The sequence below is a fragment of the Sturnira hondurensis genome, unplaced genomic scaffold (assembly GCF_014824575.4).
Source record: "Sturnira hondurensis isolate 20B ecotype Veracruz unplaced genomic scaffold, ASM1482457v3 Scaffold0014854, whole genome shotgun sequence".
Taxonomy (NCBI): domain Eukaryota; kingdom Metazoa; phylum Chordata; class Mammalia; order Chiroptera; family Phyllostomidae; genus Sturnira; species Sturnira hondurensis.
The window spans coordinates 10,925,592-11,213,949 of record NW_028087485.1 but is presented as its reverse complement, the minus strand read 5'-3'; the positions used below and the strand labels follow the sequence as shown (position 1 = coordinate 11,213,949).

At 43.9% G+C, this 288,358-nt stretch overlaps 6 protein-coding genes, 1 long non-coding RNA gene and 1 pseudogene across 21 annotated transcripts; 2 read left to right on the top strand and 6 right to left on the bottom strand.

Moving 5' to 3' along the window:
- Positions 1 to 13,625: 13,625 nt before the first annotated feature.
- FGF8 (fibroblast growth factor 8) lies at positions 13,626 to 19,277 on the bottom strand. Of its 4 annotated transcripts, none has more exons than XM_037064190.1 (6): positions 19,246 to 19,277; positions 19,116 to 19,152; positions 18,497 to 18,583; positions 18,090 to 18,270; positions 14,810 to 14,916; positions 13,626 to 13,943 (listed from the first exon to the last, which is right to left on the bottom strand). In XM_037064190.1, exons 1-6 carry the CDS (start codon positions 19,275 to 19,277, stop codon positions 13,653 to 13,655), a joined length of 735 nt encoding a protein of 244 aa, XP_036920085.1. In that variant the 3' UTR covers positions 13,626 to 13,652. The 4 variants fall into 4 exon arrangements, with proteins under 4 accessions (XP_036920085.1, XP_036920086.1, XP_036920087.1 ...); XM_037064191.1 differs by having other exon boundaries at positions 18,090 to 18,237; XM_037064192.1 differs by lacking the exon at positions 18,497 to 18,583.
- LOC118999543 (uncharacterized) lies at positions 13,678 to 17,227 on the top strand. Its single transcript, XR_005069128.1, has 3 exons — positions 13,678 to 13,949; positions 14,844 to 15,058; positions 16,943 to 17,227. It is a non-coding gene; the product is annotated as an uncharacterized LOC118999543 (long non-coding RNA).
- A 5,451-nt stretch (positions 19,278 to 24,728) lies between the features above and the next one.
- On the bottom strand, positions 24,729 to 26,781 carry NPM3 (nucleophosmin/nucleoplasmin 3). Its single transcript, XM_037064098.1, has 6 exons — positions 26,633 to 26,781; positions 26,228 to 26,313; positions 25,839 to 25,958; positions 25,668 to 25,761; positions 25,168 to 25,292; positions 24,729 to 25,075 (listed from the first exon to the last, which is right to left on the bottom strand). The coding sequence occupies exons 1-5, from the start codon at positions 26,748 to 26,750 to the stop codon at positions 25,177 to 25,179; spliced, it is 534 nt and encodes a 177-aa protein (XP_036919993.1). The 5' UTR covers positions 26,751 to 26,781; the 3' UTR covers positions 24,729 to 25,075; positions 25,168 to 25,176.
- A 1,086-nt stretch (positions 26,782 to 27,867) lies between these two features.
- OGA (O-GlcNAcase) lies at positions 27,868 to 59,146 on the bottom strand. Its single transcript, XM_037064097.1, has 16 exons — positions 58,541 to 59,146; positions 54,655 to 54,706; positions 53,630 to 53,727; positions 51,788 to 51,918; positions 50,423 to 50,594; positions 48,429 to 48,527; positions 43,489 to 43,773; positions 41,440 to 41,598; positions 40,373 to 40,986; positions 39,403 to 39,577; positions 35,943 to 36,028; positions 34,805 to 34,909; positions 34,051 to 34,136; positions 33,572 to 33,764; positions 31,273 to 31,432; positions 27,868 to 30,018 (listed from the first exon to the last, which is right to left on the bottom strand). Exons 1-16 carry the CDS (start codon positions 58,737 to 58,739, stop codon positions 29,882 to 29,884), a joined length of 2,751 nt encoding a protein of 916 aa, XP_036919992.1. The 5' UTR covers positions 58,740 to 59,146; the 3' UTR covers positions 27,868 to 29,881.
- A 3,623-nt stretch (positions 59,147 to 62,769) lies between these two features.
- KCNIP2 (potassium voltage-gated channel interacting protein 2) lies at positions 62,770 to 82,424 on the bottom strand. 9 transcript variants are annotated; one of them, XM_037064096.1, is made up of 10 exons: positions 82,055 to 82,423; positions 68,699 to 68,794; positions 67,781 to 67,879; positions 67,019 to 67,143; positions 66,487 to 66,556; positions 66,238 to 66,308; positions 66,005 to 66,112; positions 65,739 to 65,843; positions 65,545 to 65,607; positions 63,962 to 65,264 (listed from the first exon to the last, which is right to left on the bottom strand). In XM_037064096.1, exons 1-10 carry the CDS (start codon positions 82,155 to 82,157, stop codon positions 65,217 to 65,219), a joined length of 888 nt encoding a protein of 295 aa, XP_036919991.1. In that variant the 5' UTR covers positions 82,158 to 82,423; the 3' UTR covers positions 63,962 to 65,216. The 9 variants fall into 9 exon arrangements, with proteins under 9 accessions (XP_036919982.1, XP_036919985.1, XP_036919986.1 ...); XM_037064087.1 differs by lacking the exons at positions 63,962 to 65,264; positions 67,781 to 67,879 and adding an exon at positions 62,770 to 63,138 and having other exon boundaries at positions 82,055 to 82,424; XM_037064089.1 differs by lacking the exon at positions 67,781 to 67,879 and having other exon boundaries at positions 63,962 to 64,239; positions 82,055 to 82,422.
- A 1,739-nt stretch (positions 82,425 to 84,163) lies between these two features.
- ARMH3 (armadillo like helical domain containing 3) lies at positions 84,164 to 270,769 on the bottom strand. 4 transcript variants are annotated; one of them, XM_037064084.1, is made up of 26 exons: positions 270,615 to 270,766; positions 257,609 to 257,721; positions 255,246 to 255,302; positions 254,990 to 255,136; positions 253,079 to 253,186; positions 248,425 to 248,517; positions 247,561 to 247,635; positions 247,356 to 247,442; positions 243,237 to 243,293; positions 241,709 to 241,752; positions 240,596 to 240,656; positions 238,504 to 238,550; positions 237,687 to 237,762; positions 236,062 to 236,155; positions 231,617 to 231,718; positions 226,092 to 226,150; positions 223,715 to 223,780; positions 222,594 to 222,663; positions 221,584 to 221,644; positions 204,094 to 204,182; positions 183,918 to 184,000; positions 182,862 to 182,988; positions 167,398 to 167,473; positions 113,984 to 114,062; positions 88,087 to 88,203; positions 84,164 to 85,853 (listed from the first exon to the last, which is right to left on the bottom strand). In XM_037064084.1, the coding sequence occupies exons 2-26, from the start codon at positions 257,708 to 257,710 to the stop codon at positions 85,761 to 85,763; spliced, it is 2,070 nt and encodes a 689-aa protein (XP_036919979.1). In that variant the 5' UTR covers positions 257,711 to 257,721; positions 270,615 to 270,766; the 3' UTR covers positions 84,164 to 85,760. The 4 variants fall into 4 exon arrangements, 3 of the variants coding, with proteins under 3 accessions (XP_036919979.1, XP_036919980.1, XP_036919981.1); XM_037064085.1 differs by lacking the exon at positions 270,615 to 270,766 and adding an exon at positions 269,979 to 270,348; XM_037064086.1 differs by lacking the exon at positions 270,615 to 270,766 and adding an exon at positions 269,289 to 269,376.
- LOC118999546 (uncharacterized) lies at positions 267,636 to 267,759 on the bottom strand (annotated as a pseudogene).
- Positions 270,770 to 273,007: 2,238 nt separating the features above from the next.
- HPS6 (HPS6 biogenesis of lysosomal organelles complex 2 subunit 3) lies at positions 273,008 to 276,149 on the top strand. The gene has a single exon (XM_037064083.1). It carries the CDS (start codon positions 273,153 to 273,155, stop codon positions 275,562 to 275,564), a length of 2,412 nt encoding a protein of 803 aa, XP_036919978.1. The 5' UTR covers positions 273,008 to 273,152; the 3' UTR covers positions 275,565 to 276,149.
- Positions 276,150 to 288,358: the final 12,209 nt, after the last annotated feature.

Genomic DNA, 288,358 nt, shown 5'->3' with positions numbered 1-288,358 from the left:
CAGAGTACCTGTGTGAGAAAGGAATGAGACAAGGCACACGGGCACTTTGGCGCAGTCCCTGGCAGACTGAAAGCACCTAATAAATGGCAACTGTTATGATTATTTCTTTCCTAAAACTACCTGTGGCCTCCAAAGGACCCAAAATGCTGGAGACTGTCGGTCAGTCTCCTCAGATCGCGGTGGCAGCCCTCTTATTGGCCCCATCCCGGCACGGCCAAGCACGAAGGCATCCAGACTGGAGTCCATTCGTTCGTTCATCAAAATTAATGAAGCACCTACTATATTCCAAGACAACTTGAAGAATATAGTTACCACTAGGTAGTTATAACTTGGTGTTATAAACAGAACATGTGAGGCCGCAGAGGGTCGGTCGCCTTGGAGACACAGGGAGAGAAGGCAGGTTTTGAAGGGTGTGGAGTTCACCTCTGCAGAGGCAACAATGTAAGAAGACAGACGTGTGACAGAGCACGGGTGTCTGGGGACCGGTGGAAAGGTCTGCATCCTGAGATTCCCCCAGGAAAGCAGCGAGAGGTAAGTTTGGAATGTGCTGGCCAAAACGCGAACGCCCTGCTCCTCTCGGTGAGGACTCTGAGTGCTGTCCCGGGGCCAGGGGAACCAGCGGAAATTTGGGGCATGCAGGGCACTGGAAAAAAGTCTTTGGCTTTGTTTAGAAATTTTTGTTCTGGCTGTGTCGTAGTGGGAAGATTGCAGAGTGAGCTCCAACCTTTGGGGGCAGGGCAGGGGCCTTGGTCTGCCAGCAAAGCGGGGAAAGTCCTGCAGCCACTGGACTGCGAGAGAGGCCAGTTTTCTCCCCACTGTCTGCATGTGCTTCCACTTCATTCGGATGGCACTCAGGTGACAGGGACTTTCAGGGACTTCAGAATCCTTTCTTTGACAAGAGCTAAGGAAAATTCCTCTCCAAGTTTTCTTGTCAATAGCGTTCAATACTACTCTTGATCTTGGGCTGTAGACACCTGAATTTTGCCTCTGACTCCAGATTAATCAGCTGCATGACCTTGGCCAAGTACGTCTCTATTCCTCAGCGTTTCTTCCTTTCAACCAGTGGGGAACCTTCTCTCTCTGAAATTCCCTAGCACCCTGTCGGTACCTGTCCTGGGTCTCTTTTCCCACTCTGCATTGTCAGTCATTGCCATGCTCTGCGGAGTGAAAAGACTGGAGTCGGCAGATCTGGCTTCAAACCCAGGCTCAACCATTGCCAGTTGCACAGTCTGAAGACGTCACTTAACCCTGCGGACCCCTAACTTCCTCCTCTGAATACAGAGGAGGGAATACAGAGGATTCCTGAATACAGAGGAATCTGAATACAGAGGATTCCTGCCCACCACATCGAGTCATTAGGAGGTCAATAGAAGGAGTAATTGAAATAAGTATATGAACACCATGCCTGAAACGTAAGGCACTCACTAAAGAGTGCTCATGTAATTACATGGCACATGCATGTGTGTGCACATGCTGTAGTCTTGATACCCAAGCATTTAGTTTAAACCATGTCTGAGCATATACTCAGTATCAATGCTGATATTGCATATGTGCTTTGGTTTTCTTATCTTTTAAAAAGACTTTTTAATTTTATTTTCAGAGATAGGGGAAAGGAGGAAGAAGAAGAGAGAGAGAGAAACACCAATCGGTTGCCTCTTGCACACCCCCAGTAAGGCATCTGGCCTGTAACCCAGGCACGTGACCTAGACTGGGAATCGAACAGGCAATCTGTCATTTTGCAGGCCAGTGCTCAACCCACTGAGCCTCACCAGTCATGGCTGATTTTCTTCTCTTTAAAAGGCAATGATACTATCCAATTCATCTCTACTGAATAATAGTTGGAATAAAGTTGAAAAGCATACCCATTGTAATTGCCTATTTGCTATCCAACCACATGTAACTTCTCTTACTGGACTGTAAGCGTCCCGGAACAGGAACAAAATCATCACTTTCCCCGTGAGTGAGAAGTGAGGTGGAGCCCAGTGCTTGGTGCATGGCAGTGGAAACAATCATATTTCAGCCCCATGTTCCAGAGGCAGCCAGCCCCCAGGCCGGAGGTGCCCTTCTGCCTCGCCTGCTACCCAGTCTCAGTTGCCGCCTTCCACTGACTGCACGGGCTCAAGCACAGACATCACGAATGCTGACTTCAACTTTGTCCTTGATCATGGTATCCTTAGTTTCTAATCCCAAGCCCCAGTGGCCAGTGACAGACCTGGAGATGCCCCAGATGCTAAGAAGCGGACAGGAGCCCGAAGGATCTCTCTCTACCTGTGGGGCAGAGCCAGTCCTTGGTGCTGGGCCCAGAGCATAGTTGTCTGGGAAGCCTGAGCCTGGGAGGCAGCAGGCGAAAAACTAGTCAGCAGGCCGCAGCTGACCCTCTGGCGAGGGTCCTGGCCTTTAGCACAGCAAAATGACTTTTCCTCAGAGCCCAAAGCTGCACACCACTCAGCTGTGCTCCAGGGGGGCTCTACGCCTAGACGACAGCCCCGAGGTTGGTGGGACCCAGCCCCACCACCTCCCCTCACCTTTGCTCTTTTCCCAGTTCAGCTCAGTCCCAAGGATCCTCCAAAAGGGAGCATTCTGCTGAACTGGGACTCAGAGTCAGCCTTCAGAGTGACACACGAGGCAAGTGAGTAGCTCAGCGAAGTGCCTCACTTAAGTGGAAGACAGAGCGGCTGGGCCACTGGAGGGCGGGGACTGCTCTGGAGGTGGGAGCAGAAGGTTCCTGGTTGGCTCCCAGAACATCGCAAAGGCTAATAGCCCTCTTAGGCACCTTCTAACCTGCATTAAAATCTTTAGAGGCAGGGAGGAAGGGGTTGAGCTTAGGATAGTCCCCTCGGCCAGCTGAGGGTTTCAACCCCAGGGCTCTGGGCTGGGCAGGTGAAGGGCAAAGGGAATTCTTCTAAAGACAGTAACAGCACTTACTGAGTGCTTCCTCGGTGCCCAGCACTGTCCTAAATACTTCACATGCATTGTCGCTTTGGCCTCCCACCTACAAGCAGGCGCTGTTACCGATCCCCTTTTACAAATGAGGAGTCTGAGCCCCAGAAAAGTGACATCATTTTCACAAGGTCGTGGAGACCCAAGCTAGAGAAATGACCGCTCGTAGCATTTCCTTCGTCTCACACCATAGCTTGAAGGGGAAGAAAGAGTTAAGCTGGAAATTCACTAAGGTCCTTGGGCTCTAAGGTGGGATGGGACTTTAGGACTCCAGAGTGGAGCAGCCGAAGACACATTAGTGCTTCAGAATCCGAAAGCCCCCAGTTCAGACCCTAGGTCAGCCACTAACTAGCTCTATCACTTGGGGCAAAGTGCTTACCTTCTCTGAGCCTTAATTTTCCCAGCGGTGAAATAGTCCCATCGGACTAGTAGTACAGACCCTGCGGGGTTGTTGTGAGGATGGGAACGGACATACGCAGCACCTGGCACCTGACGGGTGCTCGCTGAATGGCAACTATGGTTACTACACTTCTCTCCCTTCTCTCGGGTTCACTGACCGCTCCAGCAGCCCACTGGAGTAAGTGGAAGCAGCTGGGAGGAGGGTGGAGGGGATAGGGGAAGGGAGGGGGCCGCTTGAGTGACTGCAGGCCAGCCCTGAGGGCCTCGCAGGGGATATTGGCCCGAGCCACAGGTGCACCAATTACTCTCCCTTGAAAAGCCGGGGGGGGGGGGTACACGTCCCCCTCATTTTCCCACCCAGCTCAGCCCCGACCTTTGGTTCTGCAGAAGGCAGTGGCAGCTCCACAGCGCCAGTCCACTGGCTGGTCGTTTGTCTTCGGGTTTCATGGCCTCCCTGAGGCTCCCAGTGCCTTGGAAGTTTTCCCTCCCTTTCCCAGCCACTTCCCAGTCAGCCTGGGGGCAGCTCAGGTTTCATTCCTGGGAGCTTTGTTCCGAATGGAAGTTTCTGGTTAAGATAATCCCTGGGTGAGAGTGGTCAGTGCAGGAAGAGATGGGAGCCTCTCTAAGAAGCGGTGGGAACAGCCCCACTTGTCCAGGTGCTCGGAGGAGGGAGCAGGCTCAGCTGCTCGGCCTGCAAGGCCGAGGGGTTGGCCCTGGACAGGGGTCCTGGAGCCCACACAGCCCTTCCTCTCAGGTGCCCTAGCCATCCTTTTCCCCTGGATGCCGGAGGGAGCCCTGAAGGGCTCAGAGCCTCCACCTCTCTTACCACCTGCCCCAGTTGCCACGTCAGACACGAAGGAAGAAGCAGGGGATCCCAGCCCCCAAGGCCACCAAAATGAATGTCGTTTCCATCTGTTTCAGGAAATAGTCTTCCATACAGGTCTTCCTCCTGAAATAAGTTTCTTGGGTCAAAACATTTTTTTAAAACAGATTATCTTGTTCAACCCTTCCACCTTGTAGATGAGGACACTGAGGCTCAGGAAAGACAAATTTCTGTGGACTCTGCAGCTGCTCATTGTCAACTCCAGTCTTCTCTGCCGTCGCTTCCATGGCCCAGTCAAGTGGAGCCCCTGGTGCCCCCACCACACAGTGTGACAACTACAAGTTTACTAGTCCGTGGATCCCAATACATGAGACACCTGAAGGCAGGAACCTTGGACCAACAACTCGATACTCAGGGCACACACAGTGAAGCTGGGGCTGAGATGCGCTGGGTGATCTCCATCAGAATGGGTCCAGGGTCCGTTCTCCCACCAGGCTGCCTCCGAGCCAGCACGGCCTTAACTCCAAGCACTCCGGCCCTCCTCCCCTCAACCCCCCTTCCCCACACAAGCGCTGCTCCTCCTCTGGCTCAGCCTCTCCCGCACCTCATTTCAACTGACTGTCTAACTGGAGCCATCTGCACTAGATGGGAAGCTTTGAGGGTCAAGGGTCTGTCTAATGTGCTCCCCAACACTTGCTTCCCCACACTTGCTTTAATGCCTGGCCTAGAGGAAGGGCCCAGTAAATTTCTCACGTGTTAGTGCAGGGCCCTAGGGAAAGGAGAAGGTTGGCATTGGCTGGGAGGAAAGGGAAGAAGCCTTGAAGGCCAACTCTGTGTTGTCTGTGCTCCTCTCTCCTCCCAGACAGCTCGGACTGGTCTCGCTCCCCACCTTGTGTGGGCTGCCTTGGGGGCTGGGTGAGGGGAGGCCAGGCCATATCTGAGGGGCAGGGTGGTAAAGACCTGGATGCTGGCCCCTGGGAGTGGGCAGGGAGACTATCCCCCTTGCAGGACACATCAGATCTGCCCTTTCCACGCTCCCCAGCCTTCGGGACGCACCTACTTGGATGAAGCCAGGCTTTCTGGGCTTGAAGGCTCTCGCCCTTTATCTCACCCAGCTTCCGAGCTGCCTCAGGAACAGCCCCCTGGGGGTCCTAGCTTTCTCCTGGCCCCTCGTGGTGCCCCTTGAGTGCCATCACTTTGTGAACCTGGGCTGGCTGGTCCAGCCCTCCCCAAGAGGCCCTCCCCGCCGGCTAGGTAGCCCCCATTTGTCAGGGACTGTTGTCCGGGCCTTCTGCTGGACTCCCGTCATGCTCCTGGGGACCCACCCCCCGACAGCTCTGTAAGGTAGAGTGTGTGCCCCATTGTGCAGGTGAGGAAACTGAGGCCTAGAGAGGAGAAATGACTCACACGGTTCACACAGTGAGGGGGCCACGATTCAAGCTTAGTTCTGTCTGCCTCCAAAGCCCTCACTCCTAACCATCTTGCCTGGCCACAGCTGGCATGTGGCCGCTCCAGTAGCCATTCCTCTGAATTCTTTCTCTGACTGTGCTGAGGCCTGAGGGCGCCACATCAAGGTCAGTGCAAATTCCGGGGGCGTTGGGCACAGTAATAAGGATTCCCTTTCCCTTCCCTCTCCCCACCCACACCGATGGGTGATGGAAGCGACCCCACATGCAGGTCTGCTTCCGGGGACGGGCCCTCCCCTCCCTCCCACACACTCCCGTCTTACCAAGGTCCCCGGGACAAAAATCACAAGTCCAAATACCAGCGCTTACTTAGGCTCTGGCCCTCCTCACTCTCAGCACCAACCTTGGGCTTCTAGCCTTTCGGTCACCGCTTCCCCTTGTCTTCCTGCTTTTACTCAGAGCCCCAGCTGCCAGTCATGCCTCACCTAGAAGTGCCCCTAGAAACCATCTCTCCACACCCCTGACCCCGGGCTGCTAGCACCTCTTCTCGGGAACCCCCTCTTTTCCTCTGCCCAGGTCCCTCCACCCTCCACTGCACCAGGGAGGATCAGGCCCGGCTTAATAGAAGTGGTTGGAACTTGAGCCCAAGTGGAGAAGTCGGCCCAGACCCTGAGAAGCCTAAGACCCAGCTTCCTACTGACCCAGCCTCTGCTATCAGAGTGGAGATCAGGCAGACCCTACATGGTGTGTTACCCGCCATGAATGTTTTATGAGCCTGCTCTTCATTACTGTGGGCTGCGGGAGCCAGGGAAGTGGGGGCGGGGGGGGACACAAAACTGCTCATGGAGACACCCCACAGGGAGATGAGGTAGAAGTGAGTTAAATGGTCAGGGGTAGCTTGTGATGGGACAGGAGGATTTAGATTTAGAAGATTTAGCAAGAGTCGGTGATGTTTGTCCAACTGAAATGACTAAATGTTGGCAGCTGGAAATAGGGAGCAGTCCAGAAAGGCAGAGGTTTTGAACCTGAATTTGGGAGCTGTGGGCCTGTGGGCAGACAGAGGGACAGCTGGAATTTGGTGTTGGTCCTGGCTACCTCCATCCTTGAAACTCACTGGCTGGTTCCCCAGGTAGCTGGCTTCTGCCCAGTGCAGTGGCTCCTCCAGGGCTTGCCATTCTGCCACTCCCTGGCACTTTCTGGTCCTCTGGGCTCATGGTGGCAGGAGGCTTCAAACCACACAGAGAACCTGTCCAGGTTTGGACTTGCCCCCTCAAAGCTGCGTGATGACCTGGGCCCTTGTTCTGAGCACCTCCAGCCGGGACCCAGGCTACAGCCCATCTGATCCTTCGAGGTTAGGGGCCTTACACCCAGTGCCAAAGCCGAGGACCTTACTTGGCACAGGGTAATGCCCTGACTCCCCTCTCCCCCATGCCTTCTCCCCTACTACAAGTGCACCATCCACAGCCAAGGAAGGAAAGGAAAAGGAATGCAGCTTCCCAAACCAATCCAGTGGCCCAGCTCATTTCACTGCTGCTGAGAGAGAGGCTGAGCTGGGGGAAATGGTCTACAGGACTGGACCTGATCCTGCTCATCACCTGCCAGCCAGGAGGTGGGGGACCGTGCATGAGGGTCAGCTCTGGGCCCTGCCCAGACAGACAGTTCATTCTCGAGGGTCAGCAAGAGATCCAGATGGGGAAGGAGGGCAACCAAATGGACCTTATTGGCACAACCCTCCACAGTAATGTGGGGCTTGGGGGTCCCCCCACAGCTCCTGCCAGCTCCCCGTCTGTCTTGCTACCACTTACTCCTCCTCTTTCCTCTGCTCTCTTTGGCTCTTAATTCCCCTCCACTCTCTCCTTTGAAGTCCCTGGTTGCTATGGAAACCCAGTGGCAGGGAAGGAAGCAGAATTTTGGGAGGTTCTGAGCCGTCCATCCCAACAGGCCCTACTTCGATACTTGTTTGTCCAGGTTGGGGAGACATTTCTGCAGCTTGAGGACATCGGGGTGAGCCTGGCCAGGCAGCCTTGGACCTCCTTTTAGTGAAACCATGCACGTCTGGATGGGCTCAGAAGGGCAGCCACCGCAAAACCATCCTCAAATCCCCCTGACCTTCCAGCATTTCCTAAAGCGTGACCAGAGCCCTGGACGCACAGAGGACTCCCGAACCACCCCCTCCACCCAATAATCTCCGAGTCTACTCACGTTTTATTAGTTGGCAGCTTCAACCAATGTTCACTGCACGCCCATGACACACCAGACCCTGTGCTAGGCACTAGACAACCGTCAGCGAGCAAGTCCAAGTGCCCGCTCTCTTGGGAGGTATACAGAGACCAAAAGCAAGGATGTGAATAAGTAACAGGATACTACCAGATAGTGGTAAGTGTGACAAACATTCGTGACAAATGGACAGACCTAAGGGGCATTACGCTAAGTGAAATAAGTCAGTGAAAGACGAATGCTGTACGATCTCACTTATTTCAGAAACTATAGACAACAAAAATAAATGAATAAGTAAAATGAAACAGAAACAGAGCCACAGATATAGAGAACAAGCTGATGGTTGACAAAGGGGCAGGGTGGAGAGATGGGATTTTTTTTTAAGTTTTTATTTAAATAAATAAATAAGATAGTGGCTTCACCACTCTCCCGGGAACAAAAAGCAAAACCCTGACCGACTTTTCTCTACTGGCCCGTGCAATCATGTGATTCACACTGCTTGTATACAATAGTATGTGAAAGAAGACGAAGCAGGGAGTGACGGCAGAAATCTACATCGTGTGCAGTCAGCCACCGTCCAGCGGCAGGGCGCTCCTCGCGGAGAGAACAGGTGCGCAGGCCTGGGGCAGACATGGGCTGGCTCTTTGAGCTGAATGGCGGCTGAGTGGGAGAGCGCTTACGGTAAGGCTGGATGACGGGTGAAGAGGACCACACGGGCCATGGAAAAGAGAATTCAATCCTCGAAGACCCAACCTTTCAAACTCTCAAGATATGGTGATAACCCGATCAGATTCATGTTTTAAAAAATTGTAGGGGGGTAAGAGAGGAACCGGGGAGAGCAGTTAGGGGCACCAAGTCCCTCGAGAGGGGAAGGCGGCTTGCAGCAGGGTGGTGGCGGCCGATAGATGGAAGAGCAGATGTGTTGGTTTTGGGTATGTCCTGGGTGGGACAAAAGGCAGGGGGAGGCTGGGAGGAGAGTCAGAGAGGCTCCCACTTTAAGCCAGCTCTGTTCGTCACTGCCTCCTCTTGGCCCCGGGGTTGGTGGGGGTAGGAGGAAGGGAGGCAGACAGTTAATGGCAGTAAAACTTTTCCCTAACCCCAGAAATCATCCATTTCCCTAGATTATCAAGACTCTACATTCTCCTGATTTTCCAACCACCTATCAAATGAGCCCCACTTCCTCACCCTTCTTTCCTGGTCCCCCCTCGCCCTGACCTCCGACTGTCAGAGCACAGCCAGGCTTGGGCTCCTCTGCTCTCTGTCTGTGCTCCCTGCCTGGGGAGTCCATTGCATCTCTTTAAAAATCACCCATGTGCTGAGCACTCCCAAGTTCATATCTTCACACCAGACCTCTCCCCTGAATTCCACACTCGCACAACTGCCCACTCAACATCTCCGCTTGAGTATTTACTCAGCTCAGACTTAACAGGGCCATAGCTAAACTCCTACTCTCCCCCTCAGAACCGGCTCTCCCTGGAATCTTCCTCATCCCGCTGAATGACCCCGCCATCCTTTCAGTTGCTCAGGATAGAAACTTGGGAAATCCTTCCAGTCTTGCTCTCTTGTAGCCCTTATCCAAACCCATCAACAAATCCTGTCAAATCGACTGGAAAAAAAGCAACAACAAGAAGACACACACATCCAAAATTCAATCTCTCCTGTCACCTCTGATCTACTATTACAGTAATTTCATAATTGGCCTCCCTACTAGCTATTCTCAGTGTAACTGCCAAAGCAGTCTTGGTAAAACTTCATTCGGATCATGTCACTCTACTGATCAAAACCCCCGACGGTCTGTCTGCTGTCTCATTCAGGGTCAAAACGAAAGTCTTCTCAATGTTCCTACATGATCTGCCCTCCCCGTCCACCCCTTTCATCTCTGGCCTCACCTCAGCTTCTGTCATTCTCTGCCCCCTATCCACCCTTCCCACCACACGCGTGAGCACGTGCGCGCGCGCGCAGACACACTCATAACCTCCCTCCGCGTGGCCCCAGCAACACTGGGATCCTACCCCTTCCCCTGACGCAGTAAGCCTTAGCACTGCCCCCTCTACCTGAATGCCTCTTCTCCCCCAGATATCTGAATGTCTTGCCTCAGGCATCTGTCTGCCCCAACATTAAGTTTTCGGTGAGGCCTTCTCTGAGCAGCCTGTTTAAAATGGCTGCTACCCTACACCACCATCCACATTCGTTCCCTTCTCTGCATCTCCCTCCGCAGTGGCCCTCTGACTGCTGCTCTGCGCACTGTTTACTCCGCATGCCCCACCACAACCGCTAGGATGTGAGCTCCACGATGCCAGGGCTGTTGTCTCTTATGTCCTGCTTTGCGTATTTCCTTCCCCAGAACAGAGCCTGGCACATGGTGGGCACTCAATATTGAGCCAACAAATGGAATTAGGGAAAGACCCACAGCCCTCAAAAGGCAGCCTGGGTCTGGGCATTCAGACCTGATTTCTAGTACTCGCTTTGGCCCTAGTTTTGTGAACTCTGGCCTCACGCTGTAGGCAGTGGAGAACTGGCCCTTCGCTGCTGCGGCATTCTAGAACAACGCTTAGCCACAGCCTACCTGCTGCCACTCGGCTGAGAGTAGAAGGTAGGGATGGACCAGACTGGAGTGAGAGGAGGGAACTCTTGCTCCTTCTCTCTAGTCAAGGCTTGGGTGGAGTCTTCACTGGCTTTGAAAGGAGAGGCAAGATTCTGGGTTGGACCTGGAGCCTTGATGAGGGAGGGATGGGTGAGGGGTCCAGACCCACCAGCTGAGTGGGACAAATAGAGGCCTGTCTACTGGCACTGGGCTCCTCCTCATGGGGAATCTGTCCCTGCGAGGGCCTCATGGGAAGCGATGCTATAAGAAAGAGAGGAGAAGGGGAGGAGGGAAACCGGGGCAGGTAAGAACTGACCGGGGAGGACTGGCGAGGGCCCTCCACATGGATTCCCTGGGTCCGCACGCTGGTCTCCAACAGAGCTCTGGGCGGTCAAGCCTTCATGCAGACCTCAACTGGCTCCCACGGCCCTCACAGGCAGCACCCGTTCCAGGGCAGAGGGGCCGGCCTTTTGGCTGAGGAAAGAGAGCCCGGGGCTCCTCCCTTTTCTGAGGCTTGCAACAGCACCCTGCTTGTTTTCCCCGAAATAAATGGGCTGAGCATATCGGGCCGGCAATAACCCCTTGAAATCAGTTGTTATCACAGTTAACAACCAGTTTGGCTTCAGTTCAGGCTGTTAACTATCAAACCACTAAGTGCCGGTAATGATTGATTCTTGGCCAGTTGCAGCTTGAGTGGGCTGTAAAACCCCATTAGCGAGAGCTCTGTGGAGGCAGCAACTCAAAGATAAACAAGGTGGTGGGTGCTCCAGCCCAGCCTAGCCCCGCTGCTTTGGCCTCTGCCCCCATGGCACCATGGCCTGGGATCCTGCGAGGACTCAACCCCTTCCCAAAGCCTCAGGCAGCCTCATGGACCTGACACCAAGTGTCCTGTCCAGCTCTACTTCCCCCCACCGCCACCAATCACCTCCCTCTTCCTGCCTATAGGCAGGCCGGCTCTGCGGCCCACCTCTTCTCCCTCATTGCACCCATGGCACAGTCCCACCCCACCACTCTGGAGTACTCAGGCATCACAAGCCTGGGGGCTTCAGGAGTAGCTGCGGCCTAACCAGTCACCAGCCTTGGCCCAGCCTGGCCCCACTTTGTGGCCAGGATCACAGGCAGGGAGAGCCTGACATTCCACCGCACCCCACCCCAGACTGCCTCCTATCCTGTGGCTTCCCCCAGGAATTGCTCTCAAACAAATAAAATGTGGGTAATTATGGGGCTAGGGGCTGGACAGGCGGCCCTGCAGATGAAAGCGTTTCCTGGACGGTCTCTTCATTTGCATGGCATCAGAAGCTGCTCAGAAGGTGTGACTTTTCCCACAGTGAGACCCCAGCTCCTTGCACAATAAAGCCAGGCTGCTCACCCAGAATTAATTAAAGGGGGAGGGGAGGGGATGGAGCAGAGAAGGAGGCACTAAGAGCTGGGGGAGCCAGAAGAGAGATGTCCAGAGCCCCCTCCCCGAGTGCCCAGTGTCCATGAACCAGGAGAAACCTGCTCCATCCAGAGGACCCTCATAGCAGGCTGGAGGAGATGACATAGAAAAACCCCAGGGTGTCCCCAGTCTCTCTATGCCCAGGCTTCCCACTGAGCCCTGAAATTCTGGATCCCCCTGGATGGCCTGAGTCTAGGACTTGCATCTGCAACTCCAGGAGGCCCATGTGGTTAGAAAGCCTTGGGGTGCTCCCCTCCCAAAGGAGATGCCAAAGAACAGAAGCCCAGAGGGAAGACATTCCTGGATTGGCTCAGGAACTGGGCTGTGGGACCAGCCCAGGGGCACCCTCAAAGAAGGCAGCAGAAGCAGCCAGCATGGGAGGCCCCTGTTGTAAAGACTGGGTCAGCTCTGCCCTCAGGGGACCTGCTGCTTCTGGGTTTGGGTTCTCCATCATTTCGCAGCACAGCGTGGTATGATGCCAGTGTCACCAGTCCACATCCAAACACACCCCCTTCCACCCACTGTGGACCAGTCCTCTTGCCCACACCGTGACCTGCCCTACCAGCCCGAGCTCTGCTCTCGGCCTGAGAGCTTCCCTTCCCATCCCATACCCAGTTCCTCTCCAGCCAGGCCCCCCTCTCTCCAAAGGCAGCAGCCTCCCCCTAAATCACAGTCCCCCGGGTTCTTTTGCAGCACCTGAGCTCAGCACCTTCTGCTCGAAGCTCTCTAACCATATCTCCCAAAGCTAACACTTGTTCCACATCCCGACTGTCAACACCAGCCTTGGAGGTCCCCCCTCTGACGTACCCCCACCTTGGGCCCTGGCAGCTGCTCTTTTCTTTCATTTTCTGGAGCCTGACACTCAGAAAGAAGGAGCCTCAGCATCTCCTGTCCATCTCGCGCACAGACCTAGGCACGCAGAAAGGCACAGTTCTCAGACTCATTGAATCCACCATCGCAGCTCTGGTAGGGTTGTCATTTCTGGCCCAGAGGTGGCCTGAGGAAGTGTTAGCAGTAACTCCTGTTAAAAGCTGGGGAATGCATGTCTCCCAGGACCAGCTAAGGGCCTCTTCTTGCTCCTTCCCCTACTTCTGTCCTCCAGAGGAAACCCTGCAGTGACAATGATGGGGACAGGGCCTGACAAGGGTCCTTGAGCTAAAGGGAGGCTACTGTCAGAGCTGGGGCCTGATTTGCTGCGTCTCCCAGCTCCGCAGCCAGCTGGGACTGGGCAGGGGGCAGGAAGCTGACCCCAGAAGGAATCACCCTCCAAGACACATTTTTAATACGCAAATTAAATAAATATTTTAGTCATTTAATAGCAACTAATACACAACCTCCCTCCACTGACACCCACCCTTAAAACACCTGACCTAAGACCCTACCCTCTTCTCCCTGGCCCCCCGCCTGGGGGTGCAGTGGAGTCCTAGCTGCCTGGCCAGCTTGCTCTGAAGGTCCTGGGGGCTCAGAAACACCCTGCTGGACTAGAAAAAGCCTCCCACACCCAGGCCGGCCCCCCCCCCCCCCCCCCCCCCCCCCCCCCCCCCCCCCCCCCCCCCCCCCCCCCCCCCCCGCCCTGCCACCCGCCCAAGTCTCAGTCTTGGCCACTAACCGGCCTTCCTGAGAGTTAAGAAGACACCACAGCCAAATGGAATACAAAAATAGAGCCTCTCTTTTGTTAAAAAAAAAAACCCAACAGCAAACAATTATCAACAACTAGAACCCGGGGCTTCCCCGGCTCCTCCCCAGCCTTCAGTAGAGCAGACCTCTCCTGCTTGAGTTTCTGTTTGTGCTCCCCTGAGACGGAAATCTCTGCGTTGGGAGCCGTGGGAGGGGCCGGGCGGGCGCCTATCGGGGCTCCGGGGCCCAAGTCCTCTGGCTGCCGCGCAAGCTGCGCGTGAAGGGCGGGTAGTTGAGGAACTCGAACCGCAAGCTCTGCTCGGTGGTGTGGTGGCCACGGGGCAGCCGCTTCATGAAGTGGACCTCACGCTGGTGCTGCCGCGTCTTGGAGCCCTTGCGGGGCCGGCCTTTGCGGGTGAAGGCCATGTACCAGCCCTCGTACTTGGCGTTCTGCAGGGCCGTGTAGTTGTTCTCCAGCACGATCTCCGTGAAGACACAATCCTTGCCTTTGCCGTTGCTCTGCAGGTAGGGGGGCCAGACACAGCGTTACTAGGCTCTCTCCGGAGCCACCCCCCCTTCAGAGGCAGAGGGCAGGCGGCCCCAGACAGCAGGTGGGCACCCCAGCAGATGGCAGGGTGGGCAGGAGCTGCAGCCCCACCCCCTGCCTGGGCACCCGCTCTCTAATCCCTCACAACCCGCAGCCCACCCGGCAACTTCCTGTCCTCCCGGGCAGCGGTGACACATGGCTATCTACCGAAAGGGCTGGGCCCCAACACAGAGAGGCAGCAGAGAGGGGGCCCAGACCCTGCCCGCCCTGGCCTCCTGCCCACCAGTCTGGCCTGAGCTGCTCGCACCAGTTTCCCCACCTGCCCCCCCTCAACCCCTCAGGATTCCAGCTCCAGGGCCCCTGGGCAGCCACCCTATGGGGGAGGGGAGGCCTCAGAGGAGACTCCTAGTCCCGAGCCCCAGAAGCCCAGCAAGCAGGGGAGCTCGAGGCTGGAGAGGAGCCGTGACTAATGGGGCCATTTCAGAGCTCGGCCGAGGGGCTGGGCCTGCGGCTTACTGAACATTCCAAATGCTGGTACCATGTAATTGGACATAATAGCAAAGCAATTTGGCGATTTGTTAAAAAGATATATGGAATTTACCAACCTCCCCCCCAAGCCCCTTCCCTAGCCTTCCTTCTTCCTCCTTTGCCTTTAGAGCTTTTCATCTCTCAAGCAATTTCCTTCTCCCTCACCTCTCCCCTCCCGATCGTTAGATAACCCCAAGGTGGCCCTTGGGGTTATCTGCCCACCTTGTTGATGCCCTGGAGGAGCTCAGCCAGCCCAGCCCTTGCTCCCCAGGGCCCAGCCCCACCCCACCCCACCCTTCTGGGGCTTCACCTTGGCAATCAGCTTCCCCTTCTTGTTCATGCAGATGTAGAGGCCTGTCTCGGCTCCTCGAACTCGAACCCGGCTCCCAAAAGTATCTGTCTCCACAATGAGCTTCGCTGTCCAGGACAGAGGAAGGAGGTTACTGGAAGCTCCCCCACAGCTCTGTGTCCCCACCTCACCAGGCCCACAGACTGGTCACATCCTAGCAGCAACTGCTCCAAGGCCCAGGTACCCAAGAGGCAGGCTTCAGCCCCCTAGGTAAGGTCAAGTCCCCTACCTGGGCCGCAGGCCCCTCACCTGCGTTTACAGAGGGGGATGGACAAGATCATGGTGTGCCAACTGGGTCCTGCAGAGGGCTCTTGGGGCCTTCAAATTGAAAAGACCCTCTTTTAAAACCAGACAGCAATGACGTTTAAGTCCAGGTTTCGTTACTAGTTTTCCTGCTGATCAGAAGATCTCTGAGAATGGTTCCAACTCCAATGTCATGTGCCATGCCTCACAGATCATGTCATACATCCGGGAGGAGTGGTGACCTCCAATCCTGAGGCCAAACCTAAAAGCACTGTCTCTTGTTTCTGGTACCTGGGGACTGAACTCACAGCTTTGGCCACCCCTCCTTCCCCACCAGTGTTCTGCTGAGAAGGTGATAGGGATGGGACAGTTCTCCCTAACACAGCCCCTAGCCAGCTGCTTCCCCTGAACTCAGAAACCAGCTGGGAGGGTCCTGCTTCTTGCCCTTGCTTCCTACTCGCCAAAGTCCCCAGCGTGCGGCCGTGTCCAGAAATCAACAATTCCATGGTCTTTACTCCTTCAGCCTCCATCACAGCCAGCCTCCTCACCCTGATGACCCAACCCTTTCCGTGCGTGTAGAGGGAGAAAGGCAGGCATGCTCGCCTCTCAGTCTGGGGAGGAAACATGGAACTGCGTCTGTGCCTTCTTCCTTGTCCTCCTTCCCCTCAGACGGCAAACTCGCCACAGACGCCAGCTCCTGTCCACTGTCTGTGTAACTCCTCCCTTTGAGGCTGTCCCCAAAAAGGGAGCGAGGGCTGACTTAGCCCTTTGGGATGGGACAGAAGGGGCTGGGTCTCCTCCCTCCCCACTGCAGTGGCCGGCCCCTTCCCTCCCGGAGAGAGCAGTTCTGAGACTCCCAGAGCTGCCTCCCAGCCTCCACTGACAAGGGGGTACCTTCTCTGTCTCTGGAACTACTGGAAAGATAGGCACCGAGGTCAGCAAGACAGCCCTCGATGCCCAGCCTGTGACTGCCCACCCCCTTACATAAGCACAGAGCAGGGACCCAGCGGCCAAGTCCTCAGTCTGGCTCCAAGTCAGCCAAGGGGAAGTGCAGCTGTCACCCCTCCCCACCCACCTCCTTTTGGACCCGGCCAGCCTGCTCAGCCCTCTGCCTGGTCTGCCTTCCAGGGCAAAAAGTGGCCGCTTTTAAGGGCCAGGAAGGACATTGATGGGAGAAGGGCGAGAGGATCCCACTTGGAGGATTCTAGCCAAACCAGGAAGGTAGGACTGGGGTAGGCCCGACTGCCACTTCCTGGGGCCCATAAGAGAGTAGCTAGGACCTCTCTACTGATCTTTTCCAGACTCTTCCTGGCCTGGCTGCACACCCTAAGTCTCTGCTCTTGGGCCCTCCAACTTCTACCCCTGCCTGCAGGGCGGGCAGCGACCATCCAGGAGCCTGGGCAGCCTCCTATGCGTGTAAAGAAAGAAGTGGGGCATCGGACCTCTGATGTCTGAAGATGAGTTCTTCTATGGCCACTTAGCCTCTTCTCCCCTCCCCAAAAGCCAAGGATGCTGGGCCATTTGCTCTGATGGAGTAAACCCAGAAGGAGCCAGGCAGGCATTCGTTCCCATTCCTAGGAAGCCGAGAAGGGCAGCTAGCAGCCGGTTTGGAGGGACAAAGGGAAGGTAGTCTTGCCCTGCCAGCCCAGCGGGGGAGCTCGGCCACTGGGCAGGCTGCCTCCACCCCCACCAACAAAAGCCCCCACTCTCCTTCCTGGATGTTTCTGGGGAGCTGGGGCTGCAGTGTACAGCGGCTTCCCCGACCGGGCTTTTGGAAAGCTTAACATTTTCAAACCTATTCTTCCACCCAGTGACAGATTTATCCCAGGAAAATTATGTCTCCTTCTCCAGCTTTGAAGGGAAGTCAGCTACGTCGTCGCAGAAAAAATGCAGCGAGACATACTCGATCCCCCAAACTGGCTCGAGAAGAGGAGAAAGTATTCAGGAAATGTTTAAAACGGTGAAAGTAAGAAGAGTTTTAATCGCTCTGCCAGACGCGGGGGTCTCTCCAGAGATTCATAGAGAACAATCTTGAACCTCTTTTTTAACATTTACAGACTTGCAACTCTTTTCAAACTCCACCTCTGAAAAAAGAGGCTCGTTCTTTTTCTGTTTTATATCATTCTTCATTTTTCTTCTTAGCCCTTAAAATGCCTCACCTTTTTATTACATTTTAATAGAGTCTTCCCCTCTGCTTTCATGCTTGTTTAACTTGGTCATTATTTAAAGGTTTTTAAACTCACAATAATCACTCTCTAAAAACAACACCAGCCGCCCAGAGGGCTTGCTTTTCTCTGGGCACATCAGGACTCTGGAAATTGGCCTTGTTTCAAGGCAGGAATATTGAATGTTTTAGAACTCAATCAGTCCTCGGCTTCTCCACCGGGCAGTAGCTCCCTGTAGCCACCACCCCACCGGGAGCCAAGAGACCGCTCTGACCCACCGCCTGGGTTCCTGGGCAAGTGGAGCAGGGGTGGGGGGGCCTTCCCCTTCCCAAGCCTAGTCCCCGTGTGTAAGTGACCCTCTGATCAAAGCATTTAAAGGTTCAAAGCCCCCCTCCAAGCAGGGAGAGTTTGGGGGACTTCTCTCCCTTCTCTTTCCCACTCTCCTTTTGTGGGCCCTGGCGACATATCCTCTTTCAAGAGCTTCCCTTAAACCTGGGCCCCCTCCCCCTGAACCCTCTGCCTCCACCTGCAGCTGGGGAGGGGTGTATGAAAGGGGGAGGTGTAAAGGGAAATTCCTGGATTCATTCATCTGCTGGGCAAGGAAGGGGCACCTGTGGGCCAAGTACTCCCCAAGGTCCCTTCCCAAACCCTCTCTTCTCCAGCTGACCCCCAAAACGCTCTTTTTGCCTTAACCCCTTGCCTTCTGAGCTGGGAGCCTGCAGAGCCCTGGCCCACACAGTTGCGGCTGATGGGGCCGGTCACCGCAGGCCCGCCGGGGAAGGGGGCGCGTTCCCAGAGCTACCTTTACCCTGTGGCAGTGCAGCTCGCCTTACCGAAGGGGTCCCCGTCTTCTGCCATGGCGTTGATGCGCTTGTTGGCCAGGACCTGCACGTGCTTCCCGCTGGTGCGGCTGTAGAGCTGGTAGGTCCGGATGAGGCGGCGGCTGAGCTGATCCGTCACCAGGCTCTGCTCCCTCACATGCTGTGTAAAATTAGGTGAGGACTGAACAGTTACCTTTAGGAAATTGAAAAATACACAACACGCCATTATAATGCTACTCTGCCCAGGGGCCCCAGTGGCCCCCACTGCCCTGTACCCCACCTCCACTGCCCCAGGCAGCCGGCAGGGGCTGGGGGTCCCCCCAACATGCCAGCTCAGGCCACCACCCCCCACCCAGGAAAGCCGGGCGTATCCAACCTGGCATGGACGAGCCGGGGGATGGGGAAGGATGTGGACCCACCTGTTGGGAAACACCCTGGGACTCGCGGCCAGCTCGGAACAGGGAAGCCAGCTCCCTGCCCAGCGCAGGCCCCCCGCCCGGGCCTTCCTAGAAGAGCAGGGCGCTTTTAAGTAAGGAGGCAGCGCTGCCTGACCCCTGACATTTATAAAGACAAATTTACGGAGCAAATGTTGAGAGCGCAGAGGGCCTAGGCACCTGATCTTTCCGCCAGACCCGCCACCAGCCTCCCCCGAGAGCCGCGGGGAGGGTCCCTGAGGCAGGCCTCCAGACCTCTGACAAGAACGCCCCTTCGGCCCCGACCTGCCCCCTTCCTCGGCGGCCAGGTGAGGCTGCCCGTGCAGTGCCCGAACCTGGCTGGAATGCGTGGGAGACAACGCTGGACTTTGAGACCTAGGGTTCTAGCCTCGACACGCACTGGCTGTGTGACCTAGTCCTGGGCGCTCCCTCTCTGTTCCTTAGCTCTCGACTCGGGATAGTTCGGGGTTGGGTTCCTAAGTTTCCTTCCAACCCTGCCGTGCTGGCCGCAGCGTCTGTCCTGGTGCCCCTGCCCGACTTGGCCGGCCTGCGTTCCCCGCCAGCCCCCGGCCCCCCGCCCGCGCCTCCGCGCAGAGCGCCTTACCTGGGCTTGGAGGCAGAGAACCAGCAAGTGCAACAGCCTGTGGGAGACAAAAGCGGGCGGGAGAGAGAGGGGCGCGGGGTGAGCAAGGGGTGCGGCGCGCGGCCGGCGGGGACGGGGCGGCTGTACTCACAGGCAGCTCAGCGCCGAGCGGGGGCTGCCCATGGCGCGCGGCCCGGGGAGCGCGGGGAGCCCCGGCGGGATCACGCCGGCCCGCGGGCACACGAGCCGAGACCGGCGGCGAGCGGGGGCTGCTCGAGGGCGGGAGCCCGGGGGCGATGCCGACGCGGCTCCGCAGGTCCCGTGGAAGGTCGAGCTGGCCGCGCCGAGTCGCTCTGCGCCGCTACCGGAGCCAGTGGCCGCTGGCTACTCAGGAGCCGGAGCAGGCGGAGGGTAACGGGCCGGCAGGGTGGGTGGGTAGGTGGGAAGGGGAGGGGGAGGGGTGGGGGCGGGGGGCGCCGCACCGGGCGCGAGGGGGGAGCGCGGGGCGGGCGGCCGGAGCCCGCAGCCCCGGCTAGGAGCTGGGGCCGGGACGCAGCCCGGGGCGGGGGCGGGGCGGCCGGGGCGGGGCAGCCGGCGGGTCTTGGATTGGGGGTCTGGGCCAGGGGAGGGGTCTGGGGACCCGCCGGAGGGGCGTGGGCGGCCCGGGTGGGCGCCCCCCCCTCCTGGGCCTGTCCCCTGGCGCGCTCTTGAGGTCTGGACACGCGGGAATAGGGGGCGTCTCGGGCGCCCGCTCCATGGGGTCCCGAGACCCTCCGCAGGGGTCTCCTGGACCGCGGGCGTGTCTGAGTTGGAAGGTGCCAGGGCTCCACCGTGGGGGCCGTCGGCTCAAGCCTCTGCCTATGCTGCGGGTCTCTGAGCCACCTACTGTGCGCTCCTGCTGCGCCCGCCCCTGGGAAGTGGCCGCTGACTATGCACTGAAGGGCAGTATGTGCCCGTGCGACGGGGAACCGACCCCCACCCTTCTGCTGAGTACCCTGCCTTGCCTGTCTTTCTGTCTCTCTCGGTCTTTAAGAAACCCTGAGACAGAGAAATGACTCCTTCTTACCTTCCGGCACCCATTGTCACCATCACCTCCCGCTCCTGTTCCCACCCCACCTACCAATACAAATACACACACATGCTGGCCTGAAGCTTGGGAGGAGCCACGAGCCACCTATGTGGGAGAGCCCAGAAGTCCCAGGCAAGGACCCCCAGTCCCTGCCAACCCCCGAAGCAACAGGCAGATGGGGCAAAAATAACTACTCTTAGCTGTTTTTCCTGGAGAGGAGACTTCCAACCAGGCCACCAACTTTTTTCTCTCTGAGTCCCATTATTCGTGCACTTAAGAGGCATTTACACACCTACTGTGTACTAGACAGGCACTGGCGCTTTCTGTCAACTGGGGCAGGGGGAGGGGGAGCGCCAAAGGAGGAGGTGTGGCCTAGTCTAAGCCTTTCCCAGGCCCTCACAGCTTCCCCTGGTGGGAGGAGGGGTGCTTCTGGAAACCCCGAGCCATGGTGCTTTTTTGGGAGCAGCTTGGGTGGGCAGAGGTGCCCTGGGATAGGTACTTCTGAGGAGCAGGTGGAGGCGCTGATGCTCTGCCCAGCTGCTGCCTTTGACCACACCTCCTTGCCCCACGGGGACCCCTCATGTCCTTGGGGGTTGGGCTGGAGGGGTTGGGTGGTCTTAGGAAGCCATTAGGCCAAAGGCAGTAGGCAGGCCCTTCTCCAACAGTAGAGCCAGGTTCTGCCTCCCTTCCACACCTCTGCCTTTCCACACTCCCAGCCATAACGCCAACACTGAGAAATATGGGAAAACAGAGTCAGCCAACTTATCCCAAAGATCTCATCGCTCCTCAGAGGAGTGGACTTTCTGAGCCCACCTGTCACCCCCTCCAGGAGCCAATTTACTCAGCAGGCTCTTGCCCAAGGCAGGCCTCCAGGCAAGGACCATGTCTGACCAGCTCGGAGCTGGCAGCTCATGCCACAGAGCTGGGCAGGGCTGTTCTGAAGTTAGCATTTGGGATGAGTGCACAGTGTGGAAACTGGCTGAGCATTTAGACCTCGGCGGGTGCGGGTCCCCAGGAAGATTTGCCTTCACCCCCTTGCCTTCACAGATAATGATGATAAACACCACCATTTACTGAGCACTCATTTGCTACAAGCTGGGCGTACACCCTATTCTCTCAACCCCACTGGGAGATGGGCCCATTGGGTGGGTGGAGGCAACAGGTGAGGTGGGCTCCAGTGCCCACAACCCAGACCAGCCTCTTTCCTTTATTGTGCTCTTCTGGGTTAGAGGCCTGTGGGACACCTGTTGAGTGTCTACCTCCCCAGCTGCACTGCTTCAAGCAGGCAGAATACTCACCACCTTAACCTCATGCATGTGAATCATAGGCCCTTGAAAAAGTTTATGTGCATATATTTAATGAATGAATGAGTGGAGAGATGGAGAGCAGAGGATCTGAAGGGCCTTCTCCCCACCCAGTTCTCTGAAAACTGTCTGATGAGAACAGGGAGCCGAACTCAGGCATTCAGCCAAGCTTAGTGTGTTGTGCATAGTCCTGGAGCCACAGCCAGAACCTCTCTAGGCACTGGTCCTTCCCTGGAAAGGGGGGGGGGGCGGGCGTGGTGAAAGTCAGAGCTCCTGGACCAGCCCAGGGTCCAACCTGAGTTCTGGAGGCCCCAGAGGGTTCCGAAGGCCCTAAGCTGAACTTCAATAATCATAACCACCCTTCTTTCTCTTCCCCAGAGAGAATGGGCATCTGGGGCCTGAAAGTGTGGAGGCCAGGATTTTAGTCCTACACTTCAACCTCTACCAAAGAGCCTGCTTGTACCGGACCAGAATTCCTTCACATTTGGAGAATTTTCCCTGAACCTGATCCTGGACAATTTGGGGAGATTCTTTTCATCTCCCCCAAAGTCTGTGTCTCTAGAAGGGGGCAGATGGGGACACACCCGCACCTGGCCCCAGGTACTGTCTGGGCACACTCTGAGTGACAGATGCAAAAATATTCCTTCAGGGCCCCAGCAGGTCGCTCTCTCCCTCCCGCACTGCCTTGCTCGCCTCCCAGCCAGCTCGCTTCTTCCTTTATCTTATCAAAGCCCCGTAATTACAATTGCTATTTTGTTTCTTCGAATCTGCAATCAGAGCTCCCTGGCCCTGATGAGGGAGCGCCTGTCAGCCTGATCGCTGAGTGACAGCCCGGCCGCCTTTCCCCGCCGCCCCCACACTTCGCAAACACAAATACACACACACACACACACACACACACCCTCACCTCCTACAAACACAAACACACACTCCTCACCAACACAAACAGCTTCTCTCCGTAAACACGCCCTCGCGGAGACCCAAGCACACACCTTCAACCTCTTTCCAAACGCTTCCAAACGCATCCCTCTCCCCCCCCCCCCCCCCCCCCCCCCCCCCCCCCCCCCCCCCGCCCCCNCCCCCCCCCCCCCCCCCGCCACGGCCTTCCCCAGGCCCCTCCGATCCACACCAGGTTGCACGGGCCGCTGGGGCTGCCACTCGCTCCCTGGCGTGCCTCCTGCGCCAGGCGTTCAAAGCGCTGCGGTCTCTTCGCTGACCGTTCAAATGGAAATTGTGGCGACTGCGTTAAGCACTGTGGACATCGTCTGACAGTCTTCTCGGTCTCCCCGCGAAAGACAGGCCTGCCTTTCCTCCCGAGGTCTGCAGACCCTGGGGTACGCCTTCATGCCTCAGCGCTTCGTGGCCGGAGTGAATTGGCAGCGCTCCTACTGTGCGCTGAGGGTGTAGAAGGGGGATCAAGGAGAGACGGGGTTGTGGGGGGCCGAGGAGGGAGAAAAAATAATTCCTAGCATTATCCGCCAGGTGGCTGGGTCTGGCAGGGAAACTCCTGGATGCAGGGGCAGATGTGGATTAGGCCCCCACTGTGGACAGGAGCGCACTCGGTGCTGCTGGGTCACTCTCGGAGACCCACCAAGACAACAGCCGAGGCACACAGTGAGCCATCAGCTGCTTGCGTGGGGCGAAACAGGCAGTATATTGGGGCGGAGCCACACGCCACGGGTAGCTGAGTCAGCCTCCCTCTGCCCCCCAGACGACTTTTCCCAGTACCCAGCAGGTCTCACGCATCTCCAACCTTGAACATGCGGACTATGGAGGCTATGGACAAGAGGAGGTCGGGGAGCGCTCTAACAGGAGTCCTTCCAGGGAATGATGAATGAATGAATGAACGCAGCTAGTTAGCCTTACTTACTTCCTCACCTTTCGCCCAAACTTCGGCGGCCAGACCACTTGAGGGCAGCGAGCTCCTGCTCGCAAGCCTAAAGCCCCTAAAGAGGCTACGTGGGGCAGCGACAGAGCCACAGGCAGTTTCAACGTCGCCCACCAGAGGGCGACAGCTTCCCCTCCCCCTCTTTCTACCCCTTGCTGCGGTAAGGTGAATGGTCTCAAGCCTGGCTACCCTCCTCCACCCTGGTCCTTGGTGGAAGCACTTCAGGGAAGTTCTCAGGGAGAGGAGAAAGGGGCCTGCGACTCTGATCACTGCAACAAACACGAAAACCAAAAATAGAGGGATCGTCTTCCTTTCTCCTCAACTTGAGGATAAAGGGAAGTTAAAAACTGGACCTCTTTGCTCCTCACCAGAGCAGGAAACTTTTTCTAGGGATATATTGGACAGGGAGTGCTTTCCAGGGTCATTCTCCAAAGTTGACCTAGCTGGCCCAATACCACCTTAGGCCAAGCCCCTTGGGGTTATCTAGGGACCCCTACTTGCTCAACTCATTGTGGGAGGGAGGGAGCCTTCCCATCCCCACCCCCAGGCACTGTTCTCTGTCCATCCTCAGCATGTCTGGCCCCAGGCTACCCCAGGCATTAACCTTTTATTTGTTTGTTTGTTTGTGAGCATTGAGACACCCCACTGCATCGACACAGCTGTTGAACTGCTGACCCCAGAGTTGGTCACATACACATACATCCCTTTTTCTTCTTGGCACAGCAGCAGCCAAGCCCAAGAACCACCTAATTCCAGGCACCAGAGACCCTAGACCAGGCGGTGTGGGGGGGGGGGAGGGGGCAGAAACCCCTTAACCCAGGAGACTGAATCCCAGAGGCTCTTCTCTGCCCCCATATGCCAGGCCACCCGGATTCTGGTTTCCCTGTCACCCAATCTGGTCAGCCCCCTCCATCTGGCCCCTGGAATCAGGTTTCTAAGGCCCCACAGCAGCTCAGAGACAGCCTGCAAGACTGGAAGGAGCAGAGACTTGCCTCCTCCCTACCCAGAGCCCCCTCATAGGGCTAGAGATGCACATTCCTCCGGCTGCTTAAACCCCCTTATCTGCCCCCCTGCCCATCCGCTTGAGTGCTGACAGAGGCCCAGACCCCTTGTTTGGACGGTGATAACCTCCTAGGAAGGCCCTCCCCCACGTGTAAGGACTGGGAATGGGCTTGGTGTTAAGAGGTCCTCTCCTAGCAAGGCACTTTGGCCTGGGGATAGCAGCATCCCACATTACCTCACCCTCCCCCAGGCCTGGGGCCACCCTCAGTGCTGCCGCAGTGCCACCTGGTGGTCCCTAGGGGAATGCCACCCCAGCAGGGAAAGAAGCCACACAGGAGTTGCAAAACACACACACACAAACACACACAAAATTGAACAAAAAACGCTACACTTTATTTCACTGTTTGTCCAAAATGTAAAAAGTGTTTAAAATGTTTAGTCCTGAGCTTTAGATGCTGACCTCCAACCTCAAAGACAAGTGCGGAGAGGGGGTCAGGACAGTTCAGAGTTCCTCCCACTCCTGGAGAATGGGAAGCCTCCAGTGTGGTATAGAATTAGAAGAACACCATCGTGCTGTGAAGAATGGGACCCCCTTTCTCCTAGCACCAGCCCAAGACCTCCTGCCCCACCCTTCCTCTTCAATGAAGAAGACACTTAAAATTCTTGATACTTGCACAGCAACATGGTGCATGGCATGCATGGCAGGCAGCCAAATGACCTGAGGAGAGCAAAGAAGGGATCAGCATGCAGGCCCTCACCGGCTCCTCCTGCTCTCCCAGACCCTACTGGGCACCCTTTCCTCCCACTCACCAAGGAGGGCTAGGGTCTGCCCCTCTGCTTCTTGGCAGGAAGGATGGGGCACAACTCGGCTTCTTCCTCCTCACTCCCCTCTTCTTCACTCTCTTCTTCCTCAGAAACATCACTGCTTACAGTAACTGAGGTACACACAAATAGTAAAGGGAGGGGGAGAAGGTTAAAGCCAGGCCCCTTTTATACCACATGTCATTTATTCATCCACTGTACTACTAGGCTTGCCCTGACCTCCCAGAGCTTATGGTCTAGATGGGAAGACCCTCAGATACTAAACTGGGTAACAAAGAGCCAAAGGATTACACATCCCTGGGGCTGTAGAAGCTAGGACAGCATAGGTAAGACATAAAGGGAGGAAGCATAAGTAAGACAGAAAGGGGAGGGCACATCATGTAGAACCTGTATGGCAGCTACAATGGGCTATAAGGCTGGGATGGGGAGTGTGGAATCAGGGGAGACCTGATGGAGAGTTCACTAGGGGCAAGGGAGAGGACTCTCACCAATCTGGTGGCGCCCAGTGATCCGCACAGGACCAGAACCTGACTTCAGGCGGAAGGTTACAGGAGGCTGGAGCTGGAAGTCATCCAAACTGAGCTGGGAGGAAAACAGGGATGAAGGCCTGGCCCACCTCTGCTTTCCCCCACCCTCCAAGGTATGGCCAGGGAACTCACCATGGGTTGGCAGGACAACTTGAGGTTGGCCACAGGGACTGCAATCTCTTGGCGGTCATGGCTCCGGGCCACAACTTCTACCACATTACACTCATCTTTGGCCCCCTCAGTGAGGCAGAGCTAGGAAAGGGTACACAAGGCCTTGGGTACCTACCGCAAGGGGTCGCCCCAAGCAAGTGTTGACACCACTGTGGAGGTACCTACCCTAGAATTTCTGGAACCTCAGGGGTCCCTGGATTACCTGGCAAAGGGAGCGGGCCATTGGGAGGTTGGGCAGAAGAGATGACTCCCAGTGAAAGGGACGTTGGGGATGGAGTACAGGTAAGAGACTCATCAGTTGCCAGCTCAGGTTCAGCTATTCACCATTACCCCTCTTCCCAACCCCTCACCATGGTCAAAGCCAGCACGTGCTCTGCATCATCCTCTTCTGCTACCTTGAAGGTGAAAGAGCGGGTATGACCGGAGAGCTCGCATCCTGGAAGAAATAATCGTGAGTGTACCTAGGTATGAGCATGTATGTATGGGGGAGACAGAGGGCGTTTCATCAAACCTCCACCACGTGTAGCCAACGACTGACCAGCATCTATACGCCCACTTCTTTAGAAACGGAGGCGCTCAGCCCTAGGCCACGCCCCATACAACTGGGCCAGGGTCTCACCACTTCCGCTCCAGCTGCGGCGCGCCAGCCCTCCCCCCTCCAACTTGGCCCACGTTGCGCACCCATCAGCATTCCTGTTGCTCAGGCCTTCCTCTTACCACCCCAGGACTACCCTCACCCACTCCTTTCTCAATACCGAAGAAAAAACTGTCCATAGTGACCGGAGCCGGGGCCCGGAGCCCACAGACACCGCCGGCCCGAGTTCGGCTCTCCTGACTCAAAAACGATAAAGCAGCAGCGGTGCCGGCGGCCATGATGCAAGGGCCGCTGGGGAGCCCCGCCCCCGACGGGTACAAAGCAGGGAACTCCGCAGGTTCCGGCCCCGCCCATTAAAGGGAACGCTCGCTATGCAGTTGCTGCGGACCCCAGGCTTTTCCGCCCAGCTTTGCCTTGGCGCGCTAGGCCTCTGCTCAGACCTGTGGGTCGAAGCCACAGAGGAAGTTAACAGGAGAGGCATGAATTTAGGATTAATGTTCCTATCCTTGCTCATTACAATGACCAAGGCTTTCTGAGGGCGGCTTCTGCCTCCATTTTCTCTAGTTTATCACATCTAGTGTTTCTCCGTCTCCCAACCCAGGGTAAACTCGTCAAAGGGTACCTAAATATAAAAATGTAAACCTTCCTAATTCGCCCAGCAGTTTCAGGGCAGTATTTCTTTCTTGTAAATGCACTCAGATTTGCCCTTGCTTCTAGGGAGCCAGGGAGCCTTAAGTGAGACTTCCAGCTCCAGGTATCTTGTACTCAAAACACTCCATCCTCTCCTAGATATGCTTCCTGCTGCCGACCTCCCAACTGTCCAAACATCCAACCCGCCTATCCCTCAATGAACTTTCAGATGCTGTCTGGATGCTGGCGCTTGCCAGCAGAGTACTCCAGCTCCACACAGACGCAAGCTCTCCAACTTCCCAATCAGCCCAGGAACTTCCACCATGGCCGCTTCTAGTCTCATAATTTGGGCTACTTTCCACACTTCTCACTGTTTGATTAAAGGATCGGGCAAATCATGTTCCTTACCAGGTTTGGAACACGCTCACTCAAGGGTGTCCTTGAGTGAGGACCTCACTCAAGCAAGTTGCCCCAATTCACACCAAAGTTATAATTGGCAAAAGGGTGGCTAGGCCAAGAACCTACTTTTATCTTTTGCCTTGCCTTGTTGAGGAAAACCTTTTTGGAAAGGTTTACCAAAGGAAAACTAAAAGGAAGTCTTTTATTGGAGATGGGAGTGAGAGAGGACTACCTTCAAGAGACGGTTCCTAAACTTGGAACAGCTGTGGAAAGGGGTACTCGCTTGTAGGTGAGGCTGGATGAAGGGCAGGAAGAAAGGTAGGAGGCAGAAACAAGACGTAGGTTTACACAGTACACCACCACACACATTCAATTCAAGTTTTATTTTGCGTCTTTCTTGCATGATCTTCAGTTTTACAGTTCATTTTCTACAGAAACTGAGCTGTGATCTAAACAATCAAGGAAATATCATTCCAACCTTAATAAATATTCATAACGATAGAAGATAGCATAGCACTTTACAATCCTAGAGTGATGTATGCATAGGTCTGGACATCTGCCCACAGCTTCTGTGACCAGAAGACCAGCCAAAGTTAGAAGCCAAGAAAAAGCCACAAGCAAACGCTAAAAATCTTGATTTCCATAGGAGGTTGACCCTGAAATCCTCCAGATAAAATGCCATAATTGTCCACTAGTACAGAAAATGTATTTAAAGAGAAAATCAAGTGACATAAAGCCATCTGGACCAGTATCTGACATACTCCTTTCACATCTCGGCCCTTGAAAATGCAAACCTGGTTCCAGCTTTCCAACACACTATATCCTATCAGTTAAAGGTTTCTACCCTGAAAATGAGGCCTCCTTCTTTCTCTTCCTTCATCTCACCCATTCGGTGCACACTCATGGGCCTCAGGTGAGTCACTAATGGTCACACTCCAGGCACCACTCTTGAAGACTCTCTAAGTCCACCTTGATAGAATTCTATGAAGGAAAATGTTTCACATATACTCTCCTTGCCCTTTCCCTCTCAGCGCAAAACTAAACAGCTGATACAAAAATGCAGGGAAGCTGATAATAAAATACTGTTGCAAACCTATGGAGAAGTCAGCCAGCCATGATGAAAAAAAATAAATTCTGCAGAGATTACCTGCTAGCTTTATGCTCAAAACTCTTAAAAACAACAAATCTAAATAAAAATACATGAAGCTTTCAGAATCTATGGTTAAAAGAAAAAAACATTAAGTCATCATTGGTTAAAGTATACTCATTTCTTTCTCTTTTAAAAATCCAATACAAACATGCAAGAATTAGACTCTTGATTTAATAAAACCAGTAGTAATAGGTCTTAAAATTAAGGGACAATTGCTCTGGGGGCAAAAGGGACCAACCAGTCCCTGAACCCTACACTTGACATGTCAACCTAACATTTCACATGCTGACCTACAATGAGGTTAATTTCTAGAAGTGACTGCACTTGCAACAGACAGACCCCGATGAAGTTAGGCTCTTGTACCCAATGCGGCTGTGGCCTAGCCCTAGGTGGCAGGCACTTTAAAAATAAAAGCTAAAAAAAAAAAAGGGAGGGGTATAAAGAAAAAGCCACCTTCCACTAATTTACATTGTTCAAAGTGCCATCCTAAATCACACCTTTTCATTTTTAGAATGAAAAAAATTACAAGAACAGTGAACACAAAGGTAGGCAGATCACAGCTAGTTTATATACAAAAAATTTACAAGTTTGTCATTTTTAGGCTTTTGCCACAAACAAGTGCACATTCGTCATTACGAAGCACAACATGCCTGAACCAATCATCACTACAGGTGACAACTGGCCAAGACTTTACAAAAAGCAGAGGAACTGCCCAAAATTGAAATCACTTATTATCCAGCTTAAACCATACCACAACCATCCCACTTGGAATTTCCACCCTGAAGCCTCTGAAACCCACTATATCTTTTTCTTCTCTGCCATGTCCCCAAAGAATGAAACATTTCATTCGGTAAGCCGAGGATGACAAATGATTTTTGATTACTTAGGTGGGAAATGCAACCACACTGGATGCAGAAAACAGTGCTGACTACATTTATTTAAGACCCCCTCCCCATAAAAGCCCACGTATGAGGTCTTGACACCTAACACAAGACCCAAAAAGGAGGCCGACATCTCTGTTTCTTAAGAGGATTTGCAGCAATACTATCTTCTTCCAACCAGTGAGTAGTCTCAAAAGTACGATGAGTGAAATTTTACAGTCTTCTTTGTTTCCAATCCCAATTGGCTGATCTGCTCACCACTCCAGAGGCTAAACTGTAGGAAGACCCCAACCACCACCCACCAGGCGAAGTTAAGAGATTTTTGGACACTTCACAGCGCCGATAAACGTCACAGGCTCCGACCAAGTATAACCACGTCCTTTGGAAATCCTTCCATTTTTGCAATTTCAAAACATCCTAACTTGCTGTAAAATTCCAGAATTCTTTTATCATCTGGTCTCACCTCACAGAAAGCCCCCCGGGAGCCTAGAAAGAAAACAAATAATCAAAATATGTGCTAATTAGTAAAATTATGGATGTGAATTGAGACTAATCTTTAATAGATCTAAAATGGTATAATTGGAGCTTCTCTATACCAGCCCCTAAATTTCATGCCACAAATTTAAAATTTGCATTAATTTTCAATGAATATTAATATTGACATTAAATACTGCAGTGATAACTATCTTAAATGATGGACATGTTAACTAGTATGAATGTGATTATTATTTCACAATATATTTCAAATCATCAAATTTTACACCTAAAATATATGCAATTGTTAACTGTCAAATATGCCTCATTAAAAATAAATTCAACTACCAGAGTGAAAAAGGTAAAGGGATTAAAGCACAAACAAACAAACAAACAAACAAAAGCCAACCATGAATTAAACTCTTCCCCAGAAAGAAAACTTTCGGGGAAACAGTTGTAAGAAACCTCAAAGCACAAGATACCTGTTTAATGTTTTAATGTAGAGTACCACTGAAGGACTCACAGGGCAGAACCTGTTCCAGCATGTGTCATAAGCCAATAAGCAGAATGTGTTGTATTTTCTAACACACTCCATATACCCACCTGGGTGCTTCAGTTCCAAGCACAACACAAAGAATCGCGCTTTCCTCAGAGTTGATTAGATTACTCCACCAAGAGATACCACTGACTCAAATGATACAAAAATGCAACAAGTGCTTTCTCAGTATCAACCACCCTGTAATGAGGGCTCAGAAAACTGCCCCTTTCTGTACTGCGCAAAGGCTAAACAGTTTTTTACATTTTTAAAAGGCTGTTTAAAAACAGTATGTGGCCCTTAAAGCCTAGAATACTTACTATCTGGCCCTTCACCAAAAAAAATCTTCAAATGTAAAGACACATAAATTTGAAGGCTGAGTTTACATAAACTCAAAAAAACTGGCACTCTGCATTCTTAAATGAAATTTCTCAGCGAGGTTCATTTAATTTTCAACTATCATTTGAGTCTCCTGGCATATATTTATTATATAACCTCATGTGTTCACTTCTCATTTAATTCAGGTGCAAAGTAAATATTCATAGCATAAAAGAGTAGCATTTTTCAATGATTAATACACATGCAATTCTTGCACAACTAATAATGCAGAAATCAAATCATCAACAGTGGGGAAGGGAATGTAAATTCACTATAACTCACTTCTTTTTAATCTAAAATACAGTCCTGTCTCCATCTGACCCAAACACCAGCAACTCCACATACACACTCACCGTTGGCTTTCAGTGAAGACAGGAGGCAGGCCATCATGCTTTTGGCCACACTTGGGTCAGTCACTTTTTTGTGAATATCCATCTTTATCAGAGAAGGGAAGTTGGCAAGGAAAGTTTCTGGCAAAACTTCCTGTTCTTCATGGAAACTCAACATTATTTTCTAAAAATTAAAATTTTCTAAAAATTAGAATCTCTCTTGATTTTCAAGAGAGATTTGCTCTAAAAAACCCCAACTACAGAACTCAGCAGCAGGAAGGGAAGTGACAGTCAATAGCTCTTCCAATCGTAACACCACATGCAGAACCAGCCTTAGTTGTAGCTGAAGCATTTTCACTTTTAAAGACTTTCTCTAAATATAATACGATATATCCTGGATTGGATCCTGGGACAGAAAAAGGACTCTGGTGAAAAAACTGGTGAGTAAATAGTGAAATTTAAAGTACAAAAGTTGGTTTGTAGATTGTAGACTTGGACGATTGTAGAAAATGGGTGAGAGATATACAGGAGGCTCTGTATTATCTCCACGACTTCTTAAATTTGAAATCTTTCAAAATAAATTTTTTAAGTTTATATGGCTTGTACAAAAATTGTGAATGTATGCACTTAACACTGCTGAATTGTACACTTAAAAATGGTCAGAATGGTAACTTTTATGTGATGTGTATTTTACCACTTTTTAAAAAAGGTTATTAGACACACTGGTCATTCTTTGTATGTTCTTGTGTTAAGAACCGCAGCTGTCAGACAGAAAACGGCAACACGTCAGCAGCTCAGTTGTCAGTGTGCTGCCGTCAATGTCAAGATGCCCCAAGTGGAGGCTGCTCCAGACCAGCCTCTGATGACTTGGCCATCCAGCTAGGGCAGCAGGTAAAAACTGAGAAACTACAGAGAGAACGCTGAGTACACTGGTGTGGGGAAGAGAAGTAGAGAATTTCAGAAACGGAAAAGGAGCAAAGTGAATACTAGTAAGTATCTAAAGGTAAAAGTATTTATTGAACATAAAAATTATCCTTAAGGAACTATTTTATTTTTTACAGATTTTATTTATTTACTTTTAGAGACATGGGAAGGAGAAAGAGGGAGAGAAACATCAGTGTGTGGTTTGCCTCTCACATGCCCCCTATTGGGGACCTGGCCTGCAACCCAGGGATGTGCCCTAAACCGGGAAATGAACCAGCAATCCTTTGGTTTGTAGGCCTGTGCTCAATTCACTGAGCTATGCCAGCTAGGGCAAGAGCAAGCTATTTTTAAAATGCATATACTGATGTATAAACCAAAACAATCACTACTTGATCAATGTCAGGCACTTTTTTTAAGAGCAAATACTCAAAAGAATTTGGGACACCCAAGTGCTCCAATCAGAAAACACACTCTCAGAGAAGCTCACCTCTATTGTTGTTTAATTACAATGAGAAAAGCACTACTGAGAAAGCTAAGTTAGCCTCCAGACAACCAAGCAAAGAGATTTTATTTACCTACACTTGCCCCGAGTACCCAGAGAAGAGACCATTAATATCCTTAAGTTTGGTGCTTTAAAACAGAGAGAAAAAAGGTGCTGCTTCTTCTTTTTTTTAAATAAAGGTTCTTTAATCACCTGCATTATGTTTTTTACTTGAGGAAATAGTACAATGCTTCCAAATGAAAAAATGTCATAGCACTGAAGGAACAGTGGAAAATAGCATGCTAAGAATAAGCGCTAGCCCTGGCTGGTGTAGCTCAGTGGATTGAGCGTGGGCTGCAAACCAAAGGGTCGCTAATTCGATTCCCAGTCAGGGCACATGCCTGGGTTGCAGGCCAGGTCCCCAGTGGCAACCAGACATTGATGTTTCTCTTTCTCCCTTCCTTCCCTCTTTCTAAAAATAAGTAAATAAAATTTAAAAAAAAAACAACAACAATAAAAAACAAGCCCTAATTCTCTTCTGTTAGAAATTTAGAAAGCACCCTGGCTGGTGTAGCTCAGTGGATTGGGCGTGGGCCTGCGAACCAGAGTATCACGGTTTAATTCCTAGTCAGGGCATATGCCTGGGTTGCAGGCCAGTTCCAGGTAGGGGACTCACGAGAGGCAACCATACATTGACATTTCTCTCCTTCTCTCCTTCCCTTCCTCTCTAAAGATAAAGAAATTTAAAAAAAAAAGAAATTTAGAAAGCAATGAGATTTTAAGATGTATCTTCTTGGAGAATACAGCTCTTGGAGGGGGGGGCAGGGAAAGGTGGGGAGGAAGGGAGGGGAAGTATCTGCTTTTTATTTTAGTAAGTACTTAAGATTACTATAGTATAATGCTAAACCTGTGCATTACCTCCGCCTCAGACAGTTCTTTGTCACCATTTGGCTTCGTGTACTTCTCTTGCATGAAGGGAATCCAGGAAATTTTACATTTTTTAATGAAGGGGGTCACATCTACAGTGCCTAATGCATAACCACATATGCCGTCTTCATCTTCTAGGACAAAGCAGTAATCCAGGCTGAGGGAAAGCAGCCCTCCTACTAGCCTGCTCAAAAGAAAAGAGTCCAGAGTGAGTTTGTAAGTCACTAACACAAGATTCACACCTCAGTGATGTTAAGGCCCAAAACACTTGAATGACAACCTGTGGAAACTACACTCAGTGTACAAAGAAACTGGAAATACACACATATTAATGTCTGGGTTTTATTAAAACTAAAGCAGGATTTCTAAAAAAACTGTATTGCCAGTCACCACCTCCCCTCAACCTGGTAAACCTGGCTTTGAAATAGCTCCTTCCCAAGTCCAACAAATCCAAATACTTCATCACATACTTGTCTCCAATAAGGTCAGGCTGACTTTGAAAAGGTAAACCCACTCCATCGTCATACATTTCTCTGCAAATCTTGTACACGGAAGCCTGAAAATATAATCTAGTTAAGCAACACATCAAGAAAAATGGCAAGAGAACTTAACAATGTGACTCATAAATCACACTGGACTTCTAGGACAAAATGTCTGGCCTGTCATAATTACCACCTTTGTTTAATTAAGACTTACTCATTGAGTCATAGTTGTAACACTAATAGAAAGCAGAATGGTTAGTTACAGGAACTTGAGTAGTGGATTCAAAATCCAGCAAACTATGAGATTGTCTCAATTTTCTGAAACATGTTTTAAAGATGTTACTGTCTTTGAACAGGTCTGCTTTTTTCTGTGGCTGACTGTCAATAGCCTATAGGCACTCCCCAGTGGAAAATTAAAGAATACTAATACATCGAAAAAAAGCAGCCAAGGACAACATATCATTTAGACACACTGAATGTTTAGTGATTCCAACTCTGAATATATTTCATCTGATTTTTTTAAAAGGATGAATTAACGCACAAGATGTTAAGGTCCTTCCTTAAATATCACCCCCCGCCACGATCAATGTTAACTCCGTCTAAAGTTCATGTTTAAGAGAACTGATTAACCAGGAAATCCAAAGGAAAGTAGTAATAACTTAGGTAGTAGTAATAACCTAGTAGTACTAATAATCCAAAGGAAAATAATAACCATATACCAGGTTGGTAGGTAGACAATTACCTCATCTTTAGGAAAATATGGCCTGATAGTATAAACTTTGGAGGTAGGTGTCAGTGGGGGTGGTTGAAAAAATAGATCATTTGCCCCATCAATTGGCAGCAAACGCTGTGGGAAGGAAAAAAAAGGAAATGAATTAGTGTTGGGAAAATATCCATTTCTTCACGTGGGTGTGCACTGCAGATTACCAACTTAATATTAACTGGCTACTGCAGGCAGACCTAAAGAAGAGGGGTGTACTATGCTTTACTAATATAAACACTTCTTTGCTGAGGTAGGGGGAATGCTTCTGAATAGAAATCACCCAAACTGAGTTACATAGTTTTAGTGGCATAATATGGACTTAAATTTACAGTAAAACAAAAAACAAAAAACAAAAACAAAAAAAAAAAACAAAAACAAAAAAACCCCCGCAACTTCAATCATGACTTTTTTCTTTCTTTCTTTCTTTCTTTCTTTTTTTTTTTTTTTTTTAGAAAAACCAATCTCATATAGACCATCTTTCTACTAAAAGATGGCAAACAATGTCAGGAGGAGAGGTTTGGTCTGAAGAGGGTTATCTGTCCAGGAGACGCTTTATCCCCAAAGCAATGCGCTTCAGTTTGCTGTGCGCAGCAGAGCACCTGTTGGGGGGAGAAAAGTAGAGCACCTGAAAAGTCCATGAACAAATCCCAATACCAAAAAATGCGTCACATTTTGTTCACATTTCCATTAACAGACTGTTCTTTCAAGTGTAAGTTTTATTTATAAAATAATTGCGAAAGAATCCAGAAGCCCTTTCACCATTCATTTGCTAATTATTCATCCTTTTTGCTCATGGAGTTTCCATTGGCAGACAAGCATGCGCGCATTGTGCATTGCGGGCGCAGATTAAAATGCTGTGCGACCTGCAAAGAAACAATGTGAAGTGTATACCTAGAGCCGCTGCGCTTCGCAGGCGCGGGGGGAATTGGCAGCATCTCCTTCAGAAATTACTGTGAAAGAGGAGGAAAATTTGATTTAAAATCCAGCTATGTAACTAAATTGAATTTGGGACTAGAAAGCCTTCGGCAGACCAATCCTTCCAGCCATCTGATGCGCAATATAAGGTTTCTCATAAAACAAAGAAAATGTCAATTCAGTTGTGAATTCATATTGATACCTGGAACTCTCCTGCTAGACCACCTCTAAAGGCCCAGGGTTCTTGGTCTCCAATTAAGAACTGTGCTGAAGAATGACTACGACACCCTGTTGAGATCAGATCCAAGCGGAGAACGTTACGAGAAAGGGGATTTCCTGGGGTCTCAAACGTCCAACAAACCAATAAACACTTTGTGGACTAGCTTTCTAACAATAATCCAGGGTTTCAGGACAAGGCTGTGATAATAATTTTTAACAAATTAATAATCATAATGAAATTTTCAATACTGATGTTCCTTTCTCTGATTAATGAATAATAAATGTTAAGAGCTCTACCCTTTCTTTAATTGTTGGAAGAAAAGTAAGTCTCAAGTTTTTGTCTAAGTCAAGTTTATATATTCTCTAGAAACAGCTATAAAAATCAAGTTAGCTGTTTGCTCTGTAGTGAAATGACAGTAACTATAAAGTGAAATTAATGAGACAGATAATGAATTTTATTATCACAGCCCATGAAGGAGTCAAACCTGTCTGAAGTCACATTTTACATTTTGAAGAAGGGTACAGGGAAGGGGACGGGGTGGGGGTTAATCTTGTCAGAAAACTAAGGTCAGCAGAATGAATAAAGGAATTTATTCACTAGTTGACAGCAAAGTACATGAGGATGTTCCCCCCCCCCCCCCAAGGATAACCCAAATTCAGACTGGGCTAGTAACAGTACTAGCCTGACAGAAACAGAATTGAGAGCCGACTGATGCTCTTAATTTGTCCAAAGTTAAAACATACTTTTCTTGAAAGTATGACAATATCTGGCTCGTCCGAGTGACCACGGCGATCTCTGCAGTGCACTGAACACACGCATGGAGCAGAAGGCAGAGCTGGGGCTCACCACTTAACCAGCTTCGCATTCACAGGCAATAAATGCCGCTAACAAGATAAAATTAAAGGCAAATATTTGGAGGCCAAATCATAATCACCTGCCTAGTCTTCTGACAAGATAAGCAGCGCAATATAGTTCTTTTCCATCTGAAGACAGCATTCTACCTCCTGTTCAAGTTAACAGTCTCATCAGTACAAGGTATAGTGTGCTAGTCAGACAGTCCCAAAGCAAACCAATTATTTTTGCTGATAATTCAGGCCCTTTAAAAGATTATATCCAGGTTTGTAATTTTTTAGGGGTAGGGGTACTTTAAAAAAACATATATAATGTAATATTTGTAAAGTAAATATGAAATGGGGTCAAAATTTAGGGTATGAAGAGAGCTTGCCCCATCCCATAGCTCAGTGTAAATTTACACTGCAGGAAAAAACTGTACCTCTCAAACTTTCAGATCAGCCAATTTCCCCTATCCCCCACTTTGAGACTACAACATAACTAGCACTTCCAACTATTATAATAAAAAGCTGCATGTACGAAGAGCTGTGTAAATGAAAACATGGTTAATGCCTCAGTCGCTGCGCAAATGTGACTTCAGTTCATGCCTACTGCTCTTAAATCTACCTGAGCTACCTCACAAACAGAACCTTTCAATTTAAACTAATTAATCATGACGCGCTGTGAACATCTGCCGCTGTCCATCCAATAGTAGTAGACACTTGTGCTGAGGATTCTCCCATCTGTACACAATGGGGAAGAAGATAATAGAAGTCGTTAGTAATCAAAAGTACTGCACAGCCACATTCTTTAAAGGACTGAATGCCAACTGGACTGGAAAGAGGAGGAAAACAAAGGGTTCTAATTGGTAACTCCCTGAAATTACTATAGAACCATGAAAATACTCTCATCATGAGCTTTTTGTAAAGCTATTCAAATGCAAAGATGGTCACTAAAACTTCTAAGATGCTCTGACCTTGAGATTGAACAATAGTTATCTACACAATTTGGGAAAGCTGTGTCATACTTGGACAACACAAAAGTAAAGCCTGAATGGAAACACCACAGTATCTACATAATCAAAAATTTTTTTTGCCCCGGCTGGGTGGCTCAGTTGGTTGGAGCATTGTCCTGTACATCAAGAGGTTGTGGATTCAATTCACAGCTGGGATACGAATCTAGATGGCAGGTTCAATTCCCAGTCAGGGTGTGTATAGGAGGCAACCAATCAATGTTTCTCACATTGATGTTTCTCTCTCTACCCCCACTCCCCTCCTCTCTCTAAAATCAATGTCCTCAGGTGAGGATTTAAAAAAAGAATTTAATTTTTAATAATTCTGGAATGAAAGGCAGGGTGGAAATTTAAGATTTAAATCCCTGTAAGGGCGAATTATAACCCCCTGGCCAGAAGCCTGGAAGGCAATCGCCATCATCCAAAAACCAACATAGAAGTTTTTCTGAGCCTAAGAGCAAAAGACTGATCACAGAAAACGATCTCTTGGAGCCTTTTACCAAGAGGTCAAAAACCTCTGTTCTGCCTGTTGTGCTATGTATTCAAGAACCCAAAGTTCTGTATTTTCAAATTAACAATTGAAGACTATACACTCTTACCCGCTAATTAGTTGTAAGACAGGGAAACTTATTTTTTAATACTTAAGAGCCCAAAGTATATAGGCAGAAAGTGATAAATCTCATAGCCACTGCTTAGTTAACCTAAGCTCAGTTTCACACATCTACTTCACCACCAAGACCATGTAACCCATCATAGTGTTTGTGACTACTATGAAAACTATGACATGCCAGTTAGCCTTGCTGCCTGCTGTGTGCTGTATTGTAAGACCATTACATATTCCTTACAGCTGGACTGATAACCTGGAAATGAAACGAGGTCCTTGGAGAAACTTGGCCATGCTGGTGCTTTTTACCAAGTTTGAACATATCAAAAAAAAAAAAAAAACCAAAAAAGGGCGGGGGGAGTTTCAAAGACATACAGAAGTCCACTTAATGAACAGAGGAGTTTTTAGAGGACTGCAATTTCCATCCCCTGCTAAAACCAATTACTTGTAGAGAAATAAAGAAAAAGCCATGAAGTAATACCAAGTAGCACCAGAATAGCCCACCACTAAAGCTCGCATGCGCACAGGGCTGGGAGGATGGCTTCCTCTTGCCAGGCCCCTTAGGTCATTTCGGCAATTGTTCTGTTAAACAGCATTAATATTATCAAGACACAGCAAGCAGCAGAGAGCTTACCCAGTCACAACTCATAGTGTCTCATCTCCAAATCAGATAAAAATGGTATACAGGGTTCCATCCAGGAAGCATTCAGTCATAGCAAGTTAAAGTCAGTACTTTCTACTTTAAGTAGAAAAGTTCTCAAAATATTTATGCTGAATTAGCCCAAGGGAGAAAAATCAAAGTGCTCTATGTATTTACTGAGACTTGCACCTCAAGTCTGCAACAATGGCTACACATTTGAAAAAACTAGACAAAGAATTTAAACAGAGTTGGAAATTCACAAGTTCCCTGAATGTTTTTCTCCCTGTGGGATAATCTGTCTTTTTTTCTTTAAGGGACAATATATCTGAGAAGAGATTATTCCTGGTGCACCTACCTAACCACTGTACAAAAGACTTCACCATTGACATTATACTCTTGATATCCCAAACATAGGAGTACATGTCATAAAGGATTGTCCTGTTGGCACAATTGGAAAGTCGAGTGAACATTCCCATCACTAGTCCGCACATCTCTTCAAACTTGGCTGCTCGTGACCGCCATTCTTCAATCTAGTAAGGATCAATAAAAAGACTCAAAAATTGCAAGCTTAACAAAATAATCGAAAACATAGTTATAAACTAAACTGTTTATCAGGTGCCTGCAATTTATCTTAACTAAAGAATGACTGAGCTTACACGCTTTAGACAAGCAATAAAAGTTCATGTCTGCATGGCCCAGTAGCTCAGTTGGTTAGTGCACAAACTGATACACAATACACCAAGGTTGTGGGTTTGATCCCCGCTCAGGGTACATACAAGAATCCAACAACGAATGCAAAAATAATTGGAACATCAGTGTTTCTCTCTCCAAAAATCAATAAAATGAACAAAAATTTTGCCCTGACTGGTGTAGTTCAGTGGATTGAGTGCAGGCTCAGTACCAAAGGGTCCCAGGTTCGATTCCCAGTGAGAGCACTTGCCTAGGATGTGGGCCAGGGTCACATGAGAGGCAACCACACAATGATGCTTCTCTCCCCCTCTTTCTCCCTCCCTTCCCCTCCCTCTAAAAACAAACAAAATATTTTTTTAAGTATCAGAAGACAAAAAAACGTACTTTTTAAGTTTTTGACTGCTCAAACTGACAAATATTCCTAAAATAATCACCTTTGACTTTCCTTCGTTCCTAACTATAAGGTTAAATTATGAAACCTTATATACCAGATTAAGTAGAGTCCACATCCACTTCACAGAATATATACTAAGATGTGGTCAATTTTCTGCCAGTTATCAACATACTCAATACTTCCTCTGCATCATCAGGGGACTCGTCCAGGCTAGAGAAGCAGGTAAATTAAGCATACTCACTTTCTCAGAGTCTTTCCCTTTGCAATTGACACTGACAACACTGCTATTTGCTCGAAGCCACTGGAACTCTCGTAACATCTGTGCTCCTTTGGGCCCATGTTCATAAGGTAGGTAGAAAAGATCAGCAAGTAACTGCAAATCCTCCAGAGTCACTGGTTCTACAGAGTACAAAGGCTTTTCATTTGGCCCCGGCACAAACTGCTCCTTGTTTGTCTGTTCATCAGTCTGCATAGGGGCAATATCATTGATGCAATCTTCCTGCATAGACATCTCTGGGGATTTTGATTCAGCTATGCTATCTTTATCAGTGTCCATTGGTTTCAATTCCTCTGCCATTTTAGCTTCTACAATTTCAGTTAGTATTTGATTGTCATTCTTGTTGTCTGTTTCTTCTTGCTTTTCCACCACCATGTCCATAGGCTCCTCATCCAGCTGTTTCTTTTCTTCCTCCTTGGTCAGAGCTGTAGGCTCACCACTCAAGGCTGTGCCCTGGCTCATAATGGGCTCCTGGTAAACGGTTGTAACTACAGTTGTGGCATTTAAAGAGGGTGCTGCCACCAGGGGAGTCCCATCAACTACACTTGCTTTGGCTCCACTATGTGCAACTTGCCTACCTACAAAAAGAAATTGCCAAACAGATAATCAGAATTAGAACAAATCAGACCTAGAGGAATGTTTTCTCATATCTGTAACTGGAACCTCAATTTCAGGTTCCAAATTATATGAGCCCTGAGAAAAGTACAATTTCTCTAAAATCACCAGGGAAGTGGGGAAAGAAGAAACATCATAAACATCCCTAAACATTCTAACACATACTATCGCCTCTTTTGAAAATCAGTGCAGTACTTAAAAAGTTAAACAACTATCAAAATAAACACACTTCAAACAAATTAGCATTCCATCAAGATAAAAGCTATTTAAGACTGAAAGAAAGATTCTAAAAACCTTACTTTTCTCTAGATCCCTAACCATTTTGCTTGGTGGGTCTATGGCAAGGCACATCGAAAATGTTCTTTCTGACTCAAACCACATGGTCCAACCCCTTAACAAAGAATGGCCACACTCACTACTGTACTGATGAGGCACGCCGAATTCCTGCAACCATTCCGTCAGAGCTAACTTTAGAGCCATCTGTGGACTATAAAGCACATCAGTTTCAATATCTTCATCACTGCCTTCATTTTCTAACTTTATTTGGATTGATACAGTACTGTCTTCACTGTCAGCTGCAAAAAAAAAAAAAAAAAAAGAGAGAGAGAGAGAGAGAAAGAAAGAGCATGAAAACAGTTTTGATTTAAAAGCCTCCTGAAAGTGATGGGGGACAAATGCAAAACACTGGTTGTTATGGTACACTGAGTAAAGCAAAGAACTGAAACAAGAACAACAGAAAAATGCAACCGCTACCAAGACACTTCACTGAACAACTTCACTTTGAATAGTCAGGTGAATATACTGGTAAATGTAAAGTCCCCCAAATGAAAAACACTAATTTTAGAATTACTGGAAAAGTCATTCATAAATGTCCAATGAATACCAATTATTGAGAATACGAGGTTACACACTATGCTGTCCATAATGAAAATATTCCCTACCTCTCAGGGGTAACTTAATGGGCAAATAATTATTTAAAAATGGGCAAATAAATAAATGCATTGGGGAGAAAGAGTAAAATCAATTAGAAAGCCCACACAGGAGCAAAGATAATATGCAAATAATGAAACTCTGAACGAAGGCAGTGACAGAGAAAATTAAGTATGAACTCTAGGTTGATATTCAAAACCCTCTTATTCTTAGCTATCCCCCTTATTTCCCTGTACATGGTCCAGTTTGGCTAATGTCTACTACTTCTCAAAATGCTTCATCTCAAAATGCCCTGCCTTAAAAGAGACAGGAACTAAGTGCCATGAATATAGAGGGCATGGAGATTGTATCTCTAATTTTGTGGGTATTTTATTAGGGAGAGGAAAGGTAACAGCGATTGAGTTTTAAAGGGAGGCATCTGTTCAATAAACAGAATTGGAAGCAGGGGTACAGAACTGAGAAACAGAACACACTATACACCAAAAACATGGTGATGGGATGATTTTACTACGGGTAGGCACACAGTGTAATATACGGTTCATGTTTCATGGAAATGTACACTTGAAACCTACATGACCTTACTAACCACCGTCACACTGATAAGTAATTCTGAAAATAAGAATATAAAACTAGTACCAAGCATCATCACACTGTGACATTTCAATATGCCCAAATGACTTAAAATTCAAATTACTTCAAATTTTCAGTATCCAGTGTTTTCACCTCCTGTCCACCCACCCTTTAATGCCCAAGAATCTTTACTAATACTTTGACACAGTTTAAGTATTCCTTCCTCTATACAATCGTTTCTTACCACCAATACGCTTATCAGAAATAATCAGTCCCTCGTGTTCCTACTCACTTTGTAGATAATTATCTCTGTACTTATTACATATAGCACAAATGCCTATATGCTTTATATAACACCAGACTGCATTCTTCGAAAGGAGGGAATATTTTATTCCTGGCATCCTTATTGCCCAGGAGGAATATGCACTTGCCACACAATAGGTGTTTAAATGTTAATAAAAACCAGTCAGCATGCTCTTAGCTGAAAATCAATTAGAAATTTTTATTTATTTTTATAAATAAAAATTCAGTAAGCCAATATTTAAAAAATGAGAACATGTTCCATAAATGTAAGCTGAATCTAAATGATAAGTGAAAAACCTCAGGTAGGAAGGAATAACTCGTCTACAAAATCCCATTGAATAAAAACCACCTGAAAACACAAAATGAATCAGAATTCTAGAGATAACATTAACACTAGAAGACCAGTCAGTCCAGTACTCGCAAAGGCTAAGACCCATTTTAGAAACCAAAAACCAAGAGGTTGTTATTAAGTAATCTGTTGAAAGTCACTCAGCCCTTCTACCATATATTTACATGTACACATCACATTCGTAGGACTGAACAACACATCTTAAAAAAAAAAAAAAAAACTCTTAAATTGTGGTTATGAAGAAACACTTATCTGCCAATGCCCTCAGGTAAACCCAGCTCTCCTGAGATCAAGGGTTAAGCAGTCTACTTACTCATCACTACATCTTTTCTCACTCCATTCATGTTGGACTTGTACCAGGTGGCAAGAGTGTGGATAGCAACGTAGTTGGCTTCGAATTCGCAATTTGGGTTAGTCAGGACTCCTTTTAACCGTGGGATGAGTTCTGTGGACCTTCCTTTGTATGGGCCCAGAAATAGTCTCTTCTGATCATAATCATTAGCATGAATGTTATCCCAGATTACTGGAGCTCTCTTAATAATCTTAGAAACCTCTTCGATGGACTCTACTGGAATTTCTTTAGAAACGACTTTGGGACCTAGAAATAATGACCACCTTTTGTTAAAAGACCCTCATACATGGTTTTTCAAAACACACTGCATACGATATTTTACTGCATTTTGTTATATGTATACTTTCTAACAATTTTTCTTTTAAAAGCAACATGGCAACATGTTTTTTTTAAATTCAGTTTTATTCATCCCCACACCCCAGTATTTCTCCAGGTTTCTAGAAACAAAATTAGTCAAAAGGTATAAATATTTAAGGTTTGGGCAAGCTTCCTCAAACCATTACCTTAATAAGAAACATGTTTATATAAAAAAAAATGTTTATATACTTCTGGCCATGATGGAGGCGTAAGTGGAAACATTATGCCTCCTCACACAACCAAAATCAAGGACAACAGAGATTTAGAAACAAAAACACAACCAGAACAGACAGATAACTGAACTGTACTGAAGTCTGACAACCATTCATCCAGACCGGTAGGAGGGGTGGAGTTAGCAGACAGGGGTCGCAAGAGGAAAAAGCAGTGTTGTTAGACCTGGGAACGGGAAAGAACAGAGCAGACCCAACCCAGTGAGGCACGCAAAGCAGCTGGCTGACCAAGGACACACATTCAGGCGCAGATGAACTAGGCAAAAACGGGCAGTGTGACAGACCACACAACCCAGGGCCCCAGAGCCGGGAAATAAAGCCTAAAAGCACCAACTGAAAAAACTTTCAGGGGTTGAGGTGCTGGGAGAGACTCCCAGCCTCACAGGAGAGTTCCTTAGAGAGACCCACAGGGTCCTACATACACAGCCCACCCATCTTGGAACCAGCCCCAGAAGGGCCCAATTTGCTTGTAGGAAGCAGCAGAGGGGACTGAAATATGAAAGCGGAGCAAGAGCCATTGCTCCCTCTCTGACCCCACCCCCACATACAGCATCACAACCCAGAGACTGGGTTGCCCCGCCCTGCTGAACACCTAAGCCTCCACCCCTCATTCGTAACAGGCACGACCTGACAAAAAAAATATGGCTCAGGGACTTCCGCCAAGACGGAGGCATAGGTGGAAACACTGTGCCTTCTCCCACAACCAAGTCTGAATACAACAAAGATTTGGAGAAACAAAGGCACAACCAAAGGACAGAAAATTGAATTATACAGAAGTCCGACTACATCTAACCGTTCAATGGGGACGGTAAGAGGGGCGGAGCCAGCAGCGGGCAGGGTCAGGCAGGACAGGGCCCCCGACCCAGGTGCGCAGGCAGACGGGAACCAGTTGGGGTGCGGGGCAGACCGCGGGCGCATATTCGCGCACAGTGAGACAGACCACGCAGGCCCCAGGGGGCGAGGGCTGACGGCGGTGGCACACTCACATGCAGTGGGACTAAACGCATGGGCCCGGTGACGGCAGCAACTGCTGCACCGGTGAGGGCCGTGGCAGCAGGCGGCGGACAGGACGCCATAGTCCCTCTTTGACCCCGCCCCCACATACAGCGTCACAACCCAGAGACTTAGTTGCCCTGTTCTAGTGAACACTTTAGGGCTCTGATCCTGCTATGGGACAGGCACGAACAACCCGAAAGATGGCGCAAGAAGAACTCAAAGTCCCAGAGCCAATAACTCTAAGCGACCGAGAAATTGCCAGCCTCTCAGAAGCACAATTCAGGACACTATTCATCAGGATGCTCACAGAACTGGTAGATTATAGTCACAAATTAGAGGAACATATGAAGGCTAAACTAATTGAAATGAAGGGAGATGCACAGGAAACCAATAGTGATGGAAAGGAAACGGGGACACAAATCAATGGAATGGACCAGAAGGAAGAACAAAACATCCCACCAGAAAGGAATGAAGAAATGAGAATTCAAAAAAATGAGGAGAGGCTTAGGAACCTCCAGGACATCTTTAAACGTTCCAACATCCGGATTATAGGGGTACCAGAAGGGGGAAAGAAACAGCCACGAGTGGAACACTTATTTGAACAAATAATAAAGGAGAACTTCCCCAGTCTGGCAAAGGAAATAGACTTCCAGGAAATCCAGGAAGCTCAGAGAGTGCCAAAGAAGTTGGACCCAAGAAGGAACACACCAAGGCACATCATAATTACATTAGCCAAGACTAAAATGAAGGAGAGAATCCTAGAAGCATCAAGGGATAAGGGGACAGTCACCTACAAAGGAGTACCCATCAGACTGTCAGCTGATTTCTCAAAAGAGACCTTACAGGCAAGAAGGGGCTGGAAAGAAGTATTCCAGGTCATGAAATCCAAAGACCTACAGCCAAGATTGCTTTATCCAGCAAAACTTTCATTTAGAATGGAAGGACAGATAAAGTGCTTCTCAGATAAGGTCAAGTTCAAGGACTTCATCAGCACCAAGCCCTTATATTATATGAAATGCTAAAGGGACTTATATAAGAAAATGAAGATGACAAATATTAACAGTGAAAGGACAGCAAACACAGTTATTAACAATCACACCTAAAACAAAAGCAAACTAAGAGGACAGCTAGATCAGGAGTGGAACCATAGAAATAAAGAACACATGGAGGGTTAGAAACAGGGGGGTGGGAGGAGGAGAAGGGGGGAGAAGGCACAGAAAATAGCATAGACAGTAGGTAGAAAATAGATAGGGGGGAGGGCGAGAATAGTGGGGGAAATATAGAATCCAAAGAACTTGAGACACGTGGTTATAAACTAAGGGGGGGAGAATGGTGGGGGAGGGAGGGTGGGGTGGAGGGGATTGAAGGGGGGGAATAGAACAACTGTAATGGTATAATCAATAAAATATACTTCAAAAAATTTGGCTCAAACAGAAGAACAAATCAAAGACCTAGTGCCAATGCTTTTACGCAACCAAGAGATAGCCCACCTATCAGGTGTACAGTTAAAAACACTGGTGGGTCAGGATGCTCACAGAACTGGTTGACTTTGGTCACAAATTAGGTAAAAAAAAATGAAGGCTACACTAAGTGAAATGAAGGAAAATGCACAGGGAACCAATAGTGACAGAAAGAAAACTGGGACTCAAATGAGTGGAGTGGACAAGAAAGCAAAAACCGAACAAAAAAGAATGAAGAAACAAGAATTCAGACAAATGAGGAGAGGCTTAGGAACCTCCAGGACATTTTTAAATGTTCCAAGATCTGAATCATAGGGGTACCAGAAGGGTAAGAGGAACAGCAACAAGTAGAAAAGTTATGTGAACAAATAATAAAGAAGAACTTCCCCAATCTAGCAAAGGAAATAGACTTCCAGGAAATCCAGGAAGCTCAGAGAGTCCCCAAGAAGTTGGACCCAAGAAGGAACACACCAAGGCACATCATAATTACATTAGCCAAGATTAAAATGAAGGAGAGAATCCTAGAAGCAGCAAGAGATAAGGGGACAGTCACCTACAAAGGCGTTCCCATCAGATTGTCAGCGGATTTCTCAAAAGAGACCTTACAGGCAAGAAGGGGCTGGAAAGTATTCCAAGTCGTGAAATGCCAAGATCTACATCCAAGATTGCTCTATCCAGCAAAACTTTCATTTAGAATGGAAGGGCAGATAAAGTGCTTCTCAGATAAGGTCAAATTCAAGGAGTTCATCATCACCAAGCCCTTATTATATGAAATGTTAAAGGGACTTAAGAAGAAGATGATAAAAAATATGAACAGTGAAAGGACAGCAAACTCACAGTTGTTAACCACACTTAAAACAAAAGCAAACAAGGCAGACACCTAAAACAGGAGCAGAGCCACAGAAATGGAGATCACATGGAAGGTTAGCAACAGGGGAGTGTGTGTGGGGGGGGGCGGGGAGAAGGTACAGAGAGTAAGTAGCATAGACAGTAGGTAGAAAATAGACAGGGGGAGGGCAAGAGTCGTATGAGAAATGTAGAAACTAAAGAACTTACAACACACGAACATGAACTAAAAGGGAATGTGGGTGGGGGAGGGGTGTGCATGGTGGAGGGGAATGAAGGGGGGAAATGAGACAACTGTAATGGCATAATCAATAAAATATATTTAAAAATAAGTATGTCTGTATGTGAACAATTTCATTTTTCGTTATAATACAGTATACACTTAATTAGACAAACCTCAATTAACCTAAATCCTGGAACAGTTTCTAACCTTAATTCTTAAAAGCTAATACAGCTTGCTGATTACTAGCTGTCAGTCTAGCATGACAGCTTTCATTTTATAAAACAGAACAGTCTTCTAGGGCTGGGATTAATACCCTTTAGCCCGGTTACCAATAAATGTATTATTTATCAGTAAATAACATTTAGGTTCACCAGAAATCCTCAAAGATGTTTTTTAATACTAAATGAAAATGTATATTTTGTAAAATAAAATTTTAAATTTTACTTATGTACTTATTTATTGAGAGAGGAAAGGAGAGAGAAACATTTATTTGCATTGTTCCACTTATTTATGCATTCCTTGGTTGATTTTTACATGTGCATATATGACCAGGGACTGAACTCACAACCTTGGAGTACAGGACAACACTCCAAACAACTAAACTATCCAGCCAGAACCAAGAAAAAAAATTTTAATTACGTTTTCCTGGTTTTTTAAAGTATTTAAAAAATAAATACTTTATTTTTTAAAGTATTTAAAAAGGGATCAGTTTTTTAAAGTATCCAATTAACCAAAAGAACCAACTTCTCTAGGTCCTGAAGTTTCACTGTATAAATCATAAAGACTTACCTGTCCAAAGTACATCAATTCCAGGCAGAAGCTTTTCACCCACAGTCCTCAGATAAGGAGACTGAGACACGTTTGGGTAACAGAAAGTGCCACAGTATTCTGAGTGCAGGGAGGAAAGTAGAAGTGAAAATGGTCATGAGTTTTTCAATGAGGAAAAAAATTTCTACCAATTCTAAATTCTTTTCATTCAAATAATAAAAGGCCTCCATATCATGCTCCAAAGGAAGTAAACTTAGGTGGGAAGTTCATTTAACCATTGATTCATTTAAAAAAATTTTTTCAAGTTCATAAAATCCGATATTCTTCCTCTAACAGTAGTACAGATCAATCCTATGATCACTAGAAATTCAAGTTTACTAAACAAATAATTTAAAAATTTAGCCTTTTCTACATAATTCTGAATTGCCTATATGTCTTGAGTTACAATCAGAGGCCAAATAGACTGACCTCATATTGTAACAACGATCGCAACATTACCCCTACGGCTATTAGTATTCAACTGCAACTAAATAATAATCTATACTGAATTAAGGAATCTTATTGAATATCATTTGAATACTCATGTAACAGCAGGCCACCAAGATAAGGTCCATGGCTCACAATACTTGAGACAGACATGCACATGAAGTTAAACAAGTTGTCTAAAATTTCTTAGGATTTATGTCTTCCTAAATAAAAAGTCAATTCTTGGGAAAAGTTCTTAAAGCTGAATTTTGAGAAGAAACTAAAAGAGACTAAAACATTTTCAATGGAAGGAATGAGGGAGGGAAGGAAGGAGGAAGGGGAGAACAAAGGAAAGAAATGTTAAGCTTTTTATGCTAACTTCTGAACAGAAAGAACCCAATTGGCAATGGGAAGAGCGAGAAAGGAGAGAGATGTGTGGGCAGAAAAAAAGTGAGAGGAGATGAAAAAGTGATTAAATTAAAAGCTATGGAAATTTGTTTTTTCCTAATTTTCATTTGATAATGTTCATAATACAGCAGCTCCCCCTTGTCTGCCAGGGTATGTGTTCCAAGACCCCCAGTGGATGCCTAAAACCTCGATGGTACCGAACCCTACACACCCATGATAAAGTTTAACTTATGAATCAGGCACAGTAACAGACTAACAACTAATAATAAAGAATAACTGTCACAATCAACTGTAATAAGTGTGAATATGGTCTTTCGAGATAATCTCATTGTACTGCACTCACTTTTTCACTTAAGGGAAGCATTTTATCCCTTCTCTTCCTTATATCTGAACTGCCAGCATCACTACACTTGTACTCTGGGCTTTTTTTTTTTTAGATTTTATTTACTTTTAGAGAGAAAGGGAGGGAGAAACAGAAAGAAACATCAATGTGTGAGAGATACATTGATCTTTGCGCCTCTCACACACTCCCAGCTGGGGGCCTGGGGCCACTATTAAGTAAAACGAGGACCAGCTGACCAGCAGCGCTGCCATCCCCCCACAGCTGGACAGCTGGGTTGCCAGCAGGTGGGTAACATATCCTATTTTTAACCGTGGCTCACCACAGGTTACTGAAACTGCAGAGATCGAAACATAAATGATAGGGGACTGCTGTACTTCCAGTATTAAGAAATACATAAAATCTTCTGCCTATTCAGTTGTCATTTATTAGGCCCTAAATTTCTCCAGTTCAAGACCTTGAGAAACATCTTCTAGAGAAAGAATTCCTACCTTTACAGACCTAAGAGAGAGAAGACGACACAATAAAGCCCATACATAGTCCTTTGAAAGTTATTGCACAGGATTTGGCAGAAATAATGCCCGCTTGAGTGAGCATGGTAAGGTAGTAATAGAGGGTGTAAAAATTTATAGTTTTAATTAGAACATTTTACATAAAACGTTACATGGTGTGCTAGGATGTGACATTGTTATGTTACAGAATTGCATGCTTATAATTCTGGAATAAAAAAGAAATTAAAAAGGGTCATTATTTGTGTTGGACCCTGAATTTCAAGAATAGATAAAGGTATTATATACAATACCTGTGGGACAGAAGAGGAAAGTTTCTGGTTCTCCTAGGTACTGATAAATTTCATTTGTGATGGAGACCTGGGCATGAGCAAAAGAACTGAACACCTCTTTGTCTGCTGCACACATATTATGGTCAATATCATCAAAAAGCAAGGCAAATGACCTGCATCCAAACTGAGAAACCTAGGAAAGAAAGAAAGAAACAAGAGGCCTTACCAGCTCATCTTAGAATAAAAAATACAGGGTTCCAAACATCAAAGCATATACCTAATACTTGTATTTAAAAGTCAAATATTTCCCTCAGTAAGATGTTCAAAGCCAAACCTACCGTTTTTACATTTTCTATGTTAAAAAGCTAGACAGTTTGGGGGCCCACTTTTTTCATTTGGGGTTGAATGCAATGTGCCAATATGTTCCAACGAAAGTTCTACTAAACACTATGGCCTACCTAGCACCTTAGCTGCTAATTATAAAAGACCAGTCAGAAAAAATACAAAAACATGAATAAATAAAATCATGACATGAAAAATCCAGATCTGTTCTAGTCCCAAAAGACACAATGATCCTAATTAATTGCTCTTCACACAAACTTTAACTAGGCCATGATTCAGAAAGAGTACCACAGGAGAATTTTATCAAATAGGAAAATAACCTCTTAAAAGCTTATTCATGGAAATTTAACTACCTTAAGTTTTTACTAGCCATTTTAATGCCACAAATAACATAAAACTTTGCCTAATAAAAATACATACGTATCTATATATTAGCAAACATATATATCTAAAAATTTACAGAAAAAGTTGTGTAGCTTTTAGGATAAGTAGAATTTAGAATTCAATCTGGTTCACCAACAGCTTACATGTTTATCTCCTCCATTTTTCTTCTCGCCTTGGGAAACTAATAATTTCCAAACTAAATTTCTTGTCCATGCAACTGAGGGAATTGCTGTCTAACAGGTAAAATGATTTTTTTCTATAACCTCAGTCTTAAATTCAGTCAAGTACCCAATAGTATACAGTTTCTCAAAATGTGGGTATGGACCACTTAGCACAGAATCACCTAGACTCTGAAGTAACTCCCTACCCCAAGCCAGTGTTAGAATCTCTGGGAATGGGGACTACTAGGTGGCCCTCTTGTAAGTACTTCTAAGTATTCTTTTAAAGAAGTTCTTATGCAAAATGGAGTTTGAGAAGCACTGGTACCTCCAGTGAAGTCACTTCAGAAAACATCCTTCTATCAAAAGCATTAAAGTAAGAAATCGGTACAAAAACAAAAAATAGGAATTTGCTCTCCTTTTAACATCATAAAAACAACACAGAAAACTTAGTTCCAGGTACTGATTTAGGAAAAAATAACGAAAAAGTTAAGGAAGTTACCTGATCCAGTTTGCGTTTCAATGTAGAAACTTCCTTGGGATTAGAAAAAGTGATATCCAATCCGGGTGAGATAGCATAGATGAACTCTATCTCATATTCCCGTGCAGCGGAGATGAGAGTCATAAGTTGTTCTAAAGAACAGAGTCCACATTTTTAGAAAGCAGCCCAGAAAACTTAAAGAACCTTACTTTTCAATTGAAGAGGTCACTTTCTCCAATTCACAGTCAAGAAAGGAAGTCCCTTAATTTCACAAAATTGTCATGTTCAATGTGACAATAAAAGGAGAAATTTTTTTCTTTTTAAAATATATTTTATTGATTATGCCATTACAGTTGTCCCATTTCCCCCCTTTAGTTTATGTCCATGTGTCACAAGTTCTTTAGATTCTATATTTCCCCTACTATTCTTGCCATCCACCTGTCTATTTTCTACCTACCATCTATGCTACTTATTCTCTGTACCTTCTCCCCCCTTCTCCTCCTCCCACTCCCCTGCTGCTAACCCTCCCTGTGATCTGCATTTCTACAGTTCCCCTCCTGATCTAGCTGTCCTCTTAGTTTGCTTTTGTTTTAGGTGTGATTGTTAGTAACTGTGAGTTTGCTGTCCTTTCACTGTTCATATTTTTTATCTTCTTTTTCTTAGATAAGTCCCTTTAACAAAAGGAGAGATTTTTCTTAAATACCAGGGCTAGGTGATGGCCTTAACAATCCTGACCCCTCATCTTTGTAGTGACAGAAAAATATTCATAATAGATTTTAAGTTTTTAAAATGTGACAGTTTTCCTAAGTAAACTGAAACACTATTCCGTAACAGGATATATCTTCAGATAAGTTTCAGTGGCATCTCAAAATTCTGAGATGACTGTATTTTATTTTGAGTATGGATCACATTCAAGTTCATTACCAGCATCTCCAGAAAATAACTAAGTTGGAGACACACTTAAATTATATGAAGTAGTAATGTAAGAAAACTGCTTCTGCATAATGTAAGAAAACTTTCTGTCTTTGGTGCCTCAGCTGGGCTCTGTAACCAAACATCTCATTAGCTACATGTGTATCATTAAATCCCAAGTACAAAAACATCTCCCCACGCACTCAAGTCCCCCCCGCAAAAGCACCGTTTGTCTAATTTACAAGGAGGTTCTGTGATTTACTACTTCCTTACAAATTTCACATAACTAACTCCACACAAGAACATACAAAGGAGAGTTTAAGATGTCCTTTCACCTCAGGACAGGCATGGACTAGGGTTAGGTCTTCCTTTTAAAGGCGGGACCAATAAGAGTGATCAAGTGGTTAAGAAGAAACATCCTTGAGCCTAAAGCAAAAGGATCAAAACACTGATCCTGTCTTTTATTTAAAAATTTGGTATTTTGTTCACGGAATTTTTTTGTTTTGCATTAAGTTAGGTTGTAAAAACCACATAAAATATTATTTATCCCAATTTTTTGTGAGTTTTATTATTTTAATTAGAGCATATTATTTTGTTCAAGCATAGTTTTCTGCCTTTTACCCCCTTCCTAGCCCAGGCCCCTAAAAATGACATAAAATATTATTTATCACAATTTTTGAGTCCCACAAAATTTGCGCCTGAGGTGGGTGCCCCACTGGCCTGGCCCCAGCCCCAGAACAGACCGATGTGCCCATGAATCACACCACGGCCGGGCACTGTTAGTGCCACTCTTTCAATCTACACTAACTCATGTAGTTACCAACTAGAAAAAAGGAAACTGCACACAAAGTGAAAATAAAATACTTAACAAAATTCCTGTACCACTATATTAAAAATATAGCTGTTTTCTTCACATATTCTAAAATCTATGGATTAAAAGAAAAAGATTACCAGCTTCCTCCACTGAATACATCTCTCGCCAAAACATCCTGTGTTTGTAGTCATCTTTGGGGGCATACAAGTATGTATTTAATTCCCATTTCTGAAGCCTTAAGGGGAAAGAAAATTACATATGTATAAACAGATAACATGCATAGGCTATAAACCTCAATTTTTTTCCTTTCCTTTTTTAAAAAAGAAAATATTTTATGTTTTTATTTTGAGAGAGGAGAAGACAGAAAGAGAAGAGAAATATCAATGTGTGGTTGCCTCTTGCGTGTCCCCTACTGGGGACCTGGCCCACAACCCAAGCGTGTGCCCTGACTGGGAATTAAACTCCCAACCCTCTGGTTCACAGGCAGGCATTCAATCCACTGAGCCACACTAACCGGGGCTCAATTTTTTCCTTTTCTTGAAGCATCTCAAGATGCTTGAAGCAATTATTATTGCCCAAGAATAATAATATTTTGGGGCAATAGCTTTTAACCTTTTTGTACTCCAGTGGAACTGTAAAAAATACTACAATGAATATTTTTAGAAAGCATATTAAACAGTCCTAAAACAAAAAACACAACTCTGGATCTGTCTGGGTGGCTCAGTTGGTTGAAGCATCATCCCATACATTAAAGGGTTGCAGGTTCAATACCAGGTCTGGGCACCAGCCTGGGTTCAGGGTTCAGGGTTCAGTGCATGGGGATTTGAGAGGCAACCTTGCATCAGAATGTTTCTGTTTCTGCTTCTCTCTCTCTCTCTCACACACACACACACACCCAATTAACATATCCCTAGGTGATAATTAAAAAAGAAAAAGAGAACCCCCCCCACACACACAACTCTGGGTAAGGCTGGTAAAGCCCAAGACCTATTCAGCTTCCCCAGTAAAGTTAAAAAACCCATGGCTTAAGTGAAGAGGAGGTAAAAGACCAACTTTTGCAACTAAAAAATCATCAAATTGTACCTGGCCTATTATTAATATTTCTTTAAACAAAAGGATATGTTAATGGTTTGAGATTCTGCATCATAAAATAAAAATTTACCTTCTAAAGAGTTCTTTTCTCTGTTCCATAACCCAAGGTCTTCCATAAAATCCTGTATTCAAAAAAAGAATGAAATTATTTTCAAGTTTCAAAATGTGTTAAACTGTTTGAGAAAAGCAGGTTACAAAACATACACTATAATCCCATTTTGTAAAAAAAAAATGCACAATATACCAAAACCTGAAGGGCATTTTAGTAAGTAAACCATTAAAGTATCTTTGGATAGTGCTATTATAGGGAGGTTTTTATCCCCTTTATGCTTAAGTAAATTTTCTGATTTTTCTACCATGAACACATTACTCATATGATAAAGTTATTCGAAAACACACCCTGGCTGGTGTAGCTTTGGGGACTAACTGACAGCCTGCAAATCAAAGGGTCACCAATTAGATTCCCAGCCAGGGCACATGCCTGGGTTACAGGCCAGGTCCCCAGTATGGGGGCATTCGAGAGGCAACCACACATTGATGATTCTCTCCCTCCCTTCCCCTCTGAAAATAAATAAATAAATAATTTTAAAAAGATTATCTCAATCTTACAATGGGGGAAAGGGAAGCAAAGTAATCCAAAATGGCTACTAATAAAAATTACATCCTAGAAGGGTAGTTTAACTGCTTTTAAAGGAGAAGAGAAGATAAACAAGGCAGGGGGGAAAATCAACAGTTAGAAAAGAATGTGACTGACCCAGTTTTATGATTACATTTTTAAAGTTCCTGATATAATAAAATCCCCAAAACCCCACAAACTACATTCACAACAAATTCGACAGTTGAACTGGCTCAAACAGAAAGCTCTCAAGCAATCTCAATTCCTGAGCAAACGTCTGAATTGAAACTTCAATGTGACTTGCTCCAGTGTCCAAGGGGCCAAAGCAGTGGGGGGAGGGAGGGGCATGGTCGCAAAGCACTCTGCAGGACGCAAACCTGCAGACTGAGGACTCACACAGTGGCGTATGCACCAAACAGGTGTTTAGAACTCACTGCTATGCTTTTCCACAGTTTACAACTCACCTAACCTTTCTACCTCTCATAGTCTAATCATCTGCAAGAGATAAGGGCAACCTCTGGGATGCACCATGAAGATGGTTAAATCTGCATTTTGAATACTAAATGCTACACATGCAGGCACACACACCTACCTAAGAGACTAACCTAAAACCAAAATTTATGAAGTGTATATAAAGTTCCAATCTCTAAACAAGATGGTTACTCTGTACTACAAACAAGGAAAATAACAGACCAAAGAAAAATTCATTATATACCAATATATGAAACTGAGCATTTTCAATTGACAATTCAATGTTACCCTCTTACAGGTGATCACCCTCTTAAGGTGATCTTGCCTAAAATAATAGGTAAATTTTATATAAGACTTTAAGGCTTTCCCAGAACACTGAGCATTATCATTTTTATCTCAAAGAGGTAGGCATTAAACATCCCTGCAAAGTTATTTCAATATAAAAAAACATTCTTTAAGCATCTAATGTTTTAATTGAAAATTAAAAACCTACCCCTGCTCTTTGAGAGTCAGGTTGGTTTTGAGTCAACAGCACCACAGAGGAAGCAGTGCTGTTACACAGAAGGTAAAAACCAACAAAGGTTTGGGAGGGAAGGAAAACAAACAAAAAAGGAATCCTGCAATACCTACAGTATTTCTGTCTTCATTCAGTTTAGGAATGGTGCCAACTAACAAATACTGGGGGAAATCAGTTACTTAGCCACCAAGGGAACATAAGAGGGAGAGGGACAGGATTTGTTGTGAATGGGATGAAGGAGGGACAGCACGACGTGTAAGAGACAACTCTATTCTTTGAGTAATTCTATTTCAATACCATTCCTAAAAACCAACCAACTTTTTCAAACTACAAGAAGCTCTTATCCATATTTACTGAAGGCAAGCCTCCTTAGACTCCCTCCAGTCTAAGATGTCCATTCCTGCCAGCTGTATCTGCCAGCACCCCTCCACATCAAGATCTCTGATGAGAAAACAGATTTTCCCCCTACAATCCCCCTGCATTCAAACAAACCCCCCAAATATATCAACAGATAAGTCACACAAAGCAATCACGTTTTCATAAGCTTTCATTTCAGTCAAATACAAAGTTTTCCATTGTCTTCCTCTAAATTCTGCAAGTTTTTAACTGTTTCACTCCTTACTGAAAATTATTCTATTCTCCACTATGATTTAACTATCTAAAATACAATAACCATCACCCATCTTTCAAATGAATACTTGATGCTAACTAAAAATTTTGATTTTCAAGATTTTCAAACAGTGTGCTGCAGGAATTTTTAAAACATGCAACACCTGAGTGTTCAGTCAGAAACACTGATTTTTCCCTTAGATTGTCAAAGTAAAAAAATGACAACAGCCAACACAACAGCCATCCAGTGTGAATCAAAATTATACCTATTTTCTTTTGTCAGACCAGCAAAAAATGTATTTTTTGGTGTGCCACAGAATTTTAGTAATTGGTTTGTGTGCCATGAGATGAAAAAAGTTTTCAAATGGCTCCTCTATTTGAAAAGCTGAAGCTCTCAACATAGAGGGCAACCTTCTTTCCTTTTCCGTATCTTTTTGTCTTTTTTTTAATTTTAAAAAAGATTTTAAAATTAAAATGGGAAGGGGGAGAGAAGGAGGAGAAAAACATCCATGTGCGAGAGATACAGGGACTGGTTGCCTCTCAAACGTCCCCAACAGGAGAGACCTGGCTCTGCAAACCAAGCACGGGCCCCGATTGGGAATCGGGCCTGTGAGATTTCGGTTTGCAGGCTGGAGCTCAATCCACTAAGCCACACCAGCCAGGGTCCCTTTTGGTTTTTTTTACAAAGACAAATTTTTATACATTTTTACTCCTATGCATACCATCACATACAGGACAGAATAAAGCAGACGTCTAGGAAACCCTGGATCAGCCAAAATACTTCAGAAAACTCAAATACGTGTTGTACTCTAGAAACAGTAACAATATAAAGTAACAATGTAACTGATTAATGCTTTCATAAAATACACAGCCAAATACTTGTCTATTACATTAACAACTTGTCAGGCAGGCACGTGAGAGGCAACCATACATTGTTTCTCTCCCTCTCTTGCTCCCACCCTTCCCCTCTCTTTAAAAACAAATTAAAATCTTTAAAAAAATTGTCATACAATCTTCTGGTCATTGTCCCAAACTACTGAAAAAGCCCATCATCCCTCTTAAATGAAAATGGGAAGGGAGGGAGATCTCAAGGACATTTTTTAAACCTCTTCCGCAGTCACTAAATTAAAATTCCGTATCTGATAAAAGAGTCAAAACTTCCTCCCTCAGAGGCAAAGCACAGTAGTTGGCAAAGGGCAATTTTCTAGGCTGCAAATGAATCTTCAAAGGGTGGGGGACAGGGTTGACTGAGCAGCAAAAACGAAAATCCTAAACTAAGAGGAATTAGTACAACTACCGGCCCACTGTGCTTCTCTTCACTCCAGAATACAGGCAGCACAACTGTGTGAGGTTTTCGCCCAAACTGGCAACAGCATCTCTATACACATTTTCCCACTTAAACAGAGACCACCCTAGGGAGAAACACCCCAGGGCACAAACGCATCCATACTACACTAACAACCTAACACTAGGCTCCTTAACGCCGCCTCCGCAGGAGAACGCTGGGCTCTGAGCCCAAGGCGGGTGGGGTCAGGCGCAATTGCCAGAGGAGAATTCGACGCCATTTAAGAACAAGAAGGAAGTCTTGCACACCTTCTCGCCTCTCGCCTCGTGTTAGCAAGGTCAAATTTCAAATCCAATCGAGTAACAACCTTTAAGAGCAACCCCCCCCTGCACCGCCGCCACCCCGCACGAGGACAAAACTTGTTAGTACTGGGACGAGGCGGGAAGTGGGACGCTCACCTTCCACCACGCCGCACAGGAACCTCCGAGCCCCTCCTGCCGCCCCAGACACTGCTGCTCCTCCAGCCCCGGTCGGGTTGTCTTCTCCGGGAGCTGGAGTTGCCGGCGGCTCCAACGATGCACCAGCAGAGGCGGCAGGGCCGGCGTTGAGCTCGTTCTCCCGCTCCTCCAGCGCCGCCTGGCTCTCCTTCTGAACCATCCTCCTCAGCCTCGGTACGCTCGGCCGCAGGCCCAGAGCCCTGGAGAGGGCCTCGGCTCCAAAAGCTCGCCCCTCCTGCTCCTTTCCTTCCCCCTCGGCCCTTCCCCCACCACTCCGCAGGGACCTGAATGCCCGGATGAGAAGGGCGGCGGCACCGGAGCGAGCCCTTTGTCAGCCGCTGCCTCAGCCCTAGCTGGGGAGCCGGAAGCCTAAGCCGAGAACGAAGCTGCACCTCTCGTTTCTTGGAAGCAGGTGGCCAAAGCTTCTTTTTCGCTCTCAGTTAGCCCCTGTTACCCTCCCTACAATCTTAGTCTTCCGCTATTTTCTCCTCCGAAAACCCAGGAGCCCTCCTGCCGCTGCCTCTACTGCCAGCTTCCTGTTTATCCGCACTGCGCCTGCGCCGGAGACCGGCTCAGACCGGTCCCCTTAGCCCGCCCGCCCCTCCTTCTTTGGGCCAGCCTATTGAACTCATTCGGTAGGGGGAAGTAGAACCCAGGAGACGCGAAAAGCAGAGGATGATGAAGACAGTAGGATGTACCATTCATATTCTCCACCCTCCAGAACGAGCCGGGCACCCTGGGACGGACCATTACCCGACCCAAAGAAGGGGAGTATGGGAGGAGGCTGCAGCGGGTTGGGGCAATTGGGATAAAGGGGGGTAGGGAAGATGAGAAAGAGAGGCCTCTCTCAATGGGCAGGCGCGGAAATGAAGCCTCTAGTTCTTAAAGACATAACGAGGAACTGACCTGATTCTATTGAGATTTTTCTAATGGGTTGGCTCATTACGACAACCTGACCCAGGCTCTGTTCTGTGAAGACAACGCTCCAAGGAGCTCAGCAAACCCGTGTCTTGAATCATTTCCACCTACACCCAACTTGACGCTAACCTCTTTAAAAAACTCAATCATTCGTTCCTTTCTCCACTCAGCCGACACCAATTGGCCCCGTGCTAGGCTCTTGAGTCTCTGTGAGCTCACAGTGTAGTGGTGGAGATAATCGAGCACACCTCCTGTAAGGTGAACCCAAGTGTTGTTGGAGCACAGAGAAGAGACTGATTTAATCCTCTTCGGGGAAGAGACGGTTTTGCTATGGATGGTTTTGCTTTTGAGCTATATGTTAAAGGATGAGTATGAGTTAGCCAGGCTGAGGAGTGAGGAAGGGGGAAAAAATCACTCCAAGCAAAAGGAACAGAGTAGAAATGTAGGGAGGGAGATGAAAAGGCCTGGCTTGTTTGGGAATGGGGAACGTGAAGTGTGAGGGAGAAGTAAAATACCTGGGTGCCGGCATAAACATTTCCTTGGAGAAGCCTTCCCTGAATCCTAAGGTGGGCTTGGATCCCCTTGCTATATGTTCTGTCATACCGCATTTAACATTTATGTTGAGCTATCTGTCTCAACTTGTGCGGTATAAATGTGAACTGAGCATCTCAGTCTCATTCTAAGACTTGGTATTGTCTATCTTACTCTTCCGTGTCATTCATATTCAACTCTTCCAACGGAAGTCCAACTCGAAGCTCCAGAGACTCTTACAGCCCCTCTTCTTTTTAGTCCTGGAGCATTGAGATTGGGGCTAAGAGCAAGCATTTTCCTAGGGGACTTTCTGTGATGACAATGGGGGGGGGGGGTCATAAGCAGCTTCACTGAATACCGAAATCACTTGGGGAACAGGGTTGGGTAGTGGATCATTCCAGCCAACCCCAGCCCTCAGTCTCATGGCATTTTCCTTTTTGCCTCATATCTCACATCGGCTAGCAAGTCAGTAGCCACAATTTCATCTGCTCACCACAGTCCAGACTCTGGGGTCTGTGGCCCAAGCAAGATCCACCTTCCATATCTGTACCTCTCAAACTTGAAGGGCCATTCTTGCCTCACGCTTTCTCTCCATACCACACCCACAATAGGAACCAAACTTTAACAGGCCTGTGATAAATATTTGTGGGATGAATGCAATAGGGCCCTACTCTCAGAGAGTGCACATTCTAGTTGAGGAAACAGACAATAACAAATTCAATACATACTTAGGAACTCAGTTTGTGATTAAGTAATATGAAGAGAGGAAATTGAGTGATTTAATAAAAAGTAACCACATCAAAGCCTGGCTGGTGTAGCTCAGTGGATTGAGCGCGGGCCTGCAAACCAGAGTATCGTGGTTCGATTCCCAGTCAGGGCACATGCCTGTTGCAGGCCAGTTCCCAGCAGGGGACACATGAGAGGCAACCATACATTGATATTTCTCTCCCTCTCTCCTTCCCTTCCCCTCTGAAGATTAAATAAATAAATAAACCTTTTAGAAAAAAGTGACCACATCAAGGAGGGGCTACTTTAGCTGGGAGAATAAGTAATAATCCAGGTGACTAATGACAGTAACTTTGCCTAGGGAACAGCAGTGGAGCTAGACAGGGGCTGCACCTTTGGGGGAGTTGGTGAATGACTGAAGGAGAGTAGAAGGGGAGTGAGGGAGAAGGAGACGTGAAGACTCCTAAATTTTGATCTGGGCAACTAGGTGGTTGATATCATTACTTAAAAAGGGGAAGACTGAGAAGGCATGAATCAAAGCTCCGTTTTGAACAGGTTAAGTTTATTACTGGCCCCGATAATGTGTCAAATAGGCAGCTGCATAAATGGGTGTGGGAACTCAAACAATTCTGGGGATATAAACTTAGGAGTCCTCTGCATATAGATGGTATTCAAGTCACGGGGTTGAATGCGGCTTGGAGAAGAGGCTCAGGTCTGAGCCATGGAGCCTTCCATTTCAAGTTCCAGTGAAGAAGGATGAGTCTGCAGAGTGGGCTGAGAAGAGGCAGCCAGAAATGTAAGAGGAAAACCAGGAAATATGAAGTACTGGAAGGCAGGAAAGGAGGGTGTTAGGAGATGGAGCAGCTGACAACATTCAGAGTCCAACCATTGGCCAGAAAAAATCAGAATGCCAACCCATTACATCTTTGGTTCCCGTTTTTGTGCCCTGGCTCTGGGGCACTTCGCACTTCACTAGAAATTCTCAGCTTTAGACTTCCACTTCCCTTAAACTTGGCCGTACCCTAAAATATAGAGAATGCCCCCATACCTAACCCAGTTATGTACACAAACTCACCACGCTCATTCATCCAGTCAAGTAATTACTGAAAGCCAGGCCTCAAGGGTAGGATGGTGAGGGGGAAAAATAACAGTTCAGGCACCAAAGAGCCCTCTGTAGCTTACAGTGTAGCAGAGAAGATGGCTACTCAGACAAACATGCTCAGTAGTTACAAACTGAGAAGTGCCATGAACTAGTAGAGAGCACCGTGAGAGCCTGACACTGGGTCACTTCATTTAGATTATGACATGCACAGCATCCATCCTTACTGTGCCACAGACCAACTCGGAATAGAGACTTTGGGGACTGGGTCAAGTCTCGATCCTCCTGTAAATGCGCCTGTTTCCTCTTCTGTGCGATGGAAGGCTGAAAGGTAGACAGGATCACAGGGTCTTAACTTAGGGCCCATGGGTGGGCTTAAAGGTTACCAAAATAAATGGAGCCTCGCTGCTTGGCTCAGTTGGTTGGAGCATAATCCTGTACAACAAAAGGTAGTGGGTTTAATTCCTGGTCAGACACCTACCTGGGTTTCGGGTTCCATGCCCAGTCAAGGCACATAAGGGGGTGGGGGACATATTGATGTTTCTTTCTCACATTGATGTGACTCACAGTCTCTCCAAAATCAAGATCATATCCTCAGGTGATGATTTAAAATGATAAGAATGAATAAATGAATGAATGCACATTTTTTCTTCCTTCTGGACAGTGGGCCCATATATCTCATCAGATCCTTCAGAGGGATTGTGACCCAATGAAAGCCAAGGGCCTAAAGAGCAGATAATCGTAGGGTCAGATGACAAGATGATGGACTCTGGAAGTAAGTTTTTGTTTCTTGTCAACGTATACAGTAATGGAAGTAATAGAATAGGTGCCTCCACAATCTTGGAATACAGTTAGTAAATGTTGAAATTATTTTCTGTAATGTGTGTCTGTAAAAACAATCTCACTCAAGACATCCTTGGTTTAGAGCTACAGATTCAGTTGGGTACATTTTCTGGTAGCAGAAAAATTCTGCCTAAAATGAGATTAAACTACAAGGAAAGGTATAAACTCTAATGTAAAAGACATGACAGTTGGTGGAGCTCTAGGCAGGGTCTGTTTCCCCTTCTCAGGGTTCCCCTCGGTCCTCTGGGTGTGGCCATTTGGTCAGGTTGGTGGGGAGATGGCCACACAACCGCCAAGCTTAACGTCTCTATTTATCACCGTTCCTCGGGGACAGGAGAGAATGGACTATTGCAGGAGGAGATTCGAAGGCAAAATCAAATGCAACGGGAAGCATGATATTCCTTGATTTCAGTCTTGAAACTGAGTTACCTCCAAAGATATCCTATGAATAGTGAAGCTTAGTCACCATACGACGGTACCCTAGAGCAGGGGTGTCAGACTCATTTTCACCGGGGGCATCATTGGCCTCGAGGTTGCCTTCAAAGGGCCGAAATAATTTTCGGACTGTATACATGTAACTACTCCTTAACTGTTAAGGAGCTGAAATTACATTAGGCCTTTTGAAGGCAACCATGATGCTGATGTGGCCCTCGGTGAAAGTACGTTCAACCCCCCTACCTTAGAGGAAGGATGGGAGGAACCTACCATTGGTGGCTTCCTTTCTAGCAGCAAAACCAAGAAAGGTTCCCCGCCCCCGCCCCAGGAAGTTTCTATCACCCTAGTGTCCCCTGCTCCATGGTAACCTGCCCTCTGATTCCCCATCCTTCTTGGCTGGAATATAGACACAAATGTATATCCATACTGAAGGCAAGGTTGAGATGTTTACATAACAAAATTTTCATGAGAAGCTATAGGGAATTCCACCCTCAAAAGAAAACACTTTGAGATTAACCGATGTCTGAAAACTAGAAATTCTTGATTCAACTTGTAATAATGACTAGACAATGACAGAACAGTCTTTGGGGCATCGATATCCTGTCTCTTTCTTGTCTTCTCTAAGGAGAGAGATTCATGTAGGTACTTCTCTAAGGTCAGGTAGGTTTCCAAGCCTTTCAGAACCCACGTCTTGGTCTTGTGCCAGGAGCTGGCCACACTATGGGAAAGAGAGGCACTTTCTTTCAGAGCCAAAAGGCTGCAGGTGCATGAGTTAGAGGTCGTGAGATCGTGTGGGGTAGGAAGGACAAAAAGGCAGAGACAGAAGCCTGTGCATAGCCATTGTGTTTTATTGGATCTGGTGTATTTTTTTATTTTACAAAATATACAGAAGAGCCAAAAATGCAAAGCAGTCGACAGTGTTCTGGCGGGAAGGGGAGCTCTCTGGGGCCCTTCCCCCAGGTCCTGGCTAATGGAACAAGCAGGTATATTAAGGAGTGACAGCATGGCAGGGGTGCTGCTGATGATGCGGGACTTGGATCCTCTGGTTCCTGCCTTCTAGGTATGTTCAGGGCATCTCTGGGTAGATTGAATAGAGTAAGAGGAGACCCTAGGTGGGAATTGAGGAGGCTATTTGGGGGGCTGGATAAAGCCTGGGTACGTCAACGATTTTAATGAATGTCACTGGTTCAGATGCTATGCCAGCCCCCCTCCTTCCCTTTTCTTCTAGTGCACTCACTACATGGTCCCTGACTCACTCCATGCTGGTAGGCTGAGCCTTCAGGAGGTATCAGCCAGGACACCTCCCGCCCATACTCCCCTTCGGCCACCACTACCATACAAACAGGAAGGAGGGAGAGGAAAAAAGCCCGGGAAGAGGCAGACATCAGGACCCCAGGCTCTTCTGGGATACTGAGCACGGAGAATTTGTGGGGCATTTCCAAGGAAAAAAGGTCTTCTGAAGAGCCTAGAAGTTCCTATTTTTATAGCTTGGTGGCAGACCTGTGGAGCTCAGAGTGACGGCGTGGTATGACGTATCTCCCACCGACAATCCCTGGGCCCTTCTACTCTGTACTCCAGCTCCCTCCTAGGACCTAACCACTGGCTCAAGCCCAAAATTTCTGCCTTTACATTTTGTCCCCTCCTACAGAGCTCTCAAAGGCCCTGTTTCTGAAAGGGCAATCCGTTCCAAGGATGGAGAGGCTTCTCTGAGAAGGGAGTCTTATGGAAAATGTTTATGAGACTCGGGATGGGAAAAGCACCATAGCAGGAGAAATTCTGTCTAGTGTTGTGGTTTCTAGAGTGGGGTGGAGGGTGGAGAACCACTTCATTCCTAAAGCAGGGGCACCCTCAGCACTGAATGTCAGGCAGGAAGGGGGTGGGAGCTGTTGGGAGTTGGGAACACCTAGCAGGTGCACTCTGCCCACTCCCTGGCCCCTTGGGCTCCACTAAATCCAAGGCTCTTGGATCCCTACAGACCCTGGGCAGGGCTAGGATGAGGACAGACCTGGGGAGAGAAGGGTGCGGTCCCACTGGACTAGGGCTAGAGCGTGGTCAGTGGACATCTGCCCCCCCTGTTCTGGGGCGCTAGATGACATTGTCAAAGAGCTGCATGGACCTCATGATGTTCTCATCCTGTAGCCATGGTGTGAGAGAGAAAGAAAAAGAGCTTGTCAGAGATGAGGAGAGAGACAATGAGTTATAAATGTGGACAGTCAGAGACAGAGAGAGGCAACGAGGAAGGAGACACCCAGAGAGACCAGAGGTGAGGAATGCCAGGCCTCCCCCAGTTGTGAAGGAACAGGCTTGGGATGGGGCTGAGTTAAGATGATACTCTGCCCAAAGGAGCCTTCTCCTACATCATTGAATTAGACCCTGAGTCCAGACCAGGAAAATGTGGGGCGGGGACCTGTACCTTTTGACAAGACTCAATGAATTCTTCGATGGTCACCACGCCATCCTTGTTCCTGTCCATCTTCTGAGGTTTTCAGGAGGGATAACAGGAGAGATGGCAGGAAAGAGGTAGGTAGAATTCAGGTAAGTTCCCCACTGAGACCGCAGCTTCTTCCCTTCACTCCAAGACCCTCCAGCCTACCCCATCCCATGTACCTGGAAGAAGCTCTCCACATGTTCCCTCGGGGCCTCCTCCCGGAGCGCCGGGTATGTATACTTGCCCATCATGTCATAGATGGACTTCATGATATCAAGCATTTCCTGTTAGGCCAAAAAAGAAGAGGAGCCCTCCTCAGAGCCTATAGCCTCCAAGCCAGGAGGCCCGGGGCCAGCATCGCCCTTGCTGGTAATGCACATGTGAGTCTCATTTCCTCCCTGTGGGCTTCTCGAACACCCCTCCAGTCTTCAGTTGCCCTGCACACCTCCTTGGTGATGCAGCCGTCCTTGTTGAGGTCATACAGGTTGAAGGCCCAATTCAGTCTGTCATCTATGGTTCCTCGAAGGATCACTGACAAACCAGCCACAAAGTCCTGGGAAGGAGGCAGGGGGGGGAAATATGTCTTCAGATACCTTTCACTCAACCTCCTCTCTGGGTTTGGCCCTTGGATCCTGGCCCCGAAGCCCAGGCCTCCCTGGCCCATCTTCTCCAGCTCACCTCGAAGCTGACAGAGCCGTCGTGGTTGGTGTCAAAGGCGTTGAAGAGAAAAGTGGCATATGTGCTGGAGTCTGCAGAACAGTGGGCCAGGGAGCTTGGCTTCCAGACAGCAGAGGACTTCCAACCCCCGTGGAGCTCCCCAAACACCGCTTATCACTTGGCATTCCCAGGCCCCCCCTCACAACCCTCTCCCCAGCTCAACCTAGAGATGGAGAGTCAGCTGCTTCCTTCCAGGCCTTGGCCCCTCACCTCCTTGAGGAAAGAACTGAGAGTAAATCTGCTTGAAGTTCTCCTCATTGACAATTCCGCTGGGACATTCCTGGGCAGTGGGGAGACCAGACTGAGCACAGGGACAAAACCTCTTTCCACATCCCTCCCCCTTCCACGCCCAGAGACACCCAGAGAGGGACAAAATCTTCACGTCTCCAGATGGCTCACCATGGAGCTCTTCTGATGGGAGGCCAGACTTCATCCCAGTGCAAAAACAAACAAACAAACAAACAAACAAAAAACAGAAAAACCAAACCCACAAAACCTAACCTGACCATCTACAGGCTCCGCCCCTTCTCAAATAGGCCAGAACCTCCAGCTAGAAGTTCGGTTTATCGGTCTTCGGGAGTGTAGTGGGGTGGAGGGGTGGAAGGGGGAGAAGGGGATTCTCTCTCCCCGTCCCTTTCTGTCTCATACCCCAAAGCCAGGCCACCTTTCTGATTGGTCCAGGATAGGCCTCGCCCCCCCTGTCCCACCCCCCTCTGAGTTTGGCCTTCCTTTTTATACTCACGTTCTTGAAGCCCCGGTATAGGACCTGCAACTCTTTGCGAGTGAACTTGGTTTGCTCCTGCAGCTGCTCCAGACCCTCGGGCCGGTGACACACGGTGGACAGTTCAAACTCATCCTCCACGCTGTCTGTGGGGGTTGGGGGGACGGGGGAGGGGGGAGGCGCGCCTCAGGCCCAGCCCCATGACCCCTCTTCAAAATCACCGATCCATACATTCCCCCCTATCTCCGATACCAGAGAGCAGCCTGCCAGTTCTCTGGACATGAAAGCAAGGAGACAAGACTCTGGTCAACTTTAGTGTCTAAGAGCAGGCCTGGCCCAAGGCCAGGCCAGTCTCCAGAGCCAGGGATCCGACCGGGCGTTGGCCCCTGGGCCCCTGGGCCCTGGTAGGAAGAAAAGGACCCAACCCATGTTTATCCCGTAAGGGGTTGGAGTAGTGAAGACAGGTTTGAAAAGGGGCATCTGAGGATCAGAGCTTCTGGGCCTTCCCAGACCCATTCGGATCTGCCAGGTCCAGGTCTTGCCCCGCCCAGACTCCCCACCTTCCAGAGCCATGCTGGAGCCATGCCCCGCCCAGCTCCAGCCAAGCCCCATCTAGACCCCACCCTTGACCTCCACCTCCCATAAGCCTTAGCCAAGGCCCCACCCCCCCGCCCCTTCTTAGTCCCCAGAGCCCCCAACATCCAGTCCCCCAGGCAAATGCCCCCACCCCGTTCTCCCAAAGCCCCCCACCCCGGCCCCGCCCCCACCAGGAGAGTAAGTCACCTGGGTCCAGCGGGCGGGGTCTGTGGGGGCGTAGGGAGGCTGGGGCGGCTAATGCTGAAGGGAGCGCACTGTCACCGAGAAAGCCGAAAGCCCGGCCAACTGCAGACACACACCTTGGCTGTCCCTCCCACTCACTGCAGATCTCACAAACCTGCGTGTTACAATGCACACACCCCAGCCCCGCGCACAAAAGCACACATAACGAACGAGCACGGGCACACACGAAGTGGACCCCACGCACACCTGCATGCGGCACTCACGCCGGTTCTTTTTCCGAATCTACAATGACACTCTCAACTACAAAACGGGCCTTGATGGCTTGCAAGATGAAGTACGATCCTATGACATGGACAAGGCCCAACTGAGAAAAAAGGCCTAGAGACAAAGGGAGGTCACTCAACTGGGAACCAGGCTGCCACTAGAAAATCCAAGTATCCCAGCATCTGGTGGAAGGCGGGCTCCATCCACATGGGCGACATGCATTTCGACAACCATAACATGCCCAGGGATGGGGCAGGAGGCCAAAGTCGCAGACACTAACCCAGCTAAGCCACGCACAGGCGCACAGACCCGCACAGCCGCCTGGACCAGCCAGCAGCACGTTGGTCACAGCACTAGGCTTGGGCCTCAGCCTCGCCACCCTGGCCACATCCAACCACACAGGTCCCACCCATTTCGCACACTGGTGCTGCCCAAAGACACTAGGGCCCCGCACCCCAAACTGACCGTGTCCACACTGTGCCTCCTCTGAGGACGGTAGCTATACCTGCTCACTCTCACACTAGCCAGTGCCCACCCTACCAGGGGGAACACACTCACCGCATATGCGTGCACACACACACACACACTAAGGCCCGCTCCATTCACACTGTCCCACACGACGGGCCCAGCCCCAGGAAGTACAGGAGCGGCACTTGCTTTCACTGACTGAGGGCAGGGCTTGGGGCCCGCAGCAAGGCAGCAGCTTGAGGAACCGCTGCTTCAGCGCTTTTTTAGTGGGCCCTGGAGGGTGGCCTGGGAAGAGAGAAGACCCCGGGAAGGCACATTAACCCCCACTGCCCTTCCATTCCCTGTCCCTTTCCCACCATCACAAATTAACCCCGGCTGGGGGCAGGGTGTTGGGGGAGGGTTGAAGGGGAATGGCAAAGGTAGCTGGGAGCGGGTTCAGGGAGCCCAGTGGGTTTCAGAGGCATGGAAAACCCACGGAGGCAGCTAGGGCACCATGCATAATGGGACCCAGCTGGAGAGGACGAGGCTGCTCTGGGCAGGTGGCACTGGCTTCAGTGTCTGCTGACCCTGTGCCCTCGCCTCCAGCGTTATGGCTGGACCTCTGATGGTGATGTCCGACCCAAGGACTGCCTGGGTAGGAACACCTCTCTCTCTCACACACACACAGACACACGTGTAAACCGACACACAGAATGGTAAGCCACAGAGTGATGAATGCCATGCAGTGACAGCTTGATACCCAGTCACTCACACCCCATGGCCTAATTAACAGGCTTCAATACATGCGTGAGCACACACTCTCTGACCTAAAACTCCTTAAAGCAAACACACAACTGTGGCCTGGGAACAACATGACACACAAGAGGAACTGCACAGGCCATCCTACACACACGGTGTGATCGAACCACAGGAAAACACATGATGAGCCTGGGGACATCATGACACAACATGTCAATGCCACTCAAGGACCTTATAATATTGTGACACACACCACAGTCCCTAGGACAAGTGCCCATCATCACACTGTGACCTACGTGCCCGTGCACCCAGACACTGAGGCTGCAGCTCACCGCAGAAGCCCCATCTATCCAGAGAACGCCCACCTTTCTTTCCCAAGGAAGGTACCCATATCGTCCTGCCAGTGGAACAGGGCTCCCCAGCAGCTAACTCATCCACCCTAAAAAAGTCCCTTCCCAGTCTTTTCCAGTATGGCCTACTCTTTGAAGGTGAAATGACATTGAACTTTGAGGCAATAACAGACCTTAAGATGAGTAATTTAGTGTAAGGTGGGGCTAGCTGAGCCCCTCCGATCACACTTCCTCTCCTTTCCCCTTGTTCGCACACATGTCCTGCAGCTCTCATTGCACTTAGGGAGCCCCCCCATGTTCATGGCTGTCTGTCTCCTGGCTGCACCCACCTCCAGACTCTGGGGCCAGAGTCCGCAGACACTGAGGCTGGCCTCAGTCCCTTTCTGGAAGGGCCCAGCATTCTCTCTGGTTGTAGGTTACTCAGGCGTCTCCACTCCCACACAGGCCCTGCCCTCCCAATGCAGTCTCCACCCTCAGGATAAGGCCCTGCTCCAGGGAGGTAACAGCTGGAAGTCATCGCCTTCTCCCCCTCCAACTGGTGCTCTCTCCCTCCTCCACAGCAGGAGCTCTGGAGAGGTGGGAGGGAGGCAGTGGGCTGGGTGGGGGATCGATGGCGGCCTGGCCCCTGGCCCAGGGCTCCATTAGCCCAGACTTTGGTTTCCCGAAGCTGAAGCCGTATTGCACCTGGGGCCTCTGGTGCTACACAGAGCTGCCACCAGACTGGGGGGCGGCTCCCTGCTTCTTCCAACCTCCTCTCCACACGTTCTCCTTACCTGCTCCCAAGACTCAATCTCCTCTAGGCTCCTCTAAAGATAGAAAGAGAAAGGGGCTGCCTTCAGCCTATGGGACGCTGCTGGATTTCTTGGATGACCCCACTTCCCACCAAATAGTCTAAAGGAGAGGGCAAGTTAGAGCTCAACTCACCTCATCCGATCACGGTTGGATGAGCCCTGGCTGGTGTGGTTCAGTGGATTCCAGTTCAATTCCCAGTCAGGGCACATGCCAGGGTTGTGGGCCAGGTCCCCAGGTGGGGACAACCCATATATGTTTCTCTCCTTCTCCTTCTCCCTCCTTTCCCCTCTCCCTTAAAAAAAAGATTGTAGGAACCCTAGTTCATCTAGGACCAATCCCTGCTCCCCACCCCATCCCAACAAGTGCAGCAGAGGACCGAGGGTGAGCCAGGCGTCTTCTACTCCCACTCAACACTAGAGCAATCCACAGACCTGCGTCTTGTCCTACCTCCTTTCACCTCTTTAGTCATTCCCTGCCGTCCCGCTGCCGCGGCTCTTGTCTGTTTACCTTCCCTGGTGGAACTGGGCGACAGCTACACTATGGAGCTGCACGGTTCTGGGTGTAAAGCTGAAGGAGAAGCCAAAACTCTCTGGGGGGGGCAGAGCATCTTCCCCTCTCCACCTCCGATATCACTCTCCCCACTTGAGTGGAGAACTGATTTCCCACTCCCAGAGTCCAGGCCCTGGTGACCGTTCTGCCCTTGGATCCCGAGAGGCAGCGGGCACCCGGGAAGCAGGGTCCCTGATCTGACCTGCCCCTCCCTCCTGCCAGAGTGGGTCTATAAATGTCTCCTTCACAGTGTTCTCACTCCTGTCCCTCCAGAACCCACTGCCCTCCTAAGTCTTGGGTACAGAGCTGGTGATGCTCAGGGAGCTCCGGGAACAGCCACGTACACAAAGCAACACCCGTGGGGCAGCCACACACATGCTGTCCCCTCAGGCACAGTCACATCCACCATCTGACAAAGCCACATATCCTGTCACTGTGACACATTAAATTACATTCCTGTCACATACACAGGCTCACACAGTCACACGCTTTGCCCTTTCTCATCACACACATGCACACACAATCACACCCCCTGCATCTTTCATGTCCAGAGACCACATGCACTCTGTAACCACACCTGCAGGGATGAGGTATGAGAATCCCATACATCTTCCCAGCCACTGTGGGCCCCTGGCCCCAAAGGGACCCCCTAGAAGTCTATCTCAGGATCCCCAGAACCTCCCTCCTCTACTCCAGACACCCCTGCCTATTTCCCGACCTCTGCTCATGTTCTCCAGACTCCCCTCATCTCCACACCCCAGTCCTCCCACACTGCGCCCCTAATCGCTTCCCCAAACACCCTGTCCCCTGGTCCTCTATCTCCACCTCCATCAGACACCTAGTCCCCCAGATGTCTTCCTCACTTCCCCCAGATGCTCCACCCCAACATCCCCCCTACCTCTCCCAGATGCCCTGTTCCCCAAGTACCCCCCCTCCTGGAAATACCCCATCCCATCACTAATCTGCTCATCCCTGCTCCCAGTCAGAAGTGAGAGTAGCCCCTCCCCAAGGCTGGTGGCGGCTGTCCCTCCAGCCAGCAGCCCAGACCTGCCCAGACACCTGGGTTACCTTCCAAGGAGACAGGCTCAAAGAGCCCAAACTGCTCCAGGACCTTGACAAACAGAGCGAGGACCACAAGCACTGCGACCATCTCCAGCCCTTCCAGGTTCATGGCGGGCCCGGGGCATGGCCCCCACCGCTGAGACTCACACAGGCCCGCCTGGTCCTCAGGCTCCCCAGCGTGAGTAGGACCGCCCGCAGCCTCCCTCCCCTTCTCCCTCCCTGGATCTCCTCCCTCTCCCCACTTCTCTCACCCCGCCCCTGCCCCACTCACCTCCCAGCCACAACCTCCCAGCCACAGTCTCTTCCTCTTCACAGGCCACCTCAGCCTCGGGTCTGGCACCTTCTTGGGAGCTTTTGGTGTGAAGGATTTGGGCCAGGCCAGTCCAAGGAGAGAGGCAGTGACCTGCCTCTGTCCCTGAGGACGCTTCCCCCAGACACCCTGTGGCTACTCTGTGCCCAAGGCAGAGGGAGGGGCCGTGCTTAGGGAGAAGGCAGGGAAGGGCCGTGTGTGTGAGAAGTGATGAGCTGCACACACATAAGTGATAGATGCAGGGGTCCGAATATCTCAGGGGAGTCTGGGTGTTTTCTTGCATGTATATTCCTGGGTTTGTCTGTATGGAGAATGTGTGCCTATGTGTTTGCACATGACTATGCACCTGTCTATTGGTGTGTGTTTGTGTTTAGGGGATGTGACCAGGGTGTCTATGGCATGTGTGTGAGAGTGCATTGGAATATTTCTGAGTGTGTATGGGGTGTGAGGAGTCCATGTTTCAGGAGGATTGTGGGATGTGGGTCTGCAGACCAGGAGATGATACAATGTGCCCTATAATTAGGTGCACGGGTCCATGGTGGTTGTGTAATTGTATCTGCATGGAACTGGATGAGAATATAATAGAGGAGAAGGCAGTGACCTCTCCCGTCGGGAGGACACCATCAACATCGATTGTGGTTGCCATAGAAACTATGAGGGGGGGGAAGCACCCTCTTCCCACAGGCCACAGGCAGGGAAACTGAGGCCCGGGGAGGGAGAATTAGGTCCAATAGCCTAAGCAGGAAAAACGCTACTTAGCCCTGGCACAGCTCCATGGGGAGGAGACTTATTTTGGCTGCCTTTGTGACCAAGAGACTCCAGCACCTTGGGAGAGGAGGAGGGACTGTGCTCTGCCCTTCCCCTTGGCTGGGGCCTCACCCAGGAGCTGCCAAAGCCCTGCCCGCTCCTAGGGAACCATTACTGAGCGGATGGAGAGGCCCAGGGTGGAAGGGAAATCTGAACCCTCCGAGGGCGCCACCCCCCACCCCCACCTCCTGGAACATTCCTGGAGGCCCTCCTCCACCCAGCTCCTTCCTGGTAAGTGGTGCTGCTGAGTGGCAGGGGTGGACAGAGGCCTGCAGAGCCAGTGGGCCTGGAGACCAGAGCTGCCGAGCTACTGTGCTGCTGACCAAGTGACCGAGCACTCAGTATGTATGAGATAGAGTACTTTGTGCTTAACACATTATTATGTTGAATTTTCACAGTAAACCTGGGAAAACGGTACTGTTATCCCCACTTACAGATGGTGAAGCCAAGGCAAAAGGAGGTCACATCAGTAAGTATCGGAGCCTCGATTTTAAACCAGTCTGACTGTGAGCCCACTTCGCTCTAAACCACCGCACCACAGTGGCTCCCATCTTAGCTTGCCCATCCAGGAGGCTCAGTTTAGGGGGATGGACCCCGGAGGAAGCCCTCCTTCCTGGTCCAGCTCTGGGGTGAGTGTCTGAGCCCCACTTGTGGGGTTGGGGTTGGGTGGCCGCTGCTTCATCTGAGATTCACTGGTCTGTATTTCTACAGACCACCACTGGGCTTAGGCATCCGTTTCATACCTATCTTACCCCTTTATTTCCCCCACCCGACAGCCCTGGAAGGGGCTTGAAGGAGGACTGCAAAGGAAGGCTGGGAAGGAGGGCAGCCTCAGGCAGGCTCGACCCTCTGCTTCCCCTCCTCCGCTCCCCCAAGAAGAGGTCAGCTCAGGGACTGCTTCTGGATTCCCCACTTCAGAGATTACAGACTAACAAGTGAAACAAGCAAATTGTTCCTGCCACAGCCAATGTTTAACACCTTTCTCCTTTCCCTCATCAGCAGGTCCCCGCTCCTTATTTTTTTTTTTAGCCAGTTTAGCCTCCTCAATGTCCAGCTATGTCTGTGCCTCTGCTCTTGCTGGTCCCTCTGCCTGGAGTGCCCCCCTCCTCTGCTTTCCTTCTATACTACAGCTTTTGTCTACCCTTTGGAGGCACCTCAAATCCCCATCCCTTCAGAGCCTCCAGCCCCCAGCGGGCTCTAGGTGCCTGAATTTCTTCTGAAATCAATGTCAGGCCCTCAATACTCAACACCTACTTCTGTAATATAACTGATGGGAATGACAAAATGAGGCAGCTTAGCATGCTAGGTAAGGACACGGACCTGTGTGCTGGATTCCCTGGGTTCCCTGGGTTCAAGTATTAGCTTTGCCTCTTAATTTTAAGTTGCAATTAAATTGGCACATTCTTAACCTCTGGGTGCCTGAGTTGTTCATCTCATATGGGTGCTGGGAGGAGCAAATGAATCTGCTTGGGAAGCTGACAGAATAACTCCTCACCCAGAGTAAAGGCTAAAATGTGACTGAAAGGGCAAAGCCAGCCCCATTTGCTACGGTGGCCCCACTTGCCTAGCAGGCCTGTGACCTTGTCAAACATGACGCCATTTTACCCTTCTGAGCTTGTTCCCAGGCCTGGAAATTACTGGAAGCAAGAACAGAACTAACTGGCTCCCTACAGCCACAGGCAGAAGACAACATTGGAACACACTGCAGCCTCAAGTTACAGCGCCCCAACAGCCCAGGGGCCAAATGGCAACCCCACCTATTTGTTTTTTGGGGGTTTTTTTAGATTTTATTTATTTTTAGAGAGAGGGGAAAGGAAGGAGAAAGGGAAAGAAACATCCATGTGTGGTTGCCTCTCATGTGCCCCTTACTGGGGACCTGGCCTGCAACCCAGGCATGCGGCCTGACTGGGAATCGAACTGGTGACCCTTTGGTTTACAGGGGGCAATCAATCCACTGAGCTACACCAGCCAGGGCCCCCACCCCTTTTTTAATCCAATTATAATCCAATAAAAGCTCGAAGCCCCCACCCCTCGAGGCTGGTTTATTTCTCCACATCATCCCCCTCTCCTTTCTTGGAGAGTGAATAAAAACTTTATTCTCTACACTTCCTTCTCTTTGTGAACTCTTTCAGAGCCCGCATCACTGACAGTGACCATTATTAATAACATGCCACACCCTTCTGACATTTCCGGAGCACTGAACAATTCTCAGACATCTCCAGACACTGCTCTGTCAGTGGCTTCCCATGATGACCCCACAAGGTAGGCAGAGTGACTCATGTTGTGTCCATTTTACTGATGAAATAAACAAGGACCAGAGAGGCAAGGGACTTGCTCATAGTTAAATGATGCAGATTTGAACCCAGATATTTCTGGATCAATCCTGCTTCTTCAACTAGATTCCAAGTTCCTAGAGGGCCAGGCTGTTAAAAAACTGGACGTGTACGTGTACGGATTGAACGCCAGGCTCTGTGCTGGTGCCTGTGGAACAAAGGTGAACCAAACAGGGCTTGGCTCCCACTGGGCAGGGAGTTCTCCCGCTGAGGGAGCTACAAGCCATCTATTCATCCAAAAAGCACTTGCTGCTTGCCTACCACTTGGTAGGAACTGTTTGTTCCTAGGCAAGGCATAACACGAGCTGTGGTAAAAACTATCTACGTGGGAGGCCTTTCTAAGTTGGAGAGAGTATTTTTCGAACTGACTCTTAAAGGATGGCTAAAATGTCACCAGGCTACCTTAATAAAGGGGTCAACATTTATTGAGCGTATTTTGTGTCCTGAATACTTTACATACATTACCTCACCTAGTCCTCATAATAAACCAGATAGGTAGGGCCTATTATTCCAGTGTTTACAGCTGATACGGTCAGAGGGAGTAGTAATACACCTGTTCTGCCAATGAAGAAACTGAGGCTCAGAGAAGTGATTTTCCCAAGAATGCACAGATGCTAAAGGATGGATCAAAACTTGGACCAGAACCAATAATCTGCCAACTCCTTCAAGCTGTCTCTCCTATGGATGTGGGTGTGTCAAGAAGTCCTGCTGGTGTCCTGGCTGGCATGGCTCAGTGGATTGAGTGCCAGCCTGCGAACCAAGAGGTTACCGGTTCGATTCCATCAGGGCACATGCTTGGGTTGTGGGCCAGGTCCCCAGCTGGGGGCATGCAAGAGGCAACTGATTGATGTTTCTTGTGCACACTGATGTTTCTCTTCCTCTCTTTCTCTCTCCCTTCCCCTCTGTCTGAAAATAAACAAATAAAACCTTAAAAAAGAAAAAGAAGAACAAATCCTGGAGGTGACTGTGGCTTAGCCACCCAGGGGAGCTACAAATGATAAGACCAAAAGGATCAGATTCCATGGAGCCTTGAATGCCAACCTCTCCCATTGAAAGAGGCAGCACAGTAGCATCTCCCTGATTTCAGATGCTGATTCACAGATGGACAGATTGACGACCTTGCAGCCAGTTGCCCTGTCCCTGACCCTACACTTCCTTCTCTCTCTCCTCTCAACCTTCAGAGACCTTGACCCAGCCACACAGGGACTCAACATCCTAAATCACCAGGCTGCTAGTGGGAGGGTCTGTCAGAAGTAAAAGAGGAAGTTGTTTTTCAAGTTCTCCCTTCTTCCCACTCAGCAACCTCTCAAGTCTTGGGGCGCTGGGAGAAACTTGCCCGGATCTGTCCTCCCAAGTATTCCCGTGCCACTTAGCTCTTTACTCAAAGGAGTGAAGTCTTAATGGAAACACCCCAGGCAGAGTGAGGGCTCAAGGGAAAATTTCCTTTTTTTTTTTTTAGATTTTATTTCTCTTGAGAGAAAGGGAAGGGGAGGAGAGAAACAACAATTAGCTCAAACCCAGGTTGTGCTCTTGGGAACTGTGGAACTGGCCTGCAACCCAGGCATGTACCCTGTGACTGGGAATCGAACCGGCAACCTTTGGGTTCACAGGCTGGTGCTCAACCCACTGTGCCACACCAGCCAGGGCAGGGGAAAACTTTCTTGAAGCATTAGGTGGGCCCTCCCTGGGTCTCTCAAATATGACCAGAGATATTCCTATCATTTAGTCATTCAAACCTTATGGGGGGGCCCACCCACCCTATGTAACTGTCCCACTTTTCCATCTATCCTTGTTCCCTGAGTGAAGATCCCAGCCAGTGAAGACCCCAAAGCCCTTCTCTCAGTCCCTTGGCCTTACTGTACCCCAGCCAGGACAGAAGACACAGCAGCCCCCAGCTGTATCAGGTGATTAATGAACTCCCTGGGCCTTTGGGCTATTTTGGGGCTTGGAAGTCATGCTTGCTATGATTGAGAGCTGGCCCCGCCTGGCTCTGGCCATCTGTCACTGGAGACAGGCCCAAGCAGTGGGCTTGGGGGACGCATGCTCCCCAAGCAACTTCTAAGTATGACTCTGTCTCAGCCTCATCTCCCCTCCTGGAGAGGCCTGTCTCTACTCCAGGAGCTCAAGTGGAGTGGATCCCATGGAGAGAGCCAGAGAACTACAGCTCCCAGAATGCCAGGGGCTAGGCTGTTTTGGTCTCCCCAGGCCAGGTGGGGAGGCAATGCTGGGTTCTGTGGTCCTGCCCAGGCAGCCCAAAGGAAACCCAAGTGGAGGCACACACAAATCTCAGCAGTGCTATGATACGGCACCCATAACCCCCATATAAATTCCACAAATCCCACACAAAACTACAGTCTTGTGAAGGCTACACAACTAACTTAGTGTGAGTCAGGAACCCCCAACTCAACTCTAAAGCACAAAACTCTAGGTACATGCAGCTTCACTATCACTGAATCCCAGGGATATGCAAAGCTAGGGATACACAGCCCCAGCGTTTGCAACCCCAGTGACGCATGCACAGCCCCCTTAGGACAGACTCCTAGAGGCAGACAAATCGGTGACATACACTCCTCATGCCACCTAAGTCTATCCATCCCATCATGCATGAGCTCACTAGCTGAGTGCATGTTGGTCCAGTCCTACCTCTCCAGTCTTCTTAAGTCCCCATTAAACTGAACAACTCAATCAAGAGCTGTGACTTTCTCCTACTCCCCTGCAAGCTCCCTCCTTTTATCCCTGTGAGGCACTTTGCCTCTTACACCCACTACCAGAGGCCCCCTCCCTGCCCTCAGTGAGAAGCCCTGCACCTCCTCCACCGTTGTGGGGGACCATGATGCCCCCTCTCTTTTTCTCCTTGACGACCCCTTACCTCCTCCACCTTCTCTGTACGGAATCCTGTCCCGAGCTCCACTTCTATCAGGGGTATTTCCCTTTAAACCTTTTCTTTGAGAGATTCTGCTCCCTCAGTCTTTGAGGGGCCCTTTCCCTTCCCTCCTTTGTAAGTCTCCTATCCCACTTCGCTCATTTTTTGAGGGGTCCATCCCCTTCCTCCCTTCCTCATACCTGGCGACAACGACCCAGTCACCAGCTGGTAGAGGGATCTCGCTGCCTGCCCCAATGGGCTCCGGCACCTGCGGGGGCAACGGTTCATGGTTCCGCTGGGAGCACAGTGGCCAAGCTCCGCCCCCAAGTCCCCGGGTGGTCGGGTCTCTGCTGCACCCGAGTGGGCCCTGCGAGGGCTGCGCCGGAGGGCGGGGCCTGCAAGACCAGGACCTCAGACAGCAGAGCCCTGACCTGCTCCAGGTCTTCTCTGGGCTGCACTCGCCCCCGCCCCAGCATCTACAGCACCGGACCCCAAAGTTCCTAGACTGAGGCTGACGAGGGGGGCGCGGCACAGACTTTCTCCATAGTCTTCTTTGGGAATATTTTCCGGCTTTCTGGTGGGGAAGGGAGGCACGGGTTTTTTTCCACGGGTTTTGAAAAAGGAGTTGCGGGCGGGGTGGGGGGGGGAGAGTTAACCTTATCTTTTATTGCCCTTCTTCAGACATTCCTTCTTTTCCTGTCACACCCCTCCTCTTCCCATTTTGGCAGAAATAAGGAGGGGTAAGAGGACACAGTTGTCATGGCAACTTCCCACACTTCCATAATTCCTGGACCAATGGGAGAGAGAGCAGCAGGGAGGAGGAGGAACTGACCAGTGTATTGGGGTGACAAAGCAGGGCCTCAGGGATGTGAGCCCACTGGTCTGTCTCCTGGCTCCCAATCCCTTTCTCATAGCTGTTCCTGTTTTGTGTCCCCTGAATCTGTCCCGCAGATTAACAGACTTTCGCCGTCATGTGCTGACTGCCAGCCAAATACATCAGAAGCCCCGCTCTCCTCTGTCCCCACCTTGACCCCTTTCCCGGATTCATCCCCATCTGGCTTTACCCAAAGTAAACCTCTTCAAGGATGCACTAATGTCTTCACACTCTGGGACAGCCCACAGAAGGGGCACAGTTCCACTCCTCCGACTGGGATCTCCCCCCCCCAACCTTTTTTTGCTAAAATAGCTCGCATATATGAAGTGAGACTCACTTCGGAACTCCATGCAAATCTTGCCCCTTGATTTGGTGACCCCTCTTCTGATTCAGCTCCGCAAGCTGACTATGACCACACGGGGGCGCCCCAGTCCGGGGAACGATATTTATGGCCAGAAAGACTCCGACTCCGGAGATACCAGGTCCAGGGACCAGAGCTCAGGCCTTGGCCAGCCTGGTCCCAATTCTCTCCCCATCTTCTCCAGTCCTATCTTTTCTTCCAGCTGGGAAAGGCCTGCCGCAGACTTTTCCCACCTTGCTGCACTGCCTAGTGGCCCTGCCGGGCAGGTAAGACTAGAGGGGTTAGATGCGGGTCAGGGTGACTCTTGGACTTTCTCCTCCCCTAAAAGTCGTTTCCGTCTGCACAGGGACGATACTTTGGGAACTTAGATGGCCCCGTTGCACCTCCTGCCAGCGCGTTCTTCAGCACCGCGGACAACGACTCCCTCTCTGGCTTCTTTAGGATCAGGCGTGTCTCCAAGCACACAGAGCTTTAATTCAGGGTGTGTCCCACCCCCATTTGGGACTGCTGTAAGATAACCCTCCTTCAGATAGGCTCCTGGGAGTCCTATTTCTTCTTTCCAAGTCCAGTGTAGAGCTATCTACAGAACAAACACTTATGACATGAAACATGATTGCCAACATTTGACCTTTCTATTTCCCTTGGTAGGTAGGCAGGCAGGAAGTAGCATTCCCCATTTTACAGAAAAAAAGTGAGGCCCAAAGACAGCAAAAGTCGTACATAGCTAGTACTTACACTTCCATCCCTGCACCTTCTAATACAAGTGCTTCCTCACCTTCACCCAATCAATCTCTGATTCAAACAGCCACGTGGAGGGGCGATGATTCCCTTAAAGGGGAGAATCAATTAAAGCGGGAGGCAAACACTGACTAATGTGGTGCTAATGAGGGCCCTGGGGCCCTTACCACTCTCAAGGATCCAGAGATGGTGAGAACAGTTCAAAGCAGAGCCAGACAGCTGGAACTTCAGATTCCATCCAGGTCTCAGGCACATTTAGGACACATCTGGGGCCTGCCCAAGAGGAAGGGCTTCCCTTTCTGGGAATCGTGGCACAGGGATGAGGACCTCCGCAGGGTCAGTGAGTCAGGGAGACACTTTCCGAAGGCATTCCATTCTAGCTCTATACCCATCCCCAAGTCTTAACCTCACTCCCCTAGGCACAGACAAGGATCATGGCCTCCTTCCACCTCCCAGCTGGTGCAGACACAGGGGAGAGTCTACCCCTTCCCAGTCTCTGTTGCAGTTCTTGGGCAGGCTGCACAATAAAAGACAGAAACACACATATGTGGAAATGTACACAGGTGTCACCCACACACACACATGGATCTGCCTACCAAACCTAGCTACATGCACGGGCTCAGAGCACTGGTCTCACAGCTCCCCCAGTGTGGGAGAGCGGATATCTGGGCAGCAGAGGAGTTTGGGGGACAGTTACAAGGGGAGGCCACATGGCACCTTCCAAGCCTAAAGCTTCTATCTCTGGGTCTGGAGAAGAGGCAAGAGGATGTGTTTTCCTTTGGGTTTGGGTGAAGTTCGGGTACGGCTGTTGGGTGTTGAAGGAGCTTCTGTGGTAAGAATGATCTCTAAGTACTTTATGGGGGAAGGGCCTGACCCAGCATTAACCAAAGCTCCCAGGTAGGAGCCAGGTGCTGCTCCCAGGAGCCAGGCCCCGCAGCCGGACATTTAAGTCCCTGCTTGGGTCCACCTAGGCTATTTGTAGAAAACATGGGGAAAGATCTTCTGCACCAGGAAGCCAGAGAGACAGCTAGCTTAGGACACATCACCGACACTCACAGAGTCCCACTGAACACACCACATGAAAGTACACAATCAGTGTCAAAACACCAACATAACCAGCATAGTCTCACAATCACAAAACACAATGCAACCCACCTCCACAAACACTAGCCCCAGGAGTTCACAAAGTCTTACAAAGAGACATACCACCAAAAAGTGAAGCCCTGACCCACTCCTGCAGCCACATACCACTTCACACCGCAGCACACACTCAAAGCACAGAGTTGCACATAGAACAGAAACATATGGTCAAACAACTTCATTGGTACAACCAGGGCACTACACAACCTGCTCCATCTGACAAGATCATACGACTGCACAGCCACATACAATCGCACTCACTCTGGCCGTCACCAAGCCCAGGGCACATGGCAACCAGCTGTGGGAGGCTCGCACACATGTATACACAGACACACAAAGAATGACAGGCGCTCGCTCACGTATCACCTCCCACCACAAACCTCCCTGCCTTGTGTCACACGGGCCCACACCTGCTGCCTCTCCCCACCTGCCCACCTGCTCTCCCCACCCTGTTACCCCACCTTGGGACCCAAGGCTTTAAACCCCAGTGTCCTGAGGCCCAGAATAGCCAGAAAGTGTCTGGGAACGGGACAGAATGTGGGTAAGGGCTTGGCGGGGGGCAGAGGCATGAGGGTCTGGGGGGAATGGAATCTACCCTCCCTCCAGCAACCCCCATCTACCGACTCACCGGTGAGCTGGTCATAGGATCCGTCCAGGTCTCGGGAATCGGACAAACTCTCTTTTCGACCCTGGCCCCGCATGGCCCCCGGCGACCCCCTCCCGTCCCGCATGGGCCTTGGGAGGGGGCGCCGGGTGGTCAGGATAGGGCGCTCACACGGCGCCCCCTGGCGGCGTAGCACACGGAGGGGCTGGGGGCCAGGAGAGTCCCGACTGGGGTGGAGAGTCTGGAGACCCGGAGGGGTCTAAGGCCCACCCAGGGGTGCTGGGGCAGGGGCAGAAGGGAGCCTTGGGCAGTAGGTGAGCACAGAGCCTGAGGCAGCGCGGAGCTGAGCAGAGCCAGAGCCGAGCCGCCTCTCTCCTCCCGCCCCCTCCCCGCGGCTGTCATCGCTGCCTCTCCCCCTTTGGCGCTGCCGGGATTGGCTCCCCCTACCCCCGCCCCCTCCTCTTTGCAGCTCGGGGGAGGCACCCGGTGAAAGGGTGAGCTGGGAAGTGTGGGGATGAAGACAGGCTCTCCAGCAACACTATCCCCTAAACCTGAAGCCACGGGCCTTGGGGGTGGAGGAGAAAGCAGGGCCAAAAAGGCCCCACTGTGAGGAAACCCCGCCCCCAATTCGCAAGCACTCTTTCCCCACAGCCAGCACCGGTCAGGGGAAGTCTCCGTCGGGGTCTCCGGTCAGTCAGTCTCTCTGCAGCCCCAATTTTTCTGTTGTTCTCTGTTGTGGGTCTCTGTGCCCTCCACCACCAGTGCCCACCCTGCTTGAAGGGGCCTAGAGATGCAGAGGAGGGGTCAACTTGGCCTCTAATGCAGGCTTAGCTCAGGCCAGTGGACTGTAATTCTCTCCTCTGAGAAATACCCCAACCCTGACCCACCCCAGGACCCTGTCTCGGACACTATTCACTCATTCTCAGGGGGTCTTCTTTCCTGACCTGATGACCGCCCCACCCCCCACATTGGCCAACCGGGCAGAAAGGGGAAAGAAAGTTTCCCAAACATCAGTTTCTCAAGACTTTCTTGCTCTTTGTTTCTTTCAATTTTCCTGGCCTCCTCTCTGTCACCTGCTCTGACCTAGATTCCTTCTGTTTTCCTTAAGAGTTGCGGAGACGTGGTGGGGGGGACTGACGGTTTGGGGATCCAGGCGAGGATCCACAGTGGGGACTGTATGCTCCTGTTATGAGTCTCATTCCCTTAAATTAGCTCCTTTTCTGAAGCCAGAGGCTAGCATGGTGCTGGCTACCCCCCGCTCCAGCAACAGCTTCATGCTGAATGGCTGTGCCTCCTCATCTGACCTTCCCCAGGATGCTGCCTGGGCTCCTAGCCCAGGCCCCCCAGTGAGGGGGGTGGTGCCAGAGAGCCCCAGAGGGGACAGAGGCCGGGCAGTGTCTGGGGGGTCTGGGGGGTGCGGCGGCAGTGTTCCAGGAACTCCTCTGTGCCTCGTGGCTGCTTTGGAGGAGTGACCTGTTGAGACGGAAAGTTTCAGCTAAAATGACCCCAACACATTGAACTTCAACTGAATTTAATTTCCAAGTATTTGACTCAGTTAGCTGGGCCTGAATTATGGTGGGAGGTTGGGCATAAGAAGGGGACAGCCAGAGGGCTGTCTTTGGGAGCAGTGTCCTGCTCCTAGCTCTCCCCTGACTCTGCAGGGTCCTGCACAGACCTGACACAGATGGGGGGGCGACAGACAGAGCATGGGCAGCTCCTTTTGGGGTTTGACTCTAGAAGAGGATGGGACTCCTGTTTAGAGTCCTTAGAGTAAAATGGACCAGAGATGCATGGGACTTTACAATGGAATCCTTTGTTTATTACCCATGTCCTTGACCTGCCCTTATTCACATTGTAGGAAAGACTGGCAGGAATCCATGAGCTGCCCAAATGGGCTGGCTGTCCTCAATACCAAGTTTGGAGATAAGGGAACTGTCTTCTCCCTCCTTCCACCCAGAAGGCACGGGAGGCTGCACCTCCGAACCGAATTGGCTTCCTCTGAAGCCAGGAGAGTCTGTAAGGATGGCAGGGGGAGCCTAGCCAGATGGCACCGGTACCTGGAAGATTACTTTTTGGGAAGTGAGTCCTGGGTAAGAAATTAAGAAAAAGAAAAAAAAGACACTAAAAAGACTGTCCCATACAAATCAATTTTTAATAATTTCAGCTTGCCACCAGCTTCCAGCTCCTCCAGGGTTTACCACTGTGGAAAACACTAAGTTTGACAGCCAGGTTGAGCTGTCTGTCTAGTGACCAGAGGTGACCCAGCTGCTGATCTCTTAAGAATCTACGTCCATCCCTGGCAGGGATGTTGGTGGAGCCTCAGGTCCTAGAGCAGGTCCGCTCCATGTCGGAGCCAAAGCTCTGGTTCCAAAGCAGGGTAAGTACTCCTCCCCCGAAGCGTCAGTGAACAGCGACCTGGAAGGTCCCACCAGGCTTGCTCTCACTGCTGGATTCCTGCACTTCCTCCACACGCCTCCTCCCTGCCATCCTGAGCTTTAGAAAGTGTTTCAGAAAGGGAGGATCTCAGAGCAGCAGCTACCTAGGAGGCAGCTGTAGGGTAGGGAGAGCCTACAGCAGTCCACGGAGGCTGTCCAGAGGAATCACAGGCCGACTTCTCAAATGCCAGGAGACTTGCCTGTGGCTCCACCCAGAAAACAGGTAGACAGAACTGCTTCTCCAGGACGCTCACCTGGCCTCTTGTAGATGAGGGTGCTCTGCCCCCAGCAGGTTCTCTCCCTCCCAGGCACCAAACCACAGCAGGAACAGATTTCTCCCCAGAGGAAATTCTCAGGCAGGCTGGATGTAAACAACAGCCGGGTGAGGGGGTGGAACTCTGGAGGGGAGCTTAGCAGAGGCAGGAGAGGCTCCCAGAGGAGGGGGTGGCTAGGGAGGTGGGGAAACTGCTGGAAAGGGAACCAGCAAAGTAGGCACCTGAGGGTTCCAGAAAACCTGTCAATGTTTATTTCACACACCCCCAAAGACAGTCTAAACCAGATTGAAAGTGAAAAGCTCAAGTTGTGGCCCTACAGGGCTGACGAGCCAATGGGTTGGAGGGTAGGGGAAAGCAAACAGGTATTCCTGGTACCGAGAATCAAATCCAGAAAGTGGTGGCCAGACAGCAGAGCACTGGGTGGCTTCTAATCTTCAGTCTCCCAGAGAAGTCAGCTCTGGGTTTAGAAAACAAAAAAGGTACTCCATTCCTACCCTGCCCTAAGCCTGGGCTAAGAGTCCGAATGACTGGACAGAGGGCCAGCAGGGGCAGGGGTGACAGATTTCAAGCCCAGCTCGGCCCCAGGCCAGAAGAAGCAAAATTAGTTCCACCTGGATCTGAGAGCGGTCAGTTTTCAGAAGCCTAGGAGAGCCATGGATCCTCAAGGTGCTGGCACCACCTGAAGGCTTGCTCCAAGAGCGCCTGGAAATTGGTCAGTAGCCACAACTTTTAATCTGGATTGGAAATGTGAGGGGATGTCCAGGGAGCCCCCCCGGCCCCTGGACATGCCCTACATTCTCGAAGGCTTCTCTCTGTGCCCACCCCTCCCTCCCCACTTACCCCTGGCTTGCCCCTCCTGGCACCTGCTGTCCAAGCTCCACCGAAGTGCAGCCTTCACCAAGAGAACTCAGTGTCTGTGTTGTTCTCCAACCTTGGGGGCAGCCCCTCTCCCCTTCGCCCCCTCCAGCCCCGCAGTCTCATGGATAAGGGCGGACAGTGGCTGCTCAGGCTGGCAGGGCCTCAGGAGATAGTGGAGAACTCCTTGAGCAGGACTTCCTGGCTGAGTGTGTGGAAGGCCAGGTTTCTCCGCACGTTGGTGCTAATGGATCGAACCTGGGAAGGGGTGGGGGAAGGTAGGACGACACAGGCAGAGAGAAAAGAGGAGAGCATCATTACAAACAGTAGAGGGCAGTGCCTGAGGCACGAGGCCATGAGTCAGTGCTAGAAGTTGTCTTAGGAAATGAACCCTTAACAGCTATTACCCCTGTAGACAAATAAGCAAACAGTTACGTTTGCTGATAGTGGGAAGAAAAGAAGAGAGATTGAGAGACCGAAACTCTCCAGTACAGAGAAGAGGATCTGAGCTCCTGATGAGACAGGAGCAAGCAGACAGGGAAGGGGAGCAGGGCAGGCTTTTGTCGGGGCCTCCGCCACACAGAAGGATGACTGGCCTGGCCAGTGGCCTAGTGGCGGAGAAACTGACACTACTAGACTCCGGGTCTGGAGTATCACCCTTTGGATGTTCCTGGTCTCCTTACTCTCCCTTTGTATTTATCGACTTTTGGGTGGTTGGGAAGAACGTTTGGAGGTGCAGCCTGTGTCTGGCATAGATGGCAGGAGTATGAGCCAAGGAGGCCAAGGAGGCTAAGGACCAGGATCAGGTCATACAGCTAGTCATACAGGCCTGGGGCAGGACCCAGGTTTCTCAGCTCCTAGTGCAGCACTCTTTCCATACCACAAACACGCCTTCCCACGTTGGAGGGAAGTCTGGGGGGTACCCCTGCTGGGTCCCTCCTGCTCACCTCACATTCTTTCTACCCACAAACCCAGAACCTTGCAGAAAGTGGTGCCTGGCTGCACAGCGACAAAGACCCGAGGAGAAGGGGTCAGAGGGCCAAGCCTATCACTCCTAGTGCACTCTGAGAGGGATCCAAGGAGACTCGCTCAAGAGAGACAGATGAGAATGTTGTATGAGAGAAAAGGGGGTGGGGAGGAAGGAGAAAGAGAATGCGCATCTGTGTTGAGCTCCAGAGCCCAGGGAACTTTCCTTCAGTTTCTCCTCTGCCATGGTGAATGCAAGGGAGTCGGCCGGCTGGGGGCGGAGGACAGGGCGGCGTGGTGGAGAGCCAGCAGCTCCAGCTCATTAGCTCTCACACCCAACCGGACCCCTCCGTCCCCCTATGCCAGAGGCACAGATGTAAGGAGAACTGAGTGCGGCAGCAGCTGGCATCACAGAGCCTTGAAGACGGAGCCCCTCTAGCCCTCTGCTCCACAACCCCCTTCACCTCCCAGGAACTTACTCTTGGTTACATCTTGGCCCTCAGTAATTGCTCATCACCCTAAAGACTTGCTAACAAATCTATAAAAATACTCTGCTATCTCCTTACACTAACGGCTTCCCCTTTCCCAACTAACTCACCCCGGAGTATGTCTTCCTCACCCTTGGGAAGTTCCAAATCCCAGGAATGGCACGTGAGGGTCAGAGTTGGGCTGTGTTCGGTACAACACTCATGAGCTAGGACCCCGCACTCCATCTCAGACTGGGCACAGAGTAGTGAGAGCTCGGCTGACGCAATCTCTGGCCCAGTGGTGGGAGGTCAGAGGGCATGGGAAGTAGGTAAGGAGATCGATGTGTCCTGGATGTTCACGTGTAACCAGACAGGCGAAGGGGCAGGACTTCAGGGAGGCTGAGCTTTCTCTGAGAGCAGCTGTGAGCAAAGCACAGAAGGACCATCCACAGGGAGAGTCCAGCTCTGTGGGGAGAGGCTGGCTGGGAGGTGGAGTAGGAGGCAGAGCAAATGCTCACTGGCTCCAGGTGGCCAAGGATGGGGGATGCAGGGAGCTGAGTGATTGGAAAGTGGGAGTGGGGGGAAGGAGCAAAGACTGGAGAACTAGATGTAAGGAGGTTGAGGGGGGTTGAGGGCGGGTCCTAAATCACTAGGACCAGGAGCCAGCTAGTGATTTAGGAAGTGACTGCATAAGGAGAAGAATCAATTACTCTCATTATTTTCTCTGAGGACATGATACAGAGTAATGGGCCACAGCGGCCACTGGGAGAACCATCAAACCCCAGGCCCAGCTGGAACAGTGCAAGGGCTGTCTCCATGGCTGCCCCAGGCTTCTCACACCCCCTTAGCCTGGTCTCAGTCCCCTGGGGAGGATCTTCTCTCACTGCCCGGTCCAGGTCTGCTTTGGGAGGGAAGCTGCACACCCAATCCCAGCAGTCTCCTCAAGTCTTACTTCAGCCTTTGGTAAACCGCAGTTGCTCCTCAGATGCCCACCTGCATAGTAGAACCCAGTGGATGGGAAAGGGACACAGGCAGAGATAGAGACAGGGAAGACTCACCAGCTCTTTGAAGAAGGCCGCTTCCTTGTGCTGCTCCGAGTAGCGCTCGTACTGGTCCAGGCCATCCTGCAGCTTCAGTGTGAGGGTGTCATAGTTGGCTCGCACCACCTCCAGCACCTGGGGGAGGTCAAAGGCCATCAGGGCTTAGTCCAGGCAAACTCTAAGTCAACTCAGTCCCTGCATGCCCCTCCTGCTGCCCTACTGCACTGAACTCAGCCTGGGGCAATGCCCCCAGGAGCCTTTGCTCACTACTTACCACCCCTTCCCTCCCCCCAAAATACTCTGGCCACAGGGTGAAGCTCCTCAGGGTTCCGGGATTACTGTCTAATCTCTTCTACTCCCCACACTTCCTGCCTAGTCCTGCCCGGCCTCCGAGGCTGCTAACTCTGGGTGCAGTAAGAACCTGAGAAGAGGTCACAGACTAGCGAGCCCCTAAGCTCACTGACATCCCCATAGCGTTAGTGTGTTCTCAGCTTTCTCTGGCCAGCTTATCGCGGTTGCTCAGTGCGACTTTACCAGGGTCTCCTTCCTTCCTCCTTTTTGGGAGCCACCTTTCCCATTCCTGGGATGTTCCTCAGCACCATGTGCCACTTGTTTTCATTTCTCAACGCCAACTCAGTCTTCCTCTCCATTGCCTGATCAATCTTTTGGGTATCCAGCCTTCGGGTATAGAGGACACTTTTGAGACTGAGATAAAGTCATCTTTTCTTCTGATTAGGGGCTCCCTCCCCCACTCTGCCTCTCTCTGACTTCCTGTGGCAGGGATTCAGACCCCCACCGATTCCAGGAGCTTGGATCTCTGTGATTCCAAAAGGAAGGAGCTACTATAGCTGGTTCCAGATGTGACTTTGGTTTATAAGACCGTGAGTCAAAGGCAAGGACAATTAGGAAGAGAGGCACTACATCCAGTCAGAAGAAATGAGCTGGGCAGAAAGGAGGGACCGGGAGCGGGAATGGCCTTGACTGGGGTAATCTGCGGGACAGTTGTTTTGCAGCCCGATGGGACCCGGGAGGGAGGTCTGTGGCATCATGGAGCTCTTCCAGCTCTGCGGGGAGCTTAGGAGAATGAGTGAGTAATGAGGGAGGCTGAGCTCTAACAGTAGATGGGCCTGTAGGGGTCGGTCAGCCAGAGTCAGGACTGGTCAGAGGGCTTCAGGAAGAACTCTTGTGGCGCTCAAAGGTGCCTCTGGGCTATTCTCCCCAATTTGGTCTTGTGCCAGGGCAGACTTCACTTGGTAGCAAACACTTCTGCCTGCCAAAAATTCCTGAGGAGAGAGTATGGATGGAGGACACAGGGAAGGCTGTGTCCCAAGTTTGGGAGGAAAGGACAACTAGGGCAAAGGTACTACTGGCCCAGGCTCTGGGCTCATTACCTCCAGACACCGAGCTCCTCAAGGTAACTTTGCCTGGTTATGTACCTGAAGACCCCAGTATGGGCTGGCTCCTTTGCTTCTAATGCCATTTAAAAGCTCCATCAGCAGGAGGCCCAGCACCCAGCAATGGCAGTCACCCAAAAGTGCTCCAGCCCTCTCATGCACCTGGGCTGTGTTCATGGCTAGAATATCCACAGCCATGGCCTTGGCTCAGAAGCATGGGGCTTGAGCCCAGAAAAAGGCATGACTCCTCCAAGATGGAAGCGGCCCTCAGACACCAGGCGCGGTAGAATCATGCAGGCCTTTCTGAACTCTGAACGATGAGCAGCCTCAGCAATACCTTCAGCCCAGCAGCTTGGGCTCAGCACTCCCTGAGAGGTGTCAGGTGCCAAAAGACAAATATTATGCTAAAGCCAATTTCTGAGAAGGTACAGCATGTCAAGAGATGCTACCTCCGGAGGGCTGAGGGCCTCAGGCAAGGCTGACTCGATCACCTGGGCTTTCTCTTCGTGCCAGGGCAGAGTGGAAATTCTAAGATCTCACTCAGAGCAGGGACTTGTCCTTTCCCAGTAAAGTTGGCTTTTGCCAGAATAGCTTAGTTCAGTTTCTTGCAGGGAGGTGAAAGCGAAGAAGGGCCCTGAGCTACCAGCTCCTTAGAAGAAAACCAGGGGGCTTGCTGGACTTGGTGCATGATCTCAGCTCTCCTCTGTCCAGACCTTACTTCCTATCGCCCTCTTTGCCCAGGGGAAAGTTGCCTTTCAGTTCCTCCGGCCTCTGCCACTTCCTGCCTCATCACTTCTCTTAAATTCCAAAAAGAAGATGACATTCCAAGCCTAGGCATGGGCTCTAGCCCGTTTGGGACTTTGGAGCACCAGGGTACTTTCCTAGTTTGGCACTTCACTCTCTGCAGCTTTGGGCTTTAAGAAACGTGTTGCATTTGGGCCCCACATGCACTACTGGCCCGGGACCTGGCAGGAGCAGCACTTAGTCAGCGGGCAGCCTCCCAAGGCCCTTGTCCCTAACGGTCTTAGGTTTTACCGTAATTTTCAACCTCAGCCTCTGGCTTCTGGGCCCCGGCCAGGATGAGGTTCCTCCCTAATCCATCAGGTAACAGTCTATCTTCCAAGTACAAGCCTACCTTCTTTCATCAGCTGTTGGGCTTGTGGGCTTCCTAGAAACAGACCCACCACCTCAGCTCCAGGTAGCTTGGAAGTCAGTAAGTCACCTGACTACAGGTCACATGCTCTCCAAGGAGTCTGTATTGGCCCTTGGCAGACAGGAACCTAGCAAGGGGCCTGATAGGACAGAACTGGGAGTCCCATTCTCACTGTGGGATCTAAGATAATTCACATAACCTCTCTGAGCCTAGGCCTTTTTCTCTATGAACTAGAACTTAAATTCAGCTTCCTAAAATGATACGGGAATAAAAGTTTCAAGTTCCCGAAAGTAACATACAATTTTTGGAAACGTTATTATCCCAATGTTGGGACTCCAGAGTAACCGCCTTCACAGGCCACTTCAAACTACCTCAAAGATCCCGTGTGCATAAATGACTGCTCACCAGAAAGAAACATCTTCTGGATTTAACTGGAAGACACAAATGGCCTCCGTTTAGGGAAGAACTAACTGGTAGGATGGGGGACCTAAATCCCTCCCCTGGGGTCTCCTGAGGGGAAGGGCCTGACATTGGCCTTGAGGTCAGAGAAATCTGAATTTGGGCCCATCAACTACTAATTAGCTATGTAAACCGATACACATTACTTCATCTCTCCGAGTCTCAATTTCCTCATCTGCACACTGCAGGTGACACCATCTACCTGCTAAGGCTGATGTGACGATGGAATGAGATGACTGTCCAGTGTCTGGCACATAATGAAGTCAGTAAGTAGTTACTAATTTTATGATGAAAGCTTCTTTCTGGTGACAGTGGGCATTTGGTAGTTCCATTTATCCGCAGATAGTTTTAACCATAAGCCTGGAGCTAGGGCCTTGCACATCTCCATTTAGGCTATGGCAGATTCGGGGGAGGAGAAGGCCTCAATCAATATGAAAGCAGGCTTCCCATAATGACCCCACTGTCCTGAGTAAACTGGTAATGCATTAGCCAAAAGTCAGAGAATACCCAGCACCCACTGCCAGCCTTACTGACCTTGGAAGTGCAAAGGGATACAGGTTATATTAAAGAAACACTGAGAAGAGAGACCCACAGAGACCAGCCCTGCATCACATGGGTTCTGAGGCTCCTGGCCGCAGCAGGATCAGGAAGGACAGAGATACCAGTGCATGAAGTTAGTGTGGAATTGCTGAAGAGGTGTCAGACACACACCTTCCCCCAGCACTCCCAGGGACACTCCCCACAGACTGTTCCATGGCCTGTGCCCCATGTGTTTTAACAGAGGCTTTGAAATGGGAAGTAACTTCTACTCTGAAGATAGCAGCAAAGGAGAACAGGCAAGTTGGAAAGTCCCTGGCTCTGGCTATCCCACCCTGGTGGCAGAGGGCTTTTGCCTTGTGCCTGAAAAACTGCTTAGTCTCATATCTCTGTTGGACTGAATTTCCAGCAGAATGAGAGCTAGGGGACAACTAAGAAAAAGGATGTGACCTGACAGCAAGCTTCTGTTTATCACCTTCTTCTCAGTTTGAACACACCGTAACAAGGGCATGGCAGAATGGATCAAACCTGGTTTTGAAGAAACTGAAACTGTGGACTGCATAGTTGGAGAGTAAAGTGACATTCTTTCCCTTCCTTTCAACCTTTTGCTCATCCTGTCTGTAGGATTTATTTTCAGCATCAGGGCTGAGCCTGAACAGCCTGTCCTCGTGGTGGCAGGCCCCAACGGAGCCCCGAACTGTGGGCACCAGAGCCACAGACCTGTCAGAGGGAATGGCCCTCCCGACAGCTGCTGTTCAGGGGCCCGCTCGCTGATGGGGGACTCTGCCCTCAGAATTAGCCAACACAGTAAGGGAAAGTGGAGGAGGTGGTAGATAAAACCGAAGAAACCTTGAATTTCTTCCTTTTCCCTGTCTTAAAAGGTGTGACACGGTTTCAACCCGGCTGCCCATGCACTGGTTTGGCAGCTGACTCCAAACCAACCTAGTGTTACTGGCTCAGCCCTGTTATGTGCTTACATCTGTGGGTATGCGCTTTGTGGTGGTTTACCCTGATTCCTCATTTTGCTTGTTAGCTCCTTAAAGGCGGAACTTGGCTCTGAGGGCTTTGGTAATCTATCAGAGTGCTGAGAACAGTGCTGGGTTTATGGTAATGGCTTAACTCTAATCTTACTGTGTGACCTTGGTGAGAGATTCCTTTCCTTTTTGGTTGGGCCTGAGTGTTACTAAATTAGTCCACAAGCATGTTGGATGTTTACTGTTTCTTAGGACTCCGTGGGGCCTTGTGGAAAATCTATAATGTAACACTGGGTCTCTTTCTTCCGAACCCTGAGAATCAAGCTGTGCCCCAGTTTCAGTGAGGAAACGGATAGTAGCGGCATGCTTGTTTCTCCAGAAGAGGGCCTGCCACCCTGGCCATCTACACCTGCTAATGTATAAACCTCAACACAGCGTGTTCTTCCCTCAGTGAGTTCTTCCCACAGTGAGTTCTTCCCTCCACAGTGAATCCCTCACTGGTAAGCCTGTAGAGGACAGGTCTCTTCCAGACAGTCAAGGAAGGCAGCAACTACTTATTTATAACAGGTGATGGACTTTCAGGTCCTAAAAAGCAGCAATTCATGGAGACATATTAAAATGAAAGGGATAATAATAATAACAGCTAAGGTTATAAAGCGCTTTCTGTGTGTCAAGCAATATGCTTGGTACTTTATATACATTACCTTATTTAATCCTCACTACCAGCCCTGTATGATAAACATTAGTATTATCACCCCCATTTTGCAGATGAGTAAGTACAGTGAGGCTCACCCAGCTCCAGCCTGCTAGTGAGTGCATGGTGAAGCTAGGATATGAGTCCAGGCAGGCTGACTCTAGAGCCATGGCCTTAACAATGTTATCTTGAAAATTACTAGCTACTGGTTGAAACTTTTTTCAGGGTCCAGACGCAACCAAATCCCACAGTGATGCACCAAGGTCTTTCCTTGGAAACATCTTTGCAGTGTTCCTTGTTCAGCTTTAACTAGTACTGAATTTGGAAGAATAAGTAGAGATTAGGAGGAAGAAAAATTGGTGTTTTGCTTCTGTCTCACCAGAACTTCCCTTCCAAGCAGTCCAACACGTGATCACTAAGTGAAGTCACTTAGTTCTAAGAACACCTCTGAGAGCCTGTCCTTAGACTGGTGAAATTACAAGGTTAAGGATAAACCTTTATTGCTTCTGGAAGACAAGAGGGCTGCTTCTCATTGGAAAACCCAAACCAGTGCTGGGAAAGGTCTCGTTTAGAGAAAGTAGAGGACGGTGGGAGATTAGATTAGGTCCTTTCAGAGAAAATGAAAGATCAGAGCTCCAATTTCTGTTCAGTCTCTTGCCAAAATGGAGCATTCCAGCCCTAATGCCCTGAGTAGGCCATTCTCATTTTTAGGGGAAAAGTTATCATCCTTTGAGTTTCAGCAAGTTCCCCAAGTAGTAGAAAGAAAAAGGTTTCAGTCTTCCTGGCCGAGAAAAGGTGTATCTGATTTCCACTGTCCTCCAAGGACAAGGAGAGAGAGACCTCAGTTTGCACTTACCATAAAAACTGCCTGCAGCTACTTGGACCACCTTCTCCTCTCTGGCTGTCCCATTAGCCATTGACCATCACTGAAAGACTACTTTGTGCGCAGCACTCCTTTCCTTCCTCCCTCCCAGGTACTGTGTCCTCAATGAGGCAATAATCACACTTAAGACCAGAGACATCAGGATTATTTTATTTTATATTTTTTGAGAGAGGGGAGGGGAGGGAGAAAGAGAGGGGAAGAAACATTGATATGAGCCACACTGATCAGTTGCCTCTTGTTTGTGCCTTGACCAAGGATGGAACCTGCATCCTAGGCATGGGCCCTGGCTGGATATTGAACCAATGACTTTCCACTTTATGGGATGACACCCAATCAGCTGAGCCACACTGGCCAGGCGAGCACCACTCCTCGTAGAAACAAGACATTATGCTACAGTGATAAAGAGTTTAGAGGGGTGGCATAGAGAGCAAACCTGTTAGCCAGACCTTCTTGGTTCTGTGGCATAAGGACAGGTTTGTCCCAAATCTGGAATCACTGTCAGGGGTGAACTTCGTTTCCCAACAACTTTCTATGGAATGAAATCTGTCGTCATTTTCTCCATCATCAGAATAAGCAGTAGCAGCTCAGCTCCCTCTCACTGATGGGAGACACAGGCAAAGGCGATGTCTAGACTTATGTCTTGTGATGATGCTCTTGCTTACGGTTTCAGAGCCTGATCTCTCAAGCTCTCCTTTCCTGATTTGTGGAAGAAATGGGGCCAAAAGCCATAATCTCTAACTGGTGAAAATATATCTGAAGCAGATCAGATGCCAAAGGCCAGTGGGAGAAACAGATGGCTATTACCATGAAAAATCCTCTTAAAATCCTCCACCTTCTTTCTTCCTTTTAACTACTATATGTTTCCAATCATCCAGAGATGAATTTCTTCTATGATTAGAGATTTGGCTGAGTTCAAGTGGAACAGCCTGGAAGTGGGAACAGAGCAGTCACAGTGTCTTTTGGAAAATGGAAAGTTGGCCCTGAGGTATGAGCACTCACTGTAGAAGGGATTCAGTGAATCCTTTTAGAGCCCACCCAAGCCTAGAGATCACCTGATAGATGTGATCAAAGAAGCCCAATTAATTAAAGACCTCTGAATTTCAAGTTTCTAAATGGGTCTTAAGTAATTAAAATAGAAACCTAAACTGATTTTGCCAATCATGAGTTTTGCCAGTGGTTTATATCAGCTACCCCAGGGCGGAGCAGTCTTCACCTGCCACTGGTGGAAGCTCACAATCCCCGGAGCTCAGAGGACCCAGAAATCACTGAAGGTCAAACATCAAACTGCTTTACCAGGTTCCCTTTCTAGCTCCCCATAGACCAACCTCTCACTTGCTGGGAGTGAGTTTGAATTGCTCGAATGGTTGTTCTCTGAGAAACCAAGTTTAACCTGTAAACTCAGGAACGTGCTGCCCCAAGTGAGAACGGGCTGACAGTATAGGAAGAGCACTGGACTGGAAGTAAGAAAACTCGTTTCTAATTCCAGCTTTGTGTCTTTGGGTAGTTTACAACCTTTCTAGACATCTTTTCCTTCTTATGTGAAAACAGGGCTATGGATTAGGAATCAGATAGGTGATTTCAAAGGCTCCTCGCTGAACTATTATTTTTATAGTTTTATCGCTATGGTAACACTGCCAAAAAAAGAGGTACAGCTGCCTTCCATGTCACTGTCCTCAAATATGAGTGATGACTCTGAACCCTCCTGGCCACCATTTTAACCACCTGATTCATCTTACTGGGATTCATCAAATACTCTCTTTCCATTTTCCTTTGTTTCCATATCAACAGCCTTCATTGATTTGGCACCTTTTAGTTGCTGGACACTATATTTTTATGTTTATTTTCTGTACCATCCCTAATCTTCATAATATTGTTAGAAAATATGATGATGATGATGACTATTTTACAGATAAAGAAACTAAAGCTCAGACAGGTCAAGAGCATATAACTAGTAAATAATGATGCAAAAATCTGAACCCAGGATTCTGACTCCACAGTCTCTTTTCCATGACATCCCATTGCAAATGTCTTGTTGCAGTCCACATTTATTTCCTATCCAAAAGAAGTCTGAGTAAGTTTCTCTGTTGGTATCTTGTGGTTTTATGCTCATTTGCCAGCCTGGCAGAGAGGCCATACATGTTGCCTGGACTGGGAGTGGCTGGTGACAGACTGAAAGACTCTCCTCAGATAGGTTATACTGCAGGTGTCAGGCCAAACTGAGAAGGTAATGAACACAAGTTTGCTGTCAGGTCACATTCTTTTCCTTAGTGTCCCCTAATTCTTATTCTGCTGGAATTCAGTCCAACAGAGATCTGAGACTGAGCAGTTTTTCAGGCACAAGACAAAGCCGTCTGACATCAGGGTGGGATAGCTACTGCCAGACAGTTTTCCAAAAGTAAAACCAAGGAAAGAAGATAATAAACTCTTTAAAGCAAAAAAGAACAAAAATGTACTGTGAAACTTATAATAAACATTGAGGAAAACTGTATGACAACACTAGAACAAAGGACAGGAGGGGGCAGATGGAAATAAACTATTGCAAGGTGATTACATGTTATATGAAGCCATAGAACATTATCTCAAAGGTACACTGTGATCAGTTTAAAGGTGCATATTGTAAGCCCTAGAGCAAACACTAAAAAAAAAAATGAAGAGGTATAGCTAAAAAGTCAACAGTGAACATAAAATGAAGTACTAAAAATATTCAGTTAATCCAAAAGAAGGCAGAAAAAAAAATGAATGAAGAACAGATGGGAGAAATTAAAAAGAAAAAGCAAGATGGCAGATTTTAACTTAGCCATACTGATAAATTAAATGTAACACTAATTAATAGGCAGAGATTGTTAAACTACATATTAAATCACAACTCAACTATGGGCTATCAAAAAGAAATCTATGTAAAATATAAGGACAGATTTGTTGAAAATAAAAAGAGATTAAAATGTTATATAAACACTGAAAAAAGGTAGATTTCTTATACTAATATCTGACAAAGGAAACTTCAAAACAAGGAATATTATCAGGAATAAAGAATGAAATTTTATAATGATAAAGGGGCCAGTTCATTAATAACACAACTCTATACATATGTACACCTAGTAACACAGCTTTAAAATCCTGAATGAATCAAAAGTGACAAAACTGAAAGAAGAAACAAAAAAGTCTATTACAGTTGCAGGTTTCTTTCAGTAACTGATAGAACAAGTAGACAGAAAATCAGTATATATAGACGATTTAAACAACATTACCAGCCAACTTTATCTAGAGGCAAATATATAAAAAATTCTACTCAACAGAATATATAGTCTTTTGAAATGCATATAGAACATTCAACAAGACAAGACTATATGCTGGGCCATAAAACAAATCTCGATAAAAACTGAAATCACATGGCGTATACTTTCAAACTACCAGGGAATTAAATAAGAAATTAGTAACAGCCCTGGCTGATGCAGCTCAGTGGATTGAGTGTGGGCTACCAGTTCAATTCCCAGTCAGGGCACATGGCTTGGTTGCAGGCCAGGCCCCCAGTGGGGGCCACTTGAGAGGCAACCACACATTGATATTTCTCTCCCTCTCTTTCTCCCTCCCTTCCCCTCTCTCAAAAATAAATAAATTAATTTAAAAAAAAAAGAAATTAGTAACAAAAATTTATCTGGAAAATCCCCAAATACTGAAAACAAAACAATATACTTCTAAATAAATGAGAAAATATTTCTGAACTGAGTGAAAATGAAAGCACAGCATACCAAAATTTGTAGGATGTTGTTAACATGGAAATTTTATAGCTCTAAATTTTTATATTAGCAAAGAAGAGTTAAAATCAATGAACTAAGTTACCATCTTAAAAAAATGAGAAAAAAAGAGCAAATTAAAACAAAGCAAACAGAGGAAGTAACAAAGATAATTATATAAATCAATAAAATAGAAACAGAAAAACAAAAGAAAATTAATGAAACAAAAAGCTGATTCTTTGAAAAGATTAATAAAATTGATAAACCTCTAGCCAGATTGATTAGAAACAAAACAGAAAACACACATTACCTAGATCATGAATGATAAATCCTATAGGCATTTAAAGGAAAAAGAGAGAATATTCTGTGTGACTTATGCCAATGAATTCAACAACCTCTAAGAATGAACTTTCTCAAAGACACAAACTATAGTTTAAGGCTCAAGAACCACTAGAAAACCTGGAAGTACTAGCCATGGTAATCAGACGAAAAGAGGAAATAAAAGGCATCCAAACTGGAAAGGAAGAAGTAAAACTGCCATTATTTGCAGATGACATAATACTGTATATAAAGAACCCTAAAGATTCCACCAAAAACTATGAGAATTGATAAATTCAGCCAAGTAGCAAGATACAAAATAAATATTCATAAATTGGTTGCATTTTTGTACACCAATAATAAAGTATCAGAGAGGGAAACTAAGAAAACAATTCCATTTACATTACATAAAAAAATACTTAGGAATAAATTTAAGCAAGGAGGTAAAAGGCCTGTACTCAGAAAACTATAAGACACCGAAGAAGACCCAAAGAAATGGAAGCATATTCTGCGCTCATGGCCAAGAAGAACAAGCATCATGAGAGCGTCCGTACTACCCAAAGCAATCTACAGATTTGACACAATTCCTATTAAAATACCAATGCTGTATTTCACAGAACTAGAATAATCAAAAAATGTATAGAAAACCATGAGGAGCCAAATAGTCCCAGCAACCTTGAGAAAGATAAACAAAATTGGAGGTATCACACCACCTGATATCAAACTATAAAAGGCTATATAGTAATCAAAACATGGATGGATCTAAAGGGTATTATGCTAAGTGAAATAAGTTAGTCAGAGAAAGACAAATACCATGTGATTTCACTTATATGTGGAATCCAAAGAACGAAATAAACAAAAATTGAAATAGACTCATAAATACAGAGAACAGACTGATGGTAGCCACAGGGGAGATGGAATGGGACATGGGGTAAAAAAGATTGAAGGAATTAAGAAGTACAAATTGGTCATTACAAAACAGTCATGGGGATGTAAAGTACAGCACAGGGAATACAGTCAATAACATTGTAATAACTATGTATGGTGCCAGGTGGGTACTAAAAATATTGGGGGAACATTCTGTAAAATATATGATTGTCTAACTGCTATGCTGTACACCTGAAACTAGTATGAAATAATATTGAATGCAAACTATAATAGAATAAAATTTAAAAATAAAATTATTACGGATTTAAAAAAAAGAACAAGTAGAAAAATCTGATTCTCCCTAAGTCGATTTAAGAAATTAAATTACTAATTAAAATACTGCCCACAGAAGTATAGTAATAAATGCAATTTATTGTGAAATATATAAAAATAACTTGGATTGATTCAGAGCCATCTTATGGATCAAATTATATGGTATAGTAAAATGTAAATGACAGAACTAGGTGGTGGTTATATTGGTATTCACATATATTTTTCAACTTTACTGTATGTTTGAAATTTCTCATAATAAAATGTTGTGTAAAAAACACTTCTCACAAAGGAAACTGTAGGTCCAGATTCCTTCACTGGTAAATTCTATTAATCGTTAACCAAGAACTACTACCAATCCTTCACAAACTTTTTTTTTCTTTAAAAGAAGAAAGAAATATCCCCCAACTCATTTTATAGAGCAGAATAACTCCACTACCCAAACCAGGCAAAGACATCACAAGGAAACTAAACTATGAAGTCATATCCCTCACAAACAGTGACACAAAAATAATCAATGAAACATTAGCAGTTCAAATTCTGTACTATATAAACTAAATACTGTATCGTAATCAAGAGGGGTTTATCCCAGGAATGTATGGTTGGATATTTAAAATTCAGTCACCACAGTAACAGAATAAAAGCAAAATCCATATGATCATCTCAATATACACAGAAAAAGCACTGAGAAAATTAAATATTCATTTATAATTAAAACTCTCAGCAAACTTGGAATAGAAAGGAAGTTCCTCGACCTCATAAAGGGAATCTATTAAAACTTACAGCTAACACACTTAATGATGAGAGACCAAATGTTTTCTCCTGCAGATCTGGCAAGATGTTTACTTTTAACCACTGCAATATTGTACTGGAGGCCTTAGCCAGTGCAGTAAGAAAAGAAAAAGAAACCAAATGTTTACAGCCCTGGCTGAGGTAGTGTCCTGCCCCTTAGGTTGTGGGTCCAGTTGGAGTTGCATCTCTCTTACTCCTTCCCTCCTTCCCCTCTTTCTAAAAGCAATAGCATGTCCATGGGTGAGGATTAAATAAATAAATAAATTAAAGGCTTACAGATTTTAAAGAAAGCAGTAAAACTAAATTTATTTGTATGCAATATGGTTGCAAGCAGAAATAATTCTAAAGACTCTCCAAAAAAGAATAAATAAATTTATTAAAGTTGCAGAGGGAAAGGTCAATTTAAAAATAATTATATTTCTGTATGCTAGTGAAAAACAATTGGAAATTAAAATTTAAAAATACCATTTATAGTCCTTGCTGGTGTGGTTCAGTGGATTGAGTGCTGGCCTGCTAACCAAAGAGGTGTTGGTTTACCAGTCAGGGCACAGGCCTGGGTTGTGGGCCAGGTCCCCAGTTGGGGGTGTATGAGAGCTAACAGGTCACTGCTTCTCTCGTACATCTATGTTTTTCTTCCTCTTTTTCTCCCTCCCTTCCCCTCTCTCTCTAAAAATAAAAATATAGCCCTGGCTGGTATGGCTCAGTGGATTGAGTGCCGACCTGCAAACCTAAGGGTCACTGGTTCAATTCCCAGTCAGGGCGCATGCCTGGGCTGCAGCCGGGTCCCTGCTGGGGGCACATGAGAGGCAACCACATGTTGATCTTTCTCTTCCTCTCTTTCTCCTTCCCTTCCTCTCTCTCTAACAATAAATAAATAAAGTCTTTAGAAATAAATAAATAAATAAAATTCAAAGATAAAATGTAAAAAACATTTATGTAATACAAAAATGAAATATTTAGGGATGGAACAAAAGCCTGCTACCAGAGGCAGTTTAATTGTCACTTGCTACTCACTGATAGGGTTATGATATGAGTCTGCAAGCAATTCGTCTCTGCAGTCAAACCTCTCTGCTAATGATAATCTGTATTTGCAGCCGCTCCCTAGCACTGGCATCACCGCCTCAGCCCTGTCTCAGATCATCAGGCAACAGATTCTCAAAAAGAGCATGCGACCTAGATCCCTTGCATGTTCAGTTCACAGTAGGGATCATGCTCCCATGAGAATCTAACACCATGCTGATCTGACAGGAGGTGGAACTCAGGCAGTAAGTGACAGGGAGTGGCTATAAACACAGATGAAGTTTCGTTCGCAATGGGCTGAATGCCCGTTGCTCACTTCCTGCTATGTGGCCCAGTTCCTAACAGGCCACAGATGGAGGGATACTGATCCATGGTGCAGGGGTTAGGGACCCCTGCACTAGAAGCCAAGAGCGGGAGATAGCTGACATACTCAAAATATCTAAATCAATAAAGTTATTGGTGAAATGAAAACTGTCACTTTTATTTTATGGAAAAAACTAAATGGACTTTTAGGCCAACCCAATATATAAAGAACTCACACAACTCAACACCAAACAAACAAACAATCCTATTTAAAAAGGGCAGAAAATCTCATCATACACTTCTCCCAAGAAGACATACATATGAAGAGATGTGAAAAGATGCTCAATTTTACTAGCTACTAGGAAAATGCAAATCAGCAGACTCAGAGAGCAGGATGACAGCTAAGGGGTGGCGAGGTGAGGGGTGGAGGAATGAGCAGAAAGGAAAAAGGTGACATGGACAATGGTGTGGTGACCCCAGAGGGGAGAGGGTATAGGGGACTAAATGATAATGAAAAATATACAATAAAAATTTAAAAAAAATTTAAAAACTACAATAAGATATCACTTCACACCTGTCAGAATGGCTATGATCAACAAGACAGGTAATAACAAGTGTTGGAAAGGTTTTGGAGAGAAAGGAACCCTCATTCGCTGCTGGTGGTGAACCTGTACAGCCTCTGTGGAAAACACTATGGCAGTTCCTCCACAAATTCAGAACAGAGTTATCATATGGTCCAGCAACCCCTCTTCTGGGTATCTACCCCCCAAATTTGAAAACATTTATTCACAAAGATATATGCTCCCTTATGTTCACTGCATCATTAGTCATGGAGGCCAAGACATGGAAACAACCAAAGTGTCCTTCGATGGATGGATGGATAAAGATGTGGTACATATATATATACAGTAGAATACTACTTGGCCATAAGAAAAGGTGAAATGCTACCATTTGTGACAATGTGGATGGACCTAGAGAATATTTTGCTAAGTGAAATAAATCACTCAGAAAAAGCTAAGCACCATGTAATTTCACTCACACGTGGGGTATAAAACTGAAACTCAGACACAGACAACAGTACGGTGGTTACCATCTTTTCCTATCATCTCTTGCCATTTCTTTGTCATTTATATGCCTTCTTGGGAGAGCTGTGTGATCAGGTCCTCTGCCCATCTTTACCTGGATTGTCTGCTTGCTGTTGAGGTGCGTCTCCTTTAGGGTGGGGCCAAACATGGTGATGGCAGATGATCTGACTTTGGGCGCTGCAATAGGGCACACAGCACACTGCTGCAGATCATGTGTGATAGAAACGTGCACTTGAGACCAGTGTCATCTTATTAACCAATGTCACCCCAATAAATCTAATTAAAAAGATAAAATCAAAGTATAAAAAACATGAATGAGAAAAGTTAAAAGGTGTAAATAAACAGGTTATGATCATGAACTTGAAAAAATATTATTAGTGTCAATTCTCCTCCAAGTTGATCAATAAAGTTAATGCAATTCCAATAAAATCTTACCAGTCTTTTTTTTGTGTGTGTGGTGGTGGTAGTAGTGGTTACATAAATATACTTTATTATATGTTAATTATATCTCAATAAAGTTAAATAAAAAATAAGTCCAATATATCATGACTAGTCAAAAAAAAAGTACAGCATGGCAGTAAGCTTATCTGTTTTTGGTCTTACTATTCCATTCTTGGTTGAGACCAGGAGCACTCAGACTGATATACCACCCACTCTAAGCTAGTACTTCCTAGTATTTCACCAACACCAAGGATTCCCCTCATCGTACTCCTCCACTGCATTCCTCCACCCCTGGCATTTTTCCTGACAAATTAAATGGACTCTGGGTGGCAATCAACAGTGTTTAGAATAATTTTGAGCTGGGCACTAGCCACATGAGATTTTTTTTTAAGTGGGTACATTTACCTGCACTTTCTGACATACTCAATCGATTTGCCAAGCTTTGGGACTTACACACACATTATGGACATCTAGTGAAGATTCTGCTTTTGCCTTTTCTATGAAACTGAGGCAGGGATGAGAGGTATGAGATGATCATGGCTCATGTGGAAATTTACTCCAAATTAAGGGTCATTAGCCAACCTTTGATGGGTGTACAATGAGGCAGTATTTCACCAGAATGCAAGAGCAGGAAGGTTGACTTGTCCTCCTTAGACTTGTAAAGGGCAGGTGGGGCGACTGCAAGCGTGCCAAACACATCGCTGAGGGAGGTCTAGAGGAAGCACACAGCCAAAGGTCTACACAAGAAAGTGCTGAAACCTGATTCTTACACTGTGAAGTCCTCAAGGATGGGCCAGTTTGATTTTTGTATTTTGATGGCCCCTGGCTTGGTGCAAAGCAGATATTCCTGTACTTTAGCACAGAAAAGAAGTAATAAAATATGGGGAACTTGAAGTTAGGGCACCCATTAGTCTTTGTCTTATTGTACTAACCAAGGACACCCAGAAGCAGAGAATTCTTAGATCAAAGCAGATTCTGAGAGATTCCCTGGGAAGCAAGAATTGGTTATTTTTCATAACACTTTAGCTCAAACTGGAAAGAAGAAAAGAAAAGAAAAGAAAAGAAAAGAAAAGAAAAGAAAAGAAAAGAAAAGAAAAGGAGGAAGGAAAGAAACAAGCCAATAGCACAGGAATTAGAATAAATAGCAGCAACCTGAGAAGAAAATCATAGACCTCATAGAATGAGCATCCCTCCCTCCACTGGGTGCTCTCAGTGACTTTCTGTCCAAGATAACCTGCATATTTCTCCAGGCACAATTATTCAATATAATTGTTTAGAAACAAGGATCTAGCCCTGGCTGGCTTAGCTCAGTGGATTGAGTGCGGGCCTGTGAACCACACGATTGTGGTTTGATTCCCAGTCAGGGTACATGCCTGGGTTGCAGGCCAGTTCCCAGCAGGGGACTCACGAGAGGCCACCATACATTGATACTTCTCTCCTTCCCTTCCCCTCTAAAGATAAATAAATAAAATCTTTTTTAAAAAAGTTAAAAAAAAAGAAACAAGGATCTAAAAGATGGACACAAATCTTCTAGGCTAAAAAAAGAAAATACTTTTAACTATCTCCTCTATACAGACACCCTGCACATAACATGCAGAAAATTTTCTTCCTTTCCTACTTTCATCTAATATACTTCAGGATTAAACACAACGGTTTCAGAACTGATTTAAGTTGGCCAGCTCTCCCAGTCCAGCCATGTCTTTCGAGCCTGTTACCAAAGGGCTCTCCACTGCCCTAAGATTTATTGATCTGACAGACTGGCTCTGCCCTTCAGCAGGGGGGACCAGGTAACGAACCTCACCGTGGGTGATTAGTGAGAGGCCATCAGCTGGTTAAAGGAGTGGTGACAGTGACTTTCGTTAATTTCCCTGGGCAGTTGCTCCACCTCTCTGACTTTATTTGGCTGAAGCCCTAGACACCCCTTGTGAAGCCTTTCTTTGCACTAATTACAGATCCAGCATGCCCGGACCCTCACCCTGCACAAGCAAGGAATGAAATCACGGTAAGAGGCAGCCAAGGTAATAAGGGATGGGGAACACAATACACTAATATCACACTAGGCCCTCTCTTTCTCATGGTTTATTTCGGGGGCAGCAGTGTGGAGCTCTCTGCCCAGCTCGAACCGAAATGCAGTCGTCTCTGTTCTCCCCACCTGAGGTTTCTTTTCCTGGAAACGTATCATGTCTCAAGGAAGGAAAGAGAAAATGTGGTCTGTGTACCTTTATTGACTGCTAGTTCGGCATGGGGTCCCTGCCTCCCCACCTAGCTGCACTGGATATCCCTCCCTAACAGACAAGAGTTCTTTCCCAGAAGTCTCATTTGTGGGCTATCCGGCTTCCCTTCTAGCTGGCTAGGTCATTTTAAGATTGCCAACTTCCTTTGAGCAGGATCACTGTGAAAGGTCAAAGTGCTGTTACGGCAGTTAGCAAAAACATTTCTAATCGTCACAGCCATGACAGAGGTAACACATCTGCATAGCAACACTTCTGGTCTCCGATGTTACCACAGAGGCAAACCATGTTTTTCTGAGCATCCTTGCCGTTTTAAGCTACCTCCTCAGGAAGAGGTCTTGGTGGAAATAAAACAAAAGTTCCCAGAGATCTGTTTGGAAGGAAGGAGGTGGCTAAAAATCAAACTGAAGAAGGAAGTCCTATCTGAACACTCTCATCTAATAACTAGATAAAGGATCTTTCTTAGGTGAAACGAGGAAAGCAAGGGCTTCTGTCTCCTGGAACCTTTTGAAAAGCTGGTAACTCCTGGAATTCCTGTAAACTGCAACGCTATCCCTCCTATGCACTGCCAATGATGCTTCACTGGGCAATGGAGCCTGACCGAGGAAGACCGACAGTTTATGTGACAGGCATTTCAAAATTTGTGCTTAGTTGGAGAAAAATGCTGACAGAGGCAGAGAACAATAATAAGCTGAGCTCTTCACCAGCGACCTCAGCGTTCATCTAGCTTGGCTCTGGGACATTAATTTTAAGAGTCTTCATTTTGCCTTTTAAAAACAAAATGGAACTACTACTTTAAAAATAATTAAAATTCTGCCCTGGCTGAGTAGCTAAGTTGGTTGGGGAGCAACTCCATGCACCAAAAGGTTGTGGCTTCAATTCCCAGTCAGGGGACATATTGGGGTGTTGGTGGGAGGTAACCAACTGATGTTTCTCTCTCAAATTGGTGTTTTTTTCTCTCTCAAATTAGTAAAGCATATCCTTGGATAAGAATTTTAAAAAATTATGCAAAGCTCTTCACACAATACAATATACAGATGATGTGTTATAGAATTGCATACCTGAGACCTATATAGTTTTGCTAACCAAAGGCACCTCTATAAATCCAATTAAAAAATAAAAATAAAAGAAGCAAAATGACATCATAGTTGGATGTAACAGTAGAGCAATGCATTCAGAGTGGTGAGAGTAAGTTTTTAATTAAATATAAAATCTCATATTTATTTGAATACTTTATTGGGAAAAATAAATAGTTTTTCAAATATGTAGACAGAAAAAAGAGCCTATCGATTATGTATTCATTGTACAAAATTCATTTATATTAGGTCAGGTATTCACCCATAAAAAGTAAAAATATATCCAAGAAATTAGAAAAAGTAGAATCTAAGAAACAACGAAAGTAACTGGGGTGAGTCAGGTTTGGGTGGGAAACTGGAACCCCCTGGAGTAGGAGAGTCCCAAATTAAAGTGGGATCAGGAGGATGTGTAAATAAAAGTATTAAATTGTTTTTTTAATTGTATGTATTAATTTTTAGAGAGAGAGGAAGGGAGGGAGCAATGGCAGGGGAGAGAGCTATTTGTTGTCCCCCTTATTTATTCATTCACTGGTTGACTTGCATATGTGCCCTGATCAGGGGTCAAACCCACAGCCTTGGCGTATGGGGATGATGCCCTAACCAACTGAGCTCCTTGGCCAAAGCCAAAAGTATTAAATTATTTACTGTTATAAAAACAATCACTAGAAAAATGTGAAAACAATGATATTACTAATTATAACTGGGCGAATGAGGAGGGAGCAAGGGCTTCCTGAGTCCTACATTCTTCATGTTTTACGATGGAGTGTAAACAGATGTTAGGTGGTGACTCAGTACTTTTTGTTGCTGTTTGATTTTGATTTTCCTAGAATAAATAGTTGTCTTTGAAAAAATGATTAAAATGCAGTGTGCAGCCTTTTAGATTTTGACTCACATAAATATATCATCTATTAAAAGAAATAAAAACGAACTTTGAAAAGATCGCCATGTTCCTTTGGAATGTGGGAAAGTTTTATTTCTCATTAGTGACCCTGACACGCTGGGGTAGAGGCTCTGCCCTCACATGTAAAGTGGTCGCCTTGTGCCAGGAGCCTCTGTGTGGACATCCCTGCCCCGCTGGCAGGCAGCCTCCCCAGGCCCCTGGTCAGCACTTCCTTTCCTCAGCTGAATGGGCCCTTTCCAAACTGGGAACTTCCCCAGGAGTGAGCCCTGTCACCTTCACTCTCCTCTCCCTGGCCAGCCTTCTCCTCCAGGATAACTGGCAAGCTCAGGTTGTCAGACACCCCTCAGCCTGATGAAATGGAAGAAGCTCAGACTCTGGTTTCAAACAAACCTGGGTTCACATACGGCTTTACCATTAATAGCTGTGTACCCTTGGACAAACTCTCGGTCTCTTTACTCTCCTAATCTATAAAATGAGGATAATGGCACCTATTTCAAATAGTTGATGTAAGAATTAAGTCAATAAGCTAAGTAAAAGCGCCTAGCTCAATAACTACTAGTTGTTCCTTTCACCTATTTGTATCCTTTTAAAATGCACGATAGTTTCTTCCCTATTTCTCGTAGCTTACCTTCTGGTCCAAGTAAGAGAATGGCCATCCTAAGTGGCACATAATCAGCTCTTATGTGTACCTTCTCAAGATGCCCAATGTAACATAAAATTGATTTCTGAGGTTAAGCGGCTTGTAGGGAAATGAGAACCCCTCTGGCTCTGACTCTGTGTCTTTCCTGCTTTAGTGGATCCATGACTAAAGAACTCACGTCAAACTTTTTTTCTGCCCAACAGGTCAACTGAAATGCCAGATTCTAAGCAAAGTCACCCAGGAAGGCCGGGTCAGACAGCTGGCCCTGTGTCATATGCCCGCACTCAGTTAGAGTTCCCACAGCAACCATCACTCAGGCTTACTGAGAAAGCTGTGTAAAACCATAGGCTGTTGTAGACAAATACAATGCCAAGTACAGGAAACTGAGTTATGGCTACTGTGGGAGTCTGAAATCTCAGCTCTCCAGCATATGTCTCTGCCAAGGCCATCTTGCATCACAGTTAAGGTCCTGTTCTAGCATGAGAAAACATCACAGCGGCTATCACAGAGGGCTGCTCAGAGGCCTCAGTTGCCTGGGGGAGAACTTTATATAGGTGGCTGCCATGGGGAAAGTGAACCATACTCACCTCCTACTCAGAAAGCCCCAACTCACAGCTTTTCAGCCCCCTTCTCGTTGTCTTCCCCAACCACCAGTGGTACGCTACAGCTGGGTCATGCACACCTGGCCTGTGACAGCTGAGTGTTTCATTTTCAAGCAATGCAAGAGCCACTCTGCTTCACACTGGTACCCGTGGTGGGGGCATTCACACACAACTCTACAAATCAGCCCCCTTCCCACCATTCACCCCCTCTACCAGTCGTTAAGCATTTATTAGCACTGAAGGGCCAACAATTCGAAAGCTGAAATATCAGGTTCCATTTTCATAAACCTTGACACTCTTCGAATATTTCTCTTAAAATCTTCTTGGGCTTTCATCTAGATGTTCCCAAGCAGTGGGTGCCACCCAGAGCCCTTAACATTATTTGCCCCCCAAACTAGGACTCTCCTCTTATTCGCGTCCCACTGGGGTATAAAATGGCACAACCACTGTAGGAAACAGTATGGTAGCTTCTCAAAAACTTAAACACAGAATTACAATTTGATCCAGCAATTCATTCCTGAACATACATACAAAAGAACTGAAAGCAGGGACTCAAACAGCTGTTAGTGCACTGATGTCTTCACAACAGCCAAAAGGTGAAAACAACCTAAATGTCCACTGATAGACGAATGAATGAACAAAATGTGCTATATATGAGATAGTCTCTTCAATAAATGGCGTTGGGAAAACTACACTGGTACATGTGAAAAAATGAACTAGACCACCAGTTTACACCACACAAAAGAATGAACTAAAAAGAGAAAAAAAGACTTAAACAGAAGCCACGAAACCATAAAAATCCTGGAAGAAAACATGGGCAGTAAAATCTTAGATGTCTCACGTAGCAATATTTTTGCAGATATATCTCCTAGGGAAGGGAAACAAAGGAGGAAAAAAAAAACAAATGATACTACAACAAATTAAAAAGCTTTTGCACAGCTAAAGAAGCCATCAGCAGGATGGGAAGAAAACCTGCTGTACTGGAGAACATATTCGCCAATGACATATCTGGTAAGGGGTTAATCTCCAAAATATACAAAAAACTAATACAACTCAACACTAGGAAGACAAACGATCCAATCAAAAAACGGGTAAAGGACTTGAATACCCTCTTCTCCAAAGAGGACATACAGATGGCCAATAGACATATGAAAAACTGTCCAATATCACTAATCATCAGAGAAATGCAAATTAAATCCATAATGAGATACCATCTCACACCTTTCAGAATAGCTACCATCAATAACTCAACAAACAACAAGTGCTGACAAGGATGTGGAGAAAAGGGAACCCTTGGGCACTGGTAGTGGGAATGCAAACTGGTACAACCATTGTGGAGAACAGTATGGAGTTTCCAAAAAAAATAAAAATAGAACTCCCCTTTGACCCAGTGATTCCACTTCTGGGAATATATCCTAAGAATCCTGAAACACCATTACAAGAAAATATATGCACCCCTAAGTTCATAGCAGTGCTCTTTACTATAACCAATACTTAGAAACAGTCTAAGTGTCCATCGGTAGGTGAGTGGATATAAAAAGCTGTGGTACATTACACAGTGGAGTACTATACAGCAATGAAAAAAGGAACCTCTTACCTTTTGTGATAGTATGGATGGACCTGGAGGTTATAATGCTAAGTGAAATAAGCCAGTCAGTGGAAGACAAATACCACATGATCTCACTTATATGTGGAATCTAACAAACACAATACACTAGTAAACAAAATAGAAACAGAAGTATAGATGCAATGCACAGACTGACAGCTGCTGGGAGGCAGTGGGGCCTGAATGAAAGATGGTGAAGGGATTAGTCAAAGAACATTTCTGCATGACCATGGACAAAAATGATGATACGGGGATTGACTGAGAGAGGGGCAGAGGTGGGGCTGGGTGGAGGTGGGCAAAGGGAGAAAAAGTAGGGACAACTGCAATAGCATAAACAATAAAAGAGTGATATATATATAATGCAATATATTGCATGAATAACGCAATATTATTCAGTCTTGAAGAGGAATGAAATTCTGGTATATGCTTCAACTTGGTTGAACCTCAAAGACATTATGCTAAGTGAAATAAACCAGATACAAAAGGACAAATATTACATGATTCCACTTATATGGGCCACCTAGCATGGTCAACTACATAGAGACAGAAAGTATAACAGCAGTTACGAGGGGCTGGAGGGGGAGAAGAAATGGGTAGTTAATGTTTAACAGGTATAGGATTTAGGGTTGGGAAGATGAAAAAGTTCTGGAGATGGACAGTGGTGATGGTTGCACAAAATGTGAGTGTACTTAATGCCATTGAACTGTACAATAAAAATGTTCAAAATGGTAAATTTACATGTATTTTATCACATAAAAAAGGAGTCAACATGAATAAGTTTCACTATCAACCTCAGACAAATGACACCTGTGTGTACAATATAAACATGCACGCAGCCCTGGCTGGTGTGCTTCAGTGGGTTGGGCATCGCCCACAAACTGAAGGGTGGCAGGTTTGACTCCCAGTCAGGGCACACACCTGGGCTGTGGGCCAGGTCCCTGGCTGGGGGTGTGAATGAGGCAACCAATCAATGTTGCTCTCCCTCTCCTCTTCCCTTCCCCTTTCTCTAAAAATGTATAAAATCTTTTAAAAAATGTATGCAGTTTGTTACATTAGAAAATGCAAAACCATTCAGTCATGCTGAGGGTAGTAACTGATTAAAAAGCTCTGCCCTCCATGAAGCCAATGAGAAGTAACAGAAAAATGTCATCTATCTTCTAGACAACTGAAAAAGAAAAACCCATGTGAGAGAATGGACTTGGTTTAATAAACAATAATGGATTTACAAGCATCACCTTGAAATGCCTCACACAGAGGATGGAATGTGTCTAGGGGTTGTCAGAACTCAAAAACTCAACAAATCTCTTGCTAGAAAAAATGCCAGGCTGGGCAGGCAGATCTAGCAAAGAACCCTCTCTCGTCACTATTTACTAGGTGCTATAAATTCTAGTTACTTGCCTATTCATGGTATTTAGGTTTTATTCTAGGAGTCCATTAGAATCTACTTGGGGATTAAATTTCTAACTTTTTCTTTCTACTTAGTTTGCCACTAACAACTGCAGGGCCCTACTGCATCTCCAAGCCAGCTCTTTGGGAAGCTGTGAACATACTTAACATTAAGTGATATTAGCACTGATGTTCATAAGTGAAGGGAGAGAAGTACTCGAACACATGTTGGAGATTAACAAGGCAGTAAATACTTCCAATCTGATAGTGCTGAGAATAAAATCAAGTGTACCCTAAGCTGTCATGCAGCACCCTTCAAAGTCAGCAACAACTATTTTGAGAGCAGTTTTGCAAAGGGTCCCAGAATAGTATCACCACCCTTCCCCCACTCCCCAAGTGCAAAGGATTGTTAAGAGAGGGAACGAGTACACAAAACCTGCATGAGAATAAGCACTACCCTCCGACTGCTCACCACCAATCCCCACTCCTTAGCACCGCACCTTATATGCAGTAGGCCTGTAATTATTTATTGACTAAATCAATCTTAGAGAGCTGTTATCCCTTCCCCATTCTCAAAGAGAACGATGTACTCTCCCTCTCTGTAGAAACTGCCTCATCTCTGGTTTGTGGACTCTTTTTGAGAAGCACTTTCATCACTTCATTTAACTTTGAAAGAAGGTGGAGGAGGGTGAGGACATGTGCTTGCTAATCACTCTCTTCCAGATTGCCTCATGCGCCAGAATGAATTTTTATTATTGGTCTGTGGCTGCTGTAGAAGAATTTCAGCCTGACCTTCCCAAGCTGCTGGGGGATGAATACTGCACGTGGCTGACAGGGAAAATGTGTCTTTTTTTTTTAAAATAAAGCTTTTATTTAGACTAACCAGAGCTCGCTGTGGTAGGAAAGTCACCCTTTTTCTCACTGAACAACATAGAAGATGCTGAATCCTTTTGTATAAAAATGGCATAGTAAAATTGATCTGAATTGGTCCATCAGAAAAAAAGTAGCATTTCGAAGCACCTCACAGAGAGCAGTGGTATCAAAGAAGAGGACTCAGGGCTGCTCCAATAGGCAGAACAGAAAAAAAGAAAATGAAGCCATTTATAATGGCAGTTTAAATAAGTGAATGGATTCTCGCAGGTGGCCTCACAAAAGAGAACAATTATGTCAAAGGAACAACTGATATACTAATAGAATCCTATCCATCTGGCTGAGGAAAGAGCCACTGGTGGGAATACTGAGAAGCTTGTCTGTTAGGAAAAAGGCTTGCTTGGTGCCTCACTGGGAGAGTAGAACAGCTTTTGGGAACACTGGAAGGCATGTTGAGCCATAGTTGGCTGGCCCTGTTAGCAAGAGGCTCATAGAAGGGTTATACTGACACACTAACGAAAAAGGCAGTGCAGAGCATATGTGGGCTGTTAAAAATTAGCTTGGAGCCTATATACCTGGACTCTCACCTCATGAATACCCTGGCCCTCCAACTCACGGATAAAGTGCGAAGAGCCCTGGCTGGCTGGCTCGGATGGTGGGAGCACTGTTCTGTATACCAAAACGTTGTGGGTTCAGTCCCGGTCAGGGTACATAACTAGGTTGTGGGTTTGATCCTGGTTGGGGTGCACACAGGAGACAACTGATCAATGTTTCTCTCTCACATCAATGTTTCTCTTTCTTCCTCTCCCCCCTAACCCTCCATCTCTCTAAAACAAAATAAAACAAATAATACACATATCCTTGGGTGAGGATTTTTTAAAAAGAATAAAGCAGAAAGAAAGGAGATTGTGTGACTAGTATGCCTCATTTTGTGCTTTTAAAAATAGGACTCAAGAGTCTCATTCTGAAACATCAAGTTCAAGCCCATGCCATGCGCTCAAGTCCCATCTCTACTTTTATATAACACAGAGCTGAGTGCAGGCACTTTGGGAGATAGGGAAATCAGGCCAGACTCAGGAAAAACACACACACACACACAATATTATCTGCATCTCCAACTTGGTCCACAACATAGAAACACCTGCTCAGAAATAATTTCTCAAGGCAAACAGAACTCAATTACTAAAGAAAATCTGCCCAAATGAGGGCTCATGTTTTGACAAGTAAACAGCATGAAATTAAGCTGAACTCTGGGGTTTTTTAATTGGCAGTTTCATCCATTTCTAAGTTTTCATTTCTTACTTTCAAAAATCAAAATGACTCTCTGCCTAAAATAAAAAAACAGAAATGCTTTATCACCCACTCTAAAATAAGAATTCTCCAAAATTTCCTTTACATATCTTCTATATAATTAAACAAACCTCTCATTTGGCACAAAAATGGAAGCCATTACTATTTAAAGTATTATCAATAAAGCCCTTACTAATTCCTCTTAGCAGCCTGGCTTTTGCCACTCCTGCTAGAAGCCCTGTCACAAGGTCCTTCTGCTACCAGACAGAGGGCAACTCACTCGACTCTAGCCACTGGGGAGGGTTACTCCAGGAAGAGTAATGGCTTACCTGTTCCTCTGACAACTGGGATATGTGATTCACAGCAGCATAGGACTCGATTTTGGGGTTAAAGTGGTTGATGATGGCTCTGAAACAAAGAATTAACATTAAGATAGCACCAGATGTAAGAAAAGGATAAATGAGTTTAAAAAAGTATTGCGTACTCTCTGGTTTAGAGCATGGGAGTGATTGCCAGAGGTGAGCTGTCCTCTTATTAAACATGAGATCACATGGGGGTGAACAAATAACTCTGAAGGGGGAAGGGTTTAATAATTTATTAGTGACAATAGAATTAACCACCTCTGCTTTGCAAATAAGCTAGAGAAAACCTCACAACCAAACAAAAAACAAAACCAAGCACCCTTCAGACAAGAAACAGGACCCAGGAGGCCGCCCACTAGGGGGCCCCTGGTGCTTCGGTCAGAATGAGCAGCAGTTCCCTCCCCTGTGACTTGGGAGCACAGGGCATCCAGCGGAACCGACTGCACGCTCAATACATTCTATGAAGAAGCTTAGCTTAGCAAAGTCTAGAATTAATCTTCATATATTAGGCAATATTTCAAATAAAAAATTTATTTCCAGCCATTGAAACCAAAATCTGAGTGCCATTTTTCTTAAAGATTTTATTTATTTATCTTTAGAGAGGAAGGGAAGGAGAGAGGATAGAAACAACAATGTATGGTTGCCTCTTGTGCATCCTCTGCTTGGAACTGGCCAGCAATCCAGGCATGTGCCCTGACTGGGAATCGAACTGGAATCCTTTAGTTCACAGGCCCGTGCTCAATCCACTGAGCTACACCAGCCAGGGCTGAGTGCCATTTTCAAACACTATCCTTCACATTCAAAGATCACCAAGTCTTATCAAATCAACCTCAAAAAATCTCTGAAATCTGAAGTAAATAAATTTCTTTGAAACCAATGCCTTGGTATAGGTCCTTGTCATTTCTTGTCTAGTGTAGCAGAAAAAACACAGGTTTCAGATCAGGGTTTTAGTATGACTCCATATTGATATAAAATTATTGAATAAATGGAGAGAAGAGAAATTTTTTTAACAGAACAATTTCAAATACGTGTAGATACTTTCTTCCTTAGGAGGTGGAGTTTAGTTTCCATTCCCCCTGAGGGTATCCTAGATTAGTAACTTGTTTCAAAGAATAGAGGAGCAAAAGGGAAAAATGGTAACTTTACAGTGAAAAGCCCTGAAGAACCCCCAGTGACATCGGGTCATGTGCTGTCAGGCAACCCCTGGTGTGCTCTGATGGTAAGGGCACCTCACTTCTTTTCTGTGCCTCCGAAAACCCATGACCCTGANGTGTAGATACTTTCTTCCTTAGGAGGTGGAGTTTAGTTTCCATTCCCCCTGAGGGTATCCTAGATTAGTAACTTGTTTCCAAAGAATAGAGGAGCAAAAGGGAAAAACGGTAACTTTACAGTGAAAAGCCCTGAAGAACCCCCAGTGACATCGGGTCATGTGCTGTCAGGCAACCCCTGGTGTGCTCTGATGGTAAGGGCACCTCACTTCTTTTCTGTGCCTCCGAAAACCCATGACCCTGAGCTGTGTCCTGAGCAGAAAGAGAACATGAGTGGATAAACTGGTGAAATGAAACATAAAATATGGAGTTTAGTTAATAGTTTTGTATCAATGCCAGTTTCCTTTGGTTCACAGGCCAGCGCTCAGTCCACTGAGCCACACTAGTCAGGGCTCAATGCCAGTTTCTTAGTGCTGATGAATGTACCATGGTAATGTAAAAAAGGGATAATTAGGTTGAGAGACATATTTTGCATTTTTTTCCTGTAATTTTAAAATTATTCCAATAAAAAGTTTACTAAAATGTGTGTGGCAGCAAAATAGAAATCAATGTTTTCTTCTACTATAACTTACTGAATGTGGAGAATTATAGAGCCACTTAATCTAATCGAGTTAATAAAAGTATAAACTAGAAACTTCACAAAAACATAATTTGGAATCCTATTTTGACCACTTATTATTCTGAATGATTTGGGGGAAGCTATATGTCTCATCAGAGGGGGAAAAAGTGGGAATAATAATACTTATCTTACCACTTAGCACAGTACCTAGGAATAGTACATTGTAGGCGTACAATAAATGTTTGTTTAAAGAGTGACTAAATACTAGAGGATTCTTGCAACATTTATATAATAAAGCAATGTCAAATGCCTAGCATAATGCCTGGCACACAGCTGGTGCCCAATAAATATTCAATGAATGAATAAATTAAATACGACAGAAACGGGTCAAGAGCCCTATGCTTTATGCTGCAGAACTTGTATGTTAATACTGTTTGGTGGAGCGTATGACAGATTTGCCACTCAGGGAATTTATATCTTTTTGGGGGGAGTGGAGAATATATATTTGGAATGAAGATAAAACTACCCTCCAACCTGCTCTATAACATTCTCATCTCAGAGCTTCAGGTCTCAGAAGAGGTTAAGGTCTCCCACCATGCAAGCTGAGGGACTGTTTGGAAACCCGAGAGTTGTGGAACAGTCTAAACTCAGACAGTAATCTCTAACTCAGCCCCCACAAAGGGCACAGAGGACACATCTCTGCTTTACTTTCCTTGCTGGAGATGCCAAGTGCAGGGCACTAGGCCTAGGAGGTAAGAAAAACAGCCTGACGCTAGCTGTTTCCCTTTGGGATCTTTAGCAAGAAATTTGAGAGAAGGCGCTTCTTACTATTGAAATAGAAACATATTCTAAGATTGCAAAGAGATGACAAAACACTGAAACCAGGTTAAGTCAGCCCCCACTGAGTGACACATGCCTTTGCAATGGCTGACATACTTAGTTTCTCCTTCCCCAGGAAGTTTGGAGGCTACTAAGGGCTCACCTAAGTTACGATTCCACACTGCCCTAAACTGGGACTTGCGGCAGAAGGATAAGGTATCAGATTTAAGGATGAGGGAAGAGTCTCTTTTTTTCAGGCTTTCTTTCCCACGGGTATCACCTCCAAAAGGATTTACTACCATCTCTTCTGAATACTGGGTGCAGGGGCGGCAAGGGGGCTTCTCCTGAAGGATTCTGACAGTAGCTCTCTCATTTTCACTGATCGAAACCTGAGAAAAAGCAACTGTCTGGTGCTGAAGTATAAAATGTGAGTGTTCCAGCAAGGAAGAAATGGCAGTTTTTTTAATATCAGAAGATGAATGAACAGAATGTGAGTTTAAGTCCCTTCTACCCATTCTATCCAAACCCTGCCCCTACAAAAGAGGGCAGGGTCAGAAAAGGTGAATACTACAAGCAGGACCCAAGTGCCTTGCTCCTGACTAGCCTGATACAAAATAAAGTTCAGAAAAAGTAGCTGAAGAGACCAGAAAGGAGTCTTGCATGGCCAGTAGGCTAGGGCAGGCTATCTCAGGGCATCCCCATTAGATTCTATTGAATTGTTATGAATACCGTATTTTGTCATGTATAATGTGCTGCCACATTTTTGGCTCAAACTTTCAGGGGGAAAAATCTTTTGTTTTAATTTTATAATTCATTCATTCATTTATATTTAGATACTTGTTATTTGTATTATAAAAGAATTTTTGCCTTTGTTTTTGAACATATTATGGTATAAGAAATTTTATGTAACAAATAATTACAAAACACAAGAACAGACACAAGGTATTTCAGGTACTACCCAAGCATAATGCACATTCTTATTTTTCCCTAAAAAATTTGGGCCCTAGCTGGTGTAGCTCAGTGGATTGAGCACGGGCCTGTGAAGCAAAGGGTCGCAAGTTCCATTCCCAGTCAGGGCACATGCCTGGGTTGCAGGCCATGTCCCCAGTAGGAGACACATGAGGAGCAACCACACATTGACGTTTCTTTCCCACTCTTTCTCCTTCCCTTCCCCTCTCCTAAAAAAAATAAATAAAATTTAAAAAAATTTGGGGTAAAAATTTTTGCATCATACACAATAAATTACAATATTTGTTCCTCAGTCCCCCAATCCATATGTTGAAGCCATAATCTCTAGTATGACTGTATTTGCAGAGAGGGCCTTTACTGAAGTAACTAAGGTTAAATGAGGTCATAAGGGCTGGGCACTGATCCAACATAATTAGTGTACTTATAAGAAGAGACAATAGAAAGATTGCTTGATCTCTCTCTCTCCACCATGTAGGGACAGCCAAAAGGTGGCTGGCTGGCTGTAAGTCAGGAAGCGTCTGCACCAGAAACTGACCCTGCTGGACTTTGATCTAGAGACTTCTATCACCCAGAACTATAAGAAAATAAAATTGTTTTTTAAGCTGCCTAGCCTATAGTATTTTGTTATGGCAGCTGAGAAAACTAATACATGGATGTTCTGCTCCCCACAGGGACCCTGGCATTTGGGCAAAACAGCTCACAGGCCAGAATCAGTCTTTGTTTATCAAAGTAGTAAAACAGATAAAGTCCGCTTCTCATTATGCAGGTGACTTCCTCTTTTCGTGCCCTTTACCTTGTAGATTACTGTTTCCTTCTTTTCTAGAAGAGGATCATTCTGAGCTTCCTATCCTACAAAGTACCAATCACAAGTGCCACAAATGTAGCGACAGGAGCAACCAGCTTCTCAGACAGATTGGACTTGGCCTTTTAGCCTTTACTAAGTGAGAAACACAGACTTTAGTAAAGAAAGATTTTGCAGGAGTTTTTGAGTGGCCCGTGCCATAAAGAAAACCACACACATTCACTGAACAGAGACAATGTCTGAAAGGACAGCAGTGCAGGCAACACCATGAACGGCAAAGAAAGAGCACCCCAAACAGCACTCTATGTCCTTAGCAGTCAGTCCTCACTCCTCTAACCCTCTTCTCAGCCCCTAGCAATCGCTAATCTTCTTTCTATATAGTAATCTGTTGGGTTGGCCAAAAAGTCCATTTAGTTTTTTCCATAAACTAAGACATATTATTCATTTTCACCCATAACTTTATTGATCTGGATATTTTGAGCATGTTGGCTATCTCCTGCTATTGGCTTCTAGTGGGTGGTGGCCAGGGCTGCTGCTGAATATCTTCCAATGCATAAGACAGCCCCACAGCAAAGAATTATTTGGCCAAAATGTCAATAGTACCAAGAAGCTTCACAAACCATTTTTCACACATTTGATCAGTTATAGAACCTTCTCCATATACTGCTCAAATCTTTTTTTGTGTGTTTCAGTTGCATTTTTATCTTTCTTTTTTGTTTTTTTTAAATTTTTTATATTTTATTTATTTATCTTTAGAAGGGAAGGGAAGGAGAAAGGGAGAGAAATATCAATGTATGGTTGCTTCTCATGCGTCCCATGCTGGGAACTGGCCCCTGCTGGGAACTGACCTGCAACCCAGGCATGTGCCCTGACTGGGTATCGAACTGCGATCCTCTGCTTCGCAGGCCCGCGCTCAATCCACTGAGCTACACCAGCCAGGTATTTTTATCTTTCTTGAAATAAACAAGCATAGCACACCAAATATGTTGCATATCTCCTTCTATCTTCAATATTAAAATGGCTGCACAAAAATTCAGTAATTTTGATGGTTTTTTTAATGCACAGCTGATATGATAGCTGTCACAATGCAATCTAATAAAATTGTTTCAATGAAGTTAAAGGTAACTAAGTACTACTAGAGCCATCACATGGAAAAAACTAAATGAACTTTCTGGCCAACCCAATACCTATTTTGGACCTTTCCAATAAATGGAATCATACAATATGTGGCTTATTTCACTTAATATTGTCAAGGTTCACCCATGTTGTAGCATTTATCAGTCCTTTGTTCTTTTTATGGCTAAATAATATTGTATATAGCTATACCACATTTTGTTTATCCTTTCTTCAGTTATCCATTCATGGACATTTGGCTTGTTTCTACTTTTTGGCTATTATGAATGATGTGCTATGAATATTTGTATACAAGTTTTTGTGTAGACAATGTTTTCATTCTTTTGGGCATATACCTCGAAACAGAATTTCTGGGTCTATGGTAACTCTTTGTTATTAACACTTGAGGAACTGCAAAATCATTTTTCAAAGTAGCTGTACCACTTTACAATCCCACCAGCAATATATGAGAGTTCTAATTTCTCCATGTCCTTGCCAACACTTGTTATTGTCTTTTTGATTATTGCTCTGCTAAGTGAGTGTGAAGTGGTATCTCACTGGGGTTCTGTATCAGATATACAATATGCAAATATTGCCTCTCACTCTGTGAGTTTAATTTTCACTTTCTTGACGTACTACCATTTGCAGCACAAAATTTCTTAACTCGACCTACTTTTGCTTTGTCACTTTGTGCCTTTGGTGTCTTATCTAAGAGTTGTTGCCTAACCCAGGGTTGTGATTATAAAATAAAACAATGATTATACATGTTAAATGGGTGAATTATAATATGAATAAAATTTAAAACAAAAAGATTAACATTAAGGTCTCTGCCTCCAGCAGTTCTTGAGAAAGCTGCCTTCCCCAGCAACCAATTCCACTAGAACTCACAGATCCCAGGGCGTTTCACTTACCAAGGTAACTTTCCTAGAGCTCGCATATGCTAGCAATGCTGGCGGCAGGAGAAAAAGCAGCTCTTAGCAGGGAGAATTTAAGGAGCTAGCTGCTGGAGAAGGCTCTGTGGTGCAGTGCCACAGAGGTAGCAGAGACGTGGGTGAGACTGGCAGTGGAAGCCACGTGTGCAGGGAGGACCAACCCTGCCTAGAGAGAAGAAAAGTTCAACTTCTCATCGTATGCACGGTGTCGTTAGATTAAAGATCTGCATCTGGCGAGTGATGTCAACTTTCGGCTGCTGAACAAAGAACTTGGAATCACATGTTGGGGGTAGATTGGTAGAAGAGAAAGATGATTTCCTCATTTTTAACACCTTTGACCATTTTTTTCCCTAAAGAAATGGCTGGAACTGCCCACATTACTCAGAGAGAGCCATCCCTCCAGGACTATGAAGAGCGTTTAAAGAAATAAGGTCTAGCCCTGACTGGCGTAGCTCAGTGGATTGAGCACAGGCCTGCAAACCAGAGGATCGCGGTTCGATTCCCAGTCAGGGCACATGCCTGGGTTTCAGGACAGTTCCCTGCAGGCCAACTCCCAGCAGGGGACCCATGAAAGGCAACCATACATTGATGTTTCTCTCCCTCTCTCCTTTCCCTCTAAAGATAAATAAATAAATAAAATCTTTTAAAAAAAGAACTTAAAAAAAAAGAAATAAGGTCTAAGAAAAGGGAAAGGAGTCTGGAGGTAGAACTTGATGAAGAAAGGGAATATAATTTCTAACCAAACTTCCAGCTTTCCCAAAATGGCTGCACAAAAATTCACTAATTTTGGTGTTTTTTTTAATGCACAGCTGATATGATAGCTGTCACAATGCAATCTAATAAAATTGTTTCAATGAAGTTAAAAGTAACTAAGTACTACTAGAGCCATCATATAGAAAATACTAAATGAACGTTCTAAATGTTCCATGAGAGCAAGAATCAAATTTCGTTTGCTCACCAATATATTCCCAGACCTTTAGCAAAATTCTGGGCATACTCAGAGATTTTAAAAACTGAATGAATAAATAAATGAAAGTCTAAGGTTTCTGTCTAGTCTCACCACAAACAAGGAGGTCCATGATCTACAGCGAGTCTCCAAAAGTGTGAATATCACAGTAAAAATGTTTTATCTCCACCCTGTAAGAAAAGGTAGCTCAGACACAAACAGCTGTCCTCCAAAGAAGGAACAAAAGTTGTTACTAAAGACAGTGAAGCTTTCTCATCTTCTCAAGTCATACCAGGAGGCCAGAGAAAAGCCTTCAGGCATTTCCTATTAAGGTAATCTAATATGTTCCCAAAAGTAAGCCTAAGTTTTTGTTTGTTTATTTGGGAATGAGGTGGGACAGCAGTGGGGGAGTGTGTTACACTCTGGTACTTGGTCTCTTAGAGCTACTGAATTAAACAGTCCCCAAGTGGAAAGCGAAAAGAAAAAGAGAAACACGTAGTCAAGGGAAATTGTGAAAGCGAGCCACAGTGAGGGATGGCTGTGTATGCAAAGCACCTGTAAGGGCAAATATCTGGGCCACCCTCCAAGCAACTGTCAACTTCTGACTGCTAAAGACAGGGGTCACTTAAACTGAAGCAAAACGAAGTGGACAGATGGAACAAGGCTGAGCTGGGATTTCTTGGTCCATTTTTAACTTATTCTCTCTGACTCATGACTCTGCAAAGCAGCTTTCTTTTCCCTAGTGCTGGGTGGATGATGGCTAAGACACAGAGTTAATGCCCAACTTACCCAGGAAATGCATGGAAATGTTACCTTAACAATGTAGACAATGTTGCTTAAGAGAAAAATGTGAATTCTTCTTCATATCCAATGTGAATCTAAAGCAAATTCTCCAAAGATGCAATTTCGCACAATACCAGCTATCTCCCACTGACAGGGTAGAGGGGCATCTAAGAGTCTTTTCATGAAGCAATAAATAAATAATAGTTCCATCTAGGAGCCCAGAGCATGGTGACTGTTTCCTGACTGAGCTGTTTGAGGGAAGCAAGCTGTCTCTGAGAGTTGCTATGCAAACCCTTCAGGCAGGGTCTGGCTGAGCAGCTCAGCTGGTTAGGGTGTAGTCGCACCGTGTTAAGGTTGTGGTTTCAATTCCCACCATGGCACATATGAGAACCAATGCATAAATAAGTGGAACAACAAATTTATGTTTCTTTCTCTTTGTCCTCTCCTCTCTCAAATTAATAAATTTTAAAAAATCGATCAGGCAAAAAGGAGGAAACCAGGCAAAAGTTGTTTACAGAAGTTTCTGGAGCTCTTATTTATTACAAAGGAGGAAACATAACTGGTACACTCGACATGGTGCATACTGCAAAGACTCCTAAAGTTTCACCCTGAAACTATTCCTATAAGGCTACCAGATTTACAATAAAGAGATTGCAGGTTAACATTTGAAATCTGATAAAAATAAATCTGGATCTCAAGCTTCAAACACGTAAGAGCACGACAGCCTGTATTTTTAAATACTTACTAGACATGTACAACTGGATGTCATACCTTTGTTTACATGGTTTTCCTCACATGGAATGCTATTTTTTTCCCACCACTAAAAAACCAACATCTTATTTTTCCTTGAAGACCCGGTTAAAATACTGTCACTTCCCTGAATAACATGGTGTTCATAATGTAAAAAGCAAAGCTTTAGAGGCAGTAAACCTGAGTTAAAATCTTGATGACTCCACTTCTAGATTGTGTGATCACGGGCAAGAGACCAATCTGAGCACCAGTTTCTTCAATGGGCTGATTTTCTTTCTAAAGCCTTCCTCTGGGTTTTCCTATATTTCTACCATCTAACATAACCTAAAGTGAACTTCCCCCCTCAAGCAGTTTCCCTTTTCCTAGACCCAAAAGAGCAGTCCAGAGTCTCAGATATCTGGGATTAAAGACAAGAAAATCTTCGCATTGCCCTGACTGGTTTGGCTCAGTGGATTGAGTCCCAGCCTGCGAACCAAAGGGTTGCCAGTTTGATTCCTGGTCAGGGCGCATGCCTGGGTTGCAGGCCAGCTCCTGGTGAAGGGCATGCAAGAAGCAACCACACATTGATGTTTCTTTCCCTCTCATTCTCCCTCCCCCCTCTAAAAAATAAATAAATACAATATTTTTTAAAAGAAAAGAAAATCATCACATTCATAATTGCTTCTCCCTGGGAAACCTTCAAATACACATGTAAGAGACTGGCTTTCAAGAAGGGGTGAAGGTATGACTAGGTGGGTTGTGGCAGTGTTTAAAATGGTTCATCTGAGGTTGAGTTATTTAATTTCAAACTAACAATTCTTTTCATTTTCAGAACTGCCTCACACACTCCCATTTCATGCAGTAATAAGCTTCCTTCGTCATGGAGTCTACGAATCTTCAGCCCATCCAATTCAACAACAAAAAAAGCAATTTCCCTTGATGCCTGTTAACAGCAGTGCATTACAAGCCTCAGAGACTCTGCTAATTAACATTAAACAAAATAAAACCTCAAATAAGAATTACCTTCTAACCTTTTCACTTTGAAACTATCTAGTCAAAACTTCAGTGACTGACCTGTTAGGGTTACTCCTCTAACTTACCCCCAATGCACCAGGTCTTAACCCTTTCATGCCAAGTATCCCCTCCCTTACACTGCTGTCTCTGTAGCCATTCTTTGTAGAAGAGAGAAACAAAAACAGAACCTTACTAACAGAAGTCATTTTGATAACTGCCAGGAGGAATGAGGTACTGGCCAGTATATGCAGTTGCTTGCTTTACCCAATCAGTCAACTATATAAATTGGCCCAATTACTAAAGACAACTTGATTTACTTGTGAACACAGAATAACTGGTTGAAGGGAGTAGATAGAGAATGGATATCACTGATTGCACCACAGTAGCCCTCCGATTTTTAACCAGGGGAATGATCTGAGCTAGCATTTCTTTCTATTTCTTGGTGAGAAACACACGTCACACCAGGGAAGTTATTTACCTTACTGGATGACATTTTCATCCAGACTCTTAACTGGACAAATACAAACGCTCAGAATTCATTAACTGAAGGGACCCAGGAAAGAGTTAATGTAAGTGTAAGTGAAATCTACATGCACACAGCCTGAGGGGCAGTTACCTCATTTTTCTGAAGCTGTGTGCATGACTATGCATTTGGCAGTTTGAGCTTTCTACTCTGATGCATGACTTTGTCCAATGTAGGTTTCCACCTCATCACCTGCTGGAAATTAGGCAATTGGTTATAGCTACTTTGCTTGAAAAATGAGCTAATTTCTAGTTACTGTGGCCCCAAACCATAGATTTAAGTCAGGTAAGATGCCATGAGCTTTACGCTTTGCACAACTGCAATGAATGTAAATGGAGAAGAATGAACCACAGGAGTTGAAGGAACCACAAAAGTCAAACGGACCATCTACATTTCCATAAAAGACATCACTTAATCCATTCCCTTTAGAAATGTCTATCTTGTATTAAAGCTTTCTCTAAATAAATGAACAGAGGCTCCAAAAGTTTCCTAGGGATGGAAAACCTACGAGATTAGCCTATATCCCTGTTCACATCCCACTACTCTGTGCTTCAGTCTCCCTTACTCTGTCCCTAGTGGTAGCCGGAGTTGGCGGCAGAGATCCTAGGAGTACAGAACGCAAACCTTTGACAACCTTTGCAGCTAGTTTGGCTCTCAATTTCCTATCTCCAGAAGCAAGGCCTCTCTAAACTTTCAGAAGTTTCTAGTGAATACGAAGGAACAAAATGGGCCACGTGAAAATGTCTATTAATAGGTTTCTTGCCCCACTTTAGGATACAAAAAAATCCTAATACATACTTGGGAGGACTTCGAAGGCAGTAGAGATAAACTCAAAACACCAAGAAGTGATCTAATTTTAATTAATGGTGAACATTTCAATCCCCTGAATGTGACTCAAAGCTTTTTAAAAATTGGCATGAGCCAAAAACCTGAAATATGTTAACTACATCTCATTCCCATGAGCCCAATTCAATTTATTATAAGACCTTTAACTTTGAGTAAGAGGGCAAAAAAATCAGCAATTGGCTGACTTAGACTTTTTTCCTTTCACTTCAAAATTGAAGGGAATTATTGTAGTGGCTCACATGCTGGGCTGAAGAGACAGAGAAATTTTCTGTGGATCCCATACTAGTTAGAGAAAAAAGGTAAACGGATCCCAAACTAATCATAAGAGCTGTGCATATATCTCAGTGGTGCTGAGGGAGGAACAGAGATCTCATGGGGGCAGAGGAAAATATTCTCTGTCAATATTCTGTGTGGTCCAGTGCGGGCCATGTGGACACCATGCCAGACGGGAGTGGTCCTGATGTTCATGCACAGGGGAGAGGATGGTAGACATATGGAACGCATACCAGTTTTTCAATACTCCAAGTAAAGAATGAAATTGAAAGACGTGGAAAAAGGATTACGCTCCATCCCAGGGGTACTTTTTGGAACTCCTCAGGAAAAGTAATCAGTGAGTCTGCCAAAGTGATTAAGCAAGCAAACATTTACCATAAAGCCCACATTAGTTAAGTGAACAGAGATGAATCTTACTACAGTGCACTGTCAGCTCTGAGCCTGCAGGTCTAACCACTGGGAGATGTGGCCTTACTCAGCCCTGCCTGCCGTTTCACCCACTGTGACAGAGACCTTCGCCCTTCCTGTCAGCTCTAAGAAAGCAGGCTGCTTTCACCTGCTCTGGCAGTGACTTATGTTGCCTTCAGAGAGGCTCCAGCATCAGTGGTTTCCTATGAGAAGCCTGGGTGTAAATAGTAGAGGGAAGAGATGTGGTTGACTGGAGACAGATCCTTCAAAGGTAGAGAGGCAGAGGTACGGCAGAAAGCAGGGAAACTGGGTGGCAGTTCAATTAGTTAGATAAAAGAAATGGGATAGGTTAGTATATCAAGAAGTAAATGAAGAATAAATAAGATGCTCAAAGTATTGAACCATTCTGCTTAGGTGAAGTTGATCGTTATCTCTCTCACTGATTAGGGAAAAACTTAAAACATCATTGCAATATTCCTTCTCCACAGAAGGTGGAAATACTTTGGAGGCTTGTTGCTTTTCCAATGTTAATGGCAGCCTCAATATATCGGCTTATTAATAAGTTAGCACCAAAGCTAAAAGGTCAGATTTTCTCAACAACCTAATCAGTATCTATTAGTGAACAAAATGCACTGTTTGCTAGTGAAATGGGTTTTTATCAATTACCCTAAGATTTACAGATGGCACCTGGCAAAACATCTGGCTCTGTTTCTGAAAATAGTCATGAGAAACAAAATGAAAGCCCCAAACTGAAGAAACAGCAGCCTACTAAGTTAGGATCCTTGAAGACGAAGACTGTAGGAATACCTGTGGATACAAATTAAAAATCATGTAACATTTTATAAGCTCATCAAAGGCCATGTGCCTCTCACTCAGAGGAACAAATAAGAGCAGACAGGTAGGTAGGTGAGGCCCGTGTTCAGAAACCAACAGATCTCTAACTCACAGAGAGGAGACCCTAACGACACTGGTGGGAGACGGACATGACCAGCCAATTACAGAAATGAGATGGAATGGGGCTTGTGACTGAAATCAATGGAGGCCTCACAGCACATGCACATGCAGGCACTCATACATTTGAGCTTTGCTCTAGGCCTGGAACAAGAGCAAAGAGCTGTGGAAGAAAATAATTTGCAACGATACTTTCGACCACAGCGTTTTGTTTGCAACAGGGCTTGCAGTTTCCTTACTTTCAAAGGCGGTGGGAGGTGGAAAAAGGAGGGGAAACTGGCTGACTACTATTCAGAACCAAGCAGTGCTGCCCAGGAGAGGACTTAATGGGAGGATAAATTTGGGGCCCAATTCTTTGACAGCACCTCCAGTAACAGCTGGTAAAGCAGGGGGTGAGGGCCAGCTCCAAACATTCATCATAATAGTGCTACAAGGTGGAAGTCTTTGGGGGAGAGCCTGTGAAGTGCTGGAGTGAAAAACGAAAAGCCTGAGTGGGGAGAGGCCGCTGGCTCCTGCAGAGGGTCTCTATGGGAGGCCTGGGTATAGCTGCTTTATGTTCATGAAGAAGTTGTTAGTGTTTTCTCTCCAGTATACCAAAAATAGTGGTGAGTTTTTCCCCTCCTAAAAAGCTGATACCACCAAAAGGAGAAATTTAGTCTTACAGTGATTATGGAACTTTATCCTGTATGCACCATTTTAGAAAGGGAAAACTTCTAAATTTTCTTCTCCCTTGCTCTGCACATCGGCTGCTTTCTCATGTAACGAAGGAACGCCCTGTCTCCAAGAAGGAAGTTCTGTGGTTTCTGAAGCTAAGGGTTTGCTAGTACAGCCACTGAGTCTTGACAGTTCAGTCTGTTTGGCAAACATCTCAATACCTACTATGTGCAGGTACTATGCTAGGAAATGAGCAAAGCAAATGAAATCTGATCTGCAATAGCAAGGAATAGATAGATTAGTGGAAAAGACACATACTACAGACAGGTAATTTCATTATGATTCAGTGAGGGCTGGACAAAGAGCAAAGAGCAGACAGTCTCAGGGAAGCACAAAGGGGTATGGGGACAGTACCTGGCTGAATGTTTGGGAAAGGCATCCTAAAGAAGATGGTGCTTGAGTAAAGTCTTGAAATATGAATTAATTTAATTAGGCCAAGAAAGGTATCCTCTTGCACACATTTTTATAGGGAGGGAGACTAATAACCAATTTTTACTAAATCAGACTACAGAAACCTTACTAGTTAAATTAGATTCATCCATTCAAAAACCAGCCAGCAAAATTTTTCCAGTAGACCAAAGTTAGTTTCCTTTCCCAGGGTCTTGTTTTAAAGCGTTTCCAGCTAGGGAGTGGCAGGGTACATTTGTGAAAACCACAGCCTACTGGGGTCCTGTTTGCTCAGTACTGACTCAAAGATGCTCATGGAGAAAGGATAGGGCAGGTTCTGTACCTCCTCTCACCTAAAACTAAATGTGAACATAAGGCAACTATCTAAGCTGAAGGCAGGTCTCTCGGTCTCAGATGGGAGTGAATGGATCTCAGCTGTGCTGTGCCCACCCTCTGCAGCGTGTCAGTCTCCAGCTGGTGATGCAGCTGCTTCACATAAAGCCATACTGAAGCCTCAGTCTCTGATCTCCACCAAACCACACTGAAGAGAATAAATGGCTCTGCTGTGCAGCTGCCTGTTAATTGTAACAGTTTTCTTGGTTCTCTTTCAGCTTATAAGACAATAATGTACATTTGGGAAGGCCCTCAGTAAGAAATACGCAAGAGAACCTTTAACCTCATAAACAGCCTGGAAAAACACCTAACTGCCAAAAGCAGTAAGGCGTACGGACACTTAAACAATGGCACTTGAAACAGCATCAGAACACACACTCCTTCAGCAGGGCCCCTGGCTTACATAAATGACAGCAACCCATCACTCAGCAAATGACAGGCGTTTTTAAGGCATCCTTATAAAACCATCTTTAAAATACAGTAGATCTGCAAGATAAAAATAACATTAATTATCTTGACTTGTTACTTTAAAAAGGAGGAAAAACAGTGCATACTGTTATCAATGATTCACTTCCAAGTGGCTTTAGTGGCCTCAAAGCCCCATTTCAGATCATGAAAACCTTTGGGTTGTCCTCCTATTACCCTGGAAGTAATTAGAAGTCAGTAAATTCTACTGTGTCAGGATAAACAATTCAGCTCATCACTGAGTAAGGGGACTCTTTTGATCATTCCAAAGCAGACTTCCTGGCTATACTAAATTAATTCAGGAGCTGCCAAGACTGTATTTCCTGTTGTCTATTAAGATCTGAAACAGCCTTTTATAATGGGGCTCCACAGACACATTAGGGAGCACAATCAGAAGGGGAGTCCTACAAACACTTAGGCATCTCAATATCCACTTCCCAAGCTTAGGCCCTCAGATCAGTTAATCACCCTGGAAAACAATGGGGGCAATTTAAGTTAAGGCCTTAGAAGATGAAACCATGCACTCCAGCCATCTGCTCATTCTTTCACTGTACCATACTGCACTGTGCTAGGGGCAGACATTACAGAAGTAAAAACCACCACCAGCAGCAACAACAGGGTCTCTGTCCTTAGGAGCGCACCATCTAATGATGGACAAATAAATGACCACACCACTATGTGGCAAGTGCTTTGAGAGAGAAATGTATTAAGTCCTGTGGTAATGTAGGTAGGGATCATTCTGCTTCAAAGAATCCAGAAAGCGTTCAAGGAAGGTGACATCTGAGTTAGACTTTGAAGCAAAAATGGGATTGTGCTGGGTGAAAAGAGGAATGAGAAGACATTCTAGGTAAAAGTATGTGCAGAGGTTATTTGAGGCTCTGTGGCCAACTCTAATTTAGCCAGATCTTAGGGCAGATGAGAGAGCGAGAGTAAATAAGGCAAGACACAAAGGAAGGCTGAGGTTAAGATGCCATGTGAAGTTTGGATACTCATTAGGGGAACTGGATATTTGGGTCTCTGAGAAGGGCCAGTGGGTGGACTGTAACTCTGCTTGTCTTTCTCACCGGTTGTCCTGTTTTCGTCTTTCCAGCCTGAGGTCTGGGAGCCTAGACAGGGGCAGCATTCCTTCACTGAGATTCACCACTAACTCTGGACTGAAAGCCCAAGGTTAGTCTTGCTGGAGAAGTGTTGTTGCAATGGCTGGGATGCCTCAGTAACGGCCCCTGCCACTTACGCCATGACAAGAAGAGCATGCTCCTTCTCTCTGGCTACTATGGATTCTGCTGACACAAAGGATGCAGTTTATCTGGTGCTGGCCCAGATCTTAAGAACTTGTATCTTTCCCCCACTAGCCAGTGTGAGTAGCTGTCAACTTACTGCAAAAACAAATGCCAAGATATTTGGGGATGCTGAAATAATCAGTTAGCTTTCACTTTATTTTGTCTTAAACAAGCATTTGGTTTTATCAGAAAAATTCCAATGAAACATATTAAAGCAAATAAAGTAGAAAAAGAAGAAGTTTAGACATTATCCTATCCCTATCAATGATGGGGAATCACACAAGATTTAAAATCTGGAGATTTTTTTGAGTGAAATATTTCAGACATAGAAAAAGATGCAGAAAAGAATATGTTGAATATTTATATACCCAATATCTAACTTAAGAAAGCATTATAATTGCCTTTCAAACCTTCTACGTACTTCTTCTTGCTTGCATATGTCTCTCTCTTCCCAGAAGCAGATACTTTCTTAATTTTGGTATTAACATTCTTAAAACAGCTTTATTCTAAAAAGAATAGTAAGTAAAAATACTATTGTTTTTATGTTTTTAAACTTACATGCATATTACATTCTACAACTTACTTTTTATTCAGTATTATATTTATGAAATTTTTATTGATTTATGTAATCCAGCTTCAGTGTTGTATAACATTCCATTGTATAAAAATAAAAATATACTACAGTTCATTTTGTTGGCTGTAGGTATGTTCTTATTTACATATCCTTGTGTTCATTTGGGAAAGTGTCTCAAGGAAATATACCTAGGAATTAAATTACTGTGTCATACAATTTGGGCAACTTGGACTTTACTAGATATTGTGAAACAGCCTGCAAAATGATGGTACCAACATACACTCTCACCAGCAGTATCAAGACCCGTGCTTCTGAAATTCAACTCCAGTGACTGAATAAACTGAATAGAGGAAAGACTGGAGGAAGTGAGCAGCTGGGAGGCTCTTGTAGGTGAGAATTTATGAGGCCTTGAACCAAAATGATGGTTGTACAAAGGAGAATTATTTACTCGAGAAATATGTATAAGTTAAAGCTGAAAGAACCTACTGACTGGGTAAAGGAAAGAGAAAGCTCTAAAACTACTCTGAGATTTTTGCTTCTACTTTATACAGCTGATCAGATGATGATGCCATTAATTGAGATAATAAACACAGGAGGAGATGGTTTTTAAACTGTAGGGTAAGGACAACAGGCACATTCATTTGAAGGTCAAGTTTGAGGTGCTCGTGGGACCTCTAGATAGGAGATGAAGTTCAAGAGGCAAGACCATGTTGGCAGTAAAAAACTGTGACACTTGTTAACCTAGGGAGCAACAAAGAACAACAAAGAATCAGATCAAAACAGGCTCAAAGCAGGCTCAAAACAATGAAGAAAAAATAAAGAGAACGGCACTTGCTATTAGTTCACACTAGTTTCTCTATTCCAGGAAAAAAGTTCAGTTATATGTCCCATGATATAAGAGAGGTACCCTGCCCTTAAACTAACTCCGTATCTGACTTCCCAACCTGTCAAGACTGAAATCTTCAGCCTAAGATGGAACAAACAGGGATAAAACAAGACAGCTTGATAACATTAGACCTCAAAGAGCTACCAAGCTGTGCTTTAAATGTTATTATCAAAGGGGAGATGACCTGACACCCTGTCTGACAAAGGAAACAAGATTTTACTCCTTTGAGTGTTTTCTACTCAGATACAATTCTACTCAAGCAATTCTAGACTTTGCTGTGCTTTGAACTCCTCGTTCTTCCAGATGTATGGAAAGGTGCCTTTTAAGCAAGAAGGAAATATTTACTGAAAAGTTATGATGAATACTTCTTCATTCTCTGCATAATTTCAACAGAGTGTGAACAGAAGCCCAGGAAATATGGTGACTGTTGGGACCGAGCAGTTTCAACCTAGTGGAACACAGGAACAGCTCGGAATCTACTGTACCACCTGAATCAGGCCTGGTTTTCAGCAGTAACTGACCTTGGAAAACCTAGGGTTAAAAAACCTGAGTTATAGTCTAATAAAATAATGTGCTGTCTCTCTATTTTTAGAAAGTAGAGCTATTAGAAAGCAGGCTAAATTGCCATACTTCAAACCCTGAGGCAAGTAAGGAGTCAGCTGTCCCTGTCCCCTGCCCTACAGTGTGAGGATGGCAATGTCAGTCAACCCACCATGTCTAATCTTCCAGACCTGTTGGCCACATGTGACTGCGGAGTGCTTGACATGTGGTTAGTGCAACTGAGGAGCTTAACTTTTTATTTTAATCAGTTTAAACGAAAAAACTAGAGGAGTGTAAAATATTGCTACGTGAAATACAACTTTGTTTTGGAAGCCACGTTCACTTTAGTCACTGCTTTGTGTAAGATACTGCTGCTGTACTATCGTGCACGCCGGGCACGTGTGTTGTTTCCAGACTACGCATCTCCAGTCTGGTTGGTTTCAAAGGATCGATTCAGTTCAAATGACTTTCTATGTACAGATGTAATGTGTTTCTTCAACATTTTATGCAGACAGCATGAGTTACTGACATTTTGGGCTAGATAATGTGTTGTGAGGGGCTGTCTTGAGCACTGCAGAATACACAGCAGCATCCCTTGTGTTTCCTACGAGATGCCAGTAGCACTCCTCACCCCTTCCCCCAAGTTCCAATAATGGAAACATGCCAAATGTCCCTCGGCGGGAGAAACTGCCGAGTTACAGTGATACGTACATAAATTAGAATTGGTAATTAGAGTAAAATACTCATTTTAAAATTACGTTTCTAATTTTAAAAAGTAAGTATGAACAGATTTTTAAGTTTAAAATAAAGGTGTACTACTGACGAAGAATTGAGTAGAGATGCAAATAGTAATGCAAAATGAAAAGGCTGTTGTGCGAAAAACTTTTCGAGATAATAAAGTACATACTATTAAGAAATGTAAGAAAATATAAACTCAGTAAGTTTCTTCCTAACATTAAAACATAAAAAATGATGCCCTGGCTGGTGTAGCTCAGTAGATCGAGTACAGGCTGCGAACTAAGGGGTCTCCAGTTCGATTCCCAGTCAGGGCACATGCCTGGGTTGCAGGCCGGGTCCCCGATAAGGGCCATGTGAGAGGCAACCACGCATTGATGTTTCTCTCTCTCTCTCTTTCTCCCTCCCTTCCCATCTCTCTAAAAATAAATAAAATCTTTAAAAACAAGACAAAAAATGAATCAACAAAATAGGCTGTCTGAAATCAGAATTAAATGTCCTACAAAAAATTTTAATTATTTTTAACAGGATCTGAGCTTATTACTTTGGCCACCACACCATATTTTAGATTGCAATATAGTAAAAAAAACCCTGTTACTTCAATTATGGACATTTTGTCAGAAAATTATAAGGAAAAAACTAAAAAACACCTCATAGAAAGTGAAAGATCTTCAATTAAACCACCAAGCAATTACTTGTAAAATACAAGACATTTCTAATGATATAAAAGATTAATTGTTTCAAAATGTTTTAAATTACATGTACTTTAATTCTTTAGAGTTAGATGATACTGCTTAGTTAATATTTTGGGTACAATTTGACCCTAAGAACTCCCAAATATACAAAGAAATTTGTCAACTTGCAGCCTAGAAACCGGAATTTGTGGCATAAATATTATAAAACCTCCTACATCTGTTGATGAAGGCTTTGACTAGATATTCTGTAAAATTCCAACACAGGGATGGTGCTCCAACGATGTTAAGTCAAATCCAGGTTTACTGGCATTTTAAAACAAGACTGAGGCTTCCTTCTGCTTTACTCTACTGCATGGTACATATTAAAAATATTTGTGCAATATTCTGAAGCAGTCTCTCTAAGTGTCATAGACACATAATTTAGTCAATGCCTGCAAGAGCTGTGAATGTTGCCCCAACTTCAGTACACCAGCACTGGTTCGATTCTAGGTCAGGACACATGCTTTGATTGCAGGCCAGGCTCCTACTTGGGGGCATGTGAGGGGCAACCTATTGGTGCCTCTCACACATGGATGTTTTGCTCTCTCTCTCTCTCTGAAAGTAAATAAAATCTTTAAAAAAGAACCCATCTCTCCATTCTTCTCTTTCTAAAAGCAATGAAAAAAATGTCCTCGCGTTATGATTAAAAAAAAAGCTATGAAAATTGACAGTCCATAGAACAGCTGAGAAAATAGAAGACAATGACAATGAGTCAAATCATCCTGAGTCCCTTGCAAATGCTCAGTGGTTGAGTGGTAGAAAGGTTTAGAAAAGATTTACTATGCTATTATTCAACACAAGATCTTGAAATAAAAGGAGTGCCTGACAAATTTCAATAGTAAAAAAATAATTTTTATTAATGAGTTAAATTTGAAACTCCAAGAAAAGGGAAGGCTTATTTTTGTGACCTATCTGACAAGGTATTTATGTTAAAATGGAAAATTTTCATAATAATAATATTTTTCTAACATGAATCAATATGAATATTTTAATTGTAACTGACCATACTAACCAGATGCAAAAACTACAAGATAAATGTGAAAACTGCTTTGTGGATATTGATAAACTTAGTTGCCTTAACAATTTATGCCATACCCCTTTGACTGTGGTGTTAACACAAGAGTTACTAAATTTCCTTAAACTGGACAGATGTTGCTAGAAGTGAATTAGAATTCATTTTGCTTTGAAGTAAAATGAATTCTCAGAAAGATGAACCACTTTTATCAACATGGGTGCAAATGTCAAAGGGAAATTATTTTTAGGTACTCAATTCAGTTATGGGAAAACTTTTAAGTATGTTTGGAACAACTTGGGTATATAATTTTATTTTTTCAAGTGTAAGCTTTATGAAATCTAAACAGAGATCAAATATTTCCAATGAAAAGATATCCCTAGTATTCTGATAATATTTATCAAGAATAGACCTCGAGCCTTTTGACCCAGCAATTCCACTGCTAGGATTATATCCTAAGAACCCTGAAACACCAATCCAAAAGAACCTATGCACCCCAATGTTCATAGCAGCACAATTTACAATAGCCAAATGTTGGAAGCAACCTCAGTGCCCATCAGTAAATGAATGGATCAAAAAACTATGGTACATTTACATTATGGAACTCTATGCAGCAGAAAGAAAGAAGGAGCTCCTACCCTTTGCAACGGCATGGATGGAACTGGAAAGCTTTATGCTGAGTGAAATAAGCCAGGCGGTAAAAGACAAATACCCTATGATCTCACCTTTAACAGGAACCTAAACAACAAAACAAACAAGCAAGCAAAATATAACCAAAGACACTGAAATAGACAACAGGCTGACAGTGACCAGAGGGGAGAGGGGAGGAAATTTCAGGGGAAAAGGGAAGGATTTACAGGAACAAGTTTAAAGGACACATGGACAAAAACTAAGGGGGGGTGGAAATGGGAGGGAGGTGGGGAGCACTGGGGGGTGAGCTGGGATGGGAATAAAACACAGAAAACTGTACTTGAACAACAGTTAAAATTTAAAAAAAAGAATAGATGTCGAATTCTACATCTCCCAAATGACTGATAAACAAAACCCCAAAACAAAGCATACTTCTATATGTATACATTATCTCTGGAAGAATATCCAAAAACGGAAGTGGGAAAGGGAATTCTGACTGGTGTAGCTCAATGGACTGAGCATGAGCCTGAGAACCAAAGGACTGTAGTTGGATTCCCAGTCAGGGTACATGCCTGGGTTGCAGGCCAGTTCCCAGCAGGGGATGCACGAAAGGCAACCATACATTGATATTTCTCTCCCTCTCTCTTTCCCTTCCCCTCAAAGATAAATAAAATATTTTTAAAAAATTTTTTTAAAGATTTTATTTATTTATCATTAGAGGGGATGGGAAGTAGAGGAGGAGAGAAATATCAATGTATGGTTGCCTCTGGTGTGTCCCCTGCTGGGAACTGGCCTGCAACCCAGGCATGTGCTCTGACTGGGAATCGAACCGCGATCGTGTGGTTTGCAGGCCTGCGCTCAATCCACTGAGCTACACCAGCCAGGGCAATAAAATCTTTTTAAAAAATGTCAACACTCAACACTACCTAAAGCAAGCTATAGATTCAATGCAATTCCTATCAAGATTCCAATGATGTTTTCACAGAACTAGAACAAATAATATGAAAATTTATATGGAATCAAAAAAGGCCCCACATTTCAACAATGATCCTGAGAAAGAGGAACAAAGTTGGAGGAATTGTACTACCTAATATCAAACTATACTATAAGACCATAGTAATCAAAACAGCATGATTCTGGCATAAAAACAGCCACACAGATCAATGGAACAGATTAGAGAGCCCAGAAATAAACCTACACACACTTTTATAATCAGTCAATATTCAACAGAGGACACAAGCATATACAATGGGCCATAGATAGTTTATTCAATAAATGGTACTGGGAAAATGAGACACATATATACATAAAAATGAAACTAGACCACCTTCTTACACCACACACAATAAATTCAAAATGGATCAAAGACTTAAACCTGAAACCATTAAAATTGTAGAAGAAACTATAGGTACCAAAATCTTGAACATTGCTCATAGCAATATTTTATTGGATACATCTCCCCAGGCAAGGAGACAAAAGAAAAAATAAACAAATGAGACTACATCAAACTAAGAAGTTTTTGCACAGCAAAGGAGATCATCAACAAAATAAAAAGACAATCCACAGAATGGGAGAATATATTCACTGATACGACTGATAAGAGGTTAATATGCAAAATTTATAAAGAAATTAAACAACTCGACACCAAAAAACCCCCAAAACAACCCAATTAAAAAATGGGCACAGGACCTGAATAAATACTTCTCCAAAGACAACATACAGCTGGCCAACAGACTCAAAAAATGCTCAAGATCACTAGTCATCAAATTAAAACCACAATGAGATACCATCTCACACCTGTCAGAATGGCTGTCATCAATAAATCCACAAACAACAAGTGCTGGCGAGGATGTGAAGAAAAGGGAACCCTAGTGCACTACTGGTAGGAATGCAGACTGGTGCAGCCACTGAGGAAAGTAGTATGGAGATAACTCAAAAAATTAAAAATGGAACTGCCTTTTAATCCAGCTATTCCATTTCTGGGAATATACCCAACGAACTCAAAACACTAATTCATTGTAGCATTATATACAATCACCAAGATATGGAAGCAGCCCAAGTGTCCATCAGTAGATGAGTGGGTAAAACAACTATAGGACATTTACACAATGGAATACTACTAGGTCGTAAAAAAGAAGAAAATGTCACCCTTTGGAACAGTATAGATGGACTTAGAGAATATTATGCTAAGTAAAATAAGCCAGTCAGAGAAAGACAAATATCACACAATTTCACTCATATGTGGAATCTAATGGACAAACTGACCTAACAAGGAAAATGGGGACACATTCATAGATGGAGAGCCAGATGAAAGCTAGTGGTGGGGGCGGGAGGGGATCAGTGGGTGGAGGGATTGAGCAAAAAGAAAATAGGACTCACGGACATGGACAACAATGTGGTGATTGCTGGGGTGAGGAGTGTATAAGAAGACTAAATGGTAATAAGAAACAAATACAATAAAGTTTAAACCAAAAAAAAGAAAAAGAAAACTATAAGCCAATTGATAAAGATGGCTATTTGAGAAAGTTCCACTTCTTATTAATTTAATTCAACCCTGAACAAAATTGTAAGTGTTGCTCCAATAGCAGACTTCATCTAGTATATCTGTGTTATTTATCACACTAGAAGGAAAAGGGACCGATTTTTGTAAAGAGGCATACAAATCAATATGAGGTTTCAACAGATGGAGTCTTGGTTGGGAGCCACAGCAGCCCCTTCAGGTCCCGTGCTGAAAATCATTCAGCTGAAAATACTGAAAGACCCAGACATTTGCTTGGCAAGTCACTTGGGAAATCTGCATCTTGCTAAGTGTAATCTGCCCAGTCTGGGTCAGAATGATAGCCACACACCTGCTCAGGGTAGTCGGCAGTTAACACACTAAGCCACAGCCACAGAGTTATACTGAATATCACTGCTGCAAGTAGTGCAGTACCACCATGATATAATTTGCCCCACTGAGATATTTTTAGAGATATTGAATGGTTTGGCATTCAGGGAGATGCCTCTAGTTGAACATAAGAAGCAAGCACTATACACACAGTTTAGATCACTGGAGACACGGGGGAGAGGGGCAAAGAGGCTCAGCAGCTATCAGCGTTGGTTTAGCATTGCTGGCTCACCTACCACTGGGTCCCTGACATTGTGCAAACCTGCCTTAGACACCCACAGTGTGACCAAGCTTTTTGTTCCAGTCCAAATGCAGAAAGGTACAGAAGGTGTCTCTGACGTTAGCTCTGGGACACAATTTTCCCTAGTACTCCTTAGTGTCATATAACAATTCAACAATGGGAGGGCCTGGACATAAGAAATATATATTTAGGCCCTGGCTGGCATAGCTCAGTGGATTGAGCGCGAGCCTGCGAACCAGATGATCGCGGTTTGATTCCCAGTCAGGGCACATGCCTGGGTTGCAGGCCGGTTCCTTGCAGGCTAACTACCAGCAGGGGACGCACAAAAGGCAACCATACATTGGTGTTTTTCTCTCCCTTGCTCCTTCCCCTCTAAAAATAAATAAGTAAATAAAATCTTTAAAAAAAAAAAGAAATATATATTTAAAACAAAAACTAAATCTACAGAACCTCAGATAACTGGATTCAAGCCTAAAATTGCGGAACTGATCCTGTTGTCTACATCTGATGGATATCAGCAAGGTCTAAGAGCGACTCAACTGTGATTTCCTTCTCAAAATAACCCTCTCATCTGCATACAGGTTTATGTAATGCTGACACCTAAGGAAAACCCCCACCTCCACCCTCCCATTTCTGCTTCCACTCAAAAACAACAAAACAAACAAACAGACCTTGGAATTTGAAAGCAACATGAAGAAAATCCAAATCCTCCAATTCTAGCTCCTGTTATTCAAAAAGTGGTCACATATAAAGCATGGTAGTGATGATGAAAAGTTGAATTTCCTGTCCTCCCCTATGAAAACCAAAGTTTTTTCTACTTTTTAGATTAAGGCAAAATTCACATATAGAAAAATTTACCATTTTTACTGTATAGTCTAAAAGTTTTGAAAATCGCATACAGTCATGTAATCGACACCACAATCAAGATACGGAACAGTTCCATCACCTATAAAGTTCCCTTCTGCCCCTCCTTCCAACTCCAGGCCCTGGCTGATCTGAATTCTGTGCCTGTAATTCTGTGCCTGTAATTTTGCCATTTCCAGAATGTCATATACATAGAATCATATACTACACAGCCTGAGTCTGGTCTCTTTCATACTGCATAATGCAATTGAATTCATCCATGTTGTTGTATGGATGAATACAGTAGTTTCCTCCTTTTTATTGCTGAGTAGTATTTCATTACATTGGATGTACTAGGGTTTGTTTATTCACTCCTCCATTGAGGATCGTTTGGGTTGTTTCCAGTTTTGACAGAATGTATGAATAAAGCTATTGTAAACAATTGTTCACCCCGAGTTTTCATTTCATTTGGGTGAGTACCTAGGAGTAAACTGCTAGAAGATCTACATTTTAGAATATCTGCCTGGTTCTATCTGCGCTATTTCTATGCAACAGTTATGTACTTTCCCAGTGGAATAGCTGTGATGCTATTTCTGTGATGCTTGTCTTCCTGGTCCATCTATATCATTTCTCTGCCCTCCTGGGTATAAGAAACATCTCCAAATCATTACCACTTACGAACTTCATTAACACTCTGTTTACTTTCAGCCCTAAATCATTAATAAAAATGCTAAATATGCCCAGTTTCCTTAGCACCCTGCAGTATCCTAGAAAACAACTCTCATTCCCAGCGCAGACACACACACTACCCTTTAGTTTACACTTGATTTACAGCACACATTGTATCAGTAGTTTCTCCTCTATCTTAATCAATTTTCAAATGAGCCAAGAATTTTCAGTATATCACCTTTAATAACCACAGAAAAACCAAAGAGAGCTTCCCTCAACTCATCTGCAGTTAGTGTACTTGCTGTATACACTGATACAGACAAGGACCAATAGAGAATAAACTCAGAAAATCTGAGATGTTTCTCTCTAACACAAGCCTAAAAGCAAGGCTGGGCTTTGTCCTCCTAGAAGTGTCCCATTCTAAAAACGGTCTTTGAAATAAATGCTGTATTAATTAAACTAGAGAAGAGAAAAAAATGCCAGCATAATTAACATACAAAGCAATAGTATGGTCTAATTAATCACCATGAAGAGCAATCGAATAAAATACTATGCATTTTTATGGAGCAATTTAATCTGGCAAGCAATTAATCACAGAAACACTAAGCAAAACAAATGGATTTCCCTTTAAGGAAGTCACATTTATCATCTGTAATGTATCCCAAACTCTAATTTGTTATCCTGACTCAAAATTGTCCAGGAGACAATGAATTGTCAGCCTTAGCAGAACACCGATTTCTGGCGAAAAAGAACATTAAGCCTTTCAAATCAAGTTACAATCCTTTAACAACCAAAGAGCTATAAAGCATAAGGGGCAGAGGTACATGGCAATGGGCATGGAGGTCTTAACCTCAAAAGTTCTAAATCTGGATCAGTTTAGTCAACTCCATAGATAATTGCTAAATGATTCATGAAAAATAAACACTTAGCATTAGGAGTGATAATTATAGGTCACAGATATCACCAAAACTTCAAAGGGAGGAACGTCCATAACTATCACAGAGGTAAACAGCTTTTGATCTTCAGAAGCAGCAAGAGGGGACACATTTCAACACTGTGAAATGTAACTCAAGAAAATGTATTTCCTTTACTCCTTCCTTTTCTCCTCTCTTCATCTTTAAACAATGACCCACTATCCCTGTGCCCCAATCACTTTACCAGTGTGAAGAATGTCAACAAGCTGATTTTTAAAATCTTTTTATTGATTATGCTATTACAGTCATCCTAGTTTTTCCCCTTTTGCCCCCCTCCACCCAGTACCCCCCATCCCCTCCAGTAATGCCCCCCTGCTTAGTTCATTTCCATGGGTCATGCATATAAATTCTTTGGCTTCTCCATTTCACATCCTGTTATCCCCCTGCCTATTCTTTACCTAACAATTTGTACTTCTTAATTCTTGCCCCTTTTCCTCCATTCTCCCCTTTCCCCTTCCAACTGGTAACCCTCCAAATGATCTCCATATCTATGGTTCTGTTCCTGTTCTGCTTGTTTGCTCAGTTTGTGTTTTTGACTCAGTTGTTGACATTGTGAATTTATTGCCATTTTAATGTTCTTATTTTTGATCTTCTCTTTCTTAAATAAGTCCCTTTAACATGTCATCTAATAATGGCCTGGTGATGATGAACCTTGTCTGGGAAGCACTTTATCTGCCCTTCCATTCTAAATGATAGCTTTGCTGGATTGAGTAATCTAGATTGTAGGTTCCTGCTTTTTATCACTTTGAATACTTCTTGCCAGTCCCTTCTTGCTGGCAAAGTTTCTTTTTAGTAATCAGCTGACAGTCTTATGGGAACTCCTTTGTAGATAACTATCTGCTTTTCTCTTGCTGCTTTAAAGAGTCTCTCTTTATTTTTAACCTTTAACATTTTAATTATGATGTGTCTTGGTGTGGTCCTCTTTGTGTCCATTTTGTTTGGAATTCTCTGTGTTTCCTGGACTTGTATGTCCATTTCCCTCACCAAATTAGGGAAGTTTTGGAATTTCATTATTTTTTCAAATAATTTTTCAATTTCTTGATCTTTCTCTTCTCTTGACACCCCTATGATTCAACTGTTGGTACATTTGACATTGTTCCAGAGGCTACTTACCCTACCCTCGTTTTTTTGGATTCTTTTTCTCTTTGCTGTTCTGATTGAATTTTTTTCTTTCTTCTGTTACAAATCATTTATTTGATTCTTGCCTTCATCCATTCTGTTGTATTCCTGCAAATTTTCCTTTATTTCACTTAATGTAAACTTTATTTCTGCCTTGGTCTTTTTTATGCTGTTGAAGTAACCAATGGTTTCCTTAAACATCCTAATAACCAGTGTTTTGAACTCTCATCTGATAGACTGCTTATCTCCAGTTTGTTTAATTCTTTTTCTGGAGTTTTATTCTGCACCAAGTACAAATTGGTAGTCACAAAATAGTCATGGGGATGTAAAATACAGAATAGAGAATTCGTCGATAATATTGTAATGACTATGTATGGTGCCAGGTGGGTACTGAATATATGCGGAGAATACTTTGTAAAGTATATGATTATCTAACTACTATGCTGTACACTTGAAATGAATACAAAAAAATGGATGTAAACTGTAGTTTAAAAATAAAATTAAGGAAAAAGAGAAGTGAACAGTTCCATGGAAAAGGAGGGTTATGAGGGAACTTTGGGATGATGAAAATGTCTTAATCTGGGTGATGATTAAATAGGTACAATCTTGTTCAGTTACATACTAACTCTATTACGCATTTTACCACATACAACAGCTCAATTAAAAAGAAACAAAGATATGGTTTCAGTGAATTGGTAACATTCTATTTCTTGAGGTGAGTAGTTTACAAGTATATTTAAGGATCAAGTTTTATTACAAATATACATTAATATATAGCACTCTTTAGAATTGATCAAATAGTTCATATTTTTTAAATAGGAAATTAGTTTAGATTAAATGTCCAAAAGGAGCCGATTTTTTCTAATCCTTAAAAGATTTTATTTACTATTTTTGGAGCGAGGGGAAGGGTAGGAGAAAGAGAGAGAGAAACAATGATATGTGGTTGCCCCATTAGGGGGTTGCCTCTCCTGTACCCCCTAATGGAGACCTGACCTGCAACCTAAGCATGTGTCCTGACTGGGAATTGAACTGGCGACCCTTTGGTTCACAGTTGGGCACTCAACCCACTGAGCCACATCAGCCAGGATTAACCCATCCTATCTAAATCCCATCTAGTAAATTATCCCATAAGAAAGGTAAGGTACAGACACCAAACAGCATGTTCCACCCCCTTCTGCCCAGAATGAATTCCAACCACAGATGGCTATTCCTGCTGCATCTCAGAGCTGTCACCAAGATGAATGCAGAAGAGGAGAGACCAATGAGAACCAACTGTCTCTGGAGCTTCCTTGAGATTGAGAATTTTTATCATATGAAAAGTGTCAAATCAGAGATAAATTAATGTTCTTTGGTATACAGGGTAGTGAAAATGCATCAGCACACACTGTGTTTGACATCCCACTCCAATGTTATTGGTTTTAAAAGAAATTACATAGAAACCCAGCAGAACAAAAAAATTTCATTAAACCTCTTACAACAGGAGCCCACTTTGCTAAAGCATGCACGATAGCTGGGCTCCAGGGAGAAATGCAAAATCAAGGTAAAATTAATCAAAACCTACATCAAAAAGAACAGCAAAAGACATTTTAAGATGAAAATCTTTCCTCAGTGTTAGAAATTCCTAAAGTCTGATCACTGAGTGCATAATTCTGCTTATTATTATCTTCCACTATGTAACACTATATTTATAATTAGGCTGATATCACAGTAAAATGACAGTAAAATGTAGACACAATTCATTTAACAATTAATCTACTGGAGCTAAAAATTCTTACCATGTCATTAAATTGCCTGCTTAAAACGCTGCCTCAGTTTTAGTTCTAGATTATCACACGCCTTCTTAAAAAACCCAGGGGAAATGTGATGCACAAGGCAAGGCTTGTTTAGGGGAGAAAGAGCAGGCAGCAGGGAGCTTCGCGCTTTTCTCTCCCGGTGGACCCAACTCCGAAGAGCCTGCATTATGCCACCACACTTACTCCTGACTAAAAGAGAACACAGTAAAGAGCATCTTCTTTCGGTAAAGCTCACTCACCCCACCCACCTGCACCCTGAACTGTTTTACCGTCCTTTCCCTGTCAGTTCTCTCCAATTTATCAATATAAAAACTAAGACTTGCTATAATTTTTTCTCTCTTCTTCTTTTAAAAAATATTTTAATTGGTAAACCTCTCTGTGGGGATTTTAGGAGAGTAGGAGGATAGAGAAAAATTTGAACCATTCTATGAAGGTTGTCGTCTCTGATTTCTCTATAAAAAGATTTTATTTTTCTAGTCTGGCCCTGGCTGATGATTCTCCACCCACAGTTTTTTTTGTCACAAATTTATTCTTTACAAAGAGCTTTCCAGTTGATTCTTTGGGAATTTTTTTTCAGTTTTCAAGTCCATTTTATATAATAGCAGCAAGCCAAAACCCAGAAAGGGGAGTGATTATTTCAAATCATCCACCAAATCAGTTGCAGATGCAGGATTAGATCAAAGCATCAAAACAAAAATTTAGAAAGGAATACTTATCAAAAGTGCTGATGATACAAAGCTGCAAAGGAAAACCAATACATAAAATGACATAATCAGGCCTCAAAAAATATCCTAATAAACTAGAATGATGGGTTTCAATGAACAAGATACATTTAATAAGGATATAGAGTTTCATTTAGATGAGTTTAAAGAAGAAAAATCAACTGGAGATATTCAGGAAATTCAAAACAGTAATAGTAGGTATTTCTGAATGGTAAAATTTTTTATCTTGACCAGAGGACATGCCCATTGATTTTAGAGAAGGGGAAGGGAGGGAGAGAGACAGGGATAAAACAATGATGGGAGAGAAACACTGATTGATTGCCTCTCGTCTGAACCTATACTAGGACCAAACCCATAACTCAGGCATGTGTCCTGAATGGGAATCGAACCTGTGACCTTCCTCTTTACAGGACAATGCTCCAACTGATACAAATAAGCCAAGGTCGAATGGTGACATTTTAGATGGCCTTACTTTACTTTGTTCTTTGTACTTTTCTGCATTGTTTAAAATTTCTGTGATAAGCAAGCAGCACTAAAACAAAACAAATTACCACAAAGCAAAACATCATTACTAACTAACTAATTCCAGGATGGGAAAGAGTTAGCTGGATAGCAAGTCACTTTAAGCATATTTCAAAACAAATTTTAAAATTTTAGTAGGATCCAAGCTTGTTAGGAAGCAACAATGCAAAGGATCAAAAGCCTATTTGAAGAAATAATGACCAAAAACTTCCCTAACCTGGTGAAGGAAAAAGACGCACAAGTGTAGAATGCAGAGAGTCCCAAACAAGATGAACCCAAAGAGGCCCACACGAAAACACATCATGATTAAAACAGCAAAGATTAAAGACAAAGAGAGAATCTTAAAAGCCACAAGAGAAAGACAGTTACCTACAAGAGAACGTCACTAAGACTGTCAGCAGATTTTTCCACAGAAACATTTCAGGCCAGAAGGGATTGGCATGAATATTTAAAGTGATGAAAAGCAAGGACCTACAACCAAGACTAGTTTCCCTAGCAAGTCTATCATTTAAAATTGAAGGACAAATAAAGAGCGTCCCAGACAGGAAAAAGCTAAAAAAAGTTTCTTACAACTAAACCAATATTACAAGAAATGTTAAAGGGCCTGCAAGAAGGAGAAGAAGAAAGGAAGAGGAAGAAGACGATGACAGTGACAAGAGGAACACAGATAAAAAAAATAAAGTGGCAATATGTACATACCTATCAATAATCATGTTCAAAGTAAATAAATGCTCCAATCAAAAGACACAGGGTAGCCAAATGGATAAGTAAACAAGACCTATATATATATATATATGCCTTCTATAAGAGACCCACTTTAGTACAAAAAATACATATAGGTTAAAAGTAAAGAGATGGGAAAAGATATTCATGCAAATGGAAAGAAAAAAATATCTAGAGTATTAATACTTACATCTGACAAAATATACTCTAAAACAAAAGCTATAGTAAGAGACAAAGAAGGACACTACATAATGGTAAAAAGAACAATCCAACAAAAAGACATTAAGCTTTGTATGCATTTATGCACCCAACAAAGGAGCACCTAAAAATGTAAAACAAATCTTGATGGACCTAAAGGAAGAGACTGACAGTAATACAGTCATAGTAGGGGATTTTAACATCCCCTGACATTTATGGATAGGTCTTCCAGACAGAAAATCAACAAGGAAATATTGGCCTTAAATGATCCACTAGACCAGATGGATTTAATTGACATCTTCAGAGCATTTTGCCTCAGAGATATAGAATATATATTCTTTTTTTAAAAGATTTTACTTATTTATTTATCTTTAGAGGGGAAGGAGAGAGGGAGAGAAACATCAATGTACGGTTGCCTTTTATGCGTCCCCTGCTGGGAACTGGCCTGCAGGGAACTGGCCTGCAACCCAGGCATGTGCCCTGACCGGGAATCGAACCACGATCCTCTGGTTCGCAGGCCCGTGCTCAATCCACTAAGCTACGCCAGCCAGGGCAGAATACATATTCTTTTCAAGTGCACATGAACCATTTTCTAAAACAGACTATATATTAGGATATGAAGCAAGTCTCAATAAATGTAAGAAGATTGAAATCATTGCACCAAGCATCTTCTCTGACCACAGTGCTATGAATCTGGAATCAATCACAAGAAAAAAAGTGAAAACACGCAAAGACATGGAGGCTGAATAATGTGTTACTGCGCAATGAGTGGATTAACAATGAAATCAATGAAGAAATCAGAAGAAAATGAGAACACAACAATCCAAAATCTATGGGACATAGCATAAGCAGTCCTAAGGGAAAAATTCATAGCATTACAGCCCTATCTCAAGAGACAATAAAAATTTCAAACAAACAATCTGACTTTACATTTAATGGAACTTGAGAAAGAACAACAAACAGAGCCCAAACTGAGTAGAAAGCAGGAAATAATAAAGATTAGAACAGAAATAAATAAAAACAATACCAAAGATTAAACCTGGTTCTTTGAAAAGATAAATAGGATCAACAAACCTTTAACCAGACTCATCAAGAAAAAAAAGAGAGGACCCAAATAAATAGAATCAGAAATGAAAGAGAAGTAACAACTGACTCCACAGAAATACCAGAGATTGCAAGAAACACCATATGCCAACAAATTGGACAACTTGGGCAAAATGGATACATTTCTAGAAACATACAAACTTCCAAAATTGAATCAGAAGAAACAAAATACCTGAATAGACTGATTACAAGTAATGAAAATGAAGAAGTAATCAAAAAACTCCCAGCAAACAAGAGTCCAGAACCAGATGGCTTCACAGGCGAATTTCACCAAACATTCAAAGAAAAATTAACACATATCCTTCTCAAACTACTCCACATATTTCAAGAGGAGGGAAGACTCCTAAGTTCATTTTAGGTGACCAGCATTATCCTAATTCTAAACCAGATAAAGACACTACAAAAAAAGAAATTTATAGGCAAATATCCCTGATGAACGTTGATGCCAAAATCCTCAACAAAATATTAGCTAAACAGATCTGGTAATATATTAAAAAGATTATATACCATGATTAAGTGGGAATTATTCCAGGAATGCAAGGTTGGTACAAAATCTGCAAATCAATAAACATGATACACCACATAAACAAAATGAAGAATAAAAACCACATAATCATATCAACAGATGCAGAAAAGCATTTGATAAAATCCGTCAATGATAAATCCTCTCAGCAAAGTGAGAATAAAGGGAACGTACATCAACATAATAAAGGCCATACATGACAAACACACCATCAACATTACACTCAATGGGCAAAAACTAAAAAAAAAAAAAGCATTTCCCTTAAGATCAGAAATAAGATAGACGACTTCCGCCAAGATGGAGGCATAGGTGGAAACACTGTGCCTTCTCCCACAACCGAGTTTGACTACAACAAAAGTTTTGGAGAACTAGAACACACCCAAAGACCAGAACACGGAATTATACGGAAGTCCGACAGCTACGAACCGTTCAACGGGGAGGGTAAGAGAGGCGGAACCAGCAACGGAGCTGGGTCGGGCAGGACAGATCCCCCGACCTAGGCGCTAGGCGCTCAGGCAGCCCAAAGCCAGTCGGGGTGCGGGGCAGACTGACCAAGGTCGCACATTCGCGCACGGTGAGACAGAGCACGCAGGCCCCAGGGGACGAACCCAGTGGTGGAGGACCGACAGCGGTGGCACACTCAAGTGCAGTGGAACGAAACGCGTGGGCCCGGTGACAGTGGTGGCTGCGGTGCCGGTGGGGGTCTCGGCAGCAGGCGGCAGAGGGAAGCCATTGTCCCTCTTTGACCCCCACCCCCACATACAATGTCACAACCCAGCGACTGAGTTGCCCTGCTCCGGTGAACACCTAGGGCTCCGATCCTGCTACTTAACAGGCACGAACAGCCCAAAAGATGGCGCAAGAGGAACTCAAAGTCCCAGAGCCAATAACCCTAAGCGACCAGGAAATTGCCAGCCTCTCAGAAGCCCAATTTAAGACACTATTTATCAGGATGCTCACAGAATTGGTAGACTACAGTCACAAATTAGAGAAACATATGAAGGCTAAACTAATTGAAATGAAGGGAGATGTCCAGGAAACCAATAGCGATGGAAAGGAAACTGGGACTCAAATCAATGGAATGGACCAGAAGGAAGAACGAAACATCCCACCAGAAAGGAATGAAGAAATGAGAATTCAAAAAAATGAGGAGAGGCTTAGGAACCTCCAGGACATCTTTAAACGTTCCAACATCCGGATTATAGGGGTACCAGAAGGGGGAAAGAAACAGCCACGAGTGGAAAACTTATTTGAACAAATAATAAAGGAGAACTTCCCCAGTCTGGCAAAGGAAATAGACTTCCAGGAAATCCAGGAAGCTCAGAGAGTCCCAAAGAAGTTGGACCCAAGAAGGAACACACCAAGGCACATCATAATTACATTAGCCAAGACTAAAATGAAGGAGAGAATCCTAGAAGCAGCAAGGGATAAGGGGACAGTCACCTACAAAGGAGTACCCATCAGACTGTCAGCGGATTTCTCAAAAGAGACCTTACAGGCAAGAAGGGGCTGGAAAGAAGTATTCCAAGTCATGAAATCCAAAGACCTACAGCCAAGATTGCTTTATCCAGCAAAACTTTCATTTAGAATGGAAGGACAGATAAAGTGCTTCTCAGATAAGGTCAAGTTCAAGGAGTTCATCATCACCAAGCCCTTATTATATGAAATGCTAAAGGGACTTATCTAAGAAAAAGAAGATGAAAAATATGAACAGTGAAAGGACAGCAAACACACAGTTATTAACAACCACACCTAAAACAAAAGCAAACCAAGAGGACAGCTAGATCAGGAGTGGAACCATAGAAATGAAGAACACATGGAGGGTTAGAAACAGGGGTGTGGGAGGAGGAGAAGGGGGAGAAGGCACAGAAAATAGCATAAATGGTAGGTAGAAAATAGATAGGGGGGGCGAGAATAGTGGGGGAAATATAGAGTCTAAAGAACTTGAGACACGTGGTTATAAACAATGGGGGGGAGAAGGGTGGGGGAGGGAGTGTGCGGGTGGAGGGGAATGAAGGGGGGGAATAGAACAACTGTAATGGTATAATCAATAAAATATATTTTTTAAAAAAAGAAACAAGATAGGGATGCCTGCTTTCATCACTCATGTTCAGCATACTACTAAAAGTACTAGACAGCAATCAGAGAAGAAGAAATAAAAGGCATTCAAATTGGAAAGGAATAAGTAAAACTGTCATTATCTGTAAATGACATGATATTATATAGGGAGAACCCTAAAGGATCCACCAAAAAAACTACTAGAACGGATAAATGAATTCAAATAGTGGCATGATACAAAATCCAGAAATCAATTGCATTTTTAAAATATTTTTATTTATTCATTTTTAGAGATAAGGAAAGGGAGAAAAGAGAGAAGGAGAGAAACATCAATGTGTGGTTGCCTCTCACACATCCTCAACTGGGGATCTGGCCCACAACCCAGGCATGTGCCCTGACTGGGACCCTTTGGTTCACAGGCCAGTGCTCAATCCACTGAGCCACACCAGCCAGGGCCAATTGTATTTTTATAAATCAATAATGAACTATCAGAAAGGGAAATCAAGAAAATAATTCTATTCATAATTGCTTCAAAAAGAAGAAAATACCTAAGAATAAATTTTACCAAGGATGTAAAAGATATGTGCTCAGAAAATTATATGACACTTAAGAAATTGAGGAATACACAAATAAGTGGAAACATACACCATGTTGATGGACAGGAAAAATTAACATCATTAAAATGTCCATACTACCCAAAGCAATCTATAGATTCAATGCAATTCCTATCAAGATACCAATGGTATATTTCACAGAACTAGAAAAAAATGTTGCAAAAATTTATATGGAACCAAAAAAGACCTGGAATAGCCACAGCAATACTGAGAAAGAACAACAAAGTGGGAGGAACCATGCTACCTGATATCAAACGGTAATACATGGTCATAGTAATCAAAACAGCATGGTGTTGGGTGCTAGGTGCTTGGCTCTTTTAGTTGGACTGTTGTCCCATGCACTCAAAGGTTGTGGGTTCCATCCCTGGTCGGGCTACATGTGGCAGGCAACCAACTGATGTTTCTCTTTCACATTGATGTCTTTCTCTCTCCCTCCCTTCCTCTCTCTCTAAAACTCAATAAAAACATGTCCTCGGGTGAGCATTTTTTAAAAAGCATTTAAACACAGTGTGGTACTGGCACAAAAAACAGACATATAGATCAATGAAACAGAATAGAGAGCTCAGAAATAAACCCACACCTCTACAGTCAATTAATATTTAACAAAGGAAGCAAAAATATATAATGGGGTAAAGATAGTTTATTCAATAAATGGTGTTGGGAAAACTGGATAGATACGTGCAAAAAAAATAAAACTAGACTACCTTCTAATGCCATACACAAGAATAAACTCAAAATTAATTAAAAACTTAAATGTTAGCCCTGGCTGGTGTGGCTCAATGGATTGAGTGCCATCCTGCAAACCAAAAGGTCACCAGTTCAATTCCCAGTCAGGGCACAGGCCTGGGTTGTAGGCCCGGGCCCCAGTTGGGGGCACGTGAGAGGCAACCAGTCGATATATCTCTCACACATTGATATTTCTCTCCCTGTCTTCTTTCCTTCCTCTCTCTAAAAGTAAATAAATAAAATCTAAAAAAAAAAAAGACAAATGTTAGACTCAAATCCATAAAAATCCTAGAAGAAAACATAGGCAGTAAAATCTCAGACACCTCTCATAGCAGTATTTTTTCTGAAATATTGCCTCAGGTAAGGGAGATAAAAGAAAAAATAAACAATGAGCCTACATCTGTTAGGGTGGGCAGGGATAGGAGGGGACTCCCGGTGGACTTTGCCAAGACGGACATCCTCAGAGTAACCTGAGTCCGAGGAAGAGACCACTAATGCTGTATCGCTGCTTTGTTCAGAGGGCACCAATCCCCAGCTCCCACGGGGAGCCAACGAAAATAAAACCCCACAACATTCCCTGCTTGGGTGCGACTTCCTTGGCCTCACTCTGCAGACCGGGGAACCCCACCTGGGTGCACAAACCCCAGTAAAGCTCTTTATTGCCTACTTTATGGCTGATTGGCATTTCTTTCTCGGCGGAGCCTAAGAAAACCTTTCAACATCAAACAGAAAAGTCTTTGTACATCAAAGGAAACCATCAACAAAATGAAAAGGCAACCCACTGATTGGAGAACATATTTGCTGATACATCTATCTGATTAGGGGTTAATATCCAAAATTTATAAGGAACTTATAAAATCCAATACCAATAGAAGAACAGTCCAATTAAAAAATGGGTAAAGGCCCTGAACTAGGCAGTTCTCCAAAGGGGAGGACATAGAGGCAGCCAAGAGACATATAAAAAAATGTTCCATTGTCACTAATCACCGGAGAGATGCAAATTAAACTACAGTGAGATATCGCCTCACACCTATGAGAATGGCTATCACCAATAAATCAACAAACGAGTACTGGCAAGGATGTGGAGCAAAGGGAATCCTATTGCACTGGTGGTGTGAATGCAGACTGGTGCAGCCACTGTGGAAAACAGTAGGGAGTTACTTCAAAAAACTAAAAATGGAACTGCCTTATCACTCAGCAATCCCACTTCTGGGAATTTATCTGAAGAAACCTAGAACACTAATTCAAAAGAATACATGCATCCATATGTTCATTGCAGTGTTATTTACAAAGCCCAGTTTAGGAAGCAGAGTGCCCAAGTGCCCATCAATAGACAGTGGATAAAACAACTATGGGACATTTACACAATGGAACACTACTCGGTTGTAAAATGAAGGAAACCTTACCCTTTGTGACAACATGGCTGGACCCAGATAGAATTATGCTAAGTGAAATAGGCCAGACAGAGAAAGATAACTACCATTTGATTTCACTAATCCGTGGAATCTCATGGACAAAATGAACTAACAAGCAAAACAGAGTCAGATTCACAGAGAGCAGGCAGCTGAGGGGAGGGGAAGGTGGCTTAGTTGGGTGGAGTGGAGGGACTGAGCAGAAAATAAAAAGAAAAAACTCACGGAGGAGGAGGAGGATAGGAGGAGGGGGATAAGGAGAAGTGGAAGGAGATGGAAGAGGGTGTAGGAGGGATAAATGGTGATGGAAGGAGACTTGACTTGGGGTGGTGAACACACAACATAGTATAAAGGTAATGTGTTGTGGAACTGGGCATCTGAAACCTGCGTAACTTTGTTAACCAGTGTCACCCAATAAATTCAATAAAAAAACTCAGGCTGCAAATAAAATACATCCATATCCCGGGTGTTAACAGTCTCCCTATAATTTAAGCTACTCAGACTACATTTGGATCCAGTTCTAGGTGTTATTAAGTCCAGTAAACACTTATCGAACACCATTTGGTACAAGGCATACCCTAACACTATACTTAAGGAATTAAACTGAGAAGTTAAAATATGTATAAATACAATCACAATAGCCAGAGATTCCAAACCTATGTCATATGAAGAACAGTTGAGGGAAGAAAGGATGTTCTGCCTATCCAAGGGGAATTACATTATCTGCTGACTCGTCCCATTAGCAGGTAACCAAACAGTCTACTGCTCAGCATGGTTAGAATACCTGAATTACGTGACTAGCAACCTGGCCCAACTTTTGGGAAAGATCAAGAGGGAAATAAGGGATAAGATGAAGAAATGCCCACAGTTTAAAAAGACTACTTTACAAAGTGCCCTGTATATAAACTGCAAAATAGAAAGTAATTAAGGACCTTCACTATGCCTGTTGACCCCATTGTAGATAGGCTTTCTGTAAGTTATAACTAGAACCATCAGTTTGTTAACTAAGGCAGAATTAAATGTCTACATTTCCTAGCCAGAGTTCCTTAAAAAAAAAAAATCAATGTTTTCTCAGCTGAAAGCAAAACTTTTCTTACCTTGGGATCAATAATTAGAGAGCAGCACAACCCTTACAGGATTAGAGATAGTTGTACCCGCAAAAGCAGTCCATCTTCATAGAATCAAAGGATAGAAAAAAAAGACAGCTGGCTGGGAAAGAGCGAAGACCCAGGAACCATAGGCTCTGGACTTCTGTGAACTCTGGTCCCTTCCCACCACCCTAGCCCTATTATATAATGTGTCCATTGGAAACACCTTCCTTCCTGACCTCCTACAACAGAGCAGCAATTCTAGATTACCTTGACTGCCCCCTGGTTCTCAACTCCTGGCATTCAGAAATAGTTGTAAAGATAAGGATGCAGTGACAGGAATAATAAAGAAATGCTCCTAAAGCCACAGGCTTCTAAAGAAAGAATCTCAAATCTGTCTCACACAAACACATAATACTTCCTCTTATTCACTCTTTTCCTCTCTCTTTCTTGGTTTTTGAGGCTCACCTAAAGAAACTAGAAATAAGTCCTGGCTGGTATGGCTCAGGGGAATGAATGCCGGCCTGTGAACCAGAGTCGCGGGTTCGATTCCTAGTCAGGGTGGGCACATGCCAGAGTTGCGGGCCAGGCCCCCATTGGGAGGCATGTGAGGGACAGCCATGCATTGATGTTTCTCTCCCTCTCTCCCTCCCTTTCCCTCTCTAGAAATAAATAAATAAAATCTTCAAAAAGAAAAAAAAAAAAGAAAGAAAAGAACCAGAAATAAGATGCTAGTTCCTGCTGATTAAAAGATTAGCAGAATGGCCCTGGCTGGTGTAGCTCAGTGGATTGAGTGTGGGCCTGTGAACCAGACGACCGCAGGTTCGATTCCCAGCCAGGGCACATTCCTGGGTTGCAGGCCAGTTCCCTGCAGGAGCCAGTTCCCAGCAGGGGATGCATGAGAAGCAACCATACATTGATGTTTCTCTTCCTCTCTCCTTCCCTTCCCCTCTAAAGATAAATAAAATATTTTTAAAAATTAAAAAAAAAAAGATTAGCAGAATGCAGGCCATACATCAGATGGCTCATCTCCGATACCCGTAAAAAAGTTAATGCTACATTGAAAACTGAAAGTTAATTTACCACACCATAAAATTATAGGCAGGAGATCTAATTAATTACTGATGGGACAAATGCTAATCAGAGACCTTTGCTGTGTAAATACATATTTACAGAAAGAAAGCATGTTGTGGGACTGTGGACCTCCAGAGAGAGGGAAGAATTTGGTCTCCTGTCACATAGGGCCATTCATTCACACTCATGGAATCAAAGGCTAGAACATTCTGAAGGAAAATGCCACTCATACATTTCACCTTCAGTGCTCTCAACAATTTCATCTGCAACTGTCTGCTCAGAACAAAACCCTTCCAACTTGCCTCAAGGCCCAGGGACTCTTAATTACCTGTTGCCCCCAGGAAATAGCTACTCCATTATCACTGGCTCAGTCACAAAGGCAGTCCTTCCAAGCCACCTCAAAAGGCTCATCAGTAGTTAGTAGCACGATACTTAGTATAATCATTAAGAAAGAGAAAAATATCAATGGAATTAGCAAGCAAAAAGATTGTCTGATTATTTGCTGAAACAACACTTAAAGTAAGGTCACCAGATACATATACAATCTCCCCCAACTAATTCCCTATTACAAGGTTCCTCAAGTCGGCTAGTCACATCCATCTAGAACCCTTGCTTTTACAAAGCCCCACACCTAGGAGGCCTCGACTGACACTCTTGGAGCATACACCTCGAACCCACTAAGGAGATCCTATTTCACAGTCTAGTAGCTTGCTTCAGGACAGTGGGCTGGACTCACTCACTGCTGACTCCTTTTCTCCTAGGAGTTATACTCCAGAAATAGTCCCTTATCTGAGCCAGTAAAAACAGGCCACAATCAGCAGCCTCTATCCTGCTGGGAGAAAACGAGATGCAAAAGACAAGGCACAAGACAAGAATATCTTCCACAAACCAACACTGACTTCAGATATAAAAGAACACACCTAACAGCTCCCTCATCCACTCCACATCAAAGTACTGTGTCCTTCTCTCAAAATCATATACCTCCAAAACAACTGCTCGCCAATTTCTCCTGTTACTTTTGTACCTGTACTCCTTCTTTGTTGTAAAACTCAACATGTAGGCATCAAGAACCATGAGCTCTGATTGCTCACATTTTGAGTTTAGGAATATTAGCTCACCAAAGAATAAAGCCAAGTCTAGAATGCTGTGTTTAATACCCACATGTGAGAAGACCTCTCACAAAGAAGATATATGTATTTAAACTCTAAATATAGAACCCCCCCCCCCACTATCATGTAGTCCTAGCTCCAGATATGATGGACAAAAGTAAGATCTTGTTTCTAATGCAGCCTCATTCTCTCAGAATATACACAAAATTCTCCTTTTTAGTGTGTTTTGTTTGTTTTACAGCCTTACCTGTGGTTTCTGTTCATTTGTTTTGTTTTTGCTTTTTATTTTTTTTTTCCTGGAAAGAAAAAAGCAAAACAATACCAGGAGAATTTATATAACAGTCTCAGGATAGCAAGGGAAAGAGAAAGGCCAGAGGTGTGGAAAGCTAATAAAAAGCGGGTTCCAAATCTTGGAACATACCCTGGTTTCTCTTCAGACTGTATTAATCTTTTGCCTTTTACCAAATTACATGGAACAGTCCACAGGTCACGTCTGGCATCTCATGAGATGACTGGTGATTTCTGGCATGCATGTCTGATCCCTGGTCTCCTGACCTGCCCCCTTCAGACATTCAAGGTCAGTGAGAGCTGGCCGCACCCTGAATATGTGCCACAGACACGCTCAAGCTTGACAGAAAGACAAGATGATGCAGCCTCTTGGCTTTGTGTGCACGTATAACATAACTGTCTTTCTTACCTAATAGAAGAGTCTGGAAGTGTGAGAGCCACAATGGGACACTTTGGCATCATAGTGAACTCCAGGCAGCCACTCATTCATGTGCAGACATGGTCTTCACTACCCAAAAGCTGATGACATTCCTGGCACACTGCAGGAATGTAAGGATGTGGGCAAAGTCATGTGACAAGTGGTCTTCAGGACTGGATGCTAGGGCCCAAAGACATCCAGAAGGAATGCCAAGGGACTACACAGCATGCCCAGGAAGCAGAAGGTGGTAATGCCCTGCAGAAGCAGTATGGTCTGGAAATTCATGCATAAATCTTTCCAAGTCTGGGTGCATGTAACCCAGTTAGAGACCTCCATCTCCTGGTGGGAACACGTGCCACCATGGATGTGTAGCCAGGCATGCTTAGCAAGGGCTGTGCACAGCACTGTGATGGACAAGGTGCTGGGCAGGGCCAAGGCCAGATTAAGTTCCCGTGGTTTGGGCAGAGTGCTGCCTCCCTGGCTCCTCTAGTGGGCCAGCCCTGGCAGCTGCACCTGGGGTGGGGGGGCAGGTGTAGCTGCCCCAGTCTCTCTGCAGTCTCTGCTGCAAGTCAGTGAGTAGGTACCAAAGGTTGTGGGTATGATCCCCAGTCAGGGCACATACCTAGATTTCAGGTTCAATCACAGGTCAGGGCGCATATGAGAGGCAACCATTTAATGCTTCTCACATTGATGTTTTGCTCTTTCTCCCCCTCTCCCGCCCTCTTTTCCTTCCACCTTCTCCCTAAAAATCAATATATATCCTTGAGTGAGGATTTAAAAAAACCACAAATATCACAAGAAAAAACCTGAGCAATATTTCTTATGAGAATGAACACAAAAATCATCAGCAAAATACTAGCAATCTGCTTCCAGGAACATATAGAAATAATTACATACCAAAACCAAGTGGGATTTGGCCTAGGAATGCAAGGTTGGTTTAATATCAACTAATTTAATGCAACTATATCAATAGAATAAGAAACAAAAACCAAATGATTGTTTCAATAGATGCAGAAAAAGGATCTGACAAAACCCAACACCCTTTCAAGGTAAAAAAAAAAAAAAGACACGCAAAAAAGTAAGAATAGAAGGGAACTTAGTCTAATAAAAGACGTCTACCCCAAATTCCACAGCTAAATGTTTTTAATACATTAAAATACAAGAAAATTTAGAATCACCTATAATCCCTCCAACCACAGGAAAAAACACACTGGTGGGTGTCCTTTCAGTATGTATTCACATATTCACTTCGGGCACATTCTCTTTTACCACAAGATGGCAAGATGGCAGGCTATTCATTAAAAAATGATAGAGCCAAAATTTCATGGTCAAATGTCTCCTCAAAGGGCTGGAAGAGATGGAAAACATAAACTCTCCCCATCCAGACTGTTTTCCCACCAGTGACACCACAACAGTCTGACAGCCTAAGTTCCAGTGTTGCCCCTGATGTCAGCTTATAAATAATATCATTCTGTGTCTCTTGTCCCTTCTAAGCCCAGGAGTGGGGCCAAGGGAAATGAACAAAGTTGGATATGAAAGGGACTTGCTTACCCAGAATGAAGCTCCCTGCACATCATCAGAAGTGAGTCTAGTAAAACCCCCACACTTGCACATTCAGGACAATTTTTTAAAAAGATAATAATAGTGAATGTTTATACAGCACCGTGTGCCAGGCGCTATGCTGTTTTTCACACATATTGTCATTTAATCTTCTCAACAATGACACATGTTCCATTATTTTCCTCACTTTACAGATGTGGAAACTCCAGCAAAGAACGGTAAATAACTTGTCCAAAGTAAGAAGTAGGGCTTAGACTCACACTCAAACAACCTATCTCTAAAGTCCCCACTCTTAAGCACAATATTATGCTATCCCTTAAACAAGAAGGGGAATGAGTAAACCAAAAATACAACAAGAAATGGGGGCATGCAAGAAAGTGTGGAGTCCCCATTTCTAGACCTTGGTACTTAAGTTCCAAATTCAGTCTGATTCAAATTAAGAAATCAGAGGTGTGGTTATCTCAAAGAAGCAAAGTGGCTGCTGGGAAAACTGGAGATCTACATGTAAAAAAAGAAAAATGAAGTTGAACCCTTACCTTACACCATATACAAAACTTCACTCAAAATGGATCAAAAACCTAAATGTAAGAACTAAAACTATAAAACTCTTAGAAGGAAACATAGAAGGAAAGCCTTATCATGTGGCTTGTCAATGATTTCTTGCATCTGACACCAAAAGCATAGGCAATAAAAGAAAAAAATAGGTAAGTTGGACTTCAGCAAAGTTTAAAACTTTTGTGCTTTAACAGACACTATCAACAGAATGAAAAGGCAACCCAGAGGAAGGGAGATCTTTGCAAACCATATATCTGATAGGAGACTGATCCAGAATATTGAAAGAAATCATAAAATACAACAACAAAACCCCAAACATCTCAACTGAAAAATCAGCGAAGGACTTGAGTAGCCATTTCTCCAAAAATGACAGATAAGTGGCCAATGAGCACATGAAAAGATAACACACCACTAGTCATTGTGGAAATGCAAATAAAAATCCCAGTGAGATATCATTTTACAGCCCTCAGTTAGGATGGCTATTATCAATACAACAGAAATAAAAAGTGTTGGTGATGATACAGAGAAATTGGAAGCCTTGTGCATCATTGGTGGGAATGTAAAACAGTACAGCTACTGTGGACAAGGTATGGTGATTCCTCAAAAATTTAAAAACAGGATTACCATATGATCCAGCAATTCCACTTTTGGGCATATACCCCCAAAAAGTGAAAGCAGGTTCTCAAATACTCGTGCGCCTGTGTCCATAGCAGCACTATTCACAGTGGCCAGAAGACAGAAGCAATGCGAGTGTCCATCGATGGATAAATGGATAAACAAAATGTGGTCTACTCATATAATAAAATATCACTCGGTCTTAAAAAGGAATGAAATTCTGACACCTGCTAAAACACGAAAGAACCACGAGGATATTGTGCTAAGTAAAACAAGCCAGTCACAAAAGGAAAAAAGCTGCATAATTTCTCTCACATGCTGTTCCTAGAGTGGTCCAATTCACAGACACAGAAGCAGAAGGGTGGCTGCCAGGGGCTGGGGGAAGGAGGGAATAAGGAGTAATTGTTTCATGAGTGCAGTACAGGGTTTCAGCTGAGGAGGAAAAAAAGTTCTGGAGATGGCTGGTGGTAATGGGTGGACAACTATGTGAATGTACTTAACGCAACAGAACTATAGAACTAAAGATGGTTAAAATAGTAAATTTTGTTAAGTTCATTTTCCCACAATTCTTAAAATCAAAGTGGAAAAAGATCCCAATGAAATTTCAGGTTGAGTTAAGTAGGTTTCATATGCTAAAGTTACACTCACCTAAAATCACAGTAGACCCAACTAAAAATCATAGTATTTTATTACAAATATCTGAATCTCCTAAACCAAGACTTCTTTATTGCACTGCAATTCACCAAGCCTAGCTATGACCTAATGCAAAACCTCACTTTGTAGTATAAACTAAGTTAAGGCAAAACAGAAAATTAGCCACATGAGATTCAGTGTTTTGTTTTTCATTTCTAGCTGCAGTCTTAAGAGATGGGGGAACAGCAATTACTAGAATAATCTGTAATGTTCTTAGTCACTGGGGACACAATATTATAACAGCCTCATTTCAGTGCTTTGTTTTAATCTGCATAATGCTTTTCATTCTCTGTAACCAGAGATCAGTGGATCTGATTAACAGAAGAAAGGTCATTACCGACAAATCCTAACCTAGGAGATCATCTGAGCCTGTCTGTCACTTTACAATAGACAACTGGACTAGAAGATTATGTTCATGTACTTCTTGTTACTCAAGAGTCATCAGCCCAAATGCCTCTGCTCCTGTCATGAATCACTTTAGTCCATATTTATTTTTCACTAGACTAAGCTGCATCCTTCAGCTGAAGTGCCTGGAATCAAACTGCTCCTCCTCTCAACTCATCAGGATCTATTCTGATAAGAAAACTGTGACTAATTTTGTAGCCAGAATGGGTACTTGGGCAAGGGGATCTGGGGGAACTTTATGTAACAGAGAGCTCACACCCCCTTCCCAACCCTAACTCTGCGGCCATCAACAGTGAGTGTGCTCCCTCTGATTCCTGCCTGAAGACTTTCATTCTGTGACACTCAGAAATCCGTGCACAACCTGCTTCAAAGGGTGTGAAGCTCCACGAACCCCCTTATCTAAAGGCTGCTGAGAGCTATTCTTGTCCCTTCGCCTACCCAGCGAAGTGCATATTTAAGGCTTTCCTCCTCCTCCTTTTTTGGAGGGAGTATTTCCCCCTCGCCCTGACCCGGGGTAAAGAAAAACAGCTACACAAGCACATAAGCAGGAACTGAGGTGGGTGAGAGGAGGGTGGGCCACCTTAGTGTTGGAACAAAAAGACCACGGAGTAAGCTGGGGGCAAGAGGCAAACACACTAGGTAAACAGCTAAAGAAACTGACAAAGAAATGCACTGAAATCTCATCCCAAACCCCATGCTTGTCACTAACCATAGCAATATCTAAAAAAGTCTTTCTTGAGGAAAAACTAAACTTCAGCTTAACGCATTCAAAATAAAGGGAAAAATTAATATATAAATTACAGAGTTCAAATTTTACCCAATTTAAGAAAATTACTGATCAGGAGAAAACCCTACTTGCAGTGATTCAGCCACTACTTCTGTGAGCAACCAGAGAATAGGGCTGTGAACTCGGCGCCCATAAAATGCTTGTTAAGTGAAAAGCATTAAGGTGTTAACTTGAGATTCATTAAAGGCTTCAAATTACCATGAAAGTTGTTTGGTTAAATGAAGGTCAAATTTTAGTCTAACATTTTTCTTTTTCTCTTTGACTAATTAGGTTAACAGTCAGCAGACATCTACAGGACTCCACTGGAGGAATCTGCTAAGCGGTGGCAGGAAATATTTAGTATGGAAGTCTCCGAGCAAAACTTCCCAAATATTTTCTCCTTGCATCCTTGCACCTGGCCCCTCACAGTATCCTTCTTTTGTGGACCAGTAGATCTGTGAAGGCAGCTGCAGTAACAATTATACCAAGTGGAGTTTCAAAGATGGAGCTACAATATTTTATTTTTCTTGTGGCAAAGCAATGGAACAAGCCTCCTATGGGGAGGAACAAACATAGGGCCCTGTATGGTAATGACATCAGGTGTCCCAACAAAAATAGCAGTTTCTAAGCAGATGCATTTTAAGAATATCTCTGAAGGATCAAACAGGAAGAGAAAGACAAATTGTTTAAATACAAATAACTCTGACAATTAAAGAACTAGCATGACTAAGCCAGGAGAGACAAGTGAAAAGCAAACAGTCTGACACTTGAGCAAATTTAAGACTCCAAACATGTGGAAGTACTTTTTAAATATTCACTATCACAATCTAAGCCCCAAAGAACAGAAAGGTCTGCAGCTTCTCTGCTGCCTTTCACCTGCTGGTGATGCACTATGTCAGGCTTGCCATTAGATGTACTGCATTCCAGAAGATCCCGAAGGCATAACTTGTAGCCATAGTCAACCAGCAAATCAGCCTCACACGCCCCCCAGCTGTTAGGTGTCTGAAGTTTCCCACGCAATCCAATCCCTTCCCATAGCTATCAAAGAACATACTACCAGAGAGTCAGCTAAGAGTTCGTTTGCTCTGCCTTAGAAATTCTTTCCAGGTGTGGGATCAGCACAAAGATCAGCACAAACACCTTTATAAAGAACAGAAGTAAATGTCACATACCATCACAATTTTACTGCTAAGCCTTTATACACTCTATCCTTGATGATCAAGTTGGTGGCTACTATTCAAATATCTCACAGTATCCCTGGGAGACCCACGGGTTCCATGTTCTGACACAGTCTCCTCTTTTCTGAGTCATCCAAATTTACAAGTGTCATGGATATACAACATGAGCTCTTAGAAGAAAGCAAAGGAGCACAAAAAGGCAGCGTTCATTACCGTTGGTCCAGTGGAATGCAGACTTCGCAAGCATTCCACTCTTTTCGCACTCAGCTGAGAAAAATACTAATGCTGTGAAAAGAAAACTCCCTAGACCGCCAGCATCAGAAAAGAAGAGCAACACATCTTTTAAGGCTAAGGGTGACATCTTAACTTTCATAAAAAGGACAAATGAAGCCATACTTAGGAAACATTCTAAGGAAGGCTCAAAATGCTAAACCTGAAAAAAGGTATGGCAATTCCTCAAAAAAAATTAAACACTGAATTGCCATGTGATCCCACCAGTTCTGCTTCTGGGTAAACGTCCAAAAGAAGTACAGCAGGGGCTGAACAGATGTCTGCGTACCCACGCGCAAATAACTAAAATCACAATAATCAAAATGTGGAAGCACTCACTGGGGTTTCATCAGTGGATGAATGAATAAATAAAACGTGGCACATACCTGCAATGGAATATTATTCAGCCTAAAAAGGAAGGAAATCCTGACACATGCTACAATAGGAATGAACCTGAAAGACAGCAGGCTAAGTGAAATGACCAATATTTTATAGCTTACTAAGTGCTCTCACACACATTACATCCTATAATTCTCACAACCACTTTCCTAGGAAACAGCTGATATCATCATGACCTCCATTTTGTAGGGAGTGGAAAGAGGTCCAGAGAGGCTAAATAACTTCAAGGTCATATATTAAGAGACAAAAACAAAAAATCCAGTTTCTCTAACTCAAATTTCCACACTCCTCTGAATACATCATGCTGTGTTTTCTGTTCACCTCCATGGAACCCACTGAGGCAACTCTACAGAAGGGGGCATTACGGTACAGAAGAAAGAGCCCTGGACTTGGGAGTTAGAGACCTATGACTAATTCTCAGCTTTGCCACATGGACCATTGTAGGACTTAGTTTCCTTGTTGATACAAAGTATATTTTTTAAAATTCAGCCCTGGCTGGTGTGGCTCAGTGGATTGGGCACGGGCCTACCAGCCATGTGGTCACGCTTTGGTTCCCAGTTGGGGCGCATGCCTGGGTTGCGGGCCGGTTCCTGGCAGGGGACTCATGAGAGGCAACCGTACATTGACGTTTCTCTCCTTCTCTCCTTCCCTTCCCCTCTAAAGATAGATAGATAAAATCTTAAAAAAAAAAATTTAGACTTCTGGCCAAGATGGAGGCATAGGTGGAAACACTGTGCCCCCTCCCACAACTAAATTTAAAGACAGCGAAGTTTTAGAAACAAAAACATAGCCAAAACAGTGAAAATTGAACTGTACGTTAGTCTGACAACAACGAACCATTCAGCCAGACCGTTAAGAGGGGCAGAGTCAGCAGCGGACTGGGGTCGGGCTAAAAAGATCATTCTGTCCGACCAACCCAGGAGCGGAGGCGGTTGGTGGATCCCAGGCCTGGGGTAGGCATGGGGTGGCCACGGACAGACCCAGTGTAGGCGCAGGGTGGCTGGCTGACTGCGGTCACACATCCGCACGCAGATAAACCAAGCGAAGGAGCGAACAGTGAGACAGACCCTGCAGGCTAAGGGCCCCAGAGACAGGAATTAGAGCCTGAAAGCAACAACTGGAAAGACTTTCTCAGGGTCAAGGGGCCGGGAGAGGCTCCCAGGCTCACAGAGAGTTCGTTGGAGAGACCCACAGGGTCCTGGAGAGTACATGGGCCCACACACCCGGGAACCAGCACCAGAGAGGCCCAATTTGCTTGTGGGAAGCTGCAGAGGGGACAGAAATCTGAGAGGGAGCAGAGCGGAGCAAAGTGCCATTTTTTCCCCTCTCTGAGCCCGCCCCCACATACAGCATCACAACCCAGTGACCTGGGTTGCCTGGCACTGGTGAACACCTAGGGCTCCGCCCCTCATACATAACAGGTGCGAACAGATCAAACATTATGACTCAAGAACAGCTTAAAGCCCCAGAGCCTATAATTCTAAGTGACCAAGAAATAGCCAAACTTTCAGATGCACAGTTCAAAATACCAATGATCAGGATGCTCACAGAATTGGTTGATTTTAGCCACAAATTAGAGGAACATATGAAGGCTAAACTGATTAAAATGAAGGGAAATGCACAGGAAACCAATAGTGATGGAAAAGAAACTGGGGCTCAAATCAAGGGAGTGGATCAGTAGGAAGAAAGAAACAACCAAACAGAAAAGCAGGAAGAAACAAGAATTCAAAAAAATGAGGAGAGGCTTAGGAACCTCCGGGACATCTTTAAACATTCCAACATCCAAATTATAGGGGTACCAGAAGGGGAAGAGGAATAGCCACGAGTGGAAAACTTATTTGAACAAATAATAAAGGAGAACTTCCCCAGTCTGGTAAAGGAAATAGACTTCCAGGAAATCCAGGAAGCTCAGAGAGTCTCAGAGAAGTTGGACCCAAGAAGGAACACACCTACGCACATCATAATTACATTAGCCAAGATTAAAATGAAGGAGAGAATCCTAGAAGCAGCAAGAGATAAGGGGACAGTCACCTACAAAGGACTTCCCATCAGACTGTCAGCTGATTTCTCAAAAGAGACCTTACAGGCAAGAAGGGGCTGCAAAGAAGTATTCCAAGTCATGAAATCCAAAGACCTACATCCAAGACTGCTCTATCCAGCAAAGCTTTCATTTTAGAATGGAAGGGCAGATAAAGTACTTCTTAGATAAGGTCAAATTCAAGGAGTTCATCATCACCAAGCCCTTATTCTATGAAATGTTAAAGGGACTTATCTAAGAAAAAGAAGATAAAAAATATGAACAGTGAAAGGACAGCAAACTCACAGTTATTAACAACCACACCTAAACCAAAAGCAAACTAAGAGGACAGCTAGATAGGGAGTGGAACCATAGAAATGGAGATCACATGGAGGGTTAGCAACAGGGGAGTGGGAGGAGGAGAAGGGGGAGAAGGTACAGAGAATAAGTAGCATAGACAGTAGGTAGAAAATAGACGGGGGTGGGGCAGGAATACTATGGGAAGTACAGAAACTAAAGTACTTGTGTCACATGGACTTGAACAAAACGGGGGGAATGGTGGGGGAGGGGTGTGGAGGGGAGTGAAGGGGGGAATGGGACAACTGTAATGGCATAATCAATAAAATATATTTTTTTAAAAATTATAATACAGTCTATTTATAGAGTTTGAGGATTGAAGAAGACAGTATATAAAAGAGCAGCACAAGGTATAGAACTTAAGTGAAAATAAATGTCAGAAAAAAAAGAAGTTAACTTTTACAGTCTTAGCATCACCCATATTTTCCCCTGATCTGGCCTTAGGGTGGTAAGTGACATTCAAATACATCTTTCCAGGAACCTCTTGAGAAAAATAACTGCATCTTTCACACGTCTGACACATAGTCTGAATCTAATTCATTAGCAACAGTGAAGATGATGTAATAATTCTGCAGCAAATTCATCAAAAAAACCTGAGGAATGAAAATGGGGAACAGGCCTAACAGAGACTAACAAAGAGAAGGAAGGTGTCGTGGTTACGGGCATCTGAACTCAGCTCAGTCCTTTCTGGCCTTCTCAGAAAAAGGACAGGCCAAGATCTTAAATCAGCTGTCTGATGGTCCTTGAAAAGAATAAGGACAGCTGCCAGGCCAGAAGCCACTGAAAGGAAAAGCAACAAAGTGAGAGACGAAGCAAGCATAAAGGAATGTGATCACAGAAACAGGCCCCAGATGAGAAGGAGCTGCCTGGGAAGCCTAAGTAAACATATGAATAAATAAACACAACATAAATTATACCCATATGCTCTTCATACTCAAACCAGAATCTGGTGCTTCTTTCAAATACTCACATTTGTCATACTGCCCTTGGGTCACAAAGGGATATTTGGAATAAGGCAGTTTGTAATTTCCAGTTCTTACAGAAAATCACATTTATCTTAAGGCCTCACTATAATATCTGATTTATTTGCTAGGTACAGATATGCATTTATTTGTGAGATTTATAAAACTGTCACTGCTATAAAATGTCTCTAGGGTCAGGTAAGGCAGATCAACCTTCAGTGCAGCCTCGTTAGCACGTCTCACCACCGTGCTCTCTCACCCCAGCCCTCCCAGTGCACAGTTCACACTTTTTCTTTCATTCCCAGATGTGCCGAACACAATAGTAAATCACTATAGGGACAGAATATATTTTCTGAAAAAGCAGGAAAATATGGAAACAACTGACTCCCAACTCTGTCACACATCAGACAGAATCTATACCAAGTTGTAAATGTACTTCTACTATTACTGGGAATGCTTGGCAAGGCTTACATCTGGAGCTAAATCAAGTTTCTCCATCTGTTGGGTTTGCCTCATCCGCTCAAGGTTAATTTTTCAATTGTTTGCAAGAACAATTTAATAACTGTTGAGAAAATGGAAAATGATAAGCACAAAGGGAGCAAGGAATATAAGAAAAGTCAGCTTCAGGTTTCCTAACACTGAAAGCACATTCTCTCCATGTACAAGCAGCTCACTCCTGTGAATGTGTGGCATTTCCTTAAGACCCTAAAGCAACTCCATGTATGACTCAGTTTTATTCGGTACCTACGGCACTCTGTAATTGCCTTGCTGTTTCATAAGGAACCTAAAATGACAGCCCCACAAGCTCCATTTGCCTCTGTTTCCCACAAATAGAAATAGCCATGTGAAGCAAAACGTCAAAGTTCCAGATTCCCATGAGTCACTCTTTGAACTGAGAACAGCAGAAAAAATTTTCAGAGAAAAGCTATCAGATGGCCTCTACACAGAAAATACTGTGGCAGTAAAGATGCCTGAAAAGGCCTTGCAACCTTGAGTAAGGAAGTTCACAGAACAGCACTGCGAGCTATTTCAACATGACAAAATGAAAGCCTCATGCACTCCTGTTTTTCCTGATCAAATACGACAATTTCTTTCACTCCTACAGACATCAGGGCTTAAAATAGTACTGGGGTTCAACACACTCCACTTAGAAAGTACAATAAACCTCAGGATGAGCCAATGAACTCTGAAAGAGAGAAAATCTCATTCCTTACCTGATGTTAACCAATGCGTGGGTCACCTTGCTAGCAGCTTCTTTCCACTGGCCTGCATTGGTAGAAAGCCTCAGAACTAGACAGAAGGAAAGAACAAAGATCTGTCAGACCCCTGGTATAAACTGCAAATAAGAAGAATAAGGATGCATCTCAGAATAGCACTATTAGAACAACCAAACAGAGCCTGTGCCAATCTTCTGATTAAAATATCTTCATCCTAGAGCAGCGATCTTCAATCAATGTTCTGTGAGACTTTTTAAAACATGCATTCCCCGACTGTTGAGTCAGGGGCACTGACCTCTTTTCCCTTAGATTGCAAATAAAAAAATGACAGCAGCCAACACCACAATAGCTGTCCGGTATGAATGAATCAAACTTATACCTATATTTTTTGTCAGATCAGCAAAAAATATCTTTTGGTGTATCACACTATTGGAGTAATTAGTTTATGTGTGCTGTGAGATGAAAAAGGTTAGAAATCGCCGTCCTGGAGGAAAATATAAGGACTTATTTTCAACTATTTTCACCAGGAATTTTTTTCACTTTCTATCAAACTCCTCCTCCTCCTCTGCCTTGGGTTCCCCTCCTTCCACTCCCCACTAAAAGGTTTCCATACTCAGTTTTTACAACCTTTTATAATCTATACTGGGGCAGTGATATGCAGGTCACCTGGCTTCCACATTTATCTTTTCCCTAAAGGTTAGGGCTGATTTAGTGGAATTGCATGGATGAGTCAACTGCCCCCTCCTGCTTCATATATCTATCTTTCTCCTAAAGGTCAAACAGGACAAATAAGCTTGCCAGATAGAGGATAGTTACATTTTAACCAAGGAGTGACCTGTTTTAGCTCTCCTGACTTACCTGTGTGACCTACAACATAAATCAACAGGAATATTCTTCCCTTCTCTGACAAAATTCCCTTTCCCACACTTACCCACAGGAGGAGAGATGATAGAAATGTAGAACATTCCCTTTCAGCTATGAGCTTTTGGATATAGGTACATTATGGTACCTATACCATTTTAAGATTTTATTTATTTATTTTTTAGAGAGAGAGAAAGGGAGGGCAAAAGAGAGAGAAAAACACCAATGTGCAAGAGAAATAGCGATCATTTGTCTCTCATACGTGCCCCAACTGGCCTGCAACCCTGCATGTGCCCTGACCGGGAATCGATCCACTGACCTTTCACTTTGCAGGATGATACCAACTGAGCCATACCAGTCAGGGCATAATGCCTATATTTTAGAAAAGAGAGAAACCAGCAGTGCCTTGAAAGCACATGGTAGGCATTCTAAGTATATGTTTTTATCAAACAGCTAATAAGAGCTTAATATATAGTGAGTTTACTATGTGCCAAGACTGGACAAAGTTGCGTTATATGCAATATAGCATACAGATCAGAAAACTGACACTCAGGAGACAAGTAACTGATCAAGGTCATTCACACAGTCATTAGTAATGGAACTGGAATTTGACCTGGAGAGAATAACTCTAGAGCCCATATTTACAGAGTGAGTAGTTAAGAGTATGAGCTCTGAAGCCAACTGTCAGGGTCTAAGTCCAGCCCCTGCCACTTAATAGAGAATAACAGCAACATTTATATGAAAGGATTACTGTGAAAATTAAATAATTTAATATATATAAAAACTTAGATTAGTACCTAGCACATAGTAAATGTTACATACATATTACCTACTATTAATTTAACTAGACTGCCTCCCAAACAAATGAATGAAGGTACATGAGACTTTCCCTAAGGAAGGAAAATGGAGCCTAATTAACATTTAAGAAATGTGTAACCAGAGGGTTCCTGCCAAGATGGAGGCGTAGGTAGAAACGCTTCACTTCCTTGTACAACCAAAAGAAGAATAACAACCAATTTAAAAACAATAAACAACCAGAAGTGCCAGAAAATCAAACTTCATGGAACTCCAACAACCAAGGAGTTAAAGAAACATTCAAACAGACCAGCAGGAGGGGGCAGAGATGGGCAGCCAGGCAGAGAGGACCAGTGGCAAGGCAGCAGACCAGGCGGGGATGGCTGAACGGGAAACTAAAGACTCAAAACCTCTAGCTGTAAAATATTGTGGGGATTGTGACGTTAGGAGAAACTCCCAGTCTCACAGGAGAGTTCACCAGAAAGTGGGCCTAGAGCAGAGCAGGCAAGTGGCATTGTTCCCTCTCTGTCACCTCACCCACAGGCAGCACCACAACTCGGCAACAATGTGGAGTGCCCAGCCCTGGCAAATACCTAAGGCTCTGAATCCTTACGACTTAACAGGTGTACCAAGACAAAGAAATATGGCTCAAATGAAAGAACAGATCAAAGCTCCAGAAAAAAAGCTAAGTGACAAAGAGATAGACAACATATCTGATGCAGAGTTCAAAGCACTGGTAATCAGTATGCTCACAGACTTGATTGAGCTTGGTCACAAAATGAAGGAAGAAATGAAGGCTACACAAAACAAAATAAAAGAAAATGTACAGGGAACCAACACTGAAGGGAAGGAGAGCAGGATCCAAATCAATGATTTGGAACAAAAGGAAGAAACAAGCATCCAACCAGAACAGAATGAAGAAATAAGAATTTAAAAAAATGAGGAGAGGCTTAAGAAGCTCCGGGACAACTTTAAACGTTCCAACATCCAAATCATAGGGGTACCAGAAGGTGAAGAGCAAGGCTAAGCAATTGAAAACTTATTTTAAAAAATGAAAGAGAACTTTCCCAATCTGGCGAGGGAAACAGACTTCCAGGAAGTCCAGTATGCCTAGAGAGTCCCAAAGAAATTAGACCCAAAGAGGAACACACCAAGGCACATCATCATTAAGTTACCCAAGATTAAAGACAAAAAGGAATCTTAAAAGCAGCGTAGGAAAGGATAGAGTTACCTACAAAGGAGTTCCCACAAGATTATCAGCTGATTTCTCAAAAGAAACCTTACAGGCAAGAAGGGACTGGAAAGAAGTATTCAAAGTCATGAAAAGCAGGGACCTACATCCAAGATTACTCTCTCCAGCAAAGCTATCATTTAGAATTGGAGGGGCAGATAAAGTGCTTCCCAGATAAGGTAAAGTTAAAGGAGTTCATTATCACCCAGCCCTTATCATATGAAATGTTAAAGGGACTTATCTAAGAAAAAAGATAAAAAATATGAACACTAAAATGACAACAAACTCACAACTATTAACAACCGAACCTAAAAAAACAAACAAACAAACAAAAAACCTAAGCAAACAACTAAAACAGGAATAGAACCACAGAAATGGAGATCACATGGCAGGTTATCAGTGGGGGAGTGAGAGGGGGAGAGAGGTGGAAAAGGTACAGAAAATAAGTAGCATAAATGGTAGGTAGAAAATAGACAGAGGGAGGTTAAGAATAGTATAAGAAATACAGAAGCCAAAGAACTTATATGTATGACCCATGGACATGAACTAAAGACGGGGAATGTGGGTGGAAAGGGGTGTGCAGGGTGGAGAGGAATACAGGGAGGGAAATTGGACAACTGTAATGGTATAATCAATAAAATATATTTTTTTAAAAAAGAAGTATTCAAAGTCATGAAAGGCAAGGACCTACATCCAAGATTACTCTCTCCAGCAAAACTATCATTTAGAATGGAAGGGCAGATAAAGTGTTTCCCAGACAAGGTCAAGTTAAAGGAATTCATAATCACTAAGCCCTTATTATATGAAATGTTAAAGTGACTTGTCTAAGAAAAAGAAGATCAAAACTATAAACAGTAAAATGAAAACAAATTAACAATCACAACCGAATCGAAAAAAAACTAACACAAAAACTAAGCAAACAACTAGAACAGGAACAGAATCACAGAAATGAAGATCACATGGAGGGTTATCAGTGTGGAGGGAGGGGGGAAGAAGGAGAGGAAAGGTATAGGAAATAAGAAGCACAACTGGTAGGCATAAAATAGATGGGGGCAGGTTAAGAAGAGTATCGGAAAAGAGAAGCCAAAGAACTTGTATGTACAACCTAAGGACATGAACTAAGTGGGGGTGGGGAGGGAATGCTGGATGGTGGAGGAGTGCAGGGCAGAGGGGGGATAAAGTGGAGAAAGCAATTGGGACAACTATAATAGTATAACCAATAAAATATACTTAAAAATAAAATAAAATCCTAGCTCCCCCCCCAAAAAAGTATGTAACCAATTTGCATAGGAACTTTATATCTGAGCATCACCACTACCTGCTCCTGACCATTGTTCTTCTACCAAGAAGAGCAGCAGAAGCAGCTGTATTAGGAGGAGGGCTATGGCTGTAATATGAAGAGCAAACTCATGTGGTTGCTCTCCATCTGTTCTAGCAATACCTTGTTTTTTCATTTTTATTTTTAAAGAGAGGGGAATGGAGGGAGAAAGACAGGGAGAAAAACACCCATGTGTGGTTGTCTCTTGTGCACCCCTTACTGGGGACCTAGCCCACAACCCAGGTATGTGCCCTGACTGGGAATCGAACCACCAATCCTTTGGTTCACAGGTCCGCATTCAATCCACTGAGCCATACCAGCCATAGTGCAATACTTCATTTTTAAAAATTCGTGTAATTTTATGAAAAAGAAGATAGAAGCCTTAATAAAACATATTATCAGAGTGCTGCTTTTCTAACTTATAAGAGTTAGTGCAGGTAAACTTGGTACATGAGCAGTGTCAAGTTAGAGCTCTACAGCCTGAACTCAGGTGTCGCCCAGTGTTGTGCAAGTGTATTCACGTAATGAATAAAACTGCTCCAGCAGGTCAGACATAACTTTCCCAACTCAATTGTGAAAACCATTTAGGTATGCTGTGTTTTTCACGAGATCCTCCACAAAATCGTAAGTTCTCTGATTCTACTGGTTCGCTAAGTGGCAACCAAAACATTTATGGAATTGAACTAAATTTGCCATTACTTACCTGAGAGAGGTATTTAACTCTGCCCATGCACTACTTCTCTGCAACATCCTGTCAGTTCTGTCCCTTAGTGGACTGGCACCAAGATGACTTCATCACTGCATTTCCTCTCGAAATGCCTTAGCTTTTTACATGTTTTCTAACTTAGTAAATTTAAACACAAAATTATTTCAAAATGCCCTAAAAGCCTCAAGCTAATAGAATCATTTATGTAGTAAATTATGGTACACAAAATAACAAACTATGCAGTTATTTAAAAAAGCAAAAACTGAAAACAAACATAATTTCCTTGAAAAGAACAGTTAAGTAAATTATACTCACACTAAGCAAGATAAAGAGAGAGACTGAGACTCAAAAAAAATACCCCAAGAATAGAAAAATGTTTTATGATATACACAGGACAGGGCAAAAGTAGCTTTACAGTTGTGAGTATGTGAAACACAGAATTTATTATAAGTGAATCATTATTTATTGATTATTTTGTCATTTTCCATACGAACAACTGTAAACCTACCTTTGCCCCACCTTGTAGTTTTAAAAAACACAAACAGAAGGATACCACGATTACAGTGACATAAAACGATGCATACACGCAGGCTTTATAAGGAACCAGGATGCACAGAGAACCAGAATACATGATAAAACAAGGAGACATAACAAACTCTCTCAAGAATAGATAAACAGATGCTGGCGATGACAGAGATATTAAAATTATCAGACTTCTTAAAGCAACTATTATGACTATGCTCCACAAAGAAAGGTAAACACACTTCAATGAACAGAAAGATAAAACTTCTCAGCAGAGAAACTGAAACTAGAAGAACCAATGAAAACATTTACATGTAAAATATGTATTATGTAAAATTGAAAATTCACCAGATGGACTTAAGAGCAGAATGGATTGACACAGGAGACCTAAAGACAGAACAACAGAAATTGTTAAACATGAAGAACAGAAAAAAAGGAAAGAAAAACAGAAACCTGTAATACAATATCAAAAAGTCTAACATTTGTGTTACTTTAGTCCAAGAAGAGGAGAAAGACACTGGGGCAGAAAAAAACCTACAAAATAGAATGGCTAAAAAACTTCCAAATTTGGTGAGATTCAAACTCAGCAAATACCAAACAGGATAAACTCAAAAAAAAAAAAAATCATGCCTAAACATATCAAATCAAACTGCTGAAAGCCAAAGAAAAGGAAAAGAAGCTAAAGAAAGCATATTATAAACAAGAGAACAATGATTTAAATGACCACAGAGTTATTTTCAGGAACCATGGAGGCTAGAAAAAGGGTTCATAACATCTTTAAAATACTTAAGAACTATCAACTTGTCTGGCTGGTGTGGCTCAGTTGGTTGGAGTACTGTCTCATAGACCAAAAGATCATGGGTTTGATTACTGGTCAGGGCACATATCCAGGTTGCAGGTTCAATCCCCAGCTGGGGCACACATGAGAAGAAAATCAATCAATCAATCTCTCTCTTTCTCTCTCTCTCTGCAATAAAAAAATGTCCTTGGTGAGGATAAAAGAAAAAAAAAACTATCAACTCAATAGTCTATCTCCAGCAAAAATATCCTTCAGGAATGAAGAAAAACAAAGAGAACCTGTCACCAGAAGGCCTCCTTTAAAAAAAATGCTGAAGAAAATTCTTTAAGACTGAGAGAAATGACACCAGAAATGGTTCAAAAATGGAAAATATCTAGGTAAATATAAAATATATATATATGTGTGTGTATATATATATATATATATGTGTGTGTGTATATATATATATATATATGTATGCCTGTGTGTGTATATATATATCCCTCTGAAGTTCTTTAGAATATGGATGACTGTCACAGCAAATATTATAGCATTATCTGGTGGGGCTTTCACTGCATGTAAATATAATATGCATTACAATTATGATATCAAAGTAATGGTGAGACTTGGTGATTAAATAAACCTATATGATAGCAAAGCTTTTATATTTTATTTAAGTGGCACAACACTATCTCTAAGTAGACTTGGAAAGGTATATAAAATATAATCCTAGAGGGGACTTCCGCCAAGATGGAGGCATAGGTGGAAACACTGTGCCTTCTCCCACAACCAAGTTTGAATACAACAAAGGTTTGGAGAAACAAAGACACAACCAAAGGACAGAAAATTGAATTATACGGAAGTCCGACTACATCTAACCGTTCAACGGGGACGGTAAGAGGGGCGGAGCCAGCAGCGAGCAGGGTCGGGCAGGACAGGGCCCCCGACCCAGGCGCGCAGGCAGACGGGAACCAGTTGGGGTGCGGGGCAGACCGCGGGCGCATATTCGCGCACAGTGAGAAAGACCACGCAGGCCCCAGGGGGCGAGGGCTGACGGCGGTGGCACACTCGCGGGCAGTGGGACGAAACACGTGGGCCCGGTGACGGCAGCAACTGCGGCACCGGTGAGGGCCGTGGCGGCAGGCGGCGGACAGGACGCCATAGTCCCTCTTTGACCCCGCCCCCACATACAGCGTCACAACCCAGCGACTTAGTTGCCCTGCAATACCAGTGAGAGCCATTGTCCCTCTTTGACCCCGCCCCCACATACAACGTCACAACCCAGCGACTTAGTTGCCCTGTTCTAGTGAACACTTTAGGGCTCTGATCCTGCTATGGAACAGGCACGAACAACCCGAAAGATGGCACAAGAAGAACTCAAAGTCCCAGAGCCAATAACTCTAAGCGACCGAGAAATTGCCAGCCTCTCAGAAGCACAATTCAGGACACTATTTATCAGGATGCTCACAGAACTGGTAGATTATAGTCACAAATTAGAGGAACAAAGTCACAAATTAGAGGAACATATGAAGGCTAAACTAATTGAAATGAAGGGAGATGCACAGGAAACCAATAGTGATGGAAAGGAAACGGGGACTCAAATCAATGGAATGGACCAGAAGGAAGAACAAAACATCCCACCAGAAAGGAATGAAGAAATGAGAATTCAAAAAAATGAGGAGAGGCTTAGGAACCTCCAGGACATCTTTAAACGTTCCAACATCCGAATTATAGGGGTACCAGAAGGGGGAAAGAAACAGCCACGAGTGGAAAACGTATTTGAACAAATAATAAAGGAGAACTTCCCCAGTCTGGCAAAGGAAATAGACTTCCAGGAAATCCAGGAAGCTCAGAGAGTGCCAAAGAAGTTGGACCCAAGAAGGAACACACCAAGGCACATCATAATTACATTAGCCAAGACCAAAATGAAGGAGAGAATCCTAGAAGCATCAAGGGATAAGGGGACAGTCACCTACAAAGGAGTACCCATCAGACTGTCAGCGGATTTCTCAAAAGAGACCTTACAGGCAAGAAGGGGCTGGAAAGAAGTATTCCAAGTCATGAAATCCAAAGACCTACAGCCAAGATTGCTTTATCCAGCAAAACTTTCATTTAGAATGGAAGGACAGATAAAGTGCTTCTCAGATAAGGTCAAGTTCAAGGAGTTCATCATCACCAAGCCCTTATTATATGAAATGCTAAAGGGACTTATCTAAGAAAAAGAAGAGGAAAAATATGAACAGTGAAAGGACAGCAAACACACAGTTATTAACAACCACACCTAAAACAAAAGCAAACCAAGAGGACAGCTAGATTAGGAGTGGAACCATAGAAATGAAGAACACATGGAGGGTTAGAAACAGGGGGGTGGGAGGGGGAGAAGAGGGGAGAAGGCACAGAAAATAGCATAGATGGTAGGCAGAAAATAGATAGGGGGGAGGGCGAGAATAGTGGGGGAAATATAGAATCCAAAGAACTTGAGACACATGGTTATAAACTAAGGGGGGGAGAATGGTGGGGGAGGGAGGGTGTGGGTGGAGGGGATTGAAGGGGGGTAATAGAACAACTGTAATGGTATAATCGATAAAATATATTTAAAAAAATAAAATTTAAAAAAAAAAGAAAAAAAAATATAATCCTAGAGCAAATGCCAAAAATATATGAAGAAATATAATGAAAGCCAGTTGATAAATTAAAATAGAATGTTAAAAATATTCAAATTATCCAAAGGAAGCAAAAAAGGAGGTACAGAAGAACAAAAGAGAAGGGTAGAAAATAGAGTGGAGGAACAAAAAAAAGTATATCAGGTATCACATCAAATGTATATTGTTTAAAGGCCAAATAAAAGACAGAGATTGTCAAACTGGATAGCAAACAAGAGTCACCTATAATCTCTGTACAAAACAGCCACTTAAATATAAAGATATAAATAATTTAATAGTAAAACTATAGAAAAAATAGACATGCAGACACTAATCAAAAGAAAATCACGGTGACTATATTAGTATCAGACAAAACAGACTTCAGAACAAGGAATATTACTGAGGATAAAAAGGGACACCACACAGTGATAATCGGGTTAATTCCAGGTTAATCCACCTAACAATAGAGCTACAAAAGGCATGAACCAAAAAGTGAAAGAACTGAAAGAAGAAATAGAAAAATCGACAATTAAGAGTTTTAATAGTACTCTCCATTCCTTTAGAACAAGTAGAAAAATCTGTGAAAACAGAGAACATTATCAAACAATTTGACCAGACTGAAAGTCACAAAACACTTCACTCCAAGATCAGAATACAAGTGCGTAGGGAACATTTACCAGGATGGACCATATTCTGGCCCATAAAACAAGGTTCAATAAATTTCAAAGAATGGAAATCACACAAAGAATATCTTTGAGCTAAAACAGAATTAAATGAGAAAGTATTAGCCAAAAGATATCTATAAAAATCCCCAGTCCTGGCTGGTGTAGCTCAGTGGATTGAGCAGGGGCCTGGGAACCAAAAGATCATGGTTCGATTTCCAGTCAGGGAACATGCCTGGGTTGCAGGCCAGTTCCTAGCAGGGGCCAGTTCCCAGCAGGGGACACACGAGAAGCAACCATACATTGATATTTCTCTCCTTCTCTCCTTCCCTTCCCTTCCCTTCTAAAAATAAATAAATAAATAATTTCAAAAATCCCCAAATATTGGGAAATTAGAAAACATAATTCTAAATAACCCAAAGATCACAGAAGAAATCATAAGGGAAACCAGAAAATACATTGAACCTTCTGCACAGATAAAGAAAACATCAGCAAAATGAAAAGGGAAGCAACCATATGGGAAAATATATTTGCCAATGACACCTCGGACAAGGGTTTGATCTCCAAAATATATAAAGAACTCATATGACTCCACACCAGGAAAACAAACAATCCAATTTAAAAATGGGCAAAGGCCCTGGCTGGTGCAGCTCAGTGGACTGAGTGCCAGCCTGTGAACCAAGGGGTCACTGGTTTGATTCCCAGTCAGGGCACATGCCTGGGTTGCTGGCTGGGTCCCTCATAGTGGGTCCTTGAGAGGGAAACACATGCTGATGTTTCTCTCCTTTCCTTTCTCCCTTCTTTCCCCTCTCTAAAAATAAATAAATAAAATCTTTAAAAATATATATTTAAAAAAATGGACAAAGGACCAGAACAGACATTTCTCCAAAAAGGAAATACAGAGGGCCCAGAGACATATGAAAGGATGCTCAGCATCACTAGTCATCAAAGAGATGCAAATTAAAACCGCAATGAGATACCACTTAACACTGGTCAGAATGGCCATCACAAACAAATCAACAAACAACAAGTGCTGACAAGGATGTGGAAAAAGGGGAACCCTAATGCACTGTTGGTGGGATTGCAGACTGGTTCAGCCACTGTGGAAAACAGTATGGAGTTTCCTCAAAAAACTGAAAATGGAAATGCCTTTTGACCCAGTGATTCCACTGCTGGGATTATACCCTAAGAATCCTGAAATGCCAATCCAAAAGAACCTATGTACCCCAATGTTCATAGCAGAACAATTTACAATAGCCAATTCACTTAGTGCTGGAAGCAGCCTAAGTGACCATCAGTAAATGAGTGGATTAAAAAACTGGTACATTTACACAGTGGAATACTATGCACAGCAGAAAGAAAGAAGGAGCTCCTACCCTCTGCAACAGCATGGATGGAACTACTGAATATTACTCTAAGTGAAATAAGCCAGGCAGTGAAAGATAAATACCATATGATCTCATCTGTAAGTGGAACCTAATCAGTAAAACAAGTGAGCAAAATGGAACCAGAGACATGGAAGTAAAGAAGAAACTGACAGTGACCATAGGACAAGGACCATGGGGGAGGGGCTGGGGCGGGATTTCATGTGGGAGAGGGAGGCTGGGCAGGTCAGGGGAGAGCAATGGGGGAAAAGTGGGGACAACTGTGACTGAACAACAATAAGTTTTTTTAAAAAATATGTTCATGGGGGGGGTGGGCTGGGATGGAATGGGAGTAAAAGACAGAAAACTGTACTTGAACAATAATTAAATTTTAAAAAGATACAGGAAAAAAATATGTTCAATCTGAATAACAATGAAAACATAAATAAAAATTTGTGAGATGTAACTAAAGTAGTACTTAGAGGGAAATTTACAGCACTAAATATTTATACTACAATGTAACTTCAATCTTAAGAAAATAGCAAAAGAAGAGCAAATGAAACTCAAAGCAAGCAATATAGAAAGTAAAGAACAGAAATCAGTGAAATGAAAACAGAACAACAGACTGGATCAAAAAACTATGGTACATTTACACAATGGAATTCTATACAGCAGAAAGGAAGAAGGAGCTCCTACCCTTTGCAACATCACGGATGGAACTGGAAAGCATTATGCTGAGTGAAATAAGCCAGGAGGTGAAAGACAAATGCCATATGATATCACCACCGTTAACAGGAATCTAAACAACAAAACAAACAAGCAAGCAAAATATGACCAAAGACACTGAAACAGGAACAGGCTGACAAGGACCAGAGGGGAGAGTGGAGAGAATCACAGGGGAAAAGGGGAAGGACTCACACGAACAAGTATAAAGGACACATGGACAATAACTAAGGTGGGGGGTGGAAATGGGAGGGAGGTGGGGAGCACTGGGGGGAGGGGCGGGCAGGGCTGGGAATATAAGACAGAAAATTGTACTTGAACAAGAATTAAATAAAAAATAAATAAAATGTAAAAAAAGAAAACAGAACAACAGAAGAAAAAGAAAATCAGTAAAACTGAAAGCTGGTTCTTTTGAAAAATATCAATAAGCTTGATATACATGTAGCCAGACTGACCAAGAAAAAGAGAAGATACAAATTACCAACACAAGGAAAGAAAGAAAGGGAATCAGTACAGATATTATAAGTCAATATCACAAACAACCATATGCCCATAACACCCACAACTTAGTGAAATAAAACAAATTCCTTGAAAGACAAAAAGTTCTACAAGTCACTCCAAAAGAATAGATAACTTAAATAGTCCTACATCAATTAAAGAAATTGAATGCATAGTTAAAAGTCATCCAAGAAAGTAAAGCTGGCTTCACTGACAAGTTCTACTGAACATTTAATGGCAAAATAATATATCACCTCTAAAAAAATTCTTCCAGAAAATACAAGATGAGAAAACACTCTTCAACTTATTTTATAAGGTAACATTATCTGACGCTAAAGCCAGAAAAGAAAATGACATTAGAAGAAGAAAAAATTATAGCCCTGGTCAGGGTGGCTCAGTGGATTGGGGCCCTGTCCCTTAAACCAAAAGGCTTCGGGTTCAATTCCCAGTCAGGGCACACCTAGGTTGTAGGTTCGATCACCAGTTGATATTTCTCTCTCTCTCCCTCCCTTTCCCTCATTTGCAATTATTCATGAGGGATACTGCACTTCATTTAGTGAAAATTTCACTTTTCTATTTGTCAGGTTAACACTTTAATTCCCTGGGCAGATTTGAGCATTCCCTGCTATCCTTTTATCTTGTTGCTATAGCTACAAGGGCTTATCTCCTTTGACTGTGTACATAGACCAGTTAAGCCGGTATGACAGGCTTCTATAAAATACCTTCCCCCATTCCAACTCTCCGCATTGAAGACATCTTTTTTTAAAAATATATTTTATTGATTATACCATTACAGTTGTTCTATTCCTCCCCCTTCTTTCCCCTCCACCTGCACACTCCCTCCCCCACCATTCTCCCCCCCTTAGTTTATAACCATGTGTCTCAAGTTCTTTAGATTCTATATTTCCCCTACTATTCTTGCCCTCCCCCCATCTATTTTCTACCTACCCTCTATGCTATTTTCTGTGCCTTCTCCCCCCTTCTCCTCCTCCCACCCCCCTGTTTCTAACCCTCCATGGGTTCTTCATTTCTATGGTTCTGCTCCTGATCTAGCTGTCCTCTTGGTTTGCTTTTGTTTTAGGTGTGGTTGTTAATAACTGTGAGTTTGCTGCCCTTTCACTGTTCATATTTTTCATCTTCTTTTTCTTAGATAAGTCCCTTTAACATTTCATAGAATAAGGGCTTGGTGATGATGAAGTCCTTGAACTTGACCTTATCTGAGAAGCACTTTATCTGTCCTTCCATTCTAAATGAAAGTTTTGCTGGATAAAGCAATCTTGGCTGTAGGTCTTTGGATTTCATGACTTGGAATACTTCTTTCCAGCCCCTTCTTGCCTGTAAGGTCTCTTTTGAGAAATCCGCTGACAGTCTGATGGGTACTCCTTTGTAGGTGACTGTCCCCTTATCTCTTGCTGCTTCTAGGATTCTCTCCTTCATTTTAGTCTTGGCTAATGTAATTATGATGTGCCTTGGTGTGTTCCTTCTTGGGTCCAACTTCTTTGGGACTCTCTGAGCTTCCTGGATTTCCTGGAAGTCTATTTCCTTTGCCAGACTGGGGAAGTTCTCCTTTATTATTTGTTCAAATAAGTTTTCCACTCGTGGCTGTTTCTTTCCCCCTTCTGGTACCCCTATAATCCGGATGTTGGAACGTTTAAAGATGTCCTGGAGGTTCCTAAGCCTCTCCTCATTTTTTTGAATTCTCATTTCTTCATTCCTTTCTGGTTGGATGTTTTGTTCTTCCTTCTGGTCCATTCCATTGATTTGAGTCCCAGTTTCCTTTCCATCGCTATTGGTTTCCTGGACATCTCCCTTCATTTCACTTAGTTTAGCCTTCATATGTTCCTCTAATTTGTGACTATAATCAACCAGTTCTGTGAGCATCCTGATAAACAGTGTCTTGAACTGTGCTTCTGAGAGGCTGGCAATTTCTCAGTCACTTAGAGTTATCGGCTCTGGGACTTTGAGTTCTTCTTGCGCCATCTTTTGGGCTGTTCGTGCCTGTTAAGTAGCAGGATCGGAGCCCTAGGTGTTCACCAGAGCAGGGCAACTCAGTCTCTGGGTTGTGATGCTGTATGTGGGGGCGGGGTCAAAGAGGAGTAATGGCGTCCTGTCTGCTGCCTCCCGCCGCAGCTGCCACCGTCACTGGGACCCGCACGTTTCGAACCACTGCACGCCAGTGTGCCACCACCGTCAGCCCTCCACCACTGGGTTCCCCGACTGGGGCCTGCGCGGTCCGTCTCACTGTGCGCAAATGTGCGACCCCGGTCAGTCTGCCCCACACCCTGACTGGGTCTGGGCCACTTGCGCACCTAGATCGGGGGATCTGTCCTGCCTGACCCTGCTCCGCTGCTGGCTCCACCCCTCTTACCATCCCGGTTGAACGGTTCATTGTAGTCGGCCTTCCATATAATTCTATTTTCTGTTCTTTGGCTGTGTCTTTGTTCTCCAAACCTTAGTTGTATTCAAACTTGGTTGTGGGAGAAGGCACAGTGTTTCCACCTATGCCTCCATCTTGGCAGAAGTCCTGAAGACATCTTTACTCATTTATTACGGGTGCTAAAGCCTGAAGCTATCACAGACATATACATCTGGCAAAAATTATCAAAAATTGTATATGCTATTTCAAATGAGTACAGTTCATTATATACCAACTATATCTCAATAAAGTTAGTTAAATTAGGGATTTTAATAGACAACTCTCCTAAGTGAATTTCTGTTTCTGTGCAATCCACAGAAATCTTGCCTGACCTTTCAAACTCCAAGAAGGTTTGACCAGACTCTTTACTCACACTTACAGGGATACACGACCTCTTTCAGAAATATGTAGTTATAGTCACTGTAGCCAAAGAGTAAATTTTCAGTGAGCCAATCACCAAAAGGTCTGCAAAATTTTTATCTTAATGCCTACTTCCTCTTGTAAGTTATGCTAAAAATACATAGGTACGTTAAAACTCCTGAAAATCCTGTACCTTCTCAAATCACACAATGTTCTTCCTTTGGGATCCAAGTTCTTCTGTTCGCCGCTGTTGGCTCTCACCCACCGTTTCACTCCCCTCTAACTGCATTCACTAAACCCACAAGCCTCCCTGTTCTCTCTCTCCTTCTCTCACAAACATCAAGAAAGGGCTACAGGGCTGCAAACCAGCTTTCTACTGAGATGAATTCTGAGTTCCTAAAGGCAAAAAAACTCCACATATTCCTTCCCTGAGCAAGAAGACTATATTTTTATTGCAAGAAAGGGCACCAAGCAACTACAGAATCTTTTGTAGTATTTTCTTCTTATACGCCAAAAATCACAGCTGATGCGGAGAGAGGAACAAAATGAAAAGGGGGAGAGGAGTGAAAGGGAACAACAGCTTACCCATGGAGTACAGGTTGTCAAAGCTCTGGTGCATGCGGATAATCTCATAGTAGAGTTCATCATAGCTGCTGGGAGTGGGCAGGAAGGTGTCACCATATGTGATAAACATATTAAATAGGTTCACAATCTAAAAAAGAAGCAAAAGGCATCATGCTATGAAGACTGGAAGGGTATTATTTTTCATATACTGTAGCCAGCTCTTACTGGCTTGCAAGAGCTGATTGTTAAATTTTCAGGAATTTGTGAGCTAGTCGGTAAACAAAGCCATTCTTAAAAAATAATTTATATAAACTTACAATCTAATAAATTATATTAAAATGAAGGTGATAAATACTAAAATCTTGTCACTTCCTAATTACTTTCTATCTTTTACTATTATCTGTGTTCTTAAGCTTAATTTATACCACTTCCATCTGGTATGTTGGGAATATCATGCAATGGTGCGTTACTGCTCATCTTTCACCAACTCTGCATTCAGTGATATCATATTAATGTTAATAGCTTGGAACTGGCCATGATGGGTATAGTTTTACCATGGAAATCAGAAAAAGATACAAATCAGGACTGTTTCCCCCAAAATGTTGAACATTTATGAACATCTGAGAAGATCATAAAATGGCACAGCACCCTCCTACCACCCCAAATAACCTGTCAGATAAACAGGCATCTGCAATGTCCCTCAGAAACCAAACGCAAACATGATGGAAACACTCATCTGGCTAGGACATCTCTGTAGACTTTGCTAGCTACCAACATAGGTACTACAGCGGTGCAGTAGTCTCTCAACTGGGACCAAGGCTCACTACTTATACACAGAGATCTGACCTATACCTGCGCTGCCATACAATATATTCTCATGAAAAGGAAAGAGTCCCAGGTTTGCTAAAGACACAGGTGAGAGTGGAGGGCAACAATATGGAGATTCTGATCCAAAAGGAAAATAAAGGCCTGGTTCCGCCTATGGCTTAGTCCCCAGAACCCAGCTCCTGTTTCAAAACAACCCATCTCTGCCTTAAAGTATATCTTCAGAAAAAGAAATATTTTTTGGTTACTCACCATAAGGGCTAATGTAAAAATGTTGTGTTTGGCCAAAAGCACAGTCTCATTTGACATAAGGAACTTCAGCAAATTTATCAAGGCTTAAAAAAAAACAACAAAAAAGACATCAACAAGCTATTCAAAGCATAATCAATAAAGTTAAATAAGAGCAATAAAAATCAACTAGCTCTACAGAAATCTAAATAGGGCTAGAATGAGTGAGTCACAACTACCAGGCACTTTTTAAAAGCAGGGAAGATGGGTATATTTGAAGAAAATACTGACCTTCCCATGCACATGTCTGCTTATCTGCCCATAGGTGATTTTTAAAAATCTTTTTACCACTTCTTAAATAGCTACTTTTAATTAAGCTCAGCAGTTCAACTATAAAACACATCTTAAGTGTTCTAAATTTATTCCTGCATGGTGATTTCCCCATCAAATTTGCACAATTTACAGGTCAAAATGAGGGTCCCCCGTCACCCTAGGCTGCTAGCATCTCATGTCACCAAGTTTCAACTGTGTACCTATTTCAAACATCATTACTAAGAGGGCCATTTTTAAATTCTAACTGGTCACCAGACGTGCCAGCTATATTGTAGAACTTACACTTGGGCTTTGGCTTGGGATGGGAAGAGAGCTCATGAAGAAAAAGAAAACAAGCCCTTAACTGTGCCCTCTATTCAAAAAGAAAGTGCAGCTCTGCTCTGTCCTTTCTCAACCACGACAACATGTACCAAAAAGGTCCTTTTCTGCCTGATAATCCTTAATGAGGACAGAGATTGCCAAAACCCAATCAATCTCAGTGAAGAGACTGCTGAGCACCTAGGTTAGCAGAGTAGCTTTAAAGACACTTTGCAAATAAATATTAAGCATAAAAGAAATTATCAACTTCCTTGTACTCTTTCACTGAGGACTGTGAAATGAATTCTGCTTCTGTGCCTATCATGACTTCTGGTCCTGTCTTAGCACCCCTATTTGATGGGAATCTATCAAGAAGATGTTCCTCATATGTAGGACCCACGGACATGAACTAAAGGAGGGGGAATGTGGGTGGGAGGGGGTGTGCAGGGCAGAGGGGAGTGAAGGGGGAAAATGGGACAACTGTAATAGCATAATCAATAAAATATATAATTTTAAAAAGGTGTTCAGCCCTGGCCAGTGTGGCTCAGTTGGATGGAGTATCATCTCATAGAACAAAGAGTCGTGGGTTTGATTCTGAGTCAGGGCGCATACTCAGGTTGTGGGTTTGATTGCATCACTGGTCGGGGCACGTATAGTCCATCAATGTTTCTCTGTTTCTGTCTTTCTCTCTCTTTCTAACTCCCTCTCTCTCTCCCCCCACCCCTGACTCTCTTTCAAAAAGCAATGAAAAAAATGTCCTCAGATGAGGATTTTTTTTAATTTAAAAGAAGAGGTTCAGCAGCTGAAAGCAATTGGTGGTTCTGTCTTCTCTCCCTCGACTCTCCTCACTTCCATAGACACAAAAAAAGGCTTGACCTCTCCTTTTCTAAGACCACATCTGCTCCTTTGCCAGCAAAGAAGTCAATTCCCGCATGTGGTTTGAGCTTTGTGTGAAGTCTACTACTCTTAGAGAAGAGACATGGGCTTTGATATGGAACAGCAGGGAATAACGAGTAGGAGTAAGATTCTCTGAACACTCGCTGCCTGCCACACAACACCCCTCACCCTCATCCTCTAAAAGCACAGTTACAGTAAAGAAGCAGCAGGCAAGGAAAAGTACAAGAGCCTGTCTACATTCTGTTTCTAAAGCCTGAACCTTCCCTTCAAACAGCAAAAGAGCCTTCCTAGGGATGAAAAGAGGTAGACATCCTCATTTATCAACTCTTCACCCCTGCCCCATCTCAAATTCTTGGAGGTTTCATAATGGAAAAGCAAATGAAAGGCAGCAGGGCCTTTTGATATGGTCTGTTAACAAGGGATCTGCTGGACTGGACCAAAGAGAAAGCTCGTGGGAGGCCTTTCTGGATCACACAGCCTGTTTAGCCCCTACCAGGCGTTGAGAGAATGAAGGGGACTAGCTTCACATAAAAAGGACTAGCAGAGCCAACACCTCTCCTGTTAATGAAGATCACTTTGCTGAGTTATTTAAGGGCTGTCCGCTCCACCCACTACCCAGGAACGCAGACAAGCCCTGTTGATGGATAGATCACCTGACATTCACACTCTATAAACTCACAGGAGAAAAGAGGAAAGCACACGTAGCACTCTGCAAAACAATTGGTAGACAGACAAAGCAGCGTTTACACAAATATAGCACACACAGCCCAAAGATGCAACCTCAGCAGTGGTTGTGCGGTAATTAAGGGACACCAAACCTGGAGAAAAGGCAATGGAAACAATGATTTATTGCCCCTCTGCAGGACAACAGTTAGTCTTGATCTCTGGGATTTAGAGTCAGAGATGACAAAGTGATAAATATTAGGGGAGGAAGACAGCAATTCTGGCACAATCCAAGAGGCGACCTGTGTCCCAACTGCAAGAGACATCAGCAGAGCACAACAGTAGTGAGCAGGTGGGTCTGGCACTGCACCACTGAAAGACAGTGCCAGCAACACCTGCATTCTGCCCTTGATAATTTAGGTCAGGCCTTCCATCTCCCCTCCAAAGAAAAGCCAAGGTTTTATCACCTGAAAGTAGCCATTCTCTAGCAGGGGTGTCCAACCTTTCGGCATTTCTGAGCCACAGTGGAAGAAGAGTTATCTCAGACCATTCTGATTTTGTGATTACAAGACATTGTGACACAAAATCACCAAAATATCTCATAATGTTTTAAGTAAATTTACGATTTTGTGTTGGACCACATTCATAGCCATCCAGGGCTGCACTCGGCCTGTGGGCCACAGGTTGGACTCCCCTGCAGGGGGAATTCACTAGGCAGCTAAAATGCACAAAGCAACCTTAAAATTGGCTGCCACAAGCCTCTGACATCAGGGATCACATTCCTCTCCAACAGAAAATGCCCAAAATATATCATGAAATGGTGCTTTTTTTCCTTCATCGTCCCCCAAGCTCTGTAGTCATTCTATCAACTGTTTGGTGTTCAATGCATCACTACATGCATTGTCTTCTATCCTCTGACCTAACGGGATGAAGCTGATTACAGATTTTTTAGAGCCAGAAAGGACCTTGGAGGCCATTTAATCCAATGCCCTTATTTTGAGATTAGAAAATACCCACAGCACCCCTCCAACACTCCAACTAGCTAGGGACTAAATTGGGACTAGAAACTGGTCTCCTTTTAGTGGTTTTTCCTACCATTCATTAAGGTAAGATTATACAAATAAAGGTGCCAGATGGAATTAAATGTTAAAGGGAAGGAACCTTGCCTATAAATGGTATGCTTAGACTTGCTGACGCTACCAACACTTCTCTGGACTCTGGTTCATAACTTTCCCCACCTACTGGCTGCTCCAGGTTATTTTTGTGAAATATCTGGTTCCTTTTTTTCTCTTAGTCCTCAGCTAGTTAGAGCACAAGTGTTTACTGCCTCATTCCTGCCTCTCTCTACTGCTCACTTTCAAAGCCTAAAGATTCCAAATAGCTTTTCTCAACATAAACCACCTCAACAGGCCCTCTATAGATACTCTCATCTCTCTCCTTTAAATCTCACCTCTCACACACCTCTCTCCATTTGTTTCTGCTTTCTCTCCTAGTATCTTTAAAAAAAAAAAACAACAGGGGTTAAAACATTCAGCCCCCAAGATGGAGGTGTAGGTAGATACACTTTACTTCCTCACACAACCAAAAAAAGGATAACCACTAATTTAAAAACAAAAAACAACTAGGACTGCTAGAAAATCAAACTGTATGGAAGTCCAACAACCAAGGAGTTAAAGAAGAAACATTCATCCAGACCAGTAGGAGGGGTGGAGACGAACAGCTGGGCAGAAAGGACGTGGGGCAAGGCAGCAGCTGGTGGTCCCACATTCGAGTGCCAAGGAACAACTGGGGAGAGAGATAGACTGTGCAACCCAGGGTTCTAGTGCAGGGAAAGAAAGCCTCAAAACATCTGGCTGTAAGAACCTGTGGGGGTTGAAGCAGTGGGAGAAACTTCCAGTCTCATAGGAGAGTCCACTGGAGTGGCCAGCAAGGTCCTAGAACATACACTAGCCCAGGCACCAGGGAAACAGCACCAGAAGGGCCCAATATGCTTGTGGGTAGCAGGAGAAGTGACTGAAAGTTCGGCAAGAGCTGAGCAAGCAGCATTGTTCCCTCTTAACCCCCCCACCCCACCCCATACAGCACCACAACACAGTGACAGGTTTGCCTCTCCCTGGTCAATACCAAAGGCTCTGCCCCTTACAATGTTTAACAGGTGTGCTGAGACAAGGAAATATGGCCCAAATGAAAGAACAGATCAGAACTCCAGAAAAAGAGCTAAGCTATAAGGAGATAGCCAACCTATCTGATGCAGAGTTCAAAACACTGGTAATCAGTATGCTCACAGAATTGATTGAGTACAGCCATAAAGGAAGAAGTTAAAACTATGCCAAGTAGAATAAATAAAAACCAACAGTGAAGGGAAGGAGACCAGAACTCAAAGCAATGATTTTGACCAGAAGGAAGAAATAAACATTCAACCAGAACAGAGTGAAGAAACAAGAATTCAAAAAAATGAGGAGAGGCTTAGGAACCTCCAGGACAACTTTATACTTTCCAACATCCAAATCATAGGGGTGCCAGAAAGAGAAAAGAACAAGAAAATGAAAACTTATTTTAATAATGAAGAAAAACTTCCCCAATCTGACAAAGGAAATAGACATACAAGTCCAGGACGCTCAGAGAATCCTAAACAAGTTGGACCCAAAGAGGAACACACCAAGACACATCATAACTAAATGACCCAAGATAAGGAGAGAATCTTAAAAGTAGCAAGAGGAAAGGAGAGAGTTACCTACAAAAGAGTTCCCATAAGGCTATCAGCTAATTTCGCAAAAAAAATTTTACAAGTAAGAAGGGGCTAAAAAGAAGTATTCAAAGTCATGAAAAGCAAGGACCTACATCCAAGATTTCTCTATCCAGCAAAGCTATCATTTAGAATGGAAGGGCAGATAACGTGCTTCCCAGATACTGTAAAGTTAAAGGAGTTCATCATCACCAAGCCCTTATATGAAGTGCTAAAGGGACTTATCTAAGAAAAAGAAAGTCAAAACAAACTCACAACTATCAACAACTAAACCTAAAACAAACTAAGCAAACAACTAGAACAGGAACAGAATCAAAGAAATGGGGATCACATGGAAGGTTATCAATGAGGAGGAAGTGGGGGAGAATGAGGAAGAAGGTACAGGGAGTAAGAAACATAATTGGTAGGTAGAAAATAGACAGAGGGAGGTTAAGAACAGTATAGGAAATGGTGAAGCCAAAGAACTTACTAAGGTGGGGACTAATGCTGGAGGGAAGGCGGGTACAGGGCAGAGGGGGATAAAAGGGAGAAAAAAATGGAATAACTGTGATAGCATAAGCAATAAAACGTACTTTGAAAAATGTAAAAAAAACCCACAAAACCTTTCAGCTCCATCTGCCTCCCAGAAAGAGGAGAAGTGCTAGAGATCGAGTTTAATCGCCAATGGTAAATGATTTAACCAATTATACCTATGTTATAAAGTCTCCATTAAAACAAAACAGGGTTCAGAGAGCTGCTGGGTTGGTGAACACATTTACATACAAGGAGGGTGATGCACCCCAACTCCTTGGAAACTGAAGCTCCTGAGATCTCAACACTTCAAGACCTTGCCTTATTACCTCTTTATCTGGCTGTTCCTCTGTATCCTTTATAATATTGCTTATAACAAACTTGTAAACATAAAAAGAAAACAGCATATTAACTATCAACTAAAACTTATTTTCCTCACTCAGGTTACTGCCTTCAAAATTATATATTACACATGGGATGTGACTGGATCTGGATTTTACAGAGAGCCAAGATACCCCTCTCTTTATGCAAAATCTGAACTGAAACAAAAAAGTGGGAATAAACAATTAATAGCCAGGCTCACTGACAGTTATTATGTTATAGAGCTCGACATAGATTTAACTGCAGGCCAGAAAAGAGAAAAGGCCCATGTCAGGGGCAGGTTCAAGGACTGTAGAGAACTGGCACTAAGGATCTCAGTGCCAACACACAAGTAGAGCAGAGCTCATGCTGGCTGGCTCCTGGTTCCCCAGTCTGCACACAAACACATTTTTAGAAAACTGCCCTTGATCCACTTGTCCGCTTTGTGCCATCTGGGCACATTACCAACCAAACTATTCCAAAGAGCCCCGGAAGTGGTAGTACACAGAGAAAAGAGTTAAGATAACTATAATAGATAAGGAGTTGGCTGTATAAACATAGCACTGTTAATTAGTCATATGCTTCTAAGAGTTTGGTATTAAGTACTATACATGTAGCCATTATAAACAGAATGGAGCAAGATGCACTTTTTTCTTTTTAATTTAAGCTTTTGATTTACTGTTTCAAATTTTTAAATAACCATTTTAAAAAGGAAGCAGGGGAGAAGAGGCTAACACAAACTCCTCCTCACTAAAGACTTGGCCCCTAGTCTAAGATATTTCCAAAGAAGAATAGCCAACGTTACAGAAACTCAATGCTGCGTAAACAGGTTTGTCCATTAGGTGAACTATGACTGCTCATTCCCACAAACCAGAATGGCACGGCTTATTGCAGGGAGTATGTTTTTGGATGAGGACTAGCTTGGTGAGCAAGACTTTCTAGGCCTTAGTAGACAATTTTCGTTGGCCCTCATCCTCCATAGTCCTAGGAGCAGGCTGCCCCAAAACACCAATACCAGAGAGACATATCAAACAGAGGAATGCATCATATCTCCCTGCTGAGTGACAACAACTACAAGTTAATACTTGTGCCAGAAGCTAAGTATTACAAACCTTCCTCTTTTCTACTGCCCCCTACCTGATATCTTGAGACACTTAACTACAGAAATCACCTCCCCCAAATTGCATTCAGCTCTTTTCTATGGGAGAAACACAATGATCACCAATAGCAAGTGAGGTAACATTTATTAGGTGCCTGCTAGGTGCTAGGCATTATGCAAAGCACTTAAAGTACATTATTCTCACTGAATTATCTTAACTATCCAATGAAGTAGATATTAATGGTCTCAATTTACAGGTGACCAAATTGAAATTCAGGAAGGTTCTATAAGTTACTCAAAGCCACATAGCCAGTTGGAGCTAAACTGACACTTGCAGTTTGGGAAGAAGGAAAAATTTTGGAAATGGAAGGTGGAGATGGTTACACACCAATAGGAGTTACTTAATGCTACTAAACTGTAGACGTAAAAATTTTATGTTAAAAAAAAAAGAGATCAGCCCTGGCTGGTGTAGCTCAGTGCATGGAGCGCAGGCCTGTGAACCAGAGGATCGCGGTTCAATTCCCAGTCAGGACACATGCCTGGGTTGCAGACCAGTTCCCTGCAGGCCAACTCCCAGCAGGGGACGCTCTAAAGGCAACCATACATTGATGTTTCTCTCCCTCCCTCCTTCCCCTCTAAAGGTAAATAAATAAATAAAATCTTTAAAAAAAAAGAGAGATCAATGTTTTCCTTTCCACAAACACTACCATGATCCCCACAAACATTCCATCCCAACTTTTTTTAAATATATATTTTATTGATTATACCATTACAGTTGTTCTATTCCCCTCCTTCATTCCCCTCCACCCTGCACACCCCCTCCCCCACCATTCCTCCCTTTAGTTTATGACGTGTCTCAAGTTCTTTAGATTCTATATTTCCCCTACTATTCTTGCCCTCCCCCTATCTATTTTTTACCTACCATCTATGCTACTTATTTTCTGTATCTTCTCCCCCCTTCTCCTCCTCCCACTCCCCTGTTGCTAACCCTCCATGTGTTCTTCATTTCTATGGTTCTGCTCCTGATCTAGCTGTCCTCTTAGTTTGCTTTTGTTTTAGGTGTGGTTGTTAATAACTGTGAGTTTGCTGTCCTTTCACTGTTCATATTTTTCATCTTCTTTTTCTTATATAAGTCCCTTTAGCATTTCATATAATAAGGGCTTGGTGATGATGAACTCCTTGAACTTGACCTTATCTGAGAAGCACTTTATCTGTCCTTCCATTCTAAATGAAAGTTTTGCTGGATAAAGCAATCTTGGCTGTAGGTCTTTGGATTTCATGACTTGGAATACTTCTTTCCAGCCCCTTCTTGCCTGTAAGGTCTCTTTTGAGAAATCCGCTGACAGTCTGATGGGAACTCCTTTGTAGGTGACTGTCCCCTTATCTCTTGCTGCTTCTAGGATTCTCTCCTTCATTTTAATCTTGGCTAATGTAATTATGATGTGCCTTGGTGTGTTCCTTCTTGGGTCCAACTTCTTTGGGACTCTCTGAGCTTCCTGGATTTCCTGGAAGTCTATTTCCTTTGCCAGACTGGGGAAGTTCTCCTTTATTATTTGTTCAAATAAGTTTTCCACTCGTGGCTGTTTCTTTTCCCATTCTGGTACCCCTATAATTTGGATGTTGGAACGTTTAAAGATGTCCTGGAGGTTCCTAAGCCTCTCCTCATTTTTTTGAATTCTTATAACTTCATTTTTTCCTGTTTGGCCACTTCTTTCTTCCTTCTGGTCCACCCCCTTGATTCGAGCCCCAGTTTCCTTTCCATTACTATTGGTTTCCTGTGCATTTCCCTTCATTCCAATTAGTTTAGCCTTCATATGTTCCTCTAATATGTGGGTAAAATCAACCAGTTCTGTGAGCATCCTGATCACCAGTATTTTGATCTGTGCATCTGAGAGGTTCGCTATTTCTCGGTCACTTAGAGTTATCGGCTCTGGGGCTTTGAGTTCTTCTTGAGCCATATTTTGGACTGTTCGTGCCTGTTACATATGAGGAGCAGAGCCCTAGGTGTTCACCAGGGTGGGGCAACTCGGTCGCTGGGTTGTGACCCTGTATGTGGGGGTGGGGCCAAAGGAAAGCAATGGTGGGCCCCCTCTGCTGCCTCCCGCCACCACCTGGGGTCTCACAGTCTGTCCCACTGCGTGCGAATGTGCGACCATGGTCAGCCCGCCACTGGGTTCGCCCACTGGGGCCTGTGCAGTCCGTCTCACTGCTCACTCCTCTGCTGGTTTATCTGTGCGCGAATGTGTGACCACAGCCAGCCTGCCACCCCAAGTCCTCCCTGGGTCAACCCGATGCGGAGCTGCCTGGGCGCCTGGGGTCGGGGGATCTTTCTTGCCTGTCCCCACCCCGCTGCTGGCTCTGCCCCTCTTACTGGTCCAGTTGAACGGTTCATTGTTATTGGACTTCCGTATAGTTCAATTTTCTGTTCTTTGGCTGCGTCTTTGTTCTCCAAACCTTTGTTGTGTTCAAACTTGGTTGTGGGAGAAGGCACAGTGTTTCCACCTATGCCTCCATCTTGGCGGAAGTCCCCAACTTTCTATAACTTCAGTGTAACTGATTATCAGCTGACATTTACATCATGGTACACAGTTCTAAGTATCGGGCCAAGCATACAAAGGTGTCTCCTCTTTCACAGAGCAAGGAGAGGAGCCGAGTATACTCACTTAACAGACAGCTGTGAACTTTTGGGCAGGAATGCAAATTCAAAATGAACCCTAAGCAGCACTCAAGACAACCCTATGGCAGTCTTCAGAATAATCATCCAAGTTCACAAAGCCACCAATGCAATGATGCATTACCAATATTCTAGGAAATCACTGGGGATCTGGGTTTGACTCCTAATCTTTGCTATCTCTACTAAATGAGGCTCCAGATACCTGGCTCCAAATTCTTAGTGAAAAATAAAGAAGATATATCAGTGCAATATTAGAGGTACTGTATTACACATTCAATGTGTTTAAGTTACAGGGCAGTAGGTGCTCCATACACACAGGTTCTTCATTGGATGGTCTTTTCCACCAGGCACTTTGAAAACTTAGTTGCTGGGCTCTTTTTCAAGAACTACAAATTGACTGCACTTGCTGCCTCTTTTGACTCTGTACTAGAGGCAACTTAGCTTTGGACCAAGCTCTTTTCCTTAGGAGCCCTGTGCATAAAGTATGGTAGTAGTATACAACAGTTCTGACTTGAGTGTGGATGGATACAGGTGAAATAAAGGATAGTGTACAGGTTCTGGGAAGCTGAGCCAGAAACAGGTACCTTGATGGTTCCTAGAGTCCCAAGTGAATTCCCGGAGATGAGAGACAACCAATCTATTTTTCAAAGGAGAAGAGCTCAGTAACATCATCTGAGAATCCTGCCAGCTTACACAGGCCCCCTCACCCTACAAGGAACCTCGTTTGCCGAAGTGCTCCTAGCATTTACATACCCCCACATAATAAAGCCTTTCCCAGATTTTTTCTATCTTGTTTTGAATTCAAGGGAAGAGAAAGAAGGCTGCAGCAAATTGTGTTGCCATGTAGGAGAGTAGAATGAATAATGAATATGGGAATTTACCCAGGACTAAAACCTGTCCCCCACATTGAGGTAAACCAGGTGCATGGAGGAACAAGCCAACCACGGAAATCACAATTAAGTGGTACCTCAGACGCCTGCCTCACAGAAGCAGAGGGGAGGTTTAATTACAAACCCAAATGAATGACATTTAAATAAGATTAAAAACAGGAAGGAGACAGAGAACCTCCAGCAGAGCACAAATAAATGTCTCAGAAGAATCAGGCCAGAGAGAGCTGCCTGTTTCAACAGCTTTTACATGCTATGAAGAGAAAGAGATACAAAGCAAAGACAAGACTCTGCCAGGCCCTATTTTGTGGCCTGGCACGGAGCTAGAATGAGATGCCACAGATCCCAAATCAAAACCCGCTCATTAGGAAAAATGGATAAATAATTTCACAGTGACTGAGAGGAGAGAAATACTAACATCTCACTTGCTTAGGAGAAAGCCAGAGGAACTCAAAGGACAGACTAGAAATAGCACTAGTGTAACAAGCCAATGCCTCCAAAACCCCAGAGGCATATAAACTCTAGCCAATTCTAGCATCTCTGGCTAAAATCGCCAATTACTCAGGGACATTGCCAGTAATCAGTAGGCTCACTGTCAATCAGCAAAGTGGCACAGGAAGGACTAAGACACCAGCACCTATCAGTAGAATAATTTAAAAATACCCTAGGTGGCTTCTCAGAATATAGGCATCTGTCTGGCTCCAAACCCAAGCACCTCACTAAAACAGGCCAATGAATCAAACAAGAGAATGAAATGGCTTAGTTCGCCAGCTATGAACCTTTCCAGGTGAAGACTGCACAAAAGAATCCATCCAGTGGGAGGATTCTGGGAAGACAGAAAAGTAGGAAGCACTAGGACTTTCTCTCCCCACCTAGACCATAATTGTTCTGGCAGAATCTGTCTGATTCACCGTTCTGGAACTCTGGACTCTGATGAAGATTTGCAGCTTCCAAAAGAGTTGGATAGTATATTTTGGTTAATTTCAGTCAATTTCAGTTCTTGGCACAGTACAGCTACCCATCCCCTACCCTCAGCCATGTGGCAAACCTGTGTACTTGTTCTTGGAACAGCTTACACAGAGCTTGTGGAAGCTAGGGTGGGCAAAAACGACCCTGTCCTCCTAATACTGGGGATCTGTGCTCAGGTGCTAACTGCTGCTTCTGATGCTAGGGGTGCAAAGAGATGGGCAACCACTGTTTTGCACCTCCTCCATTGTTGCAAGCACTTCCCCCTCCAGAGAAGTGACTTAAGGAGACTTAAAGGGCCAGTACTCCTTGTCCCCCACCCACGACCTTCATTTTTCACTTTCCCCCTTTAGAAAACCAGACATTAAAGATTAGGACATTCAAAAACAACTGCACATACAAGGAAAGTCAGAAAGTGACAGTGCATGCCCAAGAAAAGGCTCAGAAGAGACCTGAGAAGACATTAAGTTTATAGCTCCAGTTGATGCTCAGCACAGCCTAAAACAATCAAAAAACAAAAAACAGCCCCGGCTAGTGTGCCTAGGTGGACTGAGTGCTGGCCTGCAAACCAGAGGTCACCAGTTCAATTTCCCATTGAGGCGCACGCCTGGGTTGCAGGCCAGGTCCTCAGTGGGGGGCACACAAGAAGCAACCACACATTGATGTTTCTCCCCTTCTCTTTCTCCCTCCCTTCCCCTCTCTCTAAAAATAAATAAATAAAACCTGTAAACAAAAACAGAAACAGTAACGAGCCCTGACTGGTGTGGCTCAGTTGGCTCAGCGTCTTTCCGCAAAGCGAAAAGCTGCTAGTTCCATTTCCAGTCAGGGTACATACAAGAGGCAACAGACTGTTTCTTTCACATATCGTGTTTCTCCCCCTCTCTTTCTCACATTTTTCCCTTCTCTAAAAATAAATAAATAAAATCTTTTTAAAAATTAAAAACAAAAACAATAACTAAACCAGCAAACTCTGAGAAAGGGGCAGGATCTGATTTCTTGAAACTTGAGGACATTGTTAATTGAAGTAAGCCTCACAAGAAAGACGAATACCGTATGGTTCCACTTACATGGCATACTTAGAAAGCAGACTCTGGTGGTTGCCAGGGGCTGAGGGAAGGAGGGACTGGAGAATTACTGTTTAATAGATACAGAGTTTAGGTTTTACAAGATGAAAAAAGTTATGGGAAAAGATGGTGGTGATGGCTGCACAACAATGCGAATATATTTAATGCCATTTAATTGTATACTTAACAAATGGCTAAAATAGTAAATTTTATGTCCTGCGTATTTTACCATAAGAAAAAAGAAAGGTCAGTACATCCATAGGCTGAACTGTCTTAAGGGCTTTACACACCTCCAGATGAACTGGAAGAAAAAGAAAACCCTTTCGTTAAATGGAAATTAGGTTTTGTCTCACCATTTTCCTTGTTGAAGTGCACCTGCTCAAAGGGAAATCATGGGTCTCAACGACCTCCAACTCCCCACTTACTTGGAACACTGCAATCCTTACAGTTACTACCCACCCTGTTCTTCTTCATGAAAATGAGCTTTTACGTGAAAGTACATGGAACTTAGACTCCAGGAAATGCAGGATCCCATACACCTCATTCCTATGTGGCTGCCTCTAAATAAGCACGCTCAGAGGCCTTCTTCTATACCACCTGCTTATTTTTTCCAACATTGCCCAACTAAGAGATAGCAAAAATCACTTTTTAAAAATATTTTATTTATTTATCTTTAGAGAGGAAGGGAAGGAGAGAAGGAGAGAAATATCAATGTATGGTTGCCTCTCGTGAGTCCCCTGCTGGGAACTGGCCTGCAACCCAGGCATGTGCCCTGACTGGGAATCAAACCGAGATCGTGTGGTTCACAGGCCCACGCTCAATCCACTGAGCTACACCAGCCAGGGCCAAAATCACTCTTTAAAAAATCTAATAGTCAATGAGGCCATGTATCTGATACAGATCCAAAAACTTTACTTTCTGCCAGAATGAATGAAAACCAGTAACAGACCTGTCCTGCTCACACATATCCAGAGAATGAAGATACCGAGGAAACTCAATGGTAGGCTCCTTTGGAACCAGGACAAGCACAGCAACAAAAGCATAGCCATTCCTCCCTCTGTCTCTCTAAGTTGATGAGATGCTAACAGGCCTCTGGATAGGAAATGACTTCATGTGCAGAGAAAAGAACAGAGACTGCTCACTCTTAGGGGTTTTTAGGTGGGAATCTTTTTCGCCCTCTAACAGGTTAAACCTGTTAGAAATTCTTAATCTTTTGCTTCTGCCAAGTTTCTGAGATGAGAAAAAGATTCAAAATAGTGTAAACTCTGGATTTAGCCAAATGTGGTGAATTGAAGGGGAAAAAAATAGTTTCCCAGCATTCTTTTTCAGTCCTGGGCTTTCTACACTGCTGTACAGAATCTTTCATTACAAAATTATGGAAACAGAGAAATACCTTCTAGTGCCCTATATTAAGAACACTTCAACTTTGAGAAGAACTGATTATCCACAGAAGATAAAAGTCCCCATCTCTGTACCTGCCAACTAGAGCAACCTTAATTAGGTATGTCAAGCCTAGCATATGTCTTGTAACATATTCCCCTAAATCTGAGAAAACTGGGGGGAAAGAGGAAAAACAATTTAAAAAGTAACTTAAAAAACAAACAGCAACAGTAGCTGCCAAAATTCTTCTTCCCATATACTCTGGTTGTTTACTGCTGTGTTCTTTCTCACCTGGACACCCCCTCTAAAACTGAAAGAAGCAATAACGTAGTTATATAAGATGTCACTATTGGAGGAAGCTGGGTAAAGGACACGAAAATTCTCTGTACTATTTTTGCAACTTCCTGTGAGTCTATAATTAAATCGATATAAAGTTTAAGAAAGAAACTAAACTAAAAGAAGCAGACACTTCAAAGTTCAAAGGACAGTTTCCAAAACCAGGAGCGGCTACCAAACAGTCAGAGCTATACCTGTTCCTGAGTAGATATACTGCCAGATGAATCTACGGCTCAGGTCATTCTTCCTCTTGAAAATGTTCAGTCCCGTATGACAATACTTACACTACAACCAGCTTCCAAAGAAAGGCTCTCGATTTCCAGTCTCACAGTATACCTGAACCATGACGTCAGTCATAGGCTTCTGCCAGTGATGGGAGAGCTAGCTGGATCCAAAAAGCTGTGGCACTCTCTGTGTTTTCCATTTTCCCAGTAAGTATCTGAAAGGTCAGGCAATGTGCAATTTCTCTCTTTTTCACAAAGCTGTGAATGCTTCAGATGCTCTTTAGCACAGTGGAGCCGAACAGATTGTTTTGGGGCTTTAGGGGCCTTTCTTCCTGCAGGGAGGCGAATGTTGCCTAGTGATCTGCGTCTGAGCAAAGGAGTCAGGAGCTCTAAGTTCTAATCATGACTCTGTTTAGTGTCTGGTTCCAGGATCCTTAGCAAGCACTTACACTTCTAGGCCTCTGCTCCCTTGCCCAACAAACGGTGACAAAAATAATGACTTATCACACAGGGATGTAGCAGAGTGAGAGGGTAAAAAGGACTGCAATCCATAAATAAATGTCAAATATTAAAACGCCAGTATAAATCTGCCTTTATATTGACCCACATTTTTAGACTACGGAAAGCTATGTTATTAAAATGCAGGCTGCCTCCCCAATGCCCCTTCTGCCTGAAGTAGAAGTAAAATAAGCTGACTCCATGAAGTTCTGTTCAAAGATTTCCCTCTCTAACAACTATATGCTTCTCCCTAAACATTTTACTCATTCTTTCATTAATGGCTTAGAAAACATTACTTTCCATTTTTACTTGGTTAAAAGCAATCGACGTATCTATAGGTAAGGAAGAAAGAGACAAAAAGAGATAGAGAGTAATTACCCACCACTCCCTTTCACATCAATAACTCAAATTAAAGGTGATGAAGTCACCCTGTCCAGATAGTTCAGTTGGTTAGAGCAGTGTCCCAATACGCCAAGACTGTGGGTTCGATGCCTGGTCAGGGACATACGAGAATCAACCAGTGAAATGCATCAACAAATCAATGTTTCTCTCTCTCTCTCTCCCCGCCCTTCCTCTTTCTCTCTAATATCAATAAATTTTTTTTAAGGTGATGAAGTTAGTGCAACAGAAACATGACAACGGACATCCTACTGGGTTCTATTATTATGGTTGGTGGTGTTGTTTTGAGGCCCAAACACAACATCGTGCTGCTTTAGGAGAATGCTGATTCATCACTAATGGAAATTCTACATATCTATTTATTTACTCTTTCAAATGTTCTCTGAGCCCCTATCATAAGCCAAGTGGTGTACTGGGGATCAAACAACAATTAAAACACAAACCCTGCCCTCTGGGAACTTTTCTGAGAGGATATATATTTAAACAAAACATAGTACAGGCATACGCAAACATAGCAAAACAATGTGACAGGCTGAAACAGAAGCTCATGTGCTATGGAAAGACACAGGAAATAAAAGCATAGTGACCAAGACAGGAGATTGCTAAGATGAAATTCCCAGGAAGAATGAATTATGATCAGTAAATACAGGAAAAAATATTTAACAAGCTCTGATTGGTGTGGTTCAGTGTATTAAGTGCTGGCCTGTGAGCCAAAGGGTCACGGGTTCAATTCCCAGTCAGGGCACATGCCTGGGTTGTGAGCCAGGTTCCCCATGGGGGCATGTGAGAGGCAAACACACATTGATGTTTCTCTCCCTCTCTTTCTCTCTCCCTTCCCCTCTCTCTAAAAATAAATAAATAAAATCTTTTTAAAATATTTTTTTATAAAGTAATTATTTTTAAAAATATTTATTTATTTATCTTTAGAGGGGAAGAGAAGGAGAGAGGAAGAGAAACATCAATGTATGGTTGCTTCTCGTGCATCCCCTGCTGGGAACTGGCCCCTGCTAGGAACTGGCCTGCAACCCAGGCATGTGCCCTGACTGGGAATGGAACCGCAATCGTCTGGTTCGCAGGCCTGGATTCAATCCACTGAGCTACACCAGCCAGGGCTAAAATCTTTTAAAAATATTTAACAAAATACTAAATTGTTTCAAACATGTTCTGTGAAAAAAGAATTAATTGGGAGTCCACTGAACCTAAAATTAAGATAGGAGTTCTTAACATGGAATCATGAAGGGGCACTCAGAGGGTCCATGAACTTCCTAAAATTACATAAAATTCCCTCTGAAATTATAATATGAATGTGCACATAGACATTTTTCTGGACACAAAAATCATACCTTTCATTATATTCTCAAAGGTAAAAAAGCAATTTTACTAGAATCTTATCCTGAAACCCATTTTTCTATCTGTATGAGAGGAGAGTTTTAAGACCTAACCTTTTGCTCTACTCAAAATAGGTGATCTGGGGAGCCTAGAGGTCAGAGAGGGGCTTCTGAACTTTCCCTAACTTGGTGAAAAATAGCAATTGCTGAAAAGAGGGCACCGAGAGTCCCTTCCATATTCTAGCTGCAGTTAGCCTAAATATATTTCCCCACACACTCAGATACCATGGTGACAGGCATCATATAAATAGACGGTGGCAGCAGGGAGTAGGTCAGGGCTTGTATAAAACCAACATATCAAGCAGAATTAAATCCCCAATTAACACAGCTGGATTCTCTTTGTCCATTAGAAAAAGCCTGTGAATTCTATATAAGAATTTACATAGGGCCCTGGCTAATATGGCTCTGCTGCTTGGAGCATCATCCCACAGCCAAAGAGTTGTAGGTTCAATTCCCAGTCAGGACACGTGCCTGCATTGCAGGTTCCATCCCCGATCTGGGTGAGTGTGATCTCTGGTCCAGGGATGAATGGGAGACAGCCAATCAAGGCTTATCTCTTGCACAGATGTTTTTCTCTCTCTCTAAAGACAATGAAAAGATGTCCTCAAGAGAGGATTAAAAAAAAAAGAATTTACATAGGGACCTTTGGCTACCTCCCCCATAACAAAAAGCTACTGTAGTCAACAGCATAGAAATATAACTAAAAAATCACCACCCAAAGTGCTTTGATTCTAACCACCCACATTCCCAATGACAAAAGCTTCTGGACCCTAGCCAACTGCTTCCTAGATACCCAAGGACTTCTGTTCGTCCGAGCTAACAATACATATGCCTTAGCAGTCTCATTTATAAATAAAATTCAATTAAAGTTTGTAGTACATGTATGGGCAAGCATCTGCACATGTAAGCATATTTGCCATTACGAGTTTCACACACCTCCCTCCAATCCCTAAGTCTAGAAGGCAAAGGAAGAGTGAAAACATGGGCACACCATCATATGAGGGGTGGCACCAGCCAACGAGTGGGTGGATCCACCAAAGCCACATTTATATTCACTGATTGAAATATTACACATTATTATGGGCTGATACATCACACATAGTGTAGTATTTTGCAGCTTTCCTTAACACCTGCTCTGGATCTCACTGCATACACCATGTACGAACACATGGAGCCAGGGTTCCAAAAGGGCTCATCCAGTCTATATAGGAAAGGGAGCTAACCTCACCTGGCAGAGAGCTCTAGCACAAACACCTACACCTTAGGAGCAAGGAGTCATCCAGGGTCTCACTAGTAACACTCATCCATATCTCCCGTCAACCTATCAAGGGCCTTAGAATGCCAATCAGTCAGTTCTGAAATACCACATAATTACTGTACAAACAGAGCTGACATCACAGAAAGTACTCAAAGAGATAAAGTCAACTGACCAACACAGAACGGTCTCCTGCCCCATAATTTCCTAGCCAGAATGGGCAAATGTTAAGAGTCAGAAAAGAAATATAAAATAAAATTTTTAAATTTCTTTAAAAGATAATTGTCTCTTTAAACAAAACGATAGCAATGCATTGTGGGATTTACAACCTATGCAAAAGTAAAATGTATGACAACAATAGCACAAAGGACAGGATACCAGGCGCAGGTAGGAGGGCAATGAGAAGCCCAGGGCCCTAGGGAGACAGGCGGAGTGAATGGCAGAAGGTAATGTAGAAAGGCAATAGAATACAGCAAGAGAACAACAGATGATGAGAATGGGAGAAAAGCCAGAGAAATCCCAGAAGCCAGAAATGGGAGAGCTAGGATGGAAAAGAAAGAAAATAGAATAAAAGAAAATAAAACCAGAAAGGAATCAAAAGCAAGCAGAAACAACTATCACCACCAATTCTTCGGTACTGCAATGTGTGACTTCATTCCAGCTATATACATGAACCATTTGTACTTGTAAGTCCTACAACTGTACCAGCATCCACAGATTTGCACCATTTTTGTGTTTCTCTCTAATCCTAAATTTTTAGAGCCTAATAATCACATAACTAGCTATACACAGGCAACCGCAGCAATCCTTTATGTTAAAAAGAATTGTTCTACTCTGGCTGGTGTGGTTTTCAGTTAGTTGGAGCATTGTTCCATAACTGGAAGGCTGCTGGTTTGAATCCCAGTCAAGGCACATGCCTAGGTTGCTGGTTTGATCCCCAGTCAGCATGCATGCAAAAGGCAACCAATTGATGTTTCTTTTTTTCTCTCTCTCTCCCCCTCTCCCCATCCCTTGAATAAAAATAAAATTTTAAAAAACCTTAAAAATTTTATTCCTACCAAAGAAATTCTAACTTCAGTCACTTCCACCTCTTGATCTCTCTTTAGTTCTTCTGACATTTCCTGTCTGAAACTCTCACACAATCTCTTTTATAAAATACGAAAATGCCACTATTGTCACTTAGTGTTATTTTCCTATCCCCCCTTCACCATCTAGGCAGCAACTGCAAAGATCTTGCTAATCCATTAATTAAAGATCTCTACTTCCCATTATGGAGGACTAAATTTAGAAAGCCAAATTGGGTTGGAAGGAAACTACATGTCACAACAAGTGAGAAAAATTCCAAGGAAGGGGGTGGGGTTACTGGCCCTTTTCTTTAAAGGCCTCTGACACCTCCCTCTTCTGAGAACACAGGACGCTCTCCCACACATGGGGCGACCATTCATCACTATAATTATCTGGAGAAGACTTTATTGTACCATCAGGTCATGAAAGCCACAGGACCTATCAGCAAGTGAATGCCTCAGGGAACATGTCTCTCTTCTGCTTTACTGTAAGCTCCAATTAAATTGCACCAAAGAAAGGGGTGGCAAGCCAGCATTAATTGCACCCTTAGAGAAGAGCCACTTCCTGCCTACAGGGACAGCAGTGCCTTTACTGGGCTACCAAAAGGATACAAAGACTAAAGTAAACACTGTAATTTGCTGTTTTTGTCTCTGGCACAGGGGGAGTGGTACAATTGACACTGTCTGTAAACAGTAATAATGCCAGATGTAACACAAAGAACAGGATTCCCCCATCTCTCCGCCCCCTCCACACCCCCTCTCCCTATGACATTCCTCCTGAGATTACTCATCTTGAAGAAACACACAGAAGCCTCCCAACAGTCCATATGCTGCTACCAAATGGAATCGAGGAAGAATCCAAGTTTGTACTGACTCCTCTCTCTTACTCATAAGATACATTGGAACTCAAGAAATATTCAATTGTTTCTAACAGCTGACAAAAAATAGAGGGAAGAGAGGGAATATGAGAGAAAATATGGAAGAGATATGTGATATGCCCAGGTCTGGAGCAGACAAGGTTAAAATAATAAAACATATATAAATGAAAACAAAAGTACCCTTAACAAACTAAAAAGTTTTTTTTTAATTCATGTTATGCCCAAGCCTAAGCACTCATAAAAGATATAGGAAAAGAGAATGAATTAAAAAGGGAAAGTTACCTGACCAGAGTTCCCGCCAGGTGTAATGCAGGCGCACTCTACACTTCTTCTGGTAGCAAAGTAGCTTATGTACTACCTGAATGCAGCGTCTGTAACAGAGAGAAGTAAAAACTGGGGTAGGCCTAAAAATATGGTGCAACTTACCCTTTCTTTAGTGAGGCAGCTTTGCTAAGGCCACTAAAGATGCTGAATATGAATCCATATACATGCAAAAGAAAAGAACTTCTACCAGCAGCCTTCCATTGGCTAAATATCTCCTCCAACACATACTGCTTGTGCTGATTCCCCTTATCAGGAGGAAAAGGGGGCTATAACCACACATAGACCAGCAGTCAATTAGACACTACAGACACCATTCCCTTGAGTACCTTTCTTTGGAAGAAGAATGGACCAGAATTAGATTATGCTATTCAAAGTTACAAACACAGGGCAAAATCACATGAACAGACCTATGTCATAAATCTATTTAAATTTGTTTTTAATTTCAATTAAAATTTAAATATTTTAAAATAATTTGTAATTGACTTTTTAAATTTACACTAAAAGTTAAATTCAAAATTCAGTTCTTCAGTTGCACTAACCACATATCAAATAGCCCCATATGGCGAGGGGCTACCATACTGGACAGCATAGACACAGAACTTTTCTATCATCACAAAAACCCCTATTGGACAGTGCTGTTCTAGATCACAGAAACATTCAACAGTATTCACATCCCAACAACATATGTTTTGACGGTATTTCTGAATAAGCAGTCAGTAGTCTGAGATGGAAAACATTAAACACTATAAACCTAACAAAAAAATGTTTTTTCATGTCTGACTGGGGGAGGGTTTTGACAGCTTAAAAAGTCATAGATGAAGGTACAAAATACTAATGAAATTTACTTCCTAAAACTGATAATTTCATTTGATGAAAAAAATCATGATGACTAAAATTAAAAGCCAAACTATTTGGGAAATTACACTTGCAGCAAACAACATGAAAGGATTACTATGTTTTATATATATATATATATATATATATATATAACTATGTTTTCTATAAAAAATATATATTTATATATAATGTGTATTTTTATATGTGTGATACTTCATATAAAAATAAATATATATATTTATATATATATTATTTATTTATTTATTCAAATTGATCAAGAAAACATAATAATACCCCTACTAAGAAAGATGGACAAAGAAAATGGACAATGAATTCACCCACCCCCACACAAGAGGCAAAATATGATAAGTTAACATTTTTCTGCAATGTTTAAATTCGTTTAAAACAACATTCTATCTTTGCATATCAAATTAATATAGATTTTAATGCTGACAAAGGTACAGCAAAACAGCTACTTGTACATTATTAGAGAAAGCATAATTGGTATAGAGCCTTTTTAGGAGGAAGTTTGGCAGTCTCTATCGATAGTCTTAATAATGCACCCTTTGTCCCACTTATACCACTCCAGAGAATTTAGTCATAAGCCGGAGAGCAAAAGAAAAAAAACCTTTATGCAAAAATATGTTCATGCTCATCATCTTATTGAAAACAACTTTCGAAAGAATGTCCAATGCTGAAAGAACAGAAAGTAAACCACTGCACATATTATATACTAAATTACAACCTTCCAAAACTTGTATGTTGTAAGCCCTAACTCCCAATGTGACCGTATTTGGGTATAAGGCCTTAAAGAAGGTATTTAAAGTTAATGAACAAAGGAGTGCATATATTCTTTCAAATTAGTGTTTGGGGATTCTTAGGATTTGTTTCCAGAAGTGGGATAACTGGGTCAAAAGGCAGTTGATTTTTAATTTTTTTAAAGATTTTATTTATTTATCTTTAGAGGGGAAGGGAAGGAGAGAGAGAAAGAAACATCAATGTATGGTTGCCTCTCATGCAACCCCTGCTGGGAACTGGCCTGCAACCCAGGCATGTGCCCTGACTGGGAATCAAACTGCGATCTTTTGGTTCACAGGCCTGCGCTCAATCCACTGAGCTACACCAGCCAGGGAGATTTTTAATTTTTGAGGAAAATTAAAATCATACTAAGCATCATCTTTTTTTTTAATTAAAAATTTAATTTTTGAGGAAACTTCATACTGTTTTCCAGCTGCACCAGACTGCATTCCCACCAACAGTGCACTAGGGTTCCCTTTTCTCCACATCCCTGACAGCACTTATTTTTTGATTTATTGATGACAGTTATTCCGGCAGATATAATGTGATACTTCATTGTGGTTTTAATTTGCATCTCTCTGATGATTAGTAACATTGAGCATTTTCTCATATGCCTACTGACCACCTGTATGTCCTCTTTGGAGAAGTTAGACACTTCAGGTCCTTCGCCCATTTTCTTTTACTGATCTGAGAGACAGAGAGAGAACCACTGATTGGTTGTTCCACTTACTCACGCACTCATTAGCTGACTCATGTACGTGCCCTGACCAGGGAGTACGCTGCTCTGACCAACTGAGCTACCTGGGCAGGACCTTCATCCATTTATTCATTGGATTGTTTGTCTTCCTGGTGTTGAGTCATATAGGCTATTTATATATTTTGGAAATTATCCCCTTATCAGATGTAACAGTGGCAAATATGTTCTCGAATACAGTGAGTTTCCTTTTCTTTTTGTTGGTGGTTTCTTTTGCTGTGCAAAAGCTTTTTAATTTGATGTAGTCCCATTGGTTTGTTTTTTCCTTTGTTTCCCTTGCCCTAAGACATAGATCAGCGTAAATTTTGCTATGAGAGATGTCTGAGACTTCACTGCCTGTATTTTCTTCTAAAATTTTTATGGTTTCAGGTCTACATTTAAGTCTTCAATCCATTTTGAGTTTTCCCTTGTGTATAATTTAAGTTGGTGGCCTGGTTTCATTTTTTGCATGTACCTGTCCAATTTTCCCAATACCATTTTGGACAGCATAGATATAGACCTTTTCTATTGTCATAAAAAATTCTATTGGACAGTGCTGTTCTAGATCACAAAAATATTCAACAGTATCCACATCCCAACAACACAAGTGGTGATAAGGGGTTTGGGGGGAGAGGTAAAAGAGGGTATGGGAGGATAAATGGTAATAGGATAAGTGCAATAAAAATAAATAAAAATTTGAGCCCTGGCTGGTGTGGCTCAGTGGCTTGAGCACGGGCCTGTGAACCACATGGTCGCAGTTCAATTCCCAGTCGGGGCACATGTCTGGGTTGTGGGCCAGGTCCCAGCAGGGGACTCACGAGAGGCAACCATACATTGATATTTCTCTCCTTCTCTCCTTCCCTTCCTCTCTAAATGAATAAATAAAATCTTTAAAATAAATAAATAAAAATTTTAAAGAAGAATTCTCTCCTCCAAATTTGTATTTATTAAAGAAACTGTCTTTACTCCATTGTATGCTCTTGCTCTCTGTCAAATATTCATTGACCATAAGGCATGGGTTTATTTCTGGGCTCTCTACTCTGTTCTATTGATCTATATGCCTGTTCTTATGCCAATACCAGGCTATTTTGATTACAATGGCCTTGTAGTACAGTCTGATATCAGGTATGTGATACCGTCAACTTTGTGCTTCCTTCCCAAGATTGCTGAGGCTATTAAGGGTTGTTTTTGGTTCCACATAAATTTGTGGAATACCTGTTCTACGCCTGTGAAATATGCCATTGGTATTTTAATAGGAATTGTGTTAAATCTATAGATTCCTTTGGGTAGTATGAACATTTTTAATGATCTTAATTCTTCCAGTTCATGAACATGCTATATATTTCCACTTATTTCTATCTTCCTCAATTTCTTTCTTCAATGTCATATAGTTATCTGAGTACTGATGTTTCACCTCCTTGGTTAAATTTATTCCTATATACCTTTTCGTTGTTGCTGTTGCAATAGAAATGGGACTGTTCTCTTAATTTCTCTTTCTGATAGTTCATTATTGGTATACAAAAATGCCACTGATTTCTGAATACTAATTTTGTACCTTGCTACTTCACTGAATTTATTTATTAGACCTTGTAGTTTCTTAGTGGAGGACCACATGTTAGGACAAAGTAAGTCCTAACAAATTCAAGAAGATTGAAATTATACTAAGCATCTTCTCAGATCACAATGGTATGAAACTAAAAATCAACTACAATAAAAAAACTGAAAAACTACTTCGGCCAGTGTGGTTCAGTTGGCTGGGCATCATCCTGTGAACTGAGAGGTCACTGGATCAATGCCCAGTCAGGGAGCAGACAGAAGGCAACAATAGATGTTTCTCTCATGCATCGATGTTTTTCGCCCTTTCTCCCTCCCCTCCCCTATCTCTAAAAATCAAAAATTAAAATTTATAAAAACTGAAAAACATTCAAACACATGGAGGCTAAACAGATGTTATTAAACACTGAATGAGATCAAGGAAGAAATCAAAAATTACCTAGAAACAAATGAAAATGAACACACAACAACCCAAAACTTATGGGACACAGTGAAAGCAGTCCTGAGACAGAAGTTCATAGCATTACAATCATACCTCAAGAAGCAAGAAAAATTTCAAGTAAATAATCTAATCCTATACCTAAAAGAACTAGAAAAACAAAAATGAGCAAAGCCCAGATTAGGTAGATGGAAGGAAGTAATAAAGGTCAGGATTGGGGGGCAGAGGGATCAAGCAAAGAAGATGAAGAAAAAAAGAGAAAGAACTCATGGGCATGTACAACAGTGTGGTGATTGTGGGGCTGGGAAGAGGTAGAAGAGGGTATGGAGGGTAAATGGTAATGGAAAAAATACAATAAAAATAAATTTTTAAAAAATAATTATCTCCCTAAAATTTGTATTTAAAAATAAATAAATGTCAGAGCAGAAATAAATGACAGACTAAAAAATGAAACCAAAGGATGGTTCTTTAAAAGGATAAACAAGATTGACTAATCTTTAACTAGACTCATCAAGAAAAAAAGAGAGAAGATACAAATAAATAAAATTGGAAATGAAAGAAAAATAACAACTGACTCCACAGAAATACCAGAGATTGCAAGAAAATACCATATGCCAACAAACTGGACAACCTGGGCAAAATGGGTACATTTCTAGAAACATACAAACTTCCAAAATTGAATCAGGGAAAATCAAAAAACCTGAATAAATCAATTACAACTAATTAAATTAAAGAAGTAATAAAAAAAACTCCCAGCAAATAAGAGTCCTGGACTAGATGGCTTCACAGGCAAATTTTACCAGACATTCAAAGAAAAATGAACACATATCCTTCTCAAACCACTCCAAATATTTCAAGAGAAGGGAAGACTCCTAAGTTCATTTTAGGTGACCAGCATTATCCTAATTCAAAACCAGATAAACATACTACAAAGAAAGAAATTTACAGGCCAATATCCCTGATGAATGTAGATGCCAAAATCCTCAACAAAATATTAGCTAAGCAGATCCAGCAATATATTAAAGAGATCGTATACCATGATCAAGTGGGATTTATTCCAGGAATGCAAGGTTGGTACAATATTCACAAATCAATAAACATGATACATCATGTACAAAAATGAAAGATAAAAATCACATGATCATATCAATAGATGCAGAAAAAGTATCTGATAAAATTCAGCACCCATTAATGGCTAAAAAAAAAAAAAACCTATTAGCAAAGTGGAAATAGAAGGATCATACCTCAATATAGTAATGGTATATATGACAAACCTATAGCAAACATGATAATCAATGAGTAAAAACTAAAAGCATTTCCCTCAAGGTCAGGAACCAGACAGGATTTCTGCTTCCACCACTCTTATTCAATATAGAACTTGAAGTACTAGCCATAGCAATCAGATAAGAAGAAATAAAAAGCATCCAAAATGCAAAGGAGGAAGTTAAGCTGTCATTTTTCACAGGTGACATGATATTGTACATAGAAAAGCCTAAAAACTCCAATGAATAAAGTTAATTTTGATGTCAACAGTATTTGGGTTTTTGGGGTGGTAGAATTATAAATGAATAATTCTTTCTCTTTTTCTATTTCTCCCAAAATTTCAACAACTATATTTTACCTTTACAGCTAAAAAACCACCATTCAAAGCAAATTCAGGGACTTCCGCCAAGATGGAGGCATAGGTGGAAACACTGTGCCTTCTCCCACAACCAAGTTTGAATACAACAAAGGTTTAGTAAACAAAGACGCAGCCAAAGAACAGAAAAGTGAACTATACGGAAGTCTGACAACAAAGAACCGTTCAATCAGACAGTAAGAGGGGCAGAGCCAGGAGCGGAGGAGGGTCAAGCAGGAAGGATCCTCCAACCCCAGGCGCCCAGGCAGCCTGGCCAGATCCCAGGCCTAGGGTAGCAACAGACATATCCAATGAGGGTAAAAGGCGGCAGGCTGACCACTGTCACACATTTGCACGCAGTGAGACAGACCGCGCAGGCCCCAGAGGTGGGAAGCAGCAGAGGGGACCACCATTGACCCCACACCCACATACAGTGTCACAACCCAGTGACTGAGTTGCCCCACCCTGGTGAACACCTAGGGCTCCACCCCTCATATGTAACAGGCACGAACAGTCCAAAATATGGCTCAAGAACTCAAAGTCCCAGAGCCGGTAACTCTAAGCGACCAAGAAATAGTGAACCTCTCAGATGCACAGTTCAAAATACTGGTGATCAGGATGCTCACAGAACTGGTTGATTATAGTCACAAATTAGAGGAACATATGAAGGCTAAACTAATTGGAATGAAGGGAGATGCACAGGAAACCAATAGTGATGGAAAGGAAACTGGGGCTCAAATCAAGGGGGTGGACCAGAAGGAAGAAAGAAACAACAAACAGAAGGAAGAAACAAGAATTCAAAAAGACGAGGAGAGGCTTAGGAACCTCCAGGACATCTTTAACGTTCCAACATCCAAATTATAGGGGTACCAGAAGGGGGAGAGGAACAGCCATGAGTGGAAAACTTATTTGAACAAATAATAAAGGAGAACTTCCCCAGTCTGGCAAAGGAAATAGACTTCCAGGAAATCCAGGAAGCTCAGAGAGTCCCAAAGAAGTTGGACCCAAGAAGGAACACACCAAGGCACATCATAATTACATTAGCCAAGATTAAAATGAAGGAGAGAATCCTAGAAGCAGCAAGACATAAGGGGACAGTTACCTGCAAAGGAGTTCCCATCAGACTGTCAGTGGATTTCTTAAAAGAGACCTTACAGGCAAGAAGGAGCTGGAAGGAAGTATTCCAAGTCATGAAATCCAAAGACCTACATCCAAGACTGCTCTATCCAGCAAAGCTTTCATTTAGAATGGAAGGGCAGATAAAGTGCTTCTCAGATAAGGTCAAGTTCAAGGAGTTCATCATCACCAAGCCCTTATTCTATGAAATGTTAAAGGGACTTATCTAAGAAAAAGAAGCTAAAAAATATGAACAGTGAAAGGACAACAAACTCACAGTTACTAACAACCACACCTAAAACAAAAGCAAACTAAGAGGACAGCTAGATCAGGAGCAGAACCATAGAAATGAAGAACACATGGAGGGTTAGCAACAGGGGAGTGGGAGGAGGAGAAGGGGGGAGAAGATACAGAAAATAAGTAGCATAGATGGTAGGTAAAAAATAGATAGGGGGAGGGCAAGAATAGTAGGGGAAATATAGAATCTAAAGAACTTGAGACACGTCATAAACTAAAGGGAGGAATGGTGGGGGAGGGGGTTGCAGGGTGGAGGGGAATGAAGGAGGGGAACAGAACAACTGTAATGGTATAATCAATAAAATATAATTTAAAAAGTGAAAAAAAAAGCAAATTCATTTATAAAAATTTTAGCATCCCTAGAAAAGGGCGCCAAGCAACTTTTTAGAGAATAAAAATGTGTTTCTATCTTATCTGGGATCATTTGTTACAAGGATATATGCATGTGTCAAAAGTCTTCAAACTTTTTTCCACTGCGATTGTTTATAATTCCTTGGCATTGGAGGTCTAGAAACACAATACGCAAATCATGAGAGAATAATATGGAGAGAACTAGTATGTTAATCTGTAAACCAAGAATATAAGTTCTCAAGATTTAACTGGTTTTAAGAAATGATAGTGTAAATGTCCTTCTACTTCTGTCAAAGGGGGAGGAAGTCCACGTAAAAACAAAAACTTTGGCTGTGGTGAGGAAATAGAGAAACTGGAGCCCTCATACATTGTTGGTAGAAATGTAAAATGGTACAACCACTTTGGAAAACAGAGTAGAAATTCCTCAAAATGTTTATAAACAAAGTGTGTTTATACTTTATAAACATAAAGTACTATATAACCCACTACTTTCATTACTAGGTATATACATGAGAAAAACAAAAGAGTCAGTCCGGGAAAAAAAAAAGAAAAATGAAATATACATCCACAGTAAAACTTGCAAATGAATGTCCAGAGAAGCATTATTCGTAATAGTCAAAGGTATAAATAACCTAATATCTAGCAACTGAAGGACAAATAAATAAAGTATGTTATAAAATGGAATATTAATTAGCCATAAAAAGAATGTAGTACCAATATATGGATGTACTAGTATAATGAAGTACTAATATAATCCAAGCTACAACATGGATGAAGCTTGAAATGTTATTCTAAGTAAAGGTCCAAAAAGGTCATATATTACATAATCTCACTTATATAAAATATCCAAAATAGGTAAATATATACAGAAAGTAGTGGGCGGGGACTGAGGGGACAGATGGAAACAGAGACCCAAAGCTTGGACTATATCCCACTGAAGCTACAGACATCACGCAAATCAAAAATTAAGAAGAAATGTCAGACCTATCTTTTCATTTATTTATTCAACAAACATTGACTGTGTATTAACTAAATATCCAGCACTTCAGTCTTCCTAGAATTAGGCTGTCAAGTTCCCATAAAGTGGACCCAGATAACCTGCTAATTTCATGCAAATGAAGGAGACTCTTCCTCTTGAAACTGTTCTGACATAAAAGAATGAGACAGGCAAAACAAATACAAGAGACAAAATAAGCAAGGCAAAAGGCATGGCAAAAAGTGGCTCCTTTCTACCTAATATGTCCAATGGCAATTCAACTGAATGACAGCTTCAAATAAAGAATGCTCCCAGTGGCAGGACTGAAACTTTGGCAGGGTCTATGGCTTTAATCTGAGACAAAGAGTACCCCGAGATCGTACTAACTTCAATAGATACCATATCGGTCTGTAAGGTATCAATCCGACAGTTCACAGAATCAAACAAAAATGAGGGTAGTTAATTTCTTGGACCTCTTAGCAGAGATGAAAAGAAGACAAGCCCTGGCCCAGTAGCTCAGTGGTTAGAGCATCGTCCTGATACACCAAGGTTGTGAACTGGATCCACAATCAGAGCAAATACAAGAAGCAACCAAGGAACACATTAATAAGTAAAACAACAAATCAATGTTTCTCTCTCCCTCTCCTCCTTCCTCTTTCTCTAGAAACAAAAGGAGGGAGAGGAAGAAGAAGAGAAGAAGGAAAAGGAAAAGAGGCAAAACAGAAAATAAACATCAATTTTTTAAATTGATGTTTAAAACCACTACAGGCACTTCCACCAAGATGGAGGCATAGGTGGAAACACTGTGCCTTCTCCCACAACCAAGTTTGAACACAACAAAGGTTTGGAGAACTAAGACACACCCAAAGACCAGAAAACGGAATTATACGGAAGTCCGACAACTACGAACCGTTCAACGGGACGGTAAGAGAGGCAGAGCCAGCAGTGGAGCTGGGTCGGGCCAGACAGATCCCCCAATCTAGGCGTACAGACAGCCCGGAACCAGTCGGGGTGTGGGGCAGACTGACCGGGATCGCACATTCGCGCACAGTGAGACGGACCACACAGGCCCCGGGGGGCGAACCCAGTGGTGGAAGGCTGACGGCGGTGGCACACTCGCGCGCAGTGGAATGAAACGCGTGGGCCTGGTGACAGTGGTGGCTGTGGCGCCGGTTGGGGCTGAGGTGGCAGGCGGCAGACGGGAAGCCATTGTCCCTCTTTGACCCCGCCCCCACATACAACGTCACAACCCAGAGACTTAGTTGCCCTGTTCTAGTGAACACTTTAGGGCTCTGATCCTGCTACGGAACAGGCACGAACAGCCCAAAAGATGGTGCAAGAAGAACTCAAAGTCCCAGAGCCAATAACTCTAAGCGACCGAGAAATTGCCAGCCTCTCAGAAGCACAATTCAAGACACTATTTATCAGGATGCTCACAGAACTGGTAGATTATAGTCACAAATTAGAGGAACATAGTCACAAATTAGAGGAATATATGAAGGCTAAACTAATTGAAATGAAGGGAGATGCACAGGAAACCAATAGTGATGGAAAGGAAACAGGGACTCAAATCAATGGAATGGACCAGAAGGAAGAACAAAACATCCGGCCAGAAAGGAATGAAGAAATGAGAATTCAAAACAATGAGGAGAGGCTTAGGAACCTCCAGGACATCTTTAAACGTTCCAACATCCGGATTATAGGGGTACCAGAAGGGGGAAAGAAACAGCCACGAGTGGAAAACTTATTTGAACAAATAATAAAGGAGAACTTCCCCAGTCTGGCAAAGGAAATAGACTTCCAGGAAATCCAGGAAGCTCAGAGAGTGCCAAAGAAGTTGGACCCAAGAAGGAACACACCAAGGCACATCATAATTACATTAGCCAAGACTAAAATGAAGGAGAGAATCCTAGAAGCAGCAAGGGATAAGGGGACAGTCACCTACAAAGGAGTACCCATCAGACTGTCAGCGGATTTCTCAAAAGAGACCTTACAGGCAAGAAGGGGCTGGAAAGAAGTATTCCAAGTCATGAAATCCAAAGACCTACAGCCAAGATTGCTTTATCCAGCAAAACTTTCATTTAGAATGGAAGGACAGATAAAGTGCTTCTCAGATAAGGTCAAGTTCAAGGAGTTCATCATCACCAAGCCCTTATTATATGAAATGCTAAAGGGACTTATCTAAGAAAAAGAAGATGAAAAATATGAACAGTGAAAGGACAGCAAACTCACAGTTATTAACAACCACACCTAAAACAAAGGCAAACCAAGAGGACAGCTAGATCAGGAGTGGAACCATAGAAATGAAGAACACATGGAGGGTTAGCAACAGGGGAGTGGGAGGGGGAGAAGGCACAGAAAATAGCATAGATGGTAGGTAGAAAATAGATAGGGGGGAGGGCGAGAATAGTGGAGGAAATATAGAATCTAAAGAACTTGATACACATGGTTATAAACTAAGGGGGGGAGAATGGTGGGGGAGGGAGTGTGCGGGTGGAGGGGAATGAAGGGGGGGAATAGAACAACTGTAATGGTATAGTCAATAAAATATGTTTAAATAAATAAATAAATAAATAAATAAAATCACTACAAACCTCTCTGTGGTATGAGAGCCAAAAACACTAGCTAGAGGAATCAAACTGCCTGATGACACATCAAAGATACAAATAAAGTAAACAAAATTTACAAATTAAGCCCTGGCTGGTGTGGCTCAGTGGACTGAGCATCAGCCTCTGAACCAGGGGGTTGCTGGTTCGATTCCCAGTCAGGGCATATGCCTGGGTTGCGGGCAGGTCCCCAGTGCAGGACACGTGGAAAGCAACCACACATCGATGTTTCTTTCCCTCTCCCTCTCCCTCCCTTCCCCTCTCTCTAAAAATAAATAAATAAAATCTTTAAAAAAAATTTACAAGTTAAAATCCTGAAAGTTTTCAAAAATATTCCCAATAATGGGCCTGCTATGCTACCCTACTTGCTTATTCTCCTTGTGCCTTATTTGCATCTCTCTGTTCTTCCCACATCCTGTAGCTCTAGGTAGGAGCCTTAAAGAGAGAATTTTATGAGAAAACTATGTAACAGACCTTTGTGGAAAGACTTCAGTGTCTTTAAGAGTGATATTAAAAATACTTTGCAAACCATATAGAAATATAAATGAATACATAAATCAATATATATATCAAAAATTTTTTAACTCCTTTATTCTCTAAATAAACTAAACTGTATCAAAACTACGTAGCACTACTAAGACAGGGAGTCAAAGCAGTTCTGCCTGATACACAGAAACAAACACAGGGAGGCTGACAAGTTGAGGAGACAAAGAAATATGGCCCAAATGAAAGAACAGAACAAAACCACAGAAAAAGAACTAAATGAAACTGAGAAAAGCAACATATCAGATGCAGAGTGCAGAACATTGGTTATCAGGATGTTCAAAGAACTCATTAAGTGCCGCAACAACATAAAAAAAGCCCAGGCTGCCCTGGATGGTGTGGCTCAGTGGACTGAGTGCCAATCTGCAAACCAAAAGGTCACCAGTTCAATTTCCAGTTAGAGCACATGCCTGGGTTTCAGGCCAGGTCCCCAGGAGGGGGCATGTGAAAGGCAACCACACATGGATGTTTTTCTTGCTCTCTTAAAGAAAAAAAAAAAGACCCTAGCAGAAATAAAGGCTGGCTGCATTAATTGAAACAAAGAAAAATCCACAGGGAACCAACAGTGCAAGGGATGAAGCCAAGATTCAAATCAACGATTTGGAACATAAGGATGAAATAAGCACTCAACCAGAACAGCAAAAAGAAACAAAGAATTTTTTAAAAATTACAATGTTATAAGGAGCCTCTGGGACATCTTGAAACATGCCAACATCCAAATCATAGGGATGCCAGAAGGAGAAGAGAAAGGGCAAGAAGTTAAAAACTTATTAGAAAAAAAAGAAAAGAAAACTTCTCTAATTTCATGAAGGAAATAGGCAAACAAGTCCAGGAAGCACAGACCCAAACAACTTGGACCCAAAGAGAACCACAACAAGACACATCATAATTAAAATGCCAAGGGTTAAAGATAAAGAGAGAATCTTAAAAGCAGCAAGAGAAAAGGAGACAGTTACCTACAAAAGAGTTCCCATCAGACTGTCAGCTGATTTCTCAAAAGAAACTTTACAGGCTAGAAGGGACTGGCAAGAGGTATTGAAAGTAATGAAAAGCAAGGACCTACAACCTAGATTACTCCATCCAGCAAAATTATCATTTAGAATGGAAGGGCAGATACAGTGCTTCCCAGAAAAGGTAAAACTAAAGGAGTTCATCATCACCAAGCCATTATTAGATGAAATGTTAAAAAGAACTATACAAGAAAAAGAAGATCAAAACTATGAATGCTAAAATAGCAACAAATGCATAACTATCAACAACTGAATCTAAAAAAGAAAGTGAGCAAACAAGCAGAACAGGAACAGAACCACAGATGTGGAGATCATCTGGAAGGTTATCAGCTGGGAGGGGGAAGGGGGAAAAGGTGCAGGGGGTAAGAAGTACAAATTGGTAGGTATAAAATAGACAGGGGGAGGTTAAGAACAGTATAGAAAATGGAGAAGCCAAAGAACTTACATGCATGACCCATGAACATAACTAAAGGGAGGGGATTCCTAGAGGAAATGGGGGTGCCAGGCGGAGGGGAGAAAAGGGAAAAAACTTGGGACAACTATAATAGCAGAATCAATAAAAAATGTTTTTTTAAAACTACTTACCAAAAGATAAAATTTGTAATATAAATTATCCTAATAGTTTCAAAATCATTTGTTCATTTTTAGAAATTGTGGTATGATCTCCTGCTTGATGTGGTTGCCACTAGCTACAGGATGCCCTTATCTGAGCCATGATTTAACTTAGGAATATACAAACTCTCCTGTCAATTTCCCCATTAAACTCACAGTCATTAGGTCCCTGGTGCTGAAAGCTTTGTTGCAGCCAGCAAGGGTGGCTGGATGCTGCCCATGTATGACCACCCATGCACAGCACATTCCTGGAGACCAGCACTTCTCACATGGCCTAGATCTAGACAGACTGCCTTCACGCTGGTTCTTTTGACAATGCCATCCCAACACTGAGCTACTGTAGAGCGGCAGCGAGATACTACCTACATCCCCTACCCCCTGCTGCCACCTCCCTCTGGTGTAAGGCTATCGATGTCCACTCCTGCACTGCTCCTACGCTCTGTTCCTACCTCTGCAGCCACCCAAAGTAACATCATTAGCTTTGTGGTCTCAACTTACTCGATTTATGAAGCAGAATGAAATTTTAACACTGCTACAACCTTAAAATTTTATATGAGCTGAATAACTCCAAATTTCTTTCACACATGTTGTGGTTTTCTGTTTCAACACAAGACACTTCTCCTTTAACCTGAAATTTTCTTGTGAGATCCACTGAAGTCTCTACTTTCTTCTGGTGCCTACTCACAGATTTGGAGCTCTGACTTAGAAAAAGTCCAAGTTTTCCATGTAAGACTAACTTAAACAAGTGTTTACTCCTCAGAGACTATTCTCCCACAATCCCAAATCCTATGCAGCATGGGAGTGGCAGCAAGAATCAAGGAGCACAGCCAGGGGCAGAAACTGGTTGAGTTTTCCCAACTCTTTCTTTTCTCTCTCCTCCCTTCTTTCCTCCCACCTTCCCTCCCTCCCTCCCTTTCTTCCTGGCTTGCTTTCTTGCTTTCATGTAAGCACCTTCCCCCATTATTACTTTACCTACAGAATTTATACACAGATGTGAAATTATTTCATTTCTGACCCAGATTCTGGCTTTGAGTATCAAGTCTTTCTATACTCCATATTTATTCATATTTCACCATGAGAATTATAAACTTACCTGAAATGATAGAAATTCATTTTGCTTTCAACTTCTCATATGCTGTCTGCCGCTGAAAAGCAGTACATAATGAGAAGTAGAGCAACAACCTGGCCTGATGCCCAGCTGGGAGCAGATAAGTTGGCCTGAAAAAGACTTGATGCTCCAAATTCCAAACAGTGGAAAGAGGATTGGGGTTGGGGGGAGGAAGATCTGGAAATATGTGCATGGGTAGTAATGAGGAAAGTGAATTCAGCCTGAGGGTGGGACCTTCTGCCTAGCCTCTGTCAGTTTGATGCCTCATTATATTCTCCATCTTCCCTAACCTCAGGACACTAAATTAGGGAGCAGATGGAAAAAGCAACTGAGGAAGCAAGGCGATACAGAGAACATTAGGAACCAGGTGGAGAAGGGAGTTCAAGTATTTAGTGTAGACCAGGTTCACTGGCTGGGACATTAAGGTTAAGGCAGATAGATACATACCTGTAACTCTATGTACTGAATACACACTTACCATGTCATCCCCACCATCCACTTAATCTCAGGTAATGGTTTTACTCCCAACTCTCCTCCATGCACCCCACACTCTAATCATCCTGATTACTTTCTGTTCTCTAAACATGCAAGCTTCCAAGCCCTTGAACATGTTAGTGTGTCCCTCTCCCACCCCCCATGCAGAAAACTCCTACTATTTCTTTACGACTCAGCTCAAATGCAACAACCTTCTGATATCTTCTCTGATGCCCTGGGTCAACATTAGTCACTCTCTATCACTTATTGCAGTAGTGGTTAAGAGGAGAGCCTCTGGGGTCAGCGAGACTTAAGTTTGAATCTTGGTGATGCAATTTAATACATGTGCAACTGCAGTGGCCAGCCTGCGGGATGGCCCCCACTGGTCCCCACCTCCTGACATTCACATCTTGTTTAGACCCTTCCCACATTGTATTAAGGTTGGTCTACAGAAACGGTAGGTCATTTGAGATTAGTTTATAAAGAACTCTACGGCTTCCATCCTAGGCTCTCACTCTCTTTCTCTCTCTCTCTTAGATTACTTGCTTTGGGGGAAGCCGGCTGCTATGGCAAGCAACCCTATGGAGAGGCCCAAATAAGCAAGGAAGTAAATGTGCCAACAACCATGTAATTGAGCTCAGAAGCACACTCTCCACCCTAGTAGATGCCTGCAGCCCCAGCTAACACTCTGACTGCAGCCTCGTGAAAACCCTATTCCAAAACTATCCAGCTAAGCTGCTTCTAGATTCCTGAACCACAGAAACTGAAAAAATACATGTTTGTTTTAAATCGCTAGGCTTTGAGGAAGTTTGTTATACAGCAATAGATAACTAACACACCTGAGAAGGGATGGCAATAGCCTAGGATTTTTGGTAAGAATATTTGGGGTCACACCTAGGCAATGGTGCTTACTAACAGAATAAACCTGAGAAAGGGGTTTCTGGAGCCTGAGTTTCCTTACTTGGAAAAGGAGAAAACTGAGATGGTAATAATGCACTACAAAGTAAATAGCATATCCTAAAACTAGAACATAGTAAGATAATCAAGCTAGAAATAAAATCTCTAGCAAAACAAATCTGATCCCTAAGGTACTGAGGTTCCGAGGGCCCATCTAAAATAAGCAGAAAACTCGTAAGTGTTATAAAAGCAGCTTTTCATTGTCTTTGAATTGAAATAAAGGATCAGACTAATTCTAAATACCCAAAAGATACTTTAAAATGCAAACTACAGCCTACTTACCTAAATTAAAATTTGTATCATTATTTAAGACCTAGGACACAAAGACTCTATTGCTTGCAAGCAGTCTAAAAAGCTGGAGGTCTAGTCTATTCCAAGCAAAACTCTTTTTTTTAAAGGTTTTATTTGTTTATTTTTAGAGAAAGGGAGGGAGAAAGAGAGGGAATGAAATATTAGTGTGTGGCTGCCTCTCGAGTACCAGCACCTGGGGACCTGGCCCGCAACTCAGGCATGTGCACTGGCAGTTGAACCAGCGACCCTTTGATTCACAGGCTGGCACCCAATCCACTGAGCCACACCAGCCAGGGCTGAGGAAAATTCTTTATATTCCCTTCATCCTTTATGCATTAGAATGAGGTACACTGAGCCTCCTTCCTAAGCACCAAACTGTTCTCTTGCTCAAAAAGATGGAGGTACCAATTCTGTTGTCAGACTCAATTCAGATGCTTTTTAAGGAATAAAGATAATATGTAACACATATTTGGGATCACAATGTGGTATAGCTGTTCTTGAGCATTAAAGATAAGAAGAAAGCAGAAACAGCAAAGGAGAGAGAAACCCTTAAGGCTTAAACTTCACTAAAATAGGACTTTCAATTGCCTCTAGTTGTACTGTTTGTCAAGAATTGTGAGAGACAATCAGATCACATCAGGAGGAAGGACTCTCCTGGCCTCTGTATACATAATCTGCCTACTTAGCAGAGGCTAGACAGCTAGGACAATGCAAGCCAAGAATGGACCAGAAGTTCTCTCTCTCTGGCCTTTCACTACCTTCTAACTACTGATGATAATTTTGATGCCAAAGCCCAGGGATGCCTAAGAAGTCTGCTGGTATTCGCTGCCTTTGGATTAAAACAGCCACCCGCGATCCAGTGATCTTCAATGTATCCGCCCTGCTCCTCATGGAACATGCCTGCAAGTGATAATGAAGATCTACGTGCAGAATCCAAATTGTGGTTTGTATTGCACTCTTCCCCCTTCTGGAAAGATGTATAATAAATCCAGGCCATAAAATGCTCCCTGACACTTCTCCACACACAAATCTGTTTTTTTCTGAAGGAAAGTATACATAAAAACTTTGCTATAAATTTCCTATCACCCAACTCTAATGTGCACACATTAGACAGACCGCAGTACTTACACATAGAGATCCATAGGAAACTCCTTCATCATGTGCGTTACAATAAACTCCACCATCAGGTCTGAATGGGGAAAGGAGAAAAAGTCAATCAATCAGAATGAAATTCACTCCTTGCCTGTGTGTTGGAAAAAACTCTGAGTAAACCTTGCACTCCTGCTGAGTGCCATTTACTAAGTATATCTTTATCTATGTGCTTAGATTTGCAACACTTTTTACCACCTGTTACTTATAAAGTAACAAGAACATTACCTTACTCTCCTAGTTACAGAAGGATACCTTGACCTGCCAATAAATTCAGATACAGGGGGTTTCACTATACAGATATTTCATATCATACAGTCGACAGAGTGATGAGGCGAGCAGAGAAGACGTGATGGATCACACCCACGTAACCAGAGACTCGGCTCTGAAGGTCTGTCGACCACATCTCACTGTCATGCTAGGTTTGACAGATACTGACTAAAGCAGCTGTGGGGCTTTGGGTCAATAGAAGTTTATCAAGTAGTCTTAATCACTGGTTCTGAAGTCAGGAATGTAGGAACTAGGGCTGAATATCCAAATGAAATGGGACTAAGAGTTCACACCATTCCTCTGAGGAAAATGTGCCAGCCTAACCTCAGCTTAATTTACTCAGAGGAAGTTTTGCATGTCTGAACCTTGTCTGAACCTTGAACTTCAAAAACGAACCAAGAAAGGGAGGGAAGAATTTGAAATCTTGATCAGGAGTAAGATATTTTGCAAAAGTAAATCATGTATCAAGCTTAGATTTAGCCATTTGTCTCCTTGGAAAGATCTTTTCCTTTGAACAAGAGCACCCTTTAATTGAGCATTTCATTCATTAAAATTGCTTTATCAAACTTAACAAAAAACATGGTTTCTTAGGCCAGGAAAGAAATATAACTAGTAAAAACTTCTCTGAGAAAAACGCATATCAGCCAGAATCCAACCCTCATCTTAATGATGAAATCCTGTCACTGACTCAGAACAACGCCAATCACAATGACACTCACCCAGCACTGCACATACTAAAGGACGACACGGAAGGTTCTTGTCTGCTGCCTTCTTCCTGTGCCTCATGGGCTTCAAACAAAAATAAAATAAAATTAATAGGCCCCCGAACTGGTATCCAATGGCTCATCACCACTATAGCCCTGGTTGGTGTGGCTCAGTGGATTGAGCTCAGGCCTGCAAACTGAAAGGTCACAGCTTGGGTTTGCCTATGGGGCGCATGCCTGGGTTGTGGGCCAGGTCCCCAGTTGGGGGCATGTGAGGGGCAACCAATCAATGTTTTTCTCCCTCCCTTCCCCTCTCTCTAAAAATAGGTAACTAAGTCTTTTTTAAAAATCACTACTACAGAGCTGCTACCTTTTCTAGCGGTGGGGGCAGCGTGGGGTGGGGCAGGGAGGACTTGTGAATGCTTCTCAGTTATCAATGCAAGCTTGTGATAAAAACACAATTCACAGCAAAACAACAGCCCAAAAGGGTGCTGGAGCATACTATACAATGGGAAAGCTGCTGTTTTTACCCTGATTTTATCTGTACAAGTGACAATACAACAAAAAAGCATAATGGTATATTTTTCTTCGATAAAATAATATTTAAGAAAAAAAGACAAAGTGACTCTGTAGAGACAGCAAAAGTGGCAGCTGCAAAAAACAAAAGTAAATTTCAGATAAAAACCTCTATATGGGAATTTGAACATATCTCCAAGTTTTAGGAAACTTCTTGATCCTTCGTATTCTATTTCCCTACCCTACCCCACCCCCATCCCTGCTACTCAGATGAATAAGCAAAGTAGTATCTAGTCTTCACTAAACAAAGATTGGACTACATTTTGAAAAGAAAAGGTGTAGGCCTTGTTGCAACCTGCGTCACTGATACATTCTAAAATCACTGCCACGGGCACGTGGCAATGGGTCTTCCCACCTCTCCTGAGAAAGAAACAACTCCATGCTGCACACACAGTCCCCAGAAGAGGCCTGGGTCTACTGAACAGTAGTCAAGCAAGGCCCTTTAGCAAAACATTCCACCCACGTTTGTTCCAAGTGGGGTCAATTTCATCCTCCCCAATCCTGCCAACACACAAAAAATTTCCTCTAAGAAAAAAACAAGAAACAAGAGTCATACCTACCATTTTATGTAAGTTTACTCGAAAATTCATATTGTCATCATGCAAAAATGCATTGGCATACTGATCCTAAAAAAATAAAAATATAGGGAAAGGTAAGGAATGAGAGCTATACTTAAGAAATTCAGTTTACAATCTATCATACTTCCTACAAACCCTTGTACTTCAAGAACTACTTTTGAGGATCAGTTGAAGAGCTAATGAGATGAACCTAGAGCCTTTATGTCAAACCCTACTTATGAGCAGAGGACCAAAAAAACCAGAATTATCTTCTGGAGGTAAGGTCCGTTGTACTACAGGCTTCCCCCGCTAGGTGAGTATTCTGGGAACCCTTCTGTAACAGTGTACCAGCTGGCATTGCTGTGAGAGGCTGCGTTCAGCTTCAGAGAATTTTTTTTAAGAACCTTTCAACATATTTGCCTATTTCATGATGGGTGACTTACTAATAAGCACATGAAAAAAAATGCTATAACCCCTGGGCCCTACCCTCCCTATTCACCTAATCTCCTCCCACCGCCCCCCCTCCCCCCCCCAAGTGACTGTTTTGGTTTCCCACATGAAAAGGGTCCTCAAATGGAAATGTGCTGCCAATGTGGAAGAACTGGGAAAAAAAACCAACAGAAACAGCAGAAGCACTAAAAGGCATCAAAATCAATGAGTTCAAAAACTGTTTTGAGCAGTGGAAAATAATGTCTGGATAGGTGTACTGCATCAAATGGAGTACTTTGAAGATGACCAAAGTTTAAACAGGGGGGAATAAAAACAAATTTTTTAATAAATAAATTCTGGGGGATTTTTTTGGATCCTCCCTTATAAGCCATGAGATTTTACTTTGGAGTAATTCTCAGTGTCCCTAACAAGTCAAATATCTCGAAGCAAATTACAAGCAAACAAACAAAAAATAAGGCACAGGCCCTGGTCAGGTGGCTCAGTTGGTTGGAGCATCATCTCACATGCCAAAAGACTGTGAGTTCAATTTCCAGCCAGGATGTATACCTAGGTTGCAGGTTCAATACTCAGTCAGGGCATGCACAGAACCAATGAATGTTTCTCTCTCACATCAATATTTCTTTCTTTCTTTCTCCTCGCCCCCACTCCTTTCCTCTCTCTGAATTCAATAAACATATCTTTGGATGCAGATTTTTAAAAAAAGAACTAAATGCACAGGGACTTGAAGAAAATGCTGAGAGGAACCTGTTTTCCTATTCTTTCTTCCTTCCCATCTGCCCAAGGAGCCTTCTCTGTTTGTAATAGCTTGAAGGTTTTCACAGGGGCTGCAGGATACAAGCGCAAGCTCCACATGAGCGAGGATCTACAGCTGAGTGGAAAGGTCTGCGGTCCACTGGGGATGGGCCTGGCATGGCAGGAGACAACTACACAGGCAGCATGGCGGTATGCGAGACCCCGTCTATCTCCGGCTTCCCTGAAGACTGATGGGAAATCAAAAACCTCTCACCCTGGATGGGTAATAAACATCCCGTGGCCCCTTCCCAGCATCCTAGCTAAAGATCTGATATGCCTACAGACTCCAATTATTAAGAACCCTTACAATTTGTGAAAAACAACTCCTTTCAAGATTTTCTTAGAAAGATTTTTTGAAAAGCAATGACACCAGGCAGCAGCTCTGCTCTAACCAGCTATCCCTCCTGGTGAGAAGCAGGAAGCTTTTCACAGAAAGCACAGAAGGGGAAAGTGAGAGAGAGCTCTCTCTGCTCCATGTGGACCACCTTAACTGTTTTAATGAAGGGGAAGGTCGAAGTTACAAATTCAGCTCTAAATTGACTCAATTCTGCCACACCTGTGTTGCCACCACAATTCGGGGTGAGTTCAGGCCCAATTAATACAAGCAACAGTACGGCCTTACGAAACGAGAACATCTCTTTAACTCCTCGGGTTCTTAGTTCAGGAAACTGCACTCAGCCCAGCTTAACTCGCTTTCTGATTGCCCTTCTTTGGCTTTTCTCTCCACCTTCTCCCAGAGGAAACCTGAGTTCCTTTTCTCATTTTGTGAAATGGAAAAGATCCAACATGAGCAGCTTCAAAGGGGCAGAATTATTTTTTCTAAAGAGGGTTAAGTCTCTTGTTTTAAACTATTACAAAGCTCTCAATTATAGCAATTATCATATCATAATTCATAATTAATTCATACAGTAAATACTAAATGAGCCTCTACTATGTGCCAGACACTGAGAATAGACTGGTGAAAGAGACAAAATACCTGCTATGGGAGCTTACATTCTAGTGGGAGGAGAGAGGGCACATTTTCTCTCCAAAGCTTTAGGGCCCTAACTGTCAGACTGTCAGGAAATGGACGGGAAGGAAAGAAAAAGCTAGCACTTTGTAAGAAATTAGCTAACACCAGGGAACCAGCGAAACTTACCTCTGCAATACACGTGAGGATGATCAGACAGAGTTTGCCGCTGTGAAGCCGGTGCTCATCTGTCAAATGAAAATAAAACCTTTCTCCATAAATCATCCAGACCATGTTTCTACAGAGAATGAAGACGTGTACCATCAAAAAGAACATTCACACTTTTCCCCCCACATAATTCACAAATGAAAATCAGAATTCTACTACAGTAATTCTTGCTTTTTTCCTAGGCAAAACGATTCCTCCAGGAGATTTTTTTCTTACATATTCTGATTGACAGCTAACCACCCTCCTGGGAGCCAACCAATTACTGTAATGGTTCTACTGTCATGACCTAAATCAGGCCCATGCCCTTTGCTTCCAAATCAGACTTTGCTTCTCAACAGGTCCATTCCCTTTCCAACCCCTCCCTGCTCACCAGCTATAAGCACGGCCAACTATCCCCACCTAACTATTCATAGCAAACTGTAGTGGAATCAGAAAGAAACTAACTGGAGACTGGGGTCCAGCTCAGGCTTCTCCTTACACTGTGCACACTATTCACAAACATGAAAGCTGTGAGCTCTTGATCATTTTTCTTCCTGGCAAAGTCATTTACTCCATAATACTTACTTAGTACCTACTATGTAGCAGGCACTGCACTGGGCACTAAAGATATAGCACTGAACAACACAAAGGACTCTGGTCTCCCCAAACTCACATTCTACTTGTTAAAAAAGAAGAAAACGAGCCCTGGCTGGCGTAGCTCAGTGGATTGAGCGCGGGCCTGCGAACCAGACGATCGGGGTTCGATTCCCAGTCAGGGCACATGCCTGGGTTGCAGGCCAGTTCCTTGCAGGCTAACTACCAGCAGGGGACGCACAAAAGGCAACCATACATTGATGTTTCTCTCCCTCTCTCCTTCCCCTCTAAAGATAAATAAATAAATAAAATCTTAAAAAAAAAAAAAAAAAGAAGAAGAAAACGACCTCCATAGTACGGCTCTCAGCCCACACGCATGACCAAGAAAGAGCTACTCCATCCTCTCCAATTACCAGAACCATCAAAGCTTATTTACTTTCTACGATCTTTGTGAGTGAAGGGCTCAAATGGAGGTAAGAAGAAGGTCAAACCAGCTCATCCAAAACAGACAAATGGCTCACGATGTTTCAAATTAGCTCTGACAGGCTCCAGACCGAAGTTCATTCTGGAGAGAAGATCTATGAACAGATGACAGTGCTATCACAGTGAGCTAACAGCACTCACCCTAACATTAACCTGCTACTTCCTCAAATAGCAGGAATCTATCAACAAAAACCTAACAGTGAGAAAGCATGATGGGGGTCACAGTGCAGAACACATTTACCTCTCCTCTGCATGCTGACAGTCCCTAGCTGACACTCCCCACAGCTTACACCAGAGCCCTGGGCAGTCAGAGGAGAAGTGCCCCTGCCCATGCAAATCATGAGACTCTCCCACCATTGCCTCCGGTCCACAGTTTCTCTGGCATTATCTTCCCTACCCCCAAAACCTGATAAGCAACTCCCGTAGGAAAGACTGCAGCTACTTCTGCACTTTAAAAAAATAATGTTTTTGAATGTAAAAATAAACCACATCTCATTATAAACATTTCAATTCAGAAAAGGGCAATAAAAACTAAGTTTAATCATACCACCCAGATGTCATTTCTGTTAAGACTTTGATGAATCAACTTGAAGTCTATATATAGATAAACATGTATTCTTAAAAATTTTTGCCTGATGTCTATTTTCAAGGTTAAGCAGATTCTCCTTTAAGCTGACAACATTAAGTCAGAAGAACCTCAGGGAAAGAAAGACTTTGAAAGTAGAGCCAAACCAAGGGAGAGACAAACACTAACTTATGGAGAACTGAGAGGAAAGGAGTGGATGGGGAGGGGGCACACAGGTAGCTTCAACAGCATTAATAATTGCTTAAGCTGGGTGGTAAGTTCACATATGTTCATTTTATTATTATACAACTTATGCTATTTATTATACTTATGAACTTTCTAACAACATTCATATATATATCAAGAAGAATATATTTTTAAAGTATACTTTTTAGGTATCAAATGACAAACAAAGGAAAAAGAGATAATATCCAAGGGTGTGGGAAGACAAGGAGAGCAGAGCCAGGAAAAAATGGCTTCTATGCTCCCCCAAACGAGATCTCTTTAGCCGGAGCATGCAGAAGGTCACGAGCTTAAGAGACAGGAAGAAAGCCAGTCCAATGAAGCCACACAGGAACTATTTTTGAAATTAATGCTTCATCATACCTAACCTTGCCCCCTGCCATGTTTAGGCTGCCAGTCAGCGAAGACCTAACCCAGCCTATGTTTAGAGAGAGAGCCTGAGGCAACCCATATGCAATTATTCTGCTCTCAATTTTGCCTTCCATTTCATGGATGGCAAAGTGACCAGGACAAAGAGGTTTATATAATCAGGAAAGCTAAAAATGAGTTCCCAGGGCCTCAATTCACTTCATTATATCAAGCAAAGCTAAAAGACCATTTTCAGAGTCACATCTACAGTTCCACTTTGCTGTGATGTGTCGAGAGAAAGGAAGAGATTACCCCTTTGCATAAGGAGAAGCAATGGCCTCAGGAAACACTGATACTCAAGTCTCGTCACCTTTACCTTCCTGACTTCATGTGCCAAGTCTCAGTGACTAACCCTCTCTGCAGCTCCCTGTGGACTGCTCTGTGTAGAAGCTTGTGGCATGGACCACTAGCAGGTAACTCATCCCGGTATGTATACAACTGTCTCCCTTGAAGGCACACACTCAGAAGGTGTAACAGAAGAAAAAAGTCTAAGTTTGCAAGAAATCTCCAAGAGCTAATAAAGTATGTCTGAGTATAACAGGATTTCGATTCTGAACACCTGGATTCCTTTTAACTCTGGCAACTTATTTCCCATATTTATCTTTTAGTTTTCTATCTGTCTACCAATGTTTCCTTCTTCCACAAGCCCCCACATCCTGGTGTTACTCTCTTACAAAGCCTTTCGGTTCCATTATGGAATTCCTGAAAACCCTCATACCAGAAACCTGCCCAGCCCATTTGGCAAATCAGAGCCTTCTAAAGAATACTTTATACCTAAATGAATCTTAAACCACTTCACAAAGCATTAGTCTCTTCTCATAAAAGTAAAGTGACACCTGGCTGGTGTAGCTCTGTGGATTGAGCACGGGCCTGCAAATCAAACAACCGCGGTTCGATTCCCAGTCAGAGGACATGCCTGGGTTGCAGGCCAGTTCCCAGCAGGGGACACACGAAAGGCAACCATACATTGATATTTCTCTCCCTCTCTCCTTACCTTCCTCTCTAAAGATAAATAAACAAAATCTTTTTTAAAAAGTAAAATGACGAAAGTAATAGTATTTTAGCAATTTTGATTCTACACTGGTGTTTTTATTATCTAGGAATCTGAAGCTTATTCATGAACGATAATTTAAGAACCCAAACTTCAATTACTGAGTAGACAAAACAGCTGGCTTCTAAAGTAGGATTTAAAGATTCTTACAAGAAAGGCTTATTAAAGAAGAATATACACCAAATTGTTAATAATGATTAACTCTAAAGAGCTTAATTCCAAAGGAGTTTCACTTTGTTAGTTAACCACTGATAGAATGTTTTCATTTTTTAAAAAAGATTTTATCTATCCATCTTTAGAGGGGAAGGGAAGGAGAGAAGGAGAGAAGCATCAATGCATGGTTGCCTCTCATGAGTCCCCCGCTGGGAACCGGCCTGCAACCCAGGCATGTGCCCTGACTGGGAATCGAACCACGACCGTGTCGTTCGCAGGCCTACACTCAATCCACTGAGCTACGCCAGCCAGGGCCAGAATGTTTTAATTTTTAACAAAGACTATTCCAATTACTTTTTCAATCAGGGGAAAAAATCCTTGTAAATGAGAGAAGCCCAGTGGATTAAGCAGTGGGTACTGAATAAAATGCTATTAACCACTGAGATAAGGAGACAGTCACCTACAAAGGAGTTCCCATCAGACTGTCAGCAGATTTCTCAAAAGAGATCTTCCAGGCAAGAAGGGGCTGCAAAGAAGTATTCCAAGTCATGAAATCCAAAGACCTATATCCAAGATTGCTTTATCCAGCAAAACTTTCATTTAGAATGGAAGGACAGATAAAGTGCTTCTCAGATAATGGCAAGTTCAAGGAGTTCATCATCACCAAGCCCTTATTATATGAAATGTTAAAGGGACTTATCTAAGAAAAAGAAGATAAAAAATATGAACAATGAAAGGACAGCAAACTCACAGTTACTAACAACCACATCTAAAACAAAAGCAAACCAAGAGGACAGCTACATCAGGAGCAGAACCACAGAAATGAAGAACACATGGAGAGTTAGTAACAGGGGAGTGAGAGGAGGAGAAGCGGGGAGAAGGTACGGAGAATAAGTAGCATAGATGGTAGGCAGAAAATAGGTAGGGGGGAGGGCAAGAATAGTATAGGAAATATAGAATCTAAAGAACTTGAGACACGTGGACATAAACTAAAGGGGGGAATGGTGGGGGAGGGGTGTGCAGGGTGGAGGGTAATGAAGGGGGGAAATAGGACAACTATAATGGCATAATCAATAAAATATTTTTTTAAAGATTTTATTTATTTATTTATTTATTTTTAGAGGGGAGGGAGAGAGGGAGAGAAACATCAATAATGTATGGTTGCCTTTTGTGCATCCCCTGCTGGTAGTTAGCCTGCAAGGAACCGGTTTGCAACCCAGGCATGTGCCCTGACTAGGAATCGAACTGTGATCGTCTGGTTCGCAGGCCCGCGCTCAATCCACTGAGCTACGCCTGCCAGGGCCAATAAAATATTTTTTTTAAAAGACAAAACCGAAACGTATACTGAATAGAATTTGCTGGGTTTCCTCCCAATCCCTTCTCACTCCCAGCCCAAAGACTCTACTCCCCTACCACCAATTAAAAGACCATAGAAAAATAAACAGGAAGAACAGGAACCCACATAGAATAAACTCGCACTTCCCCATCCCCCACTTTTCTCCCACTTTCCACTCTGTGTCTCTGAGCTGGGCACTGACACCTGTGTTTTAAGTGGTAAGGAACACAGTCCCTGCGAGTCTCACCTCTTCCTGCTGTGTGTACTCTGCCCAAAAGTCCTCCACTTCTCACCACAAGCTGGTGTTTTCAGCTCTTGTCCTCAGAAGGGAATTCCCTGAAGCATGCTAATCCCCCCACTTCCCACACAAAAGAGTTTGCATCTACTTACCAAAATCTGCTAAGATGACTTGCCAGTTTTTGTAGAGACCTTTTTTCCCCTGTTCTATTTCAGAGCTCTTTCCCTCCAGTTCCAGGTTTTCCCACCGCCACCTAACTACCAATTGGCAGTGAGAAACCACTGTTTTCCAGTAATCAGGACCATCACCATGCACAGGTGGCCCCAACAGTTCATATTGTGGAAGCTTCGAAGGATTGATGCTGCTCCCTGATTCTAGCTAAGCAACCAGCTGCCACCCCTTCTGCCTCCTGAGCCCCCAAAGTAGCATGCCTTACCTTTGGTGTCCTGCATGACAATTGAGCTATACTTTAAGAAGGTTATCAGTAGATTACTGGTCTGTACATCTGCATCCAGTGGGAGTTCCACAGAACTTATAACTGCAAGAGGACGATGAAACACAGTTAGCCTATACTATTTAACACTTTTATCTCCTTAGCCAATTTGTCAGCAGACAAGGAAATCACTAAGCTTTTTCCACAACACAGGGAGGACCAAGTGCTTAATATAGAACCTTTATCTCATCTTCCTAGGCCCCTAGAGCCCTTCCTACTTCAAAGCACAATGCCCATCTCTCTATCTAGGAGGGCCAGTCTCTAGGAATAGTGCTTTTCTCCCAACATCCTGAAAAGGGTATTTTTTAAAACTTATTTATCTTTAGAGGGGAAGGGAAGGAGAGGAGAGAAACATCAATGTGTGGTTGCCTCTCATGCATCCCCTGCTGGGAACTGGCGTGCAACCCAGGCATGTGCCCTGACTGGGAATCAAACCGAGATCGTGTGGTTCACAGGCCCTCGCTCAATCCACTGAGCTACACCAGCCAGGGCGGGTATTTTTTTCAATTACAGTTTATATTCAGTATTATTTTGTACTAGTTTCAGGTGTACAGCATAGTGGTTAGACAATCATATACTCTACAAAGTGTTCCCCCAACATTTCCAGTACTAAAAAGGGTATTTTGATTCCATTTCTAGCTCCAAGTAACGCAAAATGGTTCAGGGTCCTTCTTAAGTCACTTTGATTTGTACCTAAGGGAAAGATCTGTACTGAATATAAATGAGCTTTGCTTTGATGAGTCTCTTGCTTAAAATAAATGACAATCCACTCCTAATAAGGAGAAATCTTGTTCAATTTGAGAATAAGCCTTTAGGCTAGAAATACTCAGGATGGAAGGGGAAACATTTAAGGCAGAACTACAGTTAAATCGTACTCCTTAATCCTTTACCCTCAATGAAAGGGAGCCTAAAAAGAAATAGGAGACTGAATATAGGAGGGCATTATTGTTTGGGACAGCCTGAGAAATGAGTTTTATACACCTAGCTGCTTGCTGTTTGTTTCCGAGCGAAACCACCCCACCACAGCTCCCACTTTCTAAGCCACAACCCCAGTGAACAGTAAGGGACCAGACCAGAGCTGACCCACACAGAACAATCATATGTAGATTCAAGTTTCTCAGACTTTCAGTTAGACCCAGACAGCCCTGGCTGGTGCGGCTCGGTTGGTTGCACACTGACTAGCAAGGTGGAAAGTTGCTGGTTCAATTCCTGGTCGGGTCACGTGCCCAGGTTGCAGGTTTGGTCCTGGTCCCAGTTCAGAGCACATGCGAGAGGCAGCTGATGGGTGTTTCTCTTTCACATCAATGTTTCTCTCCCTCTTTCTCCCTCCCTTCCCCTCCCTCTAAAAAATAAATAAATAAAATCTTTAAAAAATAAATTAGACCCAGACATTTTGTTAACTGCTGTACACTGTCTAAGACATAATCTATAAGCAAAGGGAGGCACATGCCGGCCCAGACAAGCTAGAGAATCTACCCTTCTGCGGTATTTCCACCCATGAAGACTCAGCTAAGTTTGAGATATTCCTCATCATACGTCCTCACACCACAGTGGATCCCTCTGGAGTTATTATAATATACTCAGAGAACATTTATTAACAATGGGAAACATTTGCATATTATGGATCCATAATACACAGCAAGCACAGCAAAAAGCCTCATGAGAAGAAATTAACATGCCCAACCCTTGGCTGTTCTCCCACAGCTCAGCCCCCAAGAATTAATAAAAGACAAACACACTTTTATGTTGAAATACTAAAAGGCCTTACTTCACATTATAGGTAAATGACCCGAGACTGTCACTGCAAACTGTAACAGCCTATTTTGAAGCTCAGAGCCCATAATCATTCCTTTGTCAAATACAGTAAGCCATCAAACTGGTAGCTGGGACTTTTTTCCCACTCGCACACAGCAATAACTGGGAAACTGTCTTACATAACACATAAAAATGTAGAAGTATATGTATTTTTAGTTTACCAGAAAGTCCTCTCATGCGAAGGCTGAGTTGTCAAATGTCAAGTGTTAGCTGAGAACAAATGTTACACCTAAACTGTTGGCTTTTAAAAACAGTGGCTCCAGGGCCCTGGCTGGGTAGCTCAGTGGGTTAGAGTGTCACCCCAATACACCAGGGGTGCGGGTTCAGTATAGTGAGGGCACATGCAAGAACCAACAAATGAATGCATAAATAAGTGGAACAACAAATCAGTGTTTCTTTCTCTCTCTTTCCGCCCTCTCCTCCCCTCTCCCTGTCTCTAAAAATCAGTAATAGCCCTGGCTGGTGGCGGGGGCGTGGACTGAGAGCCAGCCTACGAACTGAAAGGTCACTGGTTTGATTCTCAATCAAGACACACGCCTGGGTTGCAGGCCAGGTCCCCAGTTGTGGGCATGCGAGAGGCAACAGATTGATGTTTCTCTCTCTCACTCTCTCTCTCTCCCTCCCTTGCCCTCTCTCTAAAAGTAAATATACAAAATCTTTTTTTAAAAATAAATAATAAAAAAATTTTAAATAATGGCTCCAGTGATATACCTTTAAATATAGTGAACTACCAAGCACTAGTACAGTTAAAAAACAAAATCTGAAAACAAGGTTATAATATTTAGGACCCCTACAGAAAGGAAATGAGGTAGGAAAGAGGAAAAAACAAAATAGGAGAGAATAAAATCCCTCCCAAAATACAATCTCCTTTCTAGAATAGTTAGTCCTTGATTTTTGGCTTCATAATTCTTCCCAGCTGCCTTTGTCGAGGGAGACAGTCATTTGAAAAGGGGCTGACTCCATCTTCCCGTAGAAAAAAATAAAAGCACACTAGTTGTAGGTAAAGTAAGCACAAATCCTGCCATTGCATAATCAAATGTGTGGGTGGAAGTGTTCACAATGAACAGTTTAAAAGGCAGTTCTCTGAAGCATCCAAAGCCCAACATCACATGGAACTCAGATATATATGTACATATATACACACAGCTTTGGATATCCATGGTAACCAGGCAGGCTTCGTCCTTAAAGAAAAAGAACAGTATTTCCATTGGATTACTCAGTGACCTGAATAAGCTCGGACAAGTAGGCAATCCTCACTACTAGTTTCTTCTCATTAAAATATTTTGGACAGGAACAAGTGTAAAGGACACATGGACAAAACTAAGGCAGGGGGTGGGTGGGAGGGAGGTGGGGAGCGCTGGGCAGGGCTGGGATGGGAGTACAAGACAGAAAACCGTACTTGAACAATAATTAAATAAATTTAAAAAATAAAATAAATTTGGCTTTCAATTTTAAACAGATCCAATTTGCTACCACAGACCTCACTATCAATGGCAGCTCCCTGTCATGCTTCTGCACCAGTACTGCTGTGCTACTTCACAATGCTACTGCCAAAAGTCCAATATGAAAGTTTAAAGGAGAGAAAGCAGATCACGGAAGGTCATTTCACATACAGACAGTAGGGAGGCACACCAAAAGAATCAAAGTTAAATTTCCTGTATTTCTTTATCTAAAATGAGGTCAGCATTTAAGGCAAAATATCAAGTATTAACAAAGATTATTTTCTGGTTAAGACATTCCATCAAACATACTTAGCCTACAGTAGAACCAACTCAGACGACACAAAGTTTTGGGGCAAAATTCATAATTTCTTTTCTGTTATCTTTTTTTTAAGTTATAGTCGTAAGATTTATAAAGTGGAAATTTTTTTGTTATTTTTCAGGGGATGAAGTCTTAAAGTCTTACCCACCAAACTCCCAATTACAATTCACTCAAAGCTTGCCATTTTCTAAGTGGGAGTGGCTAGCAGACACATAACAGTGAGCAAACATCAGGTTCACTCTCTCATTCATTTGTTCAACAAATATTTACTAAGCAATGACCATGCCAGGTGCTCTGCTGGGCAGACAGTGGTGAAAAAAAACAGACATGGTCCCCTGACCTGATTCACATCTTGGTTCTTGGTTGTAACTCCCACTAACCTTAGGCAAACCAATGAATTCCTTGGCCTCAAGTCCCTCATCTGTCAAATGGCAACATGAGATAACATTACTACTTTACACTGAAGTCAGCAAGATACTCATAAAACATCTCCCCTGAGCCTCACAAGTACCCTGACAGTTTGGCAGGACAGGCGGGCATCGCTGGCCCCAGAGATCCCTTCAAGATCTAGTACTTCACGACTCGAGCATCCCCTGAGGAGGCCACACTGGGGTTACACCACTTCTTACACAGAGAAAAGTACTTAACTATCTTTTTGAAAGTCTTCTTTGGAGCTTAAGGAGTCCTAAAGGATGATATTTTTCAGACAGTTTCTTAAGTGAAAGAATCAACAACTGTGTTCTTTGTTAAACACAGCTGTGCTCACCCTGAAAGATTCAAGACTATATTATATATTAGTTAAGAAAACTTACCATCAGAGGAGGGTGGTGTGGTACCAAGTGGTGTGACTGGGGTTGTTGGGGCAGGGCTGACAGGAGTTGTCACCAAACCCATCTCTGGATGACTCTGAGAAAGAACACAGATGGGTGAGAAGAGAGGAAGTCCAGTTCCGAGCACATCCTGATTAACATCCTTTCTGACATCCCTGGCCTCAGAGACAGAAAGCTCCCTGAGGAGGGACTGCTTCTGCGTCTAGTTCCCATGACTACCTCATTATTGGTGATGCTTGCTAACCACTAATAAGAAGCTCTGTGAGCTAGTTCTTTCTAAGTAACTAAGTTCTCATTATATAAGTTTTTTCTACAGAACTATACAAATAAAAAACTGGACGAAACAAATACACAGGATTATTCTACAAAAAGGGAGAGGCATTTGCAGTCCTATCTGAACCTGGGAAAGGAATACTCTCATCAAATCAACCTAAAATACATCTACAGACTATTCTGATGACTACATAGCTGAAAATAAATGCAGGTGAGCCAAGGGGATAGGGGGTACTACAAAAACAGCTACGAAAATGACAGCCTTCCTGTTCCAGAACAAACAAGTGTTGGAATTGGGAGGTAAAGACACGGGTCGACATCCACTGGGGACCAAAACAGATGGCTGCCCTGTCCCTGACCTTCCCTAGCCATCCCCGCCACATCAGCTCTTGGGAATTAAACTGAGAAGCTCCTCCCTGCTCCTCCCCAACAGCTTTACCATGATTTTATCTTCCTTTACAATCAGTTACAGAATTCAGAAAGCAGACAAGTGAGAAGAGTAAAAATAGTAAATAAAGTCTCTTATGTTATTACGTGTCCTCCGAGGCAGACTCCACACCAGCACACTGCTTTTTAAGCATGACTCTTTGTTTGTTTGTTAAACTCAGTCAGTGGATCCCATACACATTAGCCCTTTGAATAAAGAAACATGAGCAAACTCCCCTTTAAAAGAAACCTACATACATATTTTAAGCAGTCTGGCTTTAAAATGAAAACCCTTTATCAATTTTTTAAGGCAGCTTTCATGGATAGCACTTGAGTTGTCAGCCTACTTTAGTCCCAACTGTTCCAACTACTGAGGCTACCCCTGAGGCAAATGACCCAGCACTCAGTATTCCATGACTTGGAGCTTTTATTTGCAGACCGTTTTCTTCTGTTAATGGCCAACCTTAAGCTGGACAGGCTATTTTTTACTTTTCTTCTCTGGAAATTTGTGAGAAACTAAGATAAATAATTTGGCCTATTATATCTCCAGTCATAATTCCAATGGTTTAGAAAGCAGAAAGCCTGATATAAAAATCCATCTGGACAGATAATGCCAAGGGATTGCCAGTGAGCCAAATGAAGTAATCTCAACTCATCTGGGTTAACATTAACATCCGGACAAACTGGTCAAAACCATTAACTCTGCATGTTATCTGACCTACTCCACACCACCTGGAAACAGACATATTTGAGGACAGCTCAAAGCAAAGACCACTGATGCAACTCTCTGTTACCCCTACTTACCAAAGCAAAGCAGGGCTCAAACAGGCAAATCCAGAGGCTTTTCAATGGTATGATTTGAATGAAATTCAGGAAGAAAAAGAATTGGAGCTTTTAATATAACCAACCTGAGCTAACACTGTGATGAAGTTGCGATTTAAATGAACAGCTTCATAAAGTGCCAGAAGGATAGCCTCATTGGTTCTAAAGAAAAAGAAAACAAATTGAAGAGGCTTTTATAGTGCAGGCGTTAGAACAATACAAGCATCAAAATAAGACTTCATCCCAGCTCCTCATTATCAATCCTTCGGAGTTTCTAATGCTTCCTTTATTTCCTTTCTTGGCACATATAAAGTGTATATAGGCAAAGAGGAAAGAGGAAAGGTCCTTAACTTTAGTTCTTTAGTTCTTGCCCTGGCTGGTGTAGCTCATTGAGCACGAGCCTGAGAACCAAAAGGTTGCCAGTTCTTGCCAGTTTGATTCCCAGTCAGGCCACCGGTCTGGGTTGCAGGCCAGGTCCCCAGTAGGGGGCTTGTGAGAGGCAACCACACATTGATGTTTCTCTCCCTTTCTTTCTCCCTCTTTTCTCCTCTCTCTAAAAATACATAAATAAAATATTTTAAAAAATTCTTCAGTTCTTATCTACTTCACTCACTATTTTCACTCTCACTTTTTCTCCCCAATCCAGTTAAGTCCTTAACTGGCTCAGATACCCGGCCCCCTTTCTTTTCATTCTAGAGACAGCTGGGTACAGTTTCTCTGCTTCCTGGAACTCAAAATACAGAACCAAAGTAGAGGTTCCTAAGGGTCCATTAGTGTTGAAAACTGGAGAAACAGCTGATCATATTACAAAAAAAGTTTGAATTTGTAAAAGATTAACAAGAGGTAACGTTTCACACTCTCATATCCAGTTGGCAACCCCACACTAAAATTCAAGTCACTTACTGTACTGAAATTTTCTCATGAGCATCTGCTATGAACATGCTGCCCACCTGTGGAAGAAATGGGGAATTGCACATTTACAGTAGGAAAATAAAAAAGGAGCTCTGTTTAAGTCTTTAATAAAAAAGTCTTTATATTTTTAAATATATTTTATTGATTATGCCATTACAGTTGTCCTATTTCCCCCCTTCATTCCCCTCCACCCTACACACCTCTCCCCCACCATTCCCCTCCCTTAAAAAAAGTCTTTAATCAGTGAAAAAACAAGCTACTTGTGGCCGAAGGGAAATTAGAACTCTGGCCCCCAGTTATCCACATAGCCAAATCAGCCCAGTTTGAAGATCTTAAAGGAATAAGTAATAAATGAAATACTGATGACTCCACTAACTGTCTCCCCTTAAAGAGACTTAAAAACAATCCTAGTACTTTTTTTTGTTCAGCTGTCCATTTCAATGGGTAAGTTCAGTAAACCACTGACAGTGAGCAAAGTTGACCTAGACATCCTCATCACTCTGCATCTTTCTTGGAAGTTGCCTTGTTAAAGTCAAAAACTAATTCATGAAGAATATCACAGAAAGTAGGCTGACTTCATCCAATGAAGTCAAAGACATTTTGGGGAGGAATACTTGAGTTTCAGACCAGAACTATGTGAGATCTATTGTCCATCTTTCAGATCACAAAATCTTTAGTCTGTGCCCTGGGCAGAACAGCTGAATAAGTAAATGGAGTGGGCTGCCTCCAGTATGTATGATATCAGAGGCAGTAAGAAAGATGCACATCCCTCTAAAAATGCCTTTCCATATGTTTACTGATGTCCAAAACTATGCAGCTGAAACTTCTTTAGGCAAAGATCCCTGAGAGCAATATAATTATATCTAAATCATTTAACCAAACACCAATACAGTGCTCATACTGCTCTGACCTATGAGAGATTTTAGTTATTGATGCTTCAGAGTTAAAGAGCTTATCAAGTCCTTCCTGAGAGTAGGCTCTAAGAAAAAAAGGGGAAAGGACATGGTCATGGGGGGGGGTTACCTTTTAAGGGTAGAGGGATGACTGTTTCTTGCAATGAACTCAAATCTTGTTTTGCTCTAGGGCTCATTATTTAAATACTAAGGCCCAAGAAGACTTTGTGAATCTCCCTAGATTCTAAGACCTGCTAGATTAGTCTTAAAATTAGTTGCAGACTATCTGACCCAAAACACCTGTGATGCCCAGGCTGTGAAACCGTGCTCAGCAGCCTTGCAAAGTGGGCCAATAAGTTTTGTGACCATGGACCTCTCAGCCCATTAAGCCTTTAGACAAGTGGCTCAGGTCCACCGCACAGATCCCTCAACTCCAGGACCGGCTATGAGGAAGCAAGTGGCCACAGCAAGGTTAGAGTCAGATCTAAACCCTCCTGTTGTTTGTACCATAGGGTTGGTCCTCAAACAAAGCCAACTCTACAGAAAGCAGAAGTCTGGCTTAACATGTACTTTTACTGTAGCCTTTAAAAACTAAATTACCGTATTTTGCCATATATAATGCACTCCTGTGTATAATGCACTCCCCTGTATAATGTGCACCCACATTTTTAACCAGAACTGTCAGGGGGGGAAGCTTTTAATTTTTTAATTCAATTTTTAATTTATTTATATTTAGAAACAAAACTGATTACCATATCCCAGGGTATTACTTTGTGTATGGATATAGTATTGCTTTCTAGAGTTACACTTTTAATGCATGAGCATAAATAAAAGAATTAAAAATATGTATATAGATATGAAATTAGTACTACTCACGTTTAATGTGCACCCTTACTTTTCCCTCAAAAATTTGGGCAAAAAAAGTGCACAATACACACAGCAAAACATGGTAATTAATGTGAGAAAAAAATCTGTCCCAGGGGAATCAGAGCTCTCCTCTCCCCATGTCACTTTGGTTTGGAAAGCACTAAGAGGTACAGCTCTCAAAATAACCTGCTCTGAGTAGCCCCCTCTCTCTCCCCTAATCATGCCATCATCTCAAACATCTTAACTTCTCTGTGTCCAGATTTGTCTACCTCTATAGACCTCTTATATTTCTGAGCAGGAGTAAAAAAACAAGTAGGACTTACCATATTTGTTAAAGCAGAGAAAAAACCGCTCTGGTGTTCTTCTTCCTTGTCCTTATACTGCCTAAACAAAAATAACTCAATTCAACTTTACTATTATTTATCAAGTACATCTTTGTCCTTAGCATTCTCAGTAATCAAGGCAGGGCACTTGGAGAATTCACTCCAGAAAACAAAAGCTCTGTGATAATACAGTCACTGCAGTTTCTCTTGCAAGCTGGGAGGCACCGCATCTGCTCTTGAGGTAGGATGTACCAAAATGCCTGGCTACTCTGGGAGAGACTTAGAAAGCAAGCTGCAGAAGTGTGAAACTGCTCTAACATATGGCTGATGCAGTTATTTTTCAAACAAACTATTACTTGAAAAGTGTGGCAGTGAAATTACTTCAGGGCTGTAACAGTGAAAATCTTGTTTGTTTTTGAAGGAAGAGGATGGAAGAAATCTGTGAGCTAAACTATTTGTGGAGATGGGACAGATTTGAAATTCCAACACCCAATGGTGTGTGAGGAAAGTACAGAGAGAAGCAAAAAAGGTCCTGCCTGGCCCTTGCCAGGATTTGGGAAACTCCTGGTTTCCATTCACTGAATTCAGATCCTTCCCCATCCACAGAAGGAGGAAAAGCACACGTCAGGGAAGAGAGCCCCCAGAAGAGACAGGGGCTCCAGGAAACCACTGATGATTCCTGATGAAAAAGGCATCTGGCAAACTAAAGGTAATTCAGTATTTTCTCCTTTTACTTATTTTTTAAGTATAGTGCTTTGTTACACAGAAAATGATAATTTCTGTGATACATTGGGCCAAACGGAAGAGCCTGCAAGAGGCTAAAATACTAGTTAAAACACCCTGCAATAAAATACTAAAGGTTGCAAAGAATGTACCTAATTGTTTAAGGAAAAGATGGACACTAACCCAGTGGCTTCTCCCCTGGTGTCAGAAACACCCTTCACTAAAGCCACCCAGCCAGGCTAGAGCAACTAATACCTGCCAGCATCTGTGCCTCTGAATGCCCTTCTAGGACGGGCAGGGGAGGTCACCCTAGAACTCTAACAGACCTGTCTCCTACTCAACCAATTCAAATGAAAATCAGACCCGTCTCTTTCGGGAAGGTGGACTTACCTGTTGTACTCAGATAAAGCCTGAGCAATCACAAGCCCCATTCCCTAGAAAGGAAAAAGACAGCACAGGTGAAATGAGGGCCTGGTGGCAATGCTACAAGTAGGCCAGGGAAAACACTAATCACATCCCCATGGTCCAAGCCCACGAAGTTCTACCTGAACACTGGCAGTGAGGACAGAGATTCTGAGAGGCATTGCTAAAGCATCAAAAGAATTTCTCTGACTTACCTTATTTTTCAGACTCCTACATGTACTTTCTCTCACTGCCCCCCTCAATTTGGGAGGGTTCATCTTATACTCTGAATGTAGCTTACCTGGCTCGCTGGGGGGGGGCAGAGGTAGAGTTGGGTCACAGGTTATCAAATATTTTACCACATTTTTTGTTTCAAAATTTTTTCCCCATTTTCCTCCTCTAAAACTTAGGTGCATCTTATGGTCTGGTGCATCTTACAGTCCTAAAAATACAGTAACTCTCTTACTATTACTTAATAGAGTAACAGGGTGAAACAGACCAGCCCAGATCACTGACACTTTCACTGGGGTCATTTTCACCTCATTAGAGAAGACTGAATTAGAAGCTTCAAACAAACCAACAAAAAAAAAACCCTCTCATTCGGTATATGTCTCTAAAACCACCACAATAAAAGTGACAATGAGTCCTATGCTAAATGAAGTTGCGTACAGGCAAGCCACTCTCTTCCAGGCCACAGGAAAACAGAAGTGTAACGAGCAGAAGCATCCAATAATGTTAAAGTGACTTATCAACCTTCCCTCTAGAATCAGCTAAGTACAACACAAAGATCAATTAAGGCCACACGATGAATCATGTGCAATTCTACTCATAAGGGAAATTAAAAGCATGAAAAGGACAAGATGGAAAGAGGGTAACGCCAGACACGTGGTCATCTTCCTCCTCCCTATAATCTGAGATGAGACATTACTTCCCAAACTTTCAAGGACATATTGTAGCGTGTTTCAGCTTTACCAAGTCAGGCTGTAAACACCATCTGGCTAGTTCTACAAGAAGGACTCTCCCGTCATTTAGTCACCTAAGCCTTCTTTTTTTTTAATTTGAGCTTTATTGAGGTATAAATTACATACAAAATTATAAGCTATTTACAATCTGATATACCATTGATATACTATTTACACATTGATATACCATATACATGATATACCATATGTATAATATACCATGTGCATGTTGATTTGATATACCATCAAAGCCTTTTTACTCTTGGAAATGTAATTTACTGAATCTGTAGTAGAATAAACCTCAGCACACTATAACATGAAATATAGTGAACCATTTCTGCATGATAAGCAAGCAAATGTCCCCTCAAATCTTCCTTCCATGATAAGAAAATAGAATACCATAAGATAGTTGCACTGATGCTCTAAAAAGATGTACCAATAACCTCTTTATAGACAGATGAAATTAACACAATAGCTCTGTGCTCTCCAAATAACCACTCCAAGTCCTCGGAATGCAAATAATTAAAAAAAAATACAAAGATCCAGATACTCACATTGAGCGTGGCCTCGTCATCCACAATAGACAGCTTCACAATATAAGGATTCACAGACTGTTAAAGAGGAGAGGAGACTCAGGGTGAGTGTGCCTCACTTAAGAACCCATGAACTATTTACACAGTGTTAACAAAAAGGCCTGTAACAGGCCCTCTCTCTACAGTGATGCTCCTACTACCCAGGCCCAACCCACCATGGGCATTCACCATGCACACATATGCACACATGGGCATTCACCATGCACACATATGCACACACACACACAAATTCTGCTCTACCTCCATTTTCCTCTAGGCTGAAGCAGCTCAGGCCTATGTCTCTATGTCTGCACCTTCTCCCCTCTTTCCCTCTTACTTGTTTCTAAAAAGTAAATGAACACTCCACAAAACTCACTTTGTCCTATCCTGCCAACAATTTACTGTGTCCATAGGGACAACAGTCTTTTGGGGGACATAAAAGCTTCTCTGCAATAAGGTACACATTTTGTAAGTTGCTAACTTACATTCTCATCCCAAAGGCTCCCTAACCATTCTACAAACGATATGCAAAGACTGATTCACCCACCCATAAAACAAAGTCACCTGGGGGGGTGGAAAGTGGCAGCTGCTTAACAGCCAGAGAGGCCATTTATGGATCTGATACCCAAATAACACTGCAGGGAAACTGAAAAAAAAAGGATGTAATTACCCAAACTACAATCTGGTCAGGACACTGGGATTTAATGATCACCCCATCACTTATAGCATTGGAAGATTTTCTGAGTTTTTCCAGACCCAATCTCAGCTGGACAGCATATGGAAATGAACATATATTTAAACTCATTAAGCAGTTGGGCCATCTCCTACTGGTGAGATGAGAACCAATGACCTGCTCACCTTAAAAACATCCCACCCATGGGATGTGAGGAAAGACCTCATGGAGATCAGGCACCAATTCTAACCCAAGGCAAGCAAGGAACAATCGTTCTCAGATTGGCAGTTTTTACAGCAACCAAGAAAACTCATTATAGAGAAACTTGGAAGCCCAACTAAAAGGCTAACCCCCCACATAGAACTTATTTAATCAAGTTTCTGAGGGCATCTTTTAAATGTCAATTGGGAACGAAGAAAGAGACAGCTTCGCTTTTTTAACAGCTCAAATGTTTATAAGGTTTTCTACGACACAACTCAAGGAGTAAAATCCACTCAGTTTGTTACCTGATCTAACAAAAGAAAGCTCCCAACACTTCTTCCCATAACCAACCACCAAATTCTGCTGGTGTTACAGATTTCAGATAAGATCCAATGCGAGTGGTTGCTCGGAAAAGAAGCTGACCTACAGATGCCACCATGATGAGATCAACACTAGAAGGAAAAGGCGACTGCTTCTTGGCATAATTTCTGAAAGTCCTAGCCACTCACCTTTCCAAAAGTACACTGTTTTAGGTAATAATAAGGGTCACCTGGTTACCAAGAACAGTCTGTGATTTAGCAGCAGTTGGAGGAAAGGCAAGATGGATAAAAGCAAGGGTTTGTGTTCCAGCTCCTCTAGTTACTAATCGTGACATGTCAGGCATACTACTTAAGTTCAACTTCCTCATCTGTAAAATGGGGGTATTTTCTTCCTTGGGGTTGCTTTGAGACTTAAATGAAGACATGTAAAATCCTTAGCACAATATCTGGCATATGGTGAAGGCTCAATGGTTGGTAACTATATTCTTTTCTCCTTTGACATTTTTACCACATTCATACGAAGCGCTTTGGGAAGGAAAAAAAGAGAAAGAAATAAAAAGGAACAACTTGCAACTGGACATAATAAACAATTTTGTAATTTCTGGCAAACGTCATGTTCAAATGGGCAGCAGTTGGGGAGTGAGTCACTTCATCTCAGGAGACAGGGCCCACATAGAAGGCCAGGATATTAACACTGTGAAAATTGCTATTCTCCAGACACCAGTTCTCCTTAGCACTACATACACGTTGTGCTGGTCCCGTTTTTTAAACTAGAGGCAATCTACTTTCTAGCCACAAAACAGAATTACAAACGCAGCGAGCTGTCATGGGGTCACTCTAATAGGGTACTGCCTTTATTTGATCTAAGTCATTCTAAACTTACCATTTTTCATTGCACTTCCTTGGGCTTTTTTTTTTTGCCTCCTCTATCTCTTTCAATAAAATGTCTAAAACGGAATGTATTATTTGAGGCAAGGAAGAATTATTTTTTACATTTACTCCATGGCATGTTTTCCATCACTTCCCTTCCTAAGTCCAACACCTTATTTGCCTTCCCTGTGTTTATCTGGGCACCCAGCCTCTGGTGCCCTCTGCACCTTTCTAGAAAGGTTACGACCTACTGCACTGGTCATGAGATTAATTGTGGTGTAGCTGGAATGCTGCTCTCCGGAGCACACACCCTCTCACACTAGTTTGAATATAATTTCACCAGCTTTGGGTTTCGCTGTGTTCATCTGGAATTCCTCACGTTCCTGTCAAAAAAACCTTTCTCCTCCATGGCCACCAGGCTTCTGTAATGGTTTCTGGTGAGTGACTTATATCAAGCACTGCGAAGCCCAGATAAATCATGCCCACCAGCTTGACCTCGCCTAGTACATGAATTCTTCTGGGGCTTCTGACAGACTACACATGCATACCTCACTCCAGAAATACGGTTTTCTCTGGTTCCTTCACCATGTCCGATTTTTCGGGCTGACATTTCAGACAGCCCCACTGGGCTGGGCCAGGTTTCACACTTAGAGAATCCAAACCACTGCCTCAGGGTGGCCTGCATCCAGCAGAATGTCCTGAAAATATTCACTACGGATGATGGTGTTTTCCTATCACATATAACTCAGCTCTCTCTAACCCTCTTTACCATTTTTCCTCCGCTGTTTTTCTTGCTGTTGTAATAAGGCCCCAGAGGCTACCACACATGTCAGAGATCAAAATGGCTACCACACCAACCCCTCCAGATCACCAGTAAAACAGGTGAGGGTGATAAATTACGTATTTATCAGTCACTGTAAACACCATCCATCAGTTCCTCCTAGACAACGAGAGCCATCAGCTCCTGGGATTTATAACACATTAACACTGCTCTGTATATTCTAGTTCCTCTGTAAGTATTCCTTTCTTACAGCCTCCCCTTCTTCCATATCCCTCTGTATAAGAACACGCTCCAGATTTTGTTACTCATCACTTCTGACCTAGCTAGGAAGCATATCCAACATCACTAAGTAAAGATCCAGAAGTTCCGAAATGACAATCATCCCTCAGGCTGGCCCACTTCTCACAGCACTGCTACTTATTAAGAGAAGAAAGTCAGAAGGCCTTGCAGCAGCTCCTGACTTCCGGGTTCGGTAAAGCCCCACTAGCTGCTGATCATTCTGAAGCTATCTCCAGTGAGGCCCCTCCCTGGTCTTCCTTCAGTGGCTCCCTTCCCTTTCTGTGTGTTCTGCCTCTAGAGAGAAATCAAGTAAACACAACAATCCAAGTAGAAATCTCTCTGAGTTCTGCTCTTCCTCTCAAACACCTATACATCTGTCCCCGGTTAACTCAAGGGCAAAAAGAACTCCAGAATTAACATGAACAGGACCCTGCCTTCAATTGCAATTAAAGTCAGGAAGAGTTCCCAACCAACAGCGACATTTATATAAGTGGACTAAACCCAACATATAAAAGTCCAATCTTTCAAAATATATGCACTAGGTAGTGGTTCCCAATCCTGGCAAATCATCACATTCAACAGAGGATCTTTAAACACACACACACACACACACACACACACACACATATTCCCAGGTCCCACCCCAAGAGATTCTAATTCAGGGTGTTGCCAGTAAAGCCCAGAAATGTATTCTTTTTAAGAAGTCCCTAGATGACTCAAATAATAAGCTGGGTCTAGGAACCACCATATTAAAGGATATTTACTGACTTTATTAGAGGTTGTACTAAGTATTCCTTTAAACAGCTGTATCATCTGCTCCATGCATTCAACATAGGATTTTTAGAATTTGGTTTATCAAAATAAACCCACATACCACTTACCAAGAGCATGTATTCCACATTAAGCAAAGGCCTCTAGAAGTAGCCATATGTAGGAAGATTACAGAAAGATAACTATCAACGAAGAGGCCCACATACCTCATATTTCCTGTAGTTCACCAGCAATGCCAAGAGGACTACAGCATCATACCCATGCTCCCTACGGCTTGGGGGGTGGGAGAGTATCTGTAATAAGAACCAGAAATGTGTGAGAGTGCTAACTCCTAGTTCCTAGGAATGTGGAGAAGATTTAAAGAGGTAGTTTATCCAAAACAGAAAGAGGTAACAAGGGGAAATGACCAACCTGTAAAATTGCTTCAAATATGCTGTTGATCATTACATACTCCAGGATAGTGTTCTGGCTGATGTTATCTGTCACCTGAATGCAATAAAAGGCTTTTTAAAGTCTACACTGAGATACTCTGATATCACATATATCTCTTCTCCCCTGGAATCTAAGAGAAACAAATTTTTTAAAACATTCTGCTAGGTATTACTAGAACTTTCATAATCTCCCAAAGCCACCAGAGCTAAACAGACGCTACACTAAAACGGACCCTAGGCAGGTAGGAAATTAGCAAGTTAAAACTCCCTAAATTTTTTAACTTCTCACTGTTTCTCTCATACCCTCACACAAGCATTTGCTTAACAGCTTCTTGGGTTTCAATCCTCAAATGCACAGGAAGAAGTTTATGATCCAGAAGTCTTCGCGTGGTGGCAGCGGAAGGGAACCACCTAAAGTAAATGAACAATACTTCACCCCCTCCCACTAACAGGTACAGGCCAGCTTCATGCTATAAAATCCCAGTCAGAACAAATAAAAACATTCAGAATCACAAAGACTGTTTCCAAATGAGACCTGATGAGAAGGGAACTCTGATAATCCAAAAAAATAGCTCTCCAGGAGTGGTCCCTCTAAAGAAACAAATATCACATACCCTGCGTATTAAAAAGCCAGCAGTTGCTCCAGAGAACAACTTCTAAGAAACGAAAGCCCATGCAACTAACTTCCTCCTACACATTTGAACACAACAGAATGATATAATGCCCCAGTAGCTAATTTACTTTTCTCTTTTCCTTTCTAGCTTTGGGTTTAAGTATTCAAATAAACTGGCCCCTGCTGTCAATTAACACCCTTGACAAAGAAACACATAGATGAGTTACTTACAGTCACTAAACAAAGGAGAAGTTTCAGACATAAACTCTTCAGACTTTCAGAACCTTCTGCACAAAGCAATGAATCCAAACTCTCCATCAAGTTCTGAGGAAGAAAGTAGTTAAAAATAGAACCATATCAAATAATACCTGCACTGCGTCTTTGCCCAGGTCTGGGCTGTGTTACGCAGGGTGACATGAGTAGCACACAACGAAGCAAGCATATGATTCCCCGAGGCTCAGGCCTTGCAAAGTCAGACGAAGAACAGGAAGACTTCTCAGTCTAACTAGTTTGGGGAAAATGCTTTGGAACGACGGCACAGAACAACAGAATTCACTACTCCACCAAATGAATGTTTGTAGCCTGTCATCCTCATCTAAACCTTTAGATGAGAATGACATTTTTAACAGGTCAATAATAATGGTTAAATTAAATAAGTATATAAACTAAAAACAATAAATAAGCTAATAAACTTAAATTTAACATTTTTAAAAATAAATAATTAAGTTCAAGGTTAGTAATAACAGTTCAGTAATTAGATACATTTCATTTTTGATCAAGAAAACATCGCCTGAGGCAAGCACACTGAACAAACAACCAGACACTGTCACCACCGGCTCTGACCTGCCACATGTACTACGGGACAAAGCTGGCTTGTGTCTATCCTGGTTAATTCTACTAGACAATGTGACCGGACTTTATCACTTGCACTAACAACCAGCTGTGAGACCCAACGTAATCAAAAGATAAAACCCTTAGATATTACAATACAAGTAAGAAGAAAAGAAATGTCTTACATTAAATGAAGGAAGAAAGTGGAAGGCAGGGATTTAGCAAGATGAAAGGTCAAGTGAAGGTTCAAAATAAGCTACTTCAGTTCAATTCAACAAACATGGGGTGAGGGTCCACTCTATGCTACATACTGTGCTTTCAAACATACAAGAAAAAATAAGACAATGACTCTTGCTCTCAAGGTGTTTTTAGTAGAATGGGAGAGAAAAATAAGAAAACAGTTTTGATATAATGGTTACTATGACAGAAATACACACGGAGGAAGAGAATTAGCTCAAATGTCACCTATTCTAGTACTCCTAAAGGGTGTATTGCATTTTGAAAAATAAATAGAGTTAATTAAAACTGGAGAAGGAATTCTAGACAGGCTTAGGACGATCAAAGACACATGAAGAACGAAAGAGCTCTGGATATGAAGTTGGGATACACAGTCTGTTATTTTGGAAGCGCTGTATAATGAGTGAGGAACAGTGGTGAGAGATGAGACTAGAGAAGTAACTACGGAGCAGGTCATGAAAGTTTTATAAGGCTAACTGGGGAGTTTGGTCTTTATCCTGTTAGTGATAGGAAACTAATGATGATGGGTTTTAAGCAAGAGAGATGTGAGTGTAAGATACAAACTCTCTGGTGTCAGTGTGGATGACAGATTTAAAGATGGTAAGCCTGGAGGAATGGAGACAAATGAGAACTAATCCATCAGTTTCCTGAAAACAGTTGCCATGTCCTATTTGCCTCTGTATCCCCAGTGCCTGGCACACAGGAGCCTAACTAAGGTTTGTCAAAAGAATGAATGAAGACATCACTGCGATAGTTCCAGTGAGATATAATGGGGACAGTGGCAGCAGGGGAAGAAAATACATGAGAAATATAAGCTGAGGTAAAATTAGCTGAAGCTGGTGATCATCTGGATATGAAAAATGAGGGAGAGGAAAGAGAGTCGAGGATGACTCCCAGGTTTTTGGCATTAGGGACTGAGAAGACGGGGCCCCTATTCTAATAGGGAATGAATGAGGAAGAACAGATACTGAGAAAACAGATACAGATATTGAGTTCCACTCTGAATGTCAAGCAAGAGATATTTAGGGATGTTTGAGAGGGTATATTCAGCAAGTGCTTACAGAGTACATATACAACTCTGAGACTCATGAGGGGGTGTTAAAGATAAAGTTAGAGACTTTTTAAAAAGATTTTTATTTATTTTTAGAGGAAGGGTAAGGGAGAGAGAGAAAGAAGAAGAGGAAACAATCAATGTGAGAGAAAAACATCAATCGGTTGCATCTCACACACCCCCAACCAAGGACCTGGCCCTCAATCCAGGCATGTGCCCTAACCAAGAACCAAATTGGCACTAACTTTTTGCTTTGCAGGACAACACTCAACCAACTGAGCCGCACCAGTCAGGGCTGTAAAATACTTTTGTTCTTTTACCACAATCTAGGGAACTGTGTCAAAGAGTCCTCCTCAGGCCTCGGCCAGCAGGCAGAAGCCTCTCGTCCTCCTCTCATGATGGCCTCTATGAATGTTCAGATCTGCTTTGCAGCTAAAGACACAGTGACATGGTGGATGTCACAAGAAAGGTCAAACCAGTGACCTTTTGGTTTGCAGGAAGATGCCTAACCCACTGAGCCACACCAGTCAGGGCTAAAGTTAGAGACATAATCAGCAGCACATTAGTACTTAGAATGATGAGAATGAATGAGAAATATGGGATTTTCCCATGATATATGCATTAAATGTATGGGCTTGAATTTAAAACATGATTCCAAGTACTAAATCTTTGTGTATTCATAATTGTTCATAACTTTTTAAAATAACCCAATCACTATATGTATTCTTTGGTACAAAGATTTTTTTATTTTGAAATCTTTTTTAAAAGATTTTATTTCTTTATTTTAGACAGAGGGGAAGGGGGGGAGAAAAAGAAGGAGAGAAACATCATTGTGTGGTTGCCTCTCACACACCCACCACTGGAGAACTGACCTAGCCCACAACCCAGGCATATGCCCTGACGGGAATCAAACCCACAACTCTTGGTTTGAAGGCCAGTGCTCAATCCACTTACCCACACCAGCCAGGGCATATTTTTATTTTATTTTATTTTTCAACATTTTACTTATTTTTAGAGAGAGGGAAAGGGAGAGAGACAGAGTGAGAGAGAAGCATCTCACACGCCCCCAACTGGGGACCCAGTCTGCAACCCAAACATGTGACATGACCGGGAATCAAACCAGCGACCTTCCAGTTTGCAGGCCATTGCTCAATCCATTGAGCCACACCAGCAAGGGTAGATTTTTTTTATTTTAAGTTTAGTGATAGACAGAAGACTAGTTCCTCAAAGTTCATATTATGAACCATATGCATTCAAGACAGTGTCAAACACTGCAAATCTGCCCTGACTGGTGTGCCTCAATGTCATCCCACAAAGCAAAAGGTTAGCAGTTCGATTCCTGGTCAGGGTACATGCCTAGATTGTGGGCCAGGTCCCCAGTTGGGGTGCTGGGAGGAGTCAGCTGATAGATGCCTCTCCTATACATTAATGTTTCCCTCCCTCTCTTTCTCCCTCCCTTACCCTATATCTAAAAAATAAATAAATAAAATCTTGAAAATAATAAACAAACAAAAAAAACCACTGCAAATCTGATGCCTGGTAAGAGATTCATATCCAAACTATATAAAGAATTATCACAACTCAATAATAACCAAAAAAAGGAAAATAACTTAATCTAGAAATAGGCAAAGGGTTTAAATAGCCTTTTCTCAAAACAAAGAAAAAATATACATATACACACACACAAAGACAAAAACCAGTGTGGGGGAGGATATAGAGAAACTGGCACCCTCACACACTGTGGTGAAACTGTAAACTGGAACCACAGCTTTGGAAAACTGTGTGGGAGTTCCTCAAAATGTTAAACGTAGGGGTACCACATGACCCAGCGATCCTATTCCTACAAATATACTGAGGAGAACTGAAAACGTATGTCCACACACAAACGTATACACAACTGTCCATAGCAGCATTATTCATCAGAGTCAGTATGTTTAAACAGCCCAAATGTACATCAACTGAAGAATGACTAAATAAAACGGTGCGGTGTACTCATACAATGGAATACTAACCAACCATAAAAAGAATGAAGCACTGATTACATGCTACAATATGGATGAATCTGGAAAACATGGTAAACGAAAGACGCGAGAAACAAAGTCCCAGGTATGATCCCACTGACAAGAGAGTCCAGAACAGGGACACCCTTAGGGACACATCTGCCTGAGAGCTGCCAGGCGCTAGAGAGAAGGCGGAATGGGGAACACTGGCTAATGGCTCCACATTTCCTTTCAGGGGTGATGTTTTGAAATTAAAAGTGGTGATGGTTGTACAACTTCATGAATATATGAAAAAAGCACTAAATTCTACATAACTTTAAAATGGGGGATTATATATGTGAATTATTCATCAATAAAGCTGGTATTTTTAAAAAGTGTTAAAATGTAGAAATAAACATTCTGATAGTCTGTGTTAAATAAGAACACTTAAAGTTTAGAACTAAGGTTACCCTTGTATATTAATTTGTTACATTTTATTTAACTTCATGAATGTTTTTAAGAATGTATGATCATATGCTATAAACCATAAAATAAACTGCTCAGTCTTTATCCTGCTGAAAAAGGATGCCTCAACTCAAATTTGAATTGCAAATTATTCAGAGAAACCAAATCTGTAAAATAAAAACATCCAAATTCAAAGCCAAATTCAATCTTCTATATTTGTTTGAGTCCAAATCTTCTAGTCCATCTAACTGTCTGCAGATGGTGCCCACGCACATCTGTCAGCAGCGGCTGTACACAGGCCCAGCCGCCGCTCGCGCCTCACCTTCATGCACAGCTCCGCCTTGTCAAAGCCCATCAGCATGTTGATAATGTCAAACCCAGAGGTAGACTTATTCTTTTGATGTACTCCTCGGATGAGCGCACACAAGGTCTGCAGAGACGAGAGAAGGGATTCTTTCTAGAGGAAGTCTCAAACCGAAGGGCACTGGGTCTGTAGCCTCACACTGCAACCTCACAACCTCCTCCAGGCACAGCTGACATTCAAGTGCTCTAATGCTCAGTCTCCAACACTCAGTCAGAGTCTTAACATGTGCCAAATCCAGAAATCAAAAGAGGAATAGCAACTAAAACTGCTGTCACCCTCTTTTTAAAACTGCACTGCAGACAAAGACTGGAAGGTGATATTCAAAATTAAAAAATAGTTCTTGAGTTTGTGTCATAGGATTGATGAAACTTTCCTTTATTTAAAATTAATTTTAGTATTTACATTATAGTTTATCGCTTTTATTTATTTAATAACTACAAGTTATTTAAGTTACTTTATGACAACAGCCAATTGCCACAAATCTTAAACTCATTTCACTCCACTACTTACCAGCTGTGCCTGGGAAAATTAACTTTTCAGTGCCTCAGTTTTCTCATCTATAAAATGGGAATGATAATAATAGCACCCATCTCATTGGGATGTTGTGAGGACTAGGTGAATTAATACCATACAGGACTAAGAACAGTCCCTGGAACTCTGTTGAAGCCCCAATAATAGTACCTGGGACTTTGTTAATAATGTACTATATTTTTACTGGTTACCAGGTGCCTTAATGTCAATTTATTTCCACTGAACTAAAAACAGTTTACAATTCATGCCCCCACAGTGAGCCACTATGATTATAGAAGTACAATTTCCCACTTTCAGTTCAACTTTCAGTGAGCCCCTACAACTGTGATGCTCACAATGCGGAGTTTACTGCACCAAAAGTTAATAAAGCCACAGGATAAATATAGTCCCTCTTCCTGAGGCATCAACTCAAGTGGTAATTTCTACATTCTACAGATGAGAAAACTGGAGCTCACAAAGTGATCTAACTAGTAAGTTAGAAATTTAAACTCCATCAACCAAAACTTCCAACAAAATCCTTTATGCTGTCTGTCTATCACTGCCCTAAGTCTGTCAATCACTGATGGAGGTGCTCGGTGCTTGATTGGCTACCCTTGGAGCTACTAGTCAATGAACTTTAAAAACTCTGCCTATCATTCATTCAGTAAAAATTGACTTCTAGACTCTATTTGTCAGGCACTGTTCTGTACACAAGGAACAAAGTACTGAATAAAACTACCAAAGTCTTTGTCCTCAGAAGCCTACAACGAGAGCTCAATGGTTGGCACATAACAGTCAACCAAGAAATAATCATGCAATGAATCTTCCTCAGGATCATGCCACTTAGCATTAACAATAATGATTTTTAGTGTTTTCAGAGTTACAGACCATTTCGAGAATCTGATGAAAGCCCTCTCTCCAGAAAGATTATACATGTGCACATAAAGTATTACACATAATTCCAGGGAGTTAAGAACCCTCTGAAAACTCAGATTATGAACTCCTGAACTAGTGACAACATTTTACATTACGAATCTCCTCTGATTTTTCCTGTAGACTAAGCAAACTTGCTTCAGTTTCCTCCCTATCTCTTCCTTCCTCAAGTAGTAATAAGAATTCTGTCAAACAATCTGCCTTGGCACTAGGTCAGATTATACAAATGGACAAGATTACTACTTTAAGAAATTTGTTTAACCAGGAGGATGACTAAGCAAACATGGCATAGATGTCTGATTACTTAAAGAAGTAAGAAAAAAACCCTCACACCTAAGGGCAATTCTAGATACCTCAGATCCCAACAGATGTGCTACAATTCCTTTCTTCTATCAAACAAGACTTCCCAGTTTCCCAGTCTTGTACCTGCAATGCATTGACAACTCGAATTGGATGTTCCTCTCCCAGGGCCTGAATGCAGTGCTGAAATAAGCAATTAATGTTGTCCTTGATCTTCATTAACTCCTCACCATCAAGAGATTCCAGCTTGCCTTCTAGGTACTCTAAATTCACCTACGGAGGAAACAGTAAGGGCCTGAGTTCACTGTTAGTATAGCTCCTGGAACTCATGAGAAGGCAATCTCGGTTATCAGGAAAATCCACAGATGCCACCAAATCTCACCTTCATGAGGAAGAGCTCCTCCCAAAATCGAGGGCTGCACTTACTGGGATCCTCTGTCTGAAATCAGAAGATGAAATGGGTTCCATCACCAAATTATTAAGAATACATTTGAAAGGGTCACTACATGTAATCAACCTTTCAAAATTAACCTTTAGTGGATCATTATAAACTACTGTAATGGGAAATAACAGTATTTTGGGATTTTTTTTTCCCCTCCAAATGGAAGGCGTTTTGCATATACACACACACACACATACACACATACATATTCCCTGAACCAAATGTTGGCTCAAAGAATCTCCCTCAAATCTTTCTCTTCTAGCAAGAAGTAAACCTAATCAGCTGGGTAAGTCAGTCAAGTTATCATAAGTCCATATTGCATTTGTATGGGGCTCAATTTTCAAAGCCAAGTCACATACATGAAATACAATGACCCAGTGAGCTGAGTGTGGTAGATATAACCATTATCCTCCTTTGAGGAAAGAGGGTCCATGAAGTGACTTACGCAACAAGTACAGGAGCCAAACCCAACTCATCTCAGTAATATCACAATGGTTTTCACAACATCCTGTGTTGACTGCTTCTACCTGCCCTCACATACATATTTAGTCCTCTGTACAGAGTTTTTAATATGCTCTTCCCTCAGTTAAATTGGTCCAAAAAGTTAGCAAAATTATTGTGCTAAAATCCAAAATTTATTAACAATAATTTTCAAACAGAAATCCTAGAAAGACAATAGCTTCTAGCTAACGAATGAAATAAGAAAAAGATAATCCCCCCACCCTCACTTTACAGGCAAAGTAACGACAAAAATCAGTTGGTCAACTGTCTGCTATAATCTTAAATTGACCTTTTAAAATTACTACCAAGAACTAATGTCTTCATTAGTTAAAAACTCCTGTTCTAGTAAGAAAATATTATACTAGGAATCTCTTCTAGATTTTTAATAGAGGATGACACAGAGAAGTAACATTTCTGGCCTTCTCAAAAGGTCCTCATTTAGTATCCTTCTCTCAAGTCCTACTTCCCAGGAGAGGTCACATTTTGACCCTCACACTTCTGTAGCATCATTTTGTTGTCTACGTATGAAACTCAGGGGCCAAATGGGAAGGGGGTGTGGGGTTACGGTTAAAGAGGTGGGAGGATTAAGAAATACAAATAGGTAGTTACAGAGCAACCACAGTCTAGTAAAGTACAGGAAATGGAGTGGCCAAAGAACTGATATGCATGACCCACAGACATGAACAATGGTGGGAACAACTGTAATAGCATGATCAATAAAATATAATTTTTTAAAATAATTTTTAAAAAACAGAACTCGAGGAGCCAACAGAGCCAGCACTCCCTATTCTCAAAGCTCACTCAAGCACGAATCACATGTATACCAAGCTAACTTAACATAGAAAGAGCCCTAATAGGATCCTAATATCTGGTCATTTTCTCCATATAACCAGCTGTACTGACCTGGGCAATTCTGTATTAATTTTTTGCATGTCAAAGTCTGTCTTTAAGGCTTTGCCAAGAGTTAGATGTTTCGTTTGACTGAATTATTTATCCTAGGCTATGTGGCACAGTTGAACAAGGACTTTGAAGTCAGATTCTAGGGTGCAAATCACCTTCTAGTTGTGGTCTCGCTCGTTTTCTGATTTATAACATGACCTTTTACAAGGCACATGTAAAAAACATGGCCCCCTTGCACCATTCTGATCAGAATTAAAGCTAATGTATTTAGTGATCCATCTGGAGTAATGCTAGGCATATAGTAGAAATTCAATGTACAGTAACTCTTTTTATAGGGATTATTCTGTATCACATGTACTACCTATGACCAAAAGGCAAGTAAATACCTCTGCAAGGCACCTAATTACTCTGACCTCTCCTGACAGGGTACATTTCACAGCACAGGCTCAGGCCATGACCAATGAACAGTAGTGAAGATCCCAAGAAATCTAACTGCTAATACTCCTCAGTTAACTCATAAAGAGAATGAGGTAGTCTAACTAAGCAACTGTTCTGTCCACTACCAGCTTGAGATAGAACGTAACAGAGCATCTTTTTAAAATATCTGACATGTAGAATTCTAGGTCCAAAAGGAACTTCAAGAGACATCTAGGATAGAGGGGTCCTTAAGTCAGATCATAAGGAACACAAGTCTTAAAGATATTCAGAAAAGAAGCTTCCCCAGCCTACCTTCCTCCTTTCAACAATCTATATCAATTAATACAAAACCATAAGGTCTATTAAGAGAGAGTTTCACCCTCTGAAGAGCTGGGAGGTAGCAGGCAGAAGTGAGATTGTATTTCATTTTGGAACAAAAAACTAAGGAGTCAAGCTGTGCAGAATATCAGGGCTTCAGGTCTTACCATGAAGATCTCATCATACATCAGCACCACTTTTTCCTTTAGTGGTTTTTTGGAGGCTGAAGACTTCCGGAGCAAACCTCCCCGTTTCTCTACCTGTGCCATAGTTAGAGGATCTGTGAAAAGAAAGCCACAATCAGTGCTAGAAATACTCTCCAAGATTCTAGAAACTTTATTGAAATACTTCTCGGGAAATTTTTTGGGAAAAAATTACACGCAACCATGCTATAGATCTTGTGCATCTGTCCAACACCCTCTCCCCTAACTAGGCAATCTCAAGGTTTAAGTCATTGCTTGTCCTACAGCATAACACATTTTACATCCTTAAAGCATGCCGGTATCCCTGGCTGGTGTGGCTCAATTGATTGGAGCATTACCCCATAAATCAAAATGTCACAGATTCGATACCTAGTCAGGGCACATGCCTAGGTTGCGGGTTTGGACCCCAGTCAGGTTGCATACAAGAGACAACTGATCAATGTTTCTCTCTCTCCCTCTCTCTCTCTCCCTCCCTTCCCCTCTCTCTAAAATCAATCAGCATGTCCTCAGGTGAAGATTAAAAAAAAAAGAACATGCCAGGGAATATGGCTTCAAGCAGATCCAAAATGAAACAGGAACGTGTAACTAGCTCCATCTGTAATAGGTCTGGCCATATATTTGAGGTTGATGAAAGTCAGGCTGAAAAGCACACAGTGCCCCAGACTAATGGTGAAGTTAAATTTCAAGTATTGATCAAGCTTAGGACCATTAAGACAGGAAGTGTGCTGCAGACTGATGTGCTCCATTGATTTCCCCAAAGTGAGTAGGTTCTCATCGCTGCAAAGCACTTGGCCTTCACTGCCTCATAAATCACAATGCACTTTACTGTCTTCAGAAATTCCTCTGGAAAGAGACCCAAGGCAGAAAATAGCAGTTAAAGGCCAACAATTAAACTTGATTTCAAAATAACCAAATATGACAATATACTCCTTTTAAATTTAATTATATATGTGCATATGTGTATACATATATATATGCAACATCACTGCAGATCGAACCTCAGTGTACTCTTCAATTTTATATTAAAAGCAGTTCCATGAATCATGCTCAAATTTCCCCATCTTGCTTCAAGGATCTCTCAATTTTTTAAGTGAGAACTTGAAATCTTAGGTCTCCACTGTAGATTTACACATATTCCCTCACTTCCCAGATTCTTCCCACCTGGAAGAGACCAAATTCCTGTCTGTCTCTTAAATTCTAGGCTCCACTTGTGAAACTTAATTTTAAACAATGGCAAATAGGGGGCTAGTCAGGAGCCTGGTTTTTACTTCCAGACAAACCCAAAGCAGCAGAACAAAATTAATGTTGTCCACTGACTTTTGGAAAATATGGACTTTCAAATCAAAATAAAAATTTTGTTTAAGGAACAGATGCATCAACTAGCATAAAAGATTTTCACCTCAGACATTGTCTTTCTCTAATATGTGCAGCCAAAAAGGAAATTCACCTTTGAACACAAAAAAGCACAAAGCACAGAAAATTTCCCCAGCTAAACATCAGGCATCTTTGCCAAAGGGAATACATCTTATCCTTCTTCAGTAAGCCCACTGCTCACGGTAAATACAGTGTATGCTCGCCACTGACTGATTCCGAAAGGGGAGGAGGCCTGCAAAGTACTAGATCTGACTTAAAATTTTCGTAAGACCTCTTTATTGAGGCCTCAGTAAGGCCGCAAATCTCATTATGGTCCAGAAAAAACTGAAGGGAAAATAACAACAACAACAAAGAGAAGATTCTGTGGGCAATTTATGCCATACTGATCATGGCTTTGCCTTAAAGCATGAAATACAGCCTCTGTCAAAACATTCCTGTGTCTTTTAAATAGGTTGTCAAGAGGAAGATGTCCTTATAGAGGAGAAAACAAATTGGAAATCAAGAGGATCCTATTAAACTAAACCAAAAGCAGTGCAATTCTAAGCTTAGTGGGTCCAGTCTTTCATGTACTCAGCATCAGCAGGTTGATTAGCAGGAATAGCGAGAACCACAAGTTCCTGGATATGAAAAGCACGTGTTTACAAACATCCCCCTCTCAGGATTTATAATTGGTTACAGCTAATCAATGTCTACCCCAAATCTAATAAACTCACTTTCTCTATTTCAGAATCAATACTTTCTAATAAGTGAAAGGGAGTAGGAGAGAAAAACAATTCCAAAGTACCAAATTTCCTAAGAAATTAAATTCTTTCCATCACTCTACTTCCACTTGGAGCAGGGGGAAAATTCAACCAAGGGCCTCAACTCATTACTCTCTATGGGCACCTGAAATATACCACCCACGCCACCGAAACCGACAAGAGAGTCTCCTCCTCCTCCTCCAGCACTTCTGTCCATGAGACACAGCAAAGGACAGTATGTCTAGGATAGTTGGCAGAGAGAAATGGAGAAATCTTACAGAAGGGTTTTTTTTTTGTGGGGGGTGGGGGGGTGGTCTCAGAAATTAAGCCTGTGCTCCTAAATGTGAAAGTAAAATATGTGACTGGTAGAGCAGCACATCAGTATGTGAGTACAACCTGTTTACATACTCATAGCACTTTTTTCCTATTTTGCCACCCTCCCCTGTTGTAGAGAGAATCAGTATCAGCTGGGGAGCAGCAAGGCAGAAAGAAGCAACCAACCAGCAGAACTGAGACTAGAACACAGGTTTCCCAACCAACTAGATGGCAGAGTAGGTCTTTACTTCTCAGTTTCCCTACAAGTAAAATAAGGGGACTGGCCCAGACATATCATCTAATGACTCTCTCAGCATCCACAAAATCCCACAAACACATAGGGAGCGCCTATAATTATAAAGCACTAGTTTCGGCACTACAGGGTTAATCACAAAGAGGAAACTCCAGACCTGATCCTCTGGGAGCACACGATCTGTTGGCAGACACAGACACATAATAATGCACAGCACAAGGCAAATCATGAGAAATAAAGAGAGTAAAGGTACAAAAAAAAATGCTATGGGACCACGAGGAAGGGAAAGAAGCATTTTATGACTATGACCTCTGTTGACTCTGGCTTTTAAATCCTTGTGGTGAAGAAGAAAATACAGCAAAGCCACAGTAATCCCACAGAAATGGCATTTTAGGCTTAACACAGTTTCTCAGAAATAAGACATACTAGGCAAAGTACAAAAGAGAATCGGGCAACTTTTCGATACTAACTTCATTTACCACCAAATTTAGGAATGGCTCCAATTCCCCCAAACTCAACAGAAAATCAATGAGGTCTTTTATTCCTCAACCTCAGGATCTGCTGGCCCCATGATATGTAGTACAACTTCTCTCTGAAAGATCCAAGTCATACAGCTTCTTAAGAACTATATCTTAAAACAATCGAGCCACATACTTCTTAAACGCACATCTCTTCACATCCCCTACGGGGTAAAAAAAGTCAAATAATATGATTTTAAAACCTAAAGCCAACACTTTGAATGTCTAATATGTAAGGAATGTTCGTTACACTTATTTTATCATCTTCACAAGTACAATACATGGCAACTCTAGTATCAAAAATTAATTTAATAGAAATTCACTCTAATTCCGAGAGTTGCCATAGTTAATCTATCAAAAGTTTTGCGTTTTAGTCCCCATTCTTATACTCATTCTACAACCTAAGTTTCCTTTTCCTCCTTGGGCTTCAATTTGCCAACAATGTAAAAAGAAGCCATGGCAAGAAAGCACAGAAAAGCAAATCCTTGTGTACATTTAGCGGAGGGTAAATTGGTACAGTCACTACAGAACAGTAGGGAGGTTCTTCAATACATTAAAAACAGCCCTGGCTGGTGCGGCTCAGTGGACTCAACAAGGGTGTGCAAACCAAAGGGTTGCTGGATCCATTTCCGATCACGGCACATGCCTGGGTTGCACGCCCCCCACTGGGCCGGGTCCCCAGTATGGGGCATACAAGAGGCAACCACACATTGATGTTTCTCTCCTTCTCTTTTTCCTTCCCTTCCCCTCTAAAAATAAATAAACAAAATATTTTTTAAATATTACAAATAGAACTACCATAAGATCCAGCAATCCCACTTTTGGGTGTATATCTGAAGGAAATACAATCATTATCGAGAAGAGATACCTGCAGCCCCACACTCACTGCAGCATTATTCATAAGAGCCAAGACGTGGAAACAACCTAAGTGCCCACCAATGGACGAATGGATAAAGAAAATGTAGTATGCATACAATGGAGTATTTTTCAGCCATAAAAAAGGAAGTCCTGCCATTTTCAACAACACAGATGCCTCCTGAGGTCATTATGCTCACTGAAATAAGCTGGGCAGAGAAAGACAAAAACTACGATCTCGCTTATACTAAAAACTCACAGACACAGAACAGACTGGTGATAGACTAGTGGTTGCCAGGGAGCGGGGAAAACGGAGAGATTCCGGTCAAAGGGTCCAAAGGTCCAATGACAAGACAAACAACTTCAGGATCTTATGTATTGTGTGGTGACTGTAGTTAACAATACTCTATTGTACATTTGCAAGTTCCTAAGACAGTAGATCTTAAATGTTCTCACCATACACACACAAAAAGGTATCTGTGTGAGGCATTAACTAACCATATTACAGCAATCATTTCACAACATATAAGTTTATCAGGTCATCATACTGGACACCTTGAAGTTACACAATGTGATGTATCGATTAGATCTCAATAAAGTTTAGGGAAAAACACATGGAACAGCTCTCTCCTGTAGGCTTCCAAATTTAATGATCTACGGTAAGTATCACACTTTCTTCACTCTTGAGGGAGGCTCCAAAACACTACTGCAGGTAGATGCTGAGATAAACACCCTAACAACATTTCAACCAGTGCGTAAGAAGACGAGACGAGAGGGAAAAGGGGGGAAAAGGAAGTAGGAAACAAGAGAAAATGAACAAAAATAAATGTGCCCATCATCTACAAAGAAAAAAAAACATATGCACAAATCAGGTAATCAGGTATATGACAAACATTTGCCGTCAAGCACTAAGGATACAGCAGGGAACGAGACAGGTGAGATCCCTGCTGCAGTTTTCATTCCGGCAGAAGAAAGACAGCAGACAAGTTGAGATGGGGGCAAGCATCTTAAAGACAAATTGTCTCAGAGGATATGTTAATAGGGAGATTAAAGTAGCCTCTGTGAGAAGTAATGCATGAGCTGAAATCAGAATAACAGGAAACAGCCATGTGAAATCTTGGGAAAAATGTTCCAGGCAGCAGGAATGACAAGTGCAAAGGCTCCAAGAGCTGAAAAGATGGCCTGTTTGAGAAACTGAAATGCCAGGGGGCCTAGACTGGAGTACTAAATAGTCCCTTTTCGAAATGGTCTTGTCGTGTCTACTGAAGTGGTGGTTTTGTATTTGTGTGAGTTTTTTCAATATATAAAGAGAATTCAAATGTCCATCAGAAGCAGAATGGGATAATTTAATAGTCATACAACAGAATACTACATAGAAATTTTTTTAATCATTGAAACAATATTGATAAGTTTCACAGACGTTGAATGAAAAACATCTGAAAGAAAAGAGTACAAACTAACAATCCATTTATATGAAGTTCAATGAAGGCAAAATGAATCTACAGTAATAGAGGTCAGAAAACTGGTTTGCCCTCAGCAAGGAGATGAGTGGGAAGCAGCACAAGGAAGCCTTCTAAGGTGCCCACATGCGCTCTATCCTGATCTGAGCGGAGGTCACGCGAATGTGCACATGTGCAAAAAAAATCAGGTTGTGTACTGCACATTGTATAACCTATTCCCCAATCTAAAAAAATGTGAATTCATATACATATAAAAATTTAATAGCACCCATGCACAATGCTAGAACAGAGGCTAGTAGAGGCCCCAAATGAAACAAACACTCAGGACACCAATTTAAAATGACAACAAAGAGTTAACACTTATTTAGCACTTACTATGTACCAGGCACTGTTCTAACCACTTCATGTACATTAATTTGTTGCTTCCTCACAACAAACCTATGATCGAGGAACTTTACAATAAGAAAACTAAAGCATGAAGTGGATTAAAAAAAACTTGCCAGTTTAAGTGAGAGCAGGAACTCAAACCCAGACCATCTTATGTTAGAGAACAGTGGGAACCTGGAAACCTGGTCCACAACCCAGGCATGTACCCGGACTGGGAATGAAACCAGCGACCTTTGATTCGCAGGCTAGCACTCAAGCCACTGAGCCCCATCAGTCAGGGCTACACTGATCTTCACTACAGAATTTTATTGATATTATTTTAATTAAGCTTAGTCAGTGCTGTGAGGATAATTCAGCACCAAAACTTGAAAATGAATGGAAAGATATAATAAAACAAGACAGAAAGGTGAAGTGGAGAGCCAGTCAAGTATATCAGTATAGCCTTCAGCTTAGGAGAATATGCTTGACCACCACAGAGCTATGACAGCCTGTTTCAGAATCTCCTGGGGTATCTCCTGAAAATGTAGATACCTAAGCCCCCTTCCCCACTACTGAAATAGACATTTTAAGTTATGGACTAGGGGTTTACATCTTTAAAAAACACCCTGGTCAGTGGTTCTTAAGTGGGGCAATTTTGCCTCCCAGGGGACATCAATGCCTGGAGATAATGTTGCTTGTCACTAGGAGGAGAGACACTACTAAGAACTACTGGGTAGAGGCTGGGGATGTTGCTAAACATCCTATCATGCACAAGACGGTCCCCATAACAACATCCCACAGCAAATCCAGCCCAATATGTCAAGAGTGCCAACACTGAAAAACCCTGCCCCAAGTATTCTCTGCTCACTGAAGTTTGAGAAGCACCCTCATCAAAACCTTAAACCAGGCTTTGAAAGGAAAGGAGCATCTGAGCAAAGATAATTTTGAAAGAATGCATAAAACTTCTGTCGCCTCTAGAAAATGAACTGAAACAATCCTCACCTATCCTCCATCTCATTCTCCCCATATTAATTCACCAACCATATTCCCTTCCCTTCCTTTAGGATCTTGGCCCCAGGTTGCCCATCTGTGAAGTACCTGTACAAAACACACTGACCATAGTAATCCATATTTCTAGTAAAGGAGATGAAAATCCTATCTGCCCAGGAGTTGTGGCTGAATCAAACACCACCACTGTCTAACCATGTGCCATTCACACAATATACAAGAGGAAGTAACATGTTTATAAGGCCAGAAAGAGTCTCCTACCCTGACTCTTTCTAACAGTTCCCTAGTTCCTCTAGATGCAAGGTTTTTGTTGTTTTTAATCTTTAGGCACAAGTTATTTTTTTCCCTAAATTTCCTGCAATGTAGACCACGCTCCCTGGAGGTAATACTAGCAGTGTGAGCATTTAAGGGAATGCAGGGTATTCCTCCAAATCTCACCCTTCATTTATCAAACTAGTTCCTAATATGCCTCTTCATTACTGAAGACCCCAAGGATTTAGTCCACTTGCTGATCCACATAATCCAGATCGGCCTTCTAAATTTAGTCCTGTCTGCCCTGGCTGGTGTGGCTCAGTGGATTGAGTGCCAGCCTGTGAACCAAAGGTTTGCCAGTTCAATTCCCAGTCAAGGCACCTGCCTGGGTTATGGGTCAGTTCCTTGGTGGGGGGCGCATGAGAGACAACCACACACTAATGTTTCTCTCTCTTTCTCCCTCATCTCCCCTTTGTCCAAAAATAAATAAATCTTTTTAAAAAACTGTAAAACATATTAAAAATAAACAAACAAATAAATAAATTTAGCCTTGTCTGAATCTGTATTTAATTCACTTTCCAGACACAGGTGTGGGCACTGTATTGCGTTGCTTCTACTCCACAGGGCTCCTTGCCACCACTTCTTTCCTAGCATGGAACACAGTGTCCCCAGTCCTACCCTCCTGGCTGGCTCTAAAACAAGCAGACAACTCCTTTCCATTGAGTGGATTTTTAGTGCTAGTCACTCCAAGTCTTTCGTATCTTCCAAAAGGCATAGGGGCTGCCGCATTCTTGCACCACCTGTCTGAATTCCCTCCTTTATGGAGTGCTCCAGGACAGGCCACCATCCCCTTGTTCTACCACTATTTTTTTCGTAATTCCTAGGGATGGAATTCATTACTTCTTCTTTCAAAGCACAGCTTCCCCCTCAGAGTGATACATAATAAATAACATGACTGAGCATCACCATATACAGGGCACTGTTCTAAGTGCTTTAAATATAGTGTATTTAAGCCTTACAATAACCAAATGAAAAAAGTACTATTACCTAATTTTACAATGAGCGGTAAAGCCACTCAAGCTTTGTCTCTGACATTCCTTCCCCCTATCAGAATATCCTATTAATGCAAAAACTCAGGTGTTGACTAGAAGAACATTCCAAATCCAGATTTAGGTAAAGTCTACGGAAACTCCAAACTGACACCCATAATACCAACATTCCTGCTTTATCCAAGAAAAGTCATTCAACTCAAGACAGTCTGACAAGCAGCACCCCCACTTTCCAGATGACCAGGACAGAGCCAGCCTGGTCAGTAAGTGCGTGAGCCACTATGGGGTGGCACCAGTTTCTTGTGTGTGCTCTGGCCAGTGCCCACTTCTAAGGAGGTGGTTAGCCTATCCCTGCAAGTGGAAGTAATTCAGGGATTTTCTCAAGACTTAGCAGCAAGTGGCAAAATGTGAAATTTCCCTATCTCTACTCTAGGTGTCAGCTACCGTCTGTACCTGCTAAAGGTGAACTAGCTTCAGAGAATTCAATCCAGTCTCATCAGAATTGACCGAGTCTGGCCCTGGCTGGTGTAGCTCAGTGGATTGAGCACAGGTCTGTGAACGAGAGGATCGCGGTTCGATTCCCAGTCAGGGCACATTCCTGGGTTGCAGGCCAGTTCCCTGCAGGCCAACTCCCAGCAGGGGATGTGCGAAAGGCAACCATACATTGATGTCTCTCTCCCTCTCTCCTTCCCCTCTAAAGATAAATAAATTAATTAATTTAAAAAAAAAAAGAATTGACCGAGTCTGCCTACTTTCACAAACTAATAATACAGATGAAGAGGTTTAAATAAACATGACTACCTTAGGTTCCCCTTTCAAATTATTTTACACAAGAAGGAATGCACTTGCACCTTCCGGAGGAATCAACTTAAATTTGACAGGATTTCAGAAAACTCTGATTGAAAATCACATTCTCTGACATCTCCCAGAATGAAAATCTATTGTAAGATCCTCTTTTCAATGAGCAGCAACCTCCTGTAAATTAATACTGTCCATCTCCTGCTCAAGCCCTGAACTTCCTCAAGCAGCACAACGTCACTCATGTGTTCTTCATTTCCTTTCCTATTGAACCGTACAAGCCTCATGAATACTACCTAACTATAAACTGAAAATTATGAAACAGACTCCCATAATCTTCTTAAAGAAAGCCCAGCCCTGGCTGGTGTGGCTCAGTGGATTGAATGCTGGCCTGCAAAACAAAGGGTTGCTGGTTCAATTCCCAGTCAGGGCACATGGCTGGGTTGCAGGCCAGGTTCCCAGGAGGGAGCATGCAAGAGGCAACCACACATTGATGTTTCTCTCCCTCTCTTTCTCCTTTCCTTCCCCTCTGTCTAAAAATAAATAAATAAATAAATATTTTAAAAGATTAAAATAAAATAAAGTTACTATGTTATGGTCCTTGCTTTGAGAAACTCACTATTAAATAGAAGAAGTACATAGTTTGATACTTCTCTTTTTTGGATTGTGTTTTAAAGTTTTTATTGTATTTTTTCCATTACCATTTATGCACCTTAAACCCCTCTCCCTCCAGCAATCACCACTGCTGCCCATGTCCATGAGTCCTTGGTCCTTTTTGCTCTCTGACACTTCTTTATAAACAAACAAAATAAACATTTTTCCCTGGGATTTTTTTTATTTATTTCCCCGGTCATACACGCCCTCACTTCCTCAGAGCTATGGCCAAAGTATTATGCTCACCAAGCCTCTTTATTTCCACTGCCCAACGTCTCCATGTGCATATCCCACAAGCAACTCAATCTCAGCACACCAGACTATCTCCCCTGCGCCTCTTTCCACAGCCACCCCATCTCTTTTTTTTTCACATTTGGAGAAATCGCAGGGCTCAGCACATCCAGGGTGCAATCAATAAGCCTCCCCCTGGGAAAATCACCTTCGTGATCATATCTCCCCTACCAGGTAAGTATTCCAGCCCCAACTCAAAAAATCTGCTCTACTTTTCCCAGGCCAGTGGAATTCCCATTCACCCAATCTCACAAATCAGAAAACTTATCCCACTCTCTCTCTCCAGTCACTAAGTCCTGTTGCATCTATCTCCAAATTATCCATTCCCCACTTCTTCATTCTTACTGCCACACTTTACTCAGACTCTCAATCAATTGCAACAACTCCAATTAGTCTCACTGCCTCATTTCTCATTACTTTTAATTTTCACTTCCATCACTCCCTAACATAAAAAGCACCTCCTGCCCTGGCCAGGTAACTCAGTTGGTTAGAGGGTCATCCCAATAGGCCAAGGTTGCAGGTTCAATCCCCAATCAGGGCACATACAAACAAGAGTGTGTGAATGAGTGGAACAATAAATCGATGTTTCTCTCTCTGTGTCTCTCTCCCCCTTCCCCTCTCTCTTTCTAAAATCAACAAATAGGGAGGGGGACAATGGTAGATAGAAGGGGAAGGGACTAGTCAAAGAACAAGTATGAATGACCCATGGACATGGACAACAGTGGGGAGCAGGGGCTAAGGGGCTGGGCTGGGCAGAGGAGGGCAAAGGGGGAAAAACTGGGATAACTGTTATAGAATAACAATTTTTTTCATTTAAATAAAATCCATAAAGAAAAAAATCAGAAAAAAAAAGCATCTCCTGACAACTTCCCCACCACACATCCTGACTGGGACAAAGTTCTGACACTTCAGCATCATGTTATTTTTTCTTCCTCCCATTTTCACCGTTTCTATGCACATACTGTTCTAACTGGAATGCCATTCCTTATTTGTGCAAGCTCCTACTCATCTTCATCACCCAACTTGAGTATCTTCCCTTATGAAGGTTTCTCTGACTCTCCCAGGCAATGGCTATAGTCCCTTCATTCTGTATAAATTCCTCTAAAAGGACACATACCACATGGCACTACAATTTTCATAACTACATCTCTTTGATGTTCTTAAGGAAAGATATTCATATTTCCAACCCCAGTGCCAGGTACATAGCAAGTGCTCAATAAATGCTTATTGAATAAACAGTTCACTTTCGTATATCCTGAACCAATTGATTTGGCTCTTTTCCCCAAATATTATGAATTCTTAAACTTGACTTTATGTGAAATTTCAAGTTGCTTTTTTTTAAGAAACAAAAGCCAAGTTTACTAGCTCATTTCTTTGTATCTGAAGTAGTCCTCGATGACATCCTTTGCCTGAGACTCTGCCATAGTTCTTAACTATGCAAACAACCACTTTACAACTGCAAACAACCACTTTACAGGGTTTTCCCTCTCTGTTGATCTTGCAGGGGCCTACCCATTCCCCTAGGTTCTTATTGTCGTCAACCTTAATTAGGCTGATTGGGTGTTCAGCACAGGAGGCCTCCAACAACTTGATAAACAGGCTCATCAGAGTTGAATGCAAACACACAAAGGTGGGCTTGGCACTAAACTACGGCTTGCGCAGCTTCCATTCCACGCCCTGGGCCACCATGGTCGAGGGCAGTCTTCAGCACCTCTTGTAAAGCAGTTTTGACGTCCATCACAAGTCCAGCAGCAATGCCTTCCTCAGCCACAGCCCCCACAGGTGGGTTATGCCTGGAATCGAATCTTGACTGCACCCAAGCCTCTGCCTCCGCGCAATTCTGCAGGCCAACTCCACAGCAGCAGGGAAAGAGCTAAATTTCAAGTTTTATAACAACTTCTTTGAGTTGCCAAGGGTATTTTATTAGCATTATACAATGTTGAACAAGTGAATGAACTATAATGCTTAAACGTCCAGGGAAAACACCTTAAAGGCTCCCCTATTCACTAAAAGAATTGTAAACCCGCCTTTACAGTCCTAACAAGGACGACCCACCTTTCTCTAGACGGATTATCTGAGGTCTTCACAAAGGAAGTACTGTGCACACAAATACAACGGAAGGCACACCCAAATAATTCTAGCTAACTTGCGCTAAAGGCAGGTACACAAATCATATTTCTCCCGGTTTACAAAGTCACTGAGAGCTCAGAATAGCAAAGAAACAGCTCTCACTCAGCTCAAAACTTTTTCTAAACAGAAATAACCGGGAAGGGTCTGATAATCAAGAAACATTTATTCGGGCCTGACCCAAATCTCTACTTCCCCCATTCTGCTGAGGCAGCACTCCACAGCTTCTGATAGGTCTCCTTCCCAAGGGAACTACTTTATTCCCCACACTTGCCTAGGAACAGGTTCCTTTCCCAGGTTCATACCAAGTAACCCAGAGAAAACACGGCTGCTTCATTAATTCGGTGCGAAGGGTGGGCTGAAGCCCGCCAGCCATAGACTAAAAAGAGAGGCATGATGGAGCCTTTCGGGACACCTGAAAACTCGGGGGAGGCCGGCCTTTCCTTAGCCGTTCTCAGATGTCTTCCCCCAAGCCCTCACCCCAGGGACCGGCCGGGCTGAAGGCCACCCAGGGACCGGAACAATCTGAGAGCGGAGACAGCTTTAAGGGTCAGGGTTGGCCCCATGTTGAAGTCAAAGGTCAGCGCCCAGGCTGCCGGGAGGGCCCAACAGGAACCCAGAGGGACGTGCCCGGCACCGGATGTTCCGCGGGCCTCGCCTCTAGAAAAGCAAGCCTCTTCTCGCTCCGCTCCGCCGCCCCGGGCCCAGCCTCCCAGCCTCCCCGCCTCACGCAGCCCCAACCCGCCTCAGCAGCTGTCCTCCCTCCCTCTCCCCCGCCCCTCGTCACCCCCGTCGTCCCCAAAGCGAGCTCAGGCCCCGCCCCCAGAGCCGCCTTTGGACTAGGGCCTAGTATGGCAGGACCCGTAGGGATTGGCCAGGATCGGACACGGCCTGGGCCGGCGCCGCTTACCGAGAGCCGGGTCCCTCCTCCACCACCCGCGCCGCTCCCGGGCGCGTTGGCTCCCGACGCCACCGACGCCGCCGATGCTCCGGTCTTACGGCTCTACTCCCGACCTCCCCCGGCCCTTCCCCAGGCCCACAGTACCCCGCTGGGTCCTAAAACCCGCCTCTTGATAGGTTTGTCCACGCCCTGAGGCTGGCTGAAACCACGACTCCCAGCAAGCATCACAAAGACAACAATTCCCGAAATGCACCGCGGAAAAGAAATTAGTAAAAGAAACCTCTATTAAGTATCTACTGGATGCAAGTTGCAATAGCAATGCTGTTAAATATGGCAGCCTCCGAATGCGGCAATTCCACTTCTACGAATAAATGTATCTTCAAAGATATATATTTCCAATCTGTTTATGACAACTTTGTAAGTGAGAGATTGTAAACATTCATTTAATGAGTTACTGTGTGCGTACTCAGTGCAAAAAACTGTATAAGTTTGGTTAACTTAGCAAATAACCTGAGTCTGTTTTCTCATGCAAAATGAAAGATTCAAAAAGATATGCTAGGCATTGACTTCAGTGACTTTATGGAACTAGAACAGAGATACTTTGGAGCCATTGGTTTACTGGTAATGGCTCAAGCCATGAGAGGGACAATGGCATAGGAAGAAGGTAAAAGAAAAATACGGTCAAGATAGAATTTAAACACATACATTTAAAGGATGGTGGAAGAAAATGAACCAACAGCAAATAAAATTCTGAAGATAGCATTGTCTAGAAAAGAGGAAGGTAGACAAAAAATATGCTGTGGAAACCACAGGAGTGATTTTCAGGTCAGCAGTGATTTGAGGAATGAATGGAAGAAAGGACAATGGAGGCAGCAAAAACTTGACGGATAGGAAAGGGAGAGGGAGCAGTGAGAAGATGAGGATGAAAGAGTGACTTCTAAGCCAGAACGGATATGAGTGTTTCTGTGCTGAGTGCAAGAGGACTGAATGAGCTGATGAAGTAGAAATGGATGCAGTTTCTCAGTGAATTTGTGGGGAAAGAAAGGGAGAGGCAAGTCTCAGGAAGAGGCACTGGACTTGGAGGGAGGAAGCAGACCACATCACCTGAGAAGGCAGTCGGAGATGGAAAGGACCCCTACATATCAACTTGTATGTGTTGCCGGAGAAATTACACACAAACTCAGTGCTTCTAAAGTATGGTTTAATTTTGTGTTCTAGCAAGCTGTTAGTTTGGGTGATGAATTGTTGATAAAGTAAAGTGGCTTGGTGCACTGACTCTGGACTCACATTGCCTGCGGTTGAAAGCCCACCTCTGCCTCTACTGCTGTGTGATCTTAGTCAATTTACTGAATATCTTTCTGTGCTTTATTTTCCATATCTGTAAAAGGGGCTCATTGTATGGAAATATTAGCTATTGTAATTATCTTCCACTAAACTGTCACCTCCATGAGGTTGAGGGTTTTTCTTTTGTTCAGGGCTATCTACTCAGAGTAGGTGCTCAGTTGGTTGGAGCATCCTCCCATATACCTGGAAAGGTTCGGTTCCGGTCAGAGCATATGCCAGGGTTGCAAGTTCAATCACAGGTTGAAGAACCCATGTGGGGTAATCAATCGATGTTTCCCTCTCTCTACCCTTCCCCTTCCTCGCTCTCTAAAAAGCAATTTTTAAAAATGTTCTCTGTTGGGAACAAGAACAATGGCCTCAGCCCCAAAGAGCCTGAAACCCTAGCAGACACCCTGTAAATTGATTGCCATCTGTTTAGTTTCAAAATTTCCCTTTCAGTTGAGTCAGACCCCACCCTTTTTCTCGCGTGTGAACCCTGTAAGCCAATAATCTGCCTCTGCGCAAAAAAAATGCCTGCTTGATGACCTGTATATAAGAACTTAGCTGTAAGCGCTAAGCGCGAATCCCGGTCGAGCCCCCAGTGGGCACAGTGTCTCTGGAGGGATCGCCCCTGCGCAGGTTAAACTTGGCCAATAAATTAACATCTTTGAATCCCTGAAAGTCTCCGACATTTGTTCTCGTGGTTGGTGGATCTAACATTCTCGTGTGAGGATTAAAAAAAAACAACAATTTCATGAATAAATGAGTGAATAAGTTGGGGTGAGTGAGTTTGCAAGGGAAAGGAAGCTTTAGGGAAAGATGCTTTCAGCGGGACCAGAATCCCCAATTCTTAAGTCAGACTCTGGCCACCCCGCGGCTTCCGGGTGCCTGGAGCAGCGTCCCTACATCCATTCAGAGAGAGCGTCCCTAGGGATAGCGAGATCAGAGGCGCTGACATGTGCGCGCTCTATAGCTCTTTCCCTGCCAGGCTCCCGTGGCTCCGCCCCCGACGAGCTTTGTAGCGCTGGCGGGGCACCAACAGGGCCAGCCCAGAGCAGGCGGGGCGGGGCGGAGCCGACTCTCAGGCCCGGCCTCAGCCCACCTCTTCACCTCGGACGGAAGTCACAGCTCCACTCTCGACCTCCTTGGGGAACCCCGGACCCATAGTCCGCGCCCGCCCCACGGGGCGGCGGGGCCTGAGCGTGCCCCAGAGCGGGCGGCACCATGAAGCGTGTGGCGACTCTGCGTCTGCTCTCGGACCTGAGCAACTTCGGCGGCGCGGCCCGGCTGCGGGAGTTTCTGGCTGCGGACCCAGCCATCCTAGTCCGCTACAGCCCGGACGGCCGCCACCTGCTGCTGCTGCGATCCTCGGGGGCGCCAGCCCCGCAGCTGCTGGTCGCAGTGCGTGGACCCGGCGAGGAGCTGGAGCGCGCCTGGCCGGCGGACCACCCCTCCCCTCTAGACGCCTTCTTCCTGCCATGGCCCGTGCGACCCGCGCTGGTCTTGGTGTGGGAGAGTGGCCTGGCGGAGGTGTGGGGCGCGGGCGTGGGGCCTGGATGGCGGCTGCTTCAGAGTACTGAGCTGTGTACGGGCGGTGCATCCCGCGTGGTTGCCGTGGCGGCGCCTCGAGGCCGCCTGGTGTGGTGCGAGGAGCGACATGCTGATGCTGAGGGCCCGCTGCAGCAGCCCTCAGCCGCTTTCAGCCACTACTTGTGCGTCAGAACGCTGGAGCCCAGCGGGGAGGCCGGCACCAATCTGGGCCGCACACACATCCTTCTACACCACTGCCCCTCTTTCAGGCTACTGGCCTCTCGCAAGGACCTCTTCCTGGTGCCCACTGCCACCACCTGGCCTGGCGTGAACCACATTCTGCTCATCTGGAGCCCAGGAAAGGGTAAGTTGATGGTGACTGCCCCAAGTCTTCACCTCTCCTACAGTAAGAGCCTGAATCCTGGACGAGGGGACACATGGGACTTCCGAACTCTGCTCCGAGGCCTTCCTGGGCTGCTGTCCCCTAGGCAGCCATTGACTGTACATACCTGGGCCCCAACTCCCCAAGGCCTGCTGTTGCTTGACCCCGGGGGCACTGTGAGCCTGATGCAGTCCCACGGTGGTACCCGGACTGTGGGCACGCTGCAGGAAGCACCTGGAGGCCTGACAGGGTCTGCAGCACTGGGAACATTTCATGGTACTCTGGCCTGTGTGCTGGGCTCCACACTAGAACTGTTGGACATGGGCAGTGGGCAGCTGCTGGAGAGGAAGGTCCTCAGTACAGACCGAGTACATTTGCTTGAACCCCCAGCCCCTGGCACAGAAGATGAGGAGAAGATGGAGACACGAGGGGGTCTGCGTTTGCTTTCAGCCTTGGGTCTGTTTCAAGTCGGGTGGGAAGCCCCGCAGGGCCTTGAGCTGCCTTCAGCTGGAGACCTGGTGTTTGAGGAAGCCTGTGAGTACTACCAACGGCGGAGCCTACGCGGTGCCCAGCTCACCCCAGAGGAACTGAGACACAGCAGCGTATTCCGGGCACCTCAGGCCCTGGCCTCCATCCTTCAGGGCCATGTGTCCCCATCTACACTGTTGACGACATTGAGGGCCGAGCTCCGGGATTACCGGGGCTTAGAGCAACTCAAAGCCCAGCTGGTGGCTGGGGATGATGAGGAGGCTGGCTGGACTGAGCTGGCAGAGCAAGAAGTGGCACGCCTGCTGAGGACCGAGCTGATGGGAGACCAGCTGGCCCAGCTGAACACCATTTTCCAAGCCCTTCCTACTGCAGCCTGGGGTGCCATCCTCAGGGCCCTGCAGCTCCAACCAGATGGGAATGGCAGGTTGAGGTCCCAAGCTCCTCCTGACGTGTGGAAGAAGGTACTAGTGGGTACAGCAGTTGGAAAGGAACTCCCCAACGGGGTACTGCCCCTCTTTGAACTACTATGCCAGTGCCTCTGCCAGCTGGAACCACGATGGTTGCCACCCTTTGTGGAGTTGGCACAGCAGCAGGGTGGGCCTGGTTGGGGGGCAGGGGGCCCAGGGCTCCCCCTGTATCGCCGGGCCCTGGCAGTACTAGGTGAGGAGGGGAGCAGGCCTGAGGCACTGGAGCTAGAGCTGCTTTTGGGCAGTGGGAGGCCCAAAGCTGTGCTCCAAGCTGTGGGGCAGCTGGTGCAAAAAGAGCAGTGGGAGAGGGCTCTAGAGGCTGGCCTGGCCCTTGGCCCCTCCAGCCCCCTTCTTCGAAGTGAGATCTTCAAACTGCTGTTGGCCGAATTTGCCAGACACCGTCGGCTTGACGCTCATCTACCCCTCCTGTGCCGCCTGTGCCCACCAGAACTAGCTCCAGCTGAGCTCCTGCTTCTACTGCGGACACACCTCCCAGATGAGTTGAAGCCCCCCACCCCATTCCCTGAGCCTGGAGCAGAGCCCCCTCTCACTGTGGGCTTGGTCAGAGCTCTGCTGGAGCAGGCGGGGGCTCAAGGACAGCCCACAGGCCCAGTTCTAAGCCTATATGAAGACATCCTCTGGGACTCAGGCACTCCACCCCCGGCTCCACCTCGGGGACCTGTGACTACCCTACAGGCATCAGACCACGCAGGCCCAGAGGCCTGGGCACCATCTGGACAGGGCCTCTGTGTGACTGACATGGGCTGAAAGTCATTTCTGTGATTGGGGAAGGGGGCCCAGTAGTTGGAGAGGGCCAGGGTGGGACCTGTGTGTGCAATACTCCTGTCTTCTGGAGCAATGTTGAAATATATGCATATGTTAAATACTGCAGCATAGTAAATATGTTTGGTCTTTATTCTCAGGTTTTTGTCCCGGTACAGAGCTCTCCTAAAACCCTTGGATTTTTCTAAGTGATGGGAATGTCTTTTGTTATTCATAATGAACCCCTTTAGCTCCCACCTGCCTTAATGCAAATGAGGATGTAGCCCCCAGCCTCTAGATAAGGCTGGTTTCCAGAAAGAGCAAGTGATGAGAGGGTTAGAACTTTTGGTCCCATCCCCCACCTCCTAGGAAGAGAGCTTGAACTGTATAATAACTCCTGAACAAGGAAATTTGAGGAGCTCCCAGATTGGTGAACACGTCAAGGTGCTAAAAGGGTGGGCGACATCCAGAGAGGGCATGGAAGCTGCAGGCTCACGACCCCCCACCTCATGCCTCATCCTATACCTCTCTTCCCCCTGGCTTTTCCTGACTTGTATTCTTTGCAATAAACCTGTAAACAGAAGTAAAGTACTTCCCCGGAGTTCTGTGAGTCATTCTAACAAATTATCAAATCAATGTATAGCATGAGAATCCCCAGTTTATAGTCAGTCAATTAGAAGTACCAGTGACTTGCAGCTGGCATTTCAAAAAAAATTTTGTATCATTTTATTTTTATTTATTTTTTGTGTGACTGGCACTTGAAATGGGGGCAGTCTTATGGAACCAAGCCCTTAACTTGTGGGGTTTGAACTAACTCTAGGCACTTAGTGTCAGAATTGAATTGACTTGCAGGACAACCACTGGTGTCCACGGAGAATCGGTGCTGGTGTCAGAAAGCACTCCAGAAATACATACTCGGCCCTGGCTGGTGTAGCTCAGTGGATTGAGCGCGGGCCTGTGAAGCAAAGGATCACAGTTCGATTCCCAGTCAGGGCACATGCCTGGGTTGCAGGCCAGTTCCCAGTGGGGGACACATGAGAGGCAACCACACATTGATATTTCTCTCCCTCTCTCCTTCCCTTCCTCTCTGAAAATAAATAAAATATTTTTAAAAAAAGAAATACATACTCGGCTTGTGAGTTTTTGAGCAGCTAAGGGTCACAGGGTTGTGGGTTATAGAGGGAGTTATTGAACCTAAATCTATTGGCCAAAGTCGCCATTTCCAATAGTGAAAATAATGAACACTTATGTGCATTTAATGTGCTAGGCTCTCTGCTGGTCTTTAGTAATTCCGTATTTAATGCTTCTAATAACCCCATCAGGAAAGTACTAATATTATCCCCATTTTACAGGTGAGGAAATAGTTTTAGAAACAGGAAATGAGGTTTAGAAAGATTACTCAACTGAGGTCAGTCAACAAGAAAGTAGCAACTCTGAGATGTGAACCACCTCACTGCTATATGCTCGGCTTGAATGCACTTCCCATTCCTAGCTCGATGCTAGCTTCTCTAGCCTGTTGTGAGGAGGGGGTTCTGCGGAGCTGCACCCTTTCCTGAAGACTCCTTTTTCCATAGGAAGGGCCCACGCCTTCCCCCCCACCCCTGCCCCCCACTGGATCCCCAGAGCCCTGGGTTGAGGGAAGATTTGCCACAGGAAACCTACCTACAGAGCCCTCTGGTTTAGTAATGAGAGTCACATGGTTGCTCAGAGGGTCTCACACCCCTGTTGACTCCCTAACAGAAGAAGCAAGAGCATCTCTGACACAGGTTTCTTTCCATTTATCTGGATTTAGTAAGACTACCTCTGAAGAGGCCCTATATGCCCACTTCTACCCAAGTGACCCCTCACCTGGTTCTGGGCTTAGGGTAGGACCCTGGATACTGCTACTTAGCATCATCCTGGGCCCCCAGCTATCCCTTGTCCCAGACTTGGGACAAAGGTAAGGAATGCCACTCAGCCTTGTCCTCAGCAGCTACCTACAGCTTGGATTCTGGTTAGCCTCATCTTGGGTGTAAGGTGGTCCTTTACTTTCATATGGGACCAGGGAGAGTTCTTCATTCTCTCGGCCAAGTGGGGCAGCCTCTCAGGCCGGTCAAGGCCTCCTGTCACTCCTCAGACCTCACGGAGGTCCCCAGGTGGCTAAGCTGAATGGCCACGTCCTGAGATGGCTCCTGGGGGTCAGTGAAGTCTATGGACTTCAATACCCTGGCTTCGTCCAGAATTTGGATGGCCCTAATCCTGGCCCTAAAGCCAGGTCATCAACAACAGCAGGAGTCATGCTACCAACCTTTAAGCTATGTCTCTTCCCTGAGGCCTAGAACTAGGGACAAGTCACCTCCTCAGGCTCTTACTCTTCTTGAAACTGGGTCCAATCTAGCTCCTGAGTGGGAAGCTGGGGGTGGGCAAAGGCACAAGTCTGCTTCCGGTGCATGATCCTGCTGAATTGCAGGGGTTTTTTCACCTGAGGTTTAGCTTGGAGCTCCTTGTATGCTCAGAGAAGGACTTGGACTCAACGGGTCCCTGGGTCATAGGCAAAAGAAGGGGGCCAGATTATTCCCTGGGGTCTGTGGCTCCCAGAAGTTCCCCAGGACCACCCACTGGTAGGACCTCCAGGTGGGGAACGACCCACCCCAGCAGCGGTTGGGGGAGCAGGTGCTTAGTTGGGAACATCACCTGTTCTTGTCCTTGCTCATACCTGACCTCTAGTGGCGGGGAGGGGTAGTGACCCCAAACCGTGTCTAAGGGCTCCGGAGAACAGCTCAGGCATGCAGATGCAGGTGTCATCATGTGACTGGATCCTGGCGGAGTGTGAGAGAGGGCCATTGTACATGTGGTCCAGTATGGCCTGCCTAAGTTAGAGGACTCTGAATAAGTGGCTGACGATCCCAAGTCTGAGGTCTTTGGTTGGTTTGATTTTAGGGCCAGGAGATAGAGAGGGTCCCTAAACAGGATGTTGAGACCTGGGGAAATGGGCAGTCTAGGAGCTGAGGTCCTTGATCTTGGGTGCCTGGGTAAAAAGGAACTTTCTAGGGCTGAAGATTTTGAGCCCCAGATTCCAGGTCCAAGGTCCCTAGGTAGGTGTTCCCTGGGTAGGTCATAGGCCAATGAGTAGAAGCATTTCCATAAGTCTGTCTCACCTTTAGAGCTTTCCAAAGTTCATTCGACAGTAGCCTGTGGGAGCTTAAAGGCGAAGCTAAAACTAGGCAAGACCAGAATGCAGTCTGGGCAAACCTGAGGAAACAAAGCCCAAGGCTTCTCTACCTGCCTGTAGGACCATGGGGCCCACCCCTTTTCCCAGCCCCAGCTCTATCCTTCCCTTTCTTTCCCAAGGAATCTGCTGTTTGAACACAGACTACAGTTTCCATGCTGCCCAATGACTAGGCTAAAGGACTACAGCAACCAACCTGCAAGGCCACAGGTCAGAGCCTCATCCCTTCCTCTACTTGTATGTAGTGTGTAGGAAATCAAACCTGGTGGCCCTGGTGGGCCAGTGTCCAAACCACTCCTGCTTTCCTCCCATGTCCTGACCCAGGCCCAGGCCTGGCCCTGGCCACCTGTCATTGAGATGGTTACAGTGGGTTTCCAGTTGGTACCCCTGTCTTCTCAAATCTAACCTTGCTTACCGAGAGTATTATAATGAGCAAATATGATCAAGTTCAGCACCTATGTCAGTATTCAGGGTAAAGGCCCAATTCTCAACAAACTCATCTTTTTCTTCATGACTAGACCTGCCTCTCTTTCCAGTCTTCTCTCCAGTCAATCTTCCTCCTCCCACTCTCTGAAAACTGTATTACACTTTGAACTACTTTGTGATTCCCTGAGCTCACTAGGTTTCTCATCCCCGTGTCTTCTGCTTGGCATGCTTTCCACTCTTTTCTCTGCCTGGCCTAAATCCTTTAAGACACATTCAAATGTCACCTCCTCTCCTAAGATTTTGCTGTTCTTCCACAGTTCTTGGTACATACCTCTAAAACAACATTTATCAAATTATGTTGTGATTGCCTACTTATTTGTTTATCTCCCTGTTGCACAAACAGATTCCTCGAGGGCAAAGACCATGATTATTTGTACTTTTGTGTCCTTAGCGAGTATCACAATACCCATGTCTCCCATCCAAGCTATCCAGGCCCGACCCTGCTTAGCTTCCAAAATCAGACGAGATCGGGCGCGTTCAGGGTGGTATGGCCGTAGACACAATATCCATGTCATAGTAGGTTTAATTACTGTTGCAGATGCAGGAACAGACTGGTCCCTGCAGCCTGGAGTGAGGGGAACTAGGCTCTGGCTTTGGAGGCTCTGGCTATGGAGTCTCTGGCTTTCTTCCCTTCTTCCCTTAGGCCAGATTCACTCACTGTTTGGTTGATCCAGAATTTGATAGAAGTAGGTCAGCTGGAACCGAAGGAAGAACTATCCTACCTGGGGCAATGGTAGGAATGAGGAAGCTGAGCCAGGGCCATCCTGGGAGCTAGAGTGAAGGTGGAAGGAATGGATATGACTGCTACTACTTAGGGTCCCTGATCCCCAAACCAGGATAGAAGGACTGGGAAAGCCTGGGTCAGTGACATTCTAGGGGAGGGATGGGTGGAAGGGACTAGTAGGAGTTGTGTGGTGAGGTCAGAGGACTGAGGATTGAAACTCATCCTTAGGAAGCGTTCAGATGCAACAGAATTTGGTTCACACTGACTTGGGTAGTCGGGGAAAGAGAGGGCGCTTCAAGGAGTGGGGAAGGGACATATCTAGACCCACCCCTCCCACTCCAGCTCCATAGGGAACCAACCCTGGCGGGAATGCCTGGCACCCTTATTGCCCTGGAGAGAAGGGAAGAAATATCCTCGAAGTGGCTCCCCAAGTCCCCACTTAGTCTCTTCCTAGACACAGGCTCCCCCTAGTGGTTTCTCTTATCACTGCCAGCTCCACCCACTGCCCTCAAACCTGCATACACTTGGCCATTTCTTAACTAAGGAAAGGGGAAGCCTCTAAAGGTGATAAATCAAGGTTCTCTGAAGGCAAAAGACAAAGGGAAGGGATGCAGGTAGAAGGAAGAGGACAGGGCAGAATTCAGGGGGCAAAATCTGGGAGAGGAAGGATCTCTGGACATACAAGGACATCACGCAAAAGAAAGGGAACCTGATCTGCCTGGGAAAGCACAGTGAGATCATATTTTATATGAATTTGAAATATAGGACAGGAACTAGTATAAAGGACACATAGACAAGAACTAAGGGGGGTGGAAATGGGAGGGAGGTGGGGAGCACTGGGGTTGGGCTGGGATGGGAGTAAAAGACAGACAACTGTACTTGAACAACAGTTAAATTTTTTTTAAAGCAAGAAAAATGTGATGTTAAAGTTAATAAAATATAGGAATAATATGTTGGGCTTTATTAAAAATCATTAAAGTTTCACTTTATGGACAAAATGTGAAATAGAGATGACTCTCAAATAAACATTTTTAAAGATTTTATTTCTTTTAGAGAGAGGGGAAGGGAGAAAGGGAGAGAAACATCAACGTGAGATTGTATCTCATGCACCCCCTACCGGGGACCTGGCCTGCAACCCCAGCATGTGCCCTGCCTGGGAATCAAACCAGTGAGCCTTTGGTTTGCAGGTTGGCACTCAATCCACTGAGCCACACCAGCCAGGGCTCAAATAAATTTTTTTCAAGAATCACAATTTCAAGGCTAATGGGCCATGTGAATTGTGGACTATGCTTACATTATTACTGCATGGGTCTCTGTTTCTGCTAGTAAAAAAAGTCAGGTGGTGAGGGAGGCTGAATCAGGCTGTGAGGTCTGGACTGAATAACCAGTCACTCACCAGTTGTGGACAAGTCTTGGAATGGTTTCTCCTCTAATTCCCAGAGGAAGGGCTTAGACCTGGCTCTGAAATCTCTGTACAGAAGCAAGACAAGACAGGAACAAGAACAAACATGAGGAGAAATAGAGTCAGAGAGATGAGTAAAAGGATGGAGTTGGACCAGGAGAAGAGAGAGGAGACAGATGATAATGGAGAGAGGGGCCTGGGAGAAACAGAGAAATTCAATCTGGGGAGTGGAGGAAGCTCTCAGGTGCAAATGCTGGGTGGCCGATGGAGGAAGTAGCAGAGGGGGGGGTCCCTTGGATCCTCTCACCAGAATTATGACCAAGGCATAGAGTGAGTGGAACAGCTGGCCTAGATTTGTTCTCCCGGAGGTTTCCATTATCTGCGAAATAAAGGAAAAGGAAAGGAGCTGTGTGGAGCTGGGGAAAGGAGAGTAAGGAATGGCCTTCACCAAGACTGAGGGTGGCTCACTTCATCCTAGGCCTTCCTCAGCTAGAAGTTCTAGAGGCGCAGAATGACTGTTTCGGTCTTTCACAGATTTCAGGTCCTCAGGTCTTGGCGACCCTTCAGATTCCAAGGTGATATGTGCCTTCTCAGAGTCTCTATTTAATTTTCTTTTCCTACTGCAGAGAAGTGAGGAAAGAGGGGCACCGCCACCACCCCCAACAGCCCCGGGCAGGCTCTCAGCCTGGAACCTCAGAACTGGGGACAGGGTTTTCTCAGCAGAGGTGGACAGACCCTTGATGCTGGGGGTAGGAAGGCTACAGCTGGGTTCTGGCAATCACACTGGGGGAAGGGAAGGGAAGTCTGAGGGGAGGTAAAGGGACAGGAGGGACCCAGAGATTGCCAGATCAGTGTCCTGGGCCACTGCAAGGGAACAGTGTCCTAGACATTACTGAGATCATTGCCCAGAAGGGAAATCAAGTGGCTGCTCATCACTGACTAGATTGGCTCATCGTTCTCATAGCTGGTTTGGGGATGTAGCGGGTTAGTGTAGGAAGTGCATTTATTTGGAGCCTAGAAGAGAAAGGAAGGACACATCAGTGACCCACTTCTTTCCTCCACCACACTGGTCAGGCCTTAGTGAATTCCCCAGCGTGTAGTTCTCTGTGAATGTTGGGGAAAGGAGACCATCGTAAAGTGGCCTTTCCTGGGTGTCAGAGAAGGGCTGCTTTAGACGAGGAGATGGAACTAGCTCCAGAGAAGGGGAGTCAGACAGACAGAGTGGGTAGGGCTGCCTGGATTTCCTAAACCTTTGTGGCATCTCCAGTAAAAGAGATAGTTTCTCCTTGCAGAATGTACACCTTCCCAGGGAATCCCCAAAAGATCTCTCTACTGAGACCTTGCAGGGGCATGTTTTCTGTTTTAATGATGAGTTTAACCGGACCTGGGAGTGGGCTCTTGACTCCATGCTTGTCCCTTTTGTTAGCCTTGTCCATCATTGACCCTTACCTCAAAGGGGGCCAGGAAGGAAATCTGTGGGCAATCCATTTATCCCCTGTGAATAGGTGTTTTTTTGTTTGGTTTTAACATTGGTTTGTTTATTTGTTTTCCTCACCTGAGGACATGCTTACTGATTTTAGAGGGAAGGGCAGGAGGGAGAGAGAGGGAGAGAAACATTGATGTGATGTATGCTCCCCAACCAGACAGAACCTGCAACCCAGGCATGTGCCCTGACCAGGAATTGACCAGCTGGGCAGTTTACAGGATGATACACTGACTAACTGAGCCACATCAGCCAGGGATTTTTTGTTTGTTTGTTTTTTAATATATTTTATTGATTATGCTATTACAGTTGTCCCATTTTTTTCGCCCTTTTATTCCCTACCACTCTGCATCCCACTCCCAGCAGAATTCCCCTCCCCCTTAGTTCATGTCCATGGGCTGTACATATAAGTTCTTTGTCTTCTCCACTTCTCATACTATTCTTAACTTCCCCCTCTCTATTCTGTACCTACCATTTGTGTTTCTTATTCCCTGTACCTTTTTCCCCATTCTCCCCTCTCCCCTTCCCCACTGATAACTCTCTGTATGATCTCCATTTCTGTGATTCTGTTCTTGTTCTAGTTTGCTTAGTTTGTTTTGTTTGCTTGTTTTTTAGATTCAGTTATTGATAGTGTTAGTTTGTCATTTTACTGTTCATAATTCTGATCATCTTCTTTTTCTTAGATAAGTCTCTTTAACATTTCATATAATAAGGACTTGATGATGATGAACTCCTTTAACTTGACCTTGTCTGGGAAGCATTTTATCTGTCCTTCCATTCTAAATGAAAGCTTTGCTGGATAGAGCAATCTTGGATGTAGGTCTTTGGATTTCATGACTTGGAATACTTCTTTCCAGCCCCTTCTGGCCTGTAAGGTCTCTTTTGAGAAATCAACTTATAGTTTTATGGGAACTCCTTTGTAGGTAACTATCTCCTTTTCTCTTGCTGCTTTTCAGATTCTCTCCTTCTCTTTAATCTTGGATAATGAAATTATGATGTGCCTTGGTGTGTGCTTCCTTGGGTCCAACTTGTTTGGGACTCTCTGAGCTTCCTGGACTTCCTGGAAGTCTGTTTCCTTTGCCAGATTGGGGAAATTCTTCATTATTTGTTCAAATAAGTTTTCAATTTCTTGCTCTTCCTCTTCTCCTTCTGTCACCCCTTTGATTCAGATGTTGGAATGTTTAAAGTTGTCCCAGAGGTCTCTAAACCTCTCCTCATTTTTTTTTTGCATTGTCTCTTTTTCATTCTGTTCTGGTTGAATGTTTATTTCTTCCTTCTGCTCCAAATCGTTAATTTGAGTCCCAGTTTCCTTCCCTTCACTGTTGGTTCCCTGTACATTTTCTTTTTTTAAGAAATATTTTATTTATTTATCTTTAGAGGGGAAGGGAAGGAGAGAGGAAGGAAACATCAATGTATGGTTGCTTCTCGTGCATCCCCTGCAGGGAACTGGCCCCTGCCGGAAACTGGCCTGCAACCCAAGCATGTGCCCTGACTGGGAATCGAACCATGATCGTCTGGTTCATAGGCCCGCGCTCAATCCACTGAACTACACCAGCCAGGGCTGACATTTTCTTTTATTTTATTTTGCATAGCCTTCACTTTTTCCTCTGTTTTGCAACCATACTCAACCATTTCTTTGAGCATTCTGGTTACTAGTGTTTTGAACTCTGCATCTGATAAGTTGGCTATCTCTCCATTGCTTAGTACTATTTTTTGAGCTTTGATCTGTTCTTTTACTTGGGGCATATTTCTTTATCTCAACACACCTGTTATGTTGTGAGGGGCAGGACCTTAGTATTTGCCAGGGCGGGGCAACCCACGTCACCACATGGTGCTATATGTTGGGGAGGGGTCAGAGAGGGACAATGCTACTTGCTGGGCTCTCAGCCAACTTTCAGTCACTTCCTCTGCTACCCACAAGCAAATTTAGCCCTTCTAGTACTGCTTCCTGGATGGGTGGTTTGTGTACTTCTAGGACCCTGTGGGTCTCTCCAAGGAACTCTCCTGTGAGTCTGCGAGTTTCTCCCACTGCTGTAACCCCTACAGATTTTTATAGCCAGAGGTTTCGAGGCTTTATTTCCCCATGCTGGAACCCTGGGTTGTACAGTCTGCCTCGCTCCCCAGTTGTTCATCCTGGTTTATCCACACACAAATATGGAACTGCTCAGTCCGCCAGCTGCTGACCCACCTGCCCTGGTCCTCTGCCTTGCCACTAGTCCTCCCCACCCCAGCTGCCCCTCCCGCCCCTCCTACCAGTCTGAATAAATATTTCTTCTTTAATTCCTTGGTTGTCGGACTTTCATACAGTTCTTTATTTTTTGGCAGTTCTGGTTATTTTTTTGTTTTTAAATTTGTTGTTGTCTTTCTTTTGGTTGTGTGAGGAGGAAAAGTGTATCTACCTACACCTCCATCTTGGCTGGAAGTTCTTTTTTTTCAAAGCAGAACTCCAAGGGGTCATTGTAGGTGGGGGCAGCTGAGGCACCATAAAAAAAAAGAGAACAGTTCTCAGTCAATCCCATATCTCCCCTGCCCATTCCAACTCTGTCCCCCAGTTTTGATTCCCTAGCACGACCCTGTCAAACCCAGGTCGTCCCTTTCCATTGCTCACATGTCCCACACTCCATGCTCAAAGTAATGGCTTCTGAGCTTGTGCATATTGATGGTCAATCCAATGAGTCTAACAGTACTACAAAATTCTTCCATTGAATTCAGCAAATCTTCTGTATTATTGATTCTGTTGGCATCCTCCAGCTGTGTAGTTACATCCAGGGTAGGGGATGGAAGTGGGGTGAGAGTGCAAGAATAAGATCTGGAATGGGATGAATGCTCCACCCCTTACCTGCCACAATGTCTGTGCCTTCTTGTCAACTATTTTGGAGATATTATACAGAGACTGTGTGTGCCCTATTGGAACCCAAGTTTCTCTAACTCCAAATCTATGTAGCTGATTCAGAAAAGAGGAGATTAGGGGTTGACCGTAACAGCCCTCTTCGGAATGAGATCCTTCAGCCTTGGTGGCTCTCATAAAATTCTTTCCTTAAAGGGGTTGTTTCAACATGAAACTGAGGAAATATAGAGGTGAGAATAACCAGCTGGGAGATGCGCAGATGTAGCCGTGTTGGTGATAAGAAGGCACGTGAATGGTTGGCCTTAGCTGGGGTCTTCAGACCAGGGCTAAAAGGAGAGAAGAAACAGCCTCTCATTGTGGCAGCTGCTGTCTGCCCATTCACTGTGGACCAGGGCTGGCTGAAAGTTTCCCAGTTTTTGAAATTTTAAAGTCTTCACCAGACTAGTGACTTCATAACACTGGGTCTCTTTCCCCATAGTAATCAACTATAAAATATTTGAAAGAAAAAAGTACCATATAATTGTCTTTAGGGAGATCTTAACAGGGGAGAGCTGATGCCTCACTCAGCATCCGTTCTAAAGGCATGAGGAGCCCCAGGGATTGAAGGGGTTAGACAGTAAGTGAGCTGAGAATCTTATAGCTTGTAGGAAGGAAGAAGTGGGAGCCTGGAGGATTACCAACTGCAAGGCCTGTATGGCTCCCAGTTCAGGAAGAGAATCCCCAAAGTAGAAGAAAAAACCCAGCTGAATGGCTAGGCCCTTGCAAGAAATTAGAAAACAGGTCTCAGAGACCTAGCTTGGATTAGCAAAAAGACCCTTCTAGGGGGTTAACCCTGATGGCTTCCCTAGCGTATTAAGATACCTCCCATCCTCAGGAATAGTCCCATTTCATTGGTGACCATATAAGGGTTCATTTGCAAAAAAAGTAACAATGATATCAGCTCACTGATACCTGGGAGCTGGAGGAAGAAAGGGGGGTGAGAAAAGACTGGGATCATATGCCTTGCTTACCTCACTTGCCTCATGGAAGCAGAAAGTCACCTTCCCTTCCCCCTCCAAATCCTGACATGAACTAGATACAATGCCTTCACATTGTTTTATAGAGACCAGTGGTCTGGATTCTCCCAATATCGACCCTTCCCTGCCTCCAACATTTGTGTGTCTGCTTCAGTTTAAAGGCTATTGGGGACCAGGCTGGAAATCAAGGTCTTCCCCGTCATAAAGGAGCTTCTTTTTTTAAAAATATATTTTATTGATTATACCATTACAGTTGTTCTATTCCCCCTCTTCATTCCCCTCCACCCGCACACTCCCTCCCCCACTATTCTCCCCCCCTTAGTTTATAACCACGTGTCTCAATTTCTTTAGAGTCTATATTTCCCCCTAGGAGCTTCTTAAAGTAGGAACAAATTTCTTCTCTCAAACTCACGGACTCTCCAAGTGTGGGCTTAGCTCTCCTCAATAAGTTGGAAACTACAGTGGGCTGAATTGTGATGCTCAAAAGACATGCCTGTCCAGAACTTCAGAATGTGGCTTTGTTTGGAATTAGCGTCCTTGTAAAGTAATTACCTTACAAGGTAATTAAGGTAAGGATCTCAGAAGGAGATCACCCTGGACTAGAGTGGGCCCTAAATCCAAGGACAAGTATCCTTATAAAACAGAAAAAGAGAAAACGCAGAGACACAGAAGGAGAAGGCAATGGGAAGACAGAAGCTAAGTTTGGAGATATGGGGCTACAAGCTGAGGAATGCCAAGGATTGCTGCCAGCCACCAGAAGCTAGGAAAGAGGCACAGGATGGAGTCTCCCTCAGAGCATCCAGGACATTTCAACACTTGCAGACACCTGGACTTTGAACTCCTGGCCTCCAGAACTGTTGTTTTAAGTCACCAAGTTTGTGGTCATTTGTTATAGCAATACTTGAAAGCCTATAAACCTCTCAAGAATGAGGTCAGGTTTCCCTAAAGAGGAGGGTGTGTATCTTGGGTGGAAGCTAAAGTCAGTTTCTCTAACTCTGTTATACACACAGGAGGAATCTGAGGCTTAGCAGTTTGACTGAGTGAAGTACAGCAGAATTATATCATATGAAGGGGGGTCTAAAATGAATGCATAGGTCAAAAACCGAATTTAGTCAAAACATGAAAATTCTTTATATCACCCTTAAAGTAGAGATGACCTTTCTCTCTCTTTTTAAGTTTTTATTTATTGATTTTAGAGAGAGAAAGAGGGAAGGAGAGAGGAAACATCAGTTTGTTGTTCCACTTGTTTATACATTCACTGGTTTATTCTTCTATGTGCCCTGACAGGGAATTGAACCCACAACCTTAGGGTATCAGGATGATACTATAACCAAATTCCCTGGCCAGGGCCCAGACAGCCTCTCAATAGGTCCAGCTCAGTCAGTTTGAAACCCGTTGCTGTTGCAATGGTTGAGCACCAGATTTGGAAGTTGGTTTGCTTTTAGGATCCATGTTTGAAAAATGCTTGAATCATTGAACTTACACTTAGTGGAACTAAGATTCCATCTCTCTTCCTACCCTGCCAGTTGCTCAGGATCCCCTGTGGCTCACTGCGCATAGCTGTACTTCCCCCTAGTTAAATGTGCCACTGTTGCAACTCCATTGTGATGGAAGCAAGATTTAAACCTCATCG

Coding starts and splice junctions, on each gene's coding strand:
- FGF8 (XM_037064190.1), bottom strand. CDS start 19,277: ATGGGCAGCCCCCGCTCGGCGCTGAGCTGCCT. Junction 18,584..19,115: donor TTCTCTGCCTCCAAGCCCAG/GTAAGGCGCTCT, acceptor CTGCTCTTCTAG/GAAGGCCCGGGCGGGGGGCC. Junction 13,944..14,809: donor AGGGGAAGCTGATTGCCAAG/GTGAAGCCCCAG, acceptor CCCTACCTGCAG/AGCAACGGCAAAGGCAAGGA.
- NPM3 (XM_037064098.1), bottom strand. CDS start 26,750: ATGGCCGCCGGCACCGCTGCTGCTTTATCGTTTTTGAGTCAGGAGAGC. Junction 25,959..26,227: donor ACGTGCTGGCTTTGACCATG/GTGAGGGGTTGG, acceptor ACCCTTTCCTAG/CTCTGCCTCACTGAGGGGGC. Junction 25,293..25,667: donor CACTGGGCGCCACCAGATTG/GTGAGAGTCCTC, acceptor TGTGTACCTCAG/TTACTGTAAGCAGTGATGTT.
- OGA (XM_037064097.1), bottom strand. CDS start 58,739: ATGGTTCAGAAGGAGAGCCAGGCGGCGCTGGAGGAGCGGGAGAACGAG. Junction 43,774..48,428: donor AATTGATGTACTTTGGACAG/GTAAGTCTTTAT, acceptor CATTATTTCTAG/GTCCCAAAGTCGTTTCTAAA. Junction 36,029..39,402: donor GTCTTTTGTACAGTGGTTAG/GTAGGTGCACCA, acceptor TGATCTCAACAG/GGTGTCGTAGTCATTCTTCA.
- KCNIP2 (XM_037064096.1), bottom strand. CDS start 82,157: ATGCGGGACGGGAGGGGGTCGCCGGGGGCCATGCGGGGCCAGGGTCGA. Junction 66,557..67,018: donor TATACCGGGGCTTCAAGAAC/GTGAGTATAAAA, acceptor CCCACTGCCCAG/GAATGTCCCAGCGGAATTGT. Junction 65,608..65,738: donor ATGTGGAGAGCTTCTTCCAG/GTACATGGGATG, acceptor TGAAAACCTCAG/AAGATGGACAGGAACAAGGA.
- ARMH3 (XM_037064084.1), bottom strand. CDS start 257,710: ATGGCACAGGTAGAGAAACGGGGAGGTTTGCTCCGGAAGTCTTCAGCC. Junction 221,645..222,593: donor TTTAGTATGTGCAGTGCTGG/GTGAGTGTCATT, acceptor TTCCCCATTCAG/ACCTGATGGTGGAGTTTATT. Junction 88,204..113,983: donor CCCAGTTGTCAGAGGAACAG/GTAAGCCATTAC, acceptor GACCTCCCCCAG/GTGCTGGAGGTGGTGCGAGC.
- HPS6 (XM_037064083.1), top strand. CDS start 273,153: ATGAAGCGTGTGGCGACTCTGCGTCTGCTCTCGGACCTGAGCAACTTC.